This window comes from Lemur catta, chromosome 5 (genome assembly GCF_020740605.2).
Source record: "Lemur catta isolate mLemCat1 chromosome 5, mLemCat1.pri, whole genome shotgun sequence".
NCBI lineage: Eukaryota > Metazoa > Chordata > Mammalia > Primates > Lemuridae > Lemur > Lemur catta.
In genome coordinates, this window is record NC_059132.1 from 43,249,034 (window position 1) to 43,537,391 (window position 288,358).

General features: G+C 42.5%; 1 protein-coding gene and 1 long non-coding RNA gene across 3 annotated transcripts; one reads left to right on the plus strand and one right to left on the minus strand.

The window, feature by feature from the left end:
• The first annotated feature begins 4,463 nt into the window (after positions 1-4,463).
• Positions 4,464-87,638, plus strand: LOC123638201. Its single transcript, XR_006735225.1, has 3 exons — positions 4,464-4,493; positions 52,431-52,527; positions 87,490-87,638. It is a non-coding gene; the product is annotated as an uncharacterized LOC123638201 (long non-coding RNA).
• On the minus strand, positions 75,798-231,533 carry F13A1 (coagulation factor XIII A chain). Of its 2 annotated transcripts, XM_045551634.1 has the most exons (15): positions 231,450-231,533; positions 229,448-229,595; positions 208,299-208,487; positions 174,003-174,254; positions 160,422-160,540; positions 157,904-158,011; positions 141,925-142,099; positions 139,284-139,422; positions 122,379-122,482; positions 120,926-121,014; positions 112,841-112,994; positions 105,462-105,749; positions 99,261-99,421; positions 86,155-86,291; positions 75,798-77,522 (listed from the first exon to the last, which is right to left on the minus strand). In XM_045551634.1, the coding sequence occupies exons 2-15, from the start codon at positions 229,575-229,577 to the stop codon at positions 77,369-77,371; spliced, it is 2,199 nt and encodes a 732-aa protein (XP_045407590.1). In that variant the 5' UTR covers positions 229,578-229,595; positions 231,450-231,533; the 3' UTR covers positions 75,798-77,368. The 2 variants fall into 2 exon arrangements, with proteins under 2 accessions (XP_045407590.1, XP_045407591.1); XM_045551635.1 differs by lacking the exon at positions 231,450-231,533 and having other exon boundaries at positions 229,448-229,597.
• Between the last annotated feature and the right edge of the window lie 56,825 nt (positions 231,534-288,358).

A 288,358-nucleotide genomic window follows, 5' to 3' on the forward strand; every position in this document is an offset into this window, starting at 1 on the left:
TAAGGTAGTTATTGTGGAAGGAAAGAGAGAAACTTCTCTGGGAAGAAAGGAGACTCCAAATATTAGAAGGGCTGTGTAGTAAAAGAGGGAGGCGACACCTCCTACAGAGTTTGCTTGGGATAGTTAGGATGAGAGGGGGAATCACAAGGAAGCTGATTTCAGCTCAGTGTTAATGAATTTTCTCATATTCAAAATGTCTAACCATGAAATAGATTATCTCACAGGAAAGTGAGCCCCCCAACATCAGTCGGCAGAGCCCAGCAGAATCTGGGTGATCACCTGCCAAGGATGTTACAAATGCTTTAATGAACAAGTGGGAGAGAGGATTTATTTCCTTTCAGATTCTTCTAAATGAAAGATGCAAGGACTCATAGGCCTTCAAGTCATGGACTAAGTGGTAGTGGTTGGAATGGCAAAAGAGGGTCATGATCTATACCAGTGGTTCTCAACTGAGGGTGATTTTGCCCTGCAGGGAACACTTGGCAATGTCTGGAGATGGTTTTGATTGTCACAACTGGGGCTGGGTGCTATTGGCATCTAGTGGGTAGAAGCCAAAGAGCTGCTAAACATCCTACAACTCACAGGGCAGCCCCCACTGCGAAAAATCACCTGGCCCAAAATGTTGATAGTGGCAAAGTTGAGAAACTCTGGTCTATACTTTAACAAGTCCATTGTCTTCTGTTGAAAAGTGGAGAGTTGCCGTATGAGTAAATGCTGACTCACATTCACCAGGTCATAAATTCCTCAGCAATGAGCCAGAAATACTGCCAAATATACCCTTTACATGTGGTTTTCACGCACATCTTAAAGATTCCTCTTTTTTCTTCATCGCTTCCTTGAAGTCAATAAAACTGGTTAAGAAATACAGTGGATGATGAGGACAAACTCACTCTTCAAACTTGTTTACAACCTAATTTTGGCTGCTATGCAGTAGGCTCTGTGGAGTGCACTCTTATGTTTATCTTACTTCCTGGAGGATAACTGACTTCCTTGAAGGCCGCAGATGAATAAAAAGGATTCAGTTTTCACAGATTTTTCTTGATAATCTATTCAGTTTCCCCATTTTGTATACAGCTCATGAATAGTTAGGGTAACCACATGTCCAGGTTTGCCTGAAACAGTCGTGGTTTACCCATATTGTGTTAGGGTGATTATCAATAGCGCCGCTTTTACCATCAAAAGTGTCCCTGGCTTAGAAAAGAAATTATATGGCCATCCACCCTAGTATTAGTTGGCTAATGAGTATTTTGATGATATAGTCACACCATTTTAAAGAACATTTCTAGCTAACTTAAGTGGTATCACTTCAAAACAACTCACCTATACTAGCTAATGTGATTTAACATCATCACTGTCATCATAAAAGCTCACTTGAAATAACTTCTCCAAAATAGCAATGTCTTCTGTCCCTCAAGCCATGCTTTGGCCAATTTCCTCTTGTGATCTACAAGCTGCATTTGTGACTTGTTTATGTACCATGGGGTTGAATCTGTGGCCACAGATAAAAGTAAATAATTTGCACTGGGATAAGTCAACCTTACTCTCCTCCATCCCCAAACCAGAAACACACTTTTATGACACTCAGCCCTTCTCTAACTCTTACGCAAATTCTTTCTGCACCATGACCAGTTCCATATTAATTTTTACATCCTATTTTATCTTTTCTATGCACTCTTCAACTCCCTTTCCGAAACCACTGCCCTTTTTTTCAGCTTTGATTCCCAAAGAGATGATTTCAAAACATGGTTTCATTGGTTTCCTGAAGCACATAAAAATGATAGATCTGATTAGGTGAATCCATATTTTACAAATACCATGTACAGAGTCTCATCATGGAATGCTTTAAACACAGAATGATATCTGTTCTATGAAGCTTTCTGGCCATAAGGACCACAAACTACTTTCTATTTGTCTAGATTATGGTTTTCCTGCATTGTTTCATTCTATATTGTACTCTTCTCCGCTCTTTGGGGGCGGGAGTTGTTTGTTCAGCAGGTGCTATGTATAGTAAATTGCCACATGCATTTACATTGCTATATAAATAATGAACAACTCTGCACTCACAGACACTTTGATAGCCACAGAGATAATATATATCCCTTATTTAGAGAAAAAATGTACATAAGTGTTTTACCTTGCTTCAGCAGATAAGACATATCAGGTTGGCACATGACTTTATTTTTCTACTTCTTCAAAACCATAGTGTAACAATTCATGAGACTGCTCACAAAATACACCAATTGCTTAGAATGCAAAAACAGCATGATATTTGCTGTACTCAATCAATCCTAGAAATCATCCCATTTTCTCTTCCCAGTTAACCCCCCTGATTTGGAATTTAGAGGTTAAATAATTAGAAATAGTTCTTTCTCTGTTTCTTCTCTCTGCCTTCCCAGATTAATATGCCATGGCACATGTGTAGTCTGAAGCATGGGCTTGGGAATTAGTCATGAGTTAGAAAATTGGACCTGTCACTTACTAGCTGTGTGACCTCAGGCAAGTTACCGAATCTTCCTGGGCCTCATTTGTCTCATATGCAAATGGGAGGTTATAGAGCTCATCTGATAGGGTCATTGTGGCAAGGAAATGAGATAAGTACGTATACAGAGTAACTCAAAATAAAGCAACAGTCTTCTTTGCAGGTGTTCCTGTATCTCTACCATTACACATGCCATAATTCAACTGTCACCATCTGTTCAGATGCCTGTCCTCATCACTACATGATGAGCAACTTAAGGGCAGGCACAAGGCTTATTCATCCATACAGCTCCAAAGTCTAGACTACCAAATATTAGACATTCAGTACATATTTTCTGAATCAATAAACCAATGGATAAATTTGACAGCTTCCAAGGGTGGCAATTTATTGTTACTCTCTTCCTACACTCAAAAAATATCCTCTGAAAATTCCAAATTATGAGGTGTTCAGGATCTCTCATCGTCCTGAGCACATGTTGGCTTTGGCTCGGGGGAAACCTGTCCCCCTATTCCCCTAGCTCCAGAGGCAGGCTCAGGCTACAGCTGTGGAGCAGTAGATGCTGCTGGTGCCTGCCCAGCTCACCTTCCTGGGCTGCTGCCTCCGATGCATAGCCGCCAGGCTGGAGTGCGGTCTGCTGGATGGCACAGCTGTAGCTTTTTGGAGATTTCCCCTCCATTAACAGGAGCCTCTTTTTCACCAACAGTAGGAGGTTATACCGACACTCCAAGCCAGGTAATCTGTAGCCAACGACTGACTGATATGGGAATGCAAAAGCCTGGCTTCTTCGGGGCCATAGTTACGCTAAAACTAAATCAGATATATAGTATTTTGGATCTGACCAATCTTGAAGCTGTCAATATTGGCGCCGTATGTCTCAGCCTTTAATCAATGCACACATATGGGGCCAAATGAAGGCCTTCCTACAGAGTTTTTCTTATAAGGGCCCCATCCTACCTGAGTCTTCAGACCCATGGTAACCTCCGGCACGTATCCCCACTTTTTTGTGCTTTCTTCACATTTGGAAAAGATGGGTTATATTTCAGTATTTCACATGTGAGTGTTATAAGACTTAGCGGTTTATGGCAAAGGATCAAAATAAGTTTCTTATGAATATTTAATAATTCTTGACATTTGACTAAGGAAAAGAATATAAACAAAAGGTAGTCTGAAAAACATCAAGCCAGAGTGCCAGAATGTTCTAACTGTATCACTGACAGAAGTGTAGCTTAACTTATTTGTGGTAAACTGTTTTCCAGAATGGTTGACTATAGTGTTCTGATAAGGGAGAGATGACAGAACCAATGTTCCAAAGACTGTATTCAAGTCTATCAAAACTACACTGAATACATTTTTCTCTCTGACAATATCTGACAAAATTTTGCAGTGCTTCAAGTTGGAAATTATGAACATCTGTTAACACAGCATTAGAGATATGTAGCAAAAAAATTCTAATAATGTTGTTCACTTGTATCAGAGCATTACAACAGAGAGCTTGGATTCAATGCCTAAAACGGCGTTGAGGTGCTCAGTCTGCACAGTGTCTGGTAGGTTTCCAGAAATGGACCCTTGCACACGTGGTATCACCACTCGTATCCTGTTGTATCGTTGGTGCTGGGAAGCTATTAAAGACCATTTATTCTAATTCCCTGTTCTATTTCTCAGATGGGAAAACTGAGGAAGGGGAAATGGAGTGGCCAAAACTACACTTTGTAAAAATTGCGTAATAGTTCCTGTCCCCGTGCCCTTGAGATGGAAAGGCTCCAAGTGGCTCTTGCTGCTTGTGCTATGCTGGCTGGCATGTGGACGAGCCAGGGTGGACAGCACAGGGAGGAGGGATGTGAAACGGGTGTTTTCTCTCATCCTCTGCAGTTTAAGGAGACGCGTCATTCTGTACTGCCACGGCCCAGGAGATGAGCGGGGAGGTGCGTTGCGATGACTGGTATCCTCGCCCACACCCCTGTACTCCGGGCTGGTTCCAGATATTCTAGGATCTCCTGCAGCAACCCTGGGGCTGGTAAGAGTCCGAGTGGTCAGCACGCAGCTGGAGGTAGCCTGGGGTAGAGGGAGAGGTGTGTGTTTGGGTCCTGTTATGAACACATCTGGGGACTGGGGACTGTTGACTTTAGATTTTCCCTCCCTTTGAGTTCCAGGGGGAGCCTAGTGTATTTTAGAGGTAAGGAAATGGGGAAGAGGTTCAGAGTTTGGATTTTTATCAGTCTGTCTGTGAGGGGCTGGATATCTTAAAGTGGCTTCGTATGGATGCCAAAACAGGCCATCTGGAGGATGTGGGGACTCAAGCTGGCTGGGTCACATGTGACCCAGACATGGGTGCAGAGCACTGCTGTGGGGTGGGGGCTGAGCTGTGAGGCGTGGTGCCCCCCGAATACAAGATTATGAGACTGTGACTCTCGGGTGCCACCTCAGCTTGTTCCCGGCCCATAGCAATGACCGAAATATTTTCAAGTGTTCAGAGACCATTAAAAGAGTTGCTGAGCCAGGCAAGGCAGTGAAGACTGAAGGAGAGAAAAGAAAGTTTAGTATGGTTCTGCGTGTAGATCGAATCCTGAACGTGGAGGTCCCTCACTGTGTCTGTCATCAGGTGCTGCTGTTTGGAGCCCATGGACCCACAGAGGACTGGCTGTTCCTCACACATAAAACTCGTGTGTCGAGGGGGAACTAAGAGAAAGTATAAAAGAGCCACCGATAAATAAGTAATCCCCAAACAAACAGAATCCCTCAGCATCACTGCTTGAAATGGCCTCATTTTTGAAAAACAACAAACACAGAAATAAAAAACAAAACAAAATATATTCTCCCGTGCCATTCTCTCTCAGGAGTCATAAGCAGCTGGCGAAGACGGCAAATAGATTATGTTAGCAACAAAACAATTGCCCGTGACATTTTCAGAAGGAATGGAATGTTAGCTGAGAAGAGATACAGCTGTGAGAAAACAATGCTTAATGTGTTAAGTTTATTTCATGAGCTTATTTTTGTACTGTCAGGCAGTGATTTTTAAAAATGACATTGTGCCCTTCCTAAACTCTTGAGTCACATTACTTAATATTTATGGTAATTTCCCATCAGAACAATAATTGTCATCACTGTGGGTATTCAGACAGGTGACAAGTGGTATCAGATTGGAGCGTGAAACAACCGTGGAGCATTTTCTGCAATATCTGTAGGGAGCATGCTCCATGAACAGATTCCTGACTAAGGTCAGGTCAGGGTCACGACCCTTCTTTCGCTCTGTAGTTATCTCATGTGTCTTTTATTTGAGGACCTTTAAAGTAAGTGCTTTGGTCTAGCAACATTGGCAGTACAACTGTGCTCTGATGGAGAGAAAGAGCTGGAGAATTTCAGCTTCACAGAACTCAGCAATGGAGCGGGCACTAAGGCTGCGTGGGGTGCCAAACGTGGGCTCTGACCTCTGTTGGTTAAACCAGCAGATGTTCTCAGCTTTTCCCTCTCTCCTGCTTCTGTACACATGAGGGTTGATGTTCACATGCACCACACATTGCCATACATATTTCTGAATTTTGATGAATCTCCACAAAATGTTGCAGGGAAGTAAAGCAAGTAACATTACAATTTTTATGGTATTCGTAAAACATATTTTATAAACATATGAGTAAAGAATCAGCCTTTGGAGATCTCAAAACTTGTTCTTTTACAAAGAAAATAGAGCTTATCCAATTTCGAAAAAAATGATTGAACTCATAAAAAGAGACTTGATGCTTCTAGACTGTCACTCTGTAAGTAAAATTAACAAGCTAGAAAGTATGTGCTGTTAAAGAATGAATGCATAATACTTCATGCAAAAATTGCAACCTGCAGATTTATCAATTTTCAGCATACTCTTATCACTATGAATAATATTGCTGATTTCATTTGCATAATCATTTTGTCCACCTTTGATTTTGAAATAACAGTTGGGATGTGCTAAGCAGCACTTTTGTAGCATCCTTCTTACTCCTGTGCACTGAAGCTATGGATGTACCTATCAATCGTGTTCCTTACCTACTGGCGCATTCTTCCTGAGGCCAACTAAAAATTCAAACAGAATTAACTATAAAATCACAGCTCAAAAGCACTAAAAAATGCATAATTCCCAAAGAAATTTTTAAATAGAATTGTTTTTGTTATAAGAAGTATTACATGTGTATTATATAACCTAAAGACAAAGTGTATAATGTAGAAAGTTGACTTCTCCCCTACATAACCACAGTCTACAAATAAAACACTATTAGCACTGGGGACTCTCATTCCATATATATATTTATGTATATATACATATATACAAATTTTTAAATATGTATTTTTTTTCTTTTTTTTATAATTTCAGCTTGTTATGGGGGTACAAAAGTTCAGGTTATGTATATTGCCCATGTCCCCCCCATCCCCCTGCGTCAGAGCTTCAAGTGTGTCCATTCCCCAGACAGTGCACATTGTACTCATCATGTAGGTATACACCCATCCCCTCCCCCCACCCCCCACCTCCCCGTGTCAGCACCTTCAAGCATGACCATTCCCCAGATGGTGCGCAACACATTCATCATGTAGGCATACACCCATCCCCTCCCCCCACCCTCCGCCTCAGTCTGATATCCAATTGGTATCATTCCCAAATGTGCATTTAGGTGATGATCAGGGAAACCAATTTTCTGGTGAGTACATGTGATGCTTGTTTTTCCATTCTTTGGATACTTCACTTAATATAATGGGTTCCAACTCTCTCCAGGAGAACCAAAGAGATGTCGCATCACCATTATTTCTTATGGCTGAGTAATACTCCATGGTATACATATACCACAATTTACTAATCCATTCGTGAATTGATGGGCATTTGGGTTGTTTCCACATCTTTGCAATTGTGAATTGTGCTGCTATAAACATTCGGGTACAGGTGTCTTTGTCATAGAATGACTTTTTTTCCTTTGGGTAGATGCCCAATAATGGGACTGCTGGATCGAAAGGTAGGTCTACTTGAATCTGTTTAAGGTATCTCCATAATGCTTTCCACAGGGGTTGCACTAGTTTGCAGTCCCATCAGCAGTGTATGAGTATTCCTGTCTCTCCACATCCACACCAACATGTGTTGTTTTGGGACTTTTTGACAAAGGCCATTCTCACTGGAGTTAAGTGATATCTCATTGTGGTTTTGATTTGCATTTCCCTGATGATTAGGGATGTTGAGCATTTTTTCATATGTTTGTTAGCCATTTTTATATCTTCTTTTGAAAACTTTCCATTCATGTCGTTTGTCCACTTTTTGATAGGGTTGTTTGATTTTTTCTTACTGATTTTCCTGAGTTCTAAATAGATTCTTGTTATCAGTCCTTTATCTGATGTGTAGTATGTGAAAATTTTTTCCCGTTCTGTAGGTTGTCTGTTTATTTTCATGACTGTTTCTTTGGCTGTGCAGAAGCTTTTTAATTTAATAAGGTCCCATTTATTTATTTTTGTTGTTGCTATGATTGCCTTAGCAGTCGTCTTCACAAATTCTTTGCCTAGACCAATGTCTGTAAGAGTCTTTCCTACATTTTCTTCTAGAATTCCAATAGTTTCCCATCTAAGGTTTAAGTCTGTTATCCACCGTGATTTGATTTTTGTGAGAGGTGAAAGGTGTGGGTCCTGTTTCAGTCTTCTACATGTGGCTATCCAGTTTTCCCAGCACCATTTATTGAATAGGGATTCTTGTCCCCAGAGTGCTTAACAAAATAGGCATAGATGGGACCTACCTAAAAATGATACAAGCCATATATGATAAACCCACAGCCAACATCATACTAAATGGGGAAAAACTGAAAGCTTTCCCACTCAGAACTGGAACCAGACAAGGCTGCCCACTGTCCCCATTACTTTTCAACATAGTATTGGAAGTCCTTGCAAGAGCTATCAGGCAAGAGAGCAGAATCAAGGGAGTCCAAATAGGGAAAGAAGAGATCAAACTCTCACTCTTCACTGATGATATGATGTTATATCTGGAAAACCCCAAGGATTCAACCAAGAGACTCCTGGAATTGATTAATGAATTCAGTAAAGTCTCAGGTTACAAAATCAATACACACAAATCAGAGGCATTCATATATGCCAATAACAGTCAATCGGAGAACCAAATTAAAGACTCAATACCCTTCAAAATAGCAACAAAGAAAATAAAATATCTAGGAATATATTTAACTAAAGAGGTAAAGGACCTCTATAGGGAGAACTATGAAACACTGAGGAAGGAAATAGCAGAGCATGTAAATAGGTGGAAAACCATACCATGCTCGTGGATCGGAAGAATCAACATTGTTAAAATGTCTATGCTACCCAAAGTGATCTACAGATTCAATTCAATCCCTATTAAATTACCAACATCATTTTTCACAGATTTAGAAACAATAATTATACACTTTGTATGGAATCAGAGAAGACCCCATATAGCAAAAGCAATTTTAATCAATAAAAACAAAATGGGAGGTATTAATTTGCCAGACTTCAAACTATACTACAAGGCTGTGGTTCTTAAAACTGCCTGGTATTGGCACAAGTGCAGGGACAGACCAGTGGAACAGAACAGAAAATCCAAATATAAAACCATCCTCATATAGCCATCTAATCTTTGACAAAGCAGATAAATATGTACTTTTTTAAATAAATGAGAACATCCTATAACCTAGTTTTTAAATTAATTTTAGAGAAAATGTACATATATAATTTACCATCTTTACCATTTTTAAGTGTACAGTTCAGTGGTAATAAATACATTTATATATATTTTTTTCCCTTCATCCAGCCTCCTCCTCTCTCCTTCCAGCCTCAGATAATCACCAATCTACTCTCTATCTTCCTAAGATCCACTTTTTTAGCTCCCACCTGTAAGTGAGAGCGTGTGATATTTGTTTTTCTGTACTTGGCTTATTTCACTTGATGTAATGGCCTCCAGTTCCAGCCATGTTGCTGCAAATGACAGGATTTCATTCTTTTTTATGGCTGAACAGTAAGCCATTGTGTATATGCCACATTTTCTTTATCCACTGATGGGCACTTAGGCTGATTCCATATTTTAGCTATAGTGAATAGTGCTGCAATAACATGGGAGTGCAGATATCTCTTTGATATATTGATTTCTTTTCTTTTAGATATATATCCAGTAGTGGAATTGCTGAATCATATGGTAGTTCTATTTTTATTTTTTTGAGAGACCTCCATACTGTTCTCCACAGTGACTGTACTAATTTATATTCTCACCAACAGTGTACAATGGTTCTCCTTTATATCCTTGCCAGCATGTGGTATTTTCTGTCTTTTTGATATAAGCCATTTTAAATTTGAATTGTAGTTTTGATTTGCATTTCTCTGATGATTAATGATGTTGAGTATCTTTTCATATACCTATTGGCCATTTGTATGTCTTCTTTTGAGAAATATCTGTTCAGATATTTTGCCCTTTTTTAATTGGATTTTTTTGTTATTGAGTTATTTGAACTCTGATTCAAATAGATTCTGGTTTTTAATCCCTTGTCAGATGCATAGTTTGCTAATCTTTTTTCTCATTCTGTGGGTTATCTATTAGCTTGGTTGATTGTTTTCTTTGCTGTGCAGAAGATTTTCAGCTTGATGTAATCCCAATTGTCTAATTTTGCTTTGGTTATCTGTGCTTTTGAGGTCTTACACAAAAAATCTTTGCCCAGACCAATTTCCTGGAGCATTTTCCAATGTTGTCTTCTAGTAGTTTCATAGTTTCATGTCTCACATTTAACTTAAATCTTTAATCCATTTTGATTTGATTTTTGCATATGGTGTGAGAGAGGAGTCTAGTTTCATTTTTTTTCTCAGAATCATTTAATAAAAATACTGTCCTTTCCCCATTGTACGTTCTTGGCAACTTTGTTGAAGATGAGTTGGTTATAAATGTGTGGATTGATATCTGGGTCCTCTATTCTGTTCCATTGGCCTATGTGTCCATTTTTCTGCCAGTACCATGCTGTTTTGGTTACTATAGGTTTGTAGTACATTTTGAAGTCAAATAATATGATGCCTCCTTCAGCTTTGTTCTTTTCGCTAAGGATTTATTTGCTGTTTGGGGTCTTTTGTGGTTTCATATAAATTTTAGGATTTTTTTCCCATTTCTGTGAAGAATGTCATTGGTATTTTTATAAAGATCGTATTGGATTATATTGAATCTGTATACTGCCTTGGGTAGTATTGTCATTTTAACAATATTAATTCTTCCAATCTATCAACATGGAATATTTTTCCATTTTTTTGTGTTCTCTTCAGTTTCTTTCATCAGAGTTTTATATTTTTCCTTGTACAGGTCTTTCACTTCTTTGATTAGATTGATTCCTAGGTATTTTATATTTTTTGGACCTATTATAAGCAGGATTGCTTTCTTGATTCTTTTTAGATTGTCCACTGTTGGCATATGTAAATGCTACTGATTTTTGTATGTTGATTTGTATCCTACAGGTTTACTGAGTTTGTTTGTCAGTTCTAACAGCTTTTTGGTGGAGTCTTTAGGTATTTTTTAGGTATAAGACCATGTTGTCTGCAAACATTGTTAATTTGACAAATTATTTTCCAATTTGGATGCCCTTTATTTCTTTCTCTTGCCTAATTGCTCTGGCCAAGACTTCCAGTGTTACCCTGAGTAATAGTGGTGAAGGTGGGCATCCTTGTCAGAGTTCAGGCCTTAGATGAAAGGCCTTCACTTTTTCCCTATTTGGTATGTTAGCCATGGATTTGTCATTTATGACCTTTATTATTTTGAGGTATGTTCCTTCTATACACATTTTGATGAGGGTTTTTTTTTTTATCATAAAGGGATGTTGAATTTTATCAAATGCTTTCTCAGTATCTATTGAAACAATCATATGGTTTTTATTCTTGACTCTGTTAATGTGATGTGTCATATTTATTGATTTGCACATGTTGAGCCATTCTTGCATCCGTGGGATGACTCCCACTTGATCACGGTGAATAATCTTCTTAATGTGTTGTTGAATTTGGTTTGATAGTATTTTGTTGAGGATTTTTGCATCTATGTTCATCAGTGATGTTGGCCTGCTGTTTTCTTTTTATGTTGTGTCCTCGTCTGGTTTTGTTACCAAGCTAATGCTGGCCTTGTAGAATGAGTTTGGAAGTATTCCTTCCTCCTAAATTTTTTTGAAGGGTTTGAATATTTGAGTAGGATTAGCATTAGTTCATTAAGTGTTTAGTAGAATTCAGCAGTGAGTCCAGCAGTGAGTCCAAAAGTCCATCCTGGGCTTTTCATTGATTGGATTTGGCTTCTCTCTCATTACTTGTTAAAGGTTTGTTGAGGTTTTCTGTTTCTTCATGGTTTTATCTTGATGGTTGTATGTGTTCAGGAATTTATCCATTTCTTCTAGGTTTTCCAATTTGTTGACATATAGTTGTTCATGTCTCTAATGATGCTTTGTGTTTCAAAGGTCTCATTTGTTGTCTCCCTTTTTTGTTTCTGATTTTATTTATTTGGGTCCCTCCTTAATTTTCTTAGTCTGGCGAAGAGTTTGTTGATTTTATCTTTTCAAAAAACCAACTTTTTGTTTCTTTGACCTTATGTATTTTTTTAGTCTCAATTTCATTTATTTCTCCTCTGATCTTTATTATTCCTTTCCTTCTACTAATTTTGGGTTTGGTTTGTTCTTGCTTTCCTAGTTTCTTGAGGTTCATCATTAGGCTGTTTATCTCAAGTCTCTCTACTTTTTTGATATAGGTATTTATTGATATAAACTTGCCTCTTAGTATTGCTTTTGCTATCTCCCATAAATTTTGGTATGTTTTATTTCCATTTTCATTTGTTTCAAGGAATTTTTAAATTTACTTCTTAATTTCTCCATTAACCCATTGGTTGTTCAGGAGCATGTTGTTTAATTTCCATGTGTTTATGTTACTCTTCTTATTGATTTCTTGTTTTATTCCATTGTAGTCAGAAAAGATACTTGACAAGATTTCTGTTTTTTAAAATTTGTTCAGACTTGTTTTATGGCCTAAGATATGTTCTATTCTGGAGAATGCTCCAGGTGCTGATGAAAAGAATGTATTCTGTAGCAGTTGGGTGAAATGTTCTGTAAATGTCAGTTAGGCCTATTAGATCTAGTGTATAGTTTAATTTCACTGTTTCTTTGTTTGCTTTTCTGTCTGAATGATCTGTCCATTACTGACAGTGGGTTGTTAAAGTCTCCTACTATTATTGTATTGCAGTCTATCTCTCTCTTAAGGTCTATTGATGTTTGCTTTATGTGCTTGGGGGCTCTGATGTTGGGTGCATAGATATTTATAATTGTTATACCCTCTTGCTAAAGTGACCCCTTTATCATTATATAGTGACCTTCTGTCTTTTTCTTTATAGTCTTTGATTTGTAGTCTATTTTATCTGATATTAGCATAGCTGTTCCTCCTCTATTTTGGTTTCCAGTTACATGGAATATCTTTTTCCATTCCTGCAACTTTTAGTCTGTGTCTTTACAGGGAAAGTGGGTTTCTTGAAGGCAGCATATATTTGGGTCTTGTTTCTTTATCTATTCAGCCACTCTATGCCTTTTAATTGGAAAATTGAGACCATTTACATTCAGTGTTATTATTGCTAAGTAAGGACTTACTACTGCCATTTTGTTACTTGTTTTCTGTTTGTTTTGAGACTCTTCTCTTCCTTTTATCCTTTTTTCCTGTCTGCTTTTGTGGTTAAGTGATTATCTCTGATAGTATATTTTAATTTGTTGCTTTTGATTTTTAGTGAATCTGTTATAGGTTTTTGCACTGTGGTTACCATGAAGCTTACAAAAAACATCTTATAGCTATAACAAGTTATTTTTAAAGAAAGGACCACTTATCTTACATTACAAATAAAAAAATAAAACAAAAACCAAAAAAAAAAACCACACAAAAATTCTACACTCTCACTGCGTCCCCCCACATTTTGACTTTTAGTTTTCTAAATTTACATGTTTTTATATTACCTATCTCTTAACAGGTTCCTGTAGCTATTATTGTCTTCAATAGATTTGTCTTTTGGGCTGCATACTGGAGTTATGAATGGATTGCACACCACAAATATAGTAATAGAGTATTCTGGATTTGTCCATGTACTTAATTTTACCAGTGTGTTTTATACCTTGAAAAGTTATCTTTTGGATGTTAATTTTTTTTTCTTTCAGATTGAAGAACTCCCTTTAGCATTTCTTGCAAGATGGGTCTGGTGGTGGTGAATTCTCTCAGCTTTTGTTTGTCTGAGAAAGACTTTGTCTTTCATATCTGAATGGTAATTTTTCTGGATGAAATATTCTTGAATGGCATTTTTTTCTTTGAGTACTTTGAAAATGTCATTACACTCCCTCCTGACCTGTATGGTTTCCATTGAGAAGTCTGTTGCCAGACCAATTAGGGCTCCTTTATATGTCATTTGCTTCTTTTCTCTTGCTTCTTTTAGGATTTTCTCTCTGTCCTTGACCTTTGAGAGTCTGATTATATGCCTTGGGGTGGTCTTATTGGATTGAATCTGTTTGGTGCTCTTAGACTTTCCTGTAACTGGATATTTATATCTTTCTCAAGTTTTGGAAACTTTTCTGTTATTACTTCTTTGAATAAGCTTTCTAACCTTTGCTGTTGCTGAGCTCCCTCTTGAACACCAGTAATTCTTAGATTTGGTCTTTTGAGGAAATTTTCTGTATCTTGTAGGTGCTCTTCATACCTTTTCATTCTTTTTTCTTTTTTCTCTTCTAATTGTATATTTTCAAATAGCTGGTCTTTGAACTCACTGATTCTTTCCTCTGCTTCATTTATTCTGCTGTTGAGAGCCTCTAAAGAGTTTTTCAGTTCAGCAAATGTATTTCTAGGTTCTAAGATTTGGGTTTTTTTTTATTATTTCAATCTCTTTGTTTAATTTCTCTGAAAAATTTTAAATTGCTTTTCTGTGTTATCTTGGTGATCACTGAGTTTCCTTAAAACTGCTATTTTGAATTCTTAGTCAGAGAGTTCATAAATCACTGTCTCCTTAGGGTGAGTCATTGGATTTTTGCTTTGTCCTTTTGTGGAGGCCACGGTTCCATGTTTGCTGTTGTTTCTTGTGAGCATACGTTGATGTCTTTGCATTGAAGGATTAGTTATTTATTTCAGTTATCTCCATCCAGCTTGTTTTGGTTTTTATTGAATAAATTTGCTTAGTAAATCTTTACCACTAGGTCATTGCCTCCTTTTCAGCTTTAGGTGATGACTTAAGCCCAGGTTCACTTCAGGTGTAGTAAATGGTCAGAGCACTGCCTGTCCTGAATGGGGGAGATCCCAAGGGCATTATCCTGGCAGTGTGGGAAGGTTGGTTAGGTGTTCATGCCCAGGGAACCTGTGGAATGAACCTCCTACAGTGTGGTGCTATTGAACAGCCACTCTGATTTGGTGTCTCCTTTGTTTGAGTTACAGAGAAGAGTTTCCAAGGCTGGGGATGGTAGTCCCACCTCCCCTCTTTGCCTCTGCCTGTCCTCAGGGATAATTCTCCTTTCAGGCAGTCATGATGCTTCCTGTGGGTTAAGGCACAGACAGTTCTCCTTCTAGAGAACCCAAGAAGGTGGGGAGGCTGGTCGACCATCTCAATTTCACTTTTTCCAGTGTAGAAACCATGAGTTGGGGGGAGGGGATATTCTGCATGCTTGGTGCCAGGCAGAGTGGAGGGGAAGGGCATCATGGATGTGGAAATCTGATTCTTCTCTCATCTGCTCACAGTTTTTCTACTTCTCTGTGGCCCCAGGAACTATCTCATCCCCATACTTGAACTCTGGGTTGTTGCTGGTGAAAATCTCACCATTGCATTTGTTTTGGTTTTATGTGGGGAGAGTGAAGCCAGCTTGCCTCTAAACTGCCTCTTGGAACCAGAAGTCCTCAAGCTCTGTAACCTATTTTTAAAGCTTAACAATACAGCATGGATAACTCTCCATGTCTGTACATACAGATATACTACAGTCCTTTAACCATTGCCAAACAGAGTAGTTTCACAGGAAGACACTAAGACAGGTAGGGACCAACTAGTGTAGGGCCCAGTGATGAGTCTAGACTCACTGTAAGAGCAATGGGAAGCCATTGGAGGACTTTAATCAGAGGAGTGACATGACCACATTTGCATTCAAAAAGACTATCATGGATGCAGTGTGAAGAATGAATTGAAAGGGGTCAAGAACAAGTCTGGGAAACAATATCAGGCTATTGCTATTGCCATTTCTGTTGTAGAGATGATGGTGGTTTAGACCAGGGAGGTGGTGGTGGAGGTGGAGAGAAGTGGATGGAATAGATGGAGTAGAATAGAAACCACCTATTGATTAGTCATGGGTTTTAGGAAGAGAAAGGTGTGGAGAATTACTTGGAGGTTTCTGGCAGGCATGATTGGCTAAAAGCAGATTTGTCTGCAGAGTGAGGGAACATTGGAGGATCGTGTTGGGGGAAGCAGTAACATCATAAGTTCATTTTGTCTCTGTTGAATTAGCAACACCTGTGCAATGTCTGCGTGAATACAAGCCAGCCTGGAGTACAGACGAGTGGTGTATCAGATGTAAATTGGTGATGGAGGCTAAGGCAGTGCTGTAAGGGACATTCATTTGTATAGGCAATAGGTTTCTTAGGCCAAACTGAAATGATTGCTACGTGTCTTCTGCCGGCCTTCCAGGGAGGCATGAGTCAGCACACTTATGTAACCAAAGTGTTATCTCCTATGTGAACTCATGTGAGCACGCTTTCCCATGGCATGCTGTCGCTATTGTTTTGAGCCATATATAAGTGCTCACCATGTTCTGGCCACCGCCGCATCCCCTCGACAATAAAGAGCATGTTTCATGTGCCTGCTGCCGCCGCATGTCATCTTTCAACTCTCAGAAGCCTGCTCTCGTGCAGGTTTGTTTCCCTTGTATCTCACCAACATTAGGTATTACCAATCCTGCTGATTTGAAAGGCAAAAATATCTGTTATTTGACTTTGAATTTCTCTAAGGCTTTGACTATTTTGGGTTGCTTTTTGGGGTTGCTTTTGTGGGGGGCAGGGAGTAAATTATTTACTTTTGTATTTTGTTTGCTTTTCTATCCAAGTGTTTTATTTGTTTCCCTTTCTTTAATTTAAAGAGCTTTACTTACGCATATTAAGGAGTTTAACTCTTTCATTCAGGTGACAAACATTTCCCTCTACTCTGATTTGTCAATTCAATTTGTTTATAGTGTCTGTTATAGTGAAAATATTTTAATTTTTAAAATTGAATTTATTTCTCCAACTTTTTATATGAGAAATACACTCACAAAATTAAAAAATAATAAAAAAACAACAACAAAGTGGTAGAGTGAAAATCTCTTTTCTACCCATGCACCCATCCAGCCAGTTTCTGTGCCCCCAGCCAACCATGACAGGTACTACAATTATTAGTGCCTTATGTATTTTTTCAGAGTTTATTTTTGTGTATAGAAACAAATACAAATATAGATGTCTATTTTTCCTCCTTTTATATACACAAAAATTAGGAAATTATGCATATATTCTGTACCTTTTTTTTCATTTAATAGTATATTTTGGAGTGCTTTCCATATCAGCATGTTGTGCGCTTTAGCACTCTTTTTAAAACTGTAGAGTGCCTCAATAAGAAAGCTCTCCAACTTTTAAAATTATAAAAATATTTTCTCATATTTCTTATATTTGGATGATTTTAATTTTTACATTTATATACTTAATCAGTCTGGAAAGTATTTCTGTGAGGTTCGAATCTAGCATTTTTTCTTTTTTAAATGGAGATCCAGTTGTCGCAACAGTGCTTATTGAATAATCCATCTTTTCTCCATTGATTAGAAATGTCACTTTGCCCTATAATAAATTCTTATAAACACCCATGGCTGTCTCCAGAAGTCTTTATTCTGTTTCACTGATTAAGTTGTCTGGGCCAGAACAGTTCTGTATTATTTTAATTTTCCCAGCATTGTAATGTATTTTGTTAACTGGTAAGGCAAATACTCTCTCTTCTTAATGCTTTTCAAAAATTTCTTTTTTTTTTTTTTTTTTTTTTTTTGAGACTGAGTCTCACTTTGTTGCCCGGGCTAGAGTGAGTGCCGTGGCGTCAGCCTAGCTCACAGCAACCTCAAACTCCTGGGCTTAAGCAATCCTCCTGCCTCAGCCTCCCGAGTAGCTGGGACTACAGGCATGCACCACCATGACCGGCTAATTTTTTCTATATATATTTTTAGTTGTCCAGATAATTTATTTCTATTTTTAGTAGAGATGGGGTCTCACTCAGACTGGTCTCAAACTCCTGACCTCGAGCGATCCACCCGCCTCGGCCTCCCAGAGGGCTAGGATTATAGGTGTGAGCCACCGCGCCTGGCCACAAAAATTTCTTTATTATTTTTTTGTCTTTCATTTTATGGGCAAACTTTCTGACTAATCAATCAAGTTCAAAAATATCTTGTTAAAATGTTGATGGGCATTGCATTAAATGTATAAAGAAACTTGTAAATAAATGACATCTTCAAATGTTGGCTTTCCATTTGGAACATCAAATGTCTCCTTATTGGTTAATCTGTTTTATGTATTTCAGTCAAATTTTGTAATTTCATTTTTCCCCCTTTATATCTTTTATATTTCTGAGGTCAATTTCTAGATATTTTATGTATTTTTTGTTGCTATTAAGAATGGTGCCTCCCTCTTGTCATTATATTATCACATGGATTATTTGTGGAATAAAGTTTGCTACTGATTTTATAAATGTATCTATTTTTGTTTTAGCTTTTATTATAGAAAATTCCAAACCCACTCAGAATTAAAGGAACATACAATAAATCCCTGTCACCCAGCCCAACATCCGTCACGTGGCTGCCAATCCCATGCCATCTGTACCCCTTGCATGTTCTCCACCAACTCTGGGCTATTTTGAACCAATTACCAGATATCATACACATTTCAGTAGACGTTTCTAAAAGATATGGACTCTTGCTTAAAAAGCATAACTACAATAGCATTATCATGCTGAAATAATACTAGCAACAGTCCCTTAATATCATTACATATCTGGCATTCTCATTTCCCCAATTATCTTTAAATTATTTTTAAAAAATTCCTTTGACTCAGGACATAAATAAATTCTATACATTATAATTATTTGATGTCTCATAAATGTTTTTTAACCTGCAGCTTCATCCTCCCTTTTTTTCCTGCTTCTTGTTGAAGAATTCAGGGTTTTTTTCCCTCTAGAGTTCCCCACCTTCTGAAATTTTCTGTTTGACTCAGGTGGTGTCATTTAGCATGTTCCTCTGTTGCCTGTATTCCTTCCAATATTATTATCAAGGTCTCCTAGTCATTTTGGTTGATGGTGGCTTGTTCTTTCTTTCCAGGAAGGATGCATGGGGACATATTCTCTGAGTTCTTGTGTGACCATAACGGCTTCTCTGAAGACTTTATGTTTGAAGGCCAGTGTGCCTGAACGTGACGTTCTTGGCGATTGTGGGGCTCCTCTGTTCTCAAGGCTGACAGACACCCTGTTGCCTCCCTCTGCTTACGTCTGCAGGCCTGCTGACACCACATGGGTCCCCACCTGCTCGTCTTGGAGGTTCTTGGGAATATCACTTCATCTCACTTTGTTGTAGATTTTTATCTGTGGTTCTTTGGTTTTGTGAACCTATTTTTTTGTTTTTATGGAGGATTCAGGAAGATTAAAAAGCTCTATAATTATCTCTTAACTCAACAACTTACCAAAATGTATAGTTTAAAAAAGTTTTCCAGCTAACTCTTATGAATTTTTCTAGGTGGAAAAATCCTACCATCTGTTTTTTATTTTATTTTTTATTCCCAAGAGTTCTTTCTTGTACTCATATTGTTCCTTTGCTGATTCTGTTTTGTCTTCCCAAACTTCTCAGATCTCACTAAGGCTTCAAAGTGGAGTATTTCAGAAGTTCTGCCCTTTTCTGCTTTAATTCAGTTTTACTGGGAGCCAATTGTTTACATTACTCAGATATTTCATTTTGTGGTTGTAGTCTTAAAATTAACATCCAGGTTGGTCAGTTCTGGAAGATTTGCAGAGTTTCTGCCAATACTTATGTGGGTAACTGGCTTCCTGGGAGGCTTCTCTCCCTTCCGTCTGCTCAGCAGGGCCACGTAACTTCCCCAGCCCACGGCCTGACTCTTCCTCACAGGCGTGGGCTGTAAGAACAACTGCACAGCTGACTTTCCTTTGGGACATACGGGCTGGGAATACTGTGAATGAAATGGATAGTCAGGGGAGTCCTTTTATTTATTTATTTATTTATTTTCTTTTTTATTTCAGCATATTTAGGTTACGTGTATTGCCCTTGCCCCACCCGAGTTGGAGCTTCAAGGGTGTCCATGCCCCAGCCGGTGCCCATCGCACTCATTATGTATGTATATACCCATCCCTTCCTCCCCGCTCCCATCTGCCCGACACCAGACGCATGTTATTCCTATATGTGGCCTTAGGTGTTGATCAGTGGTCCTTTTAAATGCAATTACTGATGGCGCTTACAGTGGTTGCTTACCTTTGGTTGTGCATAGTTTTGACATAATAATCATTTCCATGCTATCACCTACCTCTCTCTCTCCCCCATCTCTCTTGCTCTCTCGTTTTCTCTCTGTCCTCCCCCACCTCTCTCAAGAGAACGATTCAGATGGATTGTAAATGAGAGTCATGGTGTATTAGGAATAACCTTGAATCTGATTAACACACATGTGTGGCAATTTATGTGGCCAAAATAAAAGGAAACTTATTTAAAAACTCAAGTACTTTAATAATTAAGTGAAATAAATTATTTGTGATGCACCTCAGAATTGATATTGACAAGGCAGGTGTCTTAAAGCCATAGCATCTTGGGAGAAAAATCAATGATTTTGTGTAACATAATCCATTGCATATAACACATTATATATTGTGTGTCATAAGGACAGAAATGCTGTCCGATAAAGAGCCCCTGAGATTCTTTGGTTGAACCTGGGTCTGGTGTGAACATTAAGTAAAAGTTACACATTACAGTGTTTTTGCTGACTTATTTAACAAAACTAGTTGGTTGATTTACTTTGAGTTTGATCAAACATGGTGACCATCACATCCTCTTCTCTATTCACGCTGTGCATACAGAGCTGAACTGGGAGAAAACATTTTCATACGCCTCCTTTAATGACTTTTGCGGTGAGGACACTGGTAACGAACGACACAGTTCATTTAAGTGAATGTGCTACAATTGATGATAATGAAGTTTGCTCGCTGTTGGATTAGGAAGGTCCTAGGCAAGGCTACTGGTTGTAAAAATTCTGTTTTGACTTAGTGTTGTATCCTGAATATGATTCACATTATTTAGAGTATTTGCATATCACGATAGAAATGGAATCTAAAAATATCTTAGTGGATGTTCTCAAAGCAAAGTAGGAAATTGTTTCCCAGGCAAAGCTAAAGGAGAGGAGTGTGCCCGTGGTCCTCCCAGGCGACACACCGATATTCAAAGGGTACATGAGCAGGACGTATTTTGGCCATTATCCCTTTCTCTCCAGTTTTTCAAATTCTCCTTCTCTGGAAAGGCTGATGAAATGAGGACATTTTATTTGCCTTTAAAGCAGATAGCACGCCAAGTCGTTAGAGATGGCTCTGCTCCTGAATCATTAAAGGCCAGTGGAGGAGTGGCAGTGAAATATGCCATGTTTTGACATTCCACGACATTGCCCTTCACTGCAGCTGCCAAAGTGAGCAGCTGCTTCTTGCGTTCCCCTGCCACTTCCTAGCTTGGCTGAAAGAGGTCGACTCTGTTTTCTCATTACTGATCTTTCCAGAGTCGTCTTGTATCCTAATTCAATGTTTTCTTACCTCATAAACGACATAATGGACAGATTGGGCAACCCATAGCAACAGCGTTTTTAGTGGGGCCCCAGTGGCTCAGTCCCGGCAGTTTAACCCCAGAAAGCCAACCCACGTGATGCAGGGATCATTGTATTTTTCCACTGAGCCAGGACGTAGGGGTGCTGTTGAGGATACAGAGAGGGGAGGGGGGAGGGAACAGAGCTCTGCCGTCTGTTCCTGCTCCCCCCGCTTGCTGACGTCTGACAAAAGTAACGCGCCCAAAGATGAGGACTAAGCAGAGGGCTCTCCTGCCTGCAGCCACAGCAGAAGCTGATGTTCTAGAGGGGTTAGGAGATTTTACTTAGAGGGGTTTTCTACCTCCATCCATTGCCTCTGTGAACATGAGCAAGTAAATTTGAGATTAGAAATTTTCATTTAGATAATTTGAGTTATAAAAAGCAATGTAATACCCAACAGGGCAACAGACATCTTCATAAAACCAGTCCTTAGGTGTTGGCCAGGACTGCCTGCTTGGACTGTGGTAGCCCCAGGGCAGGTTTAGGATCACTCTGGGGATAGAGGTTCCTTCTGGGGGGGGTGGGTCTGTGGGACCCAGGCCACAGGAGGGTCTGGAAGCTGTGGTTATTTACATTTGGATGAACTGGGTGGTTTCCCTCCTGAAAGAATGTGCCTAGGGGCAGGGGAATTGGGGAACAGGATTGAAGAACACTTGATTTGGATGAAGGTGGGAAGTGGGGCTGAGGGAGGGAGTGGGGAAAGGAGAACAGGCATCATGAAATGGGAAAAGCACACAGAACACGAGCGAGAGAGCAGCACTACAGATAAAGCCTGGTCGTCGCCAGTTTGCTTAGGAGTAGCCTTGGTGAGGATCGAAAACAGGGTCACCCGGACAATTGTGTAAGAAACTGTGATAGTCTGTAACCCACATATAGGGGTCTAAGTGACACTGGGTGCAAAGAAAGAGAACCACACATCTCAGATATTCTGGACTGACTCAACATCTCAATTTTTCTGACTTGATGTCTCCGTTACCATTGAAACATCTTAGAAACACTGAAGTTTTAGTTTCTCAATGTGGTCTAGGCCCTTCGGACTCAAAGTGTGGTCTGCGGACCCCCAATGGTGCCCTCACCTGGAAGCTTGTTAGAAATATCCAATCCCAGTCCCCTCCCCAGGCCTAGTGCCTGCAAATTAATGAGGTCTCCAGTTTGTGAATCGTGGTTCTGGACCACTCTTACCACTGGCTGCACACACATCATTTGTCAGAGCAGGACACAGTGACCTTTGCAGAGAAGTCCAGAGGAGACCGTATTTTCTCGTTGCCAGAGCTGCCTGGGCCTGCGTGGGACCCGCTAATGTTCATTTAGTCTACAGCTGGCTTCACTGGTAAAAAAGGATTAAGGGCTTTGAAAGGGAAACAGCATCACAAAATGTCTGCTCCTGAGACTCTTTAGTCCTCGGATAAAGATATTTCATTCTAAACCCTGGAGCTCTACCAAATACTTGTTTAATTTGTGATTTTTTTTTTTTGGTTCATGAGCAGAAAAATGACTGAGCCCATGTGGTGGCTGGAAGGTCCTAGGCACTCTTCCAGCCCAGCGATGAGGCAGCCTCACCAGCCGAGGGGAGCAGGAACAGACCCACCCTTCCCACTGGCTCCTTAAATTAATTGTAGGAGTCAGACTCTCAGGATGCTATTGATAACATGAGATGAGCACTCTTAGATCCCCAAGATAATACAGTCTATTGTAGAACTCTGATTAATATAAAAGGCAGATACTTCTCAAAAATATTTAAGATATTCTTTGTACTTTAAAAAATCACAGACCTTGCGTCTCCAAGATCATGTAGAAACACAATCCCTGTTATCATTTATTATTGAAGAATTAAAAAATAAAGATTGATTAGGCAAGTCTGATTATGATCAGTATCACCAACCATCTACTGAAGGATTCCATTCTTCCTTTCAAGAAGCTTCTATTTTTTAAATCAAGAAAATCCCTAGGAGAACCTTTCTTTGTGAAAAGAAAAGAACTGAAAGACAACAGTGCATCTGAGTCTTGCTGCAAAGTATTTCTACCTATAATGTTTGGCTGCTAAAGTGGGTAAAGCCCTTAAGATGAAGACTTTCCCACCAAGAGGAGGAAGACATGAGTCAAGGACTTCGTCATGTGGACACTCCATGCTAGGGCCCCAGGCAGCCCAACTTGGTGCCTCCACACCTGGTTAATTGCTAGTAGCCCTGGCTTCTCCTCCTCCTGTCCTCCCCACACCCACTTGATTTGGACCTTAAATGATTAGATGTATAAAACTGCCAACTTTGTAGGTTATAAAAAGTCATTATATGGTCATTCACACATGGTTTATAAGATAAATCCCCACTCACTTCTGTGATCCGTGTGATCTTTAACCAGTTGACCCCACCTCCCATTCCAGTCCAATTTCCAACAGTTCTCCAATGAACTCTGTGTTCCAACTCTGCTGAGCTGCTGGGTTCCCAGGACATGACCTGTCTGATTTCTCTGTGATTTGTAGGAGGCAGTTCTCTCTGCTGATGGGCGTCCATTTTCCCCACACTCTGCTCGGTCAACTCTTCCGCTTTCTCCCAGACTCTTCTCCTACCAGCCCTTACTGAAGCCTCACTGAGAGGCCTCCATTCTTTGTGCTTCATAGCACTCTGATGCACTGCTGCCTGCATATGGACTCCACCATCAAGCCCAGAGAACAAAATACACAGTGCACACTCAACACAAGAAGGGAGAAACAGAGGGGAGGAGTGAGGAAAAATAAAGCAAGAAGAGAAGGAAGGAAAGAAACAAGTAGAGAAGGAACAAAACAGGTATTGTGATTGTGGAGTCAATGGCTGCTGAAAGGAAAACTGGATTTCGGGAGTAACTTCTGTATGAGACTGTGAGATTCCGCTCTAGTTCTGTGTCCATATTTATTTTCCTCTTGTTTTTTCCTAATTCCTTTTAATAAAGCTTCAAGGGAACCTAAAATGTCTTGTGCTCTTTTTGAGTCAGAATAGACAGGTGGGGGAAAGCAATGAGACTGCATATTCTGCAGTGCTGCGGTGAGAAGATGCTGCTCAGAAAGAACAGGTGAAGGCCATTTTAAGAAAAGAGCAGAAAATCCAATTTCTGGAGCTGATGGACAAAATACAAAAGCCTGGCAGGGGGGCTAGTCTGGGACTATGAAATGTCCCAGGGGTGCCTACATTGGCAGGAAGTCCTGTATACTGTCATCTGGTTGAATTTCAGAGTAACAGCTACATGCATTATAATACTGTTTAGGTAAGGACAGAAATCAGTACAAAGGAGTTTTTATTCCATGAGGATCTCATTAAAAGATGGATGTTCATAAAGCGAAGGTCTGAAGATGTCAGTGTGTTTGGCTAAATATACATTTCTTCACTTCCTCAGGCAGTGTTTCTAACATGTGGCCCATGGATCACCTGCACCAGATGACTGTGGTGGCTTGTTACAGCGCAGATTCTTGGGCCCTTCCTTAGAGCTGCTGAATCAGCGACTCAGGGAGCGGCCATGGACTCTAGATCTTTTATAGCCCACAGGGGTTCCTATATTCACTAAGGTGTAAGAACCAGTGCCCAGGGAGGGTTTGGTGGCCTTTCCTCACTATCTTCTACCTTGGATAGGAGTGAGCTCCAAAGGAGACTCAACACTTTCATGGGATGGTTGAATTGCAGAGCTAACGTGCCCCATATGCTGCCCAAGCCTCCCTGGGGAAGCCCAGGTATGTGGGAGGGTGAAACCCACCCCAGGCCATGTTTCTTCTCCCAGGAACGATGCATAGATTTCACGTTACTGATGGCTGAGAGGCTCTAGAAAATTCCTCACCCATGTTTCTTTGCAGCAGAAGTGGGATGGGATTGCAATCAGCCTGACATTTTCTTTTTGAATTTCCTGCGTGCAGGAGACAGGTATCCTATTTCTCAGCTGGTGTACTGTAGCTGTGTTGTGAATGCCCGTAACAAGCTCTGTCCAGCTTCTGAACTTTTGTGGAAGGTTAACTTAGTGGGTCTTTGCACTTAGAGGCCAGGAGACTAGATGCAGGTCAGGCAAGCAGAGGAGAAGATTAAGTCTCAGGAGAAGGAAATCCTGATGTTTTTATTACCACAGTAGAGAAGGCTCTTGCAGTGCAATGGTGGCCCAGTACTGACTGTCAGCTGTCCAGCTGTCCCTTGGTGTCACATACACATCGAATTGTAGTGTGTGGAGTTTTGGAAACTATTCCTATTTTAAAATTGCTTTTTCTATCATTTTAAATCATTTTCTATACCACAGAGTCCCTAATGGCATTACTATCCCCCAATTTTAAGAATTCACATAAGAGCTTTTATTGCCAGCTTATTTGGGAGCAGATGTGTGTTTTCTATGGGGCCTTTGTGCTACTTATGAACAAATTATTCAGGATGATGATTTCTGTATTATTTAAGTCATCTCTATAATGTTGCTTTTAAATAAATACCTCCCAATTTGCATAATGTCCTGAATTGTCCAACTTTTTCAACATGGGTACTGTGTTAGAATCCCTGTCTGTTTTTTAAAATTACGTCTTATTAGTTTAAATAGCACACAATAAAGGAAGTTTGTTTTCAGTTTGGGAATTAGAGAGTCTGGATTATTGCTTAGATAGCTCTAATAAATTAATCAGTCAAATTTCCCTTTGCTTTGTATTTGTACACTGTCTTCCAAAGACCACAGAGAGCAGCACAAGTGTGCTTGTGGAGTCGATTTGAATAACAATCCTTTTGAACATGAATGATCAGAAAACAAGGCATAGTGAGCAAGAATCATCAAGACAAATTATGTGTGCGAGAGCATTTCCTTGTTACTAGTATAACACAGAGAAGAATCACCTGACATGAGGAATTATCTGGCATTAAAGTTTATATTCTGGGGATGATAGGCACTTGGAGGAATGCTAAATTAACTATTTCAAAGGAGAGGTTAATCAAGTTCAATCTGATCCAGTAGAGGGCACTGTACCTCTGTTCTTATGTATATATTTAGCTGTATATTACATAGTATTAAATATGCCCTACATTACAACAGCATATCTCAATATAATGCAATATAGCACTTTTGTCTACTTAACACTCACTTTAAGAATTTCCTTTTTCTTCCCCAAAGGATGAGAGACTGTTTATGTGTGAAAACATGGCTTGCAGCAGCATACACGATACTGCATTCACCTGTAAAGCAAGTACGCATTGCATATTTACTCAACATACGTTAAGTAATCAAAGTAGGGCTTTTATTTTTTTTTTAAGCAACATTGCTTTTCATGATTCTGGCTTTTAAGGGTAGGAATTGCTGCTTTTTTCCCTTTGCAGACAGAATATGAATTTCTTGAAAACGACTTTGATAGCTCAAGTGCCAGAAGGAAGGACTCCGAGTGTGAGTTATTTTCTGCCCTGCCTGTCCCCAGAGCGCGGAGGAGCTGGCGTGGCCGGGGAAGGTCAGCTGCCCGCCGCCTCCCCAGGGCGCCCGTCCGCGCACAGTGCGGAGAAACCTGCTCCTCCTCGCAGGGTCCCCGCGCGTTCGCCCATTCCAAACGGCCCCTGGAAAACAGGACCTCAGGATGTTGCAGCGGGAAGACCGTTTCCCCGCCCCGGCTCGCGCTCCATTGTCTTGGTAATTGTTGTTCTCGGCTCCTCCTTCCCAATCCTTCATGTTCAAATGCGCCAGCTGACAAGCAGTTTGGAGCAACTGGAGTATTAAACACAGCAAAGCAGTTCGTTAGAGTTGAGAGATTCAGCTTTTAAACGTAACACGGGGCAATGAGGCTTTGCAGTGTAGGGATAATTTAGCCGCAGTGACTACGAAGGGAACATCCTTTCTGTCTAATTAACCTGGAACAGGCATTACTCTCCTCATGGTAAACATCATGACTTCTGGAGACTGGGATCTAATTATTGAAGTCTTCAGAATTTCAGCCCAGTTGGAAAGTGAATGTGTCTTTCTCAGTCTTTATTATAGGGGAGCTTGCTTTTTAATTCTTCTGGAAGAGCTTATTAATTCCTATTCGAGAATCTTCTGCTGCAGGAAGGACTTTCAGCCGTGACACTTTCTGAAAGGGTCACCAGGTAAAGGAAAATGTAGGATATCATTGGTCTCCACAGAGTCCTAAAATTCTAGTGATCAGACTGCAGTGAGGAAGTCCTGGAAAAAAGGGAAAAATGCAGGGACAATATTCCAGATTCTCCATAATGTCTGCAGAAGGGTAATTTTCACACTTCGGAAAGCCGCTAACTTTAAATTAAGCCATGCCCCTATGTGTCTTCTTACTTCATCTGGAAAAAAGGCTCAATTAGCTACTAAGATATCTCTAACTGCTAATCCCATTAATATGTATTTAAATATAGAGGCTCTGGGCAAAAAATAATTATTAAATGAATGAATTCTGGTAATACAGAACTGAAGAAATCACACGGCTTCCCACCTCTGTGCCTTTGCAGAGGCCGTTTCTGCTTCCTTGAACATCCTCTCCCTGGTTGGGTCAAGCAGAACCTGTCTGTCTTTCTGCACTGCACTTACAAACGTTTTTTTTTGAAAATGACAACCCAATGTTGGCAAAGGTTGGCAAAAAGGGCATCTTGTCTATCACTGGATGGAATGTACTTGGTTTTACCTTTCCAAAAAACAATCAATAGGACTCAGGAATTACCTTCAATAAATTTATCATAATAAGAAGGGTGAGCAAAGATTTAAGGTATCAGTGTGTTTATTGAAATGCTATTTTTATAATGGGTCTTGGCTGGGTTAGACCTAGACTTAGAAATGAATGGAACTTAAACTAGGTAAGCAAGCTTTGTCCTTGTACCCGTTTACATCTATTAAATGGAAACCAAGATGCTTCCTAAAGGAAGAATGGGAATGGAATTAAAGAAAATTATTATGAAAAATTTTAAACATGTACAAAAATAGAGTGATAGAATAAACTTTCATATACCTATCACCTGGATTTAATAAGTATCAACATTTTGCAACATTTGCTTCTATCCCTTTATTTTCCTTGCTGAAATATTTTATAACAAATTCCATTTCCCATGCCATTTCATCTCTACATACTTCAGTATTCATCTCTAAAAAAAATCAATACTTTCCTATGTCTACATTGCCATTATTCACACCTAGCAAAATCAATGTTTTCTTGGTATCATGTACTATCTAATTTTTAATCAGAAGTTTAATTTGGGTGATGGGTGCTCAGGATCCAAACAAGGTCCATTCATTACATTTAGCTGTGGGGGATGGAACTTTTAACTGTATTTTTATTTATTTTTATTTTTTTATGAACCTGACATTGTGAACATAATAATGGTATTTTTAGGTGAGATTCAGAAACATACAGATTTTTCAGCTAAGCAAAGTGGGTGAAGGGCAATGGAAATGATGCTGATGGAAGGAATGGTGAAGTTACGGAGAGAACAGAGAGAATCCAGTGGTGTGTGTATGCCATGGGAGGAGAGAGTGCATCTGTGAGATGCACGGTGCTTGCTTACTCTATACACCTTCAGCAGACCTGATATGGGATACCCTCCCACTCTGTCTCCTAATTAAGCACAGAAAGAAAGAATGTTTTATGGCTTATTTCACAAGAGACTGTGCAGTTGCGGCACTGTATGACCTAGACTGCCAGTGTAGGAGTATGGGAAGGACTCCCATGGGGGCAGTCTAAGCTAGTGATGTGGTAAAGCTCAGAGTGGGCAAAACCAGGGAAGGAGGTGAGTCAGTGGCTTTGTGTGTCTGAAAAAGTCTTTACTTTTTCTTCCCTTTTGAAGGTTAATTTCACTAGACCCAGAATTCTAACTTGGTGTCTTTTTCTTTGAACACTTTACATATTTCACTCCACTTTCTTTTTGCTTGCATGGTTTCTGGAGAGGAGTCTGTTGTTATTCTTATCTTATCCTATTAATCTGTGATTGATTTTCTGTATTCACCTGTCTCTTTAGTTTTTGTGGCAGCAGTTTTCCCTGTGACTGCAATTCTCTGATAAATCTAAGAAGAATTGTTGATTTTTCAGTTTTTTTGGCCTCTTCCTTATTGTGAAGGTGGAAATGATGACTTCCAAACTCTTTACACGTTGGGCTGGTAAGGACAGTGAGTTTGATGTGGCAGAGTTTGGGGCAGTGAAGACCCATGGGAGCAGGATATAAGATATTTTTATAGATCATTCATAGATCACCTATGGACCTTTCCATGGATGAGGAAGGGATAATTATGGGTTTTGAGCGGGTTTGGACTGAAGGAGTTCAAAATTATCATTATTTTCATGATCACCAATTGCAGCAAGCATTTATTAAATGCTAAGTTGGGATATAAAAACCAATAAAGAATTATTCTTGTCTTCAGTGGGCTTAAAGTCTAGGTGGGGATTCAAGGCTAATGCATAGGAAGAAAAATGACAAAAGAAGGGATATAACTAGGTGTCTGATTTATCTGTGTGTCTAAAGCTACAGGGAGTCTTAGAAAGGATTTAGGATTTAGAACTCTGCTTTAAGACAGGGATTTTAAGACCAAGTTTATGAGATGAGACCACCAAAATGAAGGCATATGTGGGGAAGGAGTTAAGCAAGAAAGCCTTCTTAGTCATGTTGCATCTTTATAAACCTTAGAATTTTCCCTCTAATTTTAAATGGGGCAATCAATATTTGTAAAAGGTTGAAAATCATACATAAACTTAATGTAGATCATACACACTCAAAATCCCTCCAACTGAGCAATTTGGAAATGTTTGTGCTCTATAGATTTTAAGGAACCAAAAGTCAAATCATAGTAAACATTTTTGAAATATTTTATTTGTGGAGTAAAATTTGAGTATTATTAAATTGCTTGTAATATTATGTTGTGCTTGTTCATATCTAGTAGTTTAAAACACTACCTTAGTTTTGCACAGTAACTTAGATAATAAATTATTTTTTAAAACATGAAGTATTCTTACAAATATTATGATTTCCTTTGGAAAGGTCTGTTGGTAATAAACCATCCCAGTTTATATTTATCTGAAAGATGTCTGTATATCACTCTTACTCTTGAAAGACAGTTTCACTGGGTGTGCAATTCTAAGTTTACACATTGAATTTTAGGTTGGCTCATTAAAGATACTATTCCATTGTGTTCTATCATCCATCAGCCTATCTTGCTTCGTAGGTAAACTGTCTTTTCTTTCCAGCTGCTTCTAAGATCTTCTGTTTGTCTTTGATGTTCTGTAGCTTCTCAACAATGTGCTTAGCTGTCCATTCCTTTTTATTTATCCTGCTTAAGATTCTTTAATCATTCTAGATATGCAACTTGGAGTCTTTCAACAGTTCTGGAAAATTCTCAATCATAATCTCTATGAACATTGGTTTTCTCAGTAATATCAATGTATTATCTTTTCTGGAATTTCAACTGAATGTAAGATAGGTCTTATAATTTTATCCTCCACACCTCTTAATATCTATATTATATTTTTTATCTGTTAGTCTCCCTAGAGTGCATTCTGGAAGTGGTTCTTTGGACCATTTCTAGTTCATTAGCTCTATTTTCAGCTGTGTCTTTACTTCTGTTTAAGTCATCCTTGAGTTTTATATTGCTAATGGTTCTATTATGTTCTTTTTCAAGTTTTTTGATTATTAATATCTTATTTTTTCATATTTTAAGCCTCACGTTTATTTCTTGTTAATATTAAAGATATTACTTTTATATTCAGAAGTATTTGTGATTCTGAGTTTGATGTCTATTTTTTTTTTCTGCTGGCTCTCACTCATAGTGCTTATTCTCTATCTATGTTTTTGATGAGTGACTTTGAACTATACATTCATTTTCTTGGAATTTTATTTTTAAAAATGCTTTGAGGCCTGCATTGAAATTAAAGTCCTTCATTGAGAATTTGCATTTCTTTCTTCTGGTTCCCTGGGGGCTCTCATTATCTTAGGCTACAGTAAATTAAACTATCCATTCGAGACATTTTTGGATTGCAAAGGTAGTATGAACTTGGGACCCAAACTTTTTTTTTTAATTTTTAATTTTTTTTATTTCAGCATATTACAGGGGTACAAATATTTAGGTTACATATATTGCCTTTGCCCCACCTGAGTCAGAGTTTCAAGCAGGACCCAAACGTATATGAGAACTAACTTGTTAAAAATTCTCAGGACAATTTGTTTTGCCTTCTATCAAGTGCCAGAGTCAAGAGAAGAAAGTTTCCAATTGAAAGTTTATTTCCTATTCACCCTTGTAGAGAATCTCTAGGCCTTTGAGGGTCCCAGCTTTATGTGGGGATTTTCTATGTGATTGCTACTTTGGTTGGACCCTGGGTTTACCCACGGTCCATGTATCTCTGAAAGTGGACTTTTACAAGCTCACAGAATTTGTGGGTCAATGTCAGGACCAAAGTCAATTTGGATGCTTTTTTAATCTAAGGTTTTCACTTTTACTCTTTTATTCCTTTAAAAATTCCTTCCTTTTGTGGGGGCGGCTAGCTTAGCAATGGATTTAATAAGATGTCTCTTATATTTTACAGAGCTTTCATATTATTTACCTTTATATGGCCTCATTATAAACCATATGGCAGTATATATCAAAACAAAAATTCATATGTCCTTTGAATTAGTAACTCTACTTCTAGAAATTTCTTTGGCAGAAATACACATATGCAAAAACATATTCATCTCTTTTTGTTCACTGTAGCATTACAGTGATAAAAGCATTATAGTAATAAAAAACTAGAAGTGTTCATTAATGACCACTCCATGTTATGGAGTAATGCTAAGCAGTCTTCAAAAAGAATGAATAGATCTATATGCACTAGCATAGGATATCTCCAAGATCTATAGTTAGGTGGAAAAAAGCACAGAAGAAAGAGCTACTTAGCTCCTCAGTACAACTTCTTATTTTTAAATTTTAGTTTTGGTGTCTCAAAACATTCTTAGCAGAAGTGGTCATAGCAGCATTACATGCAAAAAAATAATAAAATATAATAAAGATATGCTCTGCTGAATGCCTTTCATCTCTAGATTTCAAAGAGCATATATTATCATAACATTGAACCATTAATAGACTAAGCATTTATTATATGTATAAAAGATAAAATTATTTAAAAATTTCAAGATAGGGTATTAACTTTATAGAAGGCTTTTGAAGTGAAAGCAATCTAATGTTTTAGGATTTTTTGAGAGGTAATTTCATCCATTGTCATATTTTCCCTTCTAATGCTCACAGACAACATACCTTTTAGAAAAGACTGTAATTCTGCCTAGCATTAGTGAATTACTTATAAGTCAGTAGAATGGAGTTATTTCTTATGATAGACGTTTTAAGGTTATTTTTACAGTGAAGCACTGATGCCATGTTTTACCTTCTAGGTGCAAATAATATTTGAGTTAGACAAATGACATTGTGGAATGAGACAATCTCTGTTCTCCAGGCAATTGTTATATAACTAAAGTAAATCATTACTTAGTGCATAGGAAATTTTATAAAACAATTTGGTTGTAAAAATGAGAAAGAAATGGAAATAGACTCAATAATCTTGATTAATCATTCTTGAATAAACTGAATATTTTAACTAGATACCCAGAACTTTTGAAAACAAGAAAGAAAAAATAGTCACTGGATTTTTACTATTATAAGAGAGAAGTCACAGAAAGTTTCCAGAATGAATATAAATTTGAACCTATTTATCATTCATTGGAGGCCATATTTTAACGATCTTTGTCAGTGCGCTACATGACATATTATTAGCCTGCAGAGAGTAGAATCTCTTTGAAAGCCAAGTTTATATCTGAGTAGTACTCAGTCCTCAAGAGTGAGGGCCAGGCTACTAAAAAGAGTTTAAAAAACTTCCAACCTAATAGATAAAACAGGATTTTGAGGGACTAAATCTATGGCGTTTTTATGAGCAATTTGTATGGAATAATAGTGACAGCATGTACATAAGGAGGACAATAATGATGCAGTCCACGTTCAAAGTTTACCTCTTTATAGCCTCAACTCTCTTGCTTTGGAAAACTTTTGGATTATCCTCTCCTTCATTTTCTAGGTTTTGAGACTGTTTACATAGGTTCAGAATTTTATTTCTTAAAATTTTAAGGACCTTACTTGTAAAACATTCTAAACTTGGAGCCCTTGGGGGGAGATACTTCCTTTTTTATATTTTTCCAAAGTTAGTAATCTATGCCAGTTTCAACTTCTTCATGAGCAATTTTGGCAGCTTCTACTTTTGCATAAAATGGTCTATTTTATTGTGATCTTAATTTTTTTAAACTTAGTACATTGTGTTCCATTATAATTTTTAATCTCTTCCATACCTGTGCTATGCATTTACTTGTTCATAATTTTGTGAATTTAGGTTTATTTAAGTAAGTAAGGGATAGGACATAAATCTGAGAAGACAGAAACCCAAACATTAACAGCAGGTATCCCTGGTTTGTTGGATTATAAATGATTTCTTCTTTGTTAATATTTTCAATGCACTGTGAATGCATTAATTTTTTTGTTAGGGAAAAATATAATTTTTTAACATAAGTAATATATCCTGGTTATCAAACTTTTTTCTGATGGTACTGTAGTTGCCTGTTGTTCTGTGTCCTAATTAAAGGGTGCTACCACGGAGAGTGGAGAGCGGACACCACCAGTCACTGCGTGAAAGTTGAAATTAACACAGATTTCTGGAGGCCAACTAGGTGATGAATTAAAAATGTAGTATTTGTGTGCTTGTTGTCTAGCAATTTCACTTCTAGGAATTTTTTCTGCTGAAATAATAGAACACTTGCACAGAAATGTATTTGTAAAAATGTACGTCAACATATGGGTGTTTAGAGCTGCTGTTTTAATAGTAACTGGGATTTGTTTTAATCAGGTATGAAGAGACAGGCAGACATGAACATGATTGTCATGATGGAAGAAGTTTTTTATGATATTTAGAGTCCTCTAGAAGCAGGAAGCGTGGCACAGTACGCAGAACCTCCCGGGGACGCACTGAGTGGCATGAGCTGGTGAGGAGAGGACAGCTGGCGTGATGCCATATTGTGGGTTTCATGGGAGAGAATGGGTGAGACAAGGTGAACAGGCTGAACAGGTTTAGGGTGGGACTGTTTAAAAAATTCCGTGGGCTCTGGGCTATAGGGGCTGTCCCTAGTTGTCAGGTACCTGGTCTTGGAGTGATTAGGGCAGACGGATTAGTGGTCCAAGTGTGAGAGCCACAAAAGTTGGGGGTATGGGCTCTGGATTGCTTGGTTTGTATCTGACTAATATAGGTGTGCTCACAGGCAAGTCCTTTATTTTCTCTAGGAATTAGCTAATCCTGGGAAGGAAAGTCCTCCAGGGTCAGCAAGGTCTCAGACGTCAGAACATCAAGTCTACAGAAAATATCGTCAACTATATAGTCACCCTACTGTGCTATTGAACACTACCACTTATAACTTCTACCTAACTGTATTTTTACACCCATTAACCAACCTCTCTTCATCCTCCCCTCTTCTCTACCCTTACAGCCTCTGGAAACCATCATTCTACTATGCACAAATATGTACAATTATTATGTATCCATAAAAAGTACAGAAAATAAGACAACATGGTGAATACAGCTGCAACCATTTAGTATAGTAGTCGTTAGTCACATGAAACTATTGAGTACAAATGGTCCCCAACTTACAGTGGTTTGACTTAATAATTTTTTGACTTTACGATAGTGCAAGTGATGTGCTTTCAGTAGAAAATGTACTTTGAGTACCCATACAACCACTCTGTTTTTCATTTTCAGTCCAGTATTCAATAAATTACATGAGACATTCAACTTTATTATAAAATAGGATTTGTGTTAGATGATTTTGCCCAATTGTAGGCTAATGTAAGTGTTCTGAACACGTTTAAGGTAGGCTAGGCTAAGGTATGATGTTCGGTAGGCCAGGTGTATTAAATGCATTTTCAACTCATGATATTTTCAGCTTACAATGGGTTTATCAAAACCTAACCCCATTACAAGTCAAGGAGCATCTGTACTTGAAATGTGGCTGGTATGAATTGAAATGTGCTGTTAGTGCAAACTATAGACCATATTTCAAGGACTTAGCATAGAAAAATATTGTACAATGTCTCATAAATCCATCTTATATTGAGTACATGTTGAAAGGCTAATAGTTTGGATATATTGGATTGAACAAAATATAGTATATTTTATTTATTTTGTTTTACTTTTTTAGTATGTCTCCTAGAAAATTCAGACTTGCCTGTGTGGCTGACATTCTATTGCTCATGCACAGTGCTGGCTTGAGGCTTCACAGAGGTCTGGCCTTAGGGACCCTTCATCACCATAATGCTCTCTCAGCACTGAGGTAAAGTTTGGGTGGTCTAACTGTGTGGAATAAAATATCCTTTCTTCTTGTTTCATTTTTCTTATGAAACTCAGTGATTTTAGTATGTGATTGGGGAATTTCAAAGAAAGATGTGGTCCCCTTGATTGCATTTTCACGTGGAAAGGTAGAGGTTCATCTGTTCAAACCACTAGGAAGTCACCTTGAATACCTCTGCATGAAGGGGACAGCCATGCATTCTCACTTCTGTATCTTCCAATTACTGAAACTATTGTTTACTCCACCACCAATTCACATCTGGTATTGAAAACATTATTTCCCTCCAAGGTGTTTTTATTTTATTTTATTTTATTTTACTTTTTGTAGAGATGGGGTCTTGCTGTGTTGCCCAGGCTAGTCTCAAACTCCTGGCTTCAAATGATCCTCCTGCCTTGGATTCCCAAAGTGCTGGGATTATAGGCATAAGCCACTGCACCTGGCCCACCTTCAAAGGTATTTTTGCTCATTTTATTTCTTCCTTAGGAACTTTGGGAAGTTTGTTTCAAAGGATCACTACTACTAGTAGTCCCAGAGGCTCTCTGTCATGTGGTATAAATATGAAACTTGCCCGTTGCTTCCCAACAAAGTCTGTGGGATTTTACTGAAACTAAGCAATGACTGGTAGGGAACTATGAATGAGAAAGTTTGTTACACAGCTATTGTCTGAGTTATTCCCAACTTTCCTCTGATATTGTTTTTAGAGATGGTTAAACCTAAGAAAACACATGCATGAGGGGCTTGTCTCTGGTGATAGGATGAACTAAGGCAGCCTGAAGCCTTTTTGTTCCAAGTACCTAGGAGAAGTGGACAAAACAGTAACAAATAAATCTTTTAAATACAGATGCTCCTCAACTTATGATGATGGGATTACATCCTGATAAACACACTATAAGTTGAAAATATGTTAAGTTGAAATTCATTTAATTCACCTAACTTGCTGAACATCATAGCTTAGTCTAGCCTACCTTAAACATGCTCAGAACACTTACATTAGCCTATAGTTTGGCAAAAACATCTACCTTAAAGCCTATTTTGTCATAAAGTGTTGAATACCTCATTTAATTTGTTGAATACTGCACTATAAGTGCAAAATAGAGTGGCTGTATGGGTATTCACCATTAACAAAGGTGTAGTTTCTATTGAAAACACACTGGGCCTGAAGGATGTTCGAAGCATTAATCCAAAATTAATTGCTAGGGCCAGGCGTGGTGGTTCACACCTGTAATCCCCGCACTTTGGGAGGCCGAGGGTTGCTCAAGGCCAGGAGTTTGAGACCAGCCTGAGCAAGAGCAAGACACTGTCTCTACAAAAAATAGAAAAATTATCTGGGGATGGTGGTGCAGCTGTAGTCCCATCTACTCAGGAGGCTGAGGCAGGAGGATCGCTTGAGCCCAGGAGCTTGAAGTTGCAGTGAGCTATGATGACACCACTGCACTCTATCCTGGGGTGACAGAGTGAGACCTTGTCTCAAAAAAAAAATTAATTAATTAATTGCTGGATGATGGGAGTGCTAGGGTGACAGGGTCATTAATTTTTCACTCTTCTGATGAGGCTCAAGAATAGCTGGAGGAAGGCGCTGGGGCGTCAGCACCTGTTGGCAGTTTGGTTGGCACAGTGTTCTCGAGGAAGAGAGCAAGTGTGGGTTGTTCACCCTTGTGAGCGTGTGGCTGACTGGGAGCTGTGGCTTGTTGCCACTGCCTAGCATCACGAGAGAGTGTCAAACCATGTATTGCTAGCCCTGGAAAGGATCCAAATTCAAAACTGGAGGTGTAGTTTCTATTGAATGTGTATTGCTTTCACACCAGCATAAAGTCGAAAAATCGTAAGTTCAGCTGTTCTGAGTTGGGGACTGTCTGTGTATGTGTAGAGTTAATATCTCAAAAAAAAAAAAAAAAAAGAAAGAAAGAAAGAAAGAAAGAAAAAAGGAAAAAAGAGAAAGCAAGCAAGCAAGCTCCAGTGGCAGAAAAGAGGAAACTGAAAAGTCAGAGTGAACAGGGCGTGAGTGTCCCGGGGAGGGGTGTGTGCTGGCCTTGTTGCCCTAGGTGGCGGGGTGGTGGTGTGTGTGGGGGGACACAAGATGAAGCCCTGGGTCTCCGTGAGGCAGGAGTCAGGAATTAAGGAGCCCTGGTATAATGGAAGACCTTTTGAAGGGCTGCATCCTCAGTAAAATAGTGAATCAGAACAGGAAAATAAAGGTTGTTTGTATCTAATGGGTTTTGAGGGGAAAAAATAAGACTCCCCTGAGGTTTCTAAAACCCAAGACTGAACACCACAGAAGTTTGGAATTCCAATTTCACTGCTCCTGTAGCCATAACCTCAAGCTAAACCAAGAAATATTAATATGAACTTCAACCTGGGATGCTAATACCCTGTGGTTGTGTCAGAGCCAAACCATAATCACTCTGGAAGGGTGCATTCAAAACCCAGACCACAAAGCATTCTCACAGAAAAAAAAAGAAGTCTAAATTAAAATGAGCCCACATGAAAGTAACAAAATTGATGAGGAAATAATTCACCACGGGCAAGAACAGACACAGATAGTAGGGTTAGACACCCCACCTCAAGAACTTAAAACAATAGATCACCTGAGAGAGAATACAAATTAAGAATGTTCAAAATAATAAAAGACATGAGAAGCAATTGGTGCCCTAAGAAAATAACAAGAGCCCGAGAAAAGAATGGGCAGATTTCTTGAAAAGGTATCAATTTAGGTTCTAGAATTGAAAGATATAGTTATCTAATGTAAGTAAAAATTATGAAGAGAGAAGTAATGAAATGAATGATATTGTAATAGTGATAAAAGTTACCCAGAATACAACAGAGATAAATAGTTGGAAGCCATGAAGGCAAAGTTAATAGCATGGAGAATAAAATAGGCAGGTATAATTTATCTAATAGGACTTCCAGAAGAGAAGAATACATAGAATGAGGCATACACTGTAATAATGGTAGAAGATTTTACCAGAATTGAAGAGCAGTGATCCTCAGATTGAAGAACTCCAGAGTCTTATGTAGGCTGAATAAAATGAACCCACACATAGAAACATTACAGTGAGATTGCAGAGTAGTAGTAAAATCAAAGAGAAAATCCAAGCATAAGAGAGAAACTTACCTACAAAAGAACAATAGCAGACTGTAAACAGACTTTTTAACAGGAACAATAGAAGCCCGAAGTCAGTGGAATAATAGGGTCAAAAGGCCAAGGGAAAGTAAAATTAACCCAGAATTCTACGTGTAGAGAAATAACCACTAAAGCGTGTGGATAAAATGAAGGCATTTTCAGACTAAAACTGAGAGACTGACACCACGGATCTTCACAAAGTGAACTAATTCAGGGAAAAGGAACTGAGCCCCAAAGTAAGGAGTGGTATGTCAGCACAATGATGCCTAAAGAAATCGGAAAACATGAGGTTAGGAACAACCCATCTCCACCTCAGTGGCAATAAAAGCAGTAACAATAACAGCATGACTGTGTGGGGAAATAAAAAGAAGGTGAAACTACAAATTTAAACAGTAATGATAGGAAAGGTGGAACGGGTCAATTTCAATCAGAGTTAAAATGGTCCAAGGTCCTGGCCTTGTTCAGAAGGAAAGTAGAAATAGTAACTCTAGTTCCCTACTTTTTTCTAAACAATTACACATTTAAAATACAACCACTAAAATAATAAAAATAGAATATATAATTCCAGCTCAGTAGAGGGGGAAAATAAGCAATTAAAAATGTAATTAATGAAGAAAAGGAAGACTAGAAGAGGAAAATAAGCAAAAAAATAAATTACAAAAATGTGGAACTAAAAAAAAATCTATTAAAACCAGATATTCTTAGATTAGATCAAGAAAATCCCACCAAATCCAGCTGTATACTATTTACAACATACACATACATAAAACTTAATGATAGGCAAATTTTGAAAAATAAAGGATGGAAACTATCTCAGACAAATGCTAGCCAAAAGAAAGCTGGCTCAGTAATATTACCAGACAAAATGGACGTTAAGACGAAAAGCATTATTTGAGATATAAAGATAGCCATTACTCAGACAAAAAAAGGAATAATTTGCCAGAGAGTAGACTAATCCTGAATTTGTATGCAGTTAACAAAGTATCACCAAAATATATAAAGCAAACATTGATATAATTATAGGTGGAAATAAACAAATTCACGTATTTGTGGAAGATTCTAACACTCTCTTTTAGAAACTGGCAGATCAAGTTCACACATAATGAATAAATATGTGAAAGATTTGAATTACATTTACAGAAAGGTGTGTCCAACATTTAGAGGTTCAAATTCTTTTTAAGCACACGTGAAACATTTAAAATAAAAGTGGGTATCTAAGAAGCCATAAAGCAAGTCTCAAAAATGCTAAGAAATTGATATCACACAGATATCTGTTGATGTCAGCATTCTGTCATCTCAATGCAATAAAATTAGAAATCAGTCAAAGAAAGATACTAACCTCCCTGTACATTTAGACAATGAAAGCCACACTTCTAAATGATTCTCGGGTCAATAGAAGTCACAATGAAAACTATAAAATCTTTAGAAATGAATGACAACATGGTCTGTACATATCAAAACTTTGAGGTTATAGATAAAGTAGTATTTAGAAAAAAATCATATCCTTAAGTGCATATAGTTTAAAAAAGAAAGAATAAAAAAATTCACAAGTTAAGTGTACAACTCAAGGAGTTAGAAAAATACAAGCAGAATAAATCCAAAGACTAAAATAAGAAAGGAAAGAGCAGAAATTAAAGAAATACAAGATAAACCCTAGAGAAGATGAACTCTATCAAAAATTATTTCTTTGAAGGAAAAAAAAATCCTTAATGACATAGGTAAACCTTTAATGTTAGTGAAGCACCAAAAATGATATTAGAAATTAAAAGAGGAGCTTTAACTATAGTAACTAGATAGATAGTAAAAAGTCATAAAACAATCTCTGCCAATAAATCTGAAAACTTAGTAGAAATAAACAATTTTCATCTAGCAAATATATGAAACAAAATCTGCTCAAGGACACATAGAAAATCTACATTGTTTTATGACTAAAAAAATTTAATAGATAGTAAAAATAGTTTCCCAGAAAATACTGGCTTAAACTGTTTCATTTGTTATTTCTATCAAATATTAAGGAACTAATAATTTTTGTCTTATGTAATGTGTTCCAGAGAATAAAATAAAAGGCAAGCTCTCTAATTCCTTTTATGAAGCTGGTATAATATTGTTACAAAAATTGGTCAAGGGCATTACTAGCAAGGCAAATTTATGAAATTCTCACTCAGCAACATAGAAAGAAAAATTCTAAATAAAATAATAGCACTCCAAATCAAGGAATGCACCAATGGTCTAACATTAATGATCTAACATAATACATCTATTAATGTAATTTACTACATGAACAGATTAAAGAAGAGACTATATGAGGATCTCAAAAGATGTAGGAAAAATATATATTGAAATTCAACAGTCATCCAAGATAAAAACATTTAATAAAGTGATAAATAAGGCAGCTTCTTTAGGATGATACATGAGAATCAGTTGGTGACAAGATATGGATGTCTGCTGTCACCATTTCTACTGAGTATTGTACATAGGGCCTTTGTCAGAGCAGTAAGACCAGACACTGAAGTATAACAAATAAGGGCTGGAAGGAAGGAGCAAACTGTTGTGTTTTTGGCAGATGATATGACGTCTATATGGAAAAATCAAGAAACTACAGGTAATCTGTTGAAACTAATAAACGAACATTCAGTAGCTATAGATCAATATACAGAATTAATAGCATACTTAAATAGCAGTACATGATTGATGATGTAATGTTAAAAAACATAAAATGTACAATATTATCCCAAACTGTAAGGTTATCAGAACTATAACTACAAAAGAATGACATCATCAAGGAGAAAATTAAAAATCTTTACTGTAAGACCTAAAGAAAGCTGCAAATAAATGTTGAAACAGACCACATTCCTGGATGAGAAGACCATATTGCAATGGTTTCAACTGTCTTCCAAATAATTTGTAAAATCAATGTGATTCTAATAAAAATCCCACTCAACAAAAGACAGTGAAAAAAGAAAAAAAGAAAAAGCCTTTTTAAAGCAACAGCCCCAGAGATCAAGGTGAAAGCAGAAACAGAAGAACCCGGAGAAGAAGGGAGGTGTCAGAGATAATGACAGCTATAACAATTAAAACACACGGTCACGGGAGGGAGCAACATAGAGAGAGACACTTGATGGGACACAATAAAGAGTCTAGAAACTGAGCCACAAATATCTGGGAACTTAATAAATGACAAAGACAGCATTATAAATTATTGGTGGAAGGATGGATTATTTAATAAATGATACAGCATCAATTGGTTATTTATATGGAAGAAGACACAATTAGATCCCCACTTCCTCCTGTACACAAAAATAAATTCCTGATGGTTATAGACTTATTGTGAAAAACAAACTAACATTTTATAAATAAACCCAAGATGTTTGTTATTTTTAGTACTTTTATATGTTTAAAATATTTCATAGCTAAAAGATATTTAAAATAATAAGTGAACCCGGTGTTTGGGTGAATTATACTATTTGGGGGGGGGCAGTTTCAGAAAATCTAAGAAGTAAAATATTTATGATAACCTAAACCAATTTCTCATGGTTAAAATGGCACTGAAGGCCAATAAGTAAAGGTACAAGGCCGTAAACAATATTATCTGGCTTCACTAAGTCACTATAAAAGTGAAGAAAATAAAACCTACTTTGTACAGTTGTATCTCTTATGATCTTTATATATTTTTTATGGTCAGGTCATTTATGGCAAGGGGACAGGAACCCAACCCAAATTTGCTTATGTAACTGGGAAGTTCGGGGGCAATGATAATAAACATGTATAGTGCCAGGCTCTAGTCCAGGTGCTTTACATCCATCCACCCATTTAATCTTCACAAAGACCTTAATGAGTTGGGTTCTGCTATTATTCTCATCTTGCCCGTGAGCAAACCCATGCAGAGAGGTAAACAGATCACCAGGAGATAAGAAACATGGTGAGGTCACTTGCTGGTAAGTGGCCTAAGCTGGCTCATAACCCTTGTACGTTGTGCGTCAGCAGAGCTGTCTTGCTCTGCATAAAGAGCAGGAGGGGGTGAGGTGAGGAGGGGATACAGGCCTGGGAGACTGAGTGTTGGGTGGGGAAAGGGTCACATAGGGAACAACCACCACCACCAACCCTGATGGCTCCATGGCCAAGAAGGGACTTAAGCAACAAAGGTGTTGAGTATGGATTTCTAGCATGTTTGCTTAGAGGTGTGCAACGTGAACTCCTATTCCACATCTCCTGTGAAATCTTCAGGGTCTGAATTGGTCACTTACTCTCCACTATGTTTGTTTATTTGTGGAAACCCAAAGAGGGGCAAAATTCTTTATCCAGTTTAATGTGGGGAAAAAAGTAGAGACACTGTGTGTGGAAGGAGGAACCCAAGGATAAAGGGCCAGTTGGCCTCCTGGTGACACTAAACTGTTTGGAACTTATTCTGAAATTAGAGAGGTCTACCTAAGATTTTAAGCAGGAGCTAATATGGTGGAAAATAGTGTTATGAGCATTTCAAGTGACAATGCACTTAAAATGAAAGGCGAAAAACTCGAAGGCAGGGAGACCAGTTAGCATACTACTTGTTGTGTTCATATAATGCTAAAGTTAGATTAAATTAGAAGAATAAGGCTGTGGCCAGAAAAACAAACAAACAAAAAAAGTTGAAGGAGGAAGGCATTATCACGGAAAAACGGACAGCACCTGTGCTTGAATGGAAGCTTGGGGAAAGAGAACAGAGAAAGTTAAAGATAACTCTGAAGTTAAAGCCTGGGTGACTGGGAAAGTAATGTCACTGGAAAGAAATGGAAAGCTACAACAAATAACAGATTTTAGGGAAAAAGACAGAATTCAATTAAAATTGCATTTGAGATGATGGATAAGAAACTGTATCAGTTAGGATTCTTGGTTGGAAGCAATCGACACCAACTCTGATTTAAGAGGCAAAGGAACATTTTAAAGGGAGACGGAATCATTTGCAGAGTCTTCAGGAGATGTACGGAGAACCAGGCTTAGAGCTTCCCATCCTGAAACAGTGCCTCAAGTCAGGAGTTCAGCCCTGGGGGCTGTCTCTGAGCCCCAGATGCGGTAGCAGGCCCTTCAGACCTCCTGACACTCATGGCCAGTGCTGCAGTCATCACTACTACAAGGTTTCTGGGTCCCTGATTCCTTGGATCATTAGCTCCTGATATGAAGGACAGGTGCACCTGAGTGGCACAGGCCACGCGGCCATGCCTAGCTGCAAGTGCAGCTGGGAAAGTATGTGTTTTTTCAGGTCATTTATAGTGGGGTGCAACCTCTGTATCCCACCAAAGCTCATTGGTTCATGGATGTCCCCCCCAGATAGAAAAGGGGGTCCATGCCAGGCATCCAAAAGAACCTTCAAGTACAGGTACCTATCAGGAGCTTAGAAAATTTGAACTGGAGCTCAGGTGAGAGGTTGGAGTTGGTGATATAGCTCTGGAAAAGGATGTTCCCTAAGTAGAGGGTCTAGGGCATGATAGGGTGAGAAGACAGCAGAGAATGGAAATTGGAGAAAATGGTATTATACTTAGGTGGCTGGGGGAGCCAAGAAAAGGGCATCAGACAAGTTAGTCAAGTGGGAAGACAGCTTCCATGGGGTGGAGTGGGGCCAGCGAGTATGGGAGAGGGTCACAGCCCTGGGAAACTGCCAAACTCTTTGAATGAAGAGGTCAGGGCTGGCTATTCCGGGCATTCAAAGCAATTACAAGTAAGTAGTGAGTGGGTGGTGAATGAGCAGATGCAGGAGGGACGGTCAGCCCACTTACAAGCATTACAGAGAATATACACGGTACAATTGGAGGCAATTTTCTTTGTGCTGTAAAATTATTCACATGCTCCATTTACCGGCCCCTTAAGGAGAGTCCAACTCTGGAGTGCTGTTTAGCAATTAGCTTTATGCGTTTTCCTGAATACTTAATGTTTTTTGGCCAGGGCCCAGGCACTGAGGGGCAAGCTTTATCAATATTTGAAATCTCTGGTTAAGTATAGCAGTTCTGCCTTAGTTTCTGTGGCTGGCTGCTTGATGGTGGATCACACAATCACATCGAGTTAGAGATGGGTCTACAGGAGAGACACCCAAAGTGAAGATGGGCAGATGAACTTCTTCAGGGCCCACAGAGCCAGATTTCTGAATTCTGGTCAAGTCAGAAGTTTAATTTGAACTTAATCAATATGAGGCCATTAGCTGTGCTCTTTGGGACCTTTCTCGTGGGACAGGAAAGAGGTGAGGTCCCTGGAACAGATTTAAATCCCCAGGTGTGTCTTAGTCCTTTTGTGATGTTATAACTAAATGTAATAGACTGGGTAATTTATAAAAAGCAGACATTTATTGCCCAAAGTTCTGGAGGCCGGGAAGTCCAAGATCAAGGCACCGGCAGGTTCACTGTCTGGTAAGGGTCCAGTCTCTGCTTCTAAGATGATGCCTTGAAGGCTGCATCCTCCAGAGAGGAAGGAACCATGCTCTCACGTGGCAGAAGGTGGAGGGGCAAAGGGGACGAACTTCTTTGGTCAAGCCCTTTCATAAGGGCATCTAATCCCATTAGCGAGGGCTCCACCCTTATGACTTAATCACGTCCCGAAGGGCCTGGAGCAATGATGAGTCCTGCAGGGGAAGGTGACCAAGCCCACCCTTCCTTACTGACTTCCTGTTTGAAGCAAGACAGAGCTGGAAGGAAGGAGAGAATACGGCTATGGAGTTAGGTGATTTTGACACTCAACTAGATAAACTAAAATGGACCAAAATTTTTTTATTAATTTGGAGGGTCTGGAGAAATGATGAGTCCCACAGGAGATTTCACCCAGCAGTAAAGACCATGCTAGCACACAGTTGGGTTTGAGCTGTCTTTGAAGGGACAGTGGCAGGGAAGAATAATTGTTTCTTATTGAACGCTGTAAGTACCACTAGTTTGAAGAAATGGTTGCCAAAGACTCCTTGAGGGCAGGGGCTATGTCAGATTCACATTTTTATCCCTGTGGTGCTAAGAATGTGTAGTTCTTGAGAGGTAGATTTCCCAGTTGAAACCCGGCCTTTGCCTAAAGCAGAGGCTCTCAAAGTTGGAGTGTGCATCAGGGTCACAGGCGGGACTTGGTAAAACACAGATCGCTGGGCTTCACCCCCAAAGTTCTGGGGAGGGAACGTTTCCTTATGAACAAGTTCCCAGGGGATTCAGTGCTGCTGGTCAGGGCTCCACACTTGCAAAGTACTGGCCTAAAAGAAATAAAGGGCAGGGCCATCGTCAACTAATCTATTCATTCATTTGTTCGTTCATTCATTAAGTCACTGAATATTTCCCCAGGACCTATCATGTGCTCTGTGCTGGTTGGGCCTGGGATTACTCATCTAATTTGCCCAATGAGCTGCCGTATTTTCAACAGGAAGGCCGGACGAACAAGCTCAGAGCAACCTTCCTTCTCTCCCTCTCACATCCGTCTCCTGCGATGGCTTCTGTTTCCTTGTTTGGCCTGGTTCTGGTTGGAACTGAAGCCCTGCTTCATATTTAATAGAGGCTTTTGTTCTCCCTTCACGCGATATATTGATTCTTATAATTGGGCCTTTCTGCTCTTTCCCAAACTACATTACCCACATTAACAGCTAGCTTAAAATGCCATTATGAAACCGTATGGTCTTAGTGAAAGAGAAAAGAAAGGAAATGAGCCTCTTCGAGCTCCGTGTCTTCCCGTAAGGCGCTCCAGGATGGGGCCGCCTGGCAGTGCCTGCTTCCCGCCTGCCTCGGCTGCTGTCCCCAGGGTGTCCTGCCCGCAGCTCAGCTGCTTGCTCAGCTCTGCCCAGCGGGTCAGGAGTGTCGGGATGTGGTGGGCAGGGTTTCCCTGTCTCCTCGCTCCCCTCTCTGCAGGTGAGGCCTCTGCAACCTGTCGTACGTGGCGGTGTGCCGTCCTGGGCCGGACCTGCTCCTGGGGACGTCGGCAGGGGCTGCTCAGCCCTGCAGCAGCTCCCAGGGCAGCAGACCGGACCGAGTTTTCGGGCTCTCTCTTTAGAATCCTCACACTTGCTTAGCCAAAGGCATAGTTAGTCATTCTGATGCCCCCAAGTTGTGGTTTGAGATTTTCATTAGGATCCAGGATACTTCAATGCAGGTAGTTATTTTGATTTAAATTTTTTTTTTTTAAAGTTTGTGCTACTCATAGGCAAGTGCAGTGAGGAGAGAGGAGAAAGCTACAAAGGCAAGAGAAGTTCTGCAGAAGGACAGCACCTCGAATATCTAGTCTGCGACTTTCTGTCGCAGCCAGGGCAGCTGTGTGTGCTTTGCCCAGCGTGCAGAGGGCCTGCCCCGGGGAACCCTCGTCGCGTGCTGTGCTTGGGGCTGCAGATGCCCATGCAGTGAGGAGAAAGTTACAGTCTTTGCCCTCTGGGTGCTCAAAGAGATTGTGGTTAATTTTACGTGTCAACTAGGCTGGGCCATGGTGCCCAGATATAAACATCCTGAGGGTTTCTGGAAAGGTGTTTTTTAGACGAGATTAACATTTAAATCCGTGGACTTTGAGTAAAGCAGGTGGCCCTCTGTAATGTGGGTGCGCTCCCTGCAGTCAGCTGAAGGCCTGAATAGAAAAAAACATTGACCTCCCAGCAAGAAAAGAGAATTCTGCCAGTAGACAGCCTTTGAACTTGAACTTTTGACATTGGTTCTTCTGGGGGGTCTTCAGCCTGTCGGCCCACTCTGCAGATTTTGGACTTGTCAGCCTCCATAATCATGTGAGCCAGCTCCTGCAAATACCTTTCCCTCTCTATACACCACACACATCCTGCTGATTGTGTTTCTCTGCAGAGCCCTGCCCAGTGCAGAGGTCCGGACACAGATGTCTACAAAGACACCAATCAGATCGCAGCCTCGGTGGGCAGGGGAGGGAGGGTCCTACGGGAGCTGCTGGGAGGAGACATGAAGTGCCGGCAGAACGTCTACTTGTGGCGTGAAGGGCAGAGCTCTCCTGGGGAAGCGGTCTCCCCAGGGAATAACAGAGTCCGGTTGCCCGAAGCACCTGACATGGAGGGGGCAGTGGGCGAGGAAGGTGACAAGGTGTGGAAGATGATAAAGGACTTAGATTTTATTCTGTGTGTTATAGATGCTGAAAGAAGAAAGAAAGAGAGGAGAGTTTTTTTTATTAGGGAAGAACACTGTGGTGGTGTTTGGTAAGATTTGCACCAAATAGCGGGAGGGGACAATTGAAGAGGAATGGAAACTGTGGGTAACAGACATATAATATATAGTAATCTAGTTACCTGGGAAAGCAGGAGAGTCGAAGGCAGGCAGACTGGCTCATCTTCCTGAGGGAGAGAGGAGGCCCAGAAATACACAGGTCGAGAGAAGGTAGTGGCAGAAAGGGAAGGTCTGCAGGAGGCTGCCAGGGAGTTTGGTGTTTAAGGGCCCGGGAACCATTTCATCATTTGCACTTGGCAGCAGAGTCACTGCTAAGGTTTCACAGTTTCTCTTTGAGGATGAGTTCATCCTGAGCTGTTTGTCCTGGAATAGAGTGGATCTGCCCAGATCTAACTGCAGCAATGCCTATGCTGTGACATGCATGTGTGTGTGCAGTCTGTGTCCCCAGAAGAGTCAACAGACACTCTGGGATGGAAATTTTGACCTTACAGTTCTTCCATAGCAGCTTTTCCCACCAACCATAGACAGAAGGAGCCAGAATGTCCTGGCATATTTTCTGCACACAACAGGTAAACAGTGAATGTCCAGTGAACAAGTAAACACGTGTGATCTCAAAGCCAATCAGAACATTCAGAAGTTAAATTGAGTATGTTTTCAAATGTTGGAAGCTAAGTGCACACACGTTGGTATGCACACACACACACATGCACACGCACTTGGCACCTGCCATTTTAGGTGCCTAGGATGGCACAACCGCCAGCCTTTGACAACTGAGAAATAGCTCTGGTTCTTGAGAGAGAGAGAGATCAGGGAAATGTCTCAATAGCATAGAAAAAACAAAATTTATTCTTGCCGTACACTGGAGGTTCTCCATTTTGGCTACACATTGGAATCATGTGAGATTTAAAAAAATACTGATGGCTAGGTTCTCACTTCTTTGGGCTGGCGTATGGGCCGAGAATCAGGATTTTCTAAAGCTCCCTAGAAGATCCCAGTGTGTGCCCGAGTTGAGACCGTTGCTTCAGACTTCTGCAGTCATTTTGGTAGCCACTAGCTGCATGTGATCACTGAGCACTTGAAATGTGGCTGTAGTCAGAACAGAGATGTGCCGTTAGTACAAAATATACATCAAATTTTGAAGACTCTGAAGACAAAAATAATACCACATTAATAATTTTCATATGAGCTATGGTAGGCAGAATAAGGCCCTCCAGCATGGTGTGTGTGTCCTAATCCCCAGACCCTGTCTGTGAGTTCTGTCACATGGTAAAGAGGGACCAAGGTTATAGGCGGGATTAGGCAGTAATCAGCTGGCCTTAAATAAGGAGACTGTCCTGGATTATCTGGGGAGGTCTGATGTTATCCAAAGGGGTCTTAATTGTGGAAGAGGGAGGCAGAGCAGTCAGTGACAAAATGATATGATGTGAGAAAGACCCCACTGGCCATTGCTGGCTTTGAAGATGAGAAAAGGAGTGTGACCGACCTCTACTGGTTGGAAAGGTGAGAAAACAAATTCTCCCCTAGAAACCCCAGAAAGGAGCACAGCCCTTCCAATGCTTCGATTTTAGCCCAGTGAGACCCATTCTGGACTTCCGGCCTCCAGGTAATATACATTTGTCTTGTTTTAATTCACTAAGTCTGTGTTAATTTGTTACAGCAGCAAAAGGAAACTATTCTATTGTCTTACATATTAGAGTAGTAATATTATGGATTGGGTTAAATAAGATGTAGTAGTAAAATGATTTTTACCAGTTTCTTTTCACTTGTTTTTAATGTGGCTACTAGAACATTCCAGATCACAAGTGTGGCTTGCATTATATTTCCACGGGACAGGGCTGCTCTCGACCCTGCTATCCTCTGGACAATTCCTTTAGCTACTTCCTGTGCCCGCTTCTGACACTAGTCCATTGGGAAGAATAGCCCCCTCTGCAGGAGTTTCTGCGCTAACCAGAAATAGTTTGTATTCTCAGCCCCTTCTAGCTTGCTGGTAATCAGAGGAGAAATTGTGTCTCATGCCTGACCATCTAATGAATAAATGGCCAAGACTGAGTGACAGGTTTCCAAATTTGTAGAAACTATAAAACTGGCCCAACCAAGTAAACCATTAAAGTTTTTGAGAGAAGTGAACATTGATTAGTGTGTCTGTCCATTCACCATTGGACCAGATCCTCTGAGGTCTCTCCACACCAGCGCAGCCATGACAGGAAGGTGGCATGCACCAAGACCACCAAAGGCCTTTGGTGACATGTTTCCTTTTTGTAAATAGTGTCTTTCTGGTTACAAGTAGTAAATTTCATATTCAGATGGCTAAGATCATTGCTTTTGCTTTTAGCAAATCTATAAGAGAAAAAGTCAACTTATGGTTAACTCCTGGGTGGGAGAGAACAAGAGTAAAAGCAGAGTAAAATCGAGACCTAATTACTTAGCACCCTTTCTTGGCAAGAGACAAGTAACGGGGTGTTGTATTTTCTTCTAATCTGTCTTGAGGTCTGTCTCTGGCTGTAAACTCTGGCCCCGCCCTGGTGTGGCTCCAGGGGAGGTGGTCATGGTGTTTACTGTGTGTCTTTTACAAGACACTTCTTTATCCCAGTGGGCAGCTTAAGTGTATAATGCTTAAGTGTCCGACGTGACCGGGTGTCCCTCTCACAGGAAACTTGCTTATACTGGCAGTTTCCCTTGTGACTCTTGTCTGACCTGTGTCCAGCGTATTTCTGCCCAGATAGCCACTCTCTAGGAGAGACCTGACCAGGAGGAAAGTTGGACCCAGGTGTGTTGGTCAGGGGGGACACAGAGAGGCAGCCCAGCAGAACATGCAAAATATCAGAACAGTGTATTGCTCACAGGTCCTGGATTGAAGAGGGCACCTCACAAGACCAATAGGAAGGGGGGAGCTGACTGTTCCCCAACTAACAGGGGGGAACAAGAGAGAGTTCAGGGGGAGAGAGAGCATGAGGGACTTGTGGGCCAAAGCCTTTACTGGGGTGTGGGGTGTAGGGTATTACTGAAGCAGATTTCCCGTGGGGAGGTCTAATTGGTGGGTGTAGAGCAAGCAGGTGTGAGTTCCATGGGGTCACACTGTGACTGAGAGGTGGTCACTGTGGCACATTGGCATGGTTCATATGGGGTGTGGGGTCAGTGGGGTGAGTCAAGTAGGTTGTATCCAGCTGTCCCAAAGGGAGGTGGTCACCAGGAGGCAGTTGTGTAAGGCAGATACCTGGACTGACCACCTTTCCGAGAACAGGAACCTGTGTCAAGAGTGACTGAGCCCTGCTTCTGTGCAAGAAAGTACAACTTATATTCAGCATGGATGCTGGGGCCACATGAAATTATAGGAATTCACTGCAGGGGGTTGAATAGTCACTTCTCGAGGAACCGTGATAGGACAGAAACTGCCAATCCTTGCTGTATTAGGGAGCACAGGTCCTTCCTTACCCTTGAACACACCAGTGAATACTTTGAAAGAAAAATGGAGGGAAGTTGATTAATCGAGAGAAAGAACCTAAAAATATACCAGCTTTCTCTTTTGTCATAAAATAATGCTTTCTTCCAAAGGAAAAAAGCTAGAGTGTTGAAGAGATTGTAATACACGTCTTTCAAGATCAATATTAATGATTCTGGAAATATTTGGAGAGTCTGGTATCAATTTGGAGCTATTTTTGGTTAGCCAAAAGGCCTTTTGTTCTACAACTGAAAAATGCCTAAAACAAATCCCAACAATGCGTAATGTTCACAGTGCAGAATTCCTGTTCCAGTGTGAGCGAGGAGCTCCGACGGTGGCATCAGCCTTCCCAGGTTCAGCCCTTGGGCGCCCCCTGCAGTTGGGCGGAAATCAGGAAAAGAGAAACCTCACCATTTCCGGTTTGCGCGTTTCTTCCCTCGGTCCCCGATGATGCTGAGTGAAGCCACGAAAGGCGATGAGAGTGTTTCCTGCATGTTCTTCACAGCCCCACACCACCATCGAACACATTTAATGCTACTTTATATTTCTGCCCAACTCTATAATCCACTTAGGATAGATTTGTCAACTGCTGTTGGTGTACGTGCCCTGGCTCAAGCGCCCCCTGTGACAGACGCACGCTCCATGGGTAACAAGGGAAAGAGGGTTATCGGGACTGTCTGCTTAGAAGCTCGTGTAAAGAGCAGTCGCCTCGCCAGTGGCAGGAAATTCTCCTGTGTCTGAAGCTCCCTGCGACAACGGAACTGTTTCTCCTGGTTCATTTCGTGTGAGATCACAGCGATGGAACTATGAGAGCACCCTCTGTGCTTTGATTCCCCAAGGCTCAAGATCCAACCCGGAGGAGCCCCTCACAGTAATCACGTTGAGGCTGAAAACCTTTCCAACGTTTTTGTATGTTCCCTGCCTTGTAACTAATGATCAATACTTCTCACAAAGCCCAGTCCTTTCTAGGTCGGCCTCCTAATGAGATCAGGTCGTAGGATTTCCTTTTACCCTTCTACACCCCTCTAGGAATTTCTCTCCCGTTTTATAACGCACCTTTCCTAACCCCCTTTGGTCCTTCTTGGGAAACTTAACTTTCGTTTTTAATTCACAGATACATCGAAGTGCGGCAGAAGCCCCATCAAGTCACAGAATCATTCCTTCGCCTCCAGCATCAGTCATGTCTGAATAGAAAAGTGCCATGAGTTTACGTGAGTGCATTGAGCTTGGCTAAAAACAGAGAAGAAGAAAGGTGAAGGAGAATAATTCTTGATGTGTTCTCTCTCTACTTGCTCTTCAAAATTTTTTATAACTTGTTGCCAAGAAATTAGGTAGACCTGTTTTGAATGGCTTTACTCTTTCCTTTCCCCCGACAATACTTTAACTTAGATGTATAAGCTTAAGGACCAGAGGCTGGGGCAAAGAAATCTCTAGTCAAAGCTCATTGCATGTAATGCATACTTCACTGGTCTTGCTCCGTCTGCCCTTGACCTCCTTTGGTCATTGTCAACAGAGCTTCTGGAGTGTGACTCCTCTACTCCAAAGCTTCCAGTGGCTTCCCACTTCAGAGTAAAAGCAAGGCCCCTGGAATGGCTCCAGGGCCCTGTGTGATCAAGGCAGCAGTCACCTTTTCAGCCTCAGCTTCTAGACTCTCCCACTCACTCTGTTCCAGCCACCTGGTTTCCTTGCTATTCTTTGCACATGACAGATACTCTCCTGCCTCAAAACTTGGCTCTTGCTATTCCTCAGTTCGGGATGCATTTACCCGAGAGATGTGAATGGCTCACACTCTCTTCTTCTTCAGGTATTTACTCAAATGTCACTCTTCCTTAAAGAGGCCCTCCTTGGCTAATCCATGTAAAATTGCAAAACCCACCCCACTGCTGGGCTCCAGCCCTCCTTCTCCTGCTTCTCTGCTTTAATTTTCTCCTTATGCTTACCTCTGATATAATATGAAATTTATTTAACTCAATTGTTTATCATCTGTCTCCTTCAACCAGAATATATGCTCTACGAGGGCAGAGATTGTGTCTGTTTTGATCACTACTCTGTACCCAGGGCCCTGGCACATGGGAAGTGCTAATTCAGTGTGTTGAGCAAGTAAATGAATCACATCACCCTACTGGGGGGACAGTGAAGCCATGAGACAGGAATTAGTAAATTACTCCCTCAACTGCACTCTGCTTTAACAGATGCTGTGTGCCTATGACTATAGCATTTGTTAAAGTTGACCTTGATAGCTTGTGAATAAAACTGATTTGTCTCTAATAGCATTGAAAGTCACTGATGGGCAGTAAAATGGTCCACAGAGTGAGAAAGAGAATCAAGGCATCTTAATAACTATCATTAACCAGGAGTAATGTCAAAGCAGCTCATTGCATCACAGGAAATGAAAGTGTAGGAATGGCAGCGTCAACCTCCCTGTGCTAAAATTCACTGTCCTTGAGAAGCTGCCTTTCTGCGTATATTTGAAATAGTCCCATATGGTACATGATCAGTGCCTGCTAAGAGATGAAGCTTGATTTTTGAGCCCGGATTCTCTTACCCCATCACACGTGGATCAGGGGAAAATACTGCATTCATACCAGACCTTGTCTCTCCTTAATGAACTCCATGCTCAGTTACCATTTTCATTCTCACCTTCCAACTTGTATGGAATATGTAAGCAAAATGATTTTGGGGTCTTATTTGTTTGTTTTGGGCAGCATAGCTCACAAAATGTTTGAACCAGCCATACAACCTCATCCCATTCTTGCATATTCAGCAGAGAACTGACTTGTGCGTGCCTGGGAGCAAACTGAGATCGGAGGACCTTACTTCTGTGCAACCCACACCCCTATCAAGATACAGAACGTTTCCTACCCCAGAAAATCCTTCATTCCCCTTAAGAGTCAATCTTTACTCATATCTTTGCCCACAAGAGACAATTTTTCTCATTTCTACCAACATAGATTAGTTGTACCTATTCTTGAATTTCATTTAAATGGAACCATACAGTGTGTCTGGCTTCTTCTGTTCAGCAAAATGATTTTGAGATTCATCCATGTTGTTGCATGTGTATGTACTTTGTTTCTTTTTATTGCTTAGGATTATTTCTTGTATGAACATAATCACAATTTGTTTATCTATCCTCCCGCTGAGAACATTTTCCTCTAAGCTTTTTTTTTTCTCGTATGAAGAAAGCTGCTAATGATCTTCATGTACAGCTCTTTTTATATACATATATTTTTCACTTCTTTTGGGACTACCTAGAAGTGGAATTGCTGGTTCATAGGATATATGTGTGCTGAACAGTAAGAAAAATTTTCAAATATTCTTCTATGCTTTTTCCTAGAAGATTTATATTTTTAGGTTTTACATTTCGGTCTATGATTCATCCAAAATTAATTTCTGTGAGTCTCATGAGGTATGAATCAAGTTTCATTTTGTTTCTCACATGGTTTCCAGTGGTTCCAGCACCATTTGTTGAGAAGATCTTCTTTCTCCATTGAATTGCTTTGATATCTTGGTCAAATTCAATTTATCACATAAATGTGGGTCTATTTCTGGACTCTCTTATTTCATTCCCTTGATCTATAGAGCTATCTTTACAGTGATATCTTGATTAGCTATACAGTAAGCCTTAAAATCATGTTATATGGATATATATTCCAATTTTGTTCTCTTCTTTCAAGATTGTTTTGGGCATTTTAGGTCATTTACATTGCCATATAAATTTTAGAAGTAGCCTGCCAAGTTCTACAATGATCACTTCTTGGATTTTTATTGGGATTCATTGAATCTATAAGGTCAATTTGAAGAGAATTAATATTTAACAGTATTAAGACTTCCAAACCATGAACGTTGCATATCTCTCCATTATTTAGGCCTTCTTTAATTTTTCCTCAATGATGTTCTATAGTTTTCAATGTAGAGGCCTTTTGATATTTTATTATATTATTATTATTACATTTTTGCAGATTCCTTGGGATTTTATAAGCAGAAGTCATGTCATCTGTGGATAAAGACATTTTTAATACTTCTTTTTAAATTTATATGCCTTTTATTATTATTATTTTTCTATTGTGTTAGTTAGGACCTCCATTTATAATGCTGAATAGAAGGATTAAGAGAGGATATACCTACCTTGCTTCCAATTATAATAGGGTAATGTTCCATTTTTCACTATAAATTACTCTGTTCCATGTGAGTTTTATAAGGTTAAGGAAGTTCCTTCCATCCTTACTTTGCACAATTTTGTCAAGTGTTTTTTCTGCCTCTATTGAGATGATCATATGTTTTTTTCTCCATAATTCTGTTAATGTGTAGATTTGGTTTTCAAATGTTAAAAAGTACTTTGTATTTCTTGAATAAACTCTACTTGGTTATGATATATTATCCTCTTTGTATGTACCTGGATTTGATTTGCTAATATTTTGTTAAGGATTTTTGTGTTTATGAAAGATATTGGTCTACAATCGTATTTTCTTAAAATATCTTTGTCTGGTTTTGGTATCAGGGTATTGCTGGCCTAAGAAAATAAGTTGAGAAGGGTTCCCTTTCCTTCTATTTTCTAAGTTTGTGTAGAATTTGTGAATGTGTTATAAAATTCATCAGTGAAGTCAACTGGATTGGATTTTTGTGTGTGTGTATGTGTGTGTGTGTGTGTGTGTGTGTGTGTGTGTGTGGTGGGAAGGCTTTTACTTACAAATTAAATTTCTTGAGATGATATAGGGTGATTCAGATTTTCTGTTTCTTCTTGAGTCAATTTTGATAATTTGTGTCTTTCAATGTGTTTGTCCATTTCACCTAAGTTATTGAATTTATTGTCATAAAGTCACTATTCCTTATCCTTTTAATATCAGTAGGATCTATAGCAATGTCTCATTTCTGTTGTCAACAATGTGTGCCTTCTCTCCTTTTTCCTTGACCAATCTACCTGAGGATTTTTCTATTTTATTAATATTTTCTTAGAACCATCATTTGGTCTTATTGATTTTTAAAAATTGTCTATTTTCTATTTAAATAGTTTCTTTTTAAAAATCTTTATTGTTTCCTTTCTTCCACTTATGTTAAGTTTACTCTTTTTTCTAGCATAGTAAAGTTGAAGTTTAGGTAATTAATTTTAAGCCCTTTTATTTTCTAATAAAATATTAAGAGCTATATAATTTCTCTAAGCACTTTTTAAAGCTATATTCCATAAGTTCTGGTGTGTAGTGTTTTCATTATCATGAAGTTTGAAATATTTTCTAACTTTTAATTTCTTCTTTTACCCTGGGGTTCTTTAGAGAAGCACTGTTTGATTTCTAAGTATTTGAGGCATCTCCTGATACCATTTATTATTGATTTCTAATTTGATTCCATTGTGAGCAGAAAATATACTTTATGTTATGTCCATTATTTTAAATTTATTGAGACTGGTTTTGTGGTCCAGAATATGGTATATCTTGGTTAATGATCCATAAATACTTGAAAATAATGCAAATTCTACTTCTGTTGGTTGTGATGGTCTCTAAATGTTAATTAAGTCAAGTTGGTTGATAGTGTTGGTCAATTTTTCTTTATCTTTGTTGATTTTTTTGTCTACATGTTCTTTAAATTAATAAAAGAGCTGTGTTGACATCCCCAAATATAATGTGGATTTGTCTATTTCTTCTTTCAGTTCTATCCATTTTTGCTTCATGTGTTTTTAATGAATGTATTAAATCATACATATTTAAGACTATTGTTTCCCTGATGTATTGACACTTATATTATGTATTATCCACCATTTAATCTCTGATAACATGCCTTGTCTTTCTGTTTACTTTATCTTATATTAACATAGTCATTCCAATATTTTTATGATTAGTGTTCATATTATTTATAGTTTTTTCATCTTTTTATTTTTACTATATCTGTGTCCTTATAGTATGGTGTATTTCTTGTAAACAGCACATAATTGGGCCTTCATTTATTATCCATTCTGCAAATCTCTGTCTTTTAATTGGAGTGTTTGGTCCATTTACATTTTTGTATAGTTGGATATAAGACTACCATCTTGCTATTCATTTTTCTTTTCCCCATCTCAGATTAAGGTTTTAACAAATTAGGGTTATTAACATTTGGGCTTAACTTTTACAGTTTAGTTGCAAATAATATTGTACTACTTCACTTATAATATAAGAATATTATAACATTGTGCTTTTATTTTTCTTCTTTTCATCCTTTCTGCTATTGTTGCTATACAATTTTACTTCCACATGTTATAAATTCTACAGTGCACTGTTATTATTTTTGCTTTTTTTTTTTTGAGACAGAGTGTCACTTTGTTGCCCTGGCTAGAGTGAGTGCCGTGGCATCAACCTAGCTCACAGCAACCTCAAACTCCTGGGCTTAAGCGATCCTACTGCCGCAGCCTCCCGAGTAGCTGGGACTACAGGCATGCGCCACCATGCCTGGCTAATTTTTTCTATATATTTTTTAGTTGGCCAGCTAATTTGTTTCTATTTTTAGTAGAGACGGGGTCTTGCTCTTGCTCAGGCTGGTCTCGAACTCCTGACCTCGAGCCATCCACCCGCCTCGGCCTCCCAGAGTGCTAGGATTACAGGCGTGAGCCACCACGCCCGGCCTATTATTTTTGCTTTAACCAGTTAATTATCTTTTAAATAAATTAGTAAATGAGAAAATAACTTCTGTAATTACTCATTACTGGTGCTCTTCATTCCTCCATGTAGAGCCAAGTTTCCATCTGTTATCATTTTCCTTCAGCTTAAAGAACTTTTTTTTTTTAAGAAAACATTTCTTGTAGTGAAGGTCTGGTAGGAACACATTTTCTCAGCCTTTGTTTCTCTGGAAGATATCTTTGTTTTTTCTAGTATTTTGAAAGAAATGTCTGGAGATAGAATTCTAGATTGATGGTTTTTACTTGACCCTTTGGCACCTTAAATATGTCCTTGTATTGTTTTCTTTTTTGCATTATTTCTGCTGAGTAGTCAATAGTAATTCTTACTGTTATTCCCTGTATGTAGTATGCCTTTTCTCTTTGGCTGCTTTTAACATTTTATTATCTACCACTGGTTTTCTGCTCTTTGATTATAATGTGCTTTGGTGTGGATTTGTTTGTTTATCCTACTTGGGGTTTGTTAAACTGCTTGAATAAGCCCATAGGGCTTTTTCACCAAATACTAAAAAATTTTAAGCATTATTATTTCAAACACATTTTCTGTTCTCTCTCTCTCCTTTTTTTCCCCTGGTACTCTGATTATATTAATATATCTTTTAGACCACTTGATATTGTTTTATATGTTATTGAGGTTATATTCATTTTTTAGGACATTTTTTTGTGTACTTCCATTGAATAGTTTTTATTGCCCTGTCTTCAATTGTCTAACCTGCTGTTAAACACATTCAGTGAATTTTTTCATTTTAAATATGCCTTTTTGTTGTAGAATTTCCATTTAGTTGTTTTATATTTTCTAATTCTCTATTAACATCCCCTATTTCCATTATTATGTAGATGCTTTCTTAAAAATCCTTGCCCATGTTTATAGTAGCTCTTATAATGTTCTTGTCTTTTAATTCTACCATCTCTGTCATTTCTGGGTTTGTTTATATTGACCAATTTTTCTCCTGGTTATGAGTCACATTTTCCTGCTACTTTCTATGGCTAGTGAATTTAATTGTGTGCTGATGCTACATTATTATAGCTACTGTATTTTTGAGTGTCTGAAGTATGCTGTGTGAGTTAATGGAGTGTTAGTATTTGTCCTTGGAGGACAAATAATAATGATCAAGTGAGCACTAACTTGATCCTTCTGAGCCTAGTTTTGAAGTGTTGTTAGGGTGAGCCAAGAGTAGCCTCTATTTCAGGACTGGATTAGCTCTATTTCTAAGGCATGGCCTTTCTGGGATCTCTCCTGAGAGCTATTGGTTTTAAACTATTTCTTAGCCCTTGGTGAGCTCTGGTAATTGTTCAGGTTACAGGGCTTAGTAGTTCTTCTTTTCCTGGTAGTTGTTCTTCGCTTGACCTTTTAGAATCTCACCCTGTGCATACACAGCTTCCCATTTAAGCAAGACATCGTGAGGAGCCTTCTGCTGATCTCTGGAGCCCCTTCTCTTCACACCTCTCTTCAATGTCGTACCCTGTTCTGCAAAAACTGTTGACACTTCAGTAGCCCTGAATTTGGATCTCTGTATCCTTGGAGCTCAGCAGAACTGCTGCGTTTTATTTGGGCTGAACTTTCCTGCACTTCCTATGACCTGAAAAGAATGTCCAGACAGAAAGCTGGAGATATAACAAGACTTATTTTGCTTTTCCCTTTCACGCATCACCATTCTGCACTGTTGATAGTCCACATCTTGAAACACTTGTGTCTTACATTTCATTTAGATTAAGAACTAGTCTCATACCATTGCTCGGTCATGATTACAAGTTGAAGTACCATACTAATGTTTTTGAAAAAGAACTTGGAGTCCTTTGTTCTCACCATTTGTGACAGCTTCATTGTTAGCTGACAGAACACAAATGTTCAGTGGCAAATTATAATCCTCCAGATCTTGTTTCAGCTTGTTTAATAAATTCACCGATACATGATTTTCACTTGGAAAAATACTATAGATCATTTATGGGATATTACATTAGAATATGTACACGGAATAATCCCCAAATGATCAGCATTTCTCACATGTATTGTAGACTCTACAATAATAGCGTAATGTTAGTTTGACTTAGTTTTGTACACATTTCCTCATTATTTCAATTAATTCTTTGCAAAACATTTTGGATCAATTAGTCACTTTGTTTTTTCTTATTTATATCCTTTTAAGTGGTCAGGAAAAGTGGATAATTTTTAGCAATTAGCTTGGCAATTTCAATCATATTTTTGTCATTTGAAGAATGGTATTTTTCAGCATGGGCTATGCAGGAGCAAACCTCTTTCACATAAAAAATGTAGTAAGTGCAACTATACTTAAAGCACCTCAAAGTGATGTTCTTTCTTTTCTGTTCTTTAAGATGTTGGTTCTGTGCATTTTTATTTTATTTAAATGTAATCCCAGTAAATAGATGCTTGTTGTACTCTGCAGAATGTGACTTTTGAGATATTTTAATATATTTGTCCTGTCTGAAAAATTCATGTGATGTAAGTAATATTTGCCTCGCTAAAAGCAGTTCACCAACAAAGTGAATGAAATAATGACAAAACAATAACAAAATCTTTAGTTTTATAATACGCTAGCCAAGATCTCATAATAGTTTAAAAATTTAACTTTTATTACTAAAATAGCTGACTGAGAAAAATCTTTTTAAAATTCACTGTCTATTCTGACCGATTCTCTGTAAACATTTTTGGGACCACGATTTTAAAAAACTATCTTTTACTAAAGATTGTTGAAAGGAATTCTTTTTCTTTTCTTTTCTTTCATTTTTTCTTTTCTTTTCTCTTCTTTTCTTTGTTTCTTTTCTTTTTTCTTTTCTCTTTCCTTTCCTTTCCTTTTTTTCTTTTCTTTTCCTTTCCTTTCCTTTTTTCTTTTCTTTCTCTTTCTCTTTCTCCCATTCTTCCTTTCTTTTCTTCCTTTCTTTTTGTAGAAACAGGGGCTTGCTCTGTTGCCCAGGCTGAAGTGCAGTGGTGCAATCATTCATTGCTCATTGCAGCCTGGACTCCTGGGCTCAAGCGCTCTTCCTGAGAAGCTAGGACTACAGGCTTGCACCACCATGCCTGGCTAATTATTCTTTTATTTTTTGTAGAGACAGGGTCTCGCTATTTTGAACTGGTCTTGAACTCAAGAAATCTTCCTAACTAGGCCTCCCAAAGTGCTGGGATTACAGGTATGAGCCTGTAATATAGCCTGTAATAGAGCCTCCATGGCACTATTTCTTATTATAGTAAGTCATGAGGAAAGATCACAGTACAAATTGAAATCAACAAATTCATCAAATGAAACTTCTATTGAGTTTCATGCATGCTTTGTTGACTGCACAATTGTGTGAATTATTAACTGTTACTTTCATGTTTTTTCTTGCTTCTTATTTATCTTAATTTTTAAATTTTTGTTTCCTGGTCTGGAGTGTACCAGTTCTCATAATCTTCTTTATTTCTTCTGTTGTCATTTTTATTGTCTATATTTTCTTGACTATCCTGATTCATTTCATTATATTTCTAATATTGACTATCATAGGTTTTAGTTTCCATTATAATAACATAAAACAAGTTTTGACATTTTTCTTCTTCTTTTGATATTTTTCTTTTCATTTTGACATAACTTCAAACTTAAAGAAAAGCTGAAAGTTCCATGCAAAAACCTTTTACCCATAACTATTTCAGCATAAATTGCTGACATGATCCCCTCTCACTGCCTGAATACTTAGAGAACATTTCCTTCAAACAAAAGTGTTCATCTACATAACTACAACAGAACCATCAATATCAGAAAATTGATAGTGATATATCAATACCATCAAATCTGTAGGCCCCATTCACATCTCAACAGTGGTCCCAGCAGTGTTCTGTGTGGCAGAATGACAATGTCTTTAGAGTCTTTTAACCTGGAATAGTTCCTCAGTCTCTCCTGGGCTTTCATAATCTTGATGCTTTCGAAGATTACAAGATAGCTATTTTGTAAAGTGTTTCTTTTTTTTTTTTTAAGTTTACACACATTTATTGCCATGCATAATTGTTACTGTGTCATATGGAGTTTAGGCATAAAAGGAAAGAAATTCACATAAATGACTATAACCATATTTTTTAAGTATATTGCTTTTATCTTTCAACTGTTCATTCCCATAAACTTATTTATCATGCCAGTGCATCATCTATAAGTATTTTATCTTATTTGTACCAGCCATTTGCCTCTGAGATTCCCCAAAACTCACCATTACAACATTCCAAGGCAAGTACCCTGATCATGAGCCCCCATATCATGAATCTCTCTCTCTTTTTTTTTATTTCAGCTTATTATGGGGGTACAAAAGTTCAGGTTATATATATTGCCCATGTACCGCCCATCCCCCCAAGTCAGAGCTTCAAGCGTGTCCATTCCCCAGACAGTGCACATTGCACTCATCATGTGGGCATACACCTATTCCCTCCCCCCACCCCCCATCCCCCTGAGTCAGAGCATTCAAGCGTGTCCATTCTCCAGACAGTGCGCATCGCACTCATCATGTAGGTATACACCCATCCCCTCCCCCCACCCCCCACCTCGGTCTGATACCCAATTGGTGTCATTCCCAAATGTGCACTTAGGAATGTTTATAGCAGCACAATTCACAATTGCAAAGATGTGGAAACAACCCAAATGCCCATCAGTTCATGAATGGATTAGTAAATTATGGTATATGTATACCATGGAGTATTACTCAGCCATAAGAAATAAAGGTGATATAGAATCCCTTTTGTTCTCCTGGAGAGAGTTGGAACCCATTCTACTAAGTGAAGTATCCCAAGAATGGAAAAATAAGCACCACATGTACTCACCAGCAAATTGGTTTCCCTGATCATCACCTATGTGCACATTTGTAAAGTGTTTCTTAATTTAGGTTTTCCCGATATTTCTTTATGATTCTGTTCAAGGTAAGCCTCTGTGGCAGGAATATCACAGGAGTGTTGTTTTTTTCTTATTATATTATGTTAGGTGACATGTGATTTTGATTTGTCTCATTATTAGTGCTATGAATTTTGACCATTTGATTAAGGTGATGTCTGCCTGGTTTCTCCACTGTTAAGTTACTTTTATTCCTTCTGTAATTAATACATGTTTTGTGGGAAAATTTTTGGATACTATTTAAATATCCATTTGTCATCAAACTTTCACATCCTGGTTTTGGTATTCATTGGTGTTTCTTTACTAAATTACTTATGATGATGGTTGCTAAATGGTTATTTTATAATTCAATTATTTCTTCTACATTCATTAGTTGGTGTAAGGCAAACACTATCTATTTGCATGTATGTGTATGTATGTGTAGTGTCAAGGATTCCTGGCTTACTCAAGGGGTTATAATCTCTTGCTATTATTATTAGATGCTAAACTGTGCCAGGGTTAGTCTCTGCTTGTCCCCCCAAGCTGGCTTCTGTGTTCTTTTCACATATCCCTGCCATTCTTTGAGTACTTTCTCACTTTCCCATAAAATAATCCAGGCTCATCTTGTATTTTCCCTTCCCCAGCCCTGGAATTAGCCTTTTATCCAAAGTGTCCTGTTTCTTTTTTTTTTCTCTTCTGGGAAATGGTATTTAGAAACCACAATGCATGCAACAGCTGTGCTCACAGCTACCGGATGTCAATAAAAGTGGACAGAATGAGGGAGTTAGGGATGTATGTATGTAGATAAATACACGTATTTATACTTATTTCTATATTTATCTATTGATATGTGGAAAACTTTGAGTTTACATCAATACTTCCAATTCCAATTCAATATGAGGTCATTTTCGTTTTTTCTCTTTTCCTATTTGTAACTATCTGCAATATATTTACTTGCCAGTCTCCTGTCACCAGCACTGGCCCCCATCCACTCTTGTCCCCACCACAAAGACAGTCTCCTCACCTAGCTTGGGCTCAATTATGCTGCCCTGGGCTGCCACCACCACGTTGTCCCAGGGGGATGCCTTTCTCATTTGTCCTGGGGCTTGCACACCCCAGTCATGCCACCCTCCCCACTCAGCATGGGTTCCACTGGCCTGTGCCCAGCTTGCTGGTGTTGACCCCCTCCTGTTACAAGGGCACCTTCATCATCTTGTTCTGGCTCCAATGATCTGTGCTAGGCTAACATCACTCTCTTCTAAAAACCCCTCCTCATCCTGTATGAAGGATGTTTTTATATTTTGAAACTTCTACAAGTCTTTTTTCTTCTAGTTTAATTTGGCTCCTACTAGGATTCTTCCTTTGAATCACATTTGAATTTTAGTATGATCTAGGATTTTGAAAATATCTCAAAATTTACCTGGTATTAAGGCATGAGCAAGAGCAACTCAAATGCATTTTAAAATTACTATTGTTATGCTTAGTTGTATAATTGTGTAATCAAATTATTATCACATCACACATTTGACAGATTGATGAATATGTGTAGGAGTTTGTCACTGGAATGCTTGGTTCTTTAGCCTGTTTCACTGCACCAGTGGGAAGTTTCATGATGTTTCATCTGGAACTACCAGACTTTATTTGGATTAGGCACATCAAACTGCTAAGATATGATCTGATATTTTGGAATGCATAAAATGTACAAGTTCACATGCTGATGTAATTGCTTATGTGCTTAAACACAAGAGTTTTCATAATTGTATTCTACATTATTTCCATAAAAAACAGTCACTGGGTGTGTTTAAAACTACATATGCTATATTATTTAGTGTTTATCTGACAACAGAGTTCTTTCATTTTGACTTGGTATTGGTAAGAGCTGAATCCTTATTTACAAGTTTACACAGACTAGCTTCCAGCTCTCTACGTTTTGAACCTTGTTTCTCCCATATATGTCCAGTGCTGGGCAGTGCAGGTCACATTCACATGTACCATGGTGGATCACTGGCCCCGCACCATTTCCAGTAAGAGCTGGCAGTATTCCCGGACATTATTCTTAGGTTGAGACTGCCAGCAGTAACCTCACTACATACCAGAGGGGTGATGAACCGTGTTAGTGTACTCAGCTAAACACTAAGTGAATCTATTCCTAATTCATCCTTCCCTTATCTGGACCCCAAAATGCCTGTGGATAGTCTAACGCCACCTGATGCAAAGGGAAGTGGGCTGGGGAAAAACTGATAGTTTAACTGATTATGGTTAAAATATCTTCCTTTTACAAATTTTACAAATATTTATGACCATGTGAAAACAATGTCAGGACCCCTCCGGGGCTTTGGAAGTGGACTGTGCACGTGACAGGCCCTGGAGCATGAGCCTGTTAGCTCCATGGTTCATCTTCATGGGCAGTGGCTGCAGTGGGGTCTCTGTCACTGCAGAGACATTGGAACTTTGCAGAGCCTTTGACCCTCATTTTACATTCCTGGGCCCTGTCATTTTGTGACACCTTGAGAATCTGACCTTAAATAGTTTTCATTCTCAATAAGTCCATGCCCTTTGGGAAAACTGCAAAGCAATAGTAAAAAATGAACAGGCATGATTTTAGTTTAGTGTAAAGGAGGAGAGTTTAAGGAGTTTTTTTCATATGGATTATGAATATTTCCAATAATTGAAAATGAAATTAAATTCTACTTAGTTGAGAACTTACTACATGTAAAGCATTACATAGATGGTATGAAAAAACAGAAGTTAGACATATTATGTGGATTAGCTAATCTTACCTGGATGGCCTTACAAAATGGTTAATTAAGCCTGGTTTAGGTGATCCAATATGAAAAATAATTTATTTTACAAAATCAGGAAGTATAACCTTGAATTTGTAAACCTTAGTCTAATGGCTATTTTCTTGATGTGAATACTGACTGAAGCATAGATAATGAGTTGGCATTTTAAGACTAAAATGATCCCGCCTTCCAATAACTAACATGTAATAAAATCATCATTGTTGGTTCATAGAGTAGACTACCTAGGTCATCAAGAGATGGATCATGAAAAAGTAGATCTCTGTCATTTAACTTTGAAATTGCTTTTCATTCATCTTTTCCTTTTCTTTCCTTTCTTTTCATATATAAGAAAGAGACTTAAATGTAATAGAATTAAAAGAAAATTGTCCTGAAATTCAGTGAAAATAGATCCTGCTAAGAGTGACTGCATCTTTAAAGAGAAAGGCTGTTGTCTTTATCTTAAGCTTTCTTACTATCCAAATCTAGAATCCTTTTGGTGAGCTCCATAGTTGATATTGTTTTTGTGCTCAGCGCTGCCCAGATTTTAATTTGGGTCCATGTAGGGATTAGCCAAAGCCAGGCAGTACATCTGCTGTCACTGTCCTTTCCTGGAAGTGTGAAATCTAACATTTTCCACAGGCACATGTGAATGAGCCAAAATGGAGAGGAGATGTGCAGGGCCGGTGAAGATTCTGGGAGCCTCTCCGAGGGCCAGGCGAAGGCAGGGGAGAAAGCTACCGCACATCCGAGGAGTCTGAGAGGAGACAGCATGGAGTGCCAGGCCAGTTTGTCTGTGGACAGGCCCCCTAACCAGTTCCCAGTCCCTCAGCCCATCCCCCCCCCTTTCCTAGGACTTAGTGACAATGCATCTAATATATAGGGAGATGGTATCAGTGCTAGTCTTTGCAGAAACAAGAAATTTTCTCTTTTTATGTCATCAATTCTTTTAATTCAGATTTCCCTGAGACCATAGTTCTTACAGATTTAAAGCCCTAAGAATTTAGAAATAATAGACATCCATGTTTCATCCGAAATGAGATGTCTGCGTATCTGGAATTACAGGCTTTCGCTTTCCCAGAGAACTACTTCCGGGGAGGCAAAGAGATTCAAAAATGAAATCTGAACATGCACTGTTTCCGTGCAGGGCTGGTATTTCCTGTGCTCTGCGAAGATGAAGGGCACAGAAAGGGGTAATTATGTCATCAGCCCTTAATGCTTTATTCTTTGCAGAAGAGACAATCCCAATTTTCTCTGACCTTCAGTAGGGTTATGGGCTGTGTGGGCTGAATCGTCAGGGAAGAGCCTCACTCAGCAGGGCCTGGCAGGAGACTCTTCACTGCCTCCTGGTGGAGAAGGCAAGAAAAACGTGTTCCCAAAGGACCAACGCCAAAGAACCTGCTAATTGGTTTTAAGTGTTTCTTCCAGAGGAAAGAAAAAAGGTGGAGTAATATGAACTGAATGCAGAGCTGTAAAGCAGGGGACCCTTGGGTACTTCTCCTATTCCAATGCCCTTTCTCTCTATTGCATCGTGTCCTTTGTTGGGCCCAGGCCCTTCATTCTTCTGGTCATTCTGACCCACCTTTCCTAGCCAGGGTCCTGACACTTCCCATGTTTAAAGGAGGGGCTCCTCTCTCAGCCAACTTGGATGCAGGAGGAGCCTCCGCCTCATTACACATCCTTCACCTGTCTTGCTCCTGGCAGCATTTCCTCCCAGCCTTGTCTTCTCTGTCTTCTCACTCCTGGCTGTCTCGAAGCTTGTCCACATTCTGGATGGTGCTTAGCTAGGAATGGGTGTATGCAACACACAGTACCCCATGTTTTCCTATGCATTCATGCTTCCAACACAAAGGCAGTGCTTCTTGAAAATTCAGCCTCCTCCAAGCAACTGATGTAATCAACAGTAAGTTTCGGAGCCTGGATTATTTTTAGCTGCCAAGTCCTCAATATTTCTTTGCTTCCAGACCTTTATTTTCCCTACTTTTACCAACATCCTGTGGTTGTTAATTGGAAGGCAACTGTCATTAAAAACCAGGCCTCAAGTATCATGGAAAAAGTCTGTGAATCCAGCTAATAAACAGGGAAGTCTGTCTCTTTTTGTTACTTCCACCGTCTTTCGTTATTGGCACTCCAAGGGCACGTTGTCTTTACCTAGTAAAGACAGTCAGCTAGAAGTGTAAACTGATGAGGCTCAAGTTGTGTGTTAAATTCTTACCTGGGTTAGGAAACAAAATGATTGTTTATGGACACATACTGCAAACACAACGCACAACAGCCGTCTCGGCCACAGGAAAGACTGAGTGACACAGTGACTGTTTCAGCTCAGAGTGTTGATGGGGTGGCCATGAGGTCAGCACATGGGGCCTGGTATTGAGATAGAAAATGAAAATTGACTTCTCTCTTTTTCTGTATCTTCATCTCTAAATTTCCTAAACCAGCTCCATCCTGAACCCCAATCCCAGCAACAAAAGGAGCTCCGAGTGACTGAGTGTTTTCTGGAGAGTTTCTGTTTAAAGCTACTTTGGCAGCAGTATGGGGGAGAAAAGGGCTGGTTTTGGTTTTATGATTATTGCCTTATGTATGGGAAAATGGGAGGTAGGTTGTTGGGAAAACTTGGTTAGGAGAATTCAGCTTAGGATGATTCAGGATGTTTCATTTCTAGGGGGAGCAGATAGACAGTGGGATATATTCAAACAAGCTATGTTCAGTAGTGAAGTTCTGGTTCTCATCCTGTCTTGACTCGGTTTTGATTCTTGGGTCACCTCTAGAAGGTAGAATGGTGAAGAAGGAAATAAACTTCCTGAAGACAAAGGGCTTTAGGATTTTGGTGGCAGCAATACTTGAACAGGAGTAACCAAGATGACAGGAGCAGCCTGAACTGTGAAGCACAGGGAGAGGACCACTCCTTCCCCACTCTATTGTGTGGCCATGAGGATGATTCATTCATTCAGCAAATGCTCATTCTGCACTAGGTGCATGGCATTGTGTGCGCCAGAACAACGGAGCCCCTTTTCTATACTGAAACGTGATGCTTGCCTAAATGGGCTCTATTCTAGCCATTTGGGGTCGTTAGACATTTTTGGGAAAGGAAATCATTGTGTTGGGTCAGGCAGACACTACAACATCTTTCAACATTTGGTAGAGATTGTCAGGGAAGCTATGCCAAGGCACAACAGGGATGAAAGAGATAATCAGCTTTCAGCTCAAAGGGTCTTGTTCCCCATGTGTGAGCATATGGTCTGCCATACATTCTCTGCTGCATTTTCTTGTTTTTATGTACAATGAAGCAAATCCCAATTGAGGTGGCCCAAACATTAATAGTGACGAGTGGTAGTTTTGCAGGTCTTTTTCCAAGCTATGTCTGTCGTGTGTACTGAAGTGAGAACCGCCGAGCCCCCCTCCCTGGCATCCCGGCATCGCCTTTCTGTCTACAGCACTTGCGGCTCATGCGCGTCTGATCACATGGTGCTTTGTTAAGAAGTAAATCCTGAAGCTTGGTGTCTTATTTCATGGAGGAAAAATCCCCTAGAAAATGAATTAGAACTCAATAAGTATTCATGGACTGCTTCTTAAGCCAGGGAAGATAGACACTATGCAACCAAAACACTTGTGCAGCCAGACCCTGTGACTTCCACTTGGTGAGACTAAGAATAATTTTTCCCCTCGCTGTTACTGAGGTATAACGAAGCTGGCCGCCAGTGATCCCTGTCTCCTGATATACTCCTGTGTAATTCCTTCCCCTTGACCATGGGCTGGACTCAGTGACTCACTCTCAATAGAAAGTGACGAAAATGATGGGATGCCATTCTGAGATTAGTTTACAAAAAGATTCTGGCTTCTGCCATGCTTGCCCTCTCTTGCTCTTTTGTTTTCTCACTGTGGTGGAAGCCAGATGTCAGCTGTGAGCTTCCCTGAGGAGAGACCTGCATGACAAGGAACTGTGGGAGCCTCCAGCCAACAGCCAGCAAGGAGCTGAGGCCTAGATGCACCTAGATCAGGAGGAACCCACAAACGAGCTCAAAAGCAGACCATCACCAGCCCGTCCTTCAGATGAGACCTCAGCTCTGGCTAACCTTGTTGGCAGCCTTGCGAGCAACCTCGAGCCAGGGGACCCAGCTCTGCCACGCCTGGATTCCTGACCCACAAAAACTGAGAAGCAGCTAAGTTCTGGGGTACTTTGTCCCAGCAGCAATAAATAATAAACACAACCATAAATGTATATTTCAATGAAGTTTTACAACATCCAGATCAAGAAACACAACATGGCCAGTATCTCGGATGCTCTCTTGTGTCCCTTTATGGTCCTTTTTTCTCTTCCAAGGGAATCACCATCCTGATTTCTAGCCCTATAGATTATTTTTGCCTATTTTTGAACTCTAGATAGAGTCATGTTACAGCAGGTACTTTTTTATGTCTGGTTTCTTTCTCTCAATGTTAGGCTTCAGCTTTTTTGTATTATAATATTATAATTTATATCATTTTGTATTTTTGAAGGTGTTTATTTTATTATTTATATATATTTAATTCTTATCACTGTATATTATTCAACTGTATGCATATGTCACAATCCCATTGCAGCATATTTCTGTTGGAAATATACCTAGGAGTGCAATTACTGGCTCACAGTGTTCAGATTTAGTAGATAATGCCCAATAGTTTTCCAAAGGGGTTGCACCAATTTATACTTCACCAGCAGAGCCCAAGACTGACTTTTATTTCACAATTGCATCAGGATTCTTTGCTGCTTCTCAATTTAGCACAGGACCAAGTATGCCAACAGAATCTTTCGGATACCTAATTATCTGATGTATTAATTTTTAAAGAGCAAGATACAGTCAGTACTTCATTATGTTTTATTATTGTATGCATATTGAGCACTAACAGAACAAAATACTAGACACTAGTTAGCACTCAGAGATACTATGCTTATCCTTAAATTAGACTTTCAGGAGATAACTAGGATTAAAAAGAAGACATGGTTAAAGTAGAATGCTTTTATATTATATTTCCAATATTTAGGTTATTCAGGTGAGCTCAGGCTTTTTTTTAAGCTTAAATTTCCCGGATAATGGTCTTCTTTTTCTGGTTAACATTGCTAGTGAAGATATCACTGAAGCTTATTATTTTTCATTATAGAAAGAGGTTTTATTGTATTATACCTATTTTTCAGCTTTGTGTCAGTAATAATACTTTGTTGTTCTACATGAGTTTTTAGCATTGTACACTCAATAAAGCAAATTGGGATATTATTGAAGATACCCAGCATTTCTTTTTAATGATCAGCATAAAAGGCAGATGCCTTTATTGGAGCCATAATTTTTGAATTCATAGTTATAGCCAAGACAAAAGAATAATACTCATGAGCCCAACCTTGTGTCTACAATAAAAGTAATGTACAAAGAAGCAAGTGTGGCAGCAGCAGGCCAACACCATGGTGCTTAGCCTCAATGGGCATGATTTGGGTAGGGGAATGCACAGTGGGGTGTGTACTTGTCACCTAAAAGTCCTTGGAAGATGTAAATATTCAAATTTGAAATATGGGTAATATTAGCCATAAGTGGCTAGCACCAGAAATAGTAAAGAAAAAGTGAATGATAAAACGTCATTAAGAGTAAAAGAATAAAAATGGCACCATGGTAAGGAAAACATTCAAAATCTGCATTAAATGCTATGGTTCATAATACAAGGGCATCCTCTACCAAGTTTAAGCATCTTTCTTCTGAGGGAAAAGGTATAGAATGGAAAGCCACATGCTCCCTCCCTGTCTGAGTGCGGCGTGACGCACAGGAGAGCCGTGAGGCTGCGCTCGAGGGCTGCGCTCCCAGCACGTCCGTCAGGGCCCTGGGAGACCACCTGGACACAGGCCTTCAGTGGGGTCCGGGCTGTGCTGTGATGAAAGGGTCTGCACAAGACATGGGGTCCCAGCCGTGGCAGAAAGGCCCTTGAAGACAGAGGCTGGACAGGAGAATGGCTGGCCTGTTGTGACTACCAGTGAGGGCTGAGGACACATTTCTAGAAGGTAAGACTGTTTTGGGGTCCCTGGCATCAAAATCGTGCCAAAGTGTGACACTTCCTACATCTGTGGCTAGTTTCTGACTTATGTTTACCCAGAAACTCCTGGTTTTAGGCCATTATTGGGTTTACTTATTCTAGTGGCTGCAAACTTTAGGTTTAGGTACAACTAACATGAAAATAAATTACTTTGTTCTGTTTCATGCAATAGAACTAAATCAGTATAAACCTGTGTACAAATCAAGACATTTTTGAATGTCCAAGGAGAAAAACCAGATTGGGAGTTCACGACCAGCCTGGCTGTTCCCAAGTACTTCAGCCCGTGGGGGCGGGGGCTGGGTTCATGGGGTGGTCGAGGATCTGACTGTCTCTCTGTGCTTCTCGGTGGGAAGGCCCATTTCCCAAGTTTCTGTGAAAGAGGAATGTCATCCTTCATCACTGGGCCCTCTCGCTCGTCTTCATGTTATCCCTAAAGCCATCTAACCACACCCGGATGGAGATGAGGGTGGTGAAAGGCCCTGAAGACCAGTTTAACAGCAGGAGTGAACGGAACTGGCAATATGTGAATGATTCCACTTGGGCGAGCACAGTAGGTCTCTTGAAGTAGGTGGAGGCTGCTGAGAGACAACAGACTACATATTGTGTACATTCTTCAGAAGGAAAAGATGAAGTTCAAAAACACGAGCATTTCCTTGAAGCAAAGAATAGCATTAATTAGTAAATTGCTCTCTTTTCTGAGATTGTAAGGCTAAGTGTTCTGGTAATGCCTTGGTGCATTACAAATGACCTCAAATCTAGTGGCTCAAAACGATGTCTAACAATAACGTATTGTACATTTCAAAGTAGCCTGATGTGAGGACTTGAAATGTTCTCCACACACAGAAATGATAGATACTAGTGGTAATGGGCACCCCTAAATACCCTGACCTGATCTTTATACATTCTGTGTGTATAACAAAATATCACCTGTACCACCTAAATGTATATAAATATTATATATCAATAAAAAATAATTTTAATAACCAACTGTTTAATCATAGCTCATGATTTGGTGGGACAGAAATTTGGACAAGGCTGGGCAGGGTGATTGTTAAATGGCATCAGTTGAAGTCACTTGGTGGTATTCAGCTAGCAGATGGACTGGTCTAGAGGGCCCCAGATGGACTCACAAGTGTGTCTGGTGCCTGGCGGAGGTAGCTGGAAGGCTGAACTCAGCTAGGGCGGTTGGAGTGTCTCCATGTGGCTTCTCCAACAATGGCAGTCTCAGAGTAGTTGAGCTTTTACGTAGAAGCTCGGGGCTTCTATGAAGAGGATTTCAAGAGATAAGAAGTAGAAGCTGCCAGTTTCCCAAAGCTTGGGCCTGAGAACTGGCAGCATAGATCTGTCACATTGTATCCATCAAAACAGTCATGGACCCTGCCTAGAATCAAGAGGAAGAGAGGAAATGCAGACCTCACTTCTTTCGACGGAAAGGGTGATGATCATTTTATGGTAATTTAAATCTGCCATCTTCAGGTAACAAAGTCTAAATCTTAGTGTATTTTTAAAAAATTTTCTTGTTGTATCTACTCACTGTCTAAATTTGCTCACACCAGAGAGAAGAGGAAAGAATCCTCTTCGTGTATAGGTGCACACTTTTTACTAATAGAGAATACTCATTAGGAGCCCTGATGTTAGTTTCAGGGCTGATGAAACAGTGCTTAGATAATTACTTAAGTCCTAGAGTAATGACTAATGTGAAAATTAATGAGCGTTCATGAACTGTATCAGCAGCGAGTTTACCAAGTATCTTTTAAAACTTTCCATTGTCTTTAGAGCTAGAAAATGTTTAGTATAATTCCTGGCAATTGAGGGGAGCACAATTTCCTTGTTCCTTTTCCTAGTGCATCGGGGGTGCTTTGTTTCTCATCTATTTATTTGTTTGTTTTATAAGGTGATTGCTTATAGACAGCTCTTGTTTGTTCGTTTGGCTTGTTTTCATTCCTGTATAGAAAGGCAGGTGCTCCTGAGTCTGAACGAGTGGAGGTGCTGAGAGCAGAGAGACAAACTTGACCCGAGGCGGGAAGGTGTCTCCAGAAGCAGCTGTTCTCTAGGGCACTGAGGCGGAGAACTTTGCCTTGGGTACAGAAGTGAGCATGACCTCTGGGGCAAGATCCTGGGTCTTGAGTGGTCCCTGCCCAGGGTGAGTATGTGGCTGCCCCAGTGTGAGCTTCTGGGGACTTGTCTGTCCACACTTCTATCAGTGTTTGACACGGACAGCACCCGAAATGCTAGCTCTCCCACTGATCCACTTGGGCCCATTCCAGAGCCCAGCCCCGGCCACATCCGTCATCTGACACCACCCTCTGCTCGCTTGGCCCTGTCCTCCTGGACTCATCCGTAGCTTTTATTATAGCTCCATATCCTGTTTGTGGCAAGCAGCCTCTGTTAGCTCCACTCCACAATGTGGCCCAGAAGGAACAAATTCTCACTCCAGGAAGTGCTCCAACTCAACCCACACCTGCTTTCCCCCCCTGCCTCTCCACACTGGATACTCTCTATCGCTACATACCAAGCCAACGGGGGCTGGGTTCATGTTCTCTCCAGGTTGTTATATGAGCTCCTCTCTGTTAAATGGTCTCCTACTTACCTCCTATTCTTTTTTTCATGATTCAATCCAAACGTTTCTTTATTCCTGGTGACACGGGGAAGTCTTCTTCAGGCATCCTTTTGTCTTATTCTCAGGGTCCCCTGGGCATTCCTATATTATTGTATCTATCGTGTAGTTCTTTATCTGTTTATAGATCTTGCATCTCCTCTGCCTTATGAACTCTTTCTGTGTGGGGACTATGGAATTTTCATCTTTGAATTCCTAGCTCTGGAATGATAACGGATGCACGCATGGATGGATGGTTGGAATAGAGGATGGATAAATGATGGAAGGCTGAATGGTAGGGGGATGGCCAGATGGAAGAAGAGGTGAATGGATGGATGGTTAGGGTTGGTTGAACTATTTATTAACCTTATAACAACATTGGGTAGATATTCATAAACAATGACCTTTCACCTGGGATTTTGTGACTTTCAATGCCAGTGAGTCTAGCACAAACACCATTTCTCTCCACATCCCTAATATGAATTGGTACATATTTTTATTTGTTCTTATACTGCAGCTGTTCAAAGAGTCTTAAATTTGGTCTTATGTCAGCATTCTTAAAACCCCAAGGAGACAAGAAGAGCAAGTGGTGATTCTGAAACCAGAGTTTGTTTTCGCTCCCTACTCCCACCCCAGCTTGTTTGCTGTGACACAAGGCTCTCTAGGCTTTACTGGGTTCTTCCTCAACAGGTTGGAAATAAATATATTTACTTCTTTCACAAGGTCGATGAGGTGAAATTATCTGAACAAAACACAACTATCTATCTATCATCTTATGTGTATGTTGTTAAGGTTTGTTTGATATATTCCCCATAAGAACCTTGTGGAAATATAAGTATTATTACTCTTCTTTTGTCATTGAAGCTCTAAACACAAACAAGGATTTGTTTAATAGCATTGAAGACTAGCATAAGCAGAAACCAGAGCTCATAGTCTGCCGCTATCTGAGACACATTGCTTGCTACCATTGCTAGAACTTGATTCTTAGAGCCACAGCATTCTTACATGGTGTGGAATCCCAGCTATCAAAGAGGATGGGCTAGCTCTAATGTAGGCGTGACAAACAGGTTTCATCATGTGTGCCAACTCCAAATCAGTTGGTAGTTGCTACGGGGAGTTGAGAAGGACTCTGAGGCACTATCTGAGCTGTGATTGTGCAGTGATGTCTGCCATGAACATAGGATCTCCTATAGATATTCATCATATATTTTTCATCCTTGTTCTAAAACTGTATCAGGCATTCATGATGATAGATCTCTGTGTTGGCTGCCCACTAATTCACCATGAGATGGTTCATAAGAAAATATCTGTAGAGATTTTGAAGTTTCTGGAAGCTGGTTTTTGAACTAAATATGAAACTTGCTCCTTCAGGGAATGTGGTTAATAAAATGGAGAGAGAGAGGTGAAGAAAGCTAACTGTGACGTTAACACCAATTAGAGTAACTTTCTTTACAGGACAAATGCTTGTCTTCCTATCCAGGGTGGGTTGTCTACTGTGGAGGAGGGTGATTTCTCAAGCAGTTCTAGTTAATAGTGTTTTGTATTGAAAATTAAAAACATTCACATCTGTGCATATGCAAATATAATCAGATTAACTTTATTTTAAGCTTCTATTACATTCTAATTAATAAGAATATACTAAGTTAAGCCAGTTTAACAGGCTAGAAAAATGCATTTCATTTTAAAATTGGGTATTGGAAGGCTTGGCAAATGCTGGGAGATGACTTAATGGAGTTATGTATGATGTATCCGTACAGGGGACCAGCTAATCCTCGTAGGTTAGTGTTGAAGGCTCAGGAACTATGTCAAAAGTTTAGAATTACAGTTGTACAAACCACGGTATTTTATTCTGGCTTTCCCCCTAGTGTGCTTCCCACTGTTCATTTTTTGCTAAGAATCACAGTCTGCTGACCTAAATCACACACTAGGCACATCAGTTGGAAATTCTGACCATAAATCAGCCTTGCAAATAAATACCATGCGGCCTTGTCTTTTGGTGCTTTGGAACATAATACAAAGATGTCAGTGTCCTTTGTCGTTGGGTCAGAACTCTCACTGGCTACTTGCAAAGCTGAGTCTATATGACCTCTCAGCACCTGAGTTCCAAGCTGAGGTCCCAACATGGGTGATGGGACGGACAGGAGAGAGTCAGTGGCTGCCGTCCTTCCACATGTCTGGCCACTAGCTCTGCCAGCTTCTGCAACCTGTGGGGCCTGTTCTATCTCTACAAAAGGGCCTGAGCCTGCATCAGCGTGCAAAGGAGAAGATTCCAGAGAAACAGGTGAAATATAATCCCCAGTTAAGGAGACTAATTCCTCACTCCTCCAGTACAAAACCAGTCTCTTTACTTTCTAGTACCACATCCCAGAAAGGGTTAAACTAGGGATATTGCTTCCTGCTGATCAGGCCACAGTGTGACACCTTCTATAAAATACACCATAAACTACATTATTTAATAGACCCGAGTATTGCACCTGCTTTCTTATCTCCTCTTAGGTGATTAAGTTTCCCACAAATGCAATTTGTTAATGTGGGCCACATCTCACAAGGTAAATCTGCGGAATTTGGCAGGCAGTCGGCTGGCTTCAGGTGCAAGATGAAAGACCTTTCCCTGGCTATGCCAAGAAGAAAAATGATGCTGCTCTCAACTCCTGGGAAAAATATTCTGACATGAGGGTAGAACCCAATTCCAAGAAAGGGGATTAGAATTCTAGGGCCCAAATCACTGCTTCCCTCCCTTTTAGAAAGTGTGTTGCCCCAAAAGACTGGGTGGGGAATCACAAGTCTCAGGTATAGATCAAATCCTCCTGCTAGGGGGCCTCTGATACTTGGAGCTGCAGCCGTTCATGATGATAAATGATGACTTTTACTCTTATGTGCTATGAGAGCTTAATTAGAGCTTAAAGCTAATGCTTAGAATCCTTTGGAAGGTAGAGCCATTAAAAACTAACTTCCTTGCTGAATAGCCTGGGTTTTGAAAAGCGTATCTTTGAAATACTCGGCATCAGCACTCCGGGGCCCTCTCCAGTCCTGTCTGGGTCTTGACACCTAAGTTAAAGCAAGAGCTGATTATGTTTGCATTAGAGTTTCCTTAGCCACAACCACAAGAGGCCCAGAGCCGGGTCCACCTCAGCCTCTGTGCATTTACATGGAAGGTCGTCTTTGAATGTGCAAGTCCAGCTCGCCGTACACATGTCTCAGGGAGTCACTGGTCATGCTGGCTATCAGCTTTCGAGGGCCAGAGACCCAAGGCCGACACACTTCTTCCCACTGCACAGTGGCATTGGGCCGGATTTCACTGAAAGAATGGAAAAGAGAGGAGAGGTTGGCAAATCCAGCTTTGCACCTTGGTCAGGAAGCAGTGAGAATCCTTACCTGGATCTCTTCTTTCTTTCTTTCTTTTTTTTTTTTTTTGAGACAGAGTCTTACTCTGTTGCCCGGGCTAGAGTGCCGTGGTGTCAGCCTAGCTCACAGCAACCTCAGACTCCTGGGCTCAGGCAATCCTCCTGCCTCAGCCTCCCGAGTAGCTTGGACTACAGGCATGCACCACCATGCCTGGCTAATTTTTCTATATATATTTTTAGCTGTCTGTGTAATTTCTTTCTATGTTTAGTAGAGACAGGGTCTCGCTCTTGCTCAGGCTGGTCTCAAACTCCTGAGCTCAAACGATCTGCCCGCCTCAGCCTCCCAGAGTGCTAGGATTACAGGCGTGAGCCACCTCACCCGGCCTCTTCTTTCTTTTCCTCAGTTGATGGTACTTAGTGGACTGAGTGGCCTGGCTGGCTGATTCAGTAGTTACAACCCAGTTGAGGTCCCCATATGTGGCTCCACAGAGCCTGTCACCGACAGTCCCCCTGGGTCATGTTCCTTCCACTTGGATACACCCTCCCAGGAGCTGCGAGGAGCTAGCTGAGCCCCACTCAGCCACCAGGCAGCTGAGCCCCAGTTTGTCCCCAGGCCCTCCACAGCAGCCTTAGCTATGTGACTGATCTTCTGCCTCAGCTCCTTTTTTGCCACTCTAGTCCCTGCTTGGACCGCAGTCCTATCTGAATCCCCCCGCTGCCGTTGCTGACACCCTGACACTCCAGGTAGCCAGCCCCCTTGGGACAGACATTGTTTTCAGGCCCAACATCTGGAACGTAACCCTGCCTGCTGCCATCTGACTTCGAATATCTTCATGTGCTGTAATTTGTAACTCTATTTCAACCACCAGATTGGGTCTCTCCACCCATGCAAGTTTCTGCTACTCATTTGTTCCCAGTGCTCTAATCTGTCCTGATAATGGTGTAGCCTTTAATGGTCCTGGCATTCTCCTCTTCCTCCTAGCCCGTGCCCTGAGGTCTTCCTGAGTCTCACGGACAAGCCCACTCCGGTGGATGATGGAGGTCAATCAGGGTTGGGGAGATTTAGGCTTCTCTGGGTGCTTCATACATATATACATCCTCCCCTATAAGCCTTGGGAGGAGATTATATTCAGATTTTCTATGTGTGACAGTCCTTTGAGGTAGATACTACTCAACACATTTTATAATGAAGAAAGATGGAGGGTTAAACAAGCGAAGTTACTTTTTCAAGATCACATAGTTGGTAAATGGGCAGAGATGAGATTTGAACCCAGGTTTATCTGAGTCCCAAATCCATGTTCTTTCTATTAATACTCCTGCACATTGAATTTCATACTATGTTCTACAAGAAATACTTTTTCTGACCACTATGCCTACTTCTTCACAGGTTTTATTTCTCAGGACAGATCCTCTTCTCTTCAGTATTAAGAGTTTCCTGCAAATGTTCACAGAGCATTCCTGATCTATGCCCACCGGCCCTCAAGGAGGGCACATGCTCGGGCACCTGGCATGGAACCCTGGGCCACCCTTTCTCTGGGAGAGTGGAAAGTAGATGAAGTGAGACCACCATGAGTGCCTCGAAAAGAGGAAAAAGGGGCCTGACTATTTTCAGGGCGTTATTGTGGCACAGCAGGTCAGAGTCAGAAAGGACTTGAGAAATCACTTGGTTCAACTGTCTCATTTTGCAGAAAAGGAAACTGAGGTCCTAAGGAGCCTACACAGTCTTCAAGGTCACAGAACCCAGTGGCCCAGATAACCGAGGAGCTGGGGTTGGAACAAGCTTCATATTCCCTCCAGATTCCTGTTAGTGGAATAGAGTTTATACTATTTTGCATTTCATGAAAACTTGAACATCAGGAAAACGAGGGATGGTAAAAAGACTTGCCTCATAGCAGAATACTGGCTGCTTCCAGCAGGGATGACACAGCACAATGTGTCCATGTGTCTTTGTACAATGCAGTGCATGGCTTGCTCCAAATATGACTCGTTCGGACATAAGCCCAGCTGATTCTCACAGTTACTTTACAGTCGCTAAAATCGGCACATACTGAATTTGAATTATAATGGGCTTGGGAATCTAAAGCTTCTGTAAATGCTTAGCAGTTTTGGGTGGTTAGAAGTTTTGAAAATGGAGATGTTGATATATATGCAATGAAGAATACCAAGTAAAAAATGGTCTTGTTTGTTGTGTGTTTACCATATGGTTCTGTGTTCTATTACACGCGGAGTTTATTTAATGGTTATTTCTGCCTGTCAGATGGAGCTATAGAGAGAAAAGCAAATTGGAATGAATGTGTCCATTTTTCTAAAAAATCAGACATTGCTATCCAAATAATGTGAAATGACTGGCGTCCATAGAGTGAAACATTGTTTACTGGTTATAAGCTCCACGGACTCACTCAGGTACTTGGACTCAAAACTTAACTCTTCCACTTATTATCTGTATAATCTTAGGCAATTTATTGTCCTTTCCTAAGCCTCAGTTTTCTCATCTGCAAAATGGGAATGATTCCGTGTTTACTCCATAGACCTGCTGTGAGAATGAAGCAATCCAAGCCAAGTGCCTAGGATGGGGCCTGGTATGCAGTGAACATTCAGAAAATATTAGCTGTCATCATTTCACCACACTAGCTGCTTTTTGTTTGTTTACATGATGACACATGAGTGCTTCAGCTGCTCCTCCATCTCCAACACTCACCAGATGAATTTATCATTTGACAAAATTTTGCCGAATCAGCAGGTTGTGGTGACATTTAGGCAAGGGCAATACTTGGGCTATTGCAACTTTTAGGCTGAATAAAGAATGAAGAGAACAGTACCCACACTGCTGGTTTAGTTAGTAGCTGTAGATGAATACACCTGCTAACTCAGGCCTCAAAACAATGTTGATGTAACGTTAGTGAGTAGCCTCAATTCTGTGCCAAAATCTTTTCCCCCGCTGACGTGTGGACTTGGAGAGTGGCTGGGGTCTGTACCTCTCGAGTGTGGCTGAGTTTCGGAAAATGCCTGTCTGAGCATGCAAGAGTTGGGGGTTCTCAGTTCTCCCTGCGGGGCTTATATTCAGAGGAATGGAAGGGATGGTGTAAAGACTGAGGAGGAAAGCGGAATTAGCAATGCAAGCATGAGTTTCTACCCCAACCAATAAGAAAGGCGTTTTCACCCCTCAGATGACAAGTTCCGAAAGTACACTTCAAAGGCGTAAGTGGCTTCGTCTGGATTGCACAGCTGGGAAACGGGTGACCCAGACAAGAACCCGCTGCTCACACCAGCACCCAGGCCACGGGAGCCGGTGAGGAGGGCAGGGGCTGTGAGAGCCACCGAGGTCAGAGAAGGACGGTGGGACTTGAAGAGCAGAAACGTGTTGGGGACCTGAAGAGAGTGCCAGTGCTCAGAAAGGAGGAACGTGTTGTGCAAAGGAATTCCGTGGCTAGGTCCACAGATCCCGGAGAGAGCTCTTGGGGGCTGGAATGAGGCACTTCATGCTAGACACAGTGGAGGGGCTGGGGAGACAGGAGCTGGGGGAGACACTGAGCTTTGGACCAGGTGGCTGGGGCAGGAGTTGCGAGGAAAGGGAACTGTCAAGGGAAGTCAAGAGTGACTCAAAGGCTTCAGCTACATGAGCCCCCAGTTGCCCTGGGGCCATTCGGTGCCACTTCACAGACAGCTAAAGCAAAGGGGGAGATCTGGTGTCATACACCTGTATGTTACCTAATCCAGGTAAAATTAGAGCCCAAGATTTCCTCGAATGTCAGCAAAACAATATATATTTCAGGTGGCTGTGGGTGTACATTCCTTGGGGAGAAAAAGGGAAAAGCCCCAAATCTCAGAAGTCTAGACCCTAAATAAGAAATCCCTTTCTCTGTCCAGTCTGTGGCTGGAAAGGCATCTACTGCCTTGCTGAGCTCTCTCTATGAAGCTGCTCCAGGCATTGACTTTGACACTGACAATCTAAAATGTATGTGTTAATTTGGTATTTGTTAATACTTTTCTTAATTTTTGTTCTTTATAAATGTGGCTATCTAAATTATTTTAATCAGTTATATAAAAGCCAAATTATGGGAAAAATGTACACAGATGTAACCTATGTGTGTGCATATTTTTTCAAACCCAGTGAACTGACTTTATGATTCAAGGTTTGAAAGACATTCACTTCATCGTTTTCCTCACTGTGAAAGGTGGACACTGTGGGATACCGAGTAGGGTGAGGAGAGGGCAGGGTGAGTCAGTATTTGTGCTGCACTGAGAACCATGGCAAGACATGGTAAGTGCCAAGAGGTGTTAGAAATATGTTCTTTTTATTAGTGTTATTATTGCCACCATCGTTGTGGTTATTGTTTGCTCTGGCAGAACGAACTCTCTGCAAAATAATTAGGAAAGTTTCTCCTGCCTGTGTGCAGAGAGACAATTCTCTCTCCTTAATTGACAGTACTCAATTCAATATGAATGTGGGTTTGAGATATTTATTTCTCAATGGTTGTGCTACTTTAACACATATCTGTTCATTCTCTCTCCCCTGGTTTCCCCAAGTGATCAATCACTGTCACTTTGTGAAACAGTTGTCCTGCTTAAGGATCTGACCCAGGACCATGTGCTGTGGGTAACTGCCTCAAAGAGAAACGAGACCTTGAGCGGGACCTCATCATTTGCTCTCACTCAGGGAGGCATCGTGCAATGGTACCTGCATACAGAAACACTCACACGTGAAGGTACACACGCATACCTGTACACACACTGATAGATACATAACAGAGAGGGAGAAAAATCATTTACCCATTTTGGTAAGTGGAGCAGTGCTGGAATAATCCTGTTTCCTGGGGATGGACGCTGTGATGGATGATTCTCAGTAATGTGCTGAGCCATCAGGCCGTACTGGCCATTTATCATCTCAAATGCATGCAGGCAAATGGGATTATTATTACAATAAACTGCAACTACCCACAGTTTGTCCTCTGTGTGTCTAGCCCTCAGCTTCTGTCCTACTTGAGAAACTTAAAGTTTAAACCCAAATCACAAAGTCAGGGAATTTTTTTCTTGAAATAACTTCCTGAACCTGATCATTATTTAAAGAGAAAAATGAATCTGGAAGATGAATTATTTGATGCTCTGGAAGCACCAAGTGCAGAAACTTAAAAGGTAAGAGTCCATGGATGTGGAAGCTCTGAGCATCTAGACAGGAGGAGGCAGGGGGAGAGCAGGGAGGTGAGCCGGGCGGAGCAGAGTTGGCTCACACCCCGAGTGAGGAGTGGACACGGCCCCATCTTCTTCGTTCCTGGTTCCAAGTCTCTGTTCACCGGCTCCGCCTTCCAGGCCCTCTGCTGTGGGCTCACGACCCCCTGCCTTCTAGACACACATCTGGCAGGGGTGTGGGCAGATAAGTAGGGGTAGTATTTCCTGACAATTTGAGGTCTGTATCCCAGAAAGGAATACAGTCTTGCAAAGGATTTGGCTCTGTGGAATTGCACTTTCTAGGGGGCCAAGTTATTGCATGAATCTGGCATTCCTAGACCAGATCTCAGCAACACAGGGTGCCGTGAGTGTTTCTAATTACCTGACCATATGGAAGTGGGTGCTGGCTGGCTGAGGCTGTGGTGATGAAGGTGTGTGCTGGAATCAGAGAAAGTAATGCTTGCTCTAAAGCCTTAAGCTCAGCCTAGATAACAAATCTTTTCTATATCATATTTTTCCCCCATTTTTGAATCTCTCTGAAAAATAAGGCTTCCTTTGCCTGGGAGAGATTCCACCTTGAATCTGAGTTCCCATGATGATTCAGCCATAAAAAAGAATGAAATGTTGTCATTTGAAACATGGATGGACTTGGAGGACATCATGCGAAGTGAAACAAACCAGACACATAAAGACAAACACTGCATGATCTCATTCAAGTGAAATCTAAAAAAAAGAGTTGATGTCACAGTATCAGAAAGTAGAGCAGTGGCTATCAGCGATTGGGGAGGGGAGGAGGGAGGAGCGATGACGAGAGATTGGTCAATGGGTACAAAGTGCCAATTAGATAGGAGGAATAAGTTCTGGTGTTCTGTTGCACAGTAGGGTGAAGATGGCTAAGATGAGGTATTGTCTATTATAAGAGAGCTAGAAGAGAGGCTTTTGAAAGTTTTCGCCATGAATAGGTGATCAATGCATGAGGTGATGGATAGGCTAACTACCCTGATTTGATAATTATACAACATATACATGTATCAAAACACCAAATAATGTATCATAAAATTTTTTTAAGAGACTGAGAACTGTTATGGACTAAATATTTGTGTTCCCTAAAATCCATTTGTTGAAGCCCAAATCCCCAATGTAGTAGTGTTTGGGGATGGAGGTTTTGGGACGTAATTAGTTTAGGCGAAGTCATGAGGGGGGGCCGCATGATGGGATTAGTGCCCTTAGAAGAAGAGACACCAGAGGATTTGCCCTGGCTCTCTCTGCACCGTGGGAAGACAGTGAGAAAACAGCAGCCTGCAAGCCAGAAAGGAACCAAATTGGCCAGCAGGCTCCAGACTGTGAGAAATAAATGTCTGTTGTGTAAGTCCCCTGGTCTCTGGTACTTGCTACAACAGCCTGACGTAAGAGCACCCCGCTTTCTGTCTGTCCACCTATCTGCCATAGCCCTACATGATGGTAGTAACTACTAACAGGGCCTTAAGCCAGTGTGTGCGCAGGACATCTGCCTTGTGTCGTGCAGGGACCAGCCTTGCCGATTCTTTCCCTGATTCACCCCACTTTGCCTGACCCCAGTGTGAGATGTTAACAACAAGCAAAGCATCTGGAGACTTAACCTACTTTGGGCCCTATGCCTCCCAAATGGGGGTCGTTGCACTGTGTGAGAATTCATCTTTTTTCTAAGACATGGAATGTCCCTTTTCATGCTTTAGCTTTGATCAAGGTGGGCTTCTTGGGACAGCCAAAGTGTAAAGGTAGCAGGGGGTTCCAGTACACTCAGACACGTCTTGTGGGGTTACTGTTTGAGAAGGAAAAACGGGATACAGCAGGGGGCTGTTTGGAAGAGGAAATGTATTTTACTTTGCCGGAGTGCTTCTTGCAGCTGATTCGAGTGGGAAGGTGCGAGAGTTGGTGAGCGAGACTGTCGTTTCTGACAAAGGCAGGGCTCTCACTGCTGACCCCTCCTTCTAGCTGGGGCTGATTACTAATTTACTTCCTTTTCTTTCTCTTGCAACTTTCCTATTAGCACAGGAAGGTTGTTATGTTTTGTCTTTGCATTTTTTCAAAAGCACTCAAATTATTTTCTCTGTTGTTTATTGCATCCGCAATCAAGCATCTGTTAAATGACGGGATGCAGAGCTGTGAGTACAGTACCGTGGAGGAAGTGCAGAGAGCCCTTCATGGGCAATGCAGGTGTCCCAGGGCGGGCGAGTGAGGCCTTGCACATGTCCCCCAGGTTCCAGAGTGGGGCGGCTTTCATAAGGGGCATTGGGAAAATTCCTGACACTGCTGGTCCTGAGGCAGTTTCCAAAGTCCTCCACCCCCTTTCCATGCCTTAGAAGGTCACCCCACAGGAAATGTGCTTGATTGATTGATGCTGACAGAGACTTATTGTGGTAGAAATGAAAGTAATAAACTTCGAAGATTGGGATCCATTCTGGGTGTCACGCTTTAAGAGGAGTGCTGACAAATTGGAGTGTGTGGGGGAGAGAGGGAGCTGAAACCACATTAGCAGAGAAAGAGATAAAGTCAGGGCAGATATCTGGCCCCAAGTAGAAAAGACGCAAGGAAAGACAGCTGTTTGCAAACACCTACAGGCCATCTGGTAGAAGAGAGATGGGCCTTATTTCATCAGTCCAGAAGGCAGAATTAGGATCACTGGTAGGATCAAAAGGAGGAAAGACGTGTTTTCTTACCGTTAGAGCTACCTGACCACGGAAGGGGCTATCTTCTTGGGTGACTCTTTGTCAGGGAAGTCACAGAAACTGAGACATGCTGAGCACAATCTGATGGTGTTGTGTGTGCAAGAGGCCGAGTTTCATTCATTTTATTTCAGGGCCTGGGGTAGTCTTTGATGCCCTGAATCAGGAGCCAAATCTAGAAGTCCTTAGGCTCAACTACAAGTATAGCAATAGAAAGCAACAGTTCTGGACAGTGGCTGGGCTGTGAGATGGAGTTGGAAAGAAAGGGCCCATAAGAAGGGACAGGAACACCTCTCAGATAATATCGGATGCACGGTAGGAACTCAGCAGATGTTAGCAGAATTGATACATGAGGAAGTAGTATGGCAAAACGATCGAGACTGGTTCCGAAATTAGCCACCCTGAGTCTGAATCTTGGCTCTACTCTTATAAACCTGTGACTTGCAGGCCAACCAGTCAAGCTCTCCCAGCCCCACATCCCTCAGCTACAGAAAGGAGATAATAAGGGTGCCCACCTTATTAGAGTGGTTCTAGGATTAAACAGTGCAAGTGCTGGTCAAACCAACCCATTTACTCCACACCCTACAGAAATGGTCCATAAGGTAGCATCTTCTCAGACATTTGCACTGGAGATTAGATGTATGTTTGGAAAGACAGAAAGAAAGCTTCCAGCAGCCCCACACTGTCTGCCCACTGCCCCCCACCCAGGGCTTACCGGAACATCTTCCTCCTTGGTCTCAGTATTCCAGGACCATCCAGGTATAGCCAGACATTTCGCAGAGTTTCTTTCAGGGGGTTGGTGAACTCAACTGTCACAACCATGTCAGAGCCAACTACCTTAGCGCCACGGACCTAAGAAACGAGTTGAAGGAGAATGAAGCCATTAGCAGGAAATAAAACCTCTTTCTACTCTTTTGTCTCCCTAACCGTCTTCCCTTTTGCTAAAGGTTTAGAGTGTGGCTATTCTTTTGGCCATGGAACCAGTGTGATGAGGCTAGCTTATTGCTTTGACTGGGGGATACCTATTGAGAAAAAGATGGACAATTACTAATTAGGATCACATTCTTTTCTTCATTATAAAACCAACCTAATTAGAGCTCGGGCCAATAGCCATAGGCACTGGCCGCTCTCTGTCAGCAGGAGGTGGAAGTGCAGTGAGGGCTGCCAGGTGAACTTGGCTTCTGGATTGGGCTCAACTTTCCTTCCTGGACACAGGGGATTCCCGAGGTCAAGAGGCAGGAAATGCTCCGGGCAGCTTGTGCCTTCTTACTTTCAGACGTATTAGAGGTGATATGTCTGATGAAGGAGTCCTTACTACTGAATGTGAAGAAGTGCAATCTGGACACTAAAATAGCGAAAAGAGACTTTTTTTTTTGTCTGCAGCCACAACATCTGAGTCCAGGAGGGCATATAGGGTCATTGATGGTGACTCTCTATAATGACTCTCCGAAGGACCAGGTATTTGGCAAAGCATCCCAGGACACGGCCGGAGCTCAGCACCAGATGCAGCACTTACTGGGGGTGGGGCCTTGGTGACTTAAGGAGCTTCCCGAGACTCGGTTTTCTTGTCTCTAGATTGGACTGACATTTGCATGGGTTAGTCTATGTAGAATGCTATTGTTATTATTGTATCTTATGCTGCGTTTATGATGTGCCACATACTTGGAACGATACGCGCTCCCAATGCAAACACAACATGCTGCAAAATTACCAGGTGGCTGTAAGACCCGTTTGTCTGTTTAGGGGATGTGGATGCCAGACGAATGGATCTATATAAGCTCTGAGTGACTTAGGAAAAGATAATAACAATAGTCCTTCGCTCTGAGAAAGGGCTGGGATGAGGCATGCACCGTGAGGCTGCTGGCACGCGGCAAGGCTCGCGGCAAAGGCTCATGTCGCGGTAGCTCACGTTTAGCTCCAATACCTAGCCAGGGTCCAGCAAGTATTTGGTAAATTAGGTTGCTAGCTCAAAAACAGAATTTACTGGACGTTTGAGTTTTTAATGTGACAACCTGGCCATTATCATACCTCTTTTTTTTTTTTTATTTAGCCAGCATATAATATAGAAGAACACACGGAAATGAGCCTTTCTTATGAATGGAAGAGAAGACAAAGGACGTTGACCAGAGAAGAAGACTCTCACTTACTGACTCTACAGTAGAGAATAAAATCTTCCTGATGTGCTCATTACACATTGTCGGCATGTATCAAACTATCACATGTACCTCGTAAATATGGATAACCATTATATATCAATAGACAAAGAATAAAATCTTATGGCTTTACTAATCAAGCCATGGTTTGTGCCTAAATTTATGTCTACAGGATTTTTTAAATCTTATAAGAAAAATGAAACTTTAAGCCAACTCCCCAAGTTTGTTACATTTAAATCTCCATGCCCTGGGGGGCGGTGGGTGGAGGGCTGGGTTCAGGGGGATTAGGGGCAGGGCAGACAATGACCACGATGGCGAAAATAGCAGGTGCACCTGGACAGCATAGCTGTGTGCCACACAGGGAGTCCAGCACTTTATCCAGCAGTCCTCAGTCGGTATACTTAATAAAGCCACCAGGGGAACTTTAAAATGACAGACCCACCCCGAATAATTAAATTAGAATCTCAGGTGGTGGAGCCTGTAATTCATTTATCTGATTTCTAAGGACCACCCCAGTTGACAACAATGATTCACATATATTCTCCCATAAGCCTCCCAGCACAAGGGCTGGATTTGTATCAGCCCTAGGGAACTTGGGAACAAAAGAACACTGTAATAATAGCTCTTCCCTTAAGAAGAAGGTTTTCTGGGGCAGGATCATTGATGCCAGGCATTCTATTTTATGAAAGAGAAAACTGTGGTGCAGGGAAATAGTAACTTGCATGAAGATAGGAAGCTACTAGATGACCAGGCTGGGACTCGAGTTCAAGTCCATGTAACTAGAGAGCTTGGATTCTAAGACACAGTCTCGGACTCTGAGGCCAGAGGAGCTGGGAAAGCCGACAGCTCAGCAATAACCACTCTGTACTGAGGCCTGAAATGCTGGTCGGGAAGTAAAGGAGATGACCAAATTGGTGGGAGCAGTGTTGGATTCAAAGCTGCAATGATGAAAATGAAAATAAATAAGGCCTAGTGGGGAAGATGCTGGTTAAATAATGGACAAACTGGAACATGGAAGAGAAGTTACTTTTACGGCAGGTTGGCACACGGGCTGTGGATGGAGCAGCCTCGTTTGAAGGCTGCGGCAAAGCCAAGAGTCATGGTGTGGCCGGGCTTTCTCTGCACCAGCTGCACTGACATTTGGGTGGATACATGTTTGCTGTGGAGCTGTCCTGTGCAATGTGGGGTGTTCAGCAGCATCCCTGGTCTCTATCTCCTAGATGCCAGAGCTACCTCCGTCCCAGTCATCACAACCAAAATTGTCTCCAGCGATTGCCAAATATCCCTTGGGAAGCCAAATTGCCCACCACCCCCACCCCTGCCACCACGTCCTCCAGGTGGGAACCACTGGTGCAGACACAGCATGTGGAGGACAGACTGAGTTTTTCACTCTCTTCCCTGATGTCCTGACTCGATCCAGTTAGATACCAGGGTATAGAAGAGCATTAGAATACTTCACATAGTGCCCTGGTTTAATTCTCAAGTGTGTCCAATCTATTTGTCCTGTATTGGGAAAAATTTCAAAAAATCTTTGGATTTAAAAAAATACAAAACAAAGATAACATTTACAAAAACTCTTTCAAATGGAGAAGGTGGAGCTGATACAGAGACATTATTGGTAAAAGTGTTTGTCATGATCAATTTAATTGTTTCTGGAAAGAGTATTTTGGCGCCATCCGGCTTCTCCATGTCATGCTATTATAAGTATGAGCATAAGCCCCTTAAAAAATAAATCTGATAGTAGCTATTGACCCTCCCTCCACACTGACATGCACAGTGACAAACGAGATATGCACACTATGAACGTGTATTATATTTTTAGGGCATGTACTATAGACCCACACAGTCTATACATGGTTCTCCAGGGGCCCATGACCCCCAGGTTAAGAACACTTTCCATATTGGTAGGCCAGCTCTACAAGAAGACCCTATGCTGCAGAGAGCAAAGTACATACACCCTTCCAGGTCACTGATGACAGTGATAGGGAACATTTCGTATTTGAAAGGCTGGCCCATGCGTTTGGGCCTTCACGGGCAGCTCGTCACATCTGAAGCTGATCAGAAGATGAAGCCTTCCTGGGTAGTTTCATGTGTCATGCCTAATCAGTGCGCTTCCAGATCGTACCTCTGCAATCAGCTGCTGGCGTGGGTGTGTCAATGCTGCCCAGACTTCCCCTACACTGGAGGGGGACCAACCTCTGCAATCAGCTGCTGGCGTGGGTGTGTCAATGCTGCCCAGACTTCCCCTACACTGGAGGGGGACCAAGGCTGGGGAGGGAGGGGGGATGAGAGGAGAGGCCCTTCTCTGGTTGTGGTGTGTTTCTTTTGCAACTAACAAAGACTCCTTGTGCATTTTCTAACATTTGTCTCCTGCACTGAGAATCTAAACTTCCTGCTTCCGAGATGATGCTGAACCTTAGACACTGAAACCAAACTAAATATAAAAACCTGCCCATCACCAGCTCAACATCATTGTTTTCTGCTTGGGAAATTTAAGTGGAGGGGTCTCTTCCTCCTCACTTCTTTTGAGGAAAATGGAGCTTCCACAAAGCATTTTCATGTCACGTGTTGATTAGGTGATGCACCATGCTATGGCATCTATAAAAGGCTGAGAACAATGACTATTATGGGAGAAAATGTCTGTTTGCATCGAATTCTTTTAGGAATCTGCACAGCTCCCTTTTCTTTATTGCTGTAAACATAATTCCATATCTTCGTAGCTGTATTTCTGATTTTCTTGCTCTCATAAAATCTTAAATAAAGGGAGCCTTCAGGCAATTTGAAGAAGGTTAGATCAAGAAGAAACTTTTATGTGTATTCACTTTAGAAGAAGAGTATCCATTACTTGAACCAGAGAAACGAATAAAGCACACGTCATACTCAGGGTCACTGAATGCTTTTCTGCACTTTGGATAGCCCTGAGTTTTTCAATAGTCCATTTAAAATATGTCTGTTTTTAAAAATAGACCTGCAATATGATACTTTTCCAAGTGCCACTCACCACTGTCAATACACTGAATTCTTGTTCCTTACACAATTTCATGATAATGAACCACTACTGATTCTTCAGTAAATAGGAAAGTTACAAACACACACACACACACACACACACACACACACACACACACACACACACATACACACACAGTTATGTAAACTTTTTGGAAGAAGTTACTTTTAGGAAATCACAAAATATTCACTGAGCATATACTTTACAAGATATATAACTGTATTCAAAATTGAAACTGAAATGAAGGAAAAAGTTTGAGAAAGAGTAAGAATGAAATAAACTGGCAATTTGATGCACATGATTTATTGGTGCACCTAACAGTCAATTCAAGTGCTTTCAATCACGTATTCCACGTATGACTGGAAACTGAATTTTTCCCTCCCTCTCAGCCTGCAGTCACTGCTGGGAATAAGCCACTTCTTGTTTGCAAACTCTGCTCACCAGCACCTGCACCGCCACTGTTTCTAGCTGACACATAGATGAGCATCTACTAACTAAGCCTAATGGTTCTACCATGGTCAGTGTTCTCAGTCTGTGCAGTCCAATATGGTAGCCGCTAGCCACCTGTGTCATTTGTTTTTAATCTAAATTAAATGAAATGTGAAAAAAATTCAGTTCCTTGGTCCCACCAGTGACATTTCAAGGACTCGGGGACCACCATGTGTCTGGTGGTTGTCACATTGGCCAGTGCAGATTTAGACTGTTCCCAGAATCTTAGAATGTTCTACCAACTCATTTAATCCACACAACACTGTGAGGTGGGTACTATGACTCTTCATCCTATGGAGGACACTCAGGCACAGAGAAGTTAAGGAACAGCCAGTAAGCAGGGCAGGTGAGACTCGACTGCGAACAGTCTGGTGCCCGAGCCGTAGCTTAACCACACCCTGCTCCGACTCTCATTAACAATCATAATGAGAGCAGCAAACAGCTTACAGTCACTTAGTGTTTACTTCCTCAGGCAGGCAGTCTGTTCATCACTTCCTGTATGTCACCTTATTTAATCCCCTCTGCATCCCTGGGGCTTGGGGGCATTATTGCTATTCCCGTTCTACTGATGAAGACGTGAAACTCGGAGGTAAATAAAATGCCTACGGAGCCGTGAAGGTGGCAGAACTTGGACACCAATCCAGGTCTTTCTGACTCGAAATCATTCGTCTTTAAAACTACATCCGCTGTGATCTCTGACAGAAGAGAGGTAAAAATAGTAACTTTTTTTCTTTTCTTTTCTTTTTTTTTTTTGCTGCAAGAGCTTCTTTCTTTTCTGAAATCCACAGCAGAATCATTTGCAGTGACTTTCTGTGTTATCACTAACGTAGCAGTTGAGGGCGATGATTATAAGTTGACCCTGACCTAAATTTGAAAACACAGCTACGACTCGCCTCTTTCTCTTTGACTTTATGGAGAAAGAATTGGCTTCCTGTGCCAGAGTAATATGTGACGAGGTAGCCTTGAGGCCTTGATATGTATCACTGGATAATAATAGGAATTTCTATATAGGATCTTCTATTTTAAAAATGATAGAGATGCCGTTTTTTGCAAGATAACCAGTAACCTAAGCATACTGGGATTACACGACAGGGGCATGGGATTGGTTATTCTTGATGTTTTTCTTTGTATGTGTCTCTTTTATGATTAAAAAAAAAAAGTAGCCAACAGGAAATACATAGAGCGAACTGCGTTTTAGGCACCTAGTTCCCAGTGATTTCTCATTTCCATTCTCAGATGCCCGTTGTCCTGTAGCTGCCCCGCCGGGAGAGATGACATGTGCACCGCAGAGGAGCCCGGCCCGCGTGTGACATAGTCTGGCTGTTGTGTCCCGGCCGACTGAGGATCTACACCGTGTAATTCCGTAGCCGAATCCTCCGTGACCAACAGGCATGAGTGGGTGAGAGTCGGCTCCCCAAGCGCGCAAAGCCATGGGGTCACCTCCTGGGGTCCCCTGGGAGAGTCGGCTTCCCTTGCCCAGAGGCCCTCACGGCAGGACTTCACAGCCCGCCCGGCACAGTGTCGGGAAGATGACGGGGGTGGCTGGGATGCAGACAGCGGAGTCATTCCTGTGAAGCTCAGGGGAAAGCAAGCTGGACTCCAGGGCTGAGGACCAGGAGCTGCCACTGTGTGTCCTTAGGCCAGTCCCTGGACCTCTCTGGGCCTTAGTTTCTTACACGGTTAATGGTATGATTCAATGTAATGGTCTACGGCAGAGCACCCGAAACATGCTGGCATTTATGGAATCTGAGGTTCACGGGAGAGAGTGTTGCCAGGGTGACCAGGAGAAGACCCTCACCCACGAGGTCCTCTACCGGGAATGGTGCGGGTTCGGTTCTCAGGCACCGGTGAAGAGAACCGCAAAGGAGAGAAGCAGAGAAGCCCACTCCACTCTCAGTCCCCGGCCCCACCTCTCCTGCCGGGGAGGAGGGGGAGACAGGGCAGGGCGAGTCCTGGGGACAGGAGGCGCGACAGAGCCAGGGAGCACAGGGGGCAGGAGAGAGAATGCGCTCAGCTGGAGACACGCAGGGAGACGGTCAGGTCCAGGGACCGTTAGAACAAGCAGTCTTGGTGTTCCCTTTCTGCCCTGAGGGCAGGTTGGGGCTACCTAGGCTCCCACAGGGGGAAAGGAAGCCGTAGCTAAGTCTCACAATGTAACCAGTGGCTTATTACACCTCAGGTGCTTTCCCTGATTTTAACTCTTGCTCCAGGATAGAGGTGCATGAATGGGGGCGTGGGGGGAGAGGCCCGGTGCCCACCACAGCACCCCACCCCACCTGGCTCTGCACCGGTGGCTTGGGGGCGTGAGCAGGACAGAACTGAAGAGGATTCCATGGCTAACCTCAGTAGAAACTGCCGGTTGCTCATGAAAAGCTCCAGTTAGAACAAACCGTTAGGATGGTTGTTAAAACAGAATGAGCTAGTGTCCCATGTCGGAAGAGGTCTGGACATGGGGCCAGAGGCACGGGCCGTCTGTGCCAGGTAGAAAGGGAGCCCCGCTCTCTGGGGTGTGCAGCTCCCTGCCAGGCTGCAGGGCTCGGGGGGCAGCCAGCGGGCAAGACTCCACTCCCAGATGGGCAGCGTCTGCACAAGGGGACGTGCTGGCTTGGAGGGGCGTAGCCCAGAGGAAGGCCCCTGCCCTCTCTGGGGTCCACAGTGGCGCCTCTGGTGGGACCTGTCCTACCCACATGGAGTGCCTGGCACCGCTGGTCAGTGCTGGCACGCGCACACTCTGTTTGTTGAGCGCGAAGGCCATGGATAAAGCCTCTCTCCTGGCCCCGTGAGCGCTGTCCCTGTGGGAGCAGCAGCCCAGGCCCGTGACAGTGGCGCTTGGCTCGGGCTAACACACAGCAGCTGCCCTCCTGCAGCCGGCCCAGGCCAGCCAGCGCTGGAAGGATAGCAGCAATCTTTCCTTATTTCAAAAAAAAAGGCAATGAACATATTCTCAATGTTGAGTTTTTCTCTGATATTTTTTAAAGAGCCCTTCCTGTTTGTCACTGCTTATTTACAGAGTGAGCGCCAAATAGCTCTATGCTGAACGAATTGAATAAATGAATGGATAAGCAATGAGTGACTAAGCACAGAGATGAATGAATACTATAAAGTTATTTTATGTAACAGACAAAATAAGTAAGGAGCAAATGTATGTTAATAAAAACTCTTAGAAACAGTTCATATTTTAAAAGTTTAGATATGTAAAAAAATTTTAAAGCACCTATTTGCTCATGATTATAATTAAAAAAAATCATGTACATAGGAAGTGGTTATATTTTCTCCTAGCAAAATTGCTCCTAGTTTATATAAGAAAATTAGTTCTGTTGGTGATTGGTGACATTCTACAAGGGCTGCAGGACTTGTTCCATGTGATAATGCTACAGAGGTGTCAGTTCCTGAGCTGTTTTAGAATGACAGACAATAGGAGAGGTGTCTGAAAAACTGGGGGGCACCTACTGTCTCCCCACAGCCTTTCCCAGGCTCCCCAAGGCCGGCCTTCCTGGGTGTCCTGGGGAACACCATGGAACTTCCGGTGACCGGAATCAAGAAGTCCCATGCCACTAGGTGCAGGTGACCTTCCCTCCACTGCCCTACGCAACTCCCAGGAGATGACCACTGGGTTTCCGGCATGGATAGGACTGGAGAGGAGGGAGGACACACTTTCCAGCAGCTGCAGGGGCCTGGCGTGGGCTGCAGATTCTCACAGACATCATCGCAGACGTGAGCCCCCAACAGCTCTGCATTCTATATGTGAGTATAATTAATAGGAGGAGTGGTGTAATTATTAGTGTTAATTATTAGCATTATTCACGTTGTAAAGGGGATAATGAAGTACAGAGAGAGATGATATGTGTGAAAGAGAGAGAAAGAGAGAACAGTCAAAACATGAGAAGTCAGAGAAAAACTCTATGCCTGATTTTAATAAAATATGCTTTTCTCATCAAAATATTTTGAGAACATGGGGAACAAGATGTGTGCTCATTAAAGTTCAATGACTGCTGCTCCCTGGCTTTTTGCAAGTGCGGATCACACACGCTGACTCACGCAGGGAGGGTGCTGGGATAGTTGGTTAGGAGCACGACTTAGCCCAATCCCGGTCTTGATCGCACGGGGTGAACGGAGACTGCGTGGATTAGGGTTCATGAACACGCACCCACTGGCCTGACTGCTTGGGCTGGCGATGGCTTGGGTCTGGGCAGGGGGGTCCCATGTTGTTCCAGGTCGGCCTGGGTTTACGCTTAAAAGGGAATTAGGTAAGAACAGCTGGAACCCAGCTGCTAGGCCACTCCAGTCCCCAGGCTGAGCTGGGGACTCCCAGAAGAAGACGGTGCTTTGGTCAAAGGCTTTGAGGAGAAGGAGAAAGAAAAGAGGCCCGACAGGTGGGAAGGCGGAGGTGACAGGCATGTCACATCCCTGCTCTGGGTCTTCACCGAAGCCGCTTGCCCACAGAGTCGATTATAAACCTCTCATCCAAAAATTGTGGGCTTGCTTCAAAATGGCCCCAAGCCACCTTTGTTGGGTCGTTGTCACTTGTCCCCAGCCTCCACTTCAGCCGCAGCAGGCTTCTCCATGCTGTGTACCTCCCCCAGCCCTTGCTGAAGGTTCTTTCCTAGTATCTGGAATGGTCTGTCCACCTTCTCCACTGGCTGAATGCCACCCGCTCACCAGGGATCACTTGTCACTCCACAGCCCTCTCTCTTGATCCCTCACTCTTGATCCCCGCTCCACTCAAGCTTGTGTGATCTCATCTGCCTTGAACACAAACTACTTTGTGAGAGCAGTTAGCACCTCTGTTTTCTGTGATGTTCCCTTGTGAGAGCAACCTGGCGTATCGGCCACCTGAGCAGGCTTCAAGTCAGAAGACCTGGGTTGAAGCTTTGTGCCATCCCTCATTAGGCATGAGATCATGGGCAAGTTACTTATGGACAGCACAATGGCAATAACAACCACAGCCACCACCTACCCGGTGGTCACTGTGACCCGGGCACCAGGCATCCACCGACTCATTAAATACTCGTGAGAACCCCGGGAGGCGTGTTGCCACGGCCTTTGCCTTGTCGATGAGAAAACAGAAGCCAAGGGAGATTAAATGATTTTTTTCAGGGTTACAGGGTCATTATGTTGAGGAAACAGGCTTTGAACTCAGTGTGGTTCCAGACCTCGTGATTTGGCCACTGTGCTACAAGGCACTACCCTCTGGGCCTCTCAGTTTTCTTATCTGTAAAATGGGGGTTACAGTAACATCCTCCTCATGGGATGCTGATGAGCATTAAAGAAGATAATATAAGAGAAGTGCTCAGTAGCATAGTGCTTAATAAGCCATCGCCGCTGTCACTGTGGGTCAGGTGCTGCCCCGTCCCTCCTCTTGCCTATGAGCTGAGTGGGAGGCGGCACGTCCTCTGTCCCTGCAGCCTTTCCCCTGCGCCCGCGCTCACCCCCGCAGCCGTGAGAGGCCAGGAGCTGCCAGCCTGTCCCACGTCCAAAGGGATCTCGGAAGGGTTGGAGCACTTTCCTAGAATTTGGGGACACTCGGTAATTCTGGACCTCTGAGCCATGGTGGTTTTCTACTTTTACCGCGTTTAGCTCCCTCTCCAAGTCCTGTTTTACCTGATCTATGCAACTCCTGTCCCCGAGGTCCCCGGAGAGGTACTTCAACTGGATGTTTTCTTTTCATTCTCCTCTCCCCTCCCCTCCTCCACCACGCCCGCATCTCACATCTCCAGGAGGCTGAGCAGCGTCCCAGGTCCCCAGCCCAGCAGCCAGAGTTTTGGAATCACGGCCTCTCACACCGGGGTGGTCTTTAGGGTTTGAGGTGATTTACACAGGAACACCTCTTCCCCCGTTTGACTTTAGTTTCTTCCTGGGGCTAATGGCTAAGGGATGGTATGGGAGGATGCCTCATCCCCTTTTGCCGAAGTTCCGTGTCTCCCACGCCGGAGTGGCAGCCAAATGGCCCCACCTCCAGCAACGGCATCCCCAACTGCTTTGCGGAAACAAACACAAGCACAACTCTGTTTAAACCACAGCCTCCCTGCCCAGGTCTGCTAACCTGTAGGAATAAGGTATTTCTGCTTCTGCCCCTGGGGAGTTACATTGTGCTTTATGTAAACCCAGAAGATAACTCACAAATAATCCTTCAAATTAATAATGTCTAAAAGATGAAAGTTGTCAGTTTCCATCCTACCTCCAGTTTATTATCAGTGGTGCAATTAAATTCTACTTTCTGCTGTGGTTTGAGCACTTCACAGCTTGGGAAGGCTCTCTCCTGAGACCTTCGCAGGGCCAGGCCAGCGCTTCATAATTAGCTAAGCACGCAGCCTCGCCCCGGTGGGGAAGGGTCAGGGTTGAGCTCATGAAGGAGCCCTGCTCAGCGGCCCCAGCAGGGTGGCCAAAGCTGCACCGCCGTGCAGCTGGGAGAGGCCTGCGGGGCTGGCACACATGTGTAGAGGGAGCTTCCTGGCAAGGCCACTCGCTCCTGATGCTACCAGCTTCACTTTCTCACGGGACAGCGGCGCCTCCGGAGCAAAGTCAATCCCCACTTCCCGGTTTTGCATTTGTTTCTGATTCTGCCTGCAAACGCTGCACATCTCGTTTTCGTTCTGCTTCTTAAGGCTTCCTGTGCTGATGACAGTGCCACAGTGGGCCGGTGGGCAGTGACAAGGGGGAAAGAACCAAAGAGAAGCAATGATGGAGCCATTCTAGAATGAAGGGCCTGGTGTTCTGCTGCTCGACGGGCACCACCTGTCTGAGTTTGGATGAGTCTTGTGTCGGGGGCTCACTGTGCCATCTACACAGGACCAGTCTGTGAACACCGCGACACGAGCCGGTTCCCGGCCCCGCCTCTGCAGGCCGACAGGCTGGGTTGGAGGCCTGGCTTGCTGGCCGTGTGACCTTGGGTGAGTTGTTTGACCTGTCTGGCCTTCAGTGTTCTCATCTGTAAAGTGCTGATGCCAGTACTCCCTGTCTGGTGGGGGTGTTGAGGTTGAAAACACAACCAGGCCTGTAAAGTGGTGATCATGGTGTCTGGAACACGGTAGGTACTCAAAGGAGCCATTCTGAGTGCTATACATCAGTTCTGAGCTTTACAAATGATTCACAGCAGAAGATGCATGAGAAACAAGGCCTACCCCCACCCCCACCCAAGGACCATTGAAAAGTTGACACTTTATGAAGCTCTGATTCACCCACCACCCTAGAGGAAGGCCGCTTAGCAGGGTCTGTGCTCATCGCTCTTAATCACTTCAAGAACCTTCTCCAGAGACTGGGGAAGGACTCTCAGCCCTGAATGAGGGCTAGCATAAGATGTCATTTCCCTGGGTCTCTGCTGGAGTCTGGGTTCCTGCTTTCAGGGCACGAAGGTGTCTCAGGGATGTGGCCACAGATACCATCGGGAGCTTCGGGTGTGGCCCTGAAAAGTAGGAGCAAACGGGCTCCTATCTTTGTTTCCCACTCCCGTCCACCCCCATCCTCCTCTGCCGATTCCTTTGAGCCATTTGGGCAGAGGCTTCTGGTGGTAACTGGAGAGGCAACGTAAAAGCTATGGAACAATTGGGCAAAGTCAACCTATGGTGCCAGAAGTCAGAAAAGTGGTCCTCTCAGTGATGGACGAGGCGCTTATTGACTGCTCGGGATCTGAGAGGCTTTCTGGGGGTGTTGAAAAGCCTCCATCTCTCCATCTGGCTGCTGGTCGCAAGGTACACACATATGTACAAAATCATCAAGCTGCACGTTTTGAGTGGTGCAGTCTGCTGTGTACAGTTACACCCCAATGAACACCACTGTCCAAAACGCAGGCGGCCGTGATGGGGCAGCTCCCCTCTCTCACGGTCTGCCAGCCTGTGTGATTCTGGAGACACTGAAGTTCTAAGTGCCCGTAGCCATGACACCTCCTTAGCTTCTCCACCAGTGTGTCTAGACACAGGGGGCATATTTGTATCCACAGCCACACCTCTGCATTCAGTCTGGAGAGGAGAGTGTTACGTGTGCGTGTCTATCTATTGCGCAGTTTACTTCTTTCAAAGAAAGAAGCGTGTTTTGTTTTTGAGCAGACACTCCTTCACACACACACACACACACACACACACACACACACACACACACACACACACTAAGCCAGGGGGCCCAGGCAACAGCCTTGCCTTTCGCCCTTGTCCGAGGTGAGACGCTAAGACTGACCTTGATGACAACCGTGGGGATCGTCAGCACTGTGGACTTCTGCTTGGCCAGAACATCCCTGGTCTCGTTGACTCGAGCTGTGACAAAGAAGTGCAGGGACGCCTGTTCCAGCAGCTGGCCCATGTACTCGCCGGCTTGGATCAGCACCTCTTGCTTCCTGACTGGCAGGAGGAAAAACAGGCCCAGCATCAAGACCTGAGACAGGGTCTGCTTTACTCTCCCCCACGGTCCCCGTCCTCCCCACGTTAGTGCAGTGGCCCTGGAGCACAGCAAAGGCGAGCGGCACTGGCGTGAAGCAGGGACAAGCTCTCTCTGCTTCTTGCACAAAGAATGTGTTGGACATTTAATATTCAGCCAAGTCTTACTGGAGAAAATGTGTCGAACTTTCCCAACAGTGCTTTTGCCGTTTAAAAGGAAGGCCATGGCAAAGAGGGCCTTCAAATGGAGGGCCAAGGTGTTGTAACTGTGGCTTCGATTTGGGTAGAGTCAGTCCCAAAACGGTACTCGTGGGGTGGTGAAGTTCCAAGGCCACCACTCCACGTGTCGACCCCTTGTGGAAAAGGAAACGTCCCATCCAGGCCACAGGCCACACTTGGGCAAAACTGTCAACTGTCTAAACCGTCCTTGCAGTGCTCCACATTCTCTCTCCAGCTTTTTCTGCACCAATCTGACATCATGATTTTTCTGTCTGAGAAAGAAGCCGTTGGAACCAGCTCCCACCAAAGGCATTCAACTATCATCTAGCCCCCCTTTCCCATTTGTAATTTAGAAAACCTCTGTGCCAAATGTGTGTTTCCTCAAGCCACTGATGTTAGTTTTTTGGTCCTGGGGACAAGCCAGTGGGGATGGCACTGGGAGGATGAGGAGTGGTCCTGGCTTCCCTCCCATTGCCATCTGGTTGGGGACGGTGAATTCCAGCTTGTGGCTCTGCTCCACTTTCTCTACCACTCCCAATTCCCAGATTGTAGAGCACAAAGGACAGTTCTTCTGCAGGCCAAGCCCAGGTGTGGCACCTGCTGCTCCCTGGTCAGAGCCAGGTGCCTGTGCTGCACCGACAGCTGGCAGGCCCAGCAGGTGAATGGGTGACTCATGCCTCCATCCCCGCGCACAGGGAACAGACTCTGCGGATGCTCAGAGCTGCAAATCTCCACTGCTTCCCTGCCAGCGTATGGCAGGGAAGCCGTTTCCCTGGCCGGCAGCTGAGTGCAGAGGGCAGTTCACGTAGCCCACCGCACTGAGCCGCAGTCCGTGGGAGGACGGGATGCCGCCTGTGGGCAGACAAGCCCCAGGGCAGGGGGAAGGGCTCCATGTGGCACTGGCTCACAGGGGAGTACGTATGGAGCCATGCTCATCACCGTGCGGGGACTCTCACACCTGGGCTGGATCCGCAGCAGGTTGCTCCAGACCATGAAGACCAAGGAGGCCAGGGAGGCCTTGGGCAACACCTCAACTTGGGAGTCTCTTTACAGATGTGCAGGTACTGTGCCTGCCTCCAGCCTTCGGACTGAAGAGCTCTCAGTCTTGGCTCCATGTCACAGTCACCCAGGGACCCTTAAAAACCTGCCATGCTGGATCCCACCCCAGACCAATTAAACCAGAGCCTTGGAGGTGGTGGCCTAGGCATCAGCATTTTTTAAAGTTCTGCAGCTGACTGTGATGTGCAGCCAGGGTTGGGAAGGCCCACCACAACGACCAGGGGTCCCCACAGAACCAGCCCTGTGGAAGCCTTGCCTCCAGTGTGGGGTGCGGTCCCTCCAGTCAAGGCCCTGGCTGGTTCCCAGTGCAGTCTGCGGACAGGGAGCACCAGGACCATGTCAGGTCAGCTGCAGCTTGTTAGATATGCAGGTTTGCTGGCCCCTCCCTGCGCCGGGAATCAGGATCTGCATTTGAATGAGGTCCTAGAGGTGCCTGTTCAGGTGTGAGCAGCTCTGAGAGATGGGAGGTTCTAACAGAATAAGGGGGCGGGGAGTTAGGGAAGAATTGGGTGGACTCAGGATGGTCTGGGTTTGAAATTCAAAGTCCTGCACCCCTGGGATCCCATCACCCTTGGCAAACTGGAAAGGTGGGTCATCCCAGACCAGTGGTTGTCAATGGGGGGCAATTTTGCCCTCCTTCCTCTTGGGATGTTTGGCAATGGCCAGAGACCTTTTTGTTGCCACAGCTGAAGTGGAGGGTGGGTTACTACTGGCATCTGGTGGGTGGGGGCCAAAGACGCTGCTAAACGTCTTGCAGGACACAGGACAGTCCCCACGACAAAGAAGTATCCCGCCCGAAACGTCAATTTGCTGAGACTGAGGATCCCGGCCCTGGGCCATGCAGATTATTAGGATGTATTAGTCCATTCTAGGCAAGCAGTAAACAACTGGCTTGGTGCTATTCCACTTAGAGCCAGCTCTTTGAAGCTATGACCTTGCCTTGACCTTGGCCCCGAATTCTGCCTTTTCAAATGACCCACTCATAATTGCCTTCTTTGGAACTGAGCCTGGAGCCTGCTTCTTTCATGGCTCCCTTAGCAATTAATTACTTCCTCTATCCAGATGAGGGAGGCTCTGGCTCTCCCCTGATACAACCTCAGATGAGGACAATGTGGTTCTTCATGTCCCCAGATCTGGATGGATGGAGTGGCAAAGTGGCAGGACTTGGAGAACATGCATTTTGCCTCCAGCTGCCTCCAGTAATAGTTTTTTAAAAACAGACTTCTCGTGGCTATTTCTAGAGGGCTGTGTTTGACACTGGGTTTCTTTAGGCTGGTGGGATGTGCCTGGCTTCTTTGCAGAGGCTTCTGCTACCTTTATAATCCGGCATCAGGACCCCTTTCTTCTCCAAGGTACAACACTCCCTAAGTCACAGCACTGAAGAAACCGGGCTGTGTTTCAGAGCCCAAGAGAACAGTGCTCCTGAAATAGTACGTTATGTAAGTGCTGTGTTTTGCCGCTGCACAAGAAATTGTTCTAGATAAAGTTTATTAAACGTGGCAAGGGAAAGAGGAATAGATTTTCACTCTATGCGCAGGGGGCTGGGATGCTGCCAGTATCGTTTACAGTGTCTGGGGAAAGCCAAGGGAGACACAGACTGGAGCTGCCTCACCTCTTTTCCAAAAAGCAAAGAAAACTAAATATAGCCAAGTGGAAACGATAGCACCTTTGAAGGTACTGGGAGGTTTAAGTTATTCAGATCTTCCAAGCTGATTCTAGCACACACATTCCCTGTAATTATCAATCTGGAAAGTTCGCTTCCCATTTTGCTTAGAGAACTGTCTCTGTAATAGAGGCATCGAAGAATGCTTGATCGAGGTCTAGAATTATGTGGCTTTTTGCAATATTCTGCGATTTCTTCTAGATTGCAATATATAATTTACTGCATGCAGTTAATGCCACCTACCTGCAGGGCAAAGGAACAAAGAGTCTCTGGTTTCCTTCGAGTTATTCAGGACAAGCCCTAGGTTTGGCCAAGTGGGTGGGAGCGTGTTCCTACTGACTCAGGCGTAGGTTTGGTCAGCTGTCCCTAGATCAGTGACTGATGTGATGATGAGCATTCCGTTCTAGCCCACCTCTCACACAAGCTCATTCTTTAATTGGAGTGGAGAGAGAAGAGGAAGGAGATTGAGAGGCAAAGCTCTTGTGGAATGGGAAAAGGCCGGTGTTCAGTTCCCATCTATAGATCTGGGCTGGACTGCAGGTGATGAGGACACAGGGAAGGTAACTGGCCCACCTGAGGCCAAGTTTGTCCTGAACCGGCTCATTGTCATTTCCTGAATGGGACTTCAGTTCTATTACCTGCTGGGCTTCTAATTGCTGCGTGTGGCCTTGGACACATTGACTCATCTTCCTAGCTTCAGTTTCCCCCAGTGTAAACATGTTGGAAGTTACCATTTATTGAAAGCCTACCATGTGCAAAGCATGTCATATATATTATCTCATTTGGTTTTCTCCACACCCTTTTTCTCTCATAACACATAGCCAATCCATAAGCCACTCAGGCGGGTTCTACCTTCAGAACACACCCAGATCGGACCAGTTCTCACTACTCCCCTCACTACCACCACCACCTCTCAGCTGAATGATTGCAAAAGCATCCTAACTGGTCTTTAAGCTTCAGGCCTATCTCCCCTTTAGTCTCTTCTCAACACAGCAGCTGGAACGATCTTCCAAAACTTAAGTTAGATCATGCCATACTCCTGCTCAAAACCCTATAATGACTCCTCAGCTTACTTAACATCAAGGCCAAAGTCCTTATGAGGGCCTACAATTCTTTATATGATCTGCACCCACCACTTTGCCCCTTGCCACCTTTGCTTCCAATTCTAGCTCCACACTGCTCACTGAATACGTTAGACATGGTCTGGCCCCAGGGCCTTTGCACATACTGTTTCTTCTGGCTGGAATGATTACTTGTGCCCTTCTGTCAGGTCTCTGTTAAATGTCACCCTATTAGAGACATTTAACAGAGAGCTGACTGCCCAACTACCCCAGTGCCACCAGCACTCCCTGCCCCCTGTATCTGCTTCACATTTGATATTATCCATATAACCATACTATATATTCACTTGTTTGGTTCCTTACTGTCTGGCTCCCCCACAAGACCAGAAACTCCATAAGGGGAGGACATTGCTACGTCTCCAGCACGAAACAGAACCTGGACTTCCAAGCACTAAATAAAGGTTTGGGGAGACCAATCCTTTGGTGTGGGTGGGTTGTTCTCATTTAAAGGTGAGGAGAGAGAGCTCAGAGCTTGAGTAACTTGTCCAGGGAAACAGTGGTAAGTGACACAGCTGTCCCTTACATACAGAGTTGTCTGACTGCAAGACTCAGACTCTCAGAAATCACATGTGGCTGCCCGTTCCAAGCAATCACGGTTACTGTTGTCCTCTTCAGTCCTTTACACTGACTCTCCTTTTCTGTGGGGACTCCCTTTCCTATCTCTAGGAAGAGGAAAAGTGTCAAATCTTCTAGTTTCCAAAGAAAATACCGCAGTGATTTGTTAATTATTAGCTATGTCACTGAAGCTAGGAAGATTTACTTCCTTTTGGTTTGAGTAGGTTTCTTGGAATTAGAATTTTTAGGAATAGTTTCCCATTTTTCTAAAAATATTTCTCTAAAGCTTCAGCCAGGGTACTGTGGGCTGTGACAGCCACCAGAGACACAGAGCTTGAGAACAGTTGAGACATGTGGTTTGGTCATCCCAGGGAGGCATATTAGTTTTGCTCGCCTCTGCTTTGTAAAAATTATTTGAATACCCTTTTTTTCCTTTTCTTCTTTTTTTTAGTGCCACACGTCAGGTCAATGGGAATCGGTGCCCTGAAGTATTCAGGTCCTTGCAATCTGCTCTCTCAAACTTGACACTCCCTGCCTGGAGACCAGCTTCTTCCAGTTGACGCATTTTTGCCAGTCACGTGACCAACTATTGTGCCCACCAAATACTAGCACCCCAGGAAATGAGACTGGCCAAAATTGTAATCCCCAACGTAAGCTGTGGCATGCAGATCCCAACCTGCTTAAAATATTCTGCATTTTTATAGTGATGAAAACGCTTGGAAGACGTGTGCACAAGGATGAGAAGGAGGCCCCTTGAGAGACGGCAGAGAGAACAAAGCCATCCTCAGGCTCCTGGAGGGCAAGTCCCCAGAGGTGGGTTCTCTCCCTGCCTATCAGGACATTTCTAACAAACAGTCTGCACGCAGGCTTAGATCGCCCTGCTTTCTAGATGGTAAGACAAACACACCACTCCTTCTGGGCAGCCCCCAAAAGGCTTCCCTAAATTGGGAGAGAGGCACCACCTGAGGGCACATCTTCTGACACGGGTCATTTAGACGTGTGCTTTAAAAACTTCCCTGTCACTCCAGTCCCCTCAGGATCTTGTCAAAATTCGGATTTTGATTCGGGAGGTCTGGGGTGAGGTCTGAGATCCTGCATTTCTGATAAGCTCCTGGGAGATGCTGATGCCCCTGGTCCCTAGACCACACCTTGAGTGGCAGAAAGTTAAGTTCCATCTATTTCCCAGGACCCATGGGGCTCTAGGCTTTGAAAATTTCAGCATTTACTTCTATGCATCAGATGTCAAGATGAAAGTTGAGGCTAGTCTAGAACAGACGGTCACGCTCCTGAGCCCCAGGAGATAAGGTTAACTTGTACAGAAAGCTGTCCTAGCGAGACAGGGAGCCAGGTAGCAAGTCCTGGAGAGAACACGCCCTGGTTAGCTTACAGGACAAGGGCTCCAGCGTCACTTCGAATGTCTCCTTCCTGAATTCTTCCTTCACGACCCCGGTGTAGAAGGTGATGCTGCCTGAGAGATAGGCTGAGATGGTGTAACGGCTGGGGCTGTTGTTCCGGAAGGTGATGGTGAGCTTCAAGTCTTTCCCCAGCACGGCATTTTCTACTTCAAAGTCCATGTCTACGTTGGACCTTGGTTTGACGACGCCTTCTGTGTTCAGAGGCTTTTTGGCTCCGTACATCAGGGCGGTTTCTAGGGCCAATCTCTCTTCTTCTTGACCTAGGAGAGATCCAGAGATAATGACAGGGCAAAAGAATTGCAATCCACCAAGAGAAAGTCACATTAATAGACACGTTGAGTACCGTGCTCACCAGCGTGTCTCCATAGCCTCATGACCTCCCTGGGGGGCAGATGCCACCATTATTCCTCTGTTACAAACTCTGTAAATTCAGATTCCCAGAGTTGGTGACCTGCCTGGGTGGCCGAGTCTGCAGGTGGCAGTGCCAGGGCCTATCTAGCAAGGGGGTGTGCTAACAGCTGTTTCTCCAGTGCCACTATTTCAGGGTCAGAAGGTAAAATTGGCAAAATCCAACTCTTCTCAAACTGTGGTGTGCGTTTGCTTCCCTTCTTGAGTCCTGGCCTAGTGGCAAGGACTTGGGGACCTCTAGGGATCGATTGTGGAAATTATTGGGTCTTGCCATTCTGCCTCCTGCAGTGTAAGTTCTCCTAATTTATGGATCCCCAACAAGACTGTCTTCCCCACCTGCCTTCCACTTGGGCCTGTCCACTTGCTCTTTGCTGAGTTGACTCTGGAGGGCTCTGGCCCTGCCTTCCCCCGCCTCCCTCCCCACCTCATGCAGAGATTGCAAACCACGAGCTGCCTCAGGACATTGGGTTCTGGCAAGACATTAACAGGCCTTCCCTGTCCCAGGGCTCTCCGGTGAGACGCCCGGAGGAGCACTGAGCTGTCTAGGGTCTCCTGCATGTCCTCCAGCTCCATTAGCCTGTCAGAGGTTCTGAGATGAAGCCCTACAGCAAGGAGACCTACTTGCTTTGCTTTAATGTAAGGCCTCCCAAACTCATCTGGTGTTGAATATAGTTGTTTGAGGGATAGCTATTGGCTGGTGGCAGTGCACCCAAGTTCTAACGCCATCTGACGTGTGTGCTTTTGAGGAAAATGTCTCGTGTAGGGTTTCCGAGGTGGTTGTGATGGAGATGAAGGTGTGGGGAGGAGGAGGAGGGATGAGCTCTGGAAGAGGCAAAAGAGAGCTTCGTGTAGATGAGGAAGCAGGAAACACAGACACGTGTCAGGCCTCAGGGAGAGCTGGTGCCTCCGCTGACAAGCAGGGACGGCAGAGCTTCGGAGAAAGTGCGTGGCCTTGGGGACAGGGCTGGTGGAGGTGGAGAGGGATGGTGGCCATTCTGTTTTCCATCTTAAATAGCTTTGGGTTTATCTTTGCACATTGTGGAGGACAGACATGAAAACATGAAGGCAAATTCATTGGCTTGTAAAAGCTGGTCGTGAGAAAGGCTAGCAGAAAAAAATCACATTAAAATATGAATTCTGGCTTTCATAATTATGTTAATTTTAAGATATTGCCTTCTAGTTTACCTAGTTAATAATGAAATGCAGTGGTGATTAAGAGGCCAATTAATCACAATAACTACCACTGAGCGCTAACTGTGAGCCGAGCTTTGGGATAAGTGCTTTTGTGAATTATCTCATTTAATCCTCATAACAGCTCTACAAGGTAGGCACTGTTAACACCATCAGTTTCCTTGCTTGGAAAATCACCATGCCTGCATCCTAGGGGCGTTAAGTGGATTAGAGGTGGTAGGCGCATAATAAGAGGAAGTTACTCTGCAAAGACAGAGAAAATGCCAGCAGGTGTTGCATACAAACATGAGTGTGTGTGTGAGTGAGTGTGTGTGTGTGAGTGTGTGTGTGTGAGTGTGTGTGTGTGTGTGTGTGAGTGTGTGAGTGTGTGTGTGTGTGTGTGTGAGTGTGCGTGTATTAACGATTCCCCTGATCGTCAGCACTGCAAGGAAGTGCCAGAAACAGCTGGCCCAGGACCAGCCGTGGCTGGAGTGGGTGTTCACAGACCCACAGGAGGAGGCAACACAAGCAAAGGAGAGGCAGGGTGAGGACGGTGCAGTGGAACATCTCAGCAGGAATCATCTGGCAGGTAGGTCCCTGCGAGAGAAAGCACCATCGATTATCACCCTGGACAGGGGCCAAATGTGCATTTAGGCACAATGTAGGAGGCAAATCCGAGCAGCAGGAACCTGATTGGAGAGGGGCCGCCTTCGGGGAGAGGAGCCAAGCTGGCCCAGGCAAGGGCAGGGGAGAGGGAGGCTTGCAGCGAGCTGTGAGCAACTGTGTAGCACGTGACAGTGCAGGCACCTGGAGTGTCCCTCCCGAGGGTCCCTCTGGTGCAGCCAGGCATAGGCAGGTTGGGCTGTTGTAGGAAGTGCAGGCCCAGAGAAGAGGAAAGAACTGCAGGGTTTTCCCAGAGCCGGGCACAGTGATTCCTGTTTCCTACAGTCACGCTCTGTGCTCTGGTGTCTGACATCATTCAGGGCCGTGGGCGAAATTTTAGTGCTATGAGAGACTTATCCAAAGCCTGATTTTATTTTCTGAGATGCCTCTGTGGGAATCTCCACGCACAAGGTCAAAAAAACATTTTACATCTTCGCGTTACCTAGGTTACAATAAGAGAGCCCTTTTATGTGGACGAAGCCTCTTCTTACTGTTTTGGCCTTAGGTCCACTGCCACCTCCTCAGTCCTCCCCCCTTACCCTGTATAATGTGTCCCTAAACCCTACCCTCTCATCTCTCACTCACACATGCCTGGTTTTCATTCCCCTTCCTTGTCACAGCACAGATCACTGTGTGACATTATCTCCTCTGCTGGAATGCAAGCTCCATGAGAACAGGGACGCGGTCTGACTTGTCCATTTCTGTCTGTGTCCCCAGGTTCTGGGGCCTGACCTGCCACAGAAGAGCCGAAGGATCGACATTTGGAGAAGACTTTGCTTTCGGCCAGAGGCAAAACTTTCATCTTTATAATAGGTACTAAATAGTCCAGATTAGGACATTTTATGTTAAATTAAGCCTGCTGTGAAAGTGTCACCTCAGTGACCATTCGTTTGGTCATTTCATGCTGTTGGAGCCCCTATAACGTTCTAGGCACCGCGCTTGGCACAGATGAGAAGCATGGCCTCTCCCTCACAGGGACCGAAGGAACAGGTGAAGAACGGTCGCAGCACAGATGTGTTCATCACAGATGCTGGGACAGAGGTTGACCCGAGGTGCACGGGAACACGAGGGTGGCAGGGAGGCTTCTTGGAAGGGTTTTTTCCTACACAGCCAGGGCAAAGCCAGGGAGGCAGGTGAGAGCCTGGCTTGCTGGAGGAACTGCCAGTGGCTTAGCTGGCTGCTGGGCAGATACCTGTGGGGCACAGCCAGGAGGTGCAGCAGGGGGGTGGGAAAGGCCAGCTAAGAAGAGGCTTTGTGAGCTAGGAAGGGAGTTCCCTGGGGGCAGGGAGAGAGTGCCGGCTGGGAAGCAGTGCTGGGACCGGCTGGGCTTGCATTGGCGATGGCATCACTTTGGCAGCAAGGCAGGGGTGAGACTGAGAGGAGGGGAGGATGAGGAGGGAAGGTGGGATGGGGAAGCTAGAGCAGGTATTTTTCCAGGAGAAAAATAATCACAGCCTAAGCTAACAGGAAGAGAACGGCAGCAATAACAAACTACTAGCTGTAGTGGGACTAACCTCACTGCACATGTGCTGTGTGTCAGGCACTAGAGTAAGCGTTTTACACACCAGATACTGTTTACTTTTTGGACAGTGATCATGGAGCTGGAGGGGAAGGGATGCATTTGAGGGGACATCTAGAGGATTTGCTGCTGGCTCCCTCCTAATTTGCTAAATTTGGGTGGATGGTGGTTCTCTTCAGCAGGGGAGCACAGGAGAAATAGAGCTGAGATGGGAAGGGGAGTGAGAGAAGGTGGCATTTGGGAAGTGGGACATTTAGAGAAAGTCTGGGCAGAGACACAGACTTGGGGTGATCGCCATACATGTGAACGTTAAGACCAGCTATGTGGGAGGGCCATAAAGCAGGTGGGAAGGACTGGGGCCTAGAACGAGGTGACATTCAGAGGGAAGTTATAGTTGCAGACAGAGGGGAAGAGGGTCAGGTGGGTGTGGGGGAACCAGGAGAGAGCTGCGCTGTGGAAACACAGAGAAGACAAGATTCAAGAAAGGGGCGTGAACAACAGCACCGGGAAGTGTAGGAAGGTCACTTAAGACGAGGTCTGCGAAACCTTTATTCCACAGTGTTGGTAACCTGGAGCACAGCTTCGGGCCCCGCGGGCGGCAGGAATGGGGGGCAGGAGGGAGTGTGGCAGGTCACAAGTCCAGGCGGCCCTTGCGGGAGGCGGGAAGGCAGGTAGGCTGGGGCGTGTCCGGTAGGGAGTGTAGTGTTGAAAAAGACTGTTGTAAATTTGCTTTTAAACACAGGAGACCCTTGAGCCTGGCTGAAGGCTCCCTGGAGGGAGGAAATGGAGGAGAGGCGGAAATGCCGGTGACCGAGGAGGTAACTGACGGGACAAAGAGGGAATGAGGTCAGGACACCGTCCTCAGGGGGGATACGGTGCCCGGAGAGAGTTCTCAGGATTCTAGTTTTCAAAGTTTTATAGTTTCTTAATTGTACATTTTGGAAAAAAGTTATAAAGTTAATATTAAGCTTTAGTAAGTTGAAAGTGAAAAAATGATCTTTCCATGATCTAATTCATTAAAATAATTAATTCCTAAATCTAGCCATAATTTTCCCCTATGATTTTACTCAGCTCCGTATTTCAGTGTCCAGCCAGCACCTGTGGGTCAGAGAAATTACAGGAGCGACTGAACCGCGAGGATCGGGATGGTAAACGCACGGCCACGGAGGCGGCCAGCCCGCACCGCGAGCCGCTGGCAGACGACAATTGTCAGTCACTGTCTCCCAGCGCGTTGGGGCGCTGTCTTAGCGGCTTCACAATAGCACTCCACTCGGTCATTTCCAAAGTTAGGATTTGAAATGTGTATGCCACCCTGGATTAAGGGACTAATTATCATCCACATGGGATCACACTCCAGCCCAGAGGCAGGATGAGTCGTCTCTTGCAGCCATCCGTGCGGACTTAGGGGTTCTTCCGGCTGGACCAGACCCCGCTGTTCCTCTCCCCATGTCCCACCTTCTTGCCTGGACCCCAGCTGTCTTCCTCATGTAGGGTTGATGCGTTTTATTTGTTTTAATCTAGAGTCCACGCCTGGCCCAGCCCCCAACTCCTCTTTCGTGGACTGGTTTTTGGTCTTTCCTCTTGTGGTCTCTGATCCTGTCCTGTTCCTGAAATGGCCTTCACTGTCCCCTCCACACCGACAGCTAGTGGCAGCCGTGCTCTGCTCTGCGGTTTCCGCGAGCTGTCTGGGCGCGTGGACGGCTCTCCTGCTGCTGCTCCTGCTGCCTGCCGGCTCGCCTTTTGTTCTCTGCACTGTCTGGTCAGGGCTTCTTCCAAAGTAGGACAGTTCACACCACAGTCCCTGCCTTGCTACCTTTTCTTGGGGAATTCTTTCCCCAGCTTCATCTGCCAATCCTCGTCTACCCTTTGGGCTGAGTTAGCCCATCACTAACTCCCGCCTCGGGGTTCTCCCTGCCAGCAGAGTGTGGGTTTCCAGCTCTTCGTGCGCCCTGCGGCACCTGTGTCAGAGCAGCTTGCACCTAGCAGGGAGGGCGGGGGACGTCTGCTTTTCCCTCCGGCTGGGTGGGAAGGCAGGGCTGTGGTGCCTCCAACCCTGCCCAGCACTGGATGTGGCAGGTGGTAGGGACAAGCTGTTGAGTGGACAAATGTATAAATGAGTGAATGTTGCAGCTAACTTTTTCTACGAACCCTGCTTTTTCCCTTTCTAGCCTTTTAGCTTGTAACTCTATAGTAAGCGGGCATTGCTTGTTAGTTTTGTTCGATGGTGCTTGTATTATTTTTAACTTCCCTTTTAGGAAAAAGTCAAAAAGAAAAAAAAAATCTTTGCATATATGTAGTGCAATGGAAGAAAACCAACAGGAGAGGAGAATGAACCATTTCAGAAATACAGTAAAAATTCACTAGTTCAGATGACAAAAATCTGCCATTTCTGAGACTATGCACAAGAGTTCTCAATTCAGCAGGCTTTTTCTTTATAGTGCAAATTGCTTTTGTAAACAAGAGCAGGGAAACTGTCTAAAAGATTTAAAACAAATTCTGCACTCCTTAGCACTTCAGGAATACCAATGAATATTTAGGTATATGGTAATTACTTGTCATTTTTATCCATTCACTAAAATAAATGCTGCTCTTAAGAACCTCTGGCAGTGAAGCATTTGCAAAATATATTCTGTGTTCCCCATCAAGACAGCCAAGGTCCTCCAGCTCCTGGCTGCCACTGACCTTGGGCAGCTTTGTCTCCAGCCACTGGGTGTTCTGAGCTTGATGCATTAGTAAGGACTGCAGGACCCCAAACACACCTCCTACCTCTGTTCATGTGCCCCCTGCCTGGAAACCTCTGCCCAGCTTTCCTGAACTCAGGTCTCTCACTTCTCTTCCTGGGCTCTGCTTTTTCTGAATCTCTTGGTGGGACTGAATGTCACTCTTCTGGTTCCCAAAGCCCCCTCTGCATAATAATCCTACCTCTTGACCCAGGACAGGAACTGAGACCCCCATCACCAAACCAACTGCAGACACATGGTATTGACTGAGATAGAAGTGAACTCTACAGTATCATTTGAAATATTCTACATAACAAAAATTAACAACCCCCACCATAATTTTGTTTTTTAATTGAAATTGGCCTTTTACGTAATTGGCCTGAATTATGGAGACTGTACTGTCCTATTTATATTGTATTATCTACCTTTGTAGGGCTTCTGTGATAATTCAATGGGACAATGTATATGAAAATAATTTGTAAAGTACTAAACACATGTGAAGTAGTTATTTCAATTTCTATTATTGAACTAAAATTACATCAGTTATACAGTGTTTTCTAATAGGATTATTTAAAATTAAGGTTCTTGTGGGCAAGAACATATTCTATACTCTGTTAAAATAGATCTGACTTTAAACCAAGTCATTTCACAAGCCACATGAAGGGGAATTCTGCTCAGAGCAAACACGAAACTACAAGAAAAATCGAGTGTGTGATGTACCTTTCACTCATGAGCGTTTATACTTACGCTCTTGCTACCAAATGCTGCAGACAAACACCAGCGCATTCTCTGGAACACATCTCAGAGTGACAGTGAATAAGCACTAAGTGGACTCGAGCAAATAAATCTTCATTTGGTTGTAGTAAATTACCTTCTTGGAATTTGTAAGTATCAGTAATATCCTTCATGCCATCTCCTCCGATTTCTTTGGTCACAATTAATTTCCCAATGTGGGTGGCATCCACAGTTTCCACCACTCGAGTGCCGTCTTTCTTAGCTGTGATGTAGACAAGGTCACTGTTGACCTGGAAACAGGAGAGGACAGCGTCAGCCATCATCAAATGTCCTTGTCACTAAAATCTCTACCTCTCTGTAGTATAGTCATCCAGAGATCCCTGGAGTTGACACGCTCCTTTCTCTGGCGGCATTGGATACACAGGGCTAAGCTGGTTTTTCGCATGTTCTGTAGGGGAATCCAGTTTAGATTCATCATCACTATTTTAAATGAAGAATTTTTGAGACTGGGGCAATCGGTTGTCTAAGCAGCAACCGTTTCTTTCTCCCCTTTGTCTTCCTGGTAAATTCTACCTCCTAAGGGACAGCTGACACCACCATGCCTATCACCTGCTTTCTGTGACTTCTTTTTTTTTTTTTTTTTTTTTGAGACAGAGTCTCACTTTGTTGCCTGGGCTAGAGTGAGCGCCGTGGCATCAGCCTAGCTCACAGCAACCTCAAACTCCTGGGCTTAAGCGATCCTACTGCCTCAGCCTCCCGAGTAGCTGGGACTACAGGCATGCGCCACCATGCCCTGCTAATTTTTTTTTCTATATATATTTTTAGTTGTCCAGATAATATTTATTTCTATTTTTAGTAGAAACAGGGTCTCGCTCAGGCTGGTCTCAAACTCCTGACCTCGAGCGATCCACCCGCCTCGGCCTCCCAGAGGGCTAGGATTACAGGCGTGAGCCACCGCGCCCTGCCAACTGTGACTTCTTTTAAGACAGCAGTGGCTATAGGACCCACTTCTAGGAAGAGAGGAAGTCTGCCAGATGCTTCTGGGAAAGATCTTTCTCCTTTACAAAAGGAGAGAGGCACATGGGACAGTTTGCCCTTCCTTTCCTGCTTTCAGATGTTTTCACAGAAAGTGAAGTGTCTCTTGAAGCTGCCGTAGCCATCCTGGGACAGTGAAGGGAAGCCCTGCCAACATCAGAAGATGGCAGAGGAGAAGGACGAGAGGCGTTTGGGGGCTTGATGATGCCGTTAAACGGCTATGCCAACCTTGGGACCAACCTACTTCAGGATTCCTAATATGAGAAAAATAACCCCCCAACTGTTTCAGTCATATTAATTCTGTTACTTGCAGCCAAAATCATCTGAATTGAAAAACAACATTGGACTATTCAGGAGGAGTTCAGGCAATTTTCTGGTGGTTCAGCAACTAAAATGTGCAATCTATGGCACTTGGAAATAGCATCTGGGGGCCATGCTGGTGGGTCCCGAGCTCCGCCAGGGTTCTGCTTTATCGTTCTGTTTTCAAAAGACGATGTCTAATCTGTGCCTGAAAGCTGATTTCCCCAGAGTTGTTTGTTGTATTTTTTACAATCACTTTCTTGGGGGTTCCATTTACTAGCATGGAAGCAGGTAGGAAACATGAATTGCACTGCTGACAGTCACTGATGTATTGATTAAATGTTTCCAAGCTCCTCACCAAGCCTCAGTGCTCCCCTCTTTAAATACGGTAATAATAGCTCCTTCCTCATAGGACGATTGGCAGAATTAATTGAAAAAAATTAGTTATCATAGTGCCTGGTATAAACACTCAATAAATGTTACTGATAATAACATATTATTTAATAACATTGCCAGATATTGTTCACAGTCCCAGGTTTACGCTCTAGTGACGGTGTCGCTGTGCAGCTCAATCGCTCACAGAACTTTTGAAAAATAGATGCTTGATTAAGGAGGTCTTGGGTGAGACCCTAAATCTACTATGGTTTTCAAAGGGTCTCAGACAATTCCACTGGACGCCCAGGCCTGAGAGCCCCTGGGATACGGTACAGTAAGAACCTTTAGAGCGTAAGTCTGAGATACTCTGGGAGCTCACAGGGCAGTTGCGGGGGAGCTAGGAAGTAAGAGCCAAGTTGAAACCTGAGCGATGCAGAGGGGTTAGCGAACTGAGAAACTGAGGAAGGGCAGGGTGGGGTAGGCAGAGGGACTGGCAGGTGCGACTGCACGAATGTATTCGACAGAGGCTCTGGATTAGCTGCAAGAAACTTGGGCTCTGATCTTCGGTGTGTACTTGTAGAAAGTCATGTTAACCTCTCTGAACTTCAGTTCCTGATTCTATAAAATGAAAATGACTGCACGTGCTCTGCTAATTTCACAGGAACATTTTAGGTCAAAGTGATATAAGATCTATGTGAATGAGACTTGTAAATTTCAAAATGGAGCAAAAATGTAACCATTATTATTAGGTACTGGGGAAATGCGGTGATATATCCCTATCTTTTAAAATTGAGGTCAAAGAGGGCAACTTTTCTCTCCTTTCTCACAAAATGTTCTGAGTGTATATGAAATCTGATTTCTACCAAGGAGGAGATGGCCAGCATTCATTGAATACCCACAATGTTTCTGGACATATTATAAAGGGTTTAATTTCAACCTCACAACAACAAGCCTGCAAAGTATTAATATGCATTATTATAGCTGTATGACAGGCGAGGGCACCAAGTCTCGCAAGGGGGAAGCAAAGTGTTTGTGGTCACGTGGCTGGGAGCTTGTGGAGAAGAAGGGCAAGCCCCAGGGGGGTCAGTAGCTGTTGCCTTGACCCTGGCAGCACACTGCCTCTCCCGCATCACATGCAGGACCGTGAGCACCACCTGAGGTGGGGAGATACTTCCATGCTCAGGCTCAAATTTCTGGGGTAATAATGGTGGATTTGCTCCTCAGCAGAGACTTGGAACTCGGTTGTGTAGCCACATGGTGTGAAAGGCTGGAATGTGCAATCAGGAATGAGGACAGGAGAGGACAGAGCAGATACCGAAGGAAAATGCGTCACTTTGGGAAAAAAGTTAAGGAAACTTTAAATGAACTGCCTGAGAATTTCGGCATTCCCTGTGGAGGAAGCCATGCAGGCACACACAGCTAACTCCCCACTTACACATTATAGCAACGTGGGTGATAAATATCCTTTTAACAACAACCCTTACAACAGCTTATGGGAGACTAAATAGCTAAATATGACAGTGGCTAAATCTGGTCTCCTCTTGAGTATGGCTAAAGAAATCTTTGTGGCTAAAATCTCAGGCCAGCCCAACAGCACGGCCCTTGTGGAGAGGAGAAGAGAGACATATGTATGAGTTGACTTTTATATATGTAGATCGGGGGTCGGGCATGGAGGGAAAGTATTATTTTCAGTTTCAGCCACTGGTGTAATGGTTCCTTATCCTGGATACACAGGACAATCACTGAGCGACTTTAATGTATCAGTGTCCGGCCCCACCAAGACCAATGGACTCTACAGCAGAACAGTCATTAAGTGCAGGGTGTACTGTAAGGAATATTGGACTTAGGCTGTGCGACTTTGGATAAGTTACTGAATCTCTCTGAGCCTACCTGCCTTGCAGGGCAGGTAGGTAGATGGATACTACTTGTGAAAGTCCTAAGTTTAAGACTAATCTCTTTTCCTTCTTTTGAGTGGGATGAAATCTTAATGATCATCTATCTAGTCCTACCCATACACTTGAAGGGGCTATAATTATGCCAAACCTGGGCATCCATACATGAAATCCAGTGCTTTCTTTGAAATGCCACACCCTTGCTTCTCAGACACAGGCACTTCTTAGGCAACCTCTGCCATTGTTCCAGGCCCTGGGGGCTCAGGAAAGCTGCGGTGGGCAGCAGGCTGCAGGAATGCTCTCTGCAAACTTCTACTTGTGCCCTTAGAATGTGGACACATATCCACGGCTGGCAGAAGCTGTGCTCATCACCACTGGGGATGGAGACTCACTGTTGCTTTTAGGATCCTGGACAGCATTTGTTTAGATTTGTTCCCAAGTGGAGATAATCTCATCTGCATGGTCTGCCAAGAAAATGCTGCTTCTCTGAGGGCATGTGGAGGCAGAGAATGCCTGCCTGGCCAGCAGGTCTTCCTGGCACCAGACCCCACCTTAATGGAGCTTATATTTCAGAAAGGAGAGAAATAACAGACACTAAGGCAGGGTAGGAGGAAGCAACAGGATAGATAGTGATACTTTAAGTGGTGGAGGAGTGAATGAAGGTCTCTTTGAAGAGGTGAGTGGACAGAGGGCTGACTGTGGAGAGGGAACGGGGTGTGCAAATGCTTTTCCACCACAGGAAGAGAGAGCAGTGAGGGGCACCTTCTCAGCAAGAGGAGCAGTATGTATAAAAGCTCTGAAACAAGAGCATGCTTGGATGCTTCCAGAAGAGTAAGAAGGTCAGTATGGCTGGAGGGAAATGAGCAAGGCACGAAGTAGAAGGGAAGCCGGGGGCGGGTCTCACTGAATCTCGTAAAAATGTATGTTCAATTTTATTGTAAGGGTGATGGTTCCACTGGAAGGTTTGGGGCAGGGGTGTGATGTTTCTGTTTACAATTTAAAGGATAATTCTGGCTGATTTGTGGGAATACACAGAAAAGGGGTGAGAGAGGAAGTAGAGAGGCGAGTCAGGAGGTGATTTCATGGAGCTCAGTGTGCAGAGCTCAGAGGGCAGCAATGGTGATTGTGCAAGCTGTTAGATCCATGATATTTTCTGAAAGTTATTTCTAGCAAGATGCATGAGCAGGCTTAAGAAGAGAAGCCAACATAATTCCAACATTTAGTATGCTATTTGAATGAATGGTTGAATTATTTTTGATTCAATTACGAGATGCCAAAAACTGGGCTGCACCTACTAAGTGGCAGCAAAATAAACAAGTTTGAATTGGGAAGGAAGAACGCACAGAGAGGCCTCTGCACAGGCTGTCCACAGAGACAGCTGGCCCGGAGCTGAGGAGGGCTTAGCCTCTGGAGCAATGGGACGGTTAACGTGGCCCTGGGGTGGGGGCAGTCATTGCTGCCATGAAAATCACCTCAGTGTTAGGGAGGGAAGGCAGGAGTGTGCGCGTGTATGAGTACACACGTGTGCATGCATGTGTGTGCGTGTGGTACTGTGCATGTGCATGTGTGTGTGTGGTACTGTGCATGTGCATGTGTGTAAGTCTGCGGTGGAGGAGGGCGAAGGGACCACAGAGCCAATTAGAAGAATTAAGACAAAAGAGAACCACCGTGTCACTAAGACGAGGAGAATTCTCTGCTGAGAACCCCAAGTGCTTGGTGAACGCGGAACCCAGAAGATGATGCCAGACATGTAGAGCTGCTCTGCTCTCCTCTCACCCCTTTGGAAGCCTTAGGCCGCCATGAGTTGGGGAGAGAGAAGACAGATGGGCTTTCAGAACTGAAGCAGCCAGCACCGCGGTGAGGCCTGAGCAGGGAGGGGCTGAGAAACAGCTTCAAGCCCTGCAGAAGTCCAGGAATGTGGAAGACAAACCTCCAGAACGGGGTAGGAGAGGAGAAGGCGCAGAGGTTGGGTGCCTTGCAGGGACACCCCTCTCCTGCTAGGTACTGTTTTCACTCAAGGAGACCAAGGCCCTAGGAAAACTGAAAAACAGTCATTGAACCTGATGCTCGATCTGGTCCGGAAATGAGCAAGAAATGACCCGGAAGGTCAGCATGCTGAGAGGGGAGACAGGCGAACTCCCGCAGGTACCTGGGTGACGGGAGACTCACTGATGCAGGAGGCGGGAAAGCGGAGGGTGCCGCAGTCGCAAACCTGAGTCATGTAGGCTCCCAATAAAGTTTCCTTTGATGCCCCCCATGGGGTCCTACTTTGGGACCCCTTGAGGAGAGACTCCTCATACGCTTCTCATCAGCTCAAATGTCTTTTACAAATGGCTCAGCCCTGGAGCTCAGCCCGTGCCAAGGCAACAAATTGTACTCTCTGTCAGACACGCCTCTGCAGTGGGTGAGAAAGGAGTAATTATAACCTGCAAATCCTGGTGACATTCACAACACCCCGATCTATATTTAATAATAGCAAAAAGCATTCACATTAATAGCTATTAGGCAGTTTGCTTGTGCAGGGAGGCCCTTCCTCTCTTCTTTGCAGCAATACAGTATAATAAAAAGATGAACACAGGCTTTGTGGATTTTAGAGTGATTTCCCCTTAAGAGGTTCTCAGAGCATCATAAATTACCAGACAGCAGCTGGGGAGGTTTGTCTAAATCTTCAAATCCCAAAGTGAAATCAAGGGGATAAAATTCCAAGTCCAGTAAGCCTGGTCTCCCAAGGCATCTACAAACTGCCACAACAGGTACGGATGAGAGGAACACAGTTCCTTTTGTGTATTTCAGATTTCCGATTTCATAGCTCTCGGAAGAGTGACACTTATTTTACTCCCTAAGTATTCTCAGTCCTGCCTCCTCCTTCCCCTGCTGTTGCTGTTTGTCTAGTTCAGGGTCTTTCCGTTTCCAGGATGGAGTGATGACCCGGCCCTCTAGCAGCTCTTGCCACCTTCATGACAATCCCTTCCAATCCCCCCTGCATGAGGCTGCCAGCACCCCTCCCCAGCGACAACTCTCCCTCGCTTATGGGACAGGGGTGAATTCTCGGAGCATGGGGTCCCCCATGGTGAGTTCCTTCAGCCTTCACCTTCTTACACCCCAGCTGCACCCCTGGGATTCCAGTGCGTCTGCACAGCTCTCAGTCGCCCACACATAGCTTTCGGATGCTCGAGTCAGCCCCTCTGCCTACAGCTCCTTCCTTCCTCTGGCTTCTTTCTAACCTCCTTCACTTAATCACCCCTCTGTTCCACGGGGCCCCACAGCTCTCTGCCCCTGTTTACCGTGGCGATACTCACACGGGCATCATCGTTGCCTGTTCTCAGGTTGCCCTCCCTTCCCGGACAGTGTCTTGTGGTTTTTGCTGTCCTACTTCCGTTCCTGGCCCTGTTTCTCAATTACTGAATCTGTATGCGTAAATGCAGGCCGTGTGTCACCTACACTGCTCGTCTGACAATTAGTTCCACGCATTACTTATACTGTCATTATTTCACTTTTGGTGTGTTTATGTCCTGTCACCTCACATCTAGAATTATGTTTCTTAAGGACACGAGCCTCTGAATTCCCCCAGCTCGGTGCCTGATACGTATTATTAATAGTAATAACTATTTATTCCTTGTAGAGTAGTAGAGTGTAGTGGTTACTAGTGTGAGCTCAGGTGTCTGCTTGGCTTCAAATCTTAGCACCACTATTTATTAGCTAGATGATTGTGAAAAGGTTACTGAGCCACTTTTGTCTCAATTTTCTTTTCTGGAAAATGGGTAGAATTATAATACACATTTGAAAGGGTTGCCGAGAGCATCAAATGGTAGACACAGTGAGAGACACTATTTCAGTGTATTCATGTGCTCTGGGGAAGTCCTGTCTCTCAGCCTTGCACATACCCCACCCCTCCCGGCAGCCTCCCAGCCTTCTCCTTTACCCGACTCTTTTTACTGTTAATTTGATATTCAGGGCTCTCCTTGGAGCATCCTTTAACAGCCGCCTCTGCTCCTGGCCCCCACCTGATTCTTCCAGAATTTCAGGCCTTTCACCCAAGTGTCCCCATCAAACCATTAGGTAGGCTGCACTCCCCAATCGGAGCAGACCCCTGCACTCCCCTCCCTGCTTAGCAACTCAACTCCCCTCCATCTCCCCCGGCCACGGGTGATGGCTTGGAATGGCGGGATGTGGATTGCATGGCCCAGTCTAAGACCACAGATGGGGAAAGTGTGTGGACTTTGTTCTACACAGATTGCTGGGCTAGTCTCAGAGGGAAGCTGCACTCTCTGAAATTTCAATTCCTGGACCATCTCCACCACTATTTAGTTGAGTGATCCTGTTAGCCACTTAATTTCTCTGGAGCAGTTGATATCTACTTCTTAGGTGCAAAGAACTAAGCTAAGTTAGTAAAGCATTTGTTTTAGGGAAAAAAATCTCGAAACATCAAGGAAAGAAAAACGTTAAGTAAGAATTGCATTTAGCATTAAGAACCTGGAGGTTGGAATGATGCCAGTTAACTTTGTAAACACAAAGCATACACCACATACCAGGGACACCTGGAATTAATAACCTCTACCTTACTCTTTCATGAGTCGAGAGGTTGGGGAGGGAACACTTCCCTCCAGCTCTTCACTTACCTCTGCAAAAACAAAGGGCGCATCGAACTGGAAGCAGACGTGGCCGTGCTTGATGGCTTGCACAGAGGCGGGGCCACACCGATACATGCCTGTACCACACAGAGGAGGAGTGGAGTGAGTATGTCATCTCCAATTCTGTCCAGATGCTGCACGGTTCATGGCACTGAGGGTGGCTCCACAGAGACCAGCATTCCCAATGTCATCACTGATTTAGCCCATACACTTTACGGCTTGAGAGGGCAGATGACCAACGTGTGGAATCAAGACGGTTTTGTTGGCAATGCCTTCTCAAACCAAAATTCGAAGCCTTGGAAAGAATATGGAGCAACGCTATTCCTGGACCTGCTCTGCCACTGCAAACACATGCCCGCGTGTTTGTGCCATGAGGTTGGCTGACACAATATTTATTCCTTTTCAGCTGGTGTCTGAAATGTTGGAAATGTTGATGTACCCTTGGTGGTTGTGTTGCTGCTGTTGTTTGTTTTGATTTTTCTCTTTTGTTTTTGGACATATGTCAGGTTTAACTGGAGAATTTGGACATTAACCACACACATGGGCCAATGTCCAAGGTGCATTCAGGAAGTCAGCAGGCCTATGTTACTCTTTTAAAATTCGTTAAATTTTAACCACCTATCCATAGCTAATAAGAGATTAGCCACCCTTAGTCACCTCTGAAGTCTCCTCGTGATATATTATCTATCCACAGCATCAGAAAGTGTTGAACTTTCTTCTTTAAAACCCAGTACGATAATATAGTTCTATTATGAATATGCACTGAATGTTGATGCATCTATGCCTCCGTGTGTACATCAAAATCTCATATCAACACCTGAGGGAATAAACATAATGTCCCCAGTCCACTGATGTTTTTATATTATCATATTAAAGAGAGGTGAAGGCTCATAATGTGATTTTACAAAAATCTGGGGGAGGTCAGAGCTGCCAGTGCTTAGCATAGTTGGCAAGTTAGAAGACAAATACCCACATCCATAAGCCTTGGAAGAAATCACATAACATAAAAGGAAATCAGGTTCTGGAAAAAAACAACAATCTAAAGGATGATCTATAATTATTTTTTGAGTTCTCTATTTTCTCTACTGCCTTAGAGCTTAGCACAGTGTAACAGGGTGGGCTGGACTTTATTTTATAGCCTAGTAAAAATGCTTACAGATATTTTTTTCTGTCTTCAAAACTGCTTATCAAAGCAATAGTAAATGAATTATATGTGTTAAATTTTATATTATTTTCCTAAAAGTTGTAAAATAATCAGGGTTGAGCTGACTATTGAAATGAAATTAAACCTGATTTGCAGGGAGTTGTACATGTGCCCAGAAAGCACATTTCAGATGTTGGTTGCCAATGGGTGTGGTTCCCACACATCAAATGCAAGCATAAAAGTGAAATAAGATCAGTGGTGAAGAAGCAGTTCCCCAGAGGAAGGATGCCGTTTTACCGTCACTGTTTTCCTGGGGGGTGCTGTCCACAGCTTGCCAGCCTCCAAATCCAACAGGAAGGTCAGGCCTTGTCATCCATGCTTCATTCCAGCAATGGTAGTTCCTTAGAAAACACAACCCAGGAGAGGTTACACTTCCCATCACATTCAATGCTTCAAGAAATCAAAAAGTGATCCTAAATCCTGTGCATATGCTATCTACAGATTATTGGAATGGATCAAGCCAAACTGGGAGCTCCAGGAGGTACTCTGGGTCTTCATGTTTGTGTGTGCTGGGCACATCCATTCCCACTGGCATCTGTGTGGGTGCTCACATGGCCGGATGTTCCTCTCCCCCTGCTAAGATCAGCTTCAAGGACACCCGGAGATATTTTAATAAGCACATTAGACAGTTTTGACCTTAACCATTCTCTGCTGGCTAATCAAACAGAACTTACTATGTGCTGAAGGGGTGGAAAGAAAAGTTAACTAAACTGAAATACTTATCTTTGAATTTTTTTATATAGTTCTGATTTAGAAAAGCATATTTCTTTGCAATAATTGAGCAATAAATACTTGTATTTATGATCTTTGACCATTGCCATAGAAACTATAACATTAACTCCTGACTATTTCTCTACGATTTGTGGCAAATTTCCATATGGTGTTCAGCAGGAAGAACAGTGGTCAGGCTGAGAGTCTCTTCACCCTTCGTCAAAGGTAGGTAAGCTGGGAGTTAAGGACCATGCAACACTTCTCAGAACTTTGTATATGACCCTTGAAGCAAGAGCATGAAATAAAATGTCATCATGAATTGCATTATTATGTCCTTGGAAAGACCTAAAATTATATGACGGTACAGAATCAAATGAGAGCACGTTAACCCCTCAGCACCATAGAAAACGTTCACACAGTAATAATGATTTAATAACGGGGGAGGCAGTTACAGCAGTCTTTGTTTATTGCACTGATGGATTTCAGATCCAACTACGGTGGATCCTTACTCTGGATGTCCTTCTATGTCACTAATTTGTGCGTGTTCCCATCTTTCTCTGAGTGCAGCCCATTTCTGATTGGCTCAGTTGACGGATATTAATCTAACTATGTGCTCGTTACGCACCAGGCACCTTGCTAGGTGCTGGAAGTTCAAAGATGATCCAGACATAGATTCTTGCCCATAACGACCTCACAAGCTGGGAGGAATGACGGACACGTAAACCAATTATTAAAACAGGTCACAGGTTTGCTGTGGGGCTTAAATAAGCGAGTGCATGTTAGCATTTAAAATAGAACCTGGCATGTGACACATGCTCAAAAATGGCCACTCTCAGACTTTTAAAAGTCATTAATTGCAGTGATGTGTGCTAAGATGGAAGTTCATTTGGGCGCAATGGGGTCTCAGTGGGCGCAAGTCTCAGGGTGTTCAGGAAGGCTTCCCAGCTGAAGTGGTATTGACCGGAGGCCTGGAAGATAAGTGGGAGTTTAGAAGGTCAAAAGACGGAGGGAGACTAAAGTTTCAGGGGCATGAACTAGCCACCACGGTGTGTCTGGGAACAGTCTGCCGTTAGCTGAGGCTGGAGGGTAGCGTGTTTGCTTATTTGTGTGCAGGGGAGGACCATCGTGACGTCAGGCAACCCACAAAACTAACAAATACACGCAACACTTGCTGTGTGCCAGGCGCTGTTCTAAAACCTTTGTGCATATTAACACATCTGATGTTCCCGGCGCCCCACGGCAGCGATAGTGTTATAATTATCCCCAGTTTTCAAGGGAGCAAGCTGAAGCACAGAGAGGGGTTGAGACCCTTGCCCCAGGTCACACAGCCCGTGAGTGATAGAGTCCATGCTTTTAAACACCGAGCTGCGATATAGGTGAGGATAAGACTGTGAGATCCTTTTGTGCCAAATTAAATATTTGTGGTTTATTCTTAGGCAATAAGAGGCCGTTGAAATAACATAAGAAAGGTTAAATTTGCAAATCCGAGTTTGGAGAGGATGGGAAAGAGGAGCCTGAGCCCAGTCCTCCCCCTCCCCACCCCACCCCTGAAGCCCTGGGGTCGTCTACAGGGGACCGAAAAGGTTTCACTGCAGAGGGCCATCACCTCAGGGAGGGAGAGAAGCCAGAAAGGCAAAACCAACTGGCCCGTGGACGTGCCAGGGGCCTGGACGAGCTGAGAAAGGCTTTGGTGTCTCCTGGGAGTACGATGGTTTTGTTTACCAAGGCTCGGAATAAAAGAGGAAGAGAAGAAGGTCTGTGCTGGGCTGGTGGTGACAGTGGGTGACCAGCCGGCTTCTGGACAGGATGAGGCTGAGTGCCCATGGGAAATCCCGGCGGTGAGGCCCGAGAGGCACTGCTGTGTACACACATGACTCTCCGGTTGGAGAGGAGGAGGGGAAGGTCCAGGTGTCTTCCCGGGTGATGGAGAAGGGTTGAGCAGAACCAGTAGAGGGATGAACGAAGGGGAGAGGGGCCGTGTAGATCGTTCCTGGGTTGCGAAGGGGGAAGAGAAAATAGGGCAGTGGCCGGAGGTCACACGATGCAGGGAAGAGCGTTGCGATTGGCTGTAAGTCGGGAGTGGCCAGGCGAGCGCACAGAGGGCGGTGGGTGGGGGGGCGCCGGAGCGGCCCCCGGGGGGGGGGGGGTCTTGGGGGAGGGTGCGGAGGGGGTGGGGGAGGGTGTGTAGGTCTCCGCGCAGGAGCACAAGGCCGGTTCCCACCTGGGAGCCTCCATCTTTTCTCGGAGGCTGGACGGAGGGTCCCTGCGCGTGGCCGACAGTGACCCTGCCAGCCTCCCCTCGGCACCCCCACAGTCGCCCACCAGGCAGAGGGACCCAGGGAAAAGCGGCGGCGAAACGCGCAGCCCTGCGCGGACCAGGTCCTGCGTCCCGCGAGCCGCGTGTTCGGCGACCCCGGCTGTCACGGCTGCGCCACCTCCGAGATTAACAGGCCCCAGAATAGCCTTATTTAAATTCCAGTCTCCTTGGCAAGGTTAGCCTGGAACGAGATAAATACGCTTTGTGCTTCAGATCTCAAGTAAAGACTTGTCTTGGAGGACAATATTTCTTTTCAAATGACCAGGATCTGGGGAAAAGTTTTTTTTCTCTCACTCTGACATCGAATGAGCAACACGTGATCCCTTCCGGTTTCACTTGTGACTGAGGCGTTAGCCCGTGTTTAGGATGGAGAGTTTCCTAACAGGGTCAGAGAGCTGCGGATGCGGAGGGCGCAGATGCCCGCAGAGCCGGTGCGCGGCCCCCACACTGGCCAGGAGCCGGGGTGTCCTTTCGTCGTGCAGTCCTCTCTGCTAGGAACGGCCACGGAAACGTGTCCCACGAGGGTTTCCTTTGGGCTGATATTACGCAATTCTACCCATACACGCCGTATTTCATAGCCCAAGTTGCCCCATGAAAGGGGCTCATGTTTACGGATACTTCTTTCCTTTGTTTTGTGTTGTTATTGTTTGTTTTTAAACACGTAAATGGCTTATAGAGAAATTCAGTGGAAAGGGGAAAAATTGTTTCTGGCTTTTACCAGATATTTAATGATTTTGATGCAGTTCACACACGTGTTGGATCTAAATTTCCATACACAGTAGTGTCATTTCCCTTTGGGCTGAAAAGCTTCCTTTACAAAAAAATTTAATTGACACATAATAATTGTATATATTTAAGAGGTACAAAGTGATGATTATATATATATATATATACATACACATATTGTGAGATGATTAAATCAAGCTGATTGACATATCTATCACCTCACATATTTTTTGTGGTGAGAACATTTGAAGTTTACTCTCTTAGCAATTTTGAAACATACACTACATTAACTACAGTCACCACACTGTGCATTAGATCTCAAACACTCCTCTCGCACAGACTTTTCTTAATTCTATCTACGGAATCTCCAGGTTGGAAAATATATACTGATTCTTGAAACGCTACTTCTTATTTTAAAGCTTCTTTATGTAGATCCACAGTAGTTTGTCTGTCTTCGTCTTGCAATCTCATCATGCATTTGTAGGGTACACGAATCCACTTTGGGGGCTCTGCTTGTCTTGTTCACCCCCCATCCCAATACCGGAGCAGGGGTGGGCTGCCAGGAGGGGCTCGCTAAGTATTGGTTAAACGAATGATGAGGATGTCTAGTAAAGTAAGTGTAATTAAACCTCTGTTGGTTTGTTTCTTCTTAAGACTCAATTATATTTTCTCAGAGCCTTCATTTGAAACCTGAGTTCTCACTAGACAGTTAGAATGTACAGTGTCCCTTTATAGATATACAAATTATAAACTTCCAAAATGATCTAGTTTCCTCATTGCCTTTTTCTAAAGAAGCAGTGTAGAAATTAAAATAAAGATCCTATTTCATTGATAGCTGTTTAATCCAGATGGAAACAACTTTTTGGGGGGATAATGGTGGAGATGACAAGTGAAGGACACATCTCTGCTTTATGCTACTTCCTGTATGTTCCATGCAGTGAGAGCTAGTAATTTTTAGAACTCCTTTCAAGGATGCCAATAATTCAGCAGAAATGGTACAAAGGATCCAAGAATCTTCGCCAAAGGCAGAACTTCACTAGAAAAATAGTGCCATGCCCTGCTGGGGGACCCTAGCTACATGGGACGTCACAGCGTTGGTTTAGTTTATCCTTTGATTCCATAAACCCATTTGCTTTGAATTTGTGCACAGGAAATAATCACACAAATGCAAAGACAAGACTGTACATAAGAAAGTTCATCTTAGCATAATATACAAGAAGGGAAAATTAGAAGCAACCTAACTGTCGAAGATCTGGTTATTTTGAAACACAAAATAGAATGCTATTCACCCATAAAAATGCAGATCTATATTTATTAGGCAGGAAAGACATCATGGCATATTAGTGTTTCAAAATCACACTACAGAACACCATATACAGTACATGTGTTCGTTGTATGTGTATATAAGTGTGGAAGCCAGAATTTTGGCTTCTGCTACCCTCCTCTTTGTATAATTCCTCTCCTCTGAGTGTAGGAGAAATCTGTGAAGAGGAAGGGCTGTCACTCCTGTGATCATGTTACTTTACCTGTCAAGGAGGATTTTGTAGTTGTAATTAAGGTTACTAATCTGTTGCCTTTGAGTTAATTAGATGGGAGATTATCAGGGTGGTTCTTACCTGATCAAATGAGCCCCTTAAATCTGGGTCTAGAGGTTAGAGACAGAGGAAGTCAGGAATTCCAAGCAGCAGACACTTTCTCCTGCTACCCTTGAAGAAGATGGAAGCTTCCAGGAGTTCTACAGCTGCAAGGAACTGAATTTTTCCAAGAACCTGAATGAGCTTGGTAGAGGACCCTGAGCTTCAGATAGGACAATAGTCCCAGCCACCACATGGGTCGCAGTCACATGAGACCCTGAGCAGGGAACCCAGCCAGCCCATGCCCAAACTCCTGACCCACAGAAACTGCTTGATGAGAAGTTTGTGCTGTTTTAAGCTGCACAGTTTGTGGTACTTTACTATGCATCAATAAAAAATGCCCATAATATGCAAAGAGGCATATTAAAGAATGTTTAACGAAATGTTATGAACGTTCGGAGAGTTGGAAAGTGGATGATTCTTACTTTGGTATTTTTTCTGCAATTATTGAAATTTTTTACAATAAACATGTATTAGCTTCCCCCAAAAAACATTCAGAGAACTACTTTTCCCCCCCAGAAAGGTAGAGCACAGTTCAAAATCTGTCCTGGTTCTGGCTCAGGTCACATCCTGAGGGGCAGGACACATGGGATGATGGAGAGCTGGCCGGAGAACACAGCTGAGGCCAACACGGGCTCCGGGGCTCTGTGTGCCATGTGCTCAAAGAAAATACAGTGGTTAATTTAAACAAGGGGTCCTTTATTGCCTTTAACTTGGCTAACTGCTTACGCACCCCACAGGGTCATCCTATTTGCAATCTGTCCAGAAAGGTTTCAGAGAAGAAGAGTTCTTAAAAGAGAAGGAAGAGATATGGGCTTGTAATTTTGTTTGTGCAGCTTTATTAGGGCTTAGGGGAGAACACAGGTAAGATTGAGAGAAAGCCCTGGAGGAGATGTCTTGGACCAACTTCAAATGTAAGCCAAGTTCTTGAAAAAATGGTAGAGGGTGGAAGAAAGGCACTGGTCTATCCTGCAAATCGTGCATTCGTAGCATATAGGTGGAGCTCCACCTCTCTGGTTCTGCTAATACACTCCGAATACAGGCAATGATATTGGTGACAAAAATGACAGCACATCCTGCGATTATTGAACTTTGGCCATTGCAATAGCAGCAGGGAAGGGTCAGGCTGGAAGTTGTTGGAAAGAAGTGGCAGCAATTTGGTGGACTCTGAGGCTTGTCTAAGCAGACACTTGCAGGTGGAAATGAAAGCCTGGACTGAGAAAAAGCTTGTCAGTTAGGAAATACAATGAAGCAAGAGGACAGAAAGTGATTATTCAGAGGAAGGGAGGCCTGCTGGAGGGTGGAGCTGGGAGCGGGGAGCACTCCACTACGACAGAGCACAGCTGTTCACTGTTAGGGGCTAGCGGAGTGCTGAAACCAGGTAGGGGCATTGGGGTGCCCACTGGGTCATGTCGGTCAGAGGCCAGCGGTCCAGCCAGGTGGAGACCAGGCCAGACTAGTGCCCCTGCCTTCCCTGAGGCTCAGCTACCTTGATTCCCTCTGGCTGGGAGCTGGCTGGAGGAGCCAGGGCTGGCTAGTTGTGAACGGCCTTGTTCGTATGCCGAGGTTGTAGGGAGATAATGGGGGCACCATGGACATCCCAGCTCAGTAAAGGACACTGTTGTAGGAACCAGTCGCCCACCCAGAAAAAAGAGAAGTAATGAAGGTATTTGTTCTTGTTTGTCTTATGAAGGCAAAGGTTCTACGATGCTCATTGAGGAGAAGTCGCAGGTTGGGCACAGTCTGCTGTAGCACAAGAGACACCAATGGCGGGGGCTGCGGGAGAGGGGCGGACTTGGGGACTGAGTAGCTCCCAGTATAAAACAATGAGGCATATTTATAGTACAAGTGATAGTCAAAATAATTAGTAACTGCTCAGACACAGACATGAACCAACTGGATGCTGCAGCCAATAGAAAGGACACTGGCTCTCCATGCGGGTGTGGTCCTACCACACATACTAGGGCATACTAGCTCAATCCAGCTCCAGATGGACTCAAGTACATGTGCAAAAAAATTAACAAGTCTTCTGGGAGTGTGTCATTCCTGAGTTTTGAGACTACAGCCTTTCCACACTGTTCTTAAACTTTATAGCAGCTTTATTAATAGCAATATTTAGAAATTTAAGGGAGGTTCATGCAGATTTCTTTTTTCTCCCCTTTTCATTGCTTCCTCTCCTGTGATTATCTGTTTTTCTTTTTTTTCAGCATAATACCAGCAAATGGAAGAGATAGAGAATGAAACTAAATTTGGCAAAAATAAAATACAAACAAAGAAAAAAAAACCCACAAATAAAGCAAAACTATTAAATAAGGCAAAAACCCCAATAAAAATGAAAATAAGAAATTCTCAGAAAGTAGATGCCACCCATCCACATGAACCACATTTGTCATCACTAATTAGCAGAAGGCCCTCTCTGAGCTCTGCTGGGTTCCCTCTGCTGGGTTCATTTTGAAAATAAGACCTCATCCCATTTTACTACTCTCACATAGCGAGTTAAGAATTGATACCCTGACTGAAAATGAAGAAAAGATTGGCTTTTCAGAATATTTGTCTGTAAAACTAATGTATAAAAAACTTTCTATGATAAATTCTGGCCAAGTTTCTCCATGATTATTGAAGAAGATTTTTTAGAAAATCCAGCCAAGAGGCCCAGTAGGAACCAAAGTTACTGTTTTGCATTATAAAGCTATTTATGAATATGATATCCTAAAGTTGATAGGTCTTATTTTTATAAAGTTTTTCTAAAGGACTTATTAATCAGCAAAAGAAATTAAATTACATTCAGTATAGCTGAGGTGGTGTATATTTTATTAGCTTCTGATTATTTGAAAACTAGTAACCTTTGAGTGGTATATATAATGACTCATGTAGGCAGAATTTATGATTAACCAGAAGATGACATTTTTATATGGAAAATACCTTAGTGTCTTCTATGTGGTTTATTAGATGATTCCCACTTTTTTCCCCATTCTGCCTAATTTCCTGAGAAATAATTATAATGGCCTCTGACTTTTTACCCCCCAAATTCCCTCCTTGTTCAGTGTCAAATAAGACTTTAGTGGGATAGGGGCCACAAACACTCTTTGGAGGTCTTCTAGAACCAGGGGGAGGGTAGAGATGTGATAGGAATCAGCAGGGAGTCTTGGGCAGTGATTTCCAACCTTCAAAAAGCAATGCCCCTTTCTAGTGTTTAAACAAATATTTTATAACATCCCTTCACTGTACTGAAAAGATATCCAAAGATCATTTTCCATATTCATAATTTCTAAAACATCAATATAATGCTCTATAATTTACAGGAGAAATGGAGAAATAAAAGAATATACATAAATAATAAGTATTTCAACAGATATATGTCAGGAAGACTATATTAGATGCCAAAAATAGCCCTACAAAACGTAAAACACCTGAGGGGTATAGTAGTCCCCTCCATTTGATGGAAGCATGTGTGTATTGGCTAAGAGTGGGCTCTAGGAAGTATTTCCAGAATGGCAGAGTAGTAACCTCTTGAAATTTACTTCTTCATAAAGCAATGAGAACACTCACAAAAATGATCAAAACCAACTTTCCCAGAACTCTAGAAATGAACCAAAGACTTACAACAATCTGGGGAGCATTTGTTTAAGGAAAACAGACGGATCTCAGTAAGAACAGTGAACTTCATAAAGTTTTAACTTGCCTTATTCCCACCCCCTCTCAATAGCTCCATGGCAGTCTTAAAAACCAACAGTCTCAGTAGCTATGAAAATTTGCTGCCTGGAAACCAATGAAGGTGAAAAAATGGGTTTGGAATCCCCCAAAGCTCCTTTTCCCCAAATTGTCACTGTTTAACTTGCCTGGCAGTGCTCTGAAAAGCTCCATTCTCAGGGCTTGTTTTTATTTGATCAGATTCAGAGTTCACTCTACAAATAGCTCTATTCATATGGTGTTTTTCAAAAACAATTATAAGTAATTGTTTGATATCACAGGCGCCTGAGGGGGCAATAACACTGAGACTAACGAAAGGCTATGCCTCAAGGAAAGAAAAATCAGGGAATGTAATGTCCATAGGGAGATTTGAAAAACTCTGACATAGATGGCCACACACATGTGTAGGGCTGTGAGCATGCCCAAGAAAGCCCCAAGAAGGTCCTAATCTCTTATCTCTGATTGACCTTGAGGCTTTGTTCATTCAGCAAGTGAAGGCCATGGCAGAATTGTAAACTGCTTGCTGGAGAATTAAAGACTTTCTCCAACACACACAAACCTCCTTGGCTAAGGCTGGGGCATTTTTGGCTAAAGGTTATTTAAGAAGTCTCTTTCTAACTGTTATCTGACCACTAAGTTAACTCAGCATAGACTTCAGTGGCCAAACATGACAAGAAATACAGACTTTAGGCTGGGCGCGGTGGCTCACGCCTGTAATCCTAGCCCTCTGGGAGGCCAAGGCGGGTGGATTGCTCGAGGTCGGGAGTTCGAGACCAGCCTGAGCGAGACCCCATCTCTACTAAAAATAGAAATAAATTATCTGGACAACTAAAAAAATATATATAGAAAAAATTAGCTGGGTATGGTGGCGCATGCCTGTAGTCCCAGCTACTTGGGAGGCTGAGGCAGTAGGATCGCTTCAGCCCAGGAGTTTGAGGTTGCTGTGAGCTAGGCTGACGCCATGGCACTCACTCTAGCCCAGGCAACAAAGTGAGACTCTGTCTCAAAAAAAAAAAAAAAAAAAAAAGAAATACAGACTTTAAAGAATTAGTACACAAAATTCACTTAGTAAATAAACAGCAGCAGAGGCAATAACAACAATAAAACAACAAGCATCATTGACAGACCCTGGGGAGCAGAAAATCTGATTTTAAGAGTTGCCACATTATATTAGTTACAATGTCCAATTTTCAATAAGAAATTATAAGACACACAAAGAAATGGAAAAGTATAGCTCATACATAGAAAGAAAAAAAAGCAGCCAAGAAAAATTGTCACTAAGGAAATCAAGACATTGGATTTACTAGACAAAGATTTTAAATCAGGTATTATAAACATGTTCAAAGAACTAAGGGAAGCCATGAGAATAATCTCTCACCAAATAGAGAATATCAATGAAAAAATAGAAATTATGAAGAGAAACCAAATGGAAATTCTGGAGCTGAAAAGTACACTAACTGAAATAAAAATTTACTAGAGTGTTTCAGCAGTATAGCTAAGCAAGCAGAAAGAGGAAAGAGTCAGTGAGCTTGAAGATAGACCAATTGAAATAATCCAGTCTAAATAACAGAGGGGAAAAAATCAACAAAACCCCAGAGACACATGAGATACAACAAGTATATCAATATATTCATAATGGGAGTTCCAGAAGGAGAGGAAAAGAAAAGAAGTAGCAGAAAGAATATTTAAAGAAATAATAGCCAAAAACTTTCTAAATTTGATGAAATACATTATTATACATATTGAAGATGTTAAAAACTCCAAGTACAATAAACTCAAAAAGATCTACACTTAGACACATGATAGCCCACCTGTCAAAAGCTAAAGATAAAGTGAGAGTCTTTAAGACAATGTGAGAAAAGTGATTCATCATGTACAAGGGATCATCCATAAATTTATTTTAGTCTTCTCTCTTATTTTCTTTCTTATTTTTTCTCTCTTCTCTACTTCTGTTTCTACTTCATACTATATATAAAAGTTAACTCAAAATGGATCCTAGACCTAGACGTAAGATCTAAAACTGTAAAACTCGTAGAAGAAAACAGAGCAGCAAATTTTTGTGACCTTGGATCAGGTTATGGTTTCCTCAATAAGACACCAAAAGTATAAGCAACCAAAGAATAAATAGAAAAATTGGATTTTATAAAAATTAATTAAAATCTTTAGTGCTTCAAAAGACATCATTGAGAAAAGAGAGCCCACAGATAGGAGAAAATATTTACAAATCACATATATGATAAAGGACTTCCATTCAGAATATATAAAAAACAATTACAATGCAACAACACAAAGGCAGTCTGATTTTAAAATGGACAAGGATTTGAATAACCCTTTTGCCAAAGAAGATACATAAACAAAACCATAAAAAGATGGTCACCATTATTAGTTTTTGAGGAAATGCAAATTAAACCCACAATGAGATGTCACTTCACACCCACTAAGATGCCTATAATCAATAAACAGAAAATAACAACCATTGGCAAGAATATGGAGAAGTTGGAACCCTTGTGTATAGCTTGTGGGAATACTAAATGGAATATAAAATACAGTCTAGACATTCATCAAAAAATGTTAAACACAGAGTTACCATATAAGTTAGAAATTTCCACTCTTATGTATATACCCAAGAGAAATAAAAACATGTGTTCACATAAAAACTTTTATAACAATATTATTTCATAGCAGCATTATTCATAAGAGCCAAAACACCCCAAATGTGCAACTAATGAATGGATAAATAACATTTTGTTTATCCATATAATGAAATATTCTTCATCAGTAGAAAGGGATTTGGTACTGATGCACTTAATAACATGGATGAACCTTGAACACATTCTGCTAAATGAAGGAAGCTGGACACAAAAGGTCCCATGTTGTGTGAGTCCATTCATGTGCAATGTCTACAACAAGCAAATCCATAGAGACAGAAAGTGGGTTAGTAGTTGCCAGGGTTGGAGGGATGGGGAGTGACTGTTAACAGGTATAGGGGGATGAAAATGTTCTGTGATTAGATAATAATGATGGTTGCACAATACCGTGAATATATTAAAAACTGAATTCTGTACATTAAAAGAGTGAATTTTGCGGTATATGAATGATATTTCAATAAGGATATTATTAAAAAAAGAGTGGGCTGTAGGGTCAGCCCCCTTGGGTGTATAATTCAGGCTCTGCCACTCACTGACTGGGACCTTGGTTAAATTGCTGTGCCTCAGTTTCTCCATCTATAAACAAGGACAATAATAGTAATTACTTTATTAGGCTGTCAAAAGGCTTAAATGAGTTAATACATGTCAGCACTTAGATCAGGGCCTGATACAAAGAAAGTGTTTCATAAATATGAGCTATTTTTATTCTTTGAAGGTGACAAATAACTTTTTCAATTCTTTTTTCAACATCCTGGTGTGCATTCAATGTGTATTTTTAGTTCTCTAATGACAGACAGAGCTCATGGTCTGCCTCCAGGTGACTTCCAAAAACCAATTTGGCCAGAAATGTGGTTAATGAGATAATGTTTGAAAAGAAGTATCTTCAAGAACTGTCCAGAGTTGGTAATTTAGATGCATCATAAGATAATTTTATGAACTCTTAAGCATCTTTAAGCAATTTGGCCTATATTCAGAATTTTTCTTCTATAATATTTTATTTGGAATTCATTTTCAGGTCATTCCATTTCTCAGGCAGTGATTAAAACTGAAGAGAATTTAACAATATAAAAGTCCAACTAGCTGGATCATACAGAGCATCTAAAATAATGTAAAGGTGGAAGAGTCTGAATTTCAAAAGTGTGTCTATACGGTGTGAACCACCATGTGAGCACCAACGGTGCAATGAGAGTGAGTGTTGCATGCTGGTTAGGGCAGGTTCCCAGGTGTGGAAGCTGGTTAATTTAAGCTCTAAAATTTGAAAGTGCTTTGTTTATAGATTAAGACTACCCATTTTTGCACAGTTTTTTTTTTTCATTTTTAATTTTTTCCAACTAATACCATTTATTCAGCGCTTGCTCTGTGCCCTGCACAGTCACAAGCTGGCAAAACAAACAAAAATAAAATAGATCAGACACTGCTTCCCCCATCTGGGGGTGAATTCTGGTGGGGGCAAACCAAGAGGAGGGCACCATCTTCCGCCCAGAATCATTCCATCAGACTACGCTGGCTCCAGCAGGACACAGGGTAATGCTCTCATTTAGAAGGAGCAAAGCCTTTCATTGAAAAATCTTTTATGATCCTAGTGAGTGCCACCATCTCTGTCTTTTAAAATTGTTTCCATTTCCAGCATGACCTTTGTATAATGAGGTGATCAAGCTGAGCTCTTCCGAGGCGAGGCCAGGCCACCACCTTCCCCCCACCCACCCGAGTGAGTCCTCACTCTCCCTCCTCACCGAGCCCTCATATTCCTCCTCTCTATTTGCAGCTAAACACTGAGCAAGCGTCTTCATTAAACTGTCCACAGTGATTCATAGCTGCCTTCCCCCAGAGGTTACACATAATTCAGAACCTGTCAGCACTCTGGGGACAGGCGGCCGAAATTGCTCCTTCCAGGATCTGTTACCTTGCTTTGCCCACTTGGAATTTCATTTGCTACCCTGGGGTCCCATTACTCTGCCCCCATCCCTCCCCTGAACAGCTAAGGAGCCCAGGCTGTGGCCTCCGTTGGCGTTGACAGTGGGTGTGCTCTGTGCAAAATTGCAGCCCCGTGAAGTGAGGCTCTCTCAGAGGAGAAAATCCAGCATGCAGGGGACTTAGGGTGGGAAACCAAGAAGTAGGAAAATAACCTGTCTGTCCCTGATGGTCTGTGGTAAGAAGGGGAGAGGTGTCAGAGCAAGGGACGGAATCCAAACTCGTCACTCCCGGCTTTGGAGGCAACGTGCATAATAAACCTTCTTGCACATTGTCAAGCTCTCCCTCTGAACCACCCTCCGGGCTGACTTCTGCTTTTGGCACATGGGGGCTTGGCTGAGTCATGGAGAAGAGGAAAGAGGACGCCCTGGGTCACTGAGACCTAACTGGACAAATCAAGTCATCACTAACTGTGGACCACCCCGACCTACGTGTTGAAGAACAGGCGATGGAGGACGAGAGAGAGGAGGCATCTCATGGTCACCTGTTCTTGGGGAGGACAGGGGCCTGAGCCACACGCAAACCAGGAGCGAGGGAGACAGATTGGGTGGGTTTGTTGGGCCAGAGGCTGTGGAGGGAGGTGAGTCTGGGGCTTTGGGGGAGGCCAGTTGCCCCTGAGACCTTTGCTAGGAGATTAATTAAGCAGCGTGTTGGCAGTGACGTTGCAAGGCCCCACCCTCGCCTTCCTCACCAGCCCTACAGCTCAGGCAGCCCCTACTTCTTACCAGTGGAGTAAGAGCTCCTAAAGCGCTGACACAGAGAACGCTTGGCTCCAATACTTCTGCCACTAAGCACCACTAAGGTAAGTGCTCTACCTGGATGACCTCATTTAATTGTTGGAGCCACCCATCAGGAAACAGTAACCAGTAAGATTACCCTCATTCTACTGATGAAGAAACTGAAGTTCAGAGAGGTGAAGTCATTTTCTTAAAGCCACACAGCAAGTAACTGCCCAAGTTGGAGCTTGACATGGGGTTGTGGCTGTGGTGACCACGTACTAGTTGATGTGTCCAAGGACAGCTCCCACCAGCCGCTTCAATCCAGGAGGGTCTTGGGCATACTCTTGGTTTTCAGAAACACCAGTGTTTGTACTAGGGAGGCACAAGTTTCTGCTTTTTTAAAAAAATACCCCGAATTGACAGAAATAGCATAATCATCTTAGGACACTGGGCACCCCTCTTTCTCTGACTGCTTTGATGTACTCAGGTTGATGGCAACATATTGCCTCCAAGAAAGTCCAGCTGTGTGACTAATAACCAAGGCAATGAGAGCAGCTCACACTCATGAGGCACCTGTTATGTTCTGCTCTGTGCAGAGGGAAGTCGGAAATGTTGTTGTTTCTGCTTTAGAGGAGGAAAGAAGCACAGAGAGGTTGTGCCTTGCCCAAGGTCACCCAGCTGGTCAGTGGCAGAGCCAGACCTTGGCCTCAGACCTGATGGATCCCCTGATCCCCACGCTGCATGGTCTGGGTGTGCCCCGAGTTGGGCTGGCATCAGCCCTGTGGTCAGTCAGCATTTATTGAAAACCTACCACGAGCCAAGCTGGTGGAGGGAAGAGGAGCCCAGGGCAGTGGTTTGCAGGGGAGGGTGGGTGAGGGTCCCAGACCAGGGAGCACGGTCCCAGGTGATGGGATGTTGAAGGAAGGCACTGAAAGAGCAAGGATGTCAGGGACAGCATTCAGAGCAGGGGGCTGGAAGGGGAAGGGGTGACCAGGAGCGAGATCGAGCAGCTGCACAGTTTTGTATCAATTCAGTTTAGGGCCTGGGCAGCTGTTTGTTGGGTGCCCCACAGGGACTCATGATGGGGAGGAATCTCAATCAAGGAGCAGCGAGGGATAACTTTGAACTGCAGCTTCCTGCAAAGGCATTGGGAGGGAGTGTGTGTGTGTGTGTGTGTGTGTGTAAGGAAGGGCTGTGGAGTGGAGAATGCCAAATATTTCTCATTTTGCCATTTTTAACTACCACAGTGGGCTTTTGGGGCAGCTATTTTGGTCTGTTTTTGTCATTCCATATACACACAGGGCTGCGGTACTGCAGCTCCGCAGGCTTAAACGGTTCTTTAAATTTCTGTTCAATTTACAGAGGGGAGGTTCTGTCTTGCCAGTGCTCTTCAGCTTAGCACTCAGCTCATCCCCTTCCAAGGAACTGCACTATTTTTCATTCATTGTAGCACTTTGCCACTAGCTCAGCAATTTCCATCTTTCAATGTTCTCCAGCGAGCATTTACCAGTCCTGGAGTCACTGCTGCCCCTACAACCGTGACCTGCTCCTGCATCACAGGGGAGTTCAGGCACTTCTAACTTTTAATTTTACTTAAAATGAGCTTATAACTTCCCACCACCACCATGTGGATGCTTTTACAACTGACAGTGTTTTAGCTTTATTATTTGTAAACAGCAACTGTATGAGACACATTTTTGGCTTAGAGATTCTACCTAGTTCAAGGTCTGACAACAGCTGAAATTATGCCCCAATTTCCTCTCCTATAGACCTTCATAAATACCCTTCCAATCTGGATTCAGGATTTTTACCCCCTCTTTAGTGTTTTTATTTGTAATGAGGAGGGTTCCAAGGAAAAATAAAATTTCTTTGGGATCTTAAACTCCCTCTAGCCATCTCATGCTATACCCGTTCACGGCAGTGAAAGGACCATGTGGTTGGTATTTGGAAACAATTCCAACTTGCATTTCTATCTCTGGGTGGAAGGTGAGGAAACAATCAAGAAGAACCTTCCTCATCTTTACATTCAAAAAGCAATCCTTTGAGGTATTTTCATCATTTGCACCCCCATAATATGCTGAAATAAAAAATAAAAAAAAAATCAGAAAAAAAAGAGCAATCCTATATTGCAGAGGTGAAAAAAAAAGGTTGTATTAATAGCTAAGGGTCAGAAGTGCTTGGGTCTATTCCCAGCTTATCAGATGTGTGACCACAAGCAAACCTCTCTGGGCCTCAGTTTTCTCATCAGTAAGTGGAGATGTTTAATAGCACCCACCTGATAAAACTGTTGAAAGAATTAGGTAAGATGATGAACACACAGAGACTGGTACCTAGTAAACGATTCATAAACATTAGCTGTACTGCTCCCAGGGCACCGACACAGAGCGCTTGGCTCCAATACTTCTGCCACTAGCTGTAATGTTAATGTGCTAAGGTGAAGAGAACTAGCATAAGCATATGTATCAGCCAAAACCATGGCCTTTTTTGGTGGTTGGTGTTATAATGGATGATTGATTTTTATTGCTAAGAACCCAAACTAACTGTTCAGGAACATTTCTAATTCATTAGCTAAAAAGAAAAATTTGCCAATCAGATATTTCTGCCTGTGCTATTGAAGGATCTTTAAAATAGAAGGGAAAGAAATATTAGACTGAGCCTGTCTTGTGATAAATGTGCAATGTCACTATAATTTGATATCAGCCAATGCTCTTATAAATCAAACTCACCACACCGAATCCTTGGTGAGTTTGGAATTCACGTTCCCATCTTCTTCCAGGAAGATGTCCATTTGCAAATTGGCATCGTTATCATGGGCTGAGAAATAATTGGTAACAATTCTTGCTGGTATTCCAAGGCATCGTAAAACTGTAGGAAACAAGGACAGAACACAACTAAACACATCACCGAAATTTAATAAATACATAGGGAAAAATCCCTTCTCGTATGGGATCTTCTTCTTTACCAACATGGAAAGCCCCTTTGGACAAATTGTCTTCAAATGTTCCACACTGAAAAAGGGTGACCTTTCAACCCCATGGGGGCTTTAGAGAGAGATTTTGGTGCAAAAACAGCAGTTGGTGCCAAATGCAGCCAACTGGAATAGAATCTCAATAACAGGGTCCTAATTGTTTAATTTCTAATGATATGATCATAAAATGAATATCATCTTAGTCCAGTGATTGGGCTATGTTCCTGAAAATAAAAATTTTAAAACCCAGCAAAAAAGGAAGTTAGGAATTTAGAGAGCAGGTACTCAGTGGCATTTGCTCTCCTGGCTGGAATTTGCTCTGTGACACTCAGTGGAGGGTGACACCACAGATTCATTTTAATTGTTAGATAATAAATTACCTGGATACATCTCTTGCCATATGTACCTATTGATTAAACTTAATCCAAATGTCCTCGCTGGCTCCCCGGACACCAGACATCAGGGCTCATTGAAAATAATTCAGCTGACAATTTTAAGATTAATGACTTGGCCTGCCTTTTTTTTTTTTTTTTCTCCTTCAGAATAGTTTAGCATTTTTAACCAAAGACTACCCACCTCCTCCAATAGAACAACCTTGGAAGTCCAAACTTGAGTCTGGTAGAGACTCCAATGTCCTCCTCCTTACAGGACTGGACCTTAACATCTCAAACAACCATGGCAGCCACCAGGGGCCTCCCTCCCCCGCTTCCTCTGTTCACCTGCAGCCCTGTTCACCCTGCTCTTGCCAAGGAAACGATTGCCACTCTCGTTCTGCTTCTGGCTGAACGCCAATTCACATTATTACAAAACAGGAGTTGGTCAAGACTCTACGTCATTCATAATTTTAAAACAGGTGAAGGTTGACTTTGAAGCACCTGTTCCTCCTTCCCCCAAATTTCCTGTTTGAGTTTACTCTCTCGGCAACCTCCCCACAGTGTGTTTCTGCCTTTTCCTAATTTACCACCAATGACTGTTTTCAGGCATAGATCTGATAACCCTTTTATACCCGAGGCACAGATGGATGTAAGGTGTATCTTATCTGATTCTGGGCTGAAGGAATCACACTGGGGCAGTGCCACTGTAGGCCTCGGGAAGACCTGGGTCCTTCCTGGCTTCCTAAAATCACTTCACAAGAGTGGCTGCCTCTGCTGGGCAGCTTCTTCCTGGTCTCAGCTTGGGAGCCTGGAGGGAGGGGACAACCTCCACCGTTTAACCCAACACGAAGTTCAGGCTTCTAGCTGGAACTTTAGAGACCAGGGCTTCTAGAAGACTGACACTGTTGGCCTTTATTGCTTCCAGAAAATACATATTCCTTTAGACCTTAGGTATATTTAAACAGCTAAGGAACTTACCTTATTCAGTTTGATGCTACAGGGAACAAAACTCATGTTTTCCTTCTACTTGGATCACTGACTAAGGCTTAGACTGCTGTAATGTTGAGCCAAAACTGATAGTTTCATAATCATTTTTTAAAATGGTCTTACTCAAGCCTCCAGCCCCTCTTTGGTTTTTTGATTTAAAAAATGCTAACTAGGCAAAACCTTCTTTATTGATGATCAGGCAGAAAGGACACGACGACTTGAGTTTAATGTTTCTCCAAGGCTGTAGAGACGGCATGTGAACGAAAATCATTACCAAGGATGAAGACACACTGAAATAAATGTATTTTTTAAAATATTCACTGAATTAATTGCAACATTGTCTGGGCCTGGAGAGGCAAATGCCATTTTGAAAAATGATGCACGAGGCTGGAGAGAATAATTCTGTTCCCGTATGTTTTCCTCTACAGATCGGATGTTGGGTGGATTAAAAACTACAAGGGAAGTGGGGGAGGTGAGATTGTTCACTACATTCTGATTGACGGCTCAGGGGCACGGGACACACGTAAATATGGAGCTGAGACCACCTGCCACAATCCCCTCCATAGCTGGGACAAAAATTTAGTGGCTATATTTACAAAACTTCTCAACAATAAATAAGCAAATAAACATTTGAACAACTTCTCAATAACAAACACACAGTATATATTGTTTCTTCTTATTATTTTAGGTTTTCCTATTTCAATCTTTTACAAATGTGGTTATTGAACAGAAAATGGCTTATCTTCCCCAACATCCTCACATGGCTCCTGTGACTCTCCGTTCCTCTGGGTGTCAAATGAAGGATTGTGTGGGAAATAGTCCGTCATTCTTTCTATAAAGATTCTGCAGTCAGAGAGAAACTAGGAGCATATTTGGCCCAGCAGAACTTAATTATGCATTGACTACATCCCAGAATGCTCTCCCATAAATTCTATAGTGCCAACAGGGGCTGCTAAGTCCCTTTGCCAGGTTATAGATAAAATGTCTTGAAGTGAAATTTCCTATACATTAAAAAAAGTCACACAGTTTGATACTCACATGTGTTAAAGACACCAGCAAAAACCCAGCACTGGCCATAACTGACTGGATTTGCAGAGCTCTTGTATTCCAAGAGAATGTCAACACTTCCGGTCCAGGCTGATGGGGGGACGCCATAGGCATAGATATTGTCCCAGGATCCAACGAGGACACCTTCATCATCTTTGGCATTAACCTAAATGACACCATGAGAGGTGAGAAGGAAGTAAGTTCATCTAGAAGAGTCTTCTCTCCCCAGACTATGGCATGGGGCAAGCCAAGGCTTTCCTGGTGCCTTCCATATGTTCTGGGCAGAGAAAACAGTCCCACTTCTGTTCAATTCATTGTTATGTTGTTAAGAAAAATGATGAAAAAACTAAGTGTGTGAGGGGAGACCAAATAACCAAGACTGCCTCTTGAATAGCATCCTATTGTGTAAGGTGAAGCTGAATAGCAGGTAGGAAGGGCCGTGACCGCTTCTCTGCAGATTGGGAGAAAGTACACAGAGGGCACTCGGTTTGAGCTGGAATATTGCTGGGGAATGACATGAGGAAGAAGACCTGCAAAAGAAAGAACTCAAGGAGGGATCTTGTCTTGGTGGAAGGAAAACTCAAAACTGACAACTAAGAAAGTAGAGGTCTAACGGTTTTTGACTTTTATTTTGAATGGCAGACTCTAATAAATTGAAAAAGTGAACAGACGCTGTCATCGGAACCATTAAGAGTTAGTAAGAAAACAGATTCCTGTGGGAACCTTACAGAGTTGGTTTTTTAAAAAATATTTCACTTAAGCACTCTATGCTTGTTTAAGGTGATTAAAGTTTTATAGTTTTGATAAAAGGTATTTCCATTTACATAAAGGGTATTTCCATTTACATATATGATTTAAATACAGAGGAAACTTAGCAGTGCAAAGTAATCTTGAATATTTGGGAAAAACTTGCTGTGCCTTCGGACTATACCCATCTAGTAGCAGAAGACCTAAAATACAGGAGCAAAGACCTTTTATCTTTAGACAATAAAACAAAGGCCAAGAAGTAACAGTTTTGAGGCATCCTGCCAGCTTTTTCTGAGTACTGCTGAATCTACGTCTCTTGTAACTTTCATCACCTTTAAATATAGTCAGAAGAGTCTAGGTGGGCAGCAGTTGAAGTTTTTCCAAAAACTAGCACTGCTTCAACAATTTTAATAGTTGATATGACAGTTATTTAGAGCCTTGCTACTCAAAGTGTGGTCTGTGGACCAGCAGTATTGAGATCCCCTGGAAGCTTGTTAGAAATGCTGAATGCCAGGCCCCTTCCAGACCTCATGAATAAGCATCTACATTTTAACAAGATCTCCAGGTGATCTGTGTGCACATCAGCATAGAAGCACAGGTACGGGTTATGCTGAAAAGACATTAGCAAGCAATGTGAAACACATGGTTGAAGCATGTTTGTTTGCATTATGAAAACTACAGAAGAGATATATTAAAACGGTGAGTTTTTTTATGTGTTCGCTGCCTCCCAGCTAACAGTTCACCCTCAGCACCTGCCCAGACCCCTCTCTTTGGCTTGCTGCATTTAGTTGTAGAGGAACCTGCCTTTCTCACTGGTTCAAGAGTTCTTTGAGAACAGAGAAAAAAAATCTTTGCCTTTCTGAATCTAGTAACTATTAGCAAAGTGCTCAATAGTTGTTCAATAACAGCTCGTATAGTAAACAAGTAAAGAGGTATCGTACATCTGAGTGAGAATAAGAGCTTCTCCAGAGAGATGGACAAGAAGCCGATCAGTGGAAGTAAAGGTTCTTGGTATTAAGACAGAGAAATGCACAGGTAGAGTGGGGGCCCAAAGGAGGTAGTAACCAGTCAGGTTGGAGGGTGCTGTGGTGATGGTGTTGGGGGCTTAGGAAAGGAGATGACATGCAAGCTGGCCAGAAAAGGTCATCTACGTGGTGGAAACAGTTTGAATAGATGCTCGGTATCATGAAAAAATACGGCAGGTTCAGGGACCTGCTGGGAGCTCTGCATGGGTAGCATGTAAGTAGGCAATATTGGATAAAACAGAAAATACTAGAAGAAAATACGTAAGATGTATAACCATCTTCCACTGTGAATAACAACCCCTCCACTGAAATGTGAGATTTACTCCAGCCCTGAGCGGTGTTTCCCAAAGAGGGTCCTTCTGGGGAGTGTTGTCTAGAAGATTTCATTATTCAGTTTGATTAGGACATACTATTTTTGGCTCAGTATCCAGTCAGGTTAAAGAGAAGAAAAGTTTTAGTAACTACCCAGTTAATTTTTCCAATGCATAAAAATATAATTCTTTGGAGGTTTGTAAGAGACCTTGCTCAACTAATGGCAAACTCGTGCCTTTGATGCAAACTTTGACTGCAGCCTGTAGAGTCATGAAATGACTGGAATATAGCAGGGTTTAGCCAAATCTTCTGGCTCTATTCATGATTAATATTTCTCTTTGCAGTTGGATTGATTATTTAAAAGTCTATACCTATCATAATAAAGCCTGAAGAGTGTCTTGGTGGGCTATGACGGGGGTGGGTAGATTCAGCTTTGAACTCACATTACCATTCCTTTATCATTGAGAAATATAATAGGCTCTATGAATCTCAGAGGTAAAGGTTCCTAAACCATGGTTCTGATAACTGATTTTCAAACAGATAGCCATTAATTAGAAGGGCTATTTATAGCATAAGGCTGAACTCAATCAGCTAAGGGGAGGAGTAAGAAAAAAAAGCTCTGTCCTCTGCAGACCTTTTAATTGTTAATGCTGAGCTGTTCCCCTGTTGCTAGATAAATCACAACTCTCATTTATTAGCATTTGGCCAGATTAGCTACTGTTTTATAATTACAACATTGATTTCTGAGGAGCTCGGAGAGATAAGTAAGTCTTTAGTAAGAGATGTAAAGGGTTAAAGTAATGTCTCCCTCCCTAGACAATAGGATATGTTTGGGGGACACTTCAAGGGCATGCTGCTCCTTTTTCATGCCACATTTGGCTGTTTTAACACCTTAGCATGAACGCAGGGTCTGACTAGTGGCAGAATGATTTCACTCTTGGTCTTCTGTCACTGGTGTTCAAGCAGACAATACAAACCCAGAACTATGGACAGGGAGAGTTATTCAACTTCATTAAGGTTGCACTAAATTGCCCTCCCATAATACCTACAGAATTGGAGAAATGAAAAACAAGCCTCCCCTACCCCCTAAGTTGCCATCAGTAACCTAAGTGGCATGACACAATGCAATATACTTCAAAACATGGTGCCGAGAAAAGATGAGGATTATGGCATGGAGCAGAGAGGAAGCATGGCTCAGCTCCTAACCCTAACCACAGTCCTTCAGAAGCCTTACCAGCAAGTCAACACAATCCTGAGATTTCTCATTTACATATCAAAATCTGGAAAGAAACAAACTGAATCAAAATGCTGATCTTTTTCTTGTTATGACCAGAATGGGAGAAGAAGCCAGCGAAAAAATGTCTGCACCTTAAGAAAGGTAGAGATTCTGAGACTACAGTGGGAAAGTGATACAAGACCTGAGAGTACCCTCCATGGGAATGAGATACACCCAGGTAGGGAGAGTGGATTCTGGAATGAGAAGTTTAACAGAATCTTAAGAGAAACAGCAGAGCCTAAGTATTCTAGCAAAGATAGCCCACCTCCTCAGCTAAACTCCCTTCCTCACTCTAATCTCTCTCAGAGTACTAAAGAGTAGATAAAATGAAATACATTGGCCTCAAGTTAGAGCCCAGAGGAAAGATCAAATGAATTTTATATCAAGAAGAGAGTCAGGAGTTCATTTATTAGAGCAAATAAAATACCTGGAAAAGAGCTATTCAAATATGAGCGTGAATAAAAGGAAAATAGCAGTGGGTGGAGAGAGAGAAAGAGAGAGAAAGAGAGAGAGAGAGAGATTATGAAAAAATCATACATAGAAGAAAACAAATTAAGGAACATAAAGAATTTTCTCACAATCTCTTAGGAGATCACAGACCAAAGGGAACATATTGAGGATCAAGTTATAACATTACAGAGCTAATAATAAATTATAAGCTGTAAGAAACAGAATAGATAACTGCTAAAAATAAAATTAATGACACAGAAGAAAAGTTTGAGATAATCAAAGAAAATGCTAATGAAAAGACAAAGAGATGAATTATTTAGAGAGAAGCTAGTAGTTCCATAGTTACAGCAGACAAAGATGATACAACATAAGGATAATTAGTGTCCTTAAAATAGAGAACACAACAAATGAAACAGAAGGTACATTCATGATGCAAAAAATTTCTACTTAATTGAGGAAAAATTGAATCTATACACTGAAAGAATAATCTGTGCTACAGAGTAATTTGATGTAGAATGTTTAATGCCAAGGAATTTTAATAAATTTGAACATTAGGATAAAGAAATAATTGTTTAGTCATCTAAAATGTAAATTAGCAACAAGCTGGGGAATCAGACTGCCTTCAGGCTTCTTCATAGTACCATTCACTGGCAAAGCACTTTCAATCATTAGTTACATAGTTCTGAAAGAAAGAAAGGTTGTCCCAAGAATACTATGCACAGCTGAGATCGTGTGCAAGTGTAAAGGAAACCAGCACACATTTTCAGACCTGGAGGAACCAGAGAACATAGTACCCAGCAGAACCAAACTACTTGAAAAGTGGTATCAAGATATTATGTTTAAGGGCTTAATCAATCAAATAAAGAACCCAGGAACAGAGTCTCTGTGGTAAAAGATTCAGTGGTGAAAAAAGTCCATGCAATTTAAGCATCTTTGAGAATTATAGTTACAGACAAATTTTAAAATTTGACAAATAAAAGCAATAATCACCTTAAGAAAAAAATTAGACATGAAGAAGAAAAGAGGAGAGGAAGAGGAAAATGCTAATGTTTCAATGTGTTGGTCTCTCATAGTTAATTGATACCATCTAAAATTAAAACATAATTTAAAAGTACATAATTACTTTATTCTTTTAGTGGTTTTCATAATTTTTTAATAATCTCAGAGGCCCATTAGGAAATGAGAGCTCTTGTAGTGAAGAAACATTTGTTTAAAGTTTAACAATTTCTTGTGTTGCAATTCAGCTTTTTTCCTATTAAAATGAAATTTACTAAAATTAGACAAAACTTAAAATTAAATACAATTGAGTACAAGTAAATGTAATATTTTTAAGTTGGATGACACAATTTGGCATAAACACAGACACAGATCAGTAGGACACATAGAGAATACAGAAATAGATGCATATAAATACAGTTCACTAATTTTTCACAAAGTTGCATGGGCAATTTTATAGATAAAGGATAATTTTTTTAACAAATGAGGCTAGAGCAATTAGATATTCATATGCAAAACATGAGATTTGATTCATACCTTGTACCATATGTAAAAATTAGCTTGAAATGGATTATAGACCTAAATCTATAACCTAAAGCTATACAACTTCTAAAAGAAAGCACAGGAGAAAATTGTGTGACTTTGGGTCAGGGAAAGATTCTTTAGATATAATTTAAAGCATGATCCATAAAGAAAATATTTATAAATTGGACTTCATCAAAATTAAGGACTTTTCCTCATTGAAAGTCACTATGAACAGAAAGAAAAAAGAGCAGCATAGGGTTGGGGGAGAAAGTGGAGGGGAGAGAGAGGCAGATATCATGAAAAAAATCATGCATAGAAGAAAACAAATTAAGGAACATAAAGAAAGTACTTGTAAATCACATATCTGATACAGAACTGATATCCAGAATACGTAAAAAAGACTTGAAACCCAATAATAAGAAAACAATCTAAAAACATGAGAAAAATAGTTGAACAGATATCACATTGAAGAAGACACATGGTTGGCAAATAAGATGCTCGGCATCATTAGTTACTAGGGAAATGCAATTAAAACCACAGTGAGATAACACTACACACCTGTTAGTCTAAAATTAAAAAGACTGATCATACCAAGTTTTGGGGAGGACGTGGAACACTGGGGACCCTTACATCCTGCTAGTCGGGATGTAAAATGCACAGCCACTTTGGCAAACAAAGTTCCTTAAAAATTAAACAAACATCTACCATATGACCCAGCTATCCCATTCCTGGGTATTTACCTAAGACAAATAAAAGCATACGTCTAGACAAAGACTTTTACATGAATGTTCCTAGCTTTATTTGTAAGAGGTAAAAACTAGAAATGGCCAAAATGTCCATCCACAATGGCAGTTTATCCATCAATGGGCTGCTACCCAGCAATAAAGAGGGATGAGCTACCGATACAAACAACAGCAGAGATCAATCAAAATTCAATAAAGAAGCATAAAAAGAAGCCAGACTAAGACAGAGTACATACTGCATGATTACGTTTATATAAAATTCTAGAAAACACAAATCAATGCATAGTGACAGGAAGTCAACCAGTGGCTGCCTGGGGATGGTACACAAGGCAGAGAGTGGCTGAAGGGAGAAATTACAACAGGGAACTTCTAGGGTGCTGGACACACTCATTATTTTGATCTTGGTGATAGTTTCATGGGTGCACATACATGTCAAAATTATCAAATTGTTCACTTTATGTACATTTTATTGTCAACTATATCTCAATAAAGCTATAAGAAGTAACTGTAATACTTTTTAATTAAACTAGCATCTAGAGTATAATAATATTTATGATTTTAAAATTATTTCTCCTGTATAATTCAAAGGATAGGAAGAACCTTAAAGCATGACCCACACCGGACTTGGCTCCAATTTTGGTCACTGGGGCTTGAGCAGATTCTAACTCGACACTGACAGATAAAGAAATGTGGCATTTCTTGATTCCTCAGTTCCTGTAGCACAGACCTTAACATTTTGTACAGTTACTATTTTTCCTACTTCTCTTTAAATATGTAAAGGTATTTTTCTTCTCCTGTGTGCACATTTTACATGGCTATGATGAAATGACTTTTCTCCATTATAAACCTATTATATTCTGTTAAATTTCATTTTTAAAAGTTATGTTTTCATAAAGGCTTGGAATTCTGTAACTCTTTTAGAAAATAGTTTTATACCTAATCTTGTCTATACTAGTTTGTCTAAGGCCACTGGATATAAATTTCGATTTTAGGTAACATGAACTAGGTTTAAAGGCCTAGAGTTAAATTTGGGAAGGAGAAGAATTATTCCTTGTAGAAAATCCTTCCTGGGTTTTGTGACTCCTAAGTCCCAGCTACAGTCTGGTGGTGACCAATCTGAAACCTATCTAGGTGCAAGTGGTAAAGTGGACATCAAATTGTGCCCCATGGCATGCTAGGGTTTTGAGAAAGAACCTCGGTAGGTACTGTGTTGGGGGCTGGGCAGGAAAGGACTGAGTGTTGGTGGTGGGGGCTTCAGGCAGCACCTCTCTTCAGTAACTGCTGCCCTGCCTTTTCTCTTTTGGGTATTTGGGTTAAATTGATATTCGAAAAAAAAATTCTAAAAAATAAAATTTGAAAACCTTTTGGTCTGGGAACACAGAGATCTATTTCTTGTGCCTGCTGTTCCATTTGCCAAGTTATGTGCTAAGGCTTGGCGGGGAGAGGAGCTGCAGGTAAAGTACTCTGACAGGTTGTGCCATGAACAGGCAGCCCAGCAAAAACGCACAAGAGAAAAGAATGGAGGGGCTGGATGGACAGGAGAGGAAACGTGCAGAGCAGGAGGAGGAAGGAGAGAGAAGGATGGCAAGGGAGGAAGAGGGGGAGGGAAGGAGCGGCTGAAGGGAACCCAAAGTGGGCAGAGCCGTGCCCACCCTACAGCGCTGCACTGGCTTTGCTCCTTTGCTATCCCTCTGTCCTGGGCATGCTGGCCTCAGGGGACCGGAGCGCACAGACTGCACAGCTGGGAGGGAGTGCTGAAATGCGTCCCTGTGTTTCAGAAATAGCCTGCATGATTACCAAATAGATGCAGCATTGAAACCTCATTCCAGGAAGCAATTCGGGGAAAGGAGACATTTAGATTGACTGTGATTATCACATTCGAGAGATGGCTTGTAATAAATGTCTGTTTTTCTCCAAAAATATGGGGAGAGCAGGCATAAGAAATGTAACCTTAATAATTGAGAAACCAAGCTGTTTGTCCACAAATGAAAACTTCATTATAGGGCTGGCTTTTACCATAACAGAAAAAGATGATGTCTGAACAGTTCATTGTCCCTCACTCCCCCCACCTTAAAGAGAAGGACTGAATCAGACAGGGCATGTAAAAGGCATTATATCTGTGCTCAGGCAGGGAGGACGGGCAGAGGACAAATCCAGGGGAAACGTGACATCGTGTGTGAAGCAGTGGGATCCGGCAACCCGAGACACATCTCCGGTGCTACCACTGACCCAGGGTAAAGTTATTTAGCTTCTTGATACCTCAGTCTCTCCATCTGCACATTGGTTATTTGTGGAATGGATACAATTTCTCAAAACTGGCTATGAAAATACTTTCTGTTGGGTAAATTCTATTTTCCCACTGCTTCCAATATATTTGTCAATTGTTAAAACTCTCCAACAAACAGAAATGAAAATCCCTGGTGAATGAGGTGACCTTCTGGCATTATGTGTAGTTGGAAATGTATTAGAGAATTGTCCTGACTCTGTACTTTCCCTTGGTCATTCCAGAATTGTAGAAATGCCTTCCATTCTTAGGAACACCTTGACTCCAACTTTAAAGGTTTTAAAAAAAATCTCTTTAGAGTTGGTAATTTAGTATTTTACCCTATTGGAGATTTTCCAGAAGTTGCCACACTGGGAGCTCCTACTGATTGAGATGTCTCACCACTGGAAAGGTTACCCTTTTTCTTGTTTTTGTTTTCTTTTTCTTTTTTTTTTTTTCAGTTCAGGATATTATGGGGGTACAAACATTTTGGTTACATTTAATGCATTTGCCTCACCTAAGCCAGGGATATAAGCGAGTCCTTCATACAGTGTGCTCCACTTCCATTAGTTGTGCGTTTACCCCCACTCCACTGCCTGACCAGCACCCAGTGAGTACTACTACCATGTGAGCACCTTAGTGTTGATCAGTTAGTACCAATTTGATGGTGAGTACATGTGGTGCTTGTTTTTCCATCCTTGTGATACCTCACTTCGAAGGAAGGGCTTAAGCTTTATCCAGGATAATATAAGAGGTACTATATCACCATTGTTTTTTGTAGTTGAGTAAGTACTCCATGTTATACATATACCACATTTTATTAATCCACTCATGTATTGATGGGCACTTGGGTTGTTTCCACATCTTTGCAATTGTGAATTGTGCTGCTGTAAACATTCATGCGCAGATGTCTTTATTATAGAATGTCTTTTCTTCCTTTGGATAGATGCCTAGTAGTAGGATTGCTGGATCAAATGGTATTTTTCTGCCATCCCAAACTGAGGCACGTTATTCCTGACATGAATCATGGAGAGAGACAGTAGCAATTTAAAATAAAAGTTGATAGGGTTGGAGACCCAGAAACTCTGGACGGGGACTCAATCGATCATGGAGCCTGTATCTGGCAATGGCCACCAGCCTGGGAATTTTGACCTCTAGGCATCTGCAAGTTAGGATGCAGCCGTGTCACTGTCACTTACAGAACACCAGATGGAGGTCGTATCTTCATCCTCACAAAGGTGGCACCAAATCAGTCAGTGTGGTCACACTGGTTATCTGGTAGTGAACATTATCACCACCATCGTCAGAAGTTCTGATTGGCAATTATTTAAATCTGGCCCAAGAAGGAGGAAACATTATCATTACCTGATCATGATTTTTCAACAGATGAAATTTTTGAAAAAATAAGATCCATACTGGGAAATAAGACAAAGCTCCTCATGGTTTAAAAAGATCAGAGACAATGGCCATTGAGCACCTGGGTCCTCAGATTTCTCTATGACAGTTCCCTCCAAGAAAGGGAGTTTTAGCTGCTTTATAAACCAAAGAAGCACTTAGATTTTGCTTTGTAAATGTTTTTAAAAATTATTTTTAAATAAAACTGTTAGGGAACTACACTGTGGTTGGTCTATATGACCAGGGAGTAGACTTTCTGTGTTTATTTCTGACATTAGACTTCATTTGGATGACTCAGTGGTGAAATTTATAACTCAAGTGAATTTTTAAATGTAATCTGAATATTTGTAAGTAAGGTTTGTTGCATGGAGAGGTTTGCCGAGTGTGAGGCTTCCCATAAGATGGCCAAGTAAACAACTGGAGGAAAATAAAAAGCATGGTTTTATAGTAAGCCCCCTGTGGAGCGGCTTGGCAACGTATCAAAGTAGTGATATCACTACTGTCTTTTTCAAGGATGGAAAGAAAAAACACTTTCTAAATACTGGGACAAAGAGAAGGGGAGGAAGAGATGGACTAAGCCAAAATAACTTTATTTTCAGTTTATCTGCGGGATCACAGGTGCTTGGGGATCAGAAGCACTGAGTCCATTTCATCTCAAAGGTCCACAGTCGCTCATCTCGCGTGGGCCCCACGAAGAGCCGGGACCCACCCCCAGCTGCGGCCAGTTTGATTTACTAGCTGGAGTTCAAGATGTTTTTTATAAAACTAAAGAGTACATTGAATATCAGTTGGTTAAAAAGGTTCAATCATGATTTAGTTCCCCAAAGGCACAGTCAGAGCAAAGTATTAATGGGGATTAATGATGGCATTGTGGTTCGATATTAGCAAAAGACCAGGGTTAAAAATAAACGTGGCATCTCAAGGGAAGCTGGAAAGTCCTATCTGGCAATAGTATAAAGCACTGGAACTTTAAAATATATAACTGTATTGCCATTTTTTTCTCCTCTCCTACCTTTTAAATTTTCCCATTAATATTACCTTTTTTCTTACTGTAATTGAATCAAAATACCATGAGATCAAGTAATTGTAAATGTTGGGACCCCATGGAGCAAACTTAGGTAGCGACAATCTTATGTTTTCTGAATTGCAAAGCAAACAAGCCCCCAGAGGAGCAAACTACCCCCTATGACATTTTTCTCCAGTACTTTTGGTGACTGGCTATTCGAATCCAATTTCTGCTATGGAGAAAGGATTTCTGTGCATAGTAACACATTTGTTATTGCTGTGGGTCCTTGTCAGCCATTCTTCCACCTTTTCATCCAACATCCCAACACTTGTCAGGCCAGTGCTTAGTCCTGGGAAAACTTCGAGCTAAATTTGAGGGATTTGCTTTCCCATACAATAATCCTGTATGTGCTTCCATGAGAGATTTTGCCATGTTGTGCTGAAATGTTCTACTTACTAGTCTGTCTCCTCTACTAGACTGTAAGCTCTGTGAAGGGAGAAATGATGTTTTGTTGACAATTGTTCCCCAGTGCCTAGACTGGTAGATTCTTAGCAAATAATTCTTGAATGAATGACTTAATATTGAGTGTTTTACTGTCACCAGTGTCACCACCACCACCACCACCGTCACCACCACCCTTATCATCACCACCATCACTACTGCCACCACCACCAATACCACCATCTTATCATATTTGGTAACTGATCCTCTCTGGGCACTTTTTCTCCAGGGTCCCAGTGCCCTGACTGTTTCGAATCCTCTGATTTACACCTTTCTTTACTTATTCTCCTATTTCAAAATTCACCTTATCTGGGCTCCATTCCCTTGGGGCTCACTGTTCTTTCCTAGCAGACAGCTACTCCATTTGATAGAGTAATTGTTATTGGTAATAATGTGTTGGTAGTGGCCCTCTAAGGTAATATGATCAGAGAGTAAGGACAGTATCTAGTTCCAGCTCAGCCACTTATTTGCTGCGTGACTTTATGCGAGTGACACCACTTCGAAGGGCCTCTGCTTCCTCACTTAGGAAACCCCTGGAAAGTCTTCCTCATCTCACTTGCTAGCTCCGTGCTTATTTCAACACAGATCTTCTATTGGTAACGTCTTAACCAGCAGGAGCAAATGTGGATGGAAGTGAGATATTCAGGGTTTTCACAGTGAATATATGATCAGGTATCTGCAGTAACAGCAGCCATTTCAGCAGCAGCTGTGTCTCCCTGGGGGGAGTTCTCTGCCCACAGTTGCTGCCAGATCCAATCAGTCATGGGCAGAAACAGGCACAGACAGGTAACCACCCTGCAGCAATGCCAGGTTATTGTCACAGTCTTCCCCTTTCCCCAGGACCATGCTGTTCTTGTCACAACATGTCATGCCCAACTGTTCTGATAGTCTGACTGGGAGCTCAGAGTCCATGTCTGGCTTCCTCACAGCAACTTCAGGCCAGCAATGGAATGCTTTATTGATGCCATGTGAGTGAAGTCAGTTTTCAGATGGCACAAAACATCCTTCTTAACTTTTCCTGGCAATTTTCCTGGTGGAGACTGTCACATCAGAAATGCGTTGGAAAGAAAACAGCAATCAAGCAATGCAATTTAAAGGAAGAAGTGTAACTTTGGTCAAGTTTCTTCTTTTTTCTAATTTCTTCTTCTTTTTTTCTCTCTTAAATCAATCTGCAGTATAGCTTTGGTAAAATGCACCACTCAGTATTTAGAAGAGCCTAAATAAAACTTAGCTTATGTAAGGTTATAACATCTCAGGCCTAATCCCCAGACAATGAGAATGCAGGAGATTTGGATTTCTGTCTCCTGGGAAGGTCCTATAGCCCGAGGCTGCCCAGAATGTCATAAACTTATCCTACTTTTACATCAAAGTGAAATAACAGCAACTCAAAATAAGAACAAGGGAAGATACTGAATTTATAAAGGAAAAAAATAGAAGAAAGGAGAGCACTGTTTTGAAGAATAAAAGGATATTCTTGATGCCACTGGGAATAACAAATGTGGTTTGAGCACAGAGACAAAATTCATTTTAAAGATGAAGATGTGAGGCAAGGAGAGGTTAGTGATTTATCCCGGGTCACATACGAAGTTAACAGCAGACCCAGAACCAAGGTCTGAGCGGACACGGCTTCCCACATGAGGCTGCCTCCACTTTCTCTCCAACAGAAGAATGAAAACCAGGGGCTTTGAATGAGTTAAGATCGTCTACACAGGCAGGAACAGAGTGTTATTTACATTCCACAGGCAGAGAAACTGAGCCACGGAGGGGTTTAGTGCTATGGTCCTCACTAATGGTGATTTTTACCCCCAGGCAATATTTGGCAATATCTGGAAACATTTTTGGTCCTCACAACTGGTGGGGGAAAGATGCTACTTGGATCTCCTGGGTAGAAGCTAGGGGAGCTGCTAAACATTTGCCAGGCACAGGACAGCCCTTACAAGTCCAAGGTGGTCTACCGGACAGTAAATGTTTTTATGTGGGGATTGTACACTTAAAATCCAGATTCATATTATTATTATCATTAAAAGGTTTGCACAATTTGGGTTATCTTTGCTTTTTTTCCCCTTTCTTAGCATCATCCACCCACCAGTTCCCTGCAAACTCCTTGCCAACGTTCAGTGCCAGACTTGGCCTTGACCACAGTAAACAAATTTGCCTTTGGAGCCCCAGACATGTGCTCCTGTGCCTTGTCTCCATTCAGCTCCACCCTCTTCAGACACCCCAGGAGGGCTGAGCTCCTCAGCCCCACTCTGTCCTGGCAACCCCTACTCTCAGGAAAGTTCCGCCTTCCTTCACTCTCATCATGAACTGAAGTCAATGTGTTACCATTTCTGGGAATTTGCATGTCACGTGTATCTCTGTTCCAGCATTTATATCCTGAGAAAGGGATTTGCAGCCTCAGTGACCAGGCTGGGGAGAGGTTTGAGAGGAACTCAGGAAACAACCGTGCAGCAGCCTCCATTCTAGCTGGGCCAGGCCCACTCCTGAGAAGACATCTCCCCAGGAATCGGGGCTCTGGATGGACTCCTGCAACTTCAAAAAATTTTCTTCCTGGGCCCTCTAAATACATCTTTTCATATTTTAGGGCAAATCTTTAATTGAGAAGTCTAAAAGTTTTTTTGTTCTTTATTTTTGTTTAACTACACTCAGAAATTTCACGATAGATTTATGGACTTTTGAATAGGAGAACAACAGCCCTAATGGCCAAAGAAGAGTTGATCTTGTCTGTCATCTTTTTTATAGATTTTTGGAGTCTCAATATGTTAGTTTTTAAATTCATTATAACTGAATAGGTTTTGAAAAGATTACAGCAGATAATAAGATGAAAGGATGTTGAAAACTATCAGCCACGTTGCGTGTGCATACAGTGGTGTGACAGCAATAGCAATACTGCTCTAAATGGCCCAGGCGAGCGCTCTACCCTTTAACACCCAAGGCCTCCCCCTCCAAAATAAAACCAAACCATTCTCCAAATAGATTCTCTCTGTCTAGTTCTAAAACCTTTAATTGAAATATACATTTTCAAAATTAGAACTTCATAAGCATTATATGATCAATAAAATTTCAAGGCAATTGGCATTAGGATTATGGCTTGTTCATGACTTAACAGCGTTCTGCTTAGCCACGTGCCACCACAGACAGCACTGGGTCAGCTGCTTCACGTTCTCATCCCTCTTGCACTGGCTTGTGTTAGACAGTGACTTCTGATTTCTGGATTAGTAAAGATACAGATGCTGTGTGAGTAAGCTTAGGCTGATGAGCATGCCATTTTAGAATGCTCAACGAGAAATTAATTTATATTAACCACTGCTAGCTAGCGCTTCCCTCCTCACCGCAAACTTGCCATGGTAACTTCAAAGAAGAAGAAAAAGGGAAATCCTGTCTGTGAAACAGGAAAAATAGTGATTGGCTGCAGGCCTAATATACGGTGTTACATATGGTTATTACAAAGAGATTCCTAAATTCTTTAGAATTCATTGTTGTCTTTTCACTCTGCAACAATAAACTAACAGAAAACAAAACTGCCTTTAGATGTTAGTTTCTACTTTTGCTTTTTAAGCTCCACTGTTTCTTAAATTTGTATGTAGCTTAGTTATTAATAAAATAAAAACATGCCCTCTTAAAAACTAACCAGAAATTACATTTCACAGCATTCTCAGTCTAATATTTTGTGTGAACAATATTGATTTCGTTTAACTCAAAAGGGGGTACAAAACCAAACTCAAAGATAAAATGCTTCCAAAGAGAGAATTTTTTAGGAAACTTAAGGAAATCTGTAATATAAGAATTTTTTTCTTAGTCTTTGATTGTATGAAATGCCACCCAGCTTAATGTTTCTTCAGGAATATTCTACTCTTGCGCCAGATTTGATATGCCTTTCTGCACCAAGGACTGGTGCTATGTGCTGGGTGTATCAGTACAGTGCAGGACTGTGCAGGGACTCCACCCCACACTGAATCCACGTCCCATGCCTTTCCACTCATGGGAGTTTTATCTCCTCTCTCAGCAAGCTATTCCACTGAAGGATCTTTGCATTCCCAAAGATGTTTCAGGATCTCCTGCAGAGAGCAACATGTAAGGTAGAAAATGTCTAGATTTGAGGTCAGCAGACTTGGGCTCTAGCTGATGCTTGTCACTGGAGAGCTGTCCTCACCCTGTGTCCTAACTTGGAAAAGAACATGAGGTCTGCATGCCCATCCTGCTGACCTCACAGGATAACCACCAAGAATCAATATCCGCTTCATCAGTGAGGAAGCCGGGTGGTGAGGTATCATTGTAATAGGAGCCAGGAGTATTAGATAGAGTCGTTCATTTTGTTACTCTTACTATGACATGAGAATGAAGAAAACCTGCATCTCACACATCTTCTTCTGTACTCCTTGATATTTGATTGATAGATTGTTTGATTATAGTCATTGACGTTTTTGTCATGGTGACTTCTCAGTCCCTAGGCAAGAGGTTCTTAAGAATAACTGGCCTATAGTATCTGATATCTATCACCATTTGTCTGAAGCCAAAGAAACATACCATATTGAGAAGAGAATTGTGTTTTATAGCACACGACAAGCCCAGGGAACTCCAAGAGCTACACTGGGTGTCATAAGCCAGAATCTTACAAATAAAAGTTTGTTACGTATAAGTCATCATGTCAACAGCTCTGGATGAACTGGCATCCAGACTGAGGTGAAGGACATACGTAACAGATTTTCGTGGTCACTAACTGTTGCTTACCATTGCAGACCCCACGCGGCTGACCTTGATGGGATTCCCCCTACCGGAGAGGTCCATCTGTGCTTTGTCCATCACGTACAGGCAAGCGTCGAGGATGCCATCTTCAAACTATTTGGGGGAAACAAATGAGAAACTACGTAATGTCCACTCTGCAAACAAGATATTCTCTGATGAAAAACAAAATGAAACCACAGCCTAATTTTCAGAAATGTGTCTGATACAGTAGTCTCCCATAACCTTGAGTATGAAATATTAAAGTGAAAGGAAGGGGACATCCTCTTTTATTTTTCAGTGAAGTGAATAAGAACATAAAAAGCAAGCCAGAGACAGTAGCAGAACTACCCGAGAGCTGATGTGCTCAGGGATCATGAACTGACTTGAGGCTCTCAGAAAGTGGTACAAGTTAATTTAGAAGATCTCCCCAACATACTGGCTCCAGCACCCAAGGTGAAGGAATGGACGATTGACCAAAGTCAGGCCAGAGTCTCAAGACTTCCCAAGTAACACAAGTCCCCGTGCATCTCAAATATAAACGGCTTCCGGATGTACGGCAGGAAGGTACTTCAGGCCTAGTTAGCTGGACCCAAAATAGTAGGAGATCTCATGTAGTAACTGTGCCTCTAAGGTTTTTCCTCTTCTGAGACAAGTTGGCTGCAAGCTCAAGGAGAAGGCAGAAAGTCCTGGAGAAGATTAATTACACTATCCAGGGAATAGCCTGGTACAAGTTCAATTTCCTTAGAAAGAAATGCTAGCCAAAGGCAATACCAGAATTTTCTTAAAAAGGAATAAAAAGCAAACTAATAAAATGGCAAGATGGGGAGATTTTGCCTACACTGTAGCTCGCTGCAATAGGAGATTTCCTTGAATGCAGAAACCTTGCCTAGTATCTACCCACATACTTGTGACAGAAACCACAATCTTAATGGCTAATTACCATGTAGTTATTTATTAAATGCAGTTAGAATACCAGCTCTGGGTGTAGCCCACACTGATGGGATGGATGCAGTAATGGGTAATTGTCCTAGTTCTTCGGGTATATAAATACCTTACTCTGGTTCTTATTAAGCAGCAATTCTCAGCCGTGTTTATGGGTTACAATAGCAACTAGCTGGAGAGTTAAAGAGGTAGTCACAGAACTAGTGGTTTCCTTGCCTCACTGCAAACAACTGGCTTGGTTGGTTATTTTTGCTGATGAACCCAAAGGCCTCTTTGAATGACAGCAGATGCAGACAGTGCCTCTGCTTGAGGGTCCCCACCTGAAGGCATGCTGTCCAGGGCATGCCCAGACTGTGCAGGGACACTTTCCCGGTTCTCCTTGCTACATGTAGTGATGCCTTTTTCCTTTATTAGCTTTCTACAGATTGTCACATTGGGGCCATAAATAGAATCGCTAAGCTAAAGGCTAAGAATTGGGGACAGTAGTCAAAGTTTGCACGTCACTGAGGAAGGGGAGGGCGTGTAACCAGGGAGCCAGGCAGGAATCCAAAGACAGGGGAAGTAAATGTAGATCATAGCTTGGCAGGACATCAGAAATGCAGGCAGGCAAGTCTGAGCACTGGGCATGTAACCCTCAGGAGTCAGGGTGAAGATGCTGGTCACAGAGCCAGGTAGGCAGGATGGCACAGGCACCAATGGTCAGGCTGGAGCAGTGGTGAGGACACAGGGAGATCCCATATGGAAGTCAAAGCAAGGGACTTGGAGCCAAGAAAGTACCATGGGACCTGGTGCAGTCAGATTCTGTGAAACTGCTGCCCTGGACACCCAGAGCCCTGAAGCACAAGCCCAGTCTCACCAGCCAAAGCTCCCTGGGAGGTGGCACATTTCCCTCCTCTCATGTTGCTGATTAAAATCACTTTTGAATCACAAGATATGTATTCATTTATGGAAAAAATGGTAAAATATCATTAATTTGCTCCATTGTTTAAGATACCAAACTGAAATCATTTGAATTATTGAATATCTTTAAAGAATATCATTGCCTGCTTTATATCTAGATGGTAACTTGAGGTTGCAGCTGATAAAATGTTTCTACAAAGCCCCGTGGGCCCTTCTTTGACAAAATGGTAGCACTCTTTTCTAATTAGCAGTATCCTAGACTAATACTTTTTAAAAAAAGTTATTTCTTGGAGTTGGGCACTCACCTTGCAGTATTCTTTGCATCATTATCACAATGCTTTTCTATATAAGAAAAGGAAAACTTCGGTCCATTCTAGGTTGAGCTAATGAGATTTCACTGTACTAAGACGCAAAAGCATTTCTCAATAGAATGCCACATTATCCATAGAATCTCTTTGCTCTGTAACATTGTAATAACCACAGATATGTGGTTTCAGCTGATAAATTATTCAGTTGTCTTTATAAGTCTCTACTGCTATACTCTCTGCCTTGGAGTCTCAGATCCTGAAAAGCAGGAAATTGTGCTTGTCTAATATTGATCTATGGCACCCTGCAGGGATACACGTGACAAAAAATATTAAGTAAAAATATCCTTGACAATGACAGATTTTAAATGGCTCACCTGACCATAGCTCCAGCTTCTACTCTTGATCTCATTGACATCTCCATAAAAAATTACCCCGATGTCATTCAGGACATACTCTTCTTTTTCTTTCTCATTGTCCAGATACACAGCATCCTCTGCATCAGGATTTAAACATAATGACCATTACCAAACCAGACTCTTTCCAAATACCTGCAAGTTTATTTTGTTCTTAAACTGCAATTTAATCAATTAAATGAAAAAATGTCTTTTGTTTCGCTAAGCATACCTCATTTCCCAACATTTTTAGCAACAGTGAACATCATCAGCACCAAAGACCAGTCTGTAAATGATGACATTTGTCGGCAAAATGCTGACAAACTCCAGCTCTTTAAGTTCCAAGCAGCACAATTAAATTGATATGTCTCATTAAACATTTTATGATTCCAGTGCATCAGTAGTTTGAGAATCAGAGTTCTATGATGCAGATGCAAATCTCTAACCCAGACCAAAAAACAATTTCCAATCTTTTAATGTTAAGAGAAAACTAGCTGAATTGAAAATGATTTTTAAAACAAATCTGGGACACATATGAAGACAACAATATCATTTATCAAGTCTGGTTTGTGGCCCATGGCTGGCAGCAAAAGGGAAGCTGTAAGTTGTCTCCTTTCAATGAAAAATACTTGTGGATGTGTTGGCAGGCGTGTGTGCTCACCCAGCCTCCCTGGTCAGTTTCTTCCAGTGAAGGACTTTCCTTCCCTGTGGCTATAATCTTAGGAAGGCCACGCTCCCCATCTGCCCACCTAGCAATCAGCCTGGCAATTATTCCCAGGCCTGGAATGAGAACAGCAAAGCATCTTGACGTAGGCTGGACCTGACAGGTATAAATCACATCCAGGTAAATTTGTGTGTTTGGAACAGGTATCCAGACTTTCTTATGTGAATTCTACCTCAAGGTTACAAAATAATTGATGCTAATAAATGCAGAAGGAAGGATAGAATTTGAATATCACCATTTTGCGATCCCTAATGAAACAACGGATTGAGGCTGAAATAATTAGTTAAGAGGGGAACTTGGTAAGGGATGGAGGAGACTGATAAAACCTGATCTTGTTGATAAATCTAAAGGATTCATCCTTCTCGAAAGGATGAATGTTGTGGGAAGCATGTAGCATGACTTATGAGGTATTTTTACCATGCCCCCTCACCCCCACCAGAAAGAAATCACTTGAAGCTAAATATGATTGAGTCTCTAGATTAACTACTGCTTAACAGAAACCACCACAGGTGTTAGAGAAACATATTTCATGACACCAGGGTATGGAATCAGCAAAATTCAGAACATGGAAAGTTCCACATGACAAATGATTCAGTCCCAGCAACAAGTCTGCGGCATGACAAAAACAGATAAAGAGGATTGCTCTAGAGAAAAAGACTTAAGACAACCAAATTTAATTTATAGAGCTTAATTCAAACAAACTATAAAAGTATTTTTTAGACAATGGGGAAGTTTGATTAAAGATGGATCATTAGGTAATACTAAGGAACTCTTGTTGAATGTTATTAGCTTAATAATTATTTACATACACATAAACACATACATATATACATACCTATATGTGTATACTGTATATATGTCTAGTTTTGAGAAGATGCATGCTAAAATATGTAGCGGTAAAATGACATGATGACTGGAATTCACTTGAAAATACTAAGACAAAAAATAAGGGAAGACAGGATAGATGAAGCAGAGGTGATGACTGTTGAACTGGGAGATGTACAAATAGGCAGTTGTCGTACTCTTCTTTCTATTTCTGAGTTTGTCTTAAAATTTTTATAATAAAAATAAACTTTGTCAAAAAGTGTAAAACTCAAATAAATAAAAACGTACAAAATGTTTTTAATTGGATGCGAAAATTCAATATTGTGAAGATACAAATTCTACCCAAATTAGTCCATATAGTCAACATGAACCCAACCAAGATTCCACTCAGATCTTTTAGAATTCTGCATACTGATTTAAAAGTTTATCTGGAAGAAACAATGTGGAAAAAAAATAGCGAAAAACTAAAATATTGGAAAAGAAGGAAGATCAAGGGGCTTGCCCAATGGTAAATTGAACTTCTGACCCTAATTTGTACTTTCCTGTGTCCCTTTTCCATGGGACTAGCATCTCTTCCCTCTAAACACGGAATACCCCCTCTTGACCTTGGGCTTTCTTTGGGTAATGGGGTATTAGCAGAAGCCATGCAAGCAGGTTTGAAATGTGCTTGCACAGCTGAGCATGTGCTCTTACAACTCTGCTCCCACTGCAGATGAGAACAATGTGCCCCAGCAAGCCCACTGGTCAAAGGAGGCTGAGGAGCACAGGAAACTCTCATCTCAAGAATTACGGGGTGGAGGAGGGGGCGGGGGCAGAAGTCCTTCATCGCAAGCAGGCAGAGGCAGAGCCACCCTAGCTGTTCCCACCTGACGCAGGGCTGACCAGTCCACCCCAGTCTAGAGGAACCCAACCCAGCCAAGCCCCAGATCTATGAGAATAAATGCTTATTGTTGTACGCTGCCAAGGTTTTCTGATTCTTTTTTTATGTAGTATTGCTGTGATTATAGCTAATGGAAATGAAGCTATAATTAAAACTGACACGGGCACAGCAATAGACAAATATATGGATGAACTAGATGTATATTAGATCTTAGTATATGATAAAGACAGGACTTAACATCAATGAATAATGATAGAACCAATCAACTCATTGGTGTTGTGATAACAGGCTAACCATATGAGAAGAAAAATGTCAGTAAGATCTTTTTCTCTTACCATATACAAAACTTATCCACAGATTTAAGAGGTGCATGTGTGTCTCTTCCTGTCAATCCCTAACTTACCTAGCATGTTCCAGATATGAGTGGGTAGAGAAAGAAAGCATTCAATAAATATATGAAAAGAGGCTCAACTTCACTAATAATTAGAGACATACAAAGTAAATAACTGCAAAACACCAAAGAAAAACCATAATTTTCCTACTATTATATATTAGCAAATATTAAAATAAATGGTAATACCTAGAACCAATGAGGGTGCAAAGAAATGGGATACTCTCATGTACTGTGGCTGGAGTATAAAATAGTGCAGCCTCTTAAAAGGGTAATTTGGCAGCATCTATGCAAATCTACCATGAGAATTAACTTTGACCAAACAATGCCATTTCTGGGTGTTATTCTACAGAAACACATTTGTACCAAATGTATGTGCAACCTTCAATACAGCTTAATGTGCTATAGTGAAAGTAGGAGACACTTCAAACAGTTGCAAATAAAAGACCAAATCAATTATGGTACAATCATACCAAGCAGACATTAAGAAGAATATGCATGTACTGATACAGAACACTCTCCAAAATACATTGTGTGAGAAAGTAAGGCACAGAGCACATGTGTAACACAGTCTTATTTGTGGTTAAAAAATCCAAATCTATGGTATGTGTGTGGATATCAATACGTAAAATGATAGCAAAGCATCTGCAATGGTAGATACAGTTGTTTTCCCCTGGGAATTCTCTGGCATTGGAAGGTTGGTGAAAAGGAGAGTTTATTTTTTATCATCTGTGTGTCTATATTTGAAAGGAAAAATACATTCAATTAATTGTCAATTAAAAATGAAAATCATTAAAAATACATTAGATGGTAATACACCAAAATGTTGACAGTTAGTGTCTCTGATTTGTAGACCTCTGAGTTCTTTTTATGCTTTTATTATTTTTGATTTCTATCATAAGACTTTCATCCACAGAAAGTTATTTTTTAAAATGTGTTTGCATTTAAGTGAAACTACCTATTTAATAAGAGGTTAACAACTTTAATGTATTAATTTTTTAAGAGTAAAAGGGATGTGCTCTTTGTTATTGTCACTGTTCTTATTAAATAATATCAGATAAACATAGCTTTTCCTCTTTAAATCTCATACCCTGTTCTCTCCAGCGCAGGCTAGATTAAGCCTTGTTCCCTTAGTGCCCTGTGGATGCTGAGGCAATTTTCATGCACAGTAAGGACATTGCCATTTAATTATTTATTGAACAAGCATGTGTTTGGATTTTCTATGTGCTGGGAACTTTCTAAGTGCTGTATAGAGAAAAATTAACTCATTAACACTCATAACATCCCTATGAGAAAGGTATTCCCATTTCATAGACGAGGAAACTGAGGCAGAGGGAAGTAAAGCACCTTCCCCAAGGCCGCAGTGCTCGTGAGATGTGAAGCCAAGGTCTGAATACTAAGCTGCCTCCTAAGTAGGCTGTGACCAGGAGTCCGAGGGATCAGGTCCCCAGCACCTAGCACAAAGCCCGAGGGCATGGCAGGAAGTCAGTAAATGTCCCCTGAAAGAATTAGAGACTAGACTGCAATGACATCTGGAGCTGAGAGAGTGAGGGAGAAGTCCAAGAAAATGAAGGATTTACCTTTGGGCTTTGGGTTAGTATTGATGGGAAGTTATAAATTTAGGTGGCAAACTATGAATAGAGAGGAGTTCTGCAGCGCAAGACTGGGCCACCCTCTTCCTTCCAGCGGCTGAATTAAATCTCACCTCAAAATGGGCGGCACCACCATGAATCCACAACAAGGCGAGGGAGTCAAATGGGAAGCTGTGATTTTAATTTTAAATTTATTTATGATTTTAAAAGAAGATTGAAGGTGGAAAGCAGTGCTTTTTTTCCCCTGTTTTTATTCAGATCTGTCACTTTAAAATATAGTTGTCCAAAGCTAGGTTAAAAAAAATTATATCACTATGGAAACTCCAAAAAACTCTCTATGTTTGAAAGGCCAACAAAAATAGGAAAATTTAATCATTTGCCTCTGGAGATTTTTGTTGTTGGGTTTTGGTGGTGGTTTTTTTGTTTTTAATTTTTGGTTCATTTCAGAGGAGTAGCAGGGTCTTAGTAGTTCTAGGGGGAGGCTGGTTCTCCACTTAGTAAAATGCAGGACTCTACTAATAGGAAAAAACAAACTAACCAATAACTAACTGCCCTTGAAACCCACCAGTTTACTGATAGAAGGTGGGGTGGGTGTGCGCCTGTGTGAGCTGGAAACTACACTTCTGAACCACGTGCGGACTGAGAGGAGGAGGTCTAGGTGGCTCACAGAGTTATTGGTAGCACCGTGGACCTGTTGACAACTTTTCAATCCTAAGTAACCTCTGGCAAACAACCACCACTACGATAAAACTCTGGAAGAAAACAGATCACCCCTGGCGTCATTGCAGAATGTGCCAGAGCATCTCCACTGACTGCCCCAGCGCAGCTCTGCCACCAGGACAGGCCTCCGACAGGCTGTCAGTAACCGCCCTGCAGGCTGACTGGGGATTTACAAGAGGCAGGCAGTCAAGAATGACGACCTCATTTATTTTAATATTCCTCCGGTAGGAATGGTGGGATAGTAAAAGAAACATCATGGGCTGAGAAATTTTAGGGCTGATTTCAGGGACCCTTGGAAATTCCCACCATCCTCCCCACCCAGAAAAAGTAAGAAGTTATAATAAACATGTAAAAATGAATGCTGAGCTTATTGATTTTTAGTATCTGTGTAACCTCTTTGGGAGAAGGAGGACCATTCATCACTGCATGAGCTGATAAATTCCTTCTGCTTATCTGCATGCTATTCAAAGTTAGGAGCCCCACGCCTGCGTCTCTAGTCAAACAGAACTGCGCTGCCAGGAAGGCTGTCAGACAAGGCATCGGACTCACAGTTCAAATCAAAGTTTGGTTTTATTTCTCATCCTTTAGAAGGAATAATGATTTGGCTCCTTCAAAAAGACAAAATATGTCACCTTCTTAGGCAAGGGACGAATTTAGAGCGAGGGCATTTGAAATCACCTCCACTTGCTGCCCCTTTATACAAAAGCCCAGCCCCACTGAAAGGGGAAGGCGGGTGCAGGAGGGCGTGGGAATCCCTCCTGCAGGGAGTGGCTTGGTCTGCAGAGCAAAGCGGCTCCAGAATGGTGTCATCATGGTGTGTCTTTCCAACTCAAAGTGAATCGGAAGGGCTGGCCAACTCCAGCAGGCTGCGTGTGCTGCGGGCACATCAGGAACAACTTCCTGTCTGTGGCATTGTGAGCCTATTAAGCAGTGGCATTTCTGGAGTCTGAGCCTTTTATTTTGGAAGGTTCCAAAGCCACTGCCTTAGTAAAGTGGCTTCATACAGATACTCCAGAGGCCTTGCTTCCTGCGATTCACTCTGGAATGGAGTAAATCCACAAAACACAGACAACTGGCTCCTCTGCAGTGTGGCTGTCTTGACATTCCTTGCAAGCACGTTGCACTATGCTGCAGCTCATACCAGCTTGGGGAGGTTATTCAATTTGTGCTAATTTATTAGTTTTGCTGGTTAAGGAGTTTTTAGTGTACTTAGATATCTTCAGAAGATAGACTATTATTCATGAAGCAATTCTACAAAGAAAATGTCAGAGCTTCTTTACTTAGCACATATCCTCTAAGGCAGCCTGTGCCCTTGTCGGCATACTTTAATTTTTTTTCCCCCAGAGAGAACTTTCATTTGATCTTATAAATATCAACCTGGATTTATTTATTTACTTACTTATTTACTTTCTTACTTACTTACTCACAATGGCAGGACTTTCCAACATTTGTTAGATCATCACAGAATCTTCCCGGCTGGCCACGTACTCTTGTTTCTCTTGCTACACAGGCTAGATACCAGTGGCTTTTGTTTTAAAAATACAAGAGCTTACCCTGACTGAGTCAGGACACCCAAGTTGTAGCCCCAGTTTGTTTCCTAACTTCCTATATGACCTTGAGAAATTTATGTCACATCAGGGAGCCTGTTTTCTCTCTTGAGATTTGAGTCCAGTAATCTTCTCCCTGCGTCTCAGGGTGGCGGTTAGCAGTTGAGTTTAGCAAAGGTTTATGGAACATCAGCTGTGTGCCAAGCACATGCAAGGCATGAGGTGAGGATCGTGCAACCCTTCTAACCATGCTCCTTCTGGAAACATCTCGTAAACAGCTTTGGACCTTGCTCCTATGGTCACCTGTATGCCACTGAGAGGAAGGTTTACTTTGAGCTCTCTGGGATCCCTTGCGACTGCAGTGCCACACCCAGTGACACTCATTGGTGTAAAAAGGACGAATGAGCCTCTAAGTGATTGAGACACTGGGAAGAGAGACATATACTATTTTACCAAACAGAAGGATTGAATCAATAAGGGCTAAAATTTTCACATAAACTGTATTAAAACTTTGTAAAAATTCAATTAACCAATTACTATTCTATGCAAGCGCTGTTCTGGGGTTGGAGAGCGTACAAAGCTAAGTCACTGACTGGTCTCTCCTGACTCTCCAATTAGGTCAGAGGCTCTTGTTTTATGTTCTCCTTGTGCCCGGACTTATTTTAGTAGTTTTTACAATGATAATTAGTTTTTATTAGTAGCACGTTTGTAAAATCCTTGCTAGAAGCTCTATGAGGGCAAAGACTGTGTCTCTTTTTAACTGCCATATTCTCAGTACCTAATTCAGTACTGACTCAATTTTTATGAAGGCACAAATAGTATTGTTGTACTATGCACAGGTAATCGTGTTGCCGTGGGCATGAGGGCACACGTGTGATCAATTCCACGGACTGACGGGTGAATGACTCCAGCCTGAGGGTGTAAATTCTGGGCTGGGCTCAAGGGTCTCCAAGAGAAGGGCTGTCGGTCATTGTTACTCCGAGGATACCAGTCCTGGGGAACTACTCCATTCTGTCCTGGAGGGGCTCCAAGACCACGTATAACTGCAAAGCAAATAGTCTAAGGATGAACTGAGTAATAGAATACAAGCTGGTTATATTTACTTACGGCCTATTAAAAGCATTCAAGGTATTGGAAACATTGATTTCTTTATTAAATTAAATTGATTTCTTTGGAAAAACGCAAAAATTACGTTGAATAAAAAAGTTAGAAATGCCAGATGCTAATTTGGCATCAGATGCTAAGAGAAAGAGAAGTCTACACACACATCACTGCACACACACTCCCCCCACACACCATAGATGGTTTTTACTTTTTTCAAGATGGTAAGGTCTGAGATTACGTTAACAACTTATCTGTGATGACAGTGTGCACGGAGCCTAAAAAGTATTTACTTGGAATTATTAAATCAACACAGCATTTATTCAACATCAAGGATGTGCCAGGCACCATGCCAGATGCCAGGAACGTGAGGCTGAGCGAGGTAAGAGAAAGTCGGTGAGGAGGGGTGTGGGGAAGCCAGTCCTCAGGAGGAGGAAGCCCCATGAGAGTCACGTCACCCAACCAAACGTGCAGCCAAATACCGCCCCAGAGAGCTTGGCTCAGGTATCAGAAAGCTCAGTCTCTCAGAACCCACTCTCTGGCACTAATGGGGAACCTTCTAAATTTAAATAGTGAAATGCATTCCGTAATTTAGAGCTCCTGAGTGGTCAGAAAAACAAGAAGAATTCATAGTAAATGCCTGACTCGCTCCTGCTGCGTTTGTGAGACCAGTCCTCTCCCACTCCCTGTGAGAAGCGTTGGCCCCCAGAAGGGACCTGCAGGCCGGTCAGCACTGGTAAATTAAAAACGAAGCGACGGCGCTCCCTGCATCCACCCCTGCCCTCACCGGTGCGGTGTTGCATTGATCTCCATTAGTGATTCAGTGATTAGGAGGACAAATTGCCCATGAATGCAAAGCAGGCTGCAGGGCCCTCAGGAGCACAGCTGAACATTCCTCTATCAATAAGGCTGCGTGTGCCGGTGTAATTGTCAGCCCAGCGTCCTTTGCCACCTTGGGCCTCAGCTCCACACCGGGCGTGTAGTGTTTCCTGCATCTCGCTACCGGGCTCTCTTTTGACAATTTCTGGGAATGGTTCTCCTTCTCCTCTTCTGTTATCTATTCCACTGGGGCAATGGTCCCACCCCTCTGCTTTGACCTACTTTTCGGTCTCTGTGAGTCCTGTGATTTACGTTAACATCAGCAAACACAAAGCAGTGGTGACTGTCAGGCTGTAGTGTACCTGCTTGTGTGTGTGGGTTCCTCATACTGATCCCCTTTTGGGGTTGCTTTGGGTGCTAGGTTGGGAAAACCACACAGTGAGTAAAGTGAGGAGATGACCTTTCTCCCACTTCATAAAATAAAACAAAACAAAATGTGTAGTGTCCAAAAGCATGGTTGTTGGAGGAGCCCAAGCAATGCAGTAAAAGAGCCTGCTGGACCCCTCTGCATGAGAGAAGACAGAGAACTTGCTCCTGGGAGAGAAGTTTGGAGAACAAGGGACAACAATAGAGAGAGCGAAGAGGTGTTAAGGGAGAGATACCAAGATTAGACTCAGGGAAGAGCCAGTGAAATTTAAGACTCTCCTGTGTTTTGTGATTATTGTTTCTTTTTTTTTTTTTCAGAGATGGGGTCTCACTACGTTGCCCAGGCTGGACTCCAACTCCTGGGCTCAAGCAAAATCCTCCCACCTCAGCCTCCCAAGTAGTTGGGACTATAGGCTTGGGCACTGCCACGCCTGGCTTTGTAATTATTGTTTTGTGAAGCAGCAGTTCTCTAAGTATGGTCCCCGACCAGCAGCACCAGATCCCCCAGGAACTGGTTAGAAATACAAATTCTCAGGCCCAAACCCAGACCTCCTCAATCTGAGGCTGCTGCACAGAAACGTGTGCAGCCCTGCAGGTGATTCTGATGTGCTCTAAGGTTGAGAACCACTCAGTAAATCTTTCCTCCTCTTGCCCTCCACACCAAATTGCAACTAAGGTCTAGACATTCACAGACATGTTGTGCGGCTGTTTTTGTTGTTGCCAATGTTGAAATTGATGGGGGTCAAGTTTCTCACCTGTAGCATCATAGGCGTCAGCACTGGGGGTTGGGGGGGAATGGAATTCTTAGAGTCAGAGACAGCCTCAAGAACAGAAATCCTGAAGGAATTTCACAGAAATGTTTGGACTTCCATGGGCCAAGGAATGAGGAGGATTGTGGCAGTTCTCCCATGTTCTGGAGAGCAGGGGGACCCACTGTCACATTTCCGTCCAAGCTCACCCTCCGCTCCCCAGATGATGAGCTCGCATCGCATCTTCCCTAGCAAGCCTCCCACACCCCCTCCTTGCTACTTGTTCTCAACTCATGACTTTGTTTAACCCTCCCCTGAGACAAAAAGAATCACAAAATGAAAACAACCTCATCCTCCTTTCACTGACACTAGGAAATGTGCACCCGTCTTCTCCCACTGTGCGCCTGTCTCAAGGAGGGGGATAGCCCTTCACCTGTTCCCTGGATCCCGGCCACTCAAGCATTTCGCTCCTGAAGCCAATGCTTCTCAACCTTGGCTTCAAGAATCACCTGCAGAGCTTTTTAAAAAACCCCGAAGCCCGGGCTGCGCTCCAGAGCATTTAGAGCAGGATGTCTGCATGGGAGGACTGAGGCACCAGCAGTGTCAAAGCTCCCTGGTGACTGCAGCGCGGCCACGGCTGTGCAGCACTGCCCGCTCTCTGGGCTCCAGACTTTCTGCCTGCCTCATCTCCAAAACCATAAAATCACACCCACTCTCTCATCTTTAAAAAATTCTCCCTTGACCTTCACCCCAATATCTAGGTTCTGCAGAAAGTCTTCCTGAGAGACGACATCATCTGCCCCTCTCCTTTCTCACCTCCCGCTTACGCTGCGGTCCATGCTCACCTCCCTGACTCTGTCCCCACTGCACTAGTGAAACGGTCCTTTTCAAGATCATCAATGGCTTCCGTATTTCCACAGGGTGTGACCACTGTCCTTCCTGATCCTAGTCAACATATCAGCAGCATTCGGCAGAGTTAACTGCTGTCTTCCTGCATTGATGGATATCCCTGGCTCTCTGCTCTTTCGATTTCCTTGTCCCCACTGACTGCTCCTAGTAGTCTCCTTTGCTGACTTCTCCTCTGTCTCCACTCTAATTTTTCATGGTCCTGAGTCCATTTGAGTTCATTCCTGCTCCCAATGGTCCCCATATTTGCACGTCTAGCTCAGCCATCTCCTTTGAGTACTAGATTCACTTATTCAAGTGTTTACTTGACGTTTTCACCTGGATGTCTCACAGATATCAGCAAATAAACATTTCTAAATGTAACTCACAGTTTCACTCCTAGAAGCTCCCCCCCAACTTCTGTCAGCCTTTCCAGCTCCGAAAATGGCACCACCATCAACCCAGTTGATCAAACCAGCTGTCTGAGTAACTCTCGACTCCTCCCACTTCTTTCCCTCTCGTCTTCAGTCCCTGTGCAATTTCTGTTGTGAATCCAAAATGTATCTCCAATCCATCCCTTCTCCTCCTCTGCACTGCTGCCACCGCAGTGTAGTCTGTCATCATCCTTGTCCCAGACCACAGCTTCCAAACTGTTCTAACTGGTTGTAGCTCACCTTCCACCAATCCTTTCTATGCACCAAAATACCTGTCCAGGTCCCATCCAGGGCAGGGGCCGTGTTGCCTCTAGACCTGAGCAACAGAGGTGCCTGGACACTGCTCACCATGGATGCACTGAAGACCAAGGCAGCAATTAGCACAAGGTTCTTAGCCTATCCACTTCCCGAATGGTTGTCCTGCAAGGTCAGTAATTCAGGCAGCATGATTAACCCTTTTCACCTCAAGAGGAGTGGCCACATACGATGAAATGCAAGTGGACATGGACCCCATTTCACACAGATAATGTCCAGAAAAGTTGTGAACAAACCAAAGTCTGAGTAAATCATCGAAGTATTCTTGAAATGTCCTAGGGTGCTAGATAGCTATATGAGGCCTGTGATATTTTTGTAATGAAAAGAAAGTTGAGAACAGACTCCTGATTTATTTATTTCATAAGTATGGATTTTGAAAATATACTTTTCTTATCCATCTTATCCATCCACCTCCTACATGCTCCTCCCTCTCAGTCTCCTTTGCTGATTCTTTCTCCACTGTACTCCTGGACGCTGGTGTCCCTGAGGGCTGGGTAGACAGTCTATTTCCTTCTGTGGTATATTTTTGTCCTGGGTACAGATAATTCCCACATACACATTGCTGAATCTCCTCTCCATATCCCCACACTGACTTCTCATTTCTGCATATACATCTATGGTTACCTCCAACTTCACATTTGCAGAATCTTAGTTTATCTTTATATCTCTGATCCCCTCAGGACGTTTCATCTCTGTAAATATCTTCTCACCAAACAGTTGCAAAATGCCTTTTGTCTGGCTGATGAGACCATTCTAAACAGTAGTCGACCTTTGAACTGCACATGGCCCAGATCACATCTTCTGTTACCATCAACCTTGAATAATCAACCTTGAATATCTATCTCATCGAAAGGAGCGTTGGGTACAAGATGAAGAGGATGGGTGGGTGGGGAGTATAGGATTAGCTTGGTGCCATCTGCCAACACCATGGAACAGACGATTCAAAGAAAAGTTCAGTGAAATCCAGGCTTATGTTCTAGAAGAGTAGAAAACATTGCTGTCCAGTTATTATCTACATCTAGTTCCAATGAACCTTGATCCAACTGCAACTCTTACAAACAGGGGGCATTCAATATAGACCCATTTCAGAAGATATTAGAGAGAAATTCACATGGGATAGGATGATGTGAGAAGTCTCCTGGCCCATCTCAGCTTTTATATGTTTTGTTAACTCATTTCCTAAGACCTAAAAGTGGACCCCCCTCCCCATCAATGCTTATACAACATCTACATCTGTCTCGGGAACTTAAAATCAGCCTCGCATGGCATATGGGAGCAGAGGAGAGATATGGAAGGGTAGAGACTCGATTAGGGGGAAAATACTGTGTGAGACTGAGTTGCTAAACAGAATTGATGGAGACATCATCGAACTTGACTGAGTTTATTTGAATATAACTAGATTAAACTTCTGCAGCAGACAGAAAGGAAGACTGAAAATAGCAGTAGAGATCAAGTTACATTGTATTAAAATACAGTTAAATGTTTGCACTTCAGAGTTATGGTTTGAAATTTGCACCCATTGTGCACATAAACAAGTTTGTGGAGTCCTTTAGATATTCAGGCTTTCTGTTCTTGATTTAGGAAGATGGAAACATTAGTTTCACTATGAACAGAGTTGACTTTATTCTATTTTTCTGAAGTCAGAGTTATGGATTTCTTTTTTTTTTTTTCTAGACAAGCTCTTGCTCTGTCACCCAGGGTAGAGTGCTGTGCTCCATTATAGTTCGCTGTAACCTCAAACTCTTGGGCTCAAACCAGCCTCCCAAAGCACTGGGATTACAGGAGTGAGCCACAGCACCTGGCCTGGATTGTGATAGTTTTGAGAGTCAAGTTTAATAAGCTCTATTCTTTTACAAAGCAATCGCACACAGAGGATACACCATCAGCACATAGCTCCACAAATAACTCATTGTGCAACTTTAGGTAATCTTTGATTAATCCTGGAATAAATGTACAGCAGCACTAACTTCACATATACAGGTTTTATTCTCACATACATAGAGGACTAATTTTATATCTTTCTCTTTTAATCATGAAAAATGGTATATGTAGGAAAAGGACATGTCTTCTAGAATAATCCTGCTACCTCTCCAAAAAGAGACACATTGGAAATACATAAATTCTTAAATGAGAAAACTGAGTGCCTGCCCCTTACCTTCACACCAGGGGTTGAAGAGAATGTACGTGTCTGTTTGTGGGTTTCGGCTGGTTCGGAGTATGCCGTAAGGGGTCCAGACGGCCACGTACATGCGGAATTTCCCCACGATGCATTCGGGGGAAGACTGGACAGACAGCCGGACAGACCTGTCCTCATTCATCACGACTTTGGCCCCCCACTTTCCACTTTCCAGCTCTGGGACTACAGGCACTGGGATGTAGGTTCCCTTGTTCTCCTGAGGGTAGCGACCTACGAGAAGAAAGAAGAAATACGGTGTTGAGTAGATTTCATAAACCATTTTTGTTCTCACTTTCTTATCTTGTAGCTGAAGTGGGGCAGGGGGGAATAATCCTCTAGACTTGAAATCATAAACTTTAGGTTTGGATTTTATTTCTGCTACCAACTAGCTGTATGATAGTAATGGACTTTCTTAGCTTCTTTGAGGCTCAGATTTGTCATGTCCACGAAAAGAAAAGAAGGCTTGAGACTTTTGTTGCCTGGTTAGATAATGAATTCAAAACAGATGTAAAGACACTAATTTGAATGCGAAGACAAAGCTTGTAGGGTACCGTAAGGTTATTCCCTGAAATTCTGCCCTCTAAAAGTTAGAATTGTTTTATTAGGTAGAAGTAATATTAGTTGTGCAACACTGTTTTTAGGGCCATAAGGCAAATGGGTTTTATTTATTCTGAATACAATTTCTTTATTTATTACAATTACCTATAATGTGAGCATACTAAAAGGCTGTCTATATGTAATCACTCTCATATCCAACCTAAATATGTGCTTACTGCCAATCCCATTAGCAATTTGGGCTTATGTCACAGGCAGTGGCTCAGAATTCAGGCTCCAGTGGCAAATGATCTGGTTTGAATCTTGGCTCTGCTCCTTCTTACTCTTGCAACCTCTGGCAAATTACTTGACCTTTACAAGTCCCTATTTCTTTCCCTTTTTCTTCATCAGTAAATGAGGATAATAATACCACCTATCTCATAGAAAGACAAAATAAAATAACCCATGGAGGATGCTTTACACATAATTTATTGTGCATAACAAATACTTGAAAATGTTTAGCTGTTGTTTTAATAGTAATAGAATATTAAACATCAGAGCATTTTACCATATTTTTAGGAATATCATACTTTATGAATAAGCTATCTCAAGGTAAATCTTATTCTTCTTTATTGCTGCCATTTTGGACCAAATTCTTATTTCATCATCTTAACCTCAAAACTAAAATTTACCACTGGGTTCCTAAACTATAGAGAGTCAACCTCACAGCATTCTTTAGCTTACAGAGTTAAAGTTTACAATTTAGCTTACAGGATGATCAAATTCATAGTTTCATTTACGATTTAGTTTGCAGGATAATAATATTCATAGATATTTTAAACTAGAGCAAATCCTCCACTTATAAACTTTTCCACAATGTGATAGATTAGTTCTTCTTGGCTTGAAAAAAGATACATATCAGACAAGTCTGCAAATTATTTTGATTGTGAACAGAAGAACCTTCAAGAGCAAAATTTATGCACTTCAACTGTTTTATATAAACCATGTAGAGCAGCGGTCCCCAATCCTTTTTGGCACCAGGGACTGGTTTCATGGAAGACAATTTTTCCACAGATGGGGTGGGGGTGGGGGGTAGGGTGGGGGTGGGGAGAGGCGGTATTGCGCAGCCGAGTTCCCAACAGACCACAGACCAGTGCCAGGCCGTGGCCTGGGGCTTGGGGACCACAGATGTGGGGGATTTCACATTAAAACAAACTAACAAACAATGCTACGTTTTAGCCTCCCCAACTACAGAAGTAATTTTAAAGATCTTTAAAAGACGCTTTGGTAGGCACATTGTCAGAGGTAGAGCATTCTAAGGAGGTCGTGACATAAGTTACTGCTGGGCAATTCTGTGAGGATGCTTAATCTTAATGAAAATAATAATTTACACAGTGCAAACCAGGAAAAAAATTAAAAGCCCAGTGCTTTGCTGCATGTTAGGCATATCAGTTAATCACCACTCAGAATGAATATTGCATATTCATCATAAATCCAATAAGAACTTAAAAATGGTTTTCTGCCAAGGTGCCACGGCGTCCAAGCGGTGGTCTTGGGAACGTGTGGGGCTCAGCCTCCAAGGAGCCCTCCATAAATCCACCTGCAGGAGATGTTTGTTCCAGAGGCTACTCTGTCCCCCACTGCCTGTTTACGCTTCCTCTTTGAGCATATGCAGCCTCCTGGGAGAGGCTGCCCTTTTCCCCAGAGTCCTTGCTGTGCTCTGGAAGCCCTATCACTTCTGAAGTGCAGGCACCAAAGGCAACCTTTCCAGGTAAATGGGGTCCATAATTCAGTTATTATGGTGGCTCCCAGCAGCTGTTGCCACTAAATACTGATTTGGATTTAGAATGCATAATATTAAAAAAGACACCAGTTTAGTAAAAATGAACTTTCAAAGGTAAAAATCTATGTGATAATGACAGATTAAAAAATAAGGGATGAAAGGACTTTTAAAACTACTAAGTACGCACCTTTGGGACAGGCAAAGAACAAGGAGGGTGTATCTGAAAGCACTCTTTGTACCTGCTGCGTGCTCAGACCTCAACTTCACCTTGGCACTAACTTCTACTTTTGTTGAGGACATTGAAAGAATGAAGACAATCATTAGTTTTCAATATTACTCTTCAAATGATGACTCAAACACTCACTAAATTTTACCTTTCAAATCCATGTTATACAAAAATAGTAAAGAAAAAGGAGAGCTATGTTTATTTATGCTGACTTTGAACCCAGTCATAACCTAATCTAAAGACTCTAGTTTGTTTGGACATTTTTCATTCATACAGTATTGCCTACTATGTGCTAGACATCATGCTAAGTGCCGGGGATGTAACAGGGAACAAAACAGACAGTAACTCTTGTGCTCAAAGAGCTTATATTCCACAGAGAGAGCAAATGCCTGTGGTGTTTATTATGTTCCTGTTATTCCTTATCAAAACCTACATGAAGGAAACCATTATCGTTATCCTAATTTGACAAATCAGAAAACTAAGACATGGAGTCACTAGGCAATTTGCCCAGGGTAATGCAAGTAGCAAGTAGTGGAGCTTGGATTTGAACCCAGACAGTCTGGCTTGAGAGCCTGGGAGTTTAACCACATAGTATGAGTTAAAAATGCTTTGGAGTTGGTGAGAACTATGTTGAATTCTGACTCCACAATTAACAACGGGGAGCAACTTGGGAAAAATTGCTTCATTATCTTAGCTTCCATTTCCTTGACTCTTTGTAGTTTAGTTCTGGAAATGAAAAGAAAATAGATTTTATGATATAATAAAAGCTTCATGCCTGGCACACAGTAGGGGCTGGCTCAGGGGCCAGTGATTGCTTTTTAAACGTCACAGCCACTGGAAAGTAAAGGCAGAAGGAAGAAGATTTTTCTTTTCTCTGATTCTGAACCTGAGGAAAGGGAGATGTCCCAGGGAAGCAGGTTCTCTGTGTTGAGCGAGGTGTTGTGGCCATGGGGAAGCAGTTCGCTGGCTCTGACACTTACTGGGTCACCTTGTGCAAAGCACTCATCCCCTGTCAACTGAAACCTCACTGATTCTATACAGTGGAGATAACAGTGGTCATGGTTTGTGACGGGGAAGGCCGCTTATCAAGTGGCCGCTGTGTTTCCACATTGCCCGAGGTGCTCTGATTCCTCCAAGTGACCCTGTCTCTGCTCTGGCTGTGGGAAGCCGGCTGGGTTCACCAGTTGCCGACACACATGCAGAACTCAAATCTACTTTCAAAGGCCAGTTTGTCCCACATTCTATATAAAATCTTGAGCTGACTGATTTTTTCATCAGGAGAACTATACAGGCCAAAAATAAAAAATAAAAAGGTGGTGTCATTCATTATTAACTAAAAAGTCTTAATAATTCCAGAATCATTGTAGAAGAATCACATGAAACCTGCCATCCAATCATCATTTCTGATTTTCTGTCATTAATGGTCACCAGACTCTCCATTCACCCCTTAGAGCAGGGGTCAATAAACTATAGCCCATGGACCAAATATAACTTGCCACTTGTTTGTATAAATAAAGTTTTATTGGAACACAGTTATGCTGATTTGTTTGTGCATTATAGCACTACAAGAGCAGAACTGAGTAGCTGTGACAGAGACCATATGGTCTGTGATGCCCAAAATATTTACTATCTGGCCCTTATGGTGAAAGTTTGCCAACCTGCCTTACAGGTTTTACATTTTATTTACTTAAGGGGTGATTTGTTGTAGACACTTGGAGTCTAAGACTTGGGCCTAAGAAGACAATACCATCCCACAGTTTTTCCTTCCAAAGGGAGACACATTACAAAGTGTTCACAGACATCTGCACTACTACAAGGTCAAACTTCAGTTGCCTTAAAGCCTCCTAGTTAAATTCCTCACAGTCTCAGGGGGTGTTAAAAACATAGGAAGTTAGTTGTAAACTTTTTACTAATTTCACAATCCATAGCTAGAATGTACAATTTTAAGACTGTAAAATTTGTTTGAAGTTGTGCAGGCAGTTCACACAGATATGAGAACAAAGTGATGGGAACAAACGTTTTTCTCCTGGGTCCTTACAGAAACTCTACGAGGACATTTGGTGGGGGTGTAGCCAGGTGGAGGGGGGACGGGGCTGGGACTTGCCGCTGGGAGCTGGTTCTCCTCGCTCCGTGCCCTGCTGCCCCCGTGGAGGAAGGTGGAGGGGCCGGACAGGATCAGGGAAGACGGAAGAAACCAAGGAAAGAATAAAGCTGGAAACCGTGAAGGAGGCTGAGGCAAGGACAGCGAGAGGATGTGCCTGGGTGGGTAGGAGGTGCGTGACCCAGGAGTGTGCATCGCATGAGGTAAAAACTGAATAGGAGGAAACGAGACCTAGTGGAGAGGAACTTGTGCAAGGGTCTTGGGTAACAGGGATTTGAGCTGGGAAGGCTTCTAAAGCAATGTCAGCCTCCGAAGGCTGCAGGGAGAAGGCTGAGCATCCCTGCCCATATGGTGAGGCCATGTGGCCCCGGACCAGGGTGGAAGCAGATCAGAAACAGGTAGTGATTACATGAATTCCCCGGGGAGGACAGAGCCCAGAGTGGCAGGCCTTTCGTATTCCCTGTGTGGGAAAGCCAGTTATGAATGTGAGACCAGACCTGTCAATAGTACCGCATGGTCTTGTCGACTGCTCTATTACACCATGTTTAATTCCGAATGTAATGATTCCGACGACAGCGCTGGGGAAGAATTTCCCATGATTGAACTGTGAGTGAGGAAGTTGTGACAGAGTAGTATTTCATTTTGCTAAATAGCCCTTCTCACCCCCAGGAGTTAGCATGTTTAAGAGACCACAGTCAGGCTCCCCTTGGAACATCCATCCATCAACATCCACAGCCAAATCTGCATGGGAGGGACGGCCCCCCTACAGGGACCCCCGTGCACGTATTTGTGGAAATAGAATCCTGGATAGATGTGTTTTTTCCTCAAATTGTACAACTTTTGTGTCAAAAACATCACAGCAAGAAAAGAAAAGCAGGAAATACAACTTCCCAGAAAGAGTCTTGTTTTGTTTTTAATAATGTAGTCTTTGAAACTGGACCACCAAACATGAAGAAATATCCCAATTACTGATTGCCTTCTTTCACACTTATGTAAAGTTGGTGCCATCTTCCCTAGTGATCTAGAACTTATCATATGCTCTAAATTTATGTGCTTGCTTTAATTTGTAAATTATTTTTGAGGCCATGAAACTACTGTTTTTAAAGCAAAATCCACTTGGACCATATGCCTATGTTGGAACACCTCACGGCCCCTTTAGCGAGGGCCTTGTTCTCCTCACACGTACGTGTGTGAATATAGAGTGATGCGCCCACCTTCATCCCCCCAGCCTGGAGCTAGGAAGAAGAGGAGGAAAATTTTTCATTTCATTAAGATGTTACTCTTTTCTAACATTGGCTAACTGGGCTTCAGCTGTGTGCATGGCGTCTTCACATTAGTGTTCCTCACAAGATAAGCAAGAGAAATCTACCTGCAGCTCGACTCAGCCCTATGTAACCTAAGGGAACATTCTCTCTGAGTCACTCATTCCGCAGACCTGAGATTCCACTGCATGCAAAAGCCTGCAGAGATAGTGCCCAATGAAGGAAATTCTTGCTTTTTAAAAAATTAATTTTTTGGTGATGGCTTTGAAATATTTTTACATTAAAAACACAATGTTCTAGATGGTGATTAAGTTTCCGTAGTCTAGAAAGTTCAATAATTAGAAGACAGTACGGCCGGTAGGGTTGAATATTGTTGCTAATAGAACTGTTCTGACTCTGCCTCACTCCTATCTAGAACCTGGAAGAATGTGCTCAGCATCAAGGAGCGGACAGGCACCAGTGACTGAGAAGATACATCTGCCAGTCACTGGTCCCTCTGGTGGCTCCAAAAGGAAGAAGTCAGTAACTCAGGACATCCCCTTTTCTCTAAGCTGTTGGGTACATCACCTGCAAGTGAAGTGGCTGCAGTCTGCTCTCCTTGTATGCTATGTTTAGTAATAATCAAACTTCTGGCCATGTGAGTCTTAATTAATTGCCAGAAAAGCCAAAACAAAACCTTTTCTCCTTATTCATTTAGATATCTATTTCTCTTATTAAACAGAACCAAAGACACTGTCTTATATGTCTTTATAGCCCCCATTGAATGTCACAGTGCTCTGTACCAAGTACGTGCCCAATAAATGTCAATGGGACTGACCCGAGCTCTCTGCAAATGTTAAGCCCCATGAAGACCGTCACAGAGATGTCAGCAGCTCTGGAATGACATGCTTGTGGCAAGTTGGTTTTCTGTTCCAAGCACCCCTCACAAGAAATAAAAATTTCTAGTTCTAAACTTTTTCCTTCAGAGGGTATTTTCCATTCATATACAAACATATTTTAAGCTGAGCTCTGATTCCACCTGCCTGCAGACCTCCTTTAATAGTGCATTCTTACAAGAGGACGGTCTCTACGGAACACAGGAATATATTACATCTCCAGATGGGAAGGTAAATTTCATGACGTTAATTCATTTTTCCATTTGATTCATTTGTTTTTCCCAGGACATACCTTTCACGTTCAAAATAATCAATCTATTTCCAAACAGGCCCTGGAAGTGTTACGGTGACAGCATGATGCATGCGGCGGAGCTGGAAGTGTGCACACAGTCGCCTCGTAAAGGAAGCAAACCTTGTTCTAACAAACAGTCTTAGGATGGAATGGGGGGGTGCACGGGGAACCACTCTGGAATAAACTCCTGAATAACTTTCAGAAATACCAGGTTACCAACTACAAAAACAAAACACTGCCACAAAAAGAGAAATGATCCAAAAGGCACAGAAATCATGGATGATAGCAACTAGGATGAGAGAAACACAAATGTTCGAAAGCAAATCGTCTCTGCAGTCCTTACTGTAGAGACCTGGCCTTTCCATCCATTCACACCCTACCATTGGAAGATTACATACGTGTTTCTAGATGTTTCCTAAAGGAAGAGAGCTTCCTGGCTGTGTTTATTTTGGCTCAAGCAAACTGGGGGAGGTGGATGGGGAAGCTGTATGAAGACCTAGAGTTTCATCTAACTTTGTACACCCAGTGACTTACACAGTGCTGGGAACACAGAAGGTGCTCAACAGATATTTGGCAAATTGAAGCTAAGTACTCTTCAGGGTGTCTTGTCTACCTTGATTTTATTTCACTTTTCTTTCAATGCTTCCTAAATCACTTAAAACCTTTTCTGGAGTAAGGTCTAATTTTGTGAAATATACATGAAACTAGCATTGTGCCGGGCTCTTTCAGTGATTTGGAAAAACAATAAGCCTACTGCATGTTGCTAACCACCCACTTCCTGGCTTTAAGGAGTGGGCCACTCCAACGGCTGACCATGCAATAGTCTGAACGTGAGGAGACCCAGGCCCAGGAAGATGCCAATGACACACAGAGGAAGTAAAGGACATGAGATAAAATTCAGAGGAAACATTGACAGCACTGAGATAGGAGAATTTCTTCCTAAGAATGTCTTGTTTCTGTGAAATAGCACTACAGAGCTCCTTTAAGAAAATGTGCATGCATTTTAAATACTCCTTCAGCATCGCAGGCTTTTGCTGGGACTCCACCAGGAACAGTGTGGAAACCCAGAGGAGGAAGTGGCTAACTGCATCTGCGGAAGTCAGAGAAGACTCCTCAGAGAAAGTGACTTTCTAACGGCTGAGCACACATGTGCATAAAGGGAAGTAAAACTCAACGGAAATCCAACGGGGGCGGCAGGGGTGGGCAGGGGACGGGCGAAAACCTACCTAACGGGTACAATTAACAATATCTGGGTGATGGGCACTCTTATAACCATGACTCAAGCATTATAAAAGTGATTCATGTAACCAAAATTATTTGTACCCTGTAATACTTTGAAATAAAAAAGAAGAAAAAAAAGAAAAAGAAAGGGCTTTGGGATATGATCTTAAACGTGGGCAAGGTGAGGAGGAGCCTCCCAGGCGAGGGAACATCCAGGAGAGGAAATAAGGAAAGTGCAGTTCATGAGGGGGGTGACAAGGAACTCAGGGTGCCTGTGGCAGCTGACCCAGGCAAGGTAAGAAGCGCAGGGACCTGTGCCCTGTGCAAAGGGGTCTGGGGTGTGTCCCTGGGTGGGGCAGGAGCCACAGAGGCCTGAAGAGATTGCATTTCAGAAAGTTCACTCTGCAGGTTGGAAAATGGTGTGGGGGGGGCCAAGAAGGGGGCCAGGGAAACCAGTCAGAGGGCTGCTGAAGGGTCACAAGAGGCACCACAGTGTCCTTGACTAGCTCTGTAGGGAAGACAATGGAGAGGTTGAGGCAGAAACAGGAAGTAGAAGCAATAGGTGTGAGACTCCACTATTGAGTGAAGGGGCAGGTTCGAAGATGACCCCAGGTTTTGTTCCTTCGTCACCGGAGATTTTCAGCGTGTTAGTTGCCGGGCACTGTTTTCAACGACACACAGCCCTGAACCTCTACCCTGGAGATTCGCAGCGCCGCGGCAAACGCGGACGCGTGCGCTGCTTTGTAAGGAGTCTGCTCCCCAAATGAGAACCGGGTATGGTTTTCACTGTGATATAAATTTACTCAATGAAGCTAGTTTTCTGGAAATTCCCTTAACCACATGTCTGTTGCTTCATTCGAGAGAAAACAGAATATTTTTAGTCTTTAAGAAAAAATAACCAACGGAGAATGTTCTACGATTTAGACAGCGTTGGTCACGGAACATAACATTACACTGTAGATTTGTTCCTACTGTTGATTCGGTTCCCAAGAAACAGGAGGAAGAGGAGTCAGACGATTTGGATTTGTGTCTCCTGCGGTCCCCTTGGGCATGACAACTGCGGCTGTGCTCAGCTACTGCGCCTGCTCGCTGCGGCCGCTCTCGGACCCGCCGGCTTCCGGGAGGCCGCTTCCCAGGCTCCTTTGCGCTCCGGCTGCCCGGCAGCTCTGGCCAATGAGAGCGCTGGACGCAGCGTGGGGGGAGGGGAGACGCCAGTGTGCGGCCCCTTGTCTCTCTCTCTCTGCTTTGGGGTGAGGGTCCGAGTCCCCTCCATGGCTCCCGGCTCCCACTGGGTGGCCCCTGCCGTGGCGCCAGCTCCTGCTGGTGGCTTCTGGGTTCTGGTAGGACCTGCTCCTCTGCGCGTCCCCATCGCCAGTGCGGTGGCAGTTTTCTCTCGTTACTAATTCCTGGGCAGCCTCACCACGTCGCTTGTTTGGCTTCTTAGTCATTCCCTCACCTGTGTAACCAATTCCCTTCGTTAAACTCCCACTGCTTGTAAAACCCAGAGCAGTTTCCATCCCACAGGCTGGAGGAGAAATCCTGACCCTGCAGTGTGTCAAACGTTGCACCAACGCTCTGTATAGGCTTTAATAGTCATGTCCATTTTATGTATGGGAAAATCGAGGCTCAGAGAACTTAAGTAACTAGCTCTAGGCTACACAGCTATCGGTTTGCAGAATAATTTGAGTCCAGGTCTGTTTGGTCCAGAGCTGTGACGGGGGAGGCTAATGAACTCTCTCAGTCTATTTTCCATCTATAAAATGGCCATTATAGAAGGTGAGGATTAAACAATAATGTATGTGAAGGGCATTTCATGAACCGAACCAATTATTATTATTCTCATTGTTATGTGGTATCTAATGGCCACAGTAACAAACACTGAATCTATTTTATCTTTTTTATCTTTTATCTATTTTATCTTTTATCTTTTCTGAGCATGACCACATAGATAGTGAAGAAGATGTCTGCTGATGTGGCATGATTCAGGGATTTATTCAGACAACTGGTTATTTATTGAGCATCATTTAAGTCCCAGGCACTGTTCTAGGTACTGATTATACAGCGTTGTCAATACACACAAGGTACAGAGAGATCTAGTGGGAGTAGACAGACAATAAACAAATAAATATATGCTGTGTCAAATGCAGATACGTGGTATGAAAAAAGGATTAGAGCTGCTTCAGGGGACAGAGGGGAGTGGGGCTGGGAGTGTTCATTTGGAGGGAGTGGCCAGAGAAGGACATTTGAGCAGAGACTTGGGAAGAGAGAAGGAATAAGCAGGGGAAGAGTGTTGTTGTATGTGCAAAGGGCCTGAGGAACATAGTGCTTGGCACACTCAAGCACTCAAGGAGGCTGATGTGCCTAGAGCAGAAGCAACTGTGGGAGATGGGGTGCCTGGGTGGAGGGAGCTGTGGGAGAGGAGATCCGAGAGAGCCAGGAGATCGAGCAGAGCCTTGTAGGCCACTGTCAGGACTTTGCATTTTATTCTGATTGAGAAAATAAATCCCTAGAGAAGAGGCATGGTCAGCCTTAAGTTCTTTTAAAAAAGCACTTTGGTTGCTGTGTGAAGACTGCAGAAAGGCAATCAAGATTACTAGGAAAATTTCTTGACTTCTCATCATATTCCCCCTTTGCTTGCTGGTAATGAAAATCTTGCCAATAGAAGAGAAATTAGAGATAATGCTAAAATGTTTGTATCCCTGGGAAAGGCAATGTGTTTGCTGAAATTTGTTGTACTACAATATACAGCTTGATTAGTCTATCTTTCCTAAAAGCCTTTCACAGTGGGGAGAGAACTGGACATTGGAAATAGGGAAACTTGCTCAGGGGAGATGGTATAAAAACTGTGGCCATCGGAAGTACAAGGTTCATTGACATCACCATTGTTTCCAGGGCAATCTCCAGCCCGTCCCTGGCATTGTTTTAAAGGAGGCTCTGGTTTCTCAGTCGATGAGATGGGGCGGGGGTGGGGGGTGGGGGGGACAATAGGATATTGGTGTCACAATGTCTAATTTATTGTAATTTGCTGGATTTCAGCAAACTGTATACCCAGCTGTTTGCCCCATCTGACTCCAGCAGTTATGCAATTCTTTCAATTAACAAAGAATGTTTCCATATTTCTTGGGTTTCTGCCCCACTCAGGCTGGGCTCTGGAAGCCCAAGGAGTGGAGAGGAACTTGGGGAAACATGCTGTGGACAAAACATGGAGGTTGTTGGCTGGAGGTGTTGCGGCTGGCAGCTCTGGGACCCACCTCTTTCACATGCTCGATCGGCTCAGAAAGCATGCCATCAGGAATTCTCTCATGCAAAAACTGAATTTCCCCCGCAAATAGCAAGTCTGTGAAGCCAAGGCTTGTTTTCTTTGTGTTTCATCTATTATATGAGCAGAATGAGGCTTCTAGGTTTTATGAGAAAGACTCACTCAGTTAAAGTCACAGCAACTGACTTAAACAAAGTGCCATTAGTCTATAAGGATAAAACCAAAAGTTTAGCCGAATATCCTCAAGCAAAACAGATCAGCTCATGACATTTTCACTAAAACAGTCAATTCTTGTTAATAGTTTAATGAAAACAGTAATGAGACTAAGAACAAACCACTGGTAAATCTGACAAAATATTTGTCTGTCTTTGGAATGCAATATATATTAATGCAATATATAACAGCAAGTGTTAAATGAGTTTATATTTCCAGAGATGAAACCAATTATTGTGAAAAACAAAAATCAACATAAACATTCAAAGGAGTAAGGTGCAGTCAATCTGATATTAATCTTCAAGTGGATATTCAGAACACATACTCAGTAAACATTTATTTAAACAGATATTTACTGGTTCTTACTATGAGCAAAGCAATACCACTTAATCTGGAGGAGAAAGGGTGCCAAGTGTACTGAGATACATATATTTCCTGTGCTCAATGGGTTTATAATCAAATATCCAAGTTTAGACTGTAATCTAAGTCAGAATACTAATGCCACATGAGAATAACAGGCCAAGAGCAGTAGCTGTTGGGAAAGTCAAGAGCAACTTTATTAACAACTTTACAACAAATATATAACTTGAAGGATGGATAGAAAGACATGCACATTCCCATTTTATCTATTCATATGTATGTTTACATGTGGATGTTTATTTGCTTGCTGTAGATGTCCATTGTTACTTCATGAGGTGATCACTACTTATGGGTAAAAGAATCATAAAAAGAACTGTTATCTAAGCCTGGTTTTTGCAAGCAGTGTAGACAAACTGCACAAGAGGCCATGAACACAGTTGAAACACAGCATCCCAGGTGGACTGGTGGAGCCTTGCCTGAGGACGCCTTGTGGGGGAACATGATTGTTGCTCTTGACATCTCGCCAAGGCCTTGGAATATACTCCAGTGTTTTCTCATCTCCTCTGGTCACTTGTTCCCTGCTGATTTGCCTAGTCTTCTCCAATGACAGTGATTGCCGAGTATCTCAGTTTGTGGGCTGAGGGGGTACAATTTGGCCTTCCATAAATGACAAGTCCAGTCCTTTAGGAAACTGCCCAGTGAGGGAATTTTGTCCATGACATCTGCCACTTCTCCTAAGCTCCAAAGTGCTTTGCGCAAGAAGCCTGGAGTTTCACGATGTCTGCTGAGTGGCTGAAGAACCCTCACCTGGACCTGCCTTCCTGGAAGCATCTGATCACTGAACATCACACGGCACCCCATGAAAACAGCCATTTGGCAGCTCATTCTAAGGTAGCTAGTCTCAGCTAACAGCTGATGGCAAGAGGCTAATGAATCCATTCTTGCTAAAATTTTAAAAGTGAGAAGACTGCATGTACTTCCTCTTACCTCCATATTTTTATTTTGTACGAAGTGATTCCTTAACATCTTAAAGGAATAAACTGCCATAGAATTCCATTAATTGCATAAAATTTGGAAAGGATGAATGGTTCCTGTTCTTTACTTCATATTCTGTGGACCCTGACTTCTTCCAAGACCTTTCCAGATCACAGGCCCAGCGCCAGGCCAGGCACACTGGGACCAGCTACCCAGGATCTGAATCCCACTGAATCCCACTTGTTTCTGCTTATGGGAAGACATTGGATGGAAAAACTCAGCTGAAGTATCAATTATACCTCTATATGTCTTTATAGCTCAAAATAATACATTTGTATTGTTTTAAGCCACTAAGATTATGATGATTTGTTACAGCAGCAGCAGAAAACTAACACAGACACCAGGCACCCTGTTGGCACATCGTGAGGACTCAGGAAATGCTCGCTGATATGGTTACTGGCTCTGTCCCACATTCACTCAAGTCTCCTAAGGTGTGAGTTAGGAGAAGCCTCAAGGATAAAAAAAGTTGGAGAACAGGAGTCATGAATTGGGGTCACCCTAGCATGACAAAGAGGCGAAAACAACAGTAAGTGAGATGACATGAGGTTAGATTGGGTAATACTCAGAGGGCTAGGATAGCAATGAGCACACCTAGCACCCAGTTATTGGTTTCTAAATAGCACTTGCTATTAAAAGGAAGCACAGCTCTTTAAGAAATGGTTCCTTTTGGATAAATGATTATTTCCAGGGCTGGGGCAGGAAAAATACAAAATAAGCCTGAAATATCTTATTGTGCCAGAGAAAAAGGAAGTAAAGATACCAAAGCAAACTGGAACAATTTCCAACTGGCAAAACCCAAAACCCATTTTGGGTTTTTTCTTTTTTTTGGCATTTCATTTATTTATGTTATTTTTTAATTTCCGTATATTACGGGGGTACAAATGTTTAGGTTACATATATTGCCTTTGCTCCTGCTGAGTCAGAGCTTCAAGCATGTCCATCCCCCCGATGGTACAAACCGCACCCATTAGGCATGAATACCCATCCCCTTCCCCCCCCCCACCTGCCCAACACCAGATGAATGTTATTACTATACGTGCAGATAAGTGTTGATCAGTTAAGTCAGTTAATACCAATTTGATGGTGAGTACATGCGGCACTTGTTTTTCCATTCTTGTGATACTTAGTAGAATGGGCTCCAGTTCTATCCAGGATAACACAAGAGTGCTAGATCACCATTGTTTTTTGTGGCTGAGTAGTACTCCATGGTATACATATAACACATTTTATTAATCCACTCATGTATGGATGGGCACTTGGGCTGTTTCCACATCTTTGCAATTGTGAATTGTGCTGCTATAAACATTCAAGTACAGATGTCTTTGTTATAGAATGTCTTTTTATCCTTTGGGTAGATGCCCAGTAATGGGATTGCTGGATCAAATGGGTGTTCTACTTTTAGCTCTTTGAGGTATCTCCATATTACTTTCCACGGAAGTTGTACTAGTTTGCAGTGCCACCAGCAGTGAATGAGTGTTCCTATGTCTCCGCATCCACGCCAACATTTATTGTTTTGGGACTTTTTCATAAAAGCCATTGTCAGTGGAGTTAAGTGATATCTCATTGTGGTTTTGATTTGCATTTCCCTCATGATTAGAGATGTTGACTATTCATATGTTTGTTGGCCATTAGTCTCTCTTCTTTTGAAAAGTTTCTGTTCATGTTCTTTGCCCACTTTTTAATGGAGTTGTTTGATTTTTCTTGCTAATTTTCCTGAGTTCTACATAAATTCTAGTTATCAGCCCTTTAATGGATGGGTAGCATGCGAATATTTTCTCCCCTTCTGTAGGTTGTCTGTTTGCTCTCATCATAGTTTCCTTGGCTGGGCAGAAGCGTTTTAATTTGATCAGGTCCCATTTATTTATTTTTGTTGTTGCTGTGATTGCCTTTGGGGTCTTCTTCATAAATTCTTTGCCTAGGCCAATGTCTATAAGAATTTTTCCAACATTTTCTTCTAGAATTCTTATAGTTTCATGCCTTAGGTTTAAGTCTGTTATCCACTATGAGTTGATTTTTATGAGAGGTGAGAGGTGTAGATCCTGTTTCAGTCTTCTACATGTGGCTATCCAAATTTCCCAGGACCATTTATTTAATAAAGATTCTTTTCCCCAGTGTATGTTTCTGTCTGCTTTGTCAAAATTAGATGACTATATGAGAATCATTTTATATCTGGGTTCTCAGTCCTGTTCCATTGGTGTATGTCTCTGTTCTTGTGCCAGTACCATGCTGTTTTAGTTACTATAGCCTTGTAGTATAGCTTGAAGTTTGGTAAATTGATGCCTCCCAATTTGTTCATTTTGCTTAAAATTGCTTTTGCTATACAGGGTCTTCTCTTGTTACATACAAAGTGTAGAATTATTTTTTTCTAGATTTAAGAAAAATGATGATGGTATTTTAATAGAGACTGCATTGAATCTGTAGATCACGTTGGGTAGTATAGACATTTTAACAATGCTGATTCTGCCAACCCATAAACATGGTATGGCTTTCCACCTGTTTACGCACTCTGCTATTTCCTTCCTCAGTATTTTATACTTCTCTCTGTAGAGGTCTTTCACCTCCTTAGTTAAATACATTTCTAGGTATTTTATTTTCTTTGTTCCTATTGTGAAGGCTATTGAGTCTTTGATGTGGTTCTCAGTTTGACTGTTGGCGTATAGAAAGGCTACTGATTTCTGTACATTGATTTTGTAACCTGAGACTTTGCTGAATTTGTTTATCAATTCTGGTAGTCTCATGGCAGAATCTTTGGGATTTCTAGATATAAGATCATATTGTCAGCAAAGAGCAATAGTTTGACCTCTTCTGCCCCAATTTAGATGCCCTTGATTTCCCTCTCTTGTCTGATTGCTCTGGCTGGGACTTCCAGTACTATGTTGAATAGAAGTGGTGATAGAGGGTCACCCTCTGTGGTTCCAGTTCTAAGCAGGAATGCTTTCAGTTTTTCCCCATTCAGTATGATATTGGCTGTGGGTTTGTCATATATGGCTTTCATCATTTTTAGGTAAGTCTCATCTATGCCTATTTTGTTAAGCATTCTTATCATAAAAGGGTGCTGAATTTTGTCAAATGCTTTTTCTGCATCTATTGAGAGGATCATATGGTCTTTGTTTTTACTTCTATTTATGTGTTGAATTACATTTATAGATTTGCATATGTTGAACCATCCCTGCATCTCTGGGATGAAGGCCACTTGATTGAGATGGATTATTTTTTTGATAAGCACCTGAATTCAATTTGCTAGGATTTTGTTGAGAATTTTTGCATCCCTATTCATAAGGGATATTGGTCTGTAGTTTTCTTTTTTTGTTGCATCCTTTCCTGGTTTTGGTATCAGGGTGATGTTGGCTTCATAAAATGTGTTGGGGAGGATTCCTTCCTTCTTGACGTTGTGGAATAATTTCTGCAGGATAGACACCAGTTCTTCTTTGTAGGTCTGGTAAAATTTGAATGTAAAACCTTCTGGTCCAGGACTTTTCCTTTTAGGAAGGTTTTTTTATTGCTACTTCAATTTCAGAACTTGATATTGGTCTGTTCAGGAATTCTATTTCTTCCTGACTGAGCCTAGGGAGGCTGTGTATTTCTAAGAATTTGTCCCTTTCCTCCACATTTTCAAGTTTATGTGCTTAGGGGTTCTTAAAGTATTCATAGTTGATATTTTGTATTTCCATGGTACCAGTTCTAATTTCTCCTTTTTCATTCCTGATTGAGATTATTAGAGGCCTTTCTACTCTGCTTCTCATTAATCTAGCAAGAGGCTTGTCAATTTTGTTCATTTTTTCAAATAACCAACTTCTTGTTTTATTAATTTCTGTATAGTTTTTTTAGTATCAATTTCATTTAGTTCTGCTCTGATCTGTGTTATTTCATTTCTTCTACTGGGTTTGGGGTCAGTTCGCTCATCCTTTTCCAGTTCTTTGAGATGATTCATTAGACTGTTGATTTGTGATCTTTCTGTCTTTTGGATGTAGCCGTTTATGGATATAAATTTTCATGTCAGGACTGCATTAGCTGTGTCCCACAGATCTTGATAACTTGTGTCTCCTTTATCATTTAGTTCAAAGAATCTTTTGATTTCACCTTAATATCCCCCTTAATGCAATAATCATTCAGCAGAAGGTTGTTTAATTTCCATGACTTTGTGTAGAGATGAGAGTTTCTGTTGGAGTTGATTTCTAATTTTATTCCACTGTAGTCTGAGAAGATGCATGGTATAATTTCTATTTTTTTAAATTTGTTGAGATATGATTTGTGGCCTAGGATATGGTCAATCTTAGAGAATGTCCCATGAGTTGATGAGAAAAACATATATTTAGTGGTTTTGGGCTAGAATGTTCTGTAAATGTCAGTCAGCCCCATTTGTTCTAGAGTTCTGTTTAAGTCCCTTGTTTCTTGGTTTATTATCTGTTTGGAGGATCTGTCCTGTTGTGTCAGAGGGGTGTTGAAGTCCCCAGCTATCTCAGTGCTGCTGTTTATCATTTTGTTTAGATCAAGTAGGATTTGCTTTATGAATGTGGTTGCAGCTGAGTTAGGTGCATAAATATTTAGAATTATTATGCCTGTCTTCATGTTGATTTTTACCCTTTGCCATTATATAGTGACCCTCTTTGTCTTTCATTACTTTTGTTGATTTGAAGACTAAGTTATCTGAAATCAGAACTGCTACACCAGCTTTCTTTTGGCTTCTGTTTGCATGGAATATTGTTTTTCCATCCCTTCACCTTGAGTGTGAATGCATCCTTGTGGGTTAAATGTGTTTTCTGAAGACAGCAGATACTTGGCTTGTATATATTTATCCATTCGGCCAGCCTATGTCTCTTTAGTGGTCAGTTCAACCCATTTACATTTATTGAAAGAATTGATAAGTGCAGCAGATTTTTGTTCATCCTATTGGGTTGAACTTTATTGCTTTTTTTTCTCTTTTGAGCCATTGTGGTATCTGGACTTTGACCTTTAGCTTTTGGATGGTTTTACACTGGTGAGTGTTTATTGTGCTGATCTGTGTGTAACACTATTTTGAGTACTTACTGGAAGGCAAGTCTTGTCTTGATGAATTCCCTCAGTGTTTGTTTGTCTGAAAAGTTCTTTATTTCTCCTTCATATAAGAAATTTAGTTTTGCAGGATACCAGATTCTGGGATGGGCATTATTCTGTTTGAAAAGAGTGAGAATGGGGCCCTAGTCTCTTCTGGTTTATAAGGTGAGGAGTCTGCAGTTAGTCTTATGGGTTTTCCTTCGTACATTACCTTCTTCTTTCACCATACAGCTCATAGGAGAGCTGCTTTCGTGTTTATTTTGGCTAGTCTGATGACTATGTGTCATAGTGTTTTCCTGTTTGCAATGACTCTCCCAAGAGTCTTTTGAACTTCTTGTACCTAGATATCTAGATTTCTAGCAAGGCCAGGTAAATTTTCTTCCATTATATCCTCAAATAATTTATCCAACCCTTGTGTATTTTCTTCTTCACCCTCAGGGATGCCTATAATTCTCATGTTAGGCTTCTTCACATAATCCCACATTTCTTGTAGTCTTTCTCTTTTCTCTTATTTCTCTGCTCTATCTCCGTGACTGACTTATTTAATTGAAAGGTATTATCTTCAATCCCTGAGATTCTTTCTTCTGTTTGATCTACCCTATTCTTGAGCCTTTCCACTATGTTTTGTAATTGCTTTAATAAATTTTTCATTTCCAGAAGTTCTGTTTGAGTTTTCTTTAATATTGCAATTTCTTTAGTGAATTTTTCTTTCATGTCCTGGATTTTTTTTTTTTTTTTTTTTTGTGGTTTCTTTGTGTTAGGTGTCCATTTTCTCTTGGATATCACTGAGTTTTCTTATAATCCATGTTCAAAATTCTTCTGTCATTTTACTGTTCTGGATTTGATTGATATCCATTGCCAGAGAGCTGGTGTTCCCATTTGGGAGTGTCTTTTCAGTTTGATTCTTCATATTTCCAGATTCTTCATATTTCCAGCTTGGGTCTGTTGGGAAAGTTATCCTGAGGGAGCTGGGAGCCTGGTGCCCTGTCCTCAAGAGGCTCACTGCTCACTGGTGGCAGCCATCTCTGGGCTGGTGTCAGCAGCTCTCTCCCGCAGCTCAGGAGGCCCAACTGAAGTCTGAGATGCAAAGGTGGGTAAATTTCACTGCTCCACTTATCCTAGTCACTGGTCTCCAAGCCTCTTGGGGCTTAGACCCTGCTGATGCCTTTCTCCTTCTAGTTCTGCTCTGCAACCTCTTCCCCTGGAGTTTGCTGTAGGTTCAGGCACCCTTCCTTCCCACCCTTACCCGATCTTGTTTGTCTGCCTGCTTGTTTTTTTCACTTTCATCTAAAATCTTTCCTTCTTGCAAAGACACTCTGGCTGGAGGTGTTTCTCATCTGCCATCTTGCCTGTTCTCCCAGGACTGTTTGAACATCAAATTAAGTAATGATAATAACAGATATAAGTTAACCCATATAATTAAAAGGGAAAATCAAGAATACATATTAATGTCAATCATTTATTCTATCAATAAAAATTTTGTTGATAAGTGAGATAATTTCATAGTCTCAAGATACTTTCCTGTAAACTACTTATTAACAACAAAGGGAACAGAGAGTAACTTTCCAGGGGATAATCCCAATAGACACCTCTCTGGAGGGCTCTGAGGTGTGTTCCCCAGAGCCCCCTTTAGGAATGACAAGCAGACTTATCCCCAGCCACTGCAAGTGATGACAGAAAATGATCCCTGGTGGGAAAGGCTTCCTTGGGAATTGCCTTAGCTCAAGAAAATTGCCTCATCCAGGGTTGCACCTCATTCTAGGGGCAGCTCACATCCAATGACTGATCACCATGGGAGTACAAAATCTAGTCCCTTTGTCCCCATCTCAGGAGAACTCTGAAGAGCCTCCCAGTTACATAGCTCCATCTGGGGTCAGCTGAGGCCTTTGTTGTGACTGCATCGCTGCCAGACTTCTCCCTTTGCTAATACTGCTTCCTTCCATAGGGGCTGATCCCAAGAGCACTCCCTAATCAACTGCTCTCATGCTAACGTCAAAGTCTACTTCCTGAGGTACTCAACCTTTGGCACCATCTTAATCCTATGGCCAAAGTTAACATGATAAGTAACAATATCTAAAAAGTTTTGTGCATCCAGTTACGAGGCACTGAGAACATAGCACTGCTTCTGTAAAAGATAAGTGACCTGATTTTAATCACGAGGAAACAACAAACAAGCCCAAATTGAGGGGCATTCTACAAATTACCGCTTTGTCATTTGTCTAATCATGAAAGTCAAAGCAAGACTATAAAACTGTTCCAGACTGAAGAAAACTAGAGAGATGAGACACAACAACTAAACATAGCATGTGGTGCTGAACTAGATTATCTTGCTATAAGGGACACTATTGAAACAGTTGGCAAAACATGAGTGGGTTCTACAGATTATATTGCCATGAAGTATCAATGTTAATTTACTTATTTTGATGCTTATATAGGAGAATGTCTTTGCTCATGGGAAATACACACTAAAGTATTCAGAAATGATGGGACATCCCACTGACAACTCTAATGGTTCTGGAGAAAAACAGAAATTCTTTATGTTGTTGTTTGCATTATTGTAAATTTTCTGTACAGTGGAGTTTGTTTCAAAATTTTTAAAAATAACAACAAAACAATATATAAACCCACTGTTTGTACAATTATCCTGTATATCCATGTCCTTCATTTTTTTTTTCCATTAGTTAAAAATGTTGCTCTTAAGAAACTTAAAGGCCTCCCTTCAGTTTCCAGGGCTGGGGCAGGAAAAATACAAAATAAACCTGAAACATCTTATTGTGCCAGAGAAAAAGGAAGTAAGGATTCTGAAGCCAATTGGAACATTCTCCAACTGGCAAAATCCAGGGCTGTTTGAACATCAAATTAAGTAATGAAAACAGATTTGAGTAACCCATATAAAGGCGGTAACCTATATAAAGGTAGGCCTTTAAGTTTCTTAAGGGCAACATTTTTGCAGTTTGTTTGGCGCATCAATATCAATTCTTCAAAAGTACGTGTTGAAGGGATACCCTCCTGGTTGCCAAATACTAGGCAACATTCTATTCCTAATGAGGGTCACGAGGTGGCCTTTCCCCTGAAGTAGCATTAGCCATAAGAGAATACAGGACTAGCTGGTGAGAACCAGAACTCAGTGAGGTGCTCAGCCTGTTGTCTACCAAGGCAAACAAATCCAGGGGCTGGAGAAATCACCATATGAGTGGTTACTTGGTAAATCACTGAAACGACGATGACTGAGTAGCCACAATGCCAGGTTTCCCATGCCATATAAATCCAGGAGCAATGAGGCAGAGATCAAAAAGAGATTTGTTCCTAACTTCTGAAGATGATTACCTTATGCTTGGGCCTTAAATAATCAGGCCTGTGATTTTTTTCCTGAAATTTTATCTTGACGGCTATAAACACAAGTGCTGTCTTTATGAATCATCTTTATTTTTAAAATTTGGCTAACACTCCACTCAAGTGTCTTTGACATGTTTAAAGCAATTTGTTTCACAAATATGCAAGTTAGAAAAGATTGAAATGACGGCAATGAAGCAATGGAGACAGGGTGTCATTTTCTATCGCTCAGAAACATGTTGCACAAATAAAAAAAGTTGTTTGATGGAAAATGCCACTCAGGCTGTCTCTAGTACTTCATTTCCGTCATTGCAGTCACAGCAACATTGTTTTTGTCTCTTTCTGTGAAATTAATTGCTTCAGAACACTAAAGTCTCCTGTGGGCCCCGGGCCCTAACCAGGCAGTAACTGCAGACTGACTCCCTGTGGGCACATTGCTGCCGGCCTGCCGGGACCGGCCTCCCCTGTGACTGTAAGCTCTTCACAACGCCAGGAGCCTGGGAGTGAGTGGTGCCCGAACCCCAAATGTAGCTGCATAACTTGATTCAGGAAAGCATTTCTTTTTCGTTGGAAGCTTGTGTACAGCAGCAGCTGAATGAAAAGCTTCCAAGAATGCCCCTCCTCTCAGCCGGGAGGGCGTGCATCTCCTGTCCCTCTTGGAATACTCCCAATTCCTCAGGAGCCATTGAAAGACCTGTCTGTCTTGTTCGAAGACTTTGTCCTTCAACTCTGGCCTATCTTCTCCCTCCTGACCACCCAGAGTCATCGCTTCTGGCCTGTGTCACATATTTCTGACAGAGAACTGTGCTTGATGATACACTCTACAGCTGTGCTCATGGTCTGTGGAATCCTTCTCACCCCAACTACAGTCAGCTCTTTACAGACAGGCGGAATCTTAAACCCCCATGGGGTGTCACAAAGCACTGGACACAGCAGAGGCTTCTGCACTGGAAATTCACTGAACCAGATGAGAGGTTAGAAAGGCCTAGAAACAGAAACGGAAAGGAAGCAGACAGGGAAACTGAAGAAGCCACAGCAAGACTTCCAACAGTGTGGCAAAGGGTGGTCCAAATGTCTAAGCTGGGCTTTAGCCAGAGATGGGGCAGCACGTTTAGCACATCCAGCACTGGCTTCCTGGAGGCTAAAGATACACTTGTGAACAGACACACAAAAAAATTGCTATACCTACCTCCCGAGAGTAACTCCTATTACTCCCCTTAGTAATGGGCAAATCCCTAGACATTCATGCCCAGGGCAGTGTGTACGTGTGCATGAAAGAGAGAGAACAAGAGAGCGTCAGAGCAAGAGAGAAACGGAGAGGCAGAGGTGGAGAGTGATAGAAATCACAAGAAATAGGAGAAAAAGGGCTGAGATACTGGGGAGAAAGAGAAGGTGAAGAGGATGGCAAAATAGAGGAACAGCTACTCATAAAACTATAAATAGTTACGTTACGACCAGCTCACACCTGTCTGGCCCTGGCTGCTGTTATAGTAGCACTTTATGAAGGTTATGCTTCCTTAAGGAATACTATAAGGACCTAGCTTTCCTATATAGTTACAATATTCAAAACAAGGCTAGTAATTGGGTCATCTTATTAGCAAGCAACGATCACTAAGCAGTTCAAAGAGCTTCCAGTTATTCCCCTCGTCAATCCTATAACCTGCTCTCGAGGTAACCAGAGGGCACAGATGATGGGTACTTAGTCCACTGGCAGCCCTTCCCCAGTGGGTTTTAATTCCACTTGCACACAGTTTCTTTTTCTAGATTGGTGACTTAAGAGCAAGGTATAGCAATGGGCACATTTGTTTTCATTAAATATTTTTCCCCACCTTTTTTACCCCTTGCTTCACATACTGCAAGAATGTATTAGAATTTATGTGGAAATGCCAGGGAATGCCCACACTGCATCATCCCTGAGTTCAGACCCTGACTTTCTGGGAAGAGTACAGTCTCAATTATGCAGGTGCTAATGAGCCAAGCTTATGAATTCTCATAAATGAACGAGTCACTGTAAGACACAAGTGTGAAGTCAGAGAGGAACAGAGAGGGACAAGGTGAAGGCAAATTAGGGGACCGGAAGGGAGGGGGAGAGAGTGGCGGGAGGGAGGCAGCACCTGTGTGTGTTCTCATTCCAGCGCCCACGGTCCTTGGCAAGTCTCTGCGTAGCACACTTGCCGTGACGAAACACACTGGTGACTCTTTCACCCTGAGGACCCCAAGCTTCGCTCAGAAACACAAGCTCTACAGGATGGGATGTGGGCCAAAGGCAGGGCAGGGGAGGGGCACGGACGGTCTCTGAAACTAGAATAAGGATGGCAATCCTTCCTGCTTTGAGATTAACCTGTCTCTGTCCCTGCAGCTAGAACTGTGGGCAAATAATTCCAAGCAGAACTTGGCCTGTGGGCTGTCAGGGCTCCTGCTTGACTAATGAAGCTGTTGGAATGGTTGTTGCAAGGACAGGGGCATTTTTGTTTGGAGGTTCAGTGATCATTGTCTTTGCCACCAGGAGACAACAGACATGAGGGTGGTAGCCCCCTTTTTGCCTTTTGAAAGCTTTTTTTGGTAGATTTTTTAAAAAATTGACAAATAACAATTTGTGTATTTATGGGCTACAGTGTGATGTTTTGATCTATGTTTGCACTGTAGAAAGATTTAGTCAAGCTAATTAACATATCCATCTCCTCCTATAGTTATCATTTTTTAAATGTTAAAAATCCATTCTTATATTTTGAAATATATGGTTCATTATTATTAACTGTAGTCATCATGCAGTGTAACAGATCACTACAATTTATCCCTCCAGTCTAAGACTTTGATCAACACCTTCCCTTTCCCCATGCTCCCCCTCCCCCCAGCCTCCTGTGACCACCTTTCTATTCTCTGCTTCAAGTCTGATTTTTTAGATTACACATATAAGTGAGATCATATAGTGTTTGTCTTTCTCTGTCTGGCTTATTTCACTTAGCATAATGTCCTCCAGTTCCATCCATGCTGTCGTGAATGACAGAATTTCCTTCTTTATTAAGGCTGGATTGTGTGTATTCATACACCATATTGCATTTATCCACTCATTTGTTGGTGGACACTACCTAGGCTGCTTCCACATGTTGGTTAATGTGAGTAATGCTTAAATGGACTTGGGAGGACATATATCTCTTTGACACACTGGTTTCAATTCTTTGGCTATGTACCCAGTAGTGGAACTGCTGGATCATATGATAGTTCTATTTTTACTTTTTTGAGGAACCTCCGTACTGTTTTCCAAAGTGCTGGTACTAATTTACATCCCCACCAGTCGTGTACAGGGCTCCTCCCTTTCTTCCACATCCTCACTGGACTTGTTGTCATTAGTCTCTTCAATAATAGCCATTCTAACAGGTGCCAGGTAACATCTCCTTGTTTTAATTTGCATTTCTCTGATAATTAGAGATGTTGAGCATTTTTCCATATACCTGTTGGCCGTTCCTATGTCTCCTTTTGAGAAATGTCTTTCCAGCTCTTTTGCCCACAACCCTGAGTAAATAACTTAATGCCTATGAACTCTGGTTTTCACATTTTTAACAAGGTTTATTCCTACCCTACCCCCGCTTTCCAGTTTTGTGATGATAGAAACATGCTTCATACACATTGTCCTCTTTAGTCTGAGAATGGCCAGTGAAAGTAAATATTATAACTCTTATATTTTCAGGTGAGGAAACAGTAATTTAGGGGTTTAAGTGAGTCTACACTGCTCCCCATGGTGGAGCTGGGATTGGCTGAGTCCACCCCCTCCTCCCCCACCACGCTGCTTCCAGCCCTTTTGTCAGAGGAGCTGTCACCCCTGAAACCCCCACACAGATGGCAGAGGGCCAGACACACTGTTAGTCTTTGGGCCACAGAGCATTGCCTTACTACAGGTGAGTCTTATTTTGCTATACAAAAAAAAAAAAAAGCACCAAAAACCATAAAAACCACACCCATTTACTACTTCTTGTTATAGAAGTAAATATAGGTTCCTCTGGGGAAAGAAAGAGAGGGAAAAAAATACAGAACCATGCAGCACACATTTATCCTACCATTTATTAGTGAGATTTATTTTTCAAGTCTCTTACTAATGTCCCTGACAACAATCTCAGTCCTGCAATTTGTCTTCCATACTTTTGCTACAGTAATCTAAAAAGTAAGAAAAAAAAAGTATATCAGATCTTCTTAACACTCTACATAAAACTCTTCCATAGAGGATTCTGGCTCTTTATAGAATAGCATCCAAACTTCTTATCAAGTCATACCAAGTCATAAATATGTTTCCAACTTTTCATGCTGTGCTCAACTTCTCTTTTTTTCCCCCCTAGAATATAGACTTTTTCTATTCTACTGAGTCAACTCCTACTCATCCTTTGAGACCCAGCTCAAATAGTCCTTTCTGGGGGATTCCTCCAAAGGTCGTCACTGTCAGTCACTCTCTCCAAGGTGCTTTCCAGGCATTTGCCCAAAAGGCTGGCATTGAACTCACCCTCTCCTGCTCAGACTGTCCCCTCTGGACTGGCAACCTCTGAAGGCAGGAGAGAAACATCTCACTATTCTAATCCCAATATGGTTCTGTGCACATGCAAAATATTCAATAAGAGTTCAACAAATGCATTCGAAAGGAAAGTAAATCAGCTTTATGGTAAAAGAAGTCAAATAAAAATCTGGAAAATAATTAAATAAATATCTATATATATAAAAGAATTTCTTAAAAATCGCTTTTGAAAAGTTACTGAATATGAATGCCAAATTGATAGAGTTATTTTAATGTTGGCACAAAACCTTAAGTGTCAAAAAGGAAAACATGGATATCGTGTTAAGTTGCCATCGCACATAGACTACAAATCCACTTGGGTTCCCTGGTTCCCCCTCCTCAGTGTTCTACAGAATAAAGGTAATATATGCAACTATAGTTTGGCATTTCCTAGAGTGAGTTCTGCCTTTTATTAGAGGGTATTGTAAAAATACAAATGTGGTAGGGTAGTGTTTGTAGTAAAACAATTTTGGGAAATGGACTAAACAAGACTCATTTTTTGACCATGTGCCTACACACAGCCTTTAATAGACGAGTGTGTGCTGGGGCTGTCCGAGAGCACATACAAAAACACAGCGTGATCCAAATGCATTTGACCACAGAACTCTTTCTTTCCCCAAGGAGCATCTCACATGACAGATGTTCACAGAGAACACACTCTGGGAAACACTGTCCTAGTTTCTTAGATGCCATTATTAGTCACTTCACAGAGACACTTAAAAATAAACATGTTGATCGTCAATGCAGAAACCCATAGGAGCAAAAATCTGAAATCACATCCTATATAAATGCTGCTTCAGAATTATGAAATGGGTAGCCTATTTTTACCAAAATGCAGCATAAAATAGTTGAAAGAGTACAGGCTAAGATCTATTTCTTTACACTTCACCAGCTGCATGATTTGGAGCAAGAAATTTCTCAACAGAGACACTATGTTATGCACTTGAAAATCGTACATCAGTATGGTGCATTTATCGGGACTTTCTGAAACAAAAATCCTTGGGGAGACATAATCTTAGAGGATGTGGGAGATGCTTTCAGAGGCGAGAATGCTCTTTTGCCCCTCCAAGCTCCCGTAGTACCTGCCCACCTCCCATGTCTGGAATCACTTGAGGCCATCAGGTGCAGTGCTCAGTCCCTATCTCTCTACCTGAAACATCCACTCCCTCCCTCACCTCTTTCCTAGACATGCCGAGAAGACAGGGGATTCTCTTTCCTGGTCATTCCTCATCCACGCCTCTGCACTCAAAGCTTCTACCTCGTCCAGTATTCTCCCAAGTCACCCAGTGTTTCTCCTGATCTTCAGGGTTCTTCCTCAGTTGGTCCTTTCCTCCTCACCTACATATGCATTCCAGTCCTTCCAATCCTGAAACAAAGACCTCAATCAAAACACTGCCCCTCTAACCCCCATTCTTCTCTAGATACCATCCAAATTTTCTTTTCTTCTCCTTCAAATTTCTTTAAAGATTAATCCGAATTTGCTACACCCACTTCCTTGCATCTCATTTTCTTTCAGACCATTACAATTTGGATTCTCCTCAAGTAACCAGCGTCCCCCTAACTGCTGAGCACAAGGGAAAGTTCTCATGCCACTGCATCTCCTAGTTGTATTTGACAAAGTTGGTCACTCTTTTCTTTTTAAACACCCAGCTCTCTTTGATTTGGTGGCACTGCTCTCCCTTGATCTTCCTTCTGCTTATCTGTTCATCAGTCTTTGTCTCTTCCAGGGGCTCCAGTTCCTGGACTTACTCCTTTAAAGCTATCTTTCCCCAGGATTCGAGCCTCAGGACAATGCTTAGTTGATGCCCTTTTTCTGCGTGAGCTTGCCCATCTATGTGTGCATGATATCCAAATTCTATTTGTCCAACCCAAACATCCTCCCTAAGCTTCAGACCCATACTGGCCATTAGACACGTATACCCAAATGTCTCTCACTCCTCTCAAACTCACAAGGCTCAAACAGAATCACGTTCACATCTCTGTCTCCTTGCTGGAGGTCTCCGTGGTGGAGGTAGTGTGTCTTGTGATTAGAAAGGCTGCCTGGCATTGAATTGCAGCCCCAGAACTTTCCAGGTGTGGCCTGCGGTGAGTTACTTAATCACTCCAACCCTTACCTCATCTGAAAAATGGAGATGACTACGATGCCCAGAGGGACAGCTGAAGAATTAAATGGGGAGCACACAGCACCTCTGACAGTGCCGGCGCCAGTGAGTTATCAATGGCAACCACCACTGTCATTACCATTTGCCACGCTTGACTTTTTTCCTCCAGAATCCCCTGTGTTCTTTTTCTCATCTGGAAGTGCCACCATCTATCATCAGAGTCACACAAGCCAGCAACCTAGGAGTCAACCTTGACTCTCCACCCCTCACCCCACACAAACTGCTAATCACAAGTCCTGTAGAGTTTGCTCCTCTCCCTGTCCACAACCACCACCCTAACCCAGGCTCTCAGCCCTCTCCTCTGAGCATCTCTTCTCGTGTCGTGGATCCTCCCAAATCCACAAAGTGGGCAGAGCAAGCTATCTGGAATCATCCGTGTCACTCCCATCCTGAAGACACGTGGGAGCCTGACAGCCCAATGGGCTTTCGATAAATGCGACTGAAGAAATGAGTAAAACAGCAACACTGATGTGTCTGTGATGATGCTCTGATGTTTTATGGGGCTAATGATGCAATTGCCCTGGTCCCAGAAATGCCCGGGCACAGGATGAATGACCTGGCTCACTGCCGCCGGCATCGGAGGATGGCGCAGCTGGAAGGGACACCTCGCACACATCGCCGGGGAGCTGCCAGCATCCACTCTCAGCTCTCCCTGTTCCTCTCCTCTGAAGACACTGGAAAAAGGAAATACTTTCACTGTGTCCCTTACAGACAACGGCAGCCAATGAGACACCAGTGGTTTGCTGGGAGCTTCTGGGAAAGCTTTTGTTTTCCTGATGAGAGGACGGGGTCTTGCTAAAGCCATCCTCCCCCTCTTTCTGCTATAACCAGAAACAGGAAGCTCACGGCTGCGAGGCCACTGTGGGATTGAGGAAAAGGTCAGGAGACTCTCTCAGGAGCCAGCCTCGACACCCTTGGGCTCCTGTGATTGGGCTCCAGGGAGAACGAGACCTGCTCATGAGCCCTGTCCTTACTTGGGAGGCCCCAGGCAGGGTGTGGAGAGCTGGTGAGGAGGACAGCTGGGGATTTCTCCCTGGACTGGGTATCAGAGAAGTAGGGGCCCATGTTAAAGTGGCAGCAAATTAACACCTCAGGCTGCTCCCAAGTTTTCACAGCTCCAGCCACAGCTTAGACTGTCAGGGCTGCAGGCTCAGAGGTAGAAAGACAGAAAAGGCCCTGCAGCTGCCCAGGCACATTTTCCAGCCACGGCCACCTCCTTAAATGCATTAACACCTCCCACCCAACTCGCAGGGATAGCTGTGCTCTGCCAGCCGCTAATGGCTAATGAACGCAGTTATCAGAGCACAAGGCCCCTGCAGCACAAGCTCCTCACACCCAGCAGGTAATGGGCCAGCTCTCCTGTTCACTTTCCCTGCGCAGAGCGCCTGGTCAGTTAATCTGGGACCACCCAAGAGAGCCTACTGACTTAAATATTTAAAAAGAGAATGAAGGGCTGAAATAAAAAATAAAAAAATAAAAAATAAAAAATATAATAATAATACATATGATAAAACAGAGAAATACAGTGTATATAGTGAAAAAAAGAGAGAATGAAAGAAGGGAAAGGAGGAAGGGAGGAAGAGAGGAAGGAAGGAAGAAAGGAAAGAGGGAAGGAAGGAAGGAACTTATTTGGTTAGAAGGCAGGACCACTTGTACATAAATCCCATGACCTAGGTTCTGAGGACAGCAACAAAGGGAAACTCCAGTGCATTGGCACCTCCCAGCTCACCCTACATACAGTCACAGGGAAAGAGAAAGGAACAATAACGAACAACTTGATGGAAATTGGAAGCAATTTAAATGTGAAGTATTTTTTGTGTATTTTTAATATAATAATAGTTTGCTCAATGCAACAGCTATGTTCTTTAAAAGTATTAATACATAGTGAATAAATCAATCTTTGTTGATAGGTCTCATGTTATAAACATTCTTATAGAAGAATTGGTAGATGTTCTTGTATGTGCCCTTTATTTTTAACAAAGTATTCTCTCTTCTGTTTTTTAAATCATTAGTTTTGCTTTCTGGGTTTCTGGAAATTGAGGTGCACCTGCATATATGAGCCTTTGCACTTAATTTCATTTCTAGTTCACATTCGATACTTGTCTCTTCTCATTACAGCAGTTACCTTTAAAATCTAATTTCCGTGGCTTTATTCAGTCCTATTGCAACCAGTACTGCATTTTAAGAGAATTATTTCCCCAATGAGTGCCCCAAAACGTTCTTTTTTTCAGACTTAGTGCTACTGCAGGAGGGAAGTTGAGATTGTCCTATAAGTTCCCAAATGACATGAGATGCAAAAAGGACACTGGTCAAGATACCTTGTCCATCATTGGTCTTTTAAGGACCCTTCAAGTATGCTTGATTTCTCATGCACTGACTAGCAGAGTGTGGAATTTTGTCCTTTTCCTTTCTTGTGTCTACAATAAATTAGGAAACAGAAGATCTTCAATTGTAGCAATGCGTATGGGCTATACATACTGGAATGCAGGTTCACTCTGCAAGAACACAGTGTGGGCTCTGTGAAAGGTTTAAATACATGTTGGTTTTAAAAAAAAATGGACAGACTTTATCTTGAAGTCAAATTAGCTATGCTTTCCCTCTCTTTTTACTAGAGGAACAAAGGTAACAATATTTCTTATGTAAAAAAGAAAAGAGGACTTCAGATGCTCACTGTAGTGGACACTGTGTCTGCTGCCCAGACCTTTCCCGGTGCTGAGCGTCAGGGGCTGACAGCCCATATTCATCTAGTTGCTTTCAGGGGTTTGCCTGCAGCCACAGAGAACCAGCTACACCGGGGTGACAACCGCAGTCAGTGGGAGGGTGTAAGGGGCCCATGCCCTGGCCTCAAGGCAGGATAGCTCTGAAGATCCAACCCCTCTCCCGAGCTCACCTTGGGACCCCTGGAGGCCTTTGTTGCATGAAGGTTCAACTCCTCCCTCTACCAGACGCCTGCTGACTCATCCCTTCCTCCCAGATGTGGATCTTGAGAGCACTCCCCATGAAACTCCCCGCACACATGTCTCCTTCTCAGTTTGTCTCCTGGGAACTCAATCTAAGACACTCATTGTTCTTTCTAAGACTTCCATTTTCATAATTATTTTCCGAATGGTCTGTGGGAGAGTGTCTCAGGCCTGAAACAAGTCCAGTTCCAGGCCAAAGCATCCCTATCCTCTTCTCTGTGCCCTAAATATTTGGCTATAAAGATGGAAATAAAAATGCCCCTCATAATTGCATCAGAACTGTGGACAGAGTTGCAAACGGGTGTTTGTTTTCATGAATGGAGTACAACTTGTCTCAGGCAATTTCATCACTGTGTCAACATCACAGTGTCCTTACACAAACCTAGATGGTACAGCCTACTGCATACCTAGGCTATCTGGTATGGCCTATTGGTCCTAGGCCACAAACTTGTGCACATGTTACTGCACTGATACTGCAGGCAACTGCAACACAATGGGAAGGATTTGTGCATCTAAACACAGAAAAGTTCTATAGAAAAGATAAAACATGGTACATCTGTACAGGGCACTTACTATCATGAATGGAGCTTGCAGGACTGGAAGTTGCTCTGTGTGGGTCGCCGAGTGGCGAGTGACTACGAAAGCCTAGGACATTACTGTACACTACTGTAGACTTTTTAAACACTCTACACTTACGCTACAATAAATTGATTAAAAAATAAAGTAACTGTCCTATGACATTATGACAGCTACGACATCACTAGGTGATAGAAATTTCCAGCTCTGTTATAATCTTATAGTGTCACCACTGTATATGTGATCTGTGACTAACCAAAATGTCATTATGTGGCACATGACTGTATATAGCTTTTGTTTTCTTTTTCAATGTCAGAGTTTTCTGGCTTAGTTAAATCTGTTACATTTTCTCATAAAATTGTCTTATGAGAGCTTTACTTTTTACATTAATGTTTATTCCATCTGAATTTTATTACTGTATATGGTATGAGATGAGAGTCAATTTTTTGTTTTCTTCCAGTTGGAGAGTCAGTCATCCCAGCATTATTTATTAAAACAACAGCAACAAACAAACAAAAAACCCTACATACTTTTCTTAGTCCATGAAACCATCAACTATATTACTCATGTACTGAAATCTATTTCTGGATTCTCTGTTGTGTTCTACTATACTAAACATTTTATATAGCATGTTCTGATAGCTGTTTCTATGAAATATTCTATTACTTATTTCTTTGTACAGTTTTCTTGGTTATTGCCAGGTAATGATTCTTTCAAATAAACTTTAAGATTATTTATCCAAGTCCCCCAAAATATATAAAAACCAAAACCCAAAAACCAGCTTAAAACGCCATTGGAATTCTAATTGGAAATGCATTAATTTCATATGTTAATTATGGAGAGTTTAAAATTATTTAAAATAATAATTATGTATATTTATGAGGTACAATGTTATGTTTTAATCTATGGATACATTGTGGAATGATTATATCAAGCTAATTAACATATCCATCACCTCACATATTTATTTCTTTGTGGTGAGAACATTTCAAATCTATTTCTTTTAGCAATTTTGAAGTATATAATACATTATTATTAATTATAGTCACCATCTTGTGCAATAGATCACTAAAACTTATTCCTCCTTTCTAAATGAAATTTTGGGTCCTTTGACCAACATTTTGGGAGACTTTTAAAAAATACATATTGGGATTTCCTGTCCAAGAACATGTTTGACTTTTCATTGGTTTCTCGTATCTTTTATTAAGATTTAATAACTGATTTACATAGGTCATGTGTCCTGTTTTTAAAGTTTAGTGTAACATTTCATGGTTTTTGTCACTATTATATGTGAAATATTTGTTTCTTATTTCTATTTCTAGGTGCTTAGTGCCAGAGAAGATAAAAAGCTATTGATTTTTATGTAATTATCTCCCATTTAGCCATTTTACAAAGTTTTATTAATACTGTGATTTTTCCTTTGAATTTGTTGGGTTTTTTACATACACAATCATAGTATTAGCAAAATATATAGTTTAATCTCTTATTTTCCAATGTGTATAGCAGATATTTCTCTTATATTATTCATCCGCTAAAACCTTTAAAGCAAAGCTTCAGAAAGGGAGTCGGGAGCACAGTCATTTCTGGCTCATGTCTGATTATAATTAAATTTGTTAACTTTTTTCCACTTAAGATATCAAAAGTTGTTTTGAGGTAACAAAAATCTTCATTATAATTAAGGAATTTTCTTCTACTTTTGTCTTAAACTCTTTTTCTAAAAATGACTGCTACATTTTGTTATGTACTTTTCAATGACTATTGATTTGATTGCCTAATTTTTCCCTTTAATCTATGTGTAGGATTTTATGGACAGATTTCCTTACATGAGCCACCCTTGCTTCTCTGTGCATGTGTTTCCTTGATTTTCTTGTAAATTCCTAGAGAAATGCTTACCAAAATGTTTCAAACATTAATAGCTATAACTTAATAAAAGGGCTCCATGATCAAATTAATTTGAGATGCACCAGACCAAACAAAGCTAAATGGTATTGATACTTCCCAGAACCTTTGACGCCAATACTCATCGTCAATCTTCAAGAGATTAGAGCACAAGGTGTTTACCAGACTTTCTTGGACCATTCATTTTTCATAAACCATCCCATGGGACTAGATTAGAGCAGAATGAACTTTGGGAAATGCATATTTGGAGATTATATGCTAAGATTTGCAAATATTTTCAGCACACAAGACCAATTAAATCATGGAAATAAATTAAAAGTCACATCTATAGGATGCCAAAATCATTTGTTTGAGGAAAAATAATTCAGTTAACCAACATTTTGCATCCACTGTAGTTACTTTTATCTTTTGGCCTGGTAGGCCCAAATTATTGATGTTTGCATCATACATACCCATCTTTGAGCACAGAGTGGTCCAGAGGCTGGAGGTAATTCTAGCTACAGCCATTGTTGAACTAAGATGCTAGAAAATAACACAATTGCACCTGTACCTGCCCCTGTCTATAATGTGACCCACGTTGTCATGACTAGGGCTTGCACATGGCACTCACCAATGACGTATTCCACCCTGAAGAGATCCTTCCTGGGGTCATATGGACGATTGAAGTCTATCTGGATGTAGAAAGACTGCCCTCTACGTACAATGAGCTTGTCATTGTCATACTTGTCAGTGTGGTGATCTATCTTGTTGGTGTCCCATCTCTCCTTGAACAGGTGAACACTTGTGACATTAAGGTAGTCTAGACACAAAGGAAACAGTAGAAGAAAAGCATTAATTAGCACTGGTTTAAACACAAATTCAAAAAACATTTTGTTTTCCAAAGAAGGCAGGTAGCCAGGTCTGCTGAATGGAATTCTATATAAGGGGCACAGACTCAAGAGTCAGCCTCTTGTGACATTCTTGCTTTTGAAGCGAGTTTTCAAAAGCTTTTTTTTTTTTTTTTTTTTTTTTTTTTTTTACCTATAATCTCATTTCAGACCACAAGGCACTCAGTCTGGGATGGAAGGATGCCTGTCTTAGAGATCTAGATACAGAGGAGCTAGAACCAGAGTTGAAGTCTTTAGGTTCTCAGTGTTAGGTACACCCCGTCATGACGATGGCCTCACTCTGTGATTAACTCGGGGTAAGCGGAGAATCGCCACTTCCATCTTCTTATCCTTCAAAAGGGAGGAATCACATTTGACAAAGCCACAAAGGGACATTCTAAGGAAAAAGTTGGCCATTAATCCAAGTCTCCTTGTACCTCAGGAAGGGTCAACTGCCTCTTCCTTCTCTAATTCTAAAAGTAGACCTTGCCCCTCCAAGGCAGAAAACAGAGAGAACAGGTCAGGAGGAAGGAAACCAACATTTCTATGAGATAAGTATGACTGTTTCCATTTACACAGGCAGAAACTAGCCTGGGGTTTCCTAGCTACTAAACGGCCAATCTGGAAGTCAAAACCTGGACTGTTTGAGCCAACATTTACAAGCTTTTCCTTTGACTTTTGGAGTCAAGAGTGTACATGCCAGTTATATGTTTACTAGCTGTCTAACTTTGCATATGTCTCACTGCAAGATAGGAGCACTAACATTTATTTGATAGACTAACATGTTATGTTATAGCATCTTATGGGCGATGACAAGGATAAATGTGACATAAGACCATGTGAGATTACATGTATGAAGGCATCCAGCAAAGGGTCTGGCATGTGATAGCCTTAGATGAAGCTTCGTTCTCCTCCTGCCCTTTTCCATTCCCTTCTGCAAATGAACATGGAATGGGAAGGTAACCCCAACTGCCTGTCTACACTGCAGTTTAGAAGATCTAGTCTAGGGACTGGTTTCTATATGTGCACTTGGAGTTCCAAGCAGCCACTAGGGAGAGAAGGGTGGCTGGGAGGGTGGTTGCATGCACGGTCTCTTGCCTTCCCCCTTTTTCCCTGAACTTGCCTGCTGCATGGTTTATCCTTACGGTTGTAAACACAGAATGCACAGAAACCACTGCTGCTGCACTTGTGCCCATGGTGGGGACAATAATCTAATGGCTTCCTCTGCTTTTATGCAGGAATCCTGTGCAGGACGCCTGGCCCCTTGGGCTCCCATATTTTTCTCATAGGCAAACCCAGGAAGCTCTTTAAGATCCTCTTCAGTTCTAAATTCTAGGAGGCCCTGAAACACTGTTGATAAATTCCACGTTCAGGCAATCCAGAGTTTGAATCCCAAGTCTCAAAATTACTTAGGTAAGGCATTTTACCTTTCAGAATCTGAGTTTCCTCACCCTTAACATGAGAGTACTAATACTTTGGGAACGCCTATGAAGATTCAGAGTTTGAAAAGGATGGTGGACTAGAAGCAGCCCACGAGCACACTGCTCTCAAGAAAAGAAGCGTAACTTCCAGGCAGATGCCTACCTGTAGAAAGCTCTTCTAGGAAGGAACATTGTGAAATCACCGAGAAGCAATGCAGGACACTCAGTGTGAGGAAGAAGGTGACGGGCGATATATTGGGGAGGCTTCTACACACAGGGAAGAATAGGCGGATAGAGTGCTAGGGTGCCATGCTCTCTCCACAGACACGGTGGCCAAGTTGTGAAAGGGCTCCCTCCACTGCCCCAGGCCTCTGCCTCCACAGACTGGGGACCTGCCTGGAGTCTGTGCAGAGTCACCGCACCGGATAACAGGTGTGGGGGGAATCGTGGGGCAGCTCATCCTGGGTTTCTGCAGCTGAAGCCATCCTGTGATCTCAGGTGTGCAGCACCAGGTCTGCATGGGACTCAGCTTTGCAGTGGTGGCTCCACATCGGCCCCCCTGGGCTGGGGAGGGAGAGGACTAAGCCGAGGCTCCTCTGAACCGTACCCTGTGACTGAAAGCCAAGCTCCCCTCCCCTACAGCACAAGGCGATCTGAGCATGGTGGTTCACTGAGGCACTCACTGCAGGCGCTGACCTGGTAGGCTTTGGGCGACTACTTCAGTGGGTCCTGGGGTGGGGTACACGGAGAACTCTGCTGTCCCTGGGCCACTGGAACCGAACTCCGCCTGCATGACTTGGCATCTGCACAGTCCCTGAGCCTGTCGAACAACCTGCCACCTGCTCAGGCCTGACTCTGTCCTCCAGGTCGGATCAGGCCACTGCCCACAGGGCCCCGCTTCCAGCTCTGAGGCCCTGCTATGAAGCTCTGCTCTGGCTCCTCCACAGTCCCAGCTTGGAGGCCAAGGCTCCACCCCTGTGGCTCCAGAGCTCCCGCTAGGCCTGGGACACTGCCCCTGAGATTACACACTGCACCTGGTACTCACGACCCCACCCCTGAGCCTCCACCACTGCTCCAAGGTCCAATACCCTGCCAGCCTTGAGCTGCCAGTACACTAGGACCTGGTTCAAGCAAACACCCACATCCTGGGAAACCATGACCACTACCTAGAGAGACTCACCCAGCTGCCACTGTCACTTCTGTGGGGAGACCCCAGGCAGAGCAATACCCACAATGCCAGCCTCTGTGCAGAGGGTCTTTCCCAGCTCCCAACTCGAATTTCCTACAACTATCTGGCGAACAACCCAACACCCGGCAGAAAGACCACCCAGCACCGGCTTGAGCTGTGGCAACCACAAGTGAACAGAACAAAGCAGAACAGCTACATTACAGCCTTGTGGTGCACAAGCCCCTCCCCTGCCACGTCAACATTCCGGAGTAGGGAAAAAAGCGCCATCAAGGGACCTCCTCTTCTTCTAATGAAGCAGGTGAGTCCCCAGCAAAGAACAGGTGCCCTGCAAACCTATTAGTCCTAAGTCAGGAAAAGAGGTTTCAGATGCGAAGAAACTAGGAAAAGAACCCTGGCAACATAAAAAAACAAAACAGTTCGACAGCCCCAAGTGATCACAATGAAGCTACAGTAGTGAACTCCAAACACAAGGAAATTGCCAAAATGACAAAAATAGAATTCAGAATATGGATGGCAAATAAGATGAAAGGAATTAAAGATAAAGTGGAAAACCAACAAAAAGAAGCCCTCAAAATTTCAGAAAATTAATGAAAAACTCACACAAGAAAGGATCTAATAAAACTTAAAGAAATGAAAGAGCCATTTAAGGAATTTCAAAATACAGAAGAAAGCTTCAGCAACAGACTAAACCAAGGAGAGAAAGAATCTCAGAGCTTGAAGACAAAGCTCTCAAGCGAACCCAGTCATTTTTTAAAGAGGCAGAGAAGAGAAAAAACAAGGCAGAGCAATCACTTAGAGAGTTATGGGACTATGTGAAGTGAACTAACATATGAATTATAGGTATCCCTGAAGGAGAAGAAAGAGCTAAAAGCACAGCAAATCTATTTGAGAGAACTATTGAGGAAAACTTCCCTGGTATTGCCAGAGATCCAGACATCCAGATACAAGATGATCATCAAACATTGGGAAGATGCATAGCAAATAAGACATCACTGAAACATATAGTAATCAACCTGGCCAAAGTCATAATGAAGGAGAAAATTCTACAAGTAACTAGACATAAGCAACAACCGACCTACAAAGGAAAACCCATCAGACTAACAGCAGATTTCTCAGTGGAAACCTTACAAGCCAGAAGGGAGTGGGTCCCCATCTTTGATCTTCTTAAACACAACTGGCAGCCTAGAATTTTGCATACTATGAAGTAAAGTTTCACAATTTCCAGATAAATTAAGTCATTTCCAGACAAGCAAACACTTGTAATTTGCAATGACCAGATATGCCCTGCAGGAAATGCTCAGAACTACATCATACACAAATCAGTGCAATAGATACCCACCAGTGTTAACTCACCCTAAAAAGCTAAAGCTCACAACTCATATAAAACACTAGCACAGGAGGAAAAACAAAGCAATAAGCTACTACCCAACATGATTAACAGAGCAGCATCCCACATATCGATTCTATCTCTTAACGTGAAGAGTTTAAATGTGCTACTCAAAGGACATAGGCTGGCAGAATGGCTGAAAAAACACAACCCAAGTATCTGCTATCTCCAGCAGACAAGTCTAAACCAAAGGATGCACACAGGCTCAATGTGAAAGGATGGAAAAAATATTCTACACAAATGGAAACCAAAAGAGAGCACAAATAACCATTCTCGCATGAGACAAAATTGACTTTAAATGAACAATGGCAAAGAAAAACAAAGATGGTCCTTAATTATATAATGGTAAAGGGAGCAATTCAATAAGAAGACATAACAATCCTAAATAAATATGTATCTAACACAGGAGCTCCTAGATCCATAAAACAAATTCTACTAGAGCTAAGCAAGGAAATAAATAGTAGCTCCATAATTGCCAGGGACTTCAACACACCACTGTCAGAGCTAGACAAATCATCAAAGCAGAAAATAAATAAATAAACACTGGACTTAAATGGGACCCTAACACAAATGGACCTAACAGACATTTACAGAACACTATACCCCCAAAATACTGACTATATATTCTTCTTATCAGCATATAGGACATTCTCCAAGATTGATCATATCTTAGGCTACAAAACATACCTAAACAAATTAAAGAAAAATTGAAATCATACCATGTATCTTCTCAGATCATAGTGGAATAAAACTAGAAATCAATTCCAAGAGTAACACTCAATTCTACACAAAGTCATGGAAATTAAAGAATGTGCTGCAGAATGATTATAGGGTCAATAGTGAAATTAAGATGAAAATCAAAAGATTCCTTGAATTGAAAAACAAAGGGGACACAAGTTATCAAAATCTATGGGATTCAGCAAAAGCATTCCTGAAGGGCAAATTCATAGCCTAAAGTGCCCACATCAAAAATTCAGAAAGATCACAGATTAACAACTCAATATCACATCTCCAGGAACTAGAAAAGGAAGAGCAAATCAAACCCAAAGCCAACAGAGGAAAACAAATAACTAAGGTCAGAGCAGAACTAAATGAAATGGAAAACAAAAAAATAATACAAAAGGTCAGTGAAACAAAAACTTAGTTCTTAGAAAAGATAAACAAAATTAATAGACCTCTTGCTAAATTAACCAGGAATAGAAGAGAAAGGACCAAATAAGCTCAATCAGAAATGAAAAAGGAGATATTACAACTGATAGCACAGAAATAAGAAACATCATCCATGAATACTATGAAAATCTCTAGGCACATAAACTAGAAAACATAGAGGAAATGGACAAATTCCTGGAAATACACAATCTTCTAAGACTTAGAAATAAATACACAATCTTCTAAGACTTAGAAGGAATAGAACTCCTGAATAGATCAATAATGAGCAGAAAGACTGAAGCATTAATAAAAAGTCTTCCAATAATAAAAAGCCCTGGACCAGATGGATTCACAGCTGAATTCTACCAGACCAGCAAAGAAGAACTGGTACCCAGATTGGGAAGTTATTCCATAGAAAAGAGGAGGAGAAAACCCTTCCCAACTCATTCTACAGAGCCAGTATCACATTGATATCAAAGCCAGGAAAGAACACAACAAAAGAAGAAAACTACAGACCAATATCCATCATGAATATAGTTGAAAAAATCCTCAATAAAATACTAGTAAACTGAATTCAACAACACATCAAAAAAAATAATCCACCTTGACCAAGTGAACTTCATCCCACAAATGCAAGGATGGTTCGACACATGTAAATCAATAAATATGATTCACCACATGAACAGAAGCAAAAATGAAGACCATATGATCATCTCAATAGATGCAGAAAAGGCATTTGACAAAATCAGCACCCTTTCATGATAAAATACCCTCAACAAACTAGGCATAGAAAGAATATATCTCGATATTATAAAAGCCATATATGACAAAATCACAGCCAACATCATACTGAATGTGGTAAAGTTGAAAGCATTCCCTCTAAGAATTGGAACAAGATAAGGGTATCCACTGTCACCACTTCTATTCAACATAGTGTTGGAAGTTCTAGCTTGAGCATTCAGGAAAGAGAAAGAAATTAAGGATATCCAAATCGGGAAAGGGGAGGTCAAACCATCACTTTTCACTGCTGCTATGATCTTGTATCTAGAAAGCTCCAAAGACTCTATCAAGAGACCACTGGAATTGACAAATAAATTCAGCAGTCTCGGGTTATAAAATCAGTGTACCCAAATCAGTTGGATTCTTATATATCAATAACTGTTAAGCTAAGAATCAAATCAAAGACTCAATATCATTCACAATAGCTACAAAGAAAATAAAATACCTAGGAATATACTTAAGAAGGGGGCGAAAGATCTCTACAAGGAGAACTATGAAACACTGAGGAAAGAAATTTCAGAAGATACAAGCAAATGGAAAAACATATCATGCTCATGGATCAGTAGAATCAACATTGTAAAAACGCCCATACTACCCAATGTAATTTACAGATCCAATCCAATCCTTATCAATACACCAGCATCATATTTCACAGATCTAGAAAAAATAATTCTACATTTTGTTTGGTACCAGAAAAGAGCCTGAATAGCTAAAGCAATCCTAAGCAAAAAGAACAAAGCTGGATGCATCACATTAGCAGACTTCAAACTCTACTACAAGGCTATAGTAACCAAAATAGTACAGTATTGGCACAAAATAGAGACAGAGACCAACGGAACAGAATAGAGAACCCAGATATAAAACCATCTAGCCAACTGATCTTTGACAAAGCAGACAAGAATGTACACTGGGGAAAAGAAGCCCTATTCAATAAATGGTGCTGAGAAAATTGGTTAGCCACATGCAGAAGAATGAAATGGGACCCCTATCACTCACCACTCACAAAAATTGACTCAAAATGGAGAACAGAATTAAATGTAAGGCATAAAACCATAAGAATTCTAGAAGAAGACATAGGAAAAACTCTTCTAGATATTGGTCCAGGCAAAGAACTTATGACTAAGACCCCAATGGCAATTATAGCAACAGCAAAAATAAATAAATAGGACTTGATTAAATTAAAAGCTCCTGCACAGCTAAGGAAATAATCAACAGAGCCAATAGACAACCTATAGAATGGGAGAAAATATTTGTAATCTATACATCTGATAAAGGGCTAATATCCAGAATCTATAAAGAACTCAAACAAATCAGCAAGGAAAAAATCAAACAACCCCGTTAAAAAGTGGGCAAAAGACATGAACAGAAGATTTTCAAAAGAAGATACACAAATGACCAACAAACATATGACAAAATACTCAACATCACTAATCATCAGGGAAATGCAAATTAAAACCACAATGAGATATCACCTTATCCCTGTTAGAATGGATTTTATTAAGAAGTCCAAAAACAATAGATCCTGGCACAGACGCAGAGGGAAAGGAACGCTTCTACACTATTGGTAGGACTGCAAATTAGTACAACCCCTATGGAAAATAATATAGAGATACCTCAAAGAATTAAGTCGATCTACCATTTGACCCAGCCATCCCACTACTGGGTATTTACCCAAATAAAAGTAGCCATTTTATCACAAAAACACTTGCGCTTGAGCGCTTATTGCAGCACAATTCACATTTGCAAAGATGTGGAATCAACCCAAGTGCCCATCAATTCATGAGTGGATCAACAAAATACGGTATATGTATACTATGGAGTACTACTCAACCACAAAAAGATGAATTAATGCTTTTTTCAGCAATGTGGAAGGAATTGGAGACCATTATCCTAAGCAAAGTATCTCAAGAATGTAAAAGCAAAGACCACGTGTACTCTCTAATAAACTGGAACTGAGTGATGGGAGCACATATGCACAGAAGGAAGTAAAGGTCATTGGAAATTAAGCAGCAGGGACAGGTAAGGAGGGAGGGACAAAAACCCACCTAACAGGTACAATGAACACTATTCAGGTGATGGGCACATTTATAGCCCTGATTCATGCCATGTAACAAAAACATTAATATTTTAAAATAAAAATATTTTCAAATAAAAAAGAACTTCTATGAAGAGTCAGTGAGACAATGATGCAACTCCTCTGATACTGTGCCTGTACATACGGCCACAGGCTTACCCGTGGCTCATGGGATACGAACTCTGACGGAGCCATTTCACGTGGCATGGTGCTCCGGGGGTTATTCTGACTGCAGCATTACAGCAAACAGAAAGTGCAAGCTGCAGTTTTATTTTTACCTCATCTCAGAACCTTGTCATAGTACATGTCCCCCTGAAGGGCACTTTCTTCCTATTATGCTGTGGACTAAAGATGTTTAATTCTCTAGACCTCTCTCTTCCAAGTAGACTTTTTCCTAAGTTCTCTGGTCTTATTAAGGTTACAATCCCCAGTGATAAACCAGCCTATTATAGAGCTAGAGTATCATAAATGTCCCAGTTGAAAGGGACCTTCATAACCAGCTCATCTGGTCCTCTTTCTTAGCACACTGGCTTTTGATCATTATTATTTTTTTAAAAGCTAAAAAATTGAATCCCCAGAAACAGATTTAATCAGTTCTCCATCCATCAGCACCCATGGAAGGAATATACTGATGCTACAGCCTCACAGAATCTCAGGTGGCAATGAACTTTCTGGGCCATCAGGTACACCTGCTATATACCACATGAAACATTTCACGAAAGCCTTAGTATTAATACCTGGGCATCCAGCTTCTGCCTGAACAGGGAACTCACTATCTCACAGGGCAACAGTCCATTTTTAAACAACTCTAAATATTTGAAAAATCCACATAAGATGAACTGACATCAGCTTCCTTGTAATTTTTCTAACCATGGATCCTCATTCGGAATTCTGGATAAAGATGGAATAAGTCCTCTGGCATTCTTTAGGTATTTAAAGACTGCTCTTAGGTTTCCTCTGAGTAAAACATTCCCCCATTTCTTCAAATGTTCTTTAAGAAATTCTTTCCAGAACTTTTACCCATCACTCTGTTTTGGAATATTTCTGTTTGTCAATTTCTCTCTTGAAGTGTTTTCTCTATAATTATGTGTATTACTCTGGTTGTGGTTTTTACAATAAAAAACAAATGAGACCATTACATCTTCTAAAATAAGTAGTATATTGCTATTATTTCAGCTGCAGATATTATCAATGTCTTGAACACTCTTATTGTTGATTTATATTAAACATCTGCTCATGCAAAACCCTTAAAAATATATTCTAATGTCATTTTTACCAATAATGGATTAAAATTCAATCCATACCCCTGCAAGTCACTCACTCCTGTTGCTATTTGGCCATATCTATTTGTACAGTTGTTTTCTTCTTTCTAGCTTAATTTTAAGGACTTACATGTATTCATATGAAATTTCTTCTCATTGAATTTGGTTCATTGTTCCATGCTCTTAAGATAATTTTAGAACCTATGTGTGCATTCAATATATTTAATAGTCTACCTACCTTTCTGTCCTCCAGGAATTTTATGCTATTTTATGTCACCACTCAAGATACGGATATAAATGTTGACTACACAACTGCCTAATAACTATAAGCTAAGTAAAGGCACAGTGGTAGATACTAAAAAGCGAACAGATAATTATGATACAGTGTAATAAATACTCTGATAAAGGAAGTATAGGGTATTGGGTGGGTGGTATCTAGAAGGATCCCCTAACCCAAACTGGGGGATTAAGGAAGTGTTCTATAGGAAGTGACATAGAAGCAGCAGTCAAAATGGGAGTAAGTTGTCCCTCTGGAAAGGCGGGTGGGGAAGAATGCTTCAGGCAGAGAGAGGAGGCTACCCAAAGACTTGAGGCCAAGGAGTGTGTGGTGACTTAGAAATTGAAAGATGATTGGGTAGCTGGAGTATAGCAGTGGGAGCCACAGAGGTGGAGTGGGGAGGAGCCTGCTCATGCAAGCCTTGCAGACCATATTAAGGAGTTTGGATTTTAATTGCACTGGGGATCCAGTGAAGAATCTGAAACAGCAAACTGACCTGATTAGATTTACATATATAAATGAATTTAAGCTGCTTTTGGTGACAGAGTGGAAAGGGGGCTGAGGAGAGCAGTGTTGGGGTCTGGGAGGCCAGTTAGGAGGCTGCTGCAGCTTCTGGGTGAGGGACGTCTGCCTGTAGGGGAGGAGTGAGCTGCTCCTCCAGCACTCCCAGGACTTGCCTCCTCTACTCCTCCCCTTCCTCCTCCATGATAATGTGCTCTGAAACAAGTATAATATTCTTTTACTCCCTTAGCTTCCCAAGCAGCTCTACCTACAGGGAAAAATAAAGCTGGGGAGGGACAAATACTCAAGTAATTTTTGGGTACTCAGTTCTCAATTCTAGTTCTCATAGCAAATGAAAACCTGGCTTTCCAATTTTATACCCCAGCCTAGTGAACCTGGTTAATGTCTAGTGAGTCTGGTTAAAGCCAGTCCATCTTTGCATAGTGCAGTGCTAGTTTTGTGGGATATTGATAGGTATTGGAAGAACAAGAACTCCGTGGTTAAACCAGTGTGGGAAATTCTGGCCTAACCAAAGTTGATCAGGACTTTTTACTGTAGCATTTATGGGAGAGACTTCAATATTTTGATGTGCACTATAAATCTACAGGTGCAATGGTTTCCAGGCTTATAAGACCATGAAAACTTTTCTTTTGGAGATCTGTGCTTTATAGAATATACTTTGGGAAATGCTTCACTAATTACTAATTACGCAAACTCCGAATTACTAATTATGCAAACTCTCTGAGCCTCAGCTTTCTTGTCTTCGATATGGGAATGCAGTACCTACCTCATAGAGTGCCTGGCACCTGGTAAATTCTTAATAAATATTTATTAAGGTAGAATAGCATAGTTGATAAGAACATGGACTCTGGAGTCAGACTGCCTGGGCCCAAATCTCAACTCTGTCACTTATTGTCTTTCTGACCTTGGACGAGTTACTTGGACCTTTTCCTGTGCCTCAGTTTTCTCATCTATAAAATGGCATTGGTGTGGGGATTAAATGAGAAAATGAATCAAGAGCTCTATCGTGCAGGGCCTGGCACATGGTCAATGACAGCAATACTTATCAGAACAGCACTGCACATTTGGACGGGCTCTTAGAGTCAAGGAATTAAGAAATCCAGTATCTGAGAAGGCATGGTGGAAGGCTGGAATCTGAGCAACTGGAGTCACCTTGGAAAAGAATGCCCCCGGGGAAGCTTTTAGAAGTGGCCTTGCAAACCTCCCAGGGAAACATGCCTTTTTACACACCCTGTCTTCTGAGCCAGAGAGGCTTGCGTTTCCTTTCCTGTATTTCTACAGGTAGATGGAATCCTTTTCTCCTCTCAATTCTCAGAATACATTTTTCTCTCACTTTTTTTTATTTCAAAGTGTTATGGGGTACAAATATTTTTGGTTGCGTGAATCACTTTTATAATGCTTAAGTCATGGTTATAAGCATGCCTGTCATCCAGATAGTGTTCATTGTACTCTTTAGGTAGGTTTTCGCCCACCCCATTCTCCCCCCTACTCCCTGCTTGATTTCCGTTAAGTTTTACTTCCTTCTATGCATGTGCTTATCAGTTAGTTTCAATTTAATAGTGAGTATATGTGGTGTCTATTTTTCCATTCTTTAGATACTTAACTTAGGATAATGGTCTCCAGTGCCATCCAAATTGTTGCAAAAGTTATTAAGTCATCCTTCTTTGTGGCTGAGTAGTATTCCATGGTACACATATACCACATTTTGTTGATCCACTCATGATTTGATGGGCACTTGGGTTGGTTGCACATCTTTGAAATTGTGAATTGTGCTGCAATAAACACTCAAGTGCAAGTGTCTTTTTGATACAATGACTTCTTTTTCTTTGGGTAAATACCAAGCAGTGGGATTGCTGGATCAAATGGTAGATCAATTTTTAATTCTTTGAGGTATCTCCATACTATTTTCCATAGAGATTTCACTAATTTGCAGTCCCACCAACGGTGTAGAAGCATTCCTTTCTCTCTGCATCCATGACAGTATCTATTATTGTTAGACTTTTTAATAAAAGCCATTCTAACAGGGGTAAGGTGATATTTCATTGTGTTTTGATTTGCATTTCCCTGATGATTAGTAATGTTGAGCATTTTGTCATATATTTGTTGGCCATTTGTCTATCTTCTTTTGAAAAGCTTCCGTTTGTGTCTTTTGCCCACTTTTTGATGGGGTTGTTTGATTTTTTTTCTTACTAATTTGCTTGAGTTGTTTCTAGATTCTGGTTATCAGCCCTTTATTGGATGTGTAGCTTGTGACTATTTTCCCCCATTCTGTAGGTTGTCTATTTTCTCTGTTGATTATTTACTTAGCTGTACAGAAGTCTTTTAATTTAATCAAGTCCCATTTATTTATTTTTGTTGTTGCTGTGATTGCCATTTGGGTCTTCTTCATAAATTCTTTGTTTAGGCTGATATCAAGAAGAGTTTTTTCAACATTTTCTTCTAGAATTCTTATGGTTTCATGCCTTACATTTAAGTCATTTATCCATCTTGAATTATTTTTTGTGTGTGGTAAGAGATAGGGGTCCTGTTTCATTCTTCTGCATGTGGCTAACCAATTTTCCCTGCACCATTTATTGAATAGGGCTTCTTTTCCCTAGTGCATATTTTTATCTCTTTGTCAAAGATCAGTTGGCTGTATGTGGATAGTTCTATACCTAAGTTTTCTGTTCTGTTCCATTATTCTATGTCTCTATTTTTGTGACAATACCACGCTGTTTTGGTTACTATAGCCTTGTAGTATAATTTGAAGTCTGGTAATGTGATGCTTACAGATTTGTTCCTTTTGCTTAAGTGTGCTTTGGTTGTTCAGACTATTTTCTGATTCCAAACAAAGTGTAGAATTATTTTTTCTAGATCTGTGAAATATGACATTGGTATTTTGATGGGGATTGCTCTGAATCTGTAAATCACTTTGGGTAGTGTGGACATTTTAACAATGTTGATTCTACAGATTATTCAGCATGATATGTTTTTCCATTTGTTTGTATCCTTTGCAATTTCTTTTCTCAGTGTTTCATAATTTTCCTTATAGAGATATTTCACCTCCTTGGTCAAGTATATTGCTAGGTATTTTATTTCCTTTGTAGCTATTGTGAATGGTATTGGTTCTTTGATTTGACTCTCAGCTTGACTGTTATTGGTGTATAGGAATATTACTGATTTGAGTTCATTGATTTTGTACCCCGAGACTCTGCTTAATATGTTTGGCAAATTCCTGGAATCACACAACTTCAATCAGGAAGAAATAGAACTCCTAAACAGACCAATAATGAGCAATGAGATTGAAGCAGAAATAAAAAATCTTCCAGCAACAAAAAGCCCTGGACTAAATGGATTCACAGATGAATTTTATCATACCTACAAAGAAGAGTTGGTACCCACACTGCAGAAATTATTCCATACATCAAGAAGGTAGGAATACTCCTCAACTCATTCTATGAGACCAGTATCACCTTGATACCAAAGCCAGGAAACAACACAACAAAACAACAAAACTATAAATCTATATCCCGTATGAATATAGAAGCAAAAATCCTCAATAAAATACTAGCAAACCAAATTCCACAATATATCAAAAAAATAATCCACCATGACCAAGTGGGCTTCATCCCAGGGATGCAAGGATGGTTCAACATGCATAAATCAATATGTGATTCACCACATAAACAGAAGCGAAAACAAAGATCATATGATCATCTTCATAGAGGCAGGAAAACCATTGGACAAAACTCTGCATCCTTTCATGATAAAAACCCTCAACAAACTAGGCATAGAAGGGAATATATCTCAAAATTATAAAAGTCATATATGACAAACCCACAGTCAACATCATAGTGAATGGGGAAAAGCTGAAAACATTTCCACTAAGAACTGGAAGAAGACAAGGATGCCCATTGTCACCACTTCTATTCAACATAGTGCTGGAAGTCCTAGCCAGAGTAATCAGAAGAGAAAGAAATTAAGGGTACCCAAATCAAGAAGGAGGAGATAAAACTATCACTTTTTGCTGACAGTATGATCTTATACCTAGCAAACCCCAAAGATTCCACCACGAGAATACACTTCTCTTTTTTTTAATATATATTATCATTAACCTCTTTGTATTTTCTTTTTATAGGTGGTTTTTTTAGCCATGAGATTATTTAGCCATGAGTCCCTTGAGGAGCAGACCATGTCTTAACAACCTTGTCATCACACCTGGGGCCTGTGGTCCCCAACCCCTGGGCTGAGGACCAGTACCAGTCCGTGACCTGTTAGGATCCACACTGCACAGCAGGAGGCGAGTGGCGGGTGAGCCATCAAAGTTTCAGCTGTATTTATAGCCACTCCCCATCTCTCACATCACCATGTAAGCTCTTCCTCTTGTAAGATAAGCGGCAGCATTAGATTCTCATAGGAGTACGACCCCTACTGTAAACCCTACCGTAAACCCTACTGTAAATTGAGCATTCAAGGGATCTAGGTTGTGGCTCCATATGAGAATCTACTGCCTGATGATCTGAGATGGAGCAGAGGCAGTGATGCTAGCACTGGGGAGTGGCTGCAAATACAGATTATCATTAGCAGAGAGGTTTGAGTGCACAATAAATATAATGTGCTCAAATCATCCTGAAACTATGCCTACCCTCAGTCCATGGAAACATTGTTTTCCATGAAATCAGTCCCTGGTACCAAAAAGGATGGGAACCACAGCCTGGGGCAATGTGCAAAAATGCCACAGCAAGCATGCCACCATCGATGTGAGCAAAACATTTACCTGAAAATTTGGAGTTGATTATTCATTTTAAAATGGATTATTCCATTTTCCATAGGATTAACCATAGATGTCTTTTAAATGTCATTTATCAGACCCTTCTTTCTGAAAATGTGCCAGTTTCAGACCATATATATTGTTGAAGGTGGTGAAGTAAAGATTTATAATGCAAGGCCTCCAGATCAGCAGTTTTGTTTCATATTGTAATAAAAATGCTGTGTCTTCATAGCTGCCCGTACTACTTACAAGACAGGGTAAGCAAAAAGTGTGCTAATAAATGTCTTTGAGTATATAAAACTTAAGCCAAAAGAAAACAAAACAAAACTACCTCATGGGTATACAGTTTTTTTCATAGTGAACACAAACAAATATAACTATGTCTACATCTATAAATAGTTTACTTTAAAATAATGTAGTCTATATTATTCTCATACTTTTGACAACATTTAATTCTAAGTATGAAGTTTTTAAAAATGTTATTTTGTCTAAGTTATCCTGTCATTTGCTTTTGTAATATCACTTTAACAAGTCAATGTCTTCAGGAAGAAAGAAAAAAATATCACAGTGGTACACTAAGTGAGAAAAGTTAAGGCAGTGATAAGTAAAATTTCCTTGTATAATCTCTTAAAAATCCATCTGAAAATAATTTAAAATAAGAAGGCATTTCATTAAAAATAAAACTTGTCTAAGATGTAGAAGATTAAAATCTACACTGAGAGGTCAGGAGTTTGAAGAAATAATGTTCTAGACTGTAGTTGAATGAATGTATGAGACATCTGGAAGCTTAAAAGGTGAGTGGTTTATTCCTTAGAAAAAGAAGGAAATGATGGCCATGTTGCTCTTTCCCCATGTAGTCTCCTAGTGGGTCAATGGATTTACTGGGCATTGACCCAAGTATTAGGAAAGGAAAAGAGGTCCCCAATACCACTGATTAGACAACACTTATTTCCGTTGCTCATGGACAGTCACCCAAAGATCAAGGCAAGTATTTGGTTCTTATAATATCTGATAGTAGCAAGGACTCTGAAGATAGTTGTCACAAAATATGAGCATAGATATAAAAATATCGTAGTTCATTCTATCATCCATTTTGCCTCAGAGTGCCTCTTCCCATGTAGGGTACTCAGCAAACATTGACTAAGTTGGCATATTGATTTTTCCTTTGTTTATTGGCTTAACAAGACATAGTTTAGACTGAAAAAGCCTTCTTATCATCCAGGCTCCATTTGCCACAAACAGGAAATGAATTTGCTTCTCCCTGTCCAAGCCCAGGTCCTGGCAAGATGGAGCAGCTCCTTGCTAAGCCCTGTCCTTTTGAAGAGATCCTGTAGCTGGGACTTGACAGCTCGCTCTTGCAGTGTCACAGCTTTCAAAATGTCTGCCTAACACAATTTAGCCTAATTCTAAAAACACTAGGAAATGGACTGTTGAAGATAAAAAACGTCTCTCCTTGGGAGCAGCTGCCTCCCTGTCCTCCTACTCTTTCCCTAATATGAAAAAAAGTGGATTATTTTCTCCCTAGGTTTTAAAAATATTCTTCAGAGAATGATTATACCTGTCACAGATGGAATCTTGAAATAAGGTAAATATTTAGGTTCATATTCTAGGAATTCCCCGGTGAACTTAGTTCTCCATGAAATTTTGGTAATATTACTAAACTATAGGTGTAAATGCTATCCACAAGGAACTAAGTCTGTTTATTGTGAAAAGAAAACAGAAAAAAGAGATCTTTCTTACACTTCTTTTGGATGCCCAGAATTTTTAAGTCTCATTAATTAGAATGATTAGAAACATTTTCTTAAGGGGCTTATCTTTAAAAATGTTACTATTATGATGTCCTTTACCCTACTATGTTGAAGAAATGCTCAGCTCCTTGGAGGAAGCTGGAACAAGAAAAATGAGACCCCCGCCTTCTCCAGGGGTTCAAATCCCTCTACTCTACTCTTCTTTAACCTGGGGTATCAAGACAGCTTCTAAATGTATCTCCTTCTCTCCATGTTTCCTTACTACTTTATAAACCATGATTCTGATTAAGTAATTCTGCTACTTGGAATCCATTGCAAGGCCTCTGTTATCCGCAGGATGAAAAGTCAGGTCTTCGAGGCCTGCTGTGGTGTGACCCTGCCATCTTTTCCCAGGCTCATCTGCTGTTTTTCTCCTTGTCAAGCCTCACTTGACATATGCTGTTCCCTCTATTGCAAATGACCTTCTATGTGCTCATCTGTCAAGAACACATGAAGTCTTCCTCACCCTCTTCCCCACTCCACCCCACACCAGACATTCCTTTTGGTTATTTCACTGTAACTTATTAATACATAAATATCAGTCACAGTATTTATTACATTGAATTGCAGTTACCTTTCATTTGTTTATTTTGTCTTCTAGACTGAGAGTTGCTTGAGGCCAGGGACTGACTTACTCATCTTTGTGTTCCCAGAGAGAGCCTGGAGCAGCTCCTGACACATGTGACAACCAGTATGTGTTTTTCCATGAAGTGAATGAAAGGATGAACTTGTGCTACACAACATTATTTCTTAATCATACACTGAATTCCTCTCTTATTCTCTTAATAACCTTGAAACCAGAGAGGTTTAATTTGCACAAAGGAGAGGTTGGTCATTAACTGGTTAATTGGTTGATTTAGTTCTAACAAGGAGTGGTGGGAGGGAGGGGATTCTCAGAAAAGCATAAGACCCTACTGGCCTGAAAACTACTAGATCCCACCTACATTTGATTTTTTATGGAACCAGGCCTGCTTTCCAGTCTGAATTCAATACATTAGACCTGTCAAATAAGTATTCCAATTGCTGCTACAAATGACCACCTATTGTTAATAATGTAGAGTGAAACCAGCCGAAGAATATCGGGTTATCTTCTGGAACATTCCATTTGCTACACACAACCCTTCAGATCAGGAAGGCTAGAGAGAGATTTTTCAGAAACACCAACTGAGCATGAAGAATAATCTACTAGAAATTGATGCAAATCCAGATCTGAGGAGATTGTCATGATACTTTTCCTGGCTACAACTGAGTTCAAAAGGGGACATGAAGATGCCTAAAACCGTGTGACAATGTTGACCACCACCACTAACTGGCTGGTCTCACCTCTGGGATTCCAGTGTGACCTCAACTATTTCAATTCTTCTTAAATACCATGGTGTGTATGGGAGGAAACTTACATGAGTTTATACATTTTGAAATAGAGATTTTACCAAAATAATTCTTAACAAAATTTTCACCAAAGCCATAACTTAAAGGTATTGCACATACTCAGTATACTTGTATAATATAATTACATCCATCGTACACAGTGATGGGCTGGACTCACTGCTACAAAACTATTCAAAATGAAAAACCCGGCATTTTCCTCTTCTTGTGTCTCTGTGCTTCTCAGTCAGTTTCACAAGGGCAGCTGGCTAAAGGAAAGAGCCCCAGTGAAGAAAAATGGAGAGAGTTTGACTGAGGGCCTGTGTTCCTGAAGCCAGCCACCCTCAGAAGTGATCAGAGACTTAAGTCCTCTGAGAGGCCACTAGTGGCCACTGGATGAACTGTAAGAAGATGGCATTTTACAGGTGAGTGACTATGCCTTCCTAGATTTAGTCCCTTAGCAGGTGACTTGGGGAAAACTTGACATAGTGCCAGAAAACCTGTTTTTAGAATAATTAAACAGAAATCTGAAATGCAGAGGGTAACCAGGAGACAGACCTCCTTGTTTGTGTGCTGGTATTTTTTCCTGTCCCACTCATCGGGGACTTCCTGTCATAATTCCTGGGTTCAGAGACCCTAACCCCACAGCATGTGGCACTTAGCCCATCTGCACAAAAAAGCATTAAATGCATGCATATTTACAAAATCTGGAACTTGGTATTAATAATAAAATAACAATGACGCTGGAGCTTATGAGGCATTCAATTCGCAAGTGACTGTGTCCGCACATTCATTCTACAAACGGCCACTGGACACTCACTCACACTCCCATGCCAGGGTGTCTAGTGAATATTCAGAGTGTCACTTGGGTTGTGGACACATATGACTGCCAGGTAAGCAATGACTGATTTTTCAAAATAATTCAGTGAAGCTACTCCTCCCTTCTGCCCCCAAAAACAAATAAACAGAAACAGTAATCTCAGATTTATTCTTAACTGATCTACCGGCTCAAGTTCTCTGGCAGTTTTGATGTGCTATTGGCAACATTTTGTCCAGATTTCATATTTGCAGGGGCTACAGGCTGCACACATTCCCCGCAGAAGTGAGTGTTCACTGGAGAGCTTTCCTGACCTTGCTGGGGCATGGTAAGTCGCACATTCCGAACCAATGAACACTTGCTGGTTGTGTGCTGTGGGTCAGCTACTGTCACAGACACTGTTCCTTAGACCCTCATGACAACCTGGGAAGTCAGTCTTGCTTCCATTTTGCTTATGGGGAAACTGAGGATGGGGGTTCCCTGGGTCCCAGAGTGAGCAAGAAGAGGCAGATGAGGGAAAGGACGCTGGACCTCTGCCTCCTGGCCCAGGGCACTCTTTGCTTCGTGGAGACCTGCACTTCCCCTCCCCAACCCGGGGGAGCTCTGCCTGCTCTTCCTGCCCACTTTTCCCAGTCCCTGGAGACCCCCTTCCAGGGGCCCAGAGTTCTTTCTGTCAGAGGAGAATTTTGCTAGAAGACTGAATACAGCAAGGTGACCTGCTTGACAGTTTGATGTCTGCAGGCTTTCCAATTTTATTTTCATTATTACAAAAAAAAAAATAAAAGAGAGGGAAGGCTGAGCAGGAAAGAGTGAATATCAACTACTTGCCTTGGGCCTCTGTTTCCTAACCTGTAGCTTGGGGGTGGAGGTTGGGTGGTTAGCAAGTCTTCCCCAACTCCATTCTGCGGCTGTCCTGGTGGGATGTCAGAGTGAGGCTCCCGCTGGGAAAGAGTGTTCAAAACTAGTGGTCTGCTTTGGCCCCTCAAACTCTAGGGCTTGACTGAGGATGGCTTTCTGTACTGTGAGCCCCTCCCCAAACCTGGACGGTACCTGATGGATGGTACTGGATACCTCTCTGTTTCTGCAGTTTGATAGCAATTGTAGAGATGTGATAGTGACACTATCAAACCTGCCTGCAACATCTGGGCCAGGCTCTGACTTGCTGATTTGGTGGCAACCAGCACTGCCCTTCCCTTTGCTACCAGGAGGGCTGCGTCAATCTGGGGCTTTCAAGAGCTGCTCTTCTTCCAACGAGGCAAGTCAGCCACCCAGCTCCAGAATGATCGTGCCCACCTGCCCCCGCAAATGGGTGTCTGGCCCCGTTAAAACCCAGTACAGAGCACCCTCAGGAGCAAAACAGAATTTTGGTGCATGAACGTTATTGACAAAAAGGGCTCCCTACTAGCTGCCATTCAGGGAAATGAGTCCGAATGTCCCTGCTGTGTCCCAAGGGACTGGCGTCTGTATCACCAAGCCAGCGCTGGCACCTGGGCCTTGTCACAGCTGACAGGGCTGAGAGGAGGTCAGCTGCTGGCTGCTGCACCCAGAGCAGGTTTCTTGGGATGAGGCAGAGGCGAGAGGCAGGGAAGCAGCTTGCTTTGCCAGCTCACCAGCTTCCCTGGAGAGAAATAGAGGCTTCCATCTCTGCTACTGTCAGAGTCTGGCACCTCTCCCCGCTCTGAGATTCACAGCAATGGATGGAGGAGGGAGGAGGGAGAAGGAAGGAGGTGCAAGCCAGACAATCAAAACAGCCACAATATTTTGGAAGTGGAATCTTCCAGCCAGAGAAAATTCTTAAAAGCATTGAACAGTAAGGCTGGAAGAGGCCCCAACTAATCCAGCACCCTGGTTTTGTAGAGGAAACAGTTGAGAGACAGAAAGACAAAGTGACTTCCCTGAGGTTACAAGGTCAGTAAATGGCAGAACTGGGACAAGGATCTGGGTCTCTGGTGCTTTCCCACTTAAAAGGGGTTTTTTGAGTCCTTTCTTTATAAAAACTAGAGACGTGCCAGGGGGCCTCCTTTTGTGGGAGCTCCTGTGGAGACAGAGGATGCTCTCCCGCAGGGAAGAGAGGCCAGGGCCATAGTGCCTGGCGCTGGAGGTGAGCTCCTACCTTGCAGATTGACGCCCCGGGGCACCAGGCCCTGCAGCTCCACCGTGGGGAGGTCATCTTCCTCAGCGTTGGAGGTGTTGGGTGGCACCGCTCTCCTGCCTCCAAAGGCGGGCGTGGAGGTCTCCGACATCCTCAGCTTTATAAAATCCTTGGGGAAAAAATAAAAAGACAGTAGAAAAGGCATGTGAAGTGAAGTACATTTGAGACCACGATTCCAAAATAGAGAAACAGACATATCCGTGTGTGGTAGCACTCGAGCAGCACATTTTGAGTTTCACATAAATAACAACTGAGAAGTGGAAGCAAAGATTGGTCTAATGGGGGAATGCAGTTCCCGGAGGAGCTCGAGGAGATTTCATCTGGGTCAAAACATATGGAAAGCAGGGGCTGATTTGAAGAAATGGAAAATTTAAAAGATTTTGGAGAGCAGATTCCCCCAGCCCTGTACCTCTGAAGGCAACATCATTGTAAGAAACGTTGACTGGCGTACGCATGCACTGTGTCTGTGCTCATTTCATAGAGATTTATGAGATTATAAGTCACTGTTAGAATAAACTCATACAACATGTCCAGATCAGTGTTGTTCTCTAAAGCGTTCACATCTGCAATTTAATTCAAACAGTATTTACGGAAGGCCCACGATGTGCCAAGCTGTGATCCAGGTACTTGGGATACATCGGAGAACAAAACAGGATTTCTGCTCTGAGAGCATACAGTCTGGTGGGGTGAGGAAAGAGCTCCCCAAGATTCATGAACAAAGCCAGCTGGGGGTGAGGAGGTGGGAACTGCTTTGGAAACAACCACATGGAGGAGGGTAAGGAGATGGAGCAGCTTGGGCAGCTGGGAGGAGGCCCGCTGCAACTGCAAGCAAGGCTATCAGCGGACGTGCAAGTGGGAAGAGGTGCCCCACCGCCCTCGCTCCCAGTCTGCTCTCCCTGCTCCAGGTTCATGCGGGCGCGGAGCCAACTCACACACCACATGCCTGTCCGCCCCAGCAAGCACTTGTTGACCACTGACCGAATGAAGGGGGACTTTGTTTCTGGACCAAATGAAGTTTTCCCCCTTCATCACCTGGATTACCCAGTCATGACTCCTGGCAGCTTGGCTGTTTTCAAAAACCAGGCACACCCTCCAAAGATGAAGAGTCACTATTATAGAGGCCACCAGAGTAGAAACTGTTCCAGAAACATGTGCAGTAATGGCAACACACTGGGGGACAAGAGAACTGCTTCCGCGGGCATTTGGTCTTGGAAGGAGACAGGAGTGTTTGTAAGGCTGAGGTCTGAATAGATATCCATAAATATCTATAAGCACATTTACAGACATTCACCAGTGACCTGAGGGGAAGAGGAGGGGAGGAGAGAGAAAAACGTTAATGATGGAAGAAAGGCAGGAAAAAGCAGTCCCCTGGTGAGAAGTAGTAATGGGAAGGGTGGGTGGTGGGGTCGCTAGGGGAGTGTGGGTTGTGAAGAGAACCGTCCAGAAGAGCGCAGCACCCTGTTGGGAGAGCGAGCTGCTGAAGGGGAGGACTGGGGGCCCCAGGTGCTAGCCAGGTCCCAGCCCCTGCAGGCCTGGCTGGGTGGGCGCAGGTGGGCAGGAGCACCCCTTTCTGGGGGTCTCCGGGAGGGCAGGGGGCTCAAGTTCAGCTCTGCTTTGGGATGAGGGGAGGCGATGCACAGACATAGGGAGCTAAGTCCTGTCCCTTGTCCTCTGAGGAAAGGGGGCCTGTCCTGGGGGGAGCTCTCCCAACTCCCCCATTCCCATTTGGTGGCCTTTTTAGCAAGCAGCGCCCTCGGGAGACCTTCGAGGAGCGTCCGAGAGAGAAGCCCCACTTCTGAGTGGGACTGGGTAGATGCGGAGTTGGGGTCCAAGCGCGGGAATTGGGCAGGCGGGGCTCCGACTGGCGTCCCGGGACCCCAGCGCAGCGGCCTGAGGACTGGGGCCACCGCGGCGGCGCGGGTGCGGCAGCAGGCTCTGCGGCGAGCAGGGTGGGGCGGCTTACCTGGTGCGCGCCCTGCGGCCCCGGCCAGGCTCCTCTGTGGCTCGGCTACTTCCTCACAGGCAGGCAGGAAACAGGACAAGTAACTTGGCTCTTAAATAACTTCCTAAGAGCCCTCACCCTCCTCCCCCCTCCCACGGGGTTTTCTCCTCCCCCTCTTGACAGCTGGAGGGAGCAGAGGAGCTTTGAGGACTTTCCATTTACTTCTGCCATCCTAGTCTGTTATCGTGGCATGTGCCCCTTCTCCCCCGTCCCCCTCTTCCTCCCAGTTTCCCATTCCTGCTTCTCCCCCATGCCCACCCCCAGTTCTGCCTCCCCCCTTCTCTCTTGGATGCTGGGAGCCCCAGTGCCAGGCGGTCCCCACCCCTGACCCCTGTCAGAAGGCTGGGAGGGTCCCCTCACAAAGGAACGCTTGTGCCACCCAGGTTGGCTGGTGGCACTTGGTAGAAGGGAGGTGTGCCCTCCCGCAGAGAGGTCACACAGACAGTTGAGACCATGCATCAAGCAGGAGGAACGTGTCCCTCCTGAGCAAACAAGGCTGAGGGCAGGGGCTGCATTCCTGAATCACCGCAGGCAGCTGTGGCCACAGCCTAACCAGAGACTTCCTGCAGGCGCCTGGCCCCAGGGAAGATGAGCAAACGCCTTTAAGGGTGCCACACAAACTAGAAATGACACTTTGTTTTTTTCCCTAAAAACCATTTTGGTGTATCTTCAAAAATTAGAGAGAAAGGAAAGAAAATTCCCCTCCTAAAATTTTCCATATATTTTGCTGAGCCTTTGTCTCTCTAAATACTCCTATTTTCAATCATAACTATTTCTAACCTTCTTTATTGTATTCAAATTTATGACCCTGACACTTGATCTCCTAATGTCATAGGGATAAAAGAAAAAAAAAAGATACCATTGGTTAGGAATTCTCTCAGTTTTCTGCTGTCAAATTTATGAATTTTCCTGTGACTTTGTCTATCTTTTCCCTCTTTCTTCCTGTTTCTAAAATGGGAAAGGTCCCTCCTCCTGCTGTTTCTCCAAACCAAGTGCTCTGTGTCCCCTGCACCCTGTTCCATGTTGCCTTCTGCTCCAAGGCTTTGCTGCCCCTCTGGTCGGCTCTTCCTCGGGCGTCTCAGAACCAGTCCTACGATCCAGTTCTTCACAGAACAAGACTCCGTGTGGGTGCACAGAGCGGCCGGTTCTGGCAGTGACGGTGGAGACACACTGTTGGGAGCCGGCTGAGCCAGGGCCCCCTCAGTGGACTGGCTTAAGGCACCTCCCAGGCCTGGGAGCGCGGCTGGGATGCAAGTTTAGAAACTGAATCAGTGCGTAGACTTCATGATATGGATTGGGCAATACAGCAGGAAGGACGAGAGCGCTGCAAAGCAGGGGGCTCATTCCAGGTGCGCTGGATACCTGGGTACGGGGCCCACAGCAGAAAGACCTGCTACAGGTTCAATCCACAATTAGTGGGGTGTCTCCTCATGGTCAGTATTGGCACACAAGCAGGGTGTGACTGAATGACAGGTGGAAGCCCCAGTCACCACAGATGGAAGGGGCTGGGAGAAGGGTTGTCTAAGTCCGTCCCCCTTTTGGGGAATGAGGGGCAAACTCAGGAACCAGATCTCAAGTCAGGATGCTCCACATATATTAGCTGTTTTATAAGGATTTATTGAGTGAATGAATCCCAAACGGCGTGGGCTCACTACTGAGAAAACCCCACGTGCAGATTGCTGTGAGTACAAATGCGAGCTGGCGCCTTTGCAGGGGCATCGAGGTGTGGGCCAGAAACGCGCGAGTCTCAGGCCAGGAGTGTGATCTCACAGAACTGGTGGAGGCAGGAGCTGGAAAAGCAGACTGGGTCTCGGGGGAGCAGATGGGACGAGTGTGGAGGCTCCTGACGGTGGCTGTGACCACCACTGTGTGGCCGTGGCCTATCTTTGTGGGTCTACACCTGTGCACAGCAAAGGTGTGTGTCTGTCACAGACACGGAGTCCAGCCCCGGGACAGGCAAAACTGACCCCAGGAAGGAAGCAGCTTTGTTTTCTGAAAACTGACCCAGTTATGAAGCACACATTGAAAAAAACAAGAAGGGCTAAGGTAACATCCTGTTTTATACCAATTTTAAAAACATAAAAATCCCAGAAAGGCCTTTCTGCCCACCCTGATTCATATGGTGGGATTTTAATAAAGATGCTAAGAGAGCTTAAAAGCTTTAAGTCAATACTGCGATCATACCACTTTCTCCTATGTACAATAGGATTCTTGTCCGTGAAGTAAAAAGGACAACAGGTCATTAAATACTCCCAAAAAGCCCCTCAGGTTCTGTTGATTCACTAGAACTCACCAGACCCAGCCATCCTCATGGCTGTGATCATATATAAATGCACGTACATTACATATAATATAAAATAAATTACAGTGCAAATATACAAATCAAAATCAGCAAAGGGAAAAGGCCCTTGGGCAAAGTCCAGAGGAAGCCAGGCAGAAGCTTGCAAGGGTGGTCTCTGGGTCAAGTCACAGGGGATGTGCTCAGATCCCCAGTCATGAGCTGTGGCAACACATGTGTAATGTTGTCTGCCAGGGATGTTTGCTAGGGGCTCAGTGCCCAGGGATTGGGGGCGAGGCTGGTCACATAGACACCCTCTGCCTACCTTGTACCCAAATTCCAGACTCCCTGAAGGAAAGCAGGTGTTCAGCGTGAACCACAGTTTCCTACCGTTTAAGCAGGTGAACTACACTTGTCAATTAGGGACCAGTGGGAAGACCCCTGCAATCCAAGTTCCCAGAAGCCAGCCAAGGGCCCAATACAGGGAAAGGGTGAAGAGGGGCTCTCAGGAAAAACAGTTCCAGGGCTGGCACAACAAACTGGACTTTCATCACGACATAGCCAGTCCCTCGCTCTCCCCTCCAGACATTGCTGCTGACATGTCAGCAATGGCCTAGAGCAAGAGGAGATTCCAGTGGGAAGGTCACTGGGGCAATTCCATCCTGCCCCTACTTTCCTGGCCTCACCGGCTCAGGATGAGACCCCGAGGGGATGTGCATGAGGCGCTGGCACCGCTTCCCACTCTTCTGCAGCTGCAGGGGTCCTGATCCCAATGTTCTGTAGACTGAAACCTGAAGAAAGCTGCAATTTACCCCTCATTGCACATACCCAAGGGGCAGAGCAAGAATCCCTAAACACATCACCTTTGGGATCCTGGCTCCTGTCAGAAATATGTAGCAACCTTCTGGGTTTGTGGATAAACAGGAAATGCATGGGAGGACGGATTCCAGTTTCCCTGACGTTGACCCTTTAGTTCTGAGTTTTTATTTCTGTGGTACTGACACTCTCCTCTCCAGACAAACCATCTTTTTCCCACTTGGAAATACCCAGGGAGTGGACTTTATTTGCTCAGGCGATGAATTTTCCGGCAAACTCTATTTGATTTACATGCAAAAGTTCACATCTCAAACATACAAACAAACAAAAAACCCAGGCATGTCTGGACACTGTTGGTTTTTTCCCACTGAACAAGACCTGAGTTTTGTTAGTTACTGACGCAGTTCCAAAGGGAGTCCGGTGGATATAAATAACAACTGGCCTTGTACAAAGATGCCAGGCCCTTGGACATGAATGACCCAAGACCATCTTGGGGGAGAGCCTTTCTCCTCCATTGCGCTTGACCCTGTAGGAGTTGGGGGAAATTTTCCACTCCAGGAGGAGAGACTCTGCGGGAGAGGATGGAAGGGAGGCTGGCGGAAGTTTATAATCCCGTTCTAGCCACGGTAGTGAACAGGTGGCAGAGGCGAGTGGCTCTGTGTATCCATTCACACCTTTATAGAAACCTCAGGGGAGTTTTCACAAAGTCTGACAATGACATTTAAAGCTCCAAGAAGGAATTTATAAAGCACCATTGCAGCTGCCACCACAATAGGGTTTGGGGTCTAAGAGAAGACCATTTCTCTAACAGTGTCTTTTCTTCCTTCTTCTTTCAGGAGACATGTACATGTGACAGCTCCAGAGGGCAGGAGTTTCCCTTTGCTTCAGCTTCCCAGGGCACGGCCCTCTCTTGCCAGGGATCTACGACCACCCGTAACCCACCTTCCTGTGGGGCAGCGGGATGCTGCTGAATGAAAGGAATGAGAGGTTTACTAATGCACTTGCCACATAACAGTGAATATCTCTGTCTTTTAGTATATTTTTATTTTTAATTATGTTAAAATACACATAAAATTTACCATCTTAATCATTTTTAAGTACACAATTGAGATAGTCACATTATTAGAGATATTTACATTATTGTGCAATCTCCAGAACATTTCCTTCTTGCATACTGGAAACTCTCAGACATCAGACAACTGCATGTGGTTGTGTGTGCCTGTGTGTTTGTGTCTGTACGTAAGGGTGTGCACATTAGTGTGGTTGTGAGTGTGTCTGAGTGTCTGTGTGTAAGGCTATTTGAGACTATGTGTGCCTCCATGCTCGTGCGTCGTCTGTGTGCGTTTGTGTCTGACTGTGTGAGTGTGTGCACGTCTGTGTGAGTGTGATGTGCGTGTGTGAGTATGCAGCAGCACGGGGAGGACTGGGGAAGTACCAAGGGGATGTCTCAGCCATGCTGGGTCTCCTGCATGTGGGTTTAGCTCCAGAAAGCATTCCCCACTGGGTTCTTAACTCCTCCAGAGTCCTGATAGACCTTCAAAGTTTAAGGAGACTTCCAGAGATTTTTAAGCTTGAAAAGACTGTACAAAACATGACAAAGGTCAACAAAAACTGTATCTCTTACAGATAAAGACTTCTCAAGTTTGAAGGAAAGAGGTTTTCATGTAAAATGTGAAAGACATCCAAAGTGGGGAGAGACGCCCTTAAGAAGTCATAACCAGCCAGATGAGGTGGCTCATGCCTGTAATCCCAGCACTTTGGGAGTCCAAGGCAGAAGGATCGCTTGAGGCCAGTAGTTTGAGACCAGCCTAGGTGACAGTGAGACCCGTCTCTATAAAAAAATTAAAAAATTAGCCAGGCGTGGTGGTATGCACCTGTAATCCCAGCTACTTGGGAAGCTGAGCCAGGAGGATTGCTTGAGCCCAGGAGTTGGAGGTTGCAGTGAGCTGTGATCCTGCCACTGCACTCCAGCCTCGGCAACAGAGAACCATCCTGTCGAAGAAGAAGAAAAGAGGAGGAGGAGGAGAAAAGGAGAAGGGGAAGGTGAAGGGGAAGGGGAAGGGGAAGGAGAAGGAGAAGGAGAAGAGAGAAGAGAGAAGGAAGAAGGAAGAAGAAAGAAGTCATAAGCAGCTGCACCACATACAATACAGACACATGCATGGTTTCATTCAATTCCATCCATTTTGCTGGCCAGGCCCAGTTGACCACTGAATTGAAGTGAGAGACCCTACATCCATTCATCCCACATATCTCACTTCACAGGAGAAAAATCATTCAATGATAACACAACATTATGGAAAAAATAGCAATTGCAGTGATTACACAGCGATGCATATGAACTGTTAGGTTTAGCCTAAAGCTGCCTCCTCACGTCATCTTATGTCCAGATCAGAAGGTTTGTCCGTAAACAGTGAACTGTCTTCTAACTGGATATGTAAACAGACTAGGTACCAATCGCCAGTTTCAGCCAGTCAGAGGCAGCCAACTGCTCAAACCTGGTTCAAATAGGGCAGACGCCAAGCTGTAACCCATCCCGCTGTTTCTGTACCTCACTTTCCTTTTTTTGTCCTTATATCCGCTCTGACCATGTGGCAGCACTGGAGTCTCTGAAGCTGCTCTGATTCAAGGGGCTGCCTGATTCTTGAGTCATTTTTTTTGCTCGATTAAACTCTTTAAAATTAATTTGTCTAAAGCTTTTCTTTAAACAGAATAAAATGATCAATAAAAATGAAACCTAGCAATAATTCTGAAAATTTATTACAAATGCATTAATTGTAATAAAATAGTGGCAACCAAAAACCACAACCAACACCAGATAATGAGGATGCTCTACAAACAATGCTCGCCTCACTAAGTTTGCCAGAGTGCTGACTAGCTGTGTGTGTGCGTGCGTGTGTGTGCATGTGTGTACGTGTGTATATGCATGTGTGTATGTGTGTATGTGCATGTGTGTGCGTGTGTATGTGCCCACACAAGTGCAGTAGGAGCTTTGAAGTGTTCCCAAGGGTAACAGGCAGCTGAAGTTAGTACCTGCATGACTTTGGTATATTACTTAACCTCACCTGCAAAACGGTGGTCATAATAGTGTCTACCTCACAAGGTTATGAAGATCGAAGAAGAGAATACCTACAGGACTCTTTGTGCCATCCCTGGTAAGAAGCTAGCTCTAAATAAATATACCAATACTGGTAGGGATAGACTGAACCTTACCTCATCCATAATGAATATTTTTGCTTTTTCTAATAATTATTATCTGTCTTTTCTCATTACCAGGGAAGTGAATATTTATCTTGGTAATAATTTCAGACAATTTGGGGAGATGTGTCATAATCAGCATTTATTGCAATAGTTTTCAGTTCAGAAGCTCTTTGGGAGTTTCGTGTGCAATTCATGCTTGTTGCGCGGGGTGGGGGGGTCATGCTTGTTGCAGGGGGTAGGGGGCGGCGCGTTAGATTTACAATTGGCTTGTTGTGGCTGTATATGTGAGGATATATACGGGTCTATTTCTAACCGAAACAAATGAAAACCCTTCCATTTTGAAGCTCCATAAGGAAGCTGTCAGGGGAGTGGGTCAGAGAAGGACTTTAGATGAAGTATGCCAAGTGAATGGACCAGTTTCCACACAGTTGCCAGTTCTCTCTGGGAGCCCACATCCAGGCAGGCTTCCTGGACAGATCTTCTGTGTATCTCACCAAACTCTTCTAACGAGGGCCATGGCAGCAGGCTGGTAGGGGCCCCCTTGTTATGGCACGCCCTTGCCCAAGGGACTGCTGCCCTGCTGTGATCACACACCTGCACCTTCTTGCTGACAGGTGAAGCACTAACGCCAGCCTGCAGGGCTCTTCTGGAGGCAGCAACTGCAGAGACAGGCTCTGAAACTTGGAAACTGGAAGAGGAGCTTGTAGTAAAGCCAGGCCGGAAATGGCAGGGACATGATGTTCTGCAGGGTCTTCCTAACAGCAGAACTTCTGGACAATGATCTATGAATTTCCAAGCAAGCCAAAGCCATTGCATAATCACATGTGTGTGTGCTAAGAAACAGCCAAAGCACGGGGCAAGTTCTCTTTTCTGTGATGCTCGCTTAGCAGTTTCGGCACTGAGGTTTCAGTTAACTGTGCCAGGGCCCTTCCTGTGAATGTTTCTTGTTAGTGCATTTACATTCGTATGATGGTTACTACAAGTGGTTAAAACACCATCTGAAATACTCACCATACCATATGGATTTGTATCATGATCCATGGAAAATATTTCCCACAACACATTTTTAACTTAAAAAATAGTTTATATATATATGTATACATATACATATATATATATACATATATATATATATATAAATTCAGATATTGTGACTTACCTAGAAGAGTTATTTGTGCCTATGTTCTGAAAAAGCACAAGTGCCTATGAATATGAGAAATTATATTAGGGGGTCTTGAGTGGTCCGTCCTACTCCTGCATTCCATGTGTGATAAGGATCTGGCATCAACTGTAAAAAGAAGTCCTCTAGGCCGGGCGCGGTGGCTCACGCCTGTAATCCTAGCCCTCTGGGAGGCCGAGGCAGGCGGATCGTTTGAGCTCAGGAGTTCGAGACCAGCCTGAGCAAGAGCAAGACCCCGTCTCTACTAAAAATAGAAAGAAATTATATGGACAGCTAAAAATATATATAGAAAAATTAGCCAGGCATGGTGGCGCATGCCTTTAGTCCCAGCTACTCAGGAGGCTGAGGCAGGAGAATCGCTTGAGCCCAGGAGTTTGAGGTTGCTGTGAGCTAGGCTGACGCCACGGCACTCTAGCCCAGGCAACAGAGTGAGACTCTGTCTCAAAAAAAAAAAAAAAAAAGAAGTCCTCTAACAGCTATGACTTACTCAATAAGGCCATTGTCCTTGATTATACAAATTGTTTGATTTGATTATTCAAATCATAAGCCCTTTAAAACTTTTTGGTTTGGGGAACAGAACTAATAATGTTTTATAAGCTTAACTATGTGATGTCATGTGACATTATGCTTTATGGAACTAAAGTTGGTCTGTGTCCATGTATTTGTCTACTATATTTTTACCTTGTATGCAGCCTCCTAGGGTACTGTGTGTGTGTATGTGTGTGTGTGTATATGCCTTTGGCTTTATTCAGTACTTTCTTTCACTTGTCCTAAAACATCCTCCCTCAGACCTGAAAGGTTCTGTAATGATCGTGCTCATTCACTCCCTAGATATCAGCTGTGTCCAAAGCTGAATCAAGTGCCCATGCCCCCTGGTATTCACGCCCATGTGTAGTCCCCTCCCACAGTGAACCTGGGCTTCAACCAACATAGTACAGTGGAAGCAACACTGTGCTGTTCTCAGCCTGAGCTATATGTCATCCTATCAGCTTCCATTTTGTGCTTTTTGGACCCTAAACCAACATTAAGAAGTCCAGTTATACCCCTGGAGAAAGACCATGCAGAGAAGCCACATGAAAGGTGGAGGTCCTGAGAGCAGGTGGAGAGAGAAAAGAGCCCAGCAGTCAGAGAGTTCAGCCATCCCTGCCAACCGGCAGGCCCGGGAGTCATGTGAGCATCTTGCAGGCAGATCCTCTGGCCCCAGCCACAGAGTTGTAGCTGACGGTCCATGAAGCGGAGATTAACTGCCCTGCTGAGCCCTGCCATAGTCACAAAATAGTGAGCAATAAAATAAAGTGGCTATTATTTTATTCCACTAAAATCTGAGATAGCTTGTTACATAGCAACAGATAACTAAGACACATCAATACAACAAATATTTATCTAACCTACTATTTATAATGATACACTAAAAATATTCAATATATTATCTATAACACCATAATAAATATAATAATATTTATCTACCTACCATTAGATTTTTTTTAATGAATAAAAATGATATCTATCTTTAAGGCATACAAGCCAGAAGGGGAAACTATATTAAAAACTAGTCTTTTGGGATTTACTCAAGAAGTCTGTTTCTATGATTTTATAGACTTCAAAATATTTTATTTCTTGCTCCCATGACAAATATCTTTCCTATGGACCTAACCTGGCATATAATATGCATACAAAAATACATGTTGGTTAATCAATGAATTAAAGTCAGTGGAGTCTCATATGCCAGTGAAAGCGATATGGTTGCTAACCAAGAATAGGAAAGTAAAGGCTTTTAGTGAATTATGTATGGAGTCCTGGTTTTTATTCCATCTCTTGCCTTAAACAGTAAGCCAGTCACTTTAAACTTCAGCTTCCAAGGCTGAGAGCCACATAAAAGGCAGCATGAACTAATTACAAGTGTAAATAATGATTTATGCTCCCTAAAATGCTTTATTCATATGTAGTAAATTCTTGTTTAAGTAAAATGTGCCCGATGCCCCCACCCTATCCAAATAGTAACCAGTTATCCACTTGCATTTCCATCCTGGGGTTTCTCTTTCCTCCACACTTCTTTGGGCTGCTTTCCCAGGGCTTTCATATCCATAGAATCCACCTTGTATTAAGCACGGCGTGAGCACAGAGGGCGTCCTGTACCACCAGCCTTGGGAAGCTGTGATACATCCCCTGCTGACCACTATCCTCCCTGCTCTGATTGAGGGACATTTACGGAGGGCACCATTCCTGCAAAATGTCTGTCAGAGGCCGAGCTTGGAAATGTTGGCACAGAAACTGGGTAAATACATGAATGGTGGCAAATCCACACAGTGCTCGTAGCCACTTCCAGCAACCTCCCCTCTCTTCACTTGTTCCCAACCCCAGAGCTCAGAAACCTGAGGCAAGACCTCAATTTGAGAGGGAGACGTTGCCACAAGAAAAGAAAATTAAAATATGCCATAGATTATCAAAATCAAGTTAATTAAATCAACTGGAGAATTAACATGGCATCATTTCTTTCAGGACCGATTCAGCACTAATTTGTATAATTTCCCATAGTACTGAGTTCTCTAAGTATACACCTCTATCTATCTATCTACTTTTAGTACCACAGCATATATTTTAACTTTCATATGGATAACAATCTTTTTATTATGTAAGAATTCTACAAGAGAGATGTAAATATACACATAAAGTGTGTTTATATATACATAAGACATGTATATGTACGCATATGTATGTGTAATAGGTGTGATAAAGTTGAACCATCTAGAGAAAGGTACAGAAATCAGAAGTATTTTACTCTGATTTTTTAACCTTTGCCTTTATAATATTATACTTTCACCTAAAAAAAGCAACTGTACTTTCTATCCCTCTTTAAATTGGATTGATTCTAGAAAGCACAGTTGTGACTCACTGTGCAATATTAACACCTTGTAGTTGCCCAGTCCCTGGACCCTCCCTACAAAGCACTTTTAGAACTGTTACTAAATTCCCACAACAACCTTCTACAATATCTGCAGTACACAGAGAAGGAAACTGAGGCTTGGAGAGGGAAAGGGACTCGCTCATAATCACACAGCTGGTATGTCACAGATCTGGGACTCAAACTAAAGTTTTGAGAATCAAATCCAGTGTCTCAGCTAAAATGCACCTTTACCAAGCCTTCATCTCTCTCTCTCTCACTTGAAATTTCCTTTCAAACCTACATGTCCCAGGGTCTCTCTAGAGCTGAGCTCCTGCTGCTCTGGAAGACATGCTTGGCTCTGTCTGAGCAGTGACATGGGCCCAGGTCCCAGGGGAAGCACCAAAGCATGTGGCAGCTGGTACCTAACGGGGGCCGTCCTTGCAGCTGGGGAGCCTCTGCCATCCTGGTCAGTCCATGGACTAGTTTTTACTGGACCCCTGTATGGGTCAGGGACTCTGTTAGGAGCTTCAGTGGGGAAGAGAAAATGAGGCCATCTTTCCCCCTCAAAGGCTTACAGTCAGTCCCTAAGCTTCCCAGCGAAGGGGAAGAGCGACACTTCACATCCTCCCTGGATGCCTCCACCCCCAAGAGTGCTTTCCGATGGCTCAGACTTGCGGAATTTTGCTCACATCTCCAGACCCCCTCGGCTACCCACAGCAGGCTGGAACCACCCATTTACTCTCAGTGCAACAGGCCACTGCCATCCTCACTCCAACCCTCACTTCCCAACACTTCTCCAGCCTAAAAATGCCTTTCAGCACAGGCAGGAAATATGACAGAAGAACTTTCCAGTCAAACAAACCGTGATGGAAAATGCTCTTTGTTTCTGGCCTTGATCAAAGTGCCCTGCATGTGTTTGCCAGCTGTAGTTCAGATGGTTTCTATTTCACCCAGCATTAATTTTTTATGAAATCTCTCTAGAGCCCAGGGGACCCGTAATTGGCTTTTAGTTCTTTATTCTGCGCTGTCGTGTCTAATTGCTGAGATGGTTCCATGATAAGACTCACATTTTAAGGTGGTGTTAATGTATTTACCGGCCTTCCTGTCTGCAGGCAAGCTCACATCTTTGTGCAGAATTTCAATCACGTATTGCCTTTACAGGGGAGATGGAGGTATTATTGGACTAAATATACTTGCTTTTCTTTGAGTGTTATTACCAGTATCAATGGCATAGCATACACAGCACTGCCAGTAACAAACCTCAGATTCTATTTTTTAATTTAAGTTTGATTCTTGAGAATATGGAGCTTGGCTAGCAGTGGTAAGGCCTATTTAAAAGGAAGTCTGCAATTTGTAGGAAACGTGCCTATTTGGTGATACATGGTAAGAGGCCTCTTGGGCCATAGGGGTGTCTTCCCTCTCGCCTAGCAGCAGCAGCCTGGATTTTGTTTCAGACTGTCTCTGGATGCTTTAGCCAAGCCAGCATGTGGCCCTCACTGTCCATCCCAGAACCCCCTTTGCATCCCCTATCACCAAAGAGCCCCATGAACTATTTAGAAAACACTGTGATTGAAAAATGACAGGGCTTGCAGAGCTGTAGCTTGCCAGGGGTGCACACACATGAGGCCGGTGCTGCAACCTCTTTCATTAATTTCAGACATCCTTTTTCTTGCCAACTTCATGTGTTTTCTAAAAAATAAGAAAAAGAAGAAGAAGGAAAAAAAACCCGGTCATCTGGCCTTACTTCCTTAAGGCGGAGCTAATAGAGGTGTTCAGGATCTGACTAGGGTGGCTGATTTTCTGATTTTCTTCAGCAGTGATTGTAGCTACACACCCTGCACAAACCACATGCAAGATCCACACCCGCCCCCCAACGTAATTTTACATTCTCAACTTCTCCAATTGGTTTCAACTGTTAACAGAGTCCAGGGTTTGCACACATTGCAACATTTGGGGGAGGGAAAGAAAGACTTTGTTTTAGGCAGTTTTGCTTTGGTAGTACCATTCCCAGTTTCCAGGCTGCATCACGACTGTGCCTTGGATTCATGTTGGCAATATTCCCCTTGCTCACAGGTACCCAACACTTCTGCACTCTCTTCAGTGTCTGGCCTTTGAAGCAGCCCCTGGGTAGGAACCCGCCCTCTCCATGGTCATTGGCTTCCTTTCTTCTGCAAGACTCCCATCTAGCAGGCGTCTTGGGCACTACTGATAGTCTGTGAATTTGCTAATATTCAACTCACTCTCTACACACCATAAAAATCTCTGCTCCTTGGAGTGTCTGAGCCTGTGAAGGTGAATGTGTGGGAAGGAGCTGCTTTTCACAGTGTTTTTACCCTGTGTTCTGAGGCCAAAGAAATTTTGTTCAGTTGCGTGTGTTCAGTCTTTGAGGACAAAAGGCGGCACTTCTATTTGAAGCTTTGGTTCATTCAAAGGGAAGCAATCAATTCTATTCTGCGAGTATTCACTGAACACTGCCTAGGACCCACAAATAGAGCCAGAGGCTGCAGGGCAGTGTCTCCCAAAGGCCAGTGTGCACCACCATCACCTGGAGCCTTTCTGATTAGCTGGGCTGGGGGTGGGGCCCAATTCCTGTGCATTTCTAAGACATCTCAATTGCAGTGCACCCACTTTGGGTAACACTGCTGTGAGAGACCGTTTAATAAATTCTCAGGGTTTTGTGGGAAGATACTGAAACACATTTGAATTAGGCAATAAGACAACTGATAATACAGGACCAAATTCAAGTCCAAAAATGTGCTCTAGAGGTATTGAATGCCAATGGCCTTCAGGAGGTGACAGGAACCACCAACCACTGTGGACCAAAAGTGTTGGGCTAGTTGCCACAAGCAGGGTTTGGAAGGAAAAGCATGATGTGTGTCAAAGAAGGGAGAGGAAGGCTTTCTGGGACAGGAAAACAAAGGTGACAAATAAGGAGGAGTTGCACTGAGAGCTGATGAGATTAGTTTTGCAGGGATGCACAGTTTCTGCAGAAATAAATGAAGACCAGTGAAACGAGAACAAGTAAGGTCTACTTACACAGAGCTTGCGAGAGAGTCAGTCCTTGTCACTTGTCTTTTGGCAAAGACCCAAAGGCAGGCCGAGGAGTGGGGAAGCTTTAGAGTGGAGGAGGGAAGGCTTCAGTGTGCCCCACGGGAGGCTGTCGGCGCAGGGAAGCGGGAGGCGGCTCTGTGGACGTGGGCATCCCGTGCGACTGGCAGGGGCATGTTTGGCTTTCTCCGGTTGATCCTAAGCTGGAAGTAGGGACAAAAGTTAAGGAAGCTGTTAGTTGTTAATCAAGTCCTTGCCATTTTGTTCCAGAAATTATTGCTTGGCTTCCTGAGTTGTTTCCAGAGACAATAAACTTACTTCCGACGAGTCCGACTTACCGATAGCAGGCTGGCTGCCGACTGCTGCGTAGAGCGTGGGCCAGTCTCCGGGGCGGGCTGCTGCAGGCTGAGCGTAGTTCTGTTTTCAGGCATGTTCCGGCCACTGTCCGTGCGTACATTCGCCTCTCGTTTCCAGGTCTTGCGGGTTTGCCCACTGTCACCCATCCCTTCATATTTTGTGTCTTCATTTTCCAGGAATGTGAACAGGTAGCCTCAGTCCACCTAACTGATGACTTCTGCACGTTTCTTCCTTTTTTTCTGAGTACTCGGGAGACCTTCTATGTTCTGTTTATCGGCTCATCCCTCAGACTTATGATGAGTAAACTTCTCCTGGAGGAGAAGATATTGGTCCAGTCACCCCAGAGTGAAGCGCGGTTCTCAGGCTACTCACAGGGTAAGATCTATGGCCTGTATCAAGACACCAGCACCGGCCGGGCGCGGTGGCTCACACCTATAATCCTAGCACTCTGGGAGGCCGAGGCGGGAGGATCGCTTGAGGTCAGGAATTCAAGACCAGCCTGAGCCAGAGCGAGACCCTGTCTCTACTAAAAATAGAAAAAAAACTTAGCCGGTCAACTAAAACTGGAAACAAAAAATGAGCCAGGCATAGTAGCTCACGCCTGTAATCCCAGCTGCTTGGGAGGCTGAGGCAGGAGGATCACTTGAGCCCAGGAGTTTGAGGTTGCTGTGAGCTAGGCTGACGCCACGGCACTGACTCTAGCCCGGGGGCAACAGAGTGAGAGTCTGTCTCAAAAAAAAAAAAAAAAAAGATACCAGCACTGCATAGGAGGCATCCAGAACTGAGTGTCCCGATTCTCCCCTTGACCTCATACGAAAGGACAATCGAGTGCTGCCTGTGGAAGTGCCCGGGTCTCCAAGTCGAGGGAGCCCTGCAGGTTCCCGTCGGATGGATGCAGCTGTAACCGCTGGTCCCTCTGATGGTCAGGGAAACTGACACTCCGCAGATGGGGTCTTTTGCTGCCAAAGTGAACATCCTACGGGCCCAAGGGCCCCAAACAACTGAGCAGGGTCACCTCTTCTCCTGGCAAGCGCTGAAAGCGGCTCCACATCAGCGCTCCCCAGACAGCACGCTGAGGCTTTGCAGGACGATCCTCCGCTCTCACCATCTGCCGGCAGCTGCTTTGGCCACAGTGCTCAGCTGCCAGCTTCTATTTTCCATCAAAGCGTCCTTCCTTCTGGTTTCTTGACCAGCTCTTTGATGGTACGTAACCTTTTAGCCACCTCTTTAGTTCTGCAGGTGGCTCAATGCTACTTCTCCCATTTTCTTTTGCTCTCTGAAACTCCTCTTGGTGTGGCTCCCAGGATGTCTAGTGAGCTGTGAGCACCTAATTAATTCTCTAAGTGAGGCTCACATATTGGGCCATCCTTTCTCATTTTTTACGGATTGCTTATTTGCTGAACTCATATCCATTTCTCATGGAACAATGCAACATGTAAATCCATCATATATTAGATTAATTCAGTAAACTAAAATGGCCATAGGCACTCACTGTTAAATATTTTAGCATTTAAAAAAATCTATAGCAAAGATTTATCATTTACAATAAGCATAGCCATTCTTAAAGTAAATAATACATCTGGGAACTAGGACTCTTTTACTTTTGACTTCAGACAGGTTGGGTGTGTTTGGGCATATGCATTTTTTTCTCTGGGCAGAAAACAAATATCTTTCTGTTGGTTGCACAATAGATGAAAAATTAAGTTATTGAAACAGTGATTCTGTTATACATATTGAAATTAGAGATTGTTAGCTGCATCTCAATATCTGCTCTCCCTTTCTTCTATAGTAATCAAATCTCCAATTTTTAGCTGTGCACTTGTCTGCAAGAAGAATGTTATTTTCCAACTTCTTTTGTAGCTGGTTGTGGCCAGATGATTACAGACAAAGGGATATAAATGGAGGGGTGTGTGTGTGTGTGTGTGTGTGTGTGTGTAAAATTTCTGGCACAAATCCTTAAAGGGTGGGAGTGTGCCCTTCCTTGCCCTATTTTCCTTCCTGTTGGCTGAAATGTGAATGTGATGGCTGGTGCTAAAGCAGCCATGCAGATCACAAAGGGGAAGCCTTAAGGACGGTGTAGGACGTGGCAAATTAGAATGAGCCTGAGCTCGTTCCAGCCCTGGACCACCTCCTCAGCTTCTTAAGTGACAGTGAAATAAACATGTATACAGTTTTTTAAAAGCATTGTTATTTTTGTTTTTTTTAATCACTTGTAACAGAATCTAATCATGACTAATAAAACACCAAAATAATCAAAGTGCAAGGAGTAAGTTTTGCACTTTTTTTTTTTGGAGACAAGGTCTCACTCTGTTGCCCCAGCTAGAATGCAGTGGCATCATCATAGCTCACAGCAACCTCAAACTCCCAGGCTGAAGCGATCCTCCTGCCGCAGCCTCCCAAGTAGCTGGGACTACAGGGGTGCACCACCACACCTGGCTAATTTTGCTATTTTTTATAGAGACGGGTCTTGCTCTTGCCCAGGCAGGTACCAAACTCTTGGCCTCAAGCAATCGTCCCACTTTAGCCTCCAAAAGCGTTAGGATTACAGACATGAGCCACCATGCCCGGCCTGTTTTATAAAGAGTGGGAAGAGCATTCATGACAAATGGGGCGGCCTGAGGGCATCCAGAAGCATATTCACCAGAGTCGCAAACCGCCCCTCACCACACTCAGTCTTCAGTGACTGGAACTGCTCACACACGCAGGATGATGCAGAGGTCATTATATCTAGTCACTCCTGTTTGTCTTTGTGTTATCACTGAGCATAAAATGATGTCAAGTATGAAAGCAGTGATGATGTCATAGCATCAAGAAAAACCTTAGGTTAGAAATGATGGAAAGCTGAGTTTTCTTTAAAAAATAAAATCAATACAGGGTTAACCTGAAATAATTGTATGGCTTTGCAATCTCAATCTCAAATACATTTCGGGACAAGCAAGTAATGTTAATGCAGTATGACTTATGACTACCGCAGTGGCAAGAACCCATACTCAAAGCCTTAGCACGCTTGCTCCATCTGAACACACTCAGATTTTTCTGTAACACACCTCTGGCCAAATAAAACATTTTTGTGAGCTGGTCCTACGCCTAGGCCACCAGTGTGTGCTCCTAGTAAATTTTGATCAACATTTGTACTGGATTATAGTAGACGTCATTCATGAAGCAAGACGTGACCTCAGGCTTCTAGGAGTTTACAAATAAGAGTAAGGCAAGGTAAGTCAGCACAATTTCTGTCTGCACTGGGGCTTTCAGAGCCTGAAATGCCTCACTAAGATCAGGGATTATAATCTTGGAAGGTTATCTTTGAGTTTGGCATGAGGGGTGGAGGCCAAAGGAGTGACCCAGACCCAGAAACCAAACTGGAGGAAGGAAGGAAGTGCACAGCCAGGGTTGAGACCCAGGGAACTAGGGCTTCAAATCCAGACAAAAGCTGTCAGTCTCTGAAGCACATAAGAAAAGTAACCTGAACAAGAAGCAGAATCTAAAAAATTTTTAAATGAAACAAAATAAAATTGATGTGTTATGTGTTCTATACCAAAGTCATGGTTAAGTTAAGGACGAATAACATGCAGACAACAAGGATTTTGTGCAGATGAGCTGACAGTTGTTCTTCCCGCCTACCAGCTCAAAAATAAAAGGGCCAAAAATAATTACATAAAATCAGGATTTAAAACAATGCCTCAAGGTAATGACCTACCTACTTGGTTCAAATTCCCTTTAATTTAAACAGATGACATGATTCTGGAAATTATTAGGACTACATCTGTTCCCTTCAATCTCTAATTGGATTATTGACAAGTATAGAAGATTATTTCATAGATTGTTTTTACACCAGTCCAACTCCCCATATGACAAAACTGACAGAAATTCAGAAAATGAAATAACATTTTTCTATAACATTAGTCTTTTTCCAGTGTGTAGCATTGTACCTCAATCAACTTCCTTAGCTAGAAAAAAAAAAAAAATCTAGATAATTTCATTTGGGACAGTGAAAGGACTAGAACATTAGAAGATATAATACCACGAGAAACTATATACAAAAAAAGGAGGAGGACGTGAATCACAAATCCTAGGTTTTATCATCACCCCTTTCCTTGCGAGCTGTCTTCACTCTACTGAAGAGAAATAGCATGTATGCAAAACGGCCAGAGAAGTTCAATCTACAGGAATCAACATATTGACACCTAAAGGGAGGCGAAGCATGGCTGGAAAGTGTCAGCCCAGTTTCTCACATCTGCACTGTGGGACAGATGGAGAAACAAATTGACATCCAAAAGGTCACCGATTTTGACATTCCTAGGACAGAAATGCTTCCAACTGGGAGTAAACCCACAAGTCACTGGAGTGTGGCCAGCTAAGCCGCTTTACTGCCTTCATCAAATATTTAGGAATGGTACGATACTCACTGGAAAAAACTAAGAGAATAAGAAAGGAATGCTTAGGTTCTATGGCTTAAATATGCCCAAGCCAGACACTTTATTAAAACATTGGAATTACTGTCCTATGAAAACAGAAACCTTATAACAGGAATTTGAGAAACAGTCACCGGGACTGTGAATCCAAAAGGTATTAAAAGCTTTACAGACATCTTCACATGGTAGCTAAAATCTCACTTAAACACATTACAGAATGGAAGAGACCTGCAGTCACAGGCCAGATGAAAGTGCTTGGTCTGCCAGCCTGGTGACTGATTTTTTTGCATTAAGATTTGGACATTAAAGAATTACTTTAAAGATTCAGTTGCTGGCCTGAAAGAGAACACCAGTGAGGCCTCCCACAGGAGTCTCTCCAGCCCAGAAAATTGTTTCAGGGACGTGGACCAAAAAAAAAAGTCCAATAAACTGTATGCAGCTATTTTTGGAATAATTAAGTGTAAAGCCTTCAATATGTGGAGTTGATCACTAGAGTAAGAGTTATCCTGGGAGCCACTCCAAATACTGTACAATGAGATAATGCCTTAAGGAAAAGCTTCAAAACAGAAACTTCTTCCTAATAATTGTAAAATGCTGCCCAACTAAACAGTGAAAACCAAAGAATCCACCCACAATAAAACCTGGTTCGATAAGAGACAGAAGGTTATGATACGAAACAATAGCCATCACAAATTAACAGTTTTGCTCCCCAAGTAATATAGTTCTTTTTCAGAACGTTGGATGCCCTTTTAAAATTTTATTGATAAGGAACAAAACAACTACTCAAGACCAGAATGTTGAAAGGTAATCTATATCCCTCAAAATAAAGGATATTGTAAACAAGTTATATCACATAAACTGCACTTACCTTTCTCCTCTGTTCAAGTTATGGTACCCACCAGGTGCTGGAATCCCAATGCAATGGAAAAGCAATCAGAATTATATGCTTTGATTTTTGTCTTTATTGGTTAGGATAAAAAAATAGGCTGGTGTTGAAAGGGTAATAGATTTGAAATAATAATAGCTAAGTCAGAGTCACAGCTGTGCCACCTTTGGCTATGCAGCTTGGGAAAAATCACTTAATTTATTTATTGTCTTGAGTTTCTTTCCTATAAAATGAAGACTTGAAATAGATTATCTCTAAAAGCTTTTCAAGATCTGACATTTAGTACAGTGATTCTTTACTTCAGGAATTCCTAGAGGGCTTTGCTGTCATGTCCTCATAATACCTACTGGGAACGCTATTGCTTTCTCCCTTGGAATCCTTCTTATGAGAACCACAGGCCCAGGGAAATCAATTTCCTTTGCCGGTGACTGGCTCAGAAATGGGCACGTGACTCACATTAGGGACACAGAAATCAAGGGTTTGGGGAAAGTTCATTTTTGTTTTCATGCATAAACTTCTGAAAGTAACTCTGCTTTCTTTCTCTGGACCTGACAAGGTTCAAAATGTGAAATCTGAAAAGTTATCATTATCTCTCAACCACTCTGGAGGGGAAGCCAGTGTTTTGAGAAAGGCTGAGTCAAAGGACTGAGGGAAGAATGGATCCGGAACCACAGGAGCAAGTCAGCACTGAAGCCGACCCACTCCGACTTTCAGTCATCTGAGCCGGTACATTTCCTATTACCCCAGCCAGGTGGAGTTGGGGTGCTCTGTTAACCTCCAGATGAAGACACTCAAAATTTCCATTCCATTGTACTTGAAGTTTTCATTCCTGTGAATCTCACCTCTGCACTCAGTGCATGCTGTGGGAGGCTGAGGCAGGAGGATCGCTTGAGCCCAGCAGTTGGAGGCTGCAGTGAGCTGTGATGACATCACACTGCAGGCTAGCGAGGGCAACAGAGCAAGACTCTGTCTTAAAAAAAAAAAAAATAGTGCTTGACAGACAATGTGAGTCTAAACTCTCAGAAGTGGAAAGAACCTAAGCTATTAGGTTCTCATATACAGAAACTGCATTTCATTAATCTTTGCATCGCTAACACTTAGCACAGGGCCCTTTCCAAGAGTGGGCCCTCAACAAATGTGTAATGAATAAATAAGAAACATAATACTGAAACCTAACACTTATTAAGTGTTTACTACTTGCTAAAACAAACTATAGGAATTAATTCTTTTAAGTTTTCACAACTGGAGGAGATACGACCATGATTATCTCTGCTGCTCAGATAAAGTGAAAAATTAGGCAATCTCCCCAGGAGCACTCACCTAGTCACTACTGGACCCAAGATTCCAGTCTAGACTTGCCTGATTTCAGAACCCAAATTCTTGGTGTTAAATTTCAACTACTTTAGATGTTGTCTGGTCCAGTGTTACTCAAAATGTGATCCAGAGACCAGCCGCCTGTCTGCAAACCGCACCACGTTTACTTCAGCTGACATTTTTCCTGGTTAGACTTTCCCCCTGAAGGAAGCACACATTCCATCTGAATAAAGGCCAGCCTTCCTCAAAAAACAAGAGTCTCCAACTTGTCGCCAGTAATGCAGTGTTTGGAATGGTGTATTAGTTCAGTTTGTACCTGAAGGAAAAGCTCCCTTACTATAATGAGAGTCACATATGTTAGAGTTTATATAATGGTGCAAATCTTTTTTTTCTTGCTACTCCCTTCATGTTACTATTCAGCCCATAAAGAACTCACTTTGGGTTTCCTCCTCTCTCTGATGTCGCTTCCTCTTCACTCCTCTCCCGTTTCCCCGCACCCCCCTCAATCCTTCCTGTCCTCTGTCCCAGCACCATCCCAGAGGAAACTCATCAGGTCCCCACGGCTCTCGCCAGGACACGCGAAGGCAGGTCCTCACCATGTTCCCACGGACGAGGCCTTAGGTCCTTCAGATTCCTCAGGGAGAGCATCTGCAAGACAAACACAAACAAAAAGCAACCAAACAAAACCACCTTTTTTTTTTTTTTTTTTTTTTTTGCTAATATTGACCACTTCTTATGTGATAGCCTCAAAATTATCTTGTTAAAAAAGCACTGTTCTCCCCAAATGTAGAAGGCAAGAAGGGACGGGAGGGGATACAATCCTGCCCTACTATGCGCACAGCCTCTAGTTGTGCTTGTTTTTCCTCAACATACTATGGAATAGGAAAAACAATATCCTCCTTGAATGGCATTTGGGATCCACTGGTCGTGAACAAGCACTAATCTGTCAAACAGGAATGCAAAATCCTTCTTTCGCTCACTGTATGTGTGGGTTAAGAAGAGAACAGAAATGGTCTTTTTAAAAAATTAATATATTGCCTTCCTTATTCTTTGGGTTTCCTTAATCTGAGGCCATTTGCTGCCTAGTGGATCCATGAACGGAATGAACAATTTTGAATATTTGAGCATTTTTCCAAAGAGAGTGTCTGTAACTACAAATGGATTAGTAACACATATCTGATGTGTTTGCCCAACACAGGGTAAACAGTAAACTAAGTTGTTAGCTTATCATTCTCCTTCCACTTATCGACATATGAAGGCACATTCTATTTAATCACATTTTTGTAAAAATGCAAGTTAATAAAATAGTGGTGTAGCATAATCATAGAATTCTATGTCCTGGCTAAAGACAGCCTCCATGTGTTTTCTAGGCTTCTCATAACTACAGGAAGTGCTGAAAACAAGACATGGGGACTCGTAGAAAACCCTTCCCTCCACAAGGAGGAGAAAGGATTAATAAATGTAGGTTTTCTTTTATGTAAGTTAGTAAAGGAGGTGGCAGACTTGAACTTCATTTGGAAATGGCTAAATAAATGAAGGGGACCTAGAACTTAAAGTGAAATGAATCTTGGGAGATGACAAATGTCAATTTGGAATTTAGCTCTTTCTGTCATGATGCGATTTGGAGTTCTACAGGAGATGAGTTTTTTCACAAACAGAAAGAAATCTGTTTTAATTTCTTAGTAATGATGGGTACAATGTCACATGTCTGTTCTTAGCCTTAAACCTTTATTTTGCTTCTCCCTTGGAAGTTAGATCACTTACAAAAATATAGTGAGACAGACTCTCATCTGTATTTTGCAGACAAATAGGAAAATTAATTGTTCTCCATTCAACCATAATTTTCAAGAGAGAAAGAGGACAGCTTAGAGCAAATCTTTTTTTTATTTTTATTTTTTTATTTCAGCTTATTATGGGGGTACAAAAGCTCAGGTTATATATATTGCCCATGTCCCGCCCATTCCCCCAAGTCAGAGCTTCAAGCGTGTCCATTCCCCAGACAGTGTGCATCACACTCATCATGTAGTTATACCCCCATTCCCTCCCCCCACCCCCCACCTCTGTCCGAAACCCAGTTGGTGTTATTCCCAAATGTGCACTTAGGTGATGATCAGGGAAACCGATTTGCTGGTGAGTACATGTGGTGCTTATTTTTCCATTCTTGGGATACTTCACTTAATAGAATGGGTTCCAACTCTCTCCAGAAGAACAAAAGGGATTCTATATTACTCAGCTATAAGAAGTAGAACAAATCTTATGTGAATTACAACTACATATTATTTTTGTATATGTGAGTTTAGATAAATATGATTTAAAATTTTTTATATTCATTTGAAAAGTTTTGTATTTTAATATAGACTTTTGTGAATATACACATTGGGTTAAACATCAATCAACTAATAAATTAAGCACTAAATAGCTAAGACTGTCTACCTTCTTTGATATAAATCTTGAATACCAAAAGCTTCACTAGGTCACCCTGAATGCTTTTCAGTGGTCACCTCTGACATTTTCTGACATGCTTCCCAGAACTCGGGGACAAAGGAACATCTGGCACCACATATATGATTTATTGTTACATAAACCAAAGATGCTGAGAGTGCTCATACGAAAGAAGCACACTGCAAACAAATCTAGTTTCAGCAGTGATCACAATTTGATTGGTGCTGTTAACTCTTCAAGGAACTGTCAAAAATGGATAAGATAAAATCACATTTACATAACATTTTATCATCTACAGAGCCCCTTTAATATTCATCATTTTATCTGTCTTTCACAAGAATTCTGTGGGAGAAATAGGACAGAGTCTCATACATATAATTTATTAGATCAAAAAAAAAAAAAAGAAAAAAGAAACCCTAGGGTCAGAAAGACGAAGGTCTCTGACCAGGTCACATAGCCGGTGAGGGTAACACTGGAAGTTCCTTAGTGCTCTTTTCACCATGCCTGGATGTAACTTCCACTTAATGCCTCCTATTATGTTTACAACCTCCTTTTCAGGTAATTAGAGGAGATATGGTGATGGACATGATAATTACATCAATATGTAATTAGAATGTAGCTTCAGCTTGAATTTAGCTATTTTTTCAGGGTTCCATTTCTGGGATCCAAAGAAAAAGCAGTGGTGCCTGATTTGAGTTCTCTGGGAATACTATGTTCCTAGATCCCAGGAACAAAGAAATGAAGGAAAATTTTAAGGCTGGGAAATGCGGAGAGGAAGAGTGCTGCATGGCAGAGTCCAAGACCAGATGGGAGTAGATCTATGCCTAGAGAGGTACGTGGCCTTGGTTAAATCACTAGGGACAGGCACTAACTTTGTGGATAATTGGACCAAATACTGTGGTAAGTGCCCAAATTCCTCATGTAGTTCTCTTAAAAGCCTGTTTCCCAGATTAGCAAAGATTAACTAACGTTCCCAGGTTATACAAATGAGAAGTAGAATTGGGATAATTGGCTCCAAGCCCTCCCTGGCCTCAACATTTTCACCAACTTTGCTTATCTCTAAAAGTCCCTTCAATCTCAAATTCTGAGTCTACTTTAGATACTTTAGAAGTTTACTGGCAAACCAAACTCTCCCAGTTGACTTTATTCCCCAGTAATGTGATTTTTTTAGGATAATTTGAAATTTAAGCTAGTAATTTGGGACATATTCTACAGACCATTATGGTTCAATAGTAGTTTTTTGTTGTTCTTGTCATTGTTATTGCTTTTGTTTCTTTTGTTTTTTGTGTTTTTCATTTTGTTTTTAGGTTTTTCTATTTATTTATTAACATCTGATTTAGATTTTCTTTATTAAACCAAATCATCCATTTTGAAAGACCACTCTTATTTTGCCTATTTTTCTGCCACCCAAATAAAATATCATCAGGCAATCAGAATAACGTCTTTTTATAAAAGAAGCCTAGCCTGACAAGTTGGAGTTTCAATCCACTTTTTAGTTCTCTTAGGAAGCAAATGATTATGGTCTCTAATATGAAATGTGGTTAAACATTCAACATTTTTTGCCAAATTTGGAAAGTTTGCAGCCTCTGTTTCTTCCAATATTTCATCTGCCCCCATCTCTCTTTCCTTTCAACCTGGGATTTCAATTAAATATATGTTAGACCTGTGGATATTGTTCCACTAAGGCACTGTTAATTTTTTCCCCCAATCTTTTTTCTCTTTCTTCTTCAGATTGAATAATTTCTATTGCTCTGTTTCTGTTTATCTTTTTCTTACGTCATCTCCAGTCTGCTATCAGTGAATTTATTATTGCAGAGGCTTAATTAATTTTTTGTTCTAGAATTTCCATTAATTCCCTTTTGATACTTTCTTTCCCAGTTGAATATGTTCCTGCATGAGATTTCCTGTATATTCATTCATTATGAATGTTTTTTCTTTTATGTAATTGAGCATGGTTATAATAACTGCTTTAAAATACTTGTCTGGTAATTTTAATATCTGCATCATCTCAAAGTTGGTCTCCATTAGTTTCTTTTCTCCTGATTATGAGTCATGTTTGCATTTTTTTTTTGTATGTGTAGTAATCCTGCATTGCATCTTGGACATAATGAATGATACTTTGTAAAGACCATGGATTTTGATATGTTTCACCAAATAGTATTGATTGGTTTGTTTGTTTGAGTAGTTAGTTCACTTGATTGAACTCAAAGTTTAAATTCTGCCTCCACTGTGTTGGGAAGTGGCTGAAATCTCTGTTTAGTTATTTAAGTTTTAAGTAAACTGCTTGGAGCCTTGGAGTCTATCCCATGCACGAATGCTTCAAGAGTAAGGCGAAGCTCTGGGCAGATTTTATTTTCAGAATTTGAGCTTCCTTCTATGGCTCTCACCTTCCAGTTGCTGTGGCAGTCCCAGACTCTGCCTTCTGAACCCCCCCTCAGTCAGGACACTCTGTTTAGTTAGGATTAAGGTGACTCATTCCTAGCTGGTTCTAGCTGCTCTACAGGTCACTGAGCAGGACCTGCCCTTAGGTGAGAACCTATTAAAAACAGAAAACTCACCTCCTGTCATTTCTTCTTCCAAGTCTGGACTCTCCTCCAGTTTCTGCTTTTAGTTACTCTCCAAGGACTTCAGATAGTTTTTGTTTTATGGTTTTTTATTGTTATTTGAGAAACAATTATTTCACGTAAACTCCTCCTCTGTTACAAGAAGTAGAATTCCTAAACGCTTTATTTTAAATGACTTTTTGGAAGCACATGGGAAACCTGACATTAAACAGTTACTTCTTTTGAATTTATAAACTCCAAAAAGTATTATTCCATCTTAAAGCAAACTATTAATAAATAGAGGGTCCTGAATGGAAGTTTACCAGGATCTTCAGTTTGTAGAGACTCCTCCCTCAAAGAATAACAATAATAATAATAAAAGTCCCTCCTAGCTCTTCTGTTCTACAAAAATAAAGGGGTTGACGAATTTGTTAGATTATGAAAGCATATGTGCCTATAATTTTATCAGTCATTGGGTAGATACTTAAACCCCATAAACCAGATCATCGCTTGGGGGACTTTTAGATGACATTGCAGTTAGATGACTTGTATTTCTCATGTGAGCCAAATTTGACCCTCAAGAAAAGTCTCCAGTTCATGAAAGTACATTATTTATTATTACACACATCATAGAAGGTAGAAGAGCAGCTTTTAATAAAGTTGGTCTCTATAATACAGCGTGGAGGGCCATAGGGAGTAAATCCAGCAGAGAAAAATAAATCTATGTTCCAGGTTGGCTGTAGAACACCCCAGATGTGACCAGCTCTTGCTTGAGCTCCAGACAGTCTCACTGGTGCTCTGTTGGGAGATTTCAGTATAAAGTAATTTTGCAAGAGAAAGGACCATCAAAGAGATAGGATTCTGAAGTTTTTATTATTCATAGTACTTAAAAGTCTTGAGTAACGTACTTTAGGGGCCCAGAGCAAGTTGCCCAAAATTTACAGCAGTTCTCATAACAGACGACCATGACTAGAAGTTATGCCTAGGTTGTCTCCAGCTGCAGGTTTCAGTAAGCAATAGTGTTGCACTGGACAAGAGCTGCTCATGAGTCGCATTATAAACAGGCTTTTTTGGCCAGCAGTCTTTAAGAAATGTAATTAACTCACATTTATTTTTGCTGGAAATTAAGTAGTTTTACTTTTTTCTAGAGAAGTTTCTACTCATCAGTGCAAGGAAGAAGGCAGAATCTCTATGGCAAGGAATTTACACCTCTAGGAATCACTACTCTAGAAAATGATAAAAATGAAACCACCTAGGTTGTCAGTTATAAAAAGATTACCTAAAATGTTCTCATCCAGTCATCACTCTATTTCATCTAAAAGTCAGATGTGCAATATTTAGAACTAAAGAAAACTTTGCAGGTTACATAATCAAACCTCTGTTATTTCTAGACCTAGAGATTTGCTTCAGCATCTAACTCTGGGCTGGGTGCTGCACTGTGTGCTTCAAATACCTGATAAGACAATTTTTCTGGGATAGACACTGAAAAAAGAAAGTGCAGGGTCAAAAAGAGTGCATCCTTCTCACTTTAGTAGATATTGCCCAAATGCCCATGAAGATAGTCACATTGACTTACGCACCAACGAGCAGTGCATGAGAATACTGGTTCCCCACAGTTCCATCAGAGCATGCTATCGAACTTAAACGGATTTGTAATCATCTCCATTTTTGTAAAAGTCAAATCTCATTACTTTAATTCTTCTTAACACTCTTGAGGCTGAGGAAACTTTAATGTGTTTGAATAGGCAACTCTATCTTTTCTGTGAGTTTCTCATTCTTTGTCCACATATTATTTGTCATTTGTGCTTTACTTATTTGTGTTAAGTCTTTATGTATGGTAGTTATTAATCTCTTAACTGTTACATATGCTACAAATATATGCTACAAATATTTTCATCTAATTAAAATTTGTCATTTGACTTTTTAAGTGTCTTTTTAAATAGTGGCAATATATTTTGTGAGTTCAAATCTGTAAATAAATAATTTGTTTTTTTTTAAAGACCTTTCCCACTTCAATCTCAAGAAAATTACTCTTACATTTTATTCTAATATTTTATACTTTTTATTTAGCTTGTAGGACTTTGTATCTGAAGATTACGTTAGAGATAGTATGAAATAAAGAGAAAATTTAAGGTTTTTTTCCCCAAATGTATTGTCAAGTGTCCTAACATGGTTTCTTCTTTTTTTCTGACTCCAAGTGCCACTGTTGTCATTACAGCAAATTTCCATAGAGACATGTGGCCGCGGCTCCATCTGATGCTCCTTTCCATTGATTTACTGATTATATTCGCATGCCACCATCCATGCTCAATTACTATAAAGTGAATATATATATACACACACATACATGTGTATATACCACTCTCTCTCTCAGAAGAGTTTGCCTTCATTCTTTTACAACTACCATAGTTATCCTTGCCAAAATGTGCCTCTTCAGCACATTTTGTGTTCAATAATTGACTGTAAGAAATGAATGTGATAATTTTAAAAAGTAGTTCTAATGTTGAAAAAACTGTAAGGAAATAAAGTACACGTCGGGTAACTTAGCGTATTTTTTGGAAAATACTGATCAAGATTCTATATTGATTTTGCAAGATCTTTCCAGAGAAATAAGTGTGTAGTTGCAGTGGATAGATACATTCTCAAAACAGCTCCAAATCCAGCTCCTTCTAAGACAAAGTACACATTAACAATCACTGTCCTTATCTCGGTATTGCAACACGTGGATCACACCCCCTATTGTTTCTGATAGCACATTCCTTGCATTTGCTTCAGTTAGGTTTGTGAAATTTGTGAATTGGCATGTTTGCTGAAATTTTAACCTCCCATCCTCCTCGAACAATTGGACTGGCCAAAAACGCTACAGACTGGGAAGGCTCCTCACAGCACAATCCTGGGGACGTCTGTTAGACGCGTTGCCAGGTGGATTTCATGGCTTCACCACAGGCTTCATTCACCATGAGAGTCAGACCTGCTGGATTAGAACTGGAGTGAGAATTTCTATTTGATTCAATCTTAATTCTGACTTAGATGAAGACATTGAAAACAAAAATACCTTCTAGCCACTGCTTCCTGTAATGGGCTTTGCCTATTTTAATGACAAGAATTACCAATTTTTTATGAGTCAAGAGCCGGATTAATATGGGTTCTTTCACTCTCATGAGGTTTAGGTCTTACATGGTTTAGAGCTGAAAGAAACAGAGTTTGGAAAACAATAATTCCTTACTGGGCATAGTATTAGTCCTCAAGCATTTCTCTGCCCACTTGTGCTCCCAGCAAGCCCCGTCAAGAACCTCCTTGGTGGCTGAAAGACCCTGTATGCTAATGATGTGGGTGCAGTCCATACTGGTGATTAGATCGCCCAGATTACTGGGACATTCTCTCCTAATCTCTTCTCTTCTGTAGATAGTTTCATACATTTGTGGTACCTTCAGTTCGTATACAGTTAGCTCAGAGTTGTTTCTGTACAAATAAAGAGCTGTTTAGCTGAGAGTCTGTTGGCCCCTTGCTTGTTTAATTACTGCCAACACAGCATCAAAAAGGACTATTTAATAATGTAGTCAAGGTCTTTAAATGATCACTAGACAGCTCATCAACGTGATTGAAGAGAACTTCATAGAGCAAACTATCTTTGCATGACCTTTCCTTTATTATCTGTTGGTCATCAAACAAGGCATAGCTACATGAACAAGCCCCTAATAACAGTAGCTCTAAAATAATAAAAGTAGAAAAACAGTAACTACATAGTGGAAAAACCTGGAAGACAACACTTTCACCAAGCGATCAGACTAAGTCCCATATGGGAATACATTAGCATCCTGTGCCTCCTTACGTGATGCACTGGGGAGGACACGGCATCGCTTTTGCACTGTCACTGCCAAAATGCGTAACCTGACTCTCATTGTGAGGAAATATCTAGCCTATCCTTCAAAACTGTCAAGGTCATAAAAATCAAAGATAGACTGAGGAACAACCATTTCAGACTCAAGGAGACTAAAAAGACAGACAACTGATAGAGCAGAGCATTCAGGACTTTCTTTTGTCATAAAGCACATTACTGGGACAGCTGTTGAAATCGCAGTAAGGCCTGTGGATTAGATAAAAGAATAGTATCAATGTTAATTTCCTGATTTTAATGTTTTTACTGTGGTTACAGAAAAGAATGTCTTTGTTTTACCAATACAGAATCACCTGACCACTCCTAGCCATGAGGGAAAAATAGGAAATTCAAACTCTGTACCAAATATAGTGGGCTCGTTAAGAATCAGAGTTCCACTACCCAAGAGGAAGGAGAAAATAGGTACTAGAACAAAACTAGTGGTCTTTGTCATGAAGTACTTGTTCTTGGGAAATTTGGTTGTAAAAGACAAAGTGGCATAAGAGGAAGACCTATGTTAAGGCTATAGTGGGCAATGTCATGGCTGGCAGTAAAACTCTACCCTGGCCTCATTGGGACTAGAATGGAAACATCAGGGACCGAGTCTCCCACACTTACGTTCTCTCAGGGGCCACACCGTCCCCTTCACCTCTGCTGTCCTCTCTCTCATGCTCACCAGTTTCCTCCACCCGCCTGCCTCCCGTAGGCTCCCAAATGGCGTTCCCAGTGCTGCAGTCTGTATGACAAGGCGGGGACAGCTTTCCTATCAGCTGACAGTGCTTTTTCATCTCCGTTCCAACAGATCAGCCAGTCACACTTTTGTGAAAGGACTTCAGTCGACGATGACATGCAAAAAAGTGCTTCAGAACAATTGCCCACTCCTGGGCCAACCCCATGTGGCTTAAGAGAGAAAAGACAATGTTGCATGATCTCTCAAACTCTCAAGAGGGTCATGGTTGAAGATTCTTCTGGAAGATTAAAGGGTCAGGGTGAGAAATGATTGCGATCTCTAACACAGTACACCGGAGAGACAGGATGCTAACTGGACACTTCAAAATACTTTTCATTTTGGGGGGAAAAAACCAAAATGGAGACAAAGAGGTCTTTTCATTTCCAGAAGTAAAAAACTGCTAGAATTGCTCTTAAGAATAGCCAATCGCGTAGCTAAAGTGGAAATGTACAGTAAACATGATGAAGAAAATTTACCCCCAGTAAAAAATCCATTAATGGAATTTTTTCAAAGGCCTTTCCCCAAGAGCATATGCATAGAACTAGAGGGGGTGTGGGAGGGGCAAACAGACAGCCAATCAAAGCGATGTGCAGCTAAATTAGAAGAGAACTGAAACCTGTGACATTTCCCCTCTCCCTAGTAAGCTTCCTGCCTTCACTTGAATCTTTTCCTAGACTTAGGAGACCAGGAGAATCTCCAACCATAACCCTCCTGAGGTTTGGGAGAGCATGCAACGTTGTCTTTTCTCTTGGTAAATCTGGCAGCTGTCATAAAATACCATCTGTCCTAAGAAAATGGGTGCAGAGGTGGCTGTGACCCAAGGGATTTTCCCAAATGTTGTTGACGTGTATTTTCGGCCTGATCGAGTCTCTGACAAGGAAGTGAAAACCCTACAAAGAGAATCTCTGAAGTCGTGTTCACCATAGAAAGAGGAAGGAATGCACAGCCTGTGTGTAGGATTGGGGTGGTGGGCGCCCACCTGTGAGAGAAGGGGAAGTGAGGAGGAGGGAGGCAGGAGAGAGGAGGGAGAGGCAGGGGGATGACACAACGTGGCCATTGGGCTTCTGGGCTGAGAATCCGTCCAGAGCTTGTTAAGGGGACTCATTAGCCAGAATGGTCCCTTCAGTCCACCAGCTGAGAGCACACCCCTAACCTGAGTAGTGTTTAAATTTGAATGCTGGAAGTTCTCAGTCTTTTTTGACTGGCAGGTTCAAAACTGCCCTCTTAAGCTCTCTTTAAGGAAGTTATCCAAGCATTTGAGAGGGGACTATTTTAGTCTTGTTCTGCAATCATTGATAAGAGGAGGTTCTCTTCCAGGTGCCAAGCAAGCCATTTACCTGCATTTAGGATGACCTCCAGCAGCCAATTCCTTCAGTGAGCAGGCAGGTATTTGGTTCTGGGGCCTAGATTTTGCAGGAGAGCCAAAGCATTGCAAGTGCTCTCATATCTTCCAGCAAAACTGCAACTGTGGGTCCTGTTGGCTTTCCGAGGATTCTGAATGCTTTTTTAGCTAAGCTCTGGGCCACTGTACTGAGCCTTTATTGGGATGGGGGCAGACTTGTGCATGGATACGCCAAAGCCTACTATCTGTGGGGGGGGGATCCCTAAAACAGATGAGGAAAAGCAACAAGAGCCCTCTAACTACACCACATGTTTGGGAGGAATGGGAGATGCCTCTACAAGCTAAAACCAAATACACACAGGTGACAAAAGCACGGAAATGCCTGCAAAGGAAACACACACACACCCCACACACCATACATAGCACATACTACCTGCACATGCCACACCATACATAGCACACACTACCTGCACATGCCACACCATACATAGCACACACTACCTGCACACACATACTACACACATATCACACGCACGCACATGCCACACACAGTAACCCCAGGCAGCTGTGCCAGTCCGTGGATACTCCTCCCCCATGAGCGACAGCATGGGTTCGTTTCTGGAAAGTGTCTGAGCAGTAGGTGGAGTCTCTCCCCATCAGTGACAGAAGGACTTTGCAGGCCCAGGAATGTAGGAGTCGCTGGGTTTTTTAGCATTGAAAGATTTGCTGCGGAACCTGCTCCTTTGCCTGGACAGGAGGACGAGTGCCAGCACACAGCCTGCGTCCCCACGGAGTCCTGGGCTTGAGACCCGGGGAGAGCGCCAGCCTGTGGGGGAGGCGGCAGTGCCCACCCGCTGTAGTGTGAGGCATTCAGGCTGCGCAGCCAGGCAGGGGCGCTGCCCCTCGGCAGTCTGTCCTTCTCTCTTGCTCAGTGCCCCGGGTGCTCACAGGGTTTCTTCGTAGGCGCTCACTGCACCAAAATGTCTTAGGAATACAGGACTGCCTTGTTAGCCTGGGCTCTGGCTTCATTACAAAATATATGTATGCGTATATATAATATATAGTATGACCATAACATAATATGACAAAAGATATATAGTATGTATAATATATTTTATATGTTAAGTATATGTATAATATCATAAATAATATGATATATTATCTCTCACATATTTTAACATATAATATATAACATATATTATATATACATACATATGTTTATGTATATTTTATTTAATTAACACTTAGTCCCAGCTACTTGTATGGGTGAGTTTGAGACCAGTCTGGGCAACATAGCAAGACCCTGTCTCAAAAAAAATTAACAAACACTTATATACCAATTCCTGTGCACACTGTTGCAAGCCCTTTATAAATGACAATTCATTTAATTTAATCTTCAACAAAACCTAATGCTGCAACTGCCTTTTTTATCCCCACATTACAGATGGAGAAACCGAAGTCTGGGAGAGGTTCAGTTACGTGTTCCAGGGCGCACCCTGGCATGCAGTGAAGCAGGGTTCAAGCTGTCCCTCTGACTCCTGACCCCTGTGCTGCTGTTACAGCCACGCCCCGCCCACCTTGCATCCCTGACTGCCCTCGTCTGGAAGGGGCTTGGGAGGGAGAGTGTGGTAATACTCAGCTGAGCAGTTTGGTGGGACATGGAATTTTTCCATGGATATTTTTTCAGGCCACAGGCCCTCTAAGATGATTTGGGGGTATGTGCATCTCTACCCTCTGACCATTCAAATTCAGCCTGGCAAAGCCTCAGACCGGATAAAGAGTGTTACAGGTAACAGATTTCCTAACACTGCAAACAAATGTTGATTGTGGTGTAAATTCATACTAAAAATAGTGTGAAAAGTCAGAGGAAATTTGCTTTCACAAGATTCCATTTAAGCTATACATTTATAAGCCTGAGATAAAAATTTTACCTGAGATAAAAATATTATAGAAATAGTCTAAATCCAACTTTTTAAGAAACACATGTTATCAAATCGTGCAGAGAAAAAATATATATGTACTATAGTGTAAATGTCTCGTTACTTGTCTGTTCTAAAATTCTAGCCCTCCACCTTGTTAATCTCATTATTAACTGGTTATTACTGATCATCACTGGCCTTTGGAACTATTTTTACCTGCTTGTAATTTGTTCTTTTTTAGGGTGTTTTACTTATGTATTAAGTTCTGCACTGATGCAAGTAACATTGCATGCAGAATGTACTCAAAGACATTCAAAGATTCAAGAGTTGGAGTATTTTTCTCATCGCAACAGTGACTGCTTGTGGTGTGTCTCAAGAATATCCCGAGATGACCAGGAGCAAGATTTTGAGATTGAAGACAAAGGTTTAGAGCCAGCGGCCATGGGGGTTCCTCCTGTTGGCTGAGCCCCCGAGCCATTGTCCTGACAGTGCTCGCAATTTCCCAGGGAGACCGAAGAGAATAGACACCGCTGTCCAGAGTAGCCCAGGGGCAGGCAGAGCTCAGACCCCGTAGAGTAGGATTAGCAAAGCAAACTATAAGAAAGCCAGTTAAATTCAAATTTCAGAGTCCACAGTGCTCACCATTACACTTGTCAAACGTCAGATAAACAACAAATAATTATCTATATAACTAGGGCATGGGACAGACTTGTATTAAAAAAATCATTCAAATTTAACCAAGCATCTGGTATTTTATCTGACAACCCTACCAAGGAGGCAGGGGTGGCACAAGAATACTGAGGCCACTTTGCTCTGAGACTGCTTTGCCCAGATGAGTGTTATAAACGTTTCTGTGCACTCAGGGTATGAGTATATTTGGGGAAGTCTGTGCCCAGCCATGAGGGAGGAGGTGGTCTTAGTGGGGAATGGGAGAGGCCAGCAGTCAGAAGTACTGAATTCAAGCCACGCCTCGGACCCCTCCAACCAGTCAGTCTACCGTAGGGAAGGGAGAAAGGAAGGAAGGCTTTTTCAAGTGTTAACTATGGCTCGTCTTTGTCAAGTTGTGATGATATCTTCCTACTGATGATGGTTTTTGAGATACTTAAATAATATCACCAACCATAAAAGTGCTTTAGAGAGTGCAAAATATTGCACAGTGTCAGGGTCACATTCACCAACTACACCTGTTTCAGGAGGAAGAGAAGGAACCTTTTACTCCTCCTCTTCCTCACTATCTGTCTCTTTGATCCTGAGCGTCTGATGCATCTTTCATGCACTGAAGAATGTCGTATCACTATGACCACCTCAGCTATTGCTAATTAATTCAGGCTGTCACTAAATGAATGACAGAAGAATTCAATGTTTTTCTAACTTCCTTTTTAGCTTAGAGCAGCTAGGCTGTTTCAAAACCAACCAAATATATATCAAAAGAAATTAAACCTTTCCGTGCTACAGATATACAGGTAGAATTCTTTACAAAACAAAGGCGTAAAGTCAGTACTCACTGAGGCAAAAGGCTGAAATACATGTATATAAATTGCCCTTCAAGATACAGCATGGTTATAATGAACATTGCCATGGGCCGCGTAATTTGGGCCCAGTCCTTTAACCTCTCTGAGCCTCAGTTTTGTTATTTATACAATAAAAACAATAACCTTCTCTTTCATATAGCCTATTGTGAGGATTAAATGTGTTTGATATACATATATAGCACTTTGTGAAAGGCAATATACAATAAAACGTAAGTTGTTATTCTTGTTAACCTAGGTTGTGCTGGTGTTATAACTAAAATAGGAGTCCAAACCTTCTACGAATGCTCACAAGTGTCAAAATCCTAGCATTATTTCTGTTATCTAGTGCCTACCCTGATTTTTTGGACTCTGATTTTTTTTACCTCTCTGAAGTAACATTACCCCTGCTTTCTGTCAACTAAAATTTGAAGTATTTGGGAGACTTACATACAATTTAGCTTAGCAGTTTGGAAGAATGTTGAAAATTAAGATGTGTCTTGTTTTTCTGAGACTTGGCACCTCATGATAATTTGGGGGTGTGCAGATTTACCCTCTGACAGCTCCAGATCAGTCTTGTAAAGCTCTTCATCTTTCATGAACAGAAAAACTTGTTCAGGGTACCAACAAATGAGACTTACAGTGCAATCCAGACAAAGGAATGTAACAAATCCCAGGAAATCTGCTTTGGCAAGAACCTCTTGGTGAATGCAATGAAGAAAGCTCTGAGCCGCAAATGTCACTCCCTGCCCCCGGGAGATCTCAGCTGAGCAGGTAGGTGTCCGCCTTGCCTTGGGCCACTGAGCAACTGGGAGCTGACTAATATTTATTATTCATAAGGAATGGAGGCAGTGCATTTCAGATGTTTGCAGAGCATTGCAGACGCTAATGAGGAGGGGAAGGCGATCTGTTCCCTGGTGGCCCCCCACTGTGTTTATTTGAATGTGTGATCATTAGACTGCACAAGTCTCTCTGGGGCTCAGTGCCCGGTGTGTGCTACACCCTGGAGAATGTGAAAATACTTTAATTAACTACAGGAGTGGGCAGACCTGCTGGGTCCCTTCTGTTACCATCCTCAGGACCTGAAAAGTCAAGACTCATTTGTCATCCCCACCATTTTTCATTATTGACATAAAAGAAAAGACTAAGCAACAATTTCATTTAAAATGGATTTGGAAAGACTACTAAATATAAGATATCTTAGCCCTTTCCTTCCTCTGGCTCAACTTTATTAGTAACCAACATTAAACGAATGTATACACACATGGGATAGCATGCCCTCACACAGAGATACACACACACTGAGATATGAACTTGATATTTCTCTGTATTCCACATGCTCTGCAAATGGTACAGGACTCTGGAGTGTATAGATGGACAGAACATGCCACATTAGCTTGGAATATGCATCCATTTGAATGTGCAAATTTACATTAGTCAATTAGTCTGATAAATGTTTTGGTTCATTAATTTAAATAAAATATGGACAAATCCCTAGCTCATTAGCTGGCTGAGAAATGATGTGTTTTTGTTTGTTTGTTTTTAAATGTTGTATCAGTGATTTCTGCCTGAACTGGTTGTTTTTAAGACCGTGTAATACCCAATCCAAATTTACAGGCCAGGAGAGCAGGGCTGCCATGAGATCAGCTCTCATTTTTGAATCTTGCTCTCTTGTGCAGGGGTAAGTTATGTTACCACGTGTGGCTGTGACTGTGAGGAGGGCTGGCTGCTTGCTCACATGCAGATTACCCAGGGGTGTGGTCCCCAGAGCTCCAGATGGGCTTCTTGTAGAATAGGCTTACTTTATGACAGGGACTCCACTTGATTTGCCTAGAATTCGAAATTTACTTAACAAAGACACAATTATGGTATCACTCATGGACGTGGGCCATGGGGATAAGGAGAGAGGACCAGTATCTGAGACACAGCAGGAGAAGATTAAATGCTGACATGTGAGGTTGGAAACTTTACCCTCGGAAGCATATAATTTTTTCAGGCACATTAGAGAAGTTTAATTTTTTGCTTTTTGTGAGTAGTAAGTAGGAGTGGAATGGATGGTGATCCAATGAGTTAAATAAACTATTTTAGAACGGTTTTAGGTTTACAGAAAAACTGTGAAGGCTGTGCATAGAGTTCTCACTTGCTCCCCCAAACCTCATTTCCCCCATTAGTAATATCCTACGTTAGTCTAGGGCATTCTTTACAGTTAATGAACGAACTAATAGTAATATCTTAGTATTAGCTGAAGTTCCCATATTGGGATTTCCGTAGTTTTTGCCCACTTTCCTTTTTCTGTGCCTGGATCCCACCAAGGACCCACATCACATCTGGTCATCATGTCTCCCTCAGGCTCCTCCCGGCTGTGACAGTTTCTTAGACTTTCCTGGTTTTGAGGACCCTGCCAGTTTTGAGACACACTGGTCAGACATTGTGTAGCATCTTCCTCAGTTGGGATTTGTCTAATGGTTTCCTCATGATTAAATGGGAGTTATAGTGTTTTTTGGGGAAAGGCCACAGAGCTGAAGTGCCCTTTTCATCACATGAAATCCAGAGTACATACATAGACATGGCCAATCACAGCTGCCATGTTTTCTCTCCCCAAGACTATAGCCTAAAAATGTTTGAGATCTTTTCTGCCAAAGTAGATCTAAAAGGAATCTGTCATACACCCAAGCTCCCCGATCCACTTCCTGGACCACAAACAACCTCTCAGTTTACTTACGTGGTTTATGGCCCCCAATATTTGTCGTGCAGCATGTCCTTTCCCTGGAAAACATTATTTTTAACATTAACATTAAATATTGAAAATGTTCAGAGGCTATGAACTATCTTGCACAGAATATAGTTTCAACTTTGTTCTACAAAATCAAGTATATCTTGATTTACTTGTGAGAAATTTCAGCAATAGAGTGTTTCAAGAAAAAAGCTGAACCTTTATGGACTTGGTGATTTTACGTTTCAAATGTTCCTGTCACAGCTGAGGAGCTATAGGCACAATTTTTTCATAAGACAACTTATGGGATTAGGAACAGTAATATTTACTGAGCATCTAATATGTATAGACCTCTTTCATATTGTACCTCATTTAATACACGCAGTAACCCTATAGGTCAGGTGTAAGTGTGTGCACTTGACAGATGAGGAGGTGGATGCTCTGGAAGACAAGGTCACAGGATCTATGAGTGACGAACCAGAACATTTGAATGCCCCACGTTCTTTCTACAATACACCCCACTTGGGCGGTAGCCGATAATGTTGTGTTTTGAGGGGATACAGGTAGTCTCTCTCTCTCTCTCATGCCTGAAGTGTCCCCATTAATGGTGCGAGACTTTTGGTCTCCAAGAATTTCCAGGCCTCTAGAATCTTCTGGAAAATAATAGGTTTTATCCTTACAGACATTAAGCCTTGCATACTTAATAAAAAATTATTTACATTTCATTGTGTATTCTATATCTAGGCAATGGTTCTTGCTCCTTTTTGATAACAATAGTAAAACAAATGTCTTATTAAAACTCCTTATAAAAATTTACAGGAATTTCCAAAGAATTAAGTGAGAGTGACTTGACTAATAGAGTGGAATAAAAATTACTGGAATCAATATTTGTATTGATTACAATAATTGGAATGAATATTTCATCAGTATAAAAATGGTTGCAATCCATGTGAAAAGTGCAGGGTTTTTTCTGTAACATATAAGGAGTTTGCATAACTTAATGAGAGAAAGAGCAATACAACATAACCATGAACAAAGCTCATGAGTAAAGCACTTTTCAAATGAAAAAATAAAATGGCTGATAAATACATGAAAAGATATTCAGGCTCTTTACTACTCAAATAAATGCAAACTAAAACAACAATATGAGTTTTGGCACATCAAATTGGTGAAGATTAAAAATGCTGATTCCCAGAGTTAGCAAGAACTGTCTTTTAGTAATACCTACCATTAAGTAATACCTACTTAAATGTACATTTCCCTTGAACCAAAACTTCCCCTTCTAGGAATTTGTTCTATAGAAATATTTGCTCAAGTAGTCAAAGATATGTTTCCTCAAATATTAATTCTATCATTGTTTACAAATAACTAAAAAAGGGAAACAACCCAAGTGTCAGTTAATGGGGTTTGTTGGAATAAATTGTGGCACATGCATGCAATGCAAAGCTGTGCACATCGTTACAAAAGATATTACAGTAGAGCCACATTATGGTTTTCAGTGAAAAAAATCAGGTTGCTAAAGAGTTTGTGTTTTTGATCCTGTGTGTGTCACTACAGATGGCTTTGCCTACACACTGCCATACCTATCTTTGCAGAGCAGAATGACAGGGATGTACAAGAAAGAGGATCCTAAACTCAGCAGGCTCTTAGTTCTTGGTATGCCACTGATGAAGTGTCTGCAAACAGACCAGCGTTTAGGAAAATATTTGTAAAGCATAGTGAGGATGTTATAAGCAGGAAAGTCAGTACATGTTGGAGGGAGATCAGTGTGCATCATTGTTATTAAACAGGACCCTGTTAATAATGCACAATGACCTCTGTCCAACATGTTTCAGAAAATATCAAAAGCATGGGAGTTATACAAAATGATTCTTCAAGTATACAGAATGCGTTAGTTGAAGGGCTCCAAATTTGATTAATCTTTTCCCTAACTCCTTTGTCACATGCTGAATGCTGTAGAATGAGAAAACATAAATGAATATTATTACATAAAATGTTCCTATGTAATTAACTTTAATTAATTGCTATTCTACTCTAAATAACCCACTTGAAAAAAGCAAAAAAACAAAAACAAAAAAAAGACCCAACATTAGTCTGCAATGTCTACTAAAGCTTCCTTCCTGCTTAGTCAAGTTCCATTTAAGGAAAGACTTAACACAGCCACACTCAAATTATCTGATCCTCTAGAAATAGTTTAGTTATATTACACTGATGAAAATGAGATATTTACCCAAGAGGTAATACAGTGTCTGGAAAACATTAATTGACAAAGAAGTAAAAACTCACCTGTGTGTGGGGTGGACCCACCTGAGGCTCTGAAGCCCTCAGCAGAGAATGAAGCTTGTAACCACAAGAGTGGAGTTCACGCTCTCCACGTCTACAAAGCCCGGACATACATACCATAGTCTGATGTCTTTGGAACTAAGCCTGTAACAGTGACCACCCCACCCCAGTACTTAGATACTTCTAGGGCTTTAAATTCATCTCATGTCTTACAGATTAGCCTAATTTGGTTTGGAAAACAGTCACTCCAGCCACATCTACCATGAAATGGTAAGAACTGGCTCATGCTCACACCATTCTGGAAAGACGTCAAAAAGATGCCCTGTCACCATCATGGCTATTGTGATTTAAAATCAAGTAGAAAATATGGGCCCCCAAAATACTTTAATGGGGATGTGCCAAAATGCCACCTCAAAAAATGGCCTACTATGGACAATAAGAGAAAAGGGCAATAAATGAAGCAGCCCTGGGAAATAAATCGGGAAAGGGTGGGAACCCAGCTGGACCCACAGAGCACTTTAAATAGCAGCGAGCTCTGGAAATAGCAGCAGCGTTTCGCCCAGTCTGATCTGTGGGCTCTTGGTCATGCAGTGTGGTCTTCATGGTAACCTCGACTCACAAAGGTAGACTTTAGTGGTACAAGGAACTCTTATTACATCTTTCAACCTGGTATTCATTTTTGATTCATTGCATAATATTTACATGGAATAACACATACAAAGTTTTGAATAGTAACAGACAAATCTCAAAGGTGCCAAGACTTGGATAGACCTTCAAAAGTCCAGCTCCTCAGTTGAATGAATCATAATCTCTTTGATCTAACATCTGGATGGAAACTCTTTAAGATCCTCATTCCCTATATAATCACAATTCTCCCTCACATAACAATATCCAGCCTTAGACACCGACAGGCTAAAAGCAGAGAAAAATTTCAGAGTCTAAGCTAAACAACAATTTGTTTTTTTTAAGCATTATAGCTCCATCTTTTGTTTTTACTTATCAAAAACATTTAAAACAAATGAGATGTCTTTTATCACTGTCGTCCCAGTGTATCACATAGTGCTTGGCACATAGCTGACAATAAGAAGTTAAGGAAGGAACAATAGAAAGGGAGAAGGAGGTTTATTTGAAAGAGTTGGGACTTAACTATCTGGTCGTATCTTCAACTCCCAGATTTCCTGCAGCGTGAGTCAACGACTCACCCAGTGAACATCAGAAAATTTCATAGTATTTTAAGAAAGGGGGTGAGGCAGTTCTATTTCTACTGCCAGCAAAAGCCAAAGATGACAACAGCAGAAAGGAGGAAAAAATTCTAAATAATTTCTAGGCTAAGAGCAACTAGAATAATGAGCTAGAAGCTCTCTGAGCTCTGAGTTGTGAAGCAGGCCCACAGGCGTAGCATCAGGTTGGGAATTCTACAGTTCATGGATCCACAAGGGTAGAGACTTTGAACACAAAGAAAATTTTACAAACACCTTCCTAGTGTACAAGTATACCCCTGACCAAACCTATCTGGGGATAAAAATAGGATTTCAACAATCACAGGTCAATATTCCTGGGTCTCCACTCGTCTAGTCTCTGAACTTCTGGCTGTCCTCGAACTCTTCATGCAGAGCCATGGATAAATTCAACAAATATCTACTGAGTTGCTGAGAGGTATGGGTCATGGGGTGGAGAGTGCAGCTGTGAGGAGGATAATCATGAACCTTGCTTGAGGTGCTGACGACCTGGCTAAGGGTTCTGGGTTCTCCTAGAGATTGTCTCACTTGTATTCTGTGTATCAGTTCTGTTGGCTCCAAAAGATATCTGCTGTTCTCCTTTCTTCATCCCATTTTCCTTGGGGATGACTCTTACTATTAACCACACGCACCCAGCTCTGCTGTCAGTGCCCAGCAGTCACACTGCTTCTCTCTTGATGCCCATCAAACTGCTCCAAGGCTGGTTGTGCAGCTGTAAAAGTGTGGAGGACCATGCTCAAGTTGCCATTGGCTGAGGATGCTGAAGCCAATGGCACCATTTTCCATTGTGGCAGGAGTTGCCAGCACCAATAACCCACAGAGATTTTTATCAATGGCCTTTGCAGTGAAGAGCAGTTCTTCTCTTAAGAAGTTCACATTCTAGAGGGAGAAAATTGGGGAAGGATCTAGGTAGATCCTATCAGCAAGGGCTACTCTAGCAAGGTGATCTTTGAGCTGAGACCGAATAAAGTGAAAGAGGTGGCCATATGGAAATCTGGGGGAAGAGCACCCCAGGCGAAGGAACCTACATGTGCAAAGGCCCTGAGGTAGGATTGCACCTGACATCTTCAAGCAACCCCAAGGAAGTGAGTGTGGTTGGAGTAGGGTGAATGAGGAGGAAATGTCAGGTAGTGAAGGAGTCAGATTATATAGAGTCTTGCAGGCCTTAGGAAGGGCTTTAGATTTTCTTCTGAGATAGTCAAGAAGCCATTGTAGGAGGCTCCACAGAGAAGTAACATGATCTGATACAGGTTTTAGAATCATCACACTCTGGTTGGGGTGTAGTGAATAGACTGAAGGGGGCGGAGGGGGAGAGTAGGGAGACCATTCGGGGGCTGTTGAAATACTACAGGTGAAAGATGCTGGTACCTTGGAACAGGGTAGTGGTGGTAGGGTTGGAGAACATGGTTGGACTCAGAGTTTCCTGACCAGTTGGACGTTGAGGTGGGAGGGAAAAAGAGTTAAGGATGACTCCAAGTTTTTTTAGCCTGAGAAACTGGAGGAATAGAGCCAGTCATCCTTCACTGGGATGGGGAAGCCTCAGGAGGAAGCCGGCTTATTAAGGAGTAAGATCAAAACTTTGGTTATGGGCATGTTGATTTCAAGATGCCTATTAAGCATGCAGTCAAGGTTTTGATTAGGTAGCAGAATATGTGAGACTGGAGCATAGGAAGAAACCAGGACTGGGAATCTAAAATTGAGTGTCTTCATCTTCTAAATTCATTGGACTAAGGGAAATCATCCAGGTACTAAGCATTAACAAATAAGAGACAAGTTCTGAGGACTTCTTCTCAGGGATCCTGGAAAGCTGCAGCATGGGAGCTAAGAGAAGGATGAGAGTGTGGCAGAAACCCTAAGCAGGAGCAGCTGGCGAGAGGGGCACCCTGAAGGCCCAGGGAAGAAAGCGTCTCCAAGAGTAGGGGGTGGTCAGCTGCATCTTACTCATTTACGTTGAGTAAATGAGTGTAAGGATTAACTGAGAACTGAAGACTGGCATTGCTGCCATGGAAGTCATTGGTAGGTGAAGAATTAATTTATTTTCTAAGCTGGGACATTATTTAGAGTAAAAGAGGATGTGTATTAGTGACTACTACTATAACAAATTACCCCAAAGCTCAGTGGCTTAATGCAACAACAAACATTTATCTCATACCGTTTAGGTGGGTCTAGCAGTCGGGAGTGGATTTGCTGAATGGTCTGGCGGCAGCCCTGTCATGAAATGGCAGTCAGATACTGGCTGGGGCTGCGGTCACCAGAAGGCTCGACTGTGGCTGTAAGATCCGCTTCCAAGGAGGCTCAGTCACCTGGCTGACAACTTAGTGCTAGTGGTCGGTGGGGGTTTTAGTGCCTCCCCACATGGGCCTCCAACATGGAAGCTGTCTTCCCTCAGGTCAGGCAACCCTTGAAAGCAAGGCTGGAGTGTTTCCACAGGTCGGCCCTGCCCAGTTTGTGAGAGACCACGGAGGAGTGTGAGCAGTGGGAGGCTAGGATGATTGGGGCCATCCCTGAGAACGGCTACAGCAGAATGTTATTACTACTTATGCCCAGAAAGCAGACATAGGCTGGGACCATCTCAGGCACCTGAGATGTATGGTCTAGACTTTGGTGACTTTGAGTAGAATAGTTTCAGGGAAGTGTAGTGAGAGAGATATAGAGATGAGAACCACATAGAGGAAACTCAAGCCCAGAACTTTTGCTCATTTCTCACCTCTTTCTACTAGACTGGAAGCTGGTAGATCAGTGAATATGATGGATGCTCATTTTGCCATTAGCTTAGGGTCAAAGGGTAAAGCCCACAGAGGGTTAACCAGAGTCAAGATGGAAATTGCTGATAACACTGTTTGAGTACTTGGATCCAGCCAAGCTTAAAGCTCACAATAATTATAACAGTCATCATATTCCCCATCCCCACCCTCTTTAAAAAGTTTAAGTTAGATTTCTGAAATTTTCAATGAAAAGAATCCAGATTAGTGTCTCCCTTATTTAAGGAGATCCTTGTTGAACACAGCTTACTAGTCTCAAGCACACTGGGGAGTGTTGGAGTGCAGGGCAAACAGCTTAAACTCACTCTGGTCTCCCTGTACACTAAGAAGGTTGTTCAGGTCATCTCTTTTATGAAATCTTATTTGCACCAGCATTTTGACTGGTAGTTCTTATTACAAGATGGATTTTATATGGAAGAGTATATGTTGACATTGATATTTGAGCAACCCAGAAAAGTCAATCTTCAAGATGGGCAATGTCACAAATATTTCTTTAGAAACATCTTTACTCTATGGAACACTGAGGGCTTTCCCTGAAATCAATCCAACAACAAAAGCTTTGCCCTGAAAAATGTTGCCAGCAGAGTAGCCGGACCACCCATCTGGAACCAAACTGAAGTCCACCTCTACAAAGGAAAAGAAAATGTCTGTAAATTGCATGCTAGCCGCTTTCTCTTCTGTGACATCCTCACCACCCTTCAAGATCTTGTTTCCTATAGTCACCCATCAAGAACAGAACTGGATTTTCATACAGCCTCTCAGGATTTATTCCTCTTATGGTATATCGATTTTGAATCAGAAAAAGATTAAAACTCCATAGGTAGAGGGACAGAGAGGAGAGGCTGGAGGTGAATACAAAAAGACCACAGTGGCTGTAACCAGCCTGCAGGGCTCTCCCCCGCAGGAGGGGACCCCACGCCAAGGAGTGGGGACTTGCAGCCATCTGGAGGCTTCCCCAGCTCAGGGCCTCTTTGGAACGCACATGCAGGGGCAGGGACAGGACTGGGCTGTGCATGTAGGAAATGGAATGTGTCCATTGATCCGGCGAGCCTAAATAAATTCTCATTCTTGCTAGCACAGCAGTTAGTCCTCGTGATCGTGGAGCATTGAAATGAGGCAGTTTGGGTGCCGCTTGTCTTATTCTCCTGTATTACCTGAACGTGGAACACATCCAGATTGGGCAGAGCAAACCTCCTTAACTTTCAATCGCCACTTGCTTCAAATTAGGAAACGGGCTGAGGCGAGGGAACAGCATGGAGGTGACATTCAATCTCCAGATTCCCCCACGGCTGCCGCTCAACATTAGCTCAGCCCTTTCAGAGAACACAAAGGTTCTCTGGGCATCTGCTTCCTTATGCGTTATCTCACTTAATCCTCACAAGAAGATTTATTGCAGCCTCTCTTGAAGAGGCACAACTTACAGGGAAAACATGTGTGTGCAGAAACATTGGCGACTGGCAAAACCTGCTAATGCATTGAACCTACAGCCGGGAACCAGCACAGCCAAGTCTTGATCCCAGATCTACCACCGTATCCCTTGTGCTTCAGTTGCCCTAAAAATGCAACACACGCTCCACTAGAGGATTAGTGTTACCATGTTAAATGTAGCACTCTGAGCTTCTTTATAGAAAGGTGTTTTAAAAATGCATGGTGTGGCAGCCATGGAGCAAACAGGCATTTCACACTCAGACTTGCACAGCGGGGGTGTAGCGTGATGTGGATCAGGCTCACTGCTCTCTCCGTGAAGTTCAGTGTTCCCAGATGGCACATTCAATTAGAGTTTATTTCATCATCTTAAATGAAACCTATTGAGAAAGACAGTTCATGTTTGTAGTGCACACTCTACAAGGGGGAAAAGGCATGTCAACATGGTATCTCTAACACGCCATGGTACTGTCATGGAGCTCACAGCATGGAACCTACTGTAACTTTTCCTGGCCACACTTACAGAGAAAAAGACAGTGTTGTTTCCTCTTTTGAGTATCAATTACTCCAGCAGGTTTCTCAGCCTGGGTACTACAGACTTTGGTGTTGGATGAGTCTCTGTCGTGGGGGCTGTCCTGGGCCTCGCAGGAGTGTTCACAGCAGCCTCCGCTAGATGCCAGTAGTACCCTCCTCCCCATTGCCCTTCCATCATGACAACCAAAAATGTCACCAAACATTGCCAACTGTTTCCTGGAGGGAAATCGCACCTGCTTGGAACCACTGCCTTGAAAGATGCATGGTAACTGAACTAGATAGAGTGTTTGATTTAGAAGGTCTAGAGAGCAAAGTGATCGTTTATTCAACATCCATCTTATAGATGCAGGCACTGAAAACAGAGAAATCTGGTGACTTGCTTCAGGTAACACAGGTAAGTGGTACAGCTCTCGTCAGAAACCGGCCCTCTGACTACTCCCTGACTCCCTTATCTAGTTCTTGGGAATAGTAAATCTCATATTACCAGATCATATTAAGAAAGAGAAAATACAGCCCTTTTAAAGAGAGCCCATTAGACCTAAACGAATACTTTCCAGAACTACAGCCTTACCTAACTTAGTGTAGGTCTGATCCAAACTCTGCGGATGTTAGCTGTTTCGGGCACAACAGCCCTTTATCAGTTTTCACTGCCTTCCCCGCACCCCCGATCTGTTTCCTCCAGTCCCTGGAGAGGTCGTGCTATTTCCAGGACGTACGGTCCTTGAGTATCTTGCAAGGCTGGACGTCTTCAAATCCTCTAACAGCCACCACAACCTCAGGCAACCAAACACGTCCTTCCAGGGGGACAAGTAGAGTCAGTTTTTTTCCGCCACTGTGCGTCCTTCAGCTCACTTGGCTTTCCTTTCTCTGCCCTTAGTGCAGCCCACCCCCTTTCATGTACCAAACTCTCACCCACCTTCAACCAACACACCCTCCAGTAGCCTACGCTGCTGGAAGGTCCGTGCCCTCCCAATCTGAGCTAACCGTGGACACCTTAACTGAAGATCCCTTACGGCGTCAAGTGTGTCCACCAAATGCTTGGGCCTGGCCGAGGCACCAGCCGGTGCTGTTCTGAAATAGAAAGAAGAAGAGAGAGCAAGACAGTTGGAGTAATATGCAAATGTGGTGACATAAATAGAGATGGCACACAAGGTATTCATTCAAGAAATTTGAGGATACAAGACCTGACTATAAAGTAATGCAATAGATTTTCACTTAAGACTTGCAGAACCAGGTCTCATTACTCTGTGGGAACTAGAGATTTCAAATGCTGGCCTTCAGCCTTGGAATTCTTTTTCTCTTGTCCTCTAAAACACAGGTCAGTTATGTCCAGAAACCATCTCCAACGTCCTCCACCACAGTTGCATTTAAATAGTCTCAGTCTAGGGTCTGGTGGCATCATGAGAACGTATCTGTTGTTCTTAGCGCAGCCTATTTTTCTGACTTGCAAATCGACGTTGTTCAGGAACAGACACAAACAGTGAAACATGTATAGAGTACTCTGATGTAATTGCTTCCAAATTTACAACATAAAAAAGAATTATATATATAATGATACTGCATAGAATTTCAGAATAATCAGTTTTTATTGACTTTAATTGCTCTGTCAAATAGCAATTATTTTTTTCTTCTGACTTAGCTAATTCTGTTGTCAGTGTTGGTGGTAACAACTTCTCCAATACCATCTAGAAATGTTCACCACGTCTGGCATTGCACTCAGATGCCTTGTCTCACTTCCATGCCCTGCTGAGGACAAGGTTCCCTGTGCTTCACCCATGTCCACACATCCTGTGTGGCTATCCCAGCCGCACCTCTGAGCTGAGAGGTCTTGGGAAGCTGCTGCAGGAGGGCTGGACTCTGGAAAAATGTGAGACCCACCCTGAAAAAGCTTGTGGTCTAGTGAGGACCAAAGCGGGTAAACCAGTGATAATAATACCCAATAATAGGTGGGCAGGAACCCACAGGAAAGGCTGCTAATCCCCTCTTGGTGACTGGGCACCGAGAAACCTTCCTAAAGAAAAAGGCGTCTAACTGCAAATTAAAGGGAGAGAGCTCCAGGCAAAGAGAGGTGGAGGGGAAGTGCTCCATGTAGAAGTCTGAGGAAGGGACAATGTCAAGAAACCTATAGGAGGACATCGAGTCCCCTCTGACTCAACATGCTCTCAATGTGAGCAACTGGTCAAAACGGGTTTGTCCTTAGACAAGCCTGCAGGACAGCATGATGTCAGAGCAAGGAGAAAGTTCACTGAACTCCCCTCTCCCTATCCGTTCAGTAGTGCCTGTGATTAACTGGGGGAACAAATATGCCAGTCCATAATTAGAAAGAAATGCTTCTGGAGAGGTCACTTCTTAAGGGTTATAAGTTCTGGGACAGAGAACACAAATGATGACATCAGATCTTTTCTAGTTTCCCAAAAGCAATGATTCTTGGAAGGGCACAAGAATTACAAGGGCATTAGAGTCACCTGGGAGGCCTATTTAAAAAGCAGGTTCTAATACTCGTAAGTTCCTATTCACAGCAGCATTTTTCACGACAGCCAGAAGGTGGAAGCCCCCGAGTGTCCGTCCACAGGTGAATGAATAAGCAAACTGTGATGTGTCCGTGCAATGAAATCCATAAGGGGAGGAATCCAGTCGATGCTGCAACATGCGTGAACCCGAGGACGTTATGCTCAGCGAAGTAAGCCCGTCACAAAGGCTTCCTTCACTCCACTCACGTGCGGTACCGAGTCGTCAAATTTACAGAGACAGAAAATGGAATGGTGGTTGCCAGGGGCTCAGGGCAGGGAGGGATGAATGTGTTTAATGGGGACAGAGTTTCAGTTGGGGAAGATGAAAAAGTCCCGGAAATGGGAGGAGGTGATGATTGCGTAGCAGTGTGAATGCACTTAATGCCTCTGAACTGTACACTTAAAAATGGCTAATATGCTAAACCTTATGTGCATTTTACTACAATTAAAAATAATAATAAAAAAGAAAAAACAATGAAAGCATGTTCCTGGGTCCTGCTGCCAGAGAGCCTGGTTTAGCAGGCCTGTCAGGGACTCGCCAGGAGGCAGAATTCATCCCAGGTGGCTCAAATGAAGGGCCTAATAGGAGGGACCCCTCACTCAGATGTGGGCAGGGTTAAGAACCAGCAAGAATGTCAGAGCACCCAGGAACTAGTGACAGCAGAAAGCTATTAATATTCCCAGGACTGAAGAGGCAAAGGGTGGAGGTAGTGGTCCCCAAGCCCTGTGAGAGATGGAGCCCTGATGAGGGCTCGTCCGAGATGCCAGACATCCAGCAGGAGCACTGGTGGGGGTGCAGGGGCCGTGGTGGGTGCAGGAGCAGTGGTGGGTGCAGGAGCAGTGGTGGGGGTGCAGCTGAGGCCAGAGCTGTGAGGGCAGGGCAGGGAGGGAGCTGCAGAAAGTATGCCTCATTCTCACCCCTCCTGGTCTCTGGTCTCCTCTGGGCACTCCAATCACTGAAGTGACAGAACCAGACAGCAAAGGAGCCAGGGATGGCGCTAACAAGCTCTCTTCCTCCCCAGGAATAGAGCTGGGAGAGGCAAGCAGGATAACCAGCACTACAGGTCTCGGGGCTGGGAGGCTCCAGAATCTGCAGTTTTTAAAAATGCCCCTATGTTAGGGGCCCCCTAATCACATCTTGAGGGCACTGCCTTAGAAGGAGCCAGAATGCCTGGAAGCACTGAGCTGCCAGGAGTGGAGACGAAGGCGGAAGAGGAGTCGGTTGAGGTGATAGAAAGGAGACCAGACAAGATGTCTCAACTGTGATCCACAGACTGGCACTACTCCTCCCCTTCATCTTCCGAATGTCATCTGTATGTGACAGCAGCTTTGCACACTGCAGCATGGCAGAGGCTCCCACCGGTAATGCATGCAGCTCTGCTTTCTGCGGACAGGCCAGCCCCTAAAATAGATCTATGTGTCTGGGAAAGCAAACTATTTCTCCTTTGCGGACCCAAGTGTGACATGAAGCTTACTAAACCTTAAGCATCATTATTCTAAAGATTGCATCCATTTTCAGGTGAGCTCTCAGATTCACTAATAAGCCTGCACATTTCTGAGAAAGTCAGATGCAACAAAAAGAAACTATAAAGTGTATATATTAAAACAAATATGTCATTAACTGTGGGCAAGTAAGAAGTAGCTATTTTAATAAATCATAAGTTCTGCGAAGTTAAGTTTGAGGTTTCTAACATGCAATGGGCATCAATTATACAATCACAGGATTCATTCTTATTCATTTATTTCAGTAACATTTACTGAACTCCCACAATATGCCAGGAGCTAATCTAGATGCTGAACAAAACTGATAAGACCTGGGCCCTTGTGCAACTGGAATATCTGGAGATGTGGAAATCACACTCTGGTTTCCATTCTACCGTATCAGGTGTTTGGAGTTCAGCTGAACTGGCCCTCGCAGGACTTTAGTGAAGATGCTAAAGTTTTCCTAAGAGCAGATGTATGGAGTACAATTCTAGGCTACGTCCCATAAACTGTGGCCACCAAAGCTTGGGGTCTCTTTCTCTCTCTCCCTCCCTCTTTTTTCTTCCTTTCTTCCCTCTCTCCTTCCCTCCCTCCCTCCCTTCTTTCCTTCCTCCTTTCCTTCCTTCCTTTCTCTCTCTCTCTTCCCCTCTCCCCTTCCTGTCCTTCCCTCCTTCCTTCATTCCCTCCTTCCTTTCTCTCTCTCTCCTCTCTCTTTCTCCCCTGCCTCTCCCTATCTCCTCTTTCCCTCTTCCCTTCCTTTTATTCTCTTTCAGTCTCTCTTTGTTCTTACTTTCTCTCTCTCCTTTTTCCCCCAATCACACTAAAACCATTATAGTAGTTACATTTAAAGGTTTTCTTATTCCAATATTCACTCACAGTCAAGTAGTTCTGGAATTCAACCTTCAAAAAACCAAAACAAAACAAAAATCACTCAAGGACCTTTAAGACTGAAGTAAAAAATGCTTGGAATTTGTTAAATTAATAGCCTCTTTTGTGTTTCTACAAGCAAACAGAGGAAGTTCTATCACATTACTTTTTGACCACATTTTATTTATCAGTGATCCCCTAGTCTACCCAGAGTGACCAGCTCATCCCAGTTTTAGCACTAACTCGTCAGTCCTCTGGAAGCCAAGACTGTTGGCCACCGTCCTCTAACGCAATAGTGTCTAGCAGATTCATAACACGCACTTTCCGTGTGAATAAATGAAGAAAGGACCACATACAAATGTGCAGTGCTCACCCTCACACTCCACCAATTCAATTCTCTTTATGACATTTTCTCATGTAAAAACAGAAAAAGGAGACTTCCATACACAAGACTATTTCCAATTATAACCATTAAACATCAGATATTTTTGGTCTGAATGTTAAAATATTTAAAATCCACATATAAATTCAGTCAGTGTGCAGTATATTTATTTTAGGATTCTTGGAGAAAAATGTCAGGGTGTTTATTCTTGTTATTCTGTAACTTTCATTCAGCCAAATTTAGGTGGGGTAAGCAAATAGATTTTTGAAAACAGATTTTGAAAGTAGCATTTTTAAAAAAAAAAAAAAAATCTGATGGCTTCAGGGCAGGCACAAACCCGAGATTACGGCTTTCTTCAAGGCAGCAGTAATGAGGCATGAGTAAGTGCTGTTGATCTCATGTCTTCCTTCTCTAAACGGCCAACAAGAGCCACATTATGCGTCTGACGCCACCTTTGCACAGGCAGCCGGACCCAAACAAGCTGCGTTTGTGCTTCACAGTTGAGGTCAGCCCCGTCGCGGGCCCTCAGGCTTCATAAGCCGTCACAGGCACAGAGACTGTGCTCTGCGCAGATGCTGCCCAGCCCGGCCGGTCAGAACGCTGGCTCCGGCCCCCCCACTCTGAAGCTTTATTAGCCAGTATCCTTCGTGAATTCAAGGTGAGATCTCAGCACACAGTAAAAACTGCTCATTTTCCACTGTTTCTCACCTAACAGGCAAATTTATTTCCCTTATAAAACAGAAATCACAGGTGTAAATGCCACCCACACAGCTATTTCACTGCAAGGGCCACTTCCCCCCAAAAAGAGTGTCTTTCTTTTCCATGGGATGTGCTTTTCTGTGGTTTAAACCAAGTTTAAGTAAGTACCAGCCATAGATGTGTTTCCTTCCCTCCCTCCCTCCCTTCCTTTTCCTTTCCTCCTCCCTTCTTTCTCTTTTTTTCTCTTTCTCCCTTCCCCTTCTATCTTCCTTCTTTCCTTCCTTTTGTCCTTCCCTCCTTCCTTTCTTTCTCTCTCTCTTTTACTTTCTTTCTTTCGATTTCCCAAACTCATTCAAGTGCAGAAAACTTACATCATAAAATGCCAATCAACAGTCTGCAAGACTAATGTTGCTTAGAAGACAGCTTGGGAAATATTGTCTTCCTGTCTTCCTGTGTCCCCCTCTTCCCAGTGGAACACCGAGGCCCAGGTCCTCGCCTCCACTCCTTGACGGGGTGCCACACAGGGGAAGTTCGTTGGTTCCAGGCCTGGCGTGGCCACTAATCCACTGCTGGGTCTCATCTCCTCACCCCTCCAGTAGGAGTTTGGGATGAGGTGTTCTTCAATGTCTGTTTGGTTCTAATAATGATCTACATTAATTGATACACACACACACACACACACACACACACACGATGAAATCACACATGAAGATTACAGGCTCAGTTGTGTCCCCCCAAGACCAATATATTGACATCCCAACCCCTAGTGCCTCAGAATGTGACTTTATTTGGAGATAGGGCCTTACATACATAATTAAGTTTAAATGAGGCCATTAGGGTGGGGCCCTAATTCAATATGACTCATGTCCTTATAAGAATAGGAGGAGACACCAGGGCTTCTGTGCAGAGAGGAAAGACCACGTGAAGATGCAGGGAGAAGGCATCTAGCTGCACAACAAGGAGAGAGGCCTCAGAAGGAACCGATCCTGCGAGCACCTTGATCTTGGACTTCCAGCCTCCCGTGAGAAATACATTTATGTTTCTTAGCCCCCCAGGCTGTGGCATTCTGCTATGGCAGTCCTAGCAGACCAACACAGTCCACAGGTTAATGTGTCCCACTCTGTCAAGTGAGATCTGCACTGATGCTCCAACCCCAACTGCACGCGCAGCATGGCAGGAACCGAGGGTTTGTCTGGAAGACCCAGACTTGGACCCAAATGGTGCAGTTGGAGTACCTTCACCCAGATACCAAGATAATCCACTTGAGTGTGGTCTAGAGCTGACCTTCCACCACTACCACATGGCATATCTGCACTTTCTTATCTCGAAATCTGCAGTCGAACAAACCTCATGCTGGAGAAGATGTGGCTAAAGAGGGCTTCTCTGCTTTAGCTAAGATCCACAAAGACTCAGAAAATTCCACAAGTATTTGCTGAGCACATTCATATGCTGGAAGTGGTGGGAGATATGAAATAAATAAAACCAGGGCCTCCTGCCCCCGGAGAACAGCTGTTTTCTCCCAGCTTCATTAAGACATAATTGACAAATAAAAATTTGTATATATTGATGGTGTACAATGTGGTGTTTGGGTCCATGTATATATTGTGAAATGATGAAATCAAGCTGATTAACATCTCCAGCACCTCACATACTTATTGTTTTTGTGGTGAGAACATTTAAGATCTGCAACAATCTTGATGGTGTCTTGTGGTTTCCAGGTGACTATGCTGGCCACTGTGTGTGTTCCAGGGAGAAGAGGGAAGGAAGGAGCAACAGGGCAAAAAGCAGACACATGCCAGCTGCATCTGCAGCCCATTTTAAAGGGCCTTTCTCCTTGAATCCCACCCCCCACTTCCATTAACATCTCCCTGGCCAGAACGGCTCTCCATGACCCCCTGTCCTAGACACAGGCTGAGCAATGCATGTTCCTTCAACAAAAGAGAGAAGGAGAAGTGAAAGGGAGCATGGCTTTGGGGCAGGCAGGACAAGTAGAGGACGAGAGGCACATTCTCCTTGGATGGTGCACTCCATGTTCTCAGAGCATGTGGGATGTGAGCTGGATCCGGAGGCAAGTGGGGGGAGGGCAGTCTATGCACAGGGGTCGTCATCACAGAGACGGACGGTCAGAGACCATAAATCACATAAGACCCACTGAGGCTCAGGCTTACGGTACGTGGCAGGTGATAGAAAGTACTAGAAGGTCATAAAACATACAAGTGGGGCCAACTGGAGGGTTTATTTGTTTGCTAGGACTGCCACAACAAATACTGCAGACCTGAGAGTTTAGACACCAGATTTGTTTTCTCACAGTTCTCAAGTCTGCAAGTCTAAGACCCAGGTGTGGCAGAGCTGGCTCCTCCTGAGGCCTCTCTCCTTGGCCCGGGCAGGGCCCTCTTCTCGCTGCGTCTTCAGGTGGGCTTTCCTCTGCGTGCACACACCCCTGGCGTCTGTGAGTCTGAATTTCCTCTTTTCATAATGACACCAGTTATTTTGGATTAGGGCCTACCCTAATGACCTCACTTAAACTTAATCACCTCTTTAAAGGGTCTGTCTTCAAATATGGGCACATTCTGGGGCATTGGGAGTTGGGCCTTCAATATGCGCATTTGGGGGTAGGAGGGTGGGGCGAGGACATAATTCAGACCATAACACGGAAAATCTTAAAACCTAGGCTAGGGAGTCTGTGTTTCATCCTGTATGCAGCAGGCAGACAGAGGGCTTTGAGCAGGGAAAACATTATGGGAGCTGTGGTTTTCTAGCAGGCGGGTCCTCTGTTGTCACTGTGGGGGGTGCAGCAGCAGGGACACCCAGGGATGAGGTGGCTTTAGTGTAGGCAAGAGGTGATGTTGCTCTGAGTTAGGGCAATAACCGTAGAAATGCAAATAGGAAATGGGTAGAAGATAAATCCAAGAGACACTATGTGGTAGGATAACCAGGATTTGGTGACTAATCTGGAAAAGCGGGAGGATGAGGGGGCCTCGAAGGCAATCCTGAGGTTTTTGAGGCCAGGTGGCAGAGTAGGTGGGGGAGGCAGTCGCTGAGATGGGGCAGAGGGGAGGAGGCCAGTTTAGTTTAGGACGTGACTGTGATTTTGAAGTGTACAGATGATGCCACCACGGAGCTATCAGGAAAACAGCTGAAAATATTGTCCAGAACTCAGGCAGCACCAACAATCATATTTTATTATAAACATCAGGGCTGGCTGAAGGCAAACTTTGGAGTAGGAAAATTTGTCCCTGATGTCTTTCCATCTCTCATCAGGTTCTCTCTCCAATCCGTGGGTCCTAGGCCCACGTGCTCCCAAATTGCCTCTCCCCCACCCCCGAATATAGATGCCCCTACACTCAGTCGAGCTCCTGAGTCGTGGAGAAGGAGGAGAGACGAGGATCTCCCAAAGGAAAGCTGGTTGGTCCTAAGACATCCACCAGAGGTGCGTTTCAGGTAGCGTCAGGGGGACGCCTGCCCCGGCTGGGGGCATTGTGACCTTCCTGGTGCTGCTGAAACCGCACGGTGCCTCTCGGCCTTCTCAGAGGAACCTGAACCCGGAAATCATTCTTTGACCCCTTGCTTTTGGCTGCTTCTGACAGAAGGCCTTGAGCCCTCAGATCTGTATTTGAAAATTAAGAGCACGTACCAGGGATTTGATCAATACTCGCCAACCCGACTTTCCTGAAGTAGCAGATTGCCAAGTGGCCTTGTGCCTGGGGAAAGACCATGGACACAGCCAGGCCTCTAGCACCATTTGATGTCTGGATTACCTTTCTGTTTGCCACCAAAGAGTGTTCTAGATTGGTTTTCTGCTTGTGAGGAACTGTGGGCTGATGGCTGTCATTTTAGGCGGCACTAGACCACCACGAGGAAATGGATACTCCTCTGTCTCAAGGCTGCCAAGCCCTGTACTTTGGTGAAGAAACACACACATTCCCACCCAAATGCCAATTCTGTCTCTCCCAGGGCCCTTCCCAGGTCTCTGTTTCCTATGGCGAGTGTGGGACAGAGCAGCCCCCAGGTTACCCCTCAACTCCAGGGTCAGTCATGGCAGCAGGGGTGCTGGGCCGCAGCTTCCCCAGCTGGTCTCAGCGCTGGCGCTCTGCCTCACGGCAGCAGTGCCAGATGCACAGGTGGGGCACAGTCACCGTTATTCACCTGTGGGTGCTCCCACCGGATGGACTTACTTGAGATCTGTCGTCTTTGTGCAGAAATGGGCTCTGAGCTTGGGCAGAGCCAATTCTATTCTTTAACCAGAGAGGGAGGGAGGGAAGGAAGAGTAAGAGAGAACAGGGCCAGACCCAGCAGAGGGAGGCTCCAGTGCCATTGAACGTGGCTGCCCACGGCCTCTTTGGCCTCCAGCCCTTAGGAGGAAAGGCCTCTGTACCGCTCAGGTGCACCGGCAGCCCTGGTGCACCCCTGAGGACTACTGAGGGGGAGACGTGGCAGCTGGAAGGCGTGCTCTGTCTTCAGCCCTGGTATCTCTGTCTTTTTCTCTCACAAACTGCATTTCTGACATTCTTCCCCTGAAGCCAGTGTGAGCGACAGCTGCTTTTATCACTCCACGGTCTGACCCGCTGGCTGAGGGCCTGAATTTGCAAGCTCACTTCTTTTCAGGGATTTTTGCAGTGAAATGATACCAACTGCCTGCTTAATTCCAGGTGGTTGCCAGCCCTGGGCTTTCAGGACTCTCTCCCCAGCCGGCCAGCCTGGGGTCTGAACCCCTCTCTGCTGATTTCAGATACTGCTCCAGTAGCTCAGAATCATCCCCCATCTCTGTTCAGGTTTGGGTGGGGCACTGATGTGCAGACAGCCCTACCCCTTTTAGCCAGAACAAGAAGATCCAGAGCTGTCAAGCTCAGATTAGGTGCTAAATTAGTTCACCAAGGTTTTACTTTTTTTTTTTTAATGGACAACATGATTCTGGAAAAAGATCGTTGCATTCTCAATCTCTGCATTTCCCAATACAGTAACAAGCAGCCTCATGTCGCAATTTAAATTTAAAGTAATTACAGTCAAGTAAAACTAAAATTCAGTTCTTCAGTCACACTGGCCACATTTCAAGCACTCGCAGTGGCATGTGCTAGCAGCTACCATAGAACATTTCCACCTTCCCACCAAGTTCTAGTAGAGAGCACTGATCCAACTATTCGATTTCTGACCTTTGACTGTGAAATGCAACTGCTTCTTGGCCCCGTGACCCTCCTACCTAACACTAGGATTTGGTCTCATGACAGATCACTGGTTGCAGGG

What these genes read in the sequence shown, in the direction of transcription:
- F13A1 (XM_045551634.1), bottom strand. Translation starts at nt 229,577, where the DNA reads ATGTCGGAGACCTCCACGCCCGCCTTTGGAGGCAGGAGAGCGGTGCCA. An exon ending in CAGGGTGGAATACGTCATTG is followed by an intron (nt 174,255 to 208,298) that starts GTGAGTGCCATG and finishes TTCTTCTCGTAG; the next exon opens with GTCGCTACCCTCAGGAGAAC. An exon ending in GACGCTGGAGCCCTTGTCCT is followed by an intron (nt 99,422 to 105,461) that starts GTAAGCTAACCA and finishes TCCTCCTGCCAG; the next exon opens with TCAGGAAGCAAGAGGTGCTG.